The 269,287-nt window shown below is 41.0% G+C and overlaps 2 protein-coding genes, 1 long non-coding RNA gene and 1 other non-coding gene across 4 annotated transcripts; 3 read left to right on the top strand and 1 right to left on the bottom strand.

The window, feature by feature from the left end:
* Positions 1-25,913: 25,913 nt before the first annotated feature.
* Positions 25,914-114,122, bottom strand: LOC126262516 (geranylgeranyl transferase type-2 subunit beta). The gene is made up of 7 exons (XM_049959189.1): positions 113,880-114,122; positions 113,696-113,803; positions 113,178-113,375; positions 77,777-77,935; positions 77,375-77,519; positions 63,881-64,061; positions 25,914-27,175 (listed from the first exon to the last, which is right to left on the bottom strand). Exons 1-7 carry the CDS (start codon positions 113,880-113,882, stop codon positions 26,971-26,973), a joined length of 999 nt encoding a protein of 332 aa, XP_049815146.1. The 5' UTR covers positions 113,883-114,122; the 3' UTR covers positions 25,914-26,970.
* Positions 87,791-103,657, top strand: LOC126262517 (uncharacterized). Its single transcript, XR_007546737.1, has 3 exons — positions 87,791-87,960; positions 89,437-89,627; positions 103,611-103,657. It is a non-coding gene; the product is annotated as an uncharacterized LOC126262517 (long non-coding RNA).
* Positions 114,123-114,387: 265 nt separating the features above from the next.
* On the top strand, positions 114,388-187,722 carry LOC126263135 (RNA-binding protein 8A). The gene is made up of 5 exons (XM_049960159.1): positions 114,388-114,542; positions 157,234-157,371; positions 174,199-174,335; positions 180,619-180,743; positions 187,521-187,722. The coding sequence occupies exons 1-5, from the start codon at positions 114,482-114,484 to the stop codon at positions 187,546-187,548; spliced, it is 489 nt and encodes a 162-aa protein (XP_049816116.1). The 5' UTR covers positions 114,388-114,481; the 3' UTR covers positions 187,549-187,722.
* A 79,542-nt stretch (positions 187,723-267,264) lies between these two features.
* On the top strand, positions 267,265-267,339 carry Trnas-cga (transfer RNA serine (anticodon CGA)). Its single transcript has one exon. It is a non-coding gene; the product is annotated as a tRNA-Ser (tRNA).
* The last annotated feature ends 1,948 nt before the right edge of the window (positions 267,340-269,287 follow it).

Below are 269,287 nucleotides of genomic sequence, written 5' to 3'. Positions count from 1 at the left end.
TTCAGTAGTTGCAAGGGCAACAGTCTGGATGATTGACTGATCTGGCCTTGTAACAATAACCAAAACGGCCTTGCTGTGCTGGTACTGCGAACGGCTGAAAGCAAGGGGAAACTACAGCCGTAATTTTTCCCGAGGACATGCAGCTTTACTGTATGATTAAATGATGATGGCGTCCTCTTGGGTAAAATATTCCGGAGGTAAAATAGTCCCCCATTCGGATCTCCGGGCGGGGACTACTCAAGAGGATGTCGTTATCAGGAGAAAGAAAACTGGCGTTCTACGGATGGAGCGTGGAATGTCAGATCCCTTAATCGGGCAGGTAGGTTAGAAAATTTAAAAAGGGAAATGGATAGGTTGAAGTTAGATATAGTGGGAATTAGTGAAGTTCGGTGGCAGGAGGAACAAGACTTTTGGTCAGGTGACTACAGGGTTATAAACACAAAATCAAATAGGGGTAATGCAGGAGTAGGTTTAATAATGAATAGGAAAATAGGAATGCGGGTAAGCTACTACAAACAGCATAGTGAACGCATTATTGTAGCCAAGATAGACACAAAGCCCATGCCTACTACAGTAGTACAAGTTTATATGCCAACTAGCTCTGCAGATGACGAAGAAATTGAAGAAATGTATGATGAAATAAAAGAAATTATTCAGATAGTGAAGGGAGATGAAAATTTAATAGTCATGGGTGACTGGAATTCGAGTGTAGGAAAAGGGAGAGAAGGAAACATAGTAGGTGAATATGGATTGGGGCTAAGAAATGAAAGAGGAAGCCGCCTGGTAGAATTTTGCACAGAGCATAACTTAATCATAGCTAACACTTGGTTTAAGAATCATGAAAGAAGGTTGTATACATGGAAGAAGCCTGGAGATACTAAAAGGTATCAGATAGATTATATAACGGTAAGACAGAGATTTAGGAACCAGGTTTTAAATTGTAAGACATTTCCAGGGGCAGATGTGGACTCTGACCACAATCTATTGGTTATGACCTGTAGATTAAAACTGAAGAAACTGCAAAAAGGTGGGAATTTAATGAGATGGGACCTGGATAAACTGAAAGAACCAGAGGTTGTACAGAGTTTCAAGGAGAGCATAAGGGAACAATTGACAGGAATGGGGGAAAGAAATACAGTAGAAGAAGAATGGGTAGCTTTGAGGGATGAAGTAGTGAAGGCAGCAGAGGATCAAGTAGGTAAAAAGACGAGGTCTAGTAGAAATCCTTGAGTAACAGAAGAAATATTGAATTTAATTGATGAAAGGAGAAAATATAAAAATGCAGTAAATGAAGCAGGCGAAAAGGAATACAAACGTCTCAAAAATGAGATCGACAGGAAGTGCAAAATGGTTAAGCAGGGATGGCTAGAGGACAAATGTAAGGATGTAGAGGCTTATCTCACTAGGGGTAAGATAGATACTGCCTACAGGAAAATTAAAGAGACCTTTGGAGATAAGAGAACAACTTGTATGAATATCAAGAGCTCAGACGGAAACCCAGTTCTAAGCAAGGAAGAGAAAGCAGAAAGGTGGAAGGAGTATATAGAGGGTCTATACAAGGGCGATGTACTTGAGGACAATATTATGGAAATGGAAGAGGATGTAGATGAAGATGAGATGGGAGATACGATACTGCGTCAAGAGGTTGACAGAGCACTGAAAGACCTGAGTCGAAACAAGGCCCCCGGAGTAGACAACATTCCATTGGAACTACTGACGGCCTTGGGAGAGCCAGTCCTGACAAAACTCAACCATCTGGTGAGCAAGATGTATGAAACAGGCGAAATACCCTCAGACTTCAAGAAGAATATAATAATTCCAATCCCAAAGAAAGCAGGTGTTGACAGATGTGAAAATTACCGAACCATCAGTTTAATAAGTCACAGCTGCAAAATACTAACACGAATTCTTTACAGACGAATGGAAAAACTAATAGAAGCCAACCTCGGGGAAGATCAGTTTGGATTCCGTAGAAACACTGGAACACGTGAGGCAATACTGACCTTACGACTTATCTTAGAAGAAAGATTAAGGAAAGGCAAACCTACATTTCTAGCATTTGTAGACTTAGAGAAAGCTCTTGACAACGTTGACTGGAATACTCTCTTTCAAATTCTAAAGGTAGCAGGGGTAAAATACAGGGAGCGAAAGGCTATTTACAATTTGTACAGAAACCAGATGGCAGTCATAAAAGTCGAGGGACATGAAAGGGAAGCAGTGGTTGGGAAGGGAGTAAGACAGGGTTGTAGCCTCTCCCCGATGTTATTCAATCTGTATATTGAGCAAGCAGTAAAGGAAACAAAAGAAAAATTTGGAGTAGGTATTAAAATCCATGGAGAAGAAATAAAAACTTTGAGGTTCGCCGATGACATTGTAATTCTGTCAGAGACAGCAAAGGACTTGAAAGAGCAGTTGAATGGAATGGACGGTGTCTTGAAAGGAGGATACACGATGAACATCAACAAAAGCAAAACGAGGATAATGGAATGTAGTCGAATAAAGTCGGGTGATGCTGAGGGAATTAGATTAGGAAATGAGACACTTAAAGTAGTAAAGGAGTTTTGCTATTTGGGGAGCAAAATAACTGATGATGGTCGAAGTAGAGAGGATATAAAATGTAGACTGGCAATGCCAAGGAAAGCGTTTCTGAAGAAGAGAAACTTGTTAACATCGAGTATAGATTTAAGTGTCAGGAAGTCATTTCTGAAAGTATTTGTATGGAGTGTAGCCATGTATGGAAGTGAAACATGGACGATAAATAGTTTGGACAAGTAGAGAATAGAAGCATTCGAAATGTGGTGCTACAGAATAATGCTGAAGATTAGATGGGTAGATCACATAACTAATGAGGAAGTACTGAATAGGATTGGGGAGAAGAGAAGTTTGTGGCACACTTTGACCAGAAGACGGGATCGGTTGGTAGGACATGTTCTGAGGCATCAAGGGATCACCAATTTAGTATTGGAGGGCAGCGTGGAGGGTAAAAATCGCAGAGGGAGACCAAGAGATGAATACATTAAGCAGATTCAGAAGGATGTAGGTTGCAGTAGGTACTGGGAGATGAAGAAGCTTGCACAGGATAGAGTAGCATGGAGAGCTGCATCAAACCAGTCTCAGGACTGAAGACCACAACAACAACAACATATAGTGATGATTGTCTTTTGGTTAACAACTGAAATTATTACTACAGTTATTTACACACACTATGCTCTGACATGAGGCTACCTTCCAGAGTCAAAATGTCCATTATGCATTAAGATCAATGAGTATAGCAAAGACAGCCCACCAAGTGACAAAAAAGCATAGCTAACTTATTAAATTCTACACATATATGCACATGTAGTACATGGCACACATGAATTAGTGCAAATCAGTGCATCTAACTTCCTACACTAGAGATAAAACATCCAGTTACACAGATTCTCTCTGCAGAAGAAACAATATATATTTACATACATAATTTTATACATGCACATCTGAAAACACTATTGGAAGCACATGCTTAAATCTTGGTGAGGATATAGTTCTTTGATTCTACTCATTCCAGGATAGATCTGTAAATAAGACCCAGCATGTGGAATGATGGCAGTCTCAAATGGATCTATATACAACACATGACATTTTTCTTTCTTTCTTTTTTTTTTTTTTAATTAAGGAGCGAGAACTTAGGATCATTCCTAATTAGGACTGTCTACCCTATATTAAATTTCTGTACTTTTAATAACTTTTTCTAAATATTGTTTTCTTTGGAGATCTTTGTCTGTCAGCATTATCCTGGTTTGCCCTATTTTTTCTTCCCACAAGATACCATTTCTAGGAAGTTTTTGGTGTGGATCAAGAATTATCTCGATATGCACCAAAATACGGGTAAATTTAGAAAAAAATAATTTGCCATGAAATAACTGTTAATAATGACCCCTTCAGAAAATCTTACAGGACACTATATGATACTTAATGATTTGTTATTTTACCACCGAGATCCTAAGCCTGGCAACTCGAGTTTGTACATCATATCAGGTCATCAGGAAAGATTAAATGGTATACAGATAATGCATAAGGGCACTTTAGTTTCAAAAAATGTGCAACTTCTACTACTTTCTGAATATCAGGAGAAGTGCAGCAAATCTTTAGGACGTGTTTGCTCTGTCAAAAGGCTAAACCACTCAATATGTGTTGGAAAGCGGGGGGCAAGGCGATATGCTATTAAACCTAATGTACCCTTGCCATTTGTAGCAACTGACCCCTTCCACAAGCACATTCCAGGCCACAATACATTTTCTCTAAGAATATAAACTGCGTTTACCCAACCCTCAACTGGGTGTGTGTGTCGTTCCTATGTTAACTGCTATACAGTGAACTTTGCACACTGTCACATATCCATCAATTCAGTGGAAACATATTTAAGGAATACAGCATTTATTAGTATTTTATAATTATTTCAAGTTGTTCAATTGACAATCTTTGTTATAGATGTTATGCATGCCTCTAGCAGAATTATATGTAGAGGTGACACTTGTTTGATGATTTTCCGATGTTTCGCCAGCATGAGTGGCTGACATTATCAAAGCTTCACCTTCCATTGCTGGTGGTGATACTGAAGAACCGAAGACACAAGCCAACAGGCAGTTTGTCAACAATTGTCTACGAAGCCTTAACTATTATGTAATATGTAACAGTTTGGTAACTTTATGAGATAAAGCATTTTTGTGTTACTATTTAAATTAAATGGTTTCCTTTGTTAATATTCACAATTTATAACTACATTGTAATCAACAAAAATGCTTTCATGATAGCTTTTTTGCTGACTTTTAGGTTCTCTTCCATTTACACTGTTTTTCTCTTCTTATGAAATAAATTTAATTTATAAACCTGGTATTACCTCCAGTACAATCAACTTCAGGACCGTACTCCTTCTCACTTTGTGACTCATGCTTGCTATAGTCAATGGCCTCACCTTTTCATCAGAAATGTCTTCATCTCCATCTGAATACTCCTGAACTGGGTTTCATATTGGATAGCTCATAAAGTTTGTCAGTTGTGACCTTTGTATCTGACCTGAACAAGAAAAACGTCTTTTGTACCTTATAGATCACATGCATACAAAACCAGATGCAAAACATTAGCTATGTTAGTGAAAGTGGAATAACTAAACAGGAGAAATTTTACTTATTTGACTAGGTGCGTGGTGTATTTTGTACAACAAATGTGACACTTTTAAACTTCTCACAGACACACTACTGATGTTCAACAAAAGGATAAAACCTATCAGTATGGTAGCCGAAGCAATAATGAAGGAATATTTGTTTTCCCCGACCCAGAAAAAAATTTAAACTGGCAAAAATTAAATTTGCATGTGGTGTAATTTATATGCCAGCATGCCTGCTAGATGCTTAAGACTGCTATGAGCACTTCTATCACCAGGAGACTGGTCAATGATTATAATTTCAATAGTCCAATTAAAGTTACTTGAAAGTTGGTGTCTGTCACTTGCCACGTTGGCTGCTGACGACTGCTCAGTTATAGGCGACACATAAATTCGGCAGTTCACTTCACAAATGCTGTTAATCTGTAATGTGGAACAATCATGGAAGTTGCTGCCACAAGATATAACAGGAATGTGAAATCCTCTGTCAACAGCTGATGTTAAGTGACCAATGACTGAACTGCAGCAGGCAACATGCTCTGTATCCCTGAATTAAACTCATGTCCTAACCTAATCACCTCCTCATGATGTGCAATGTATCCAAGAAAACAGCAGGCAACACCCTGTGGTAAAATTAAAATCACAATTGCTTTGTTCACGGCGATTAAAGCTAACCTTCATGAGCAAACTCAAAACAGATATATTTTCATTTCAACACTGAAAGGAAACAGTAATTCTTGCTATCATTGGTTATCTGAAACTATCTTCACATTAGCTACATGAGCTGTTGCTTTACCAACCAATGAGCAGCCCTGGTTGGCACATGTTTGCAGATTACAGGTGACACATGCAGATTCCAACCAGAATAAGAACCATAGGAAGAAAAGTAAGAGCAACCAAAAACAGTAAATACAACAATGAAAATAATGTGGCAAAATGTTAGAAATTTAAAAAAAAAAAAACGCTTAAAACAATTGATTAAATAAAAATAATAATGAAAGTCTTTTGACTGGATTTACAAATAAAAATGTTTCACTACATTTGTAAAGATTCGAACCTACGACCTTCTGTATAACAGGTTTATATGTAACCACTGTGCTACTACAGTACACTGCATTACGTTGTTATGTTTATGATTCTGGTGACCCAGTCATAATGATGAAGTGAAGCATTCAAAAATTCGGCTTCACGCAATGTTGTGCAAAGCTTATCTAATTTAAGCTGAACTCCGTGATTATAACAACTGTATATATGATGCGGAATTGTATCTTGCATGGAAGGATCCAATAGTATTTGGTTAGTGCTGTGTGTAAAATGTATGTATTTTGTTAGTATTGTGTGTATGTCTCGTTTTTGGTGTGGTTATCATGTGTGATGCAATTTGAAATAAAAGAGTCAGACCTAAGATTCAGGATCCAAACACCAAGAAAGGAAACTGGACAAGGAACTGGAACTGAACTGACCAATTGTTGTGGCAGCATAGCAATGGTGAACAGTTCAGATGTGATGATCAGTATTCTGGTTGGAGGAAACAAGCTCCAGAAGTTTTAGTATCAGCTATCAAGTAATTTTAATCAGATTATTTGGCAAATCAGTCAGACAATGTGATCAACTTCATCAGTGTATGCTGGAGAGGCTTCTAGCAAGAAAATTGTACAAGAAAAATACTGATCTGAAGGTATAACCTTGGGGCAAATCTCATCTGTAGAACATTCAGGGAATTTACCAGGTTTGTAAATTATAGATTGCAGCGATCAGTCATCCTTTTTAAATTTTACTGTGCCGGTCTAGATTTCAGCTAGAAACTAGCCATTCTGAATGCACTATTATTTTCGTTCAATGCATGTAATTGCCTGTTGGTCGGCTTCATCCACAGTTCGATGTTTGTTTCACTATTAGTAGGTCATCCACGAACAAGGTTACCCTATCAAGCAACTTTGGTTCCAGTGCAGCAATAAATATACCCAAAATAACAGTCAAACCAAAGGGGGACACTTTAAACGGGTAGCTTTTGTCAGCGTAGATAAAAGCAGTATACTTACATGACACCTCAGGTACAGGAATTTGTCAGTAAGACGTACAGGGATACATAATTCCTTGGAATTTTTGTATTTGTTCCTCAATGTTTTCTGTTTAGGTCTGGGCAGGTACAATGATTGTATTAATAGGTCTGACACAAATGACCTATTAAATATTTCCTTCCGGTTTGGCTACTGCTAGTAGCGAGCTACAGTATGGAATAATGCACGGCTCAACCTCATTCCAATCCAACATTCTTTGTATTTTTCTAGTGATGGTAGGTCTTTCCACACACAAAATGGAGCAAAAAAATATGACAGATGGTTTCATGAGGGATAACACTGAGGTGCCATTTATGACCTTGGATTACACTGGAGCTCTCTTCAAACATTTCTAAATATCTTAACAACATGCTTTTATCTTATTTCAACATTCAACACTCACCTCTACACCATTATCTACGAATTGGCAATTCTCAGACAAAAGGTTGATTCTTGCATCCCTTTCCTGAAGAAACTCCATATCTAAAAAACAGTCAATCACCAAAGATTCAACAACTAAGAATGTACATGAGTTACTACATTTCCCAACTTAAAAGATGTGAAGGCCTGTCATTTTACTTTAGGAGACCTGGCATCTATCATTCTTAGTATTTTGCTGTTGTTTAAGGTCAGTACTCCATACCCTCACAAATTCTTTTAAACAAGTCAGTGGAGACCACATTAAGTGCAGCACCTGTACCTAGTATCATTGGAGTCATAATGTTGCCTACATACGCACTGACTGCTGACTGTGACACAGTAATCTGTTAATCATTACAATGAATTGCATCAGAATAAAGTTCATCTCTAATGTCATGCCTTTTGTCACGACATTTCAAATTTATCCATCTATCACTAACCCTACCCTACTCCACAATCACCACCTCAGTGTGTAATGAGGTCACAGTTAGCTTTCCTGCGCAGACTTGGAAGTGCGATTCCCATTGTCCATCATATTTCTGTAAAGAGCCTGAGTGCCTCAGCTTTGATCAGTCTGATGACTTTGAGTTCTGCCACTGACTATGGCAGTTATTATTCACACAGACAGGGTTGTACATGTTATTATCATGTTTTTGCTTATGCTTACTTGAGTAGTTATTATGATTATGGTGATTGCTATTGTTGTCATTGCACCATTCTCCTTCCCATTGCTCATTATGATTTGCTTGATTATTCAGTTCAGAACTGTGACTGTTGCTTTTATTAAATTTTATACTTTTTGTAGCAGCTTCAATGTCTTTATAAATCAGATCAATAGAAGTATTTACATGAATTCCTCAAGATTTGATTCTGGTACATTTATTACTTTTTCTCTTACATGTATAAGCAATTTTGTCCTTAATATTCAAAACACAACACACTGAGACACGAGGTTATTCCAGTATCTAGATTTAGTGATGTATTTTTCTAAATATTTTCTCAAGCTACACTGACAGGCTCAAAATGGCTCAGGACTGAAAACCTGTTTGTGGAGCCATTCCTGTATTCCTGCCAAGCAGTATTTTGGTAGGAAAGATTTTTCAAAGTTGTCATATGTGCAGCAATACCCAACTGTCTCTGTGACCCAGAGGCAGCAACTCTCTGAATGAAGCCACTCATAATGCTTATATTCTGAGCACTTGACCACATACATGGTACTGCACCTCAAAATGCTCGGATTAACTCAACTGGATGAATATTTCGTTTATCAGACAAAAACACTTGGAACTGCCTATGTTTGATCAAATTTTCTTCCTGTGGCACAGAAGTAACGAGAGGCATAATCTCCACATCACATAGTGAATCATGCAACAATTGGTCCAACAATTCATACTGTGCTCACTGCAGCCTGCTTGCAATTGGTTCAGAAGCATGAATATCTTTTGAACCTGTACAGCTGATTGGTTGTCATGCAATGTCTTTTACTTCAGCTAACTCTTTTTTTCATGAAACTTCCTGGCAGATTAAAACTGTGTGCACGACCGAGACTCGAACTCGGGACCTTTGCCTTTCGCGGGCAAGTGCTCTACCAACTGAGCTACTGAAGCACGACTCACGCCCGGTACTCACAGCTTTACTTCTGCCAGTACCTCGTCTCCTACCTTCCAAACTTTACAGAAGCTCTCCTGCGAAGCTTGCAGAACTAGCACTCCTGAAAGAAAGGATATTGCGGAGACATGGCTTAGCCACAGCCTGGGGGATGTTTCCAGAATGAGATTTTCACTCTGCAGCGGAGTGTGCGCTGATATGAAACTTCCTGGCAGATTAAAACTGTGTGCCTGACCGAGACTCGAACTCGGGACCTTTGCCTTTCGCGGGCAAGTGCTCTACCAACTGAGCTACCGAAGCACGACTCACGCCCGGTACTCACAGCTTTACTTCTGCCAGTACCTCGTCTCCTACCTTCCAAACTTTACAGAAGCTCTCCTGCGAAACTTGCAGAACTAGCACTCCTGAAAGAAAGGATATTGCGGAGACATGGCTTAGCCACAGCCTGGGGGATGTTTCCAAAATGAGATTTTCACTCTGCAGCGGAGTGTGCGCTGATATGAAACTTCCTGGCAGATTAAAACTGTGTGCCCAACCGAGACTCGAACTCGGGACCTTTGCCTTTCGCGGGCAAGTGCTCTACCAACTGAGCTACCGAAGCACGACTCACGCCCGGTACTCACAGCTTTACTTCTGCCAGTACCTCGTCTCCTACCTTCCAAACTTTACAGAAGCTCTCCTGCGAAACTTGCAGAACTAGCACTCCTGAAAGAAAGGATATTGCGGAGACATGGCTTAGCCACAGCCTGGGGGATGTTTCCAGAATGAGATTTTCACTCTGCAGCGGAGTGTGCGCTAATATGAAACTTCCTGGCAGATTAAAACTGTGTGCCCGACCGAGACTCGAACTCGGGACCTTTGCCTTTCGCGGGCAAGTGCTCTACCAACTGAGCTACCGAAGCACGACTCACGCCCGGTACTCACAGCTTTACTTCTGCCAGTACCTCGTCTCTGCAAGTTTCGCAGGAGAGCTTCTGTAAAGTTTGGAAGGTAGGAGACGAGGTACTGGCAGAAGTAAAGCTGTGAGTACCGGGCGTGAGTCGTGCTTCGGTAGCTCAGTTGGTAGAGCACTTGCCCGCGAAAGGCAAAGGTCCCGAGTTCGAGTCTCGGTCGGGCACACAGTTTTAATCTGCCAGGAAGTTTCATATCAGCGCACACTCCGCTGCAGAGTGAAAATCTCATTCTGGAAACATGCCCCAGGCTGTGGCTAAGCCATGTCTCCGCAATATCCTTTCTTTCAGGAGTGCTAGTTCTGCAAGTTTCGCAGGAGAGCTTCTGTAAAGTTTGGAAGGTAGGAGATGAGGTACTGGCAGAAGTAAAGCTGTGAGTACCGGGCGTGAGTCGTGCTTCGGTAGCTCAGTTGGTAGAGCACTTGCCCGCGAAAGGCAAAGGTCCCGAGTTCGAGTCTCGGTCGGGCACACAGTTTTAATCTGCCAGGAAGTTTCATATCAGCGCACACTCCGCTGCAGAGTGAAAATCTCATTCTGGAAACATCCCCCAGGCTGTGGCTAAGCCATGTCTCCGCAATATCCTTTCTTTCAGGAGTGCTAGTTCTGCAAGTTTCGCAGGAGAGCTTCTGTAAAGTTTGGAAGGTAGGAGACGAGGTACTGGCAGAAGTAAAGCTGTGAGTACCGAGTGTGAGTCTTGCTTCGGTAGCTCAGTTGGTAGAGCACTTGCCCACGAAAGGCAAAGGTCCCGAGTTCGAGTCTCGGTCGGGCACACAGTTTTAATCTGCCAGGAAGTTTCATATCAGCGCACACTCCGCTGCAGAGTGAAAATCTCATTCTGGAAACATCCCCCAGGCTGTGGCTACGCCATGTCTCCGCAATACCCTTTCTTTCAGGAGTGCTAGTTCTGCAAGTTTCGCAGGAGAGCTTCTGTAAAGTTTGGAAGGTAGGAGACGAGGTACTGGCAGAAGTAAAGCTGTGAGTATCGGGCGTGAGTCGTGCTTCGGTAGCTCAGTTGGTAGAGCACTTGCCCGCGAAAGGCAAAGTTCCCGAGTTCGAGTCTCGGTCGGGCACACAGTTTTAATCTGCCAGGAAGTTTCATATCAGCGCACACTCCGCTGCAGAGTGAAAATCTCATTCTGGAAACATCCCCCAGGCTGTGGCTAAGCCATGTCTCCGCAATATCCTTTCTTTCAGGAGTGCTAGTTCTGCAAGTTTCGCAGGAGAGCTTCTGTAAAGTCTGGAAGGTAGGAGATGAGGTACTGGCAGAAGTAAAGCTGTGAGTACCGGGCGTGAGTCGTGCTTCAGTAGCTCAGTTGGTAGAGCACTTGCCCGCGAAAGGCAAAGGTCCCGAGTTCGAGTCTCGGTCGGGCACACAGTTTTAATCTGCCAGGAAGTTTCATATCAGCGCACACTCCGCTGCAGAGTGAAAATCTCATTCTGGAAACATCCCCCAGGCTGTGGCTAAGCCATGTCTCCGCAATATCCTTTCTTTCAGGAGTGCTAGTTCTGCAAGTTTCGCAGGAGAGCTTCTGTAAAGTTTGGAAGGTAGGAGACGAGGTACTGGCCGAAGTAAAGCTGTGAGTACCGGGCGTGAGTCGTGCTTCGGTAGCTCAGTTGGTAGAGCACTTGCCCGCGAAAGGCAAAGGTCCCGAGTTCGAGTCTCGGTCGGGCACACAGTTTTAATCTGCCAGGAAGTTTCATATCAGCGCACACTCCGCTGCAGAGTGAAAATCTCATTCTGGAAACATCCCCCAGGCTGTGGCTAAGCCATGTCTCCGCAATATCCTTTCTTTCAGGAGTGCTAGTTCTGCAAGTTTCGCAGGAGAGCATCTGTAAAGTTTGGAAGGTAGGAGACGAGGTACTGGCAGAAGTAAAGCTGTGAGTACCGGGCGTGAGTCGTGCTTCGGTAGCTCAGTTGGTAGAGCACTTGCCCGCGAAAGGCAAAGGTCCCGAGTTCGAGTCTCGGTCAGGCACACAGTTTTAATCTGCCAGGAAGTTTCATATCAGCGCACACTCCGCTGCAGAGTGAAAATCTCATTCTGGAAACATCCTCCAGGCTGTGGCTAAGCCATGTCTCCGCAATATCCTTTCTTTCAGGAGTGCTAGTTCTGCAAGTTTCGCAGGAGAGCTTCTGTAAAGTTTGGAAGGTAGGAGACGAGGTACTGGCCGAAGTAAAGCTGTGAGTACCGCGCGTGAGTCGTGCTTCGGTAGCTCAGTTGGTAGAGCACTTGCCCGCGAAAGGCAAAGGTCCCGAGTTCGAGTCTCGGTCGGGCACACAGTTTTAATCTGCCAGGAAGTTTCATATCAGCACACACTCCGCTGCAGAGTGAAAATCTCATTCTGAAAACATCCCCCAGGCTGTGGCTAAGCCATGTCTCCGCAATATCCTTTCTTTCAGGAGTGCTAGTTCTGCAAGTTTCGCAGGAGAGCTTCTGTAAAGTTTGGAAGGTAGGAGACGAGGTACTGGCAGAAGTAAAGCTGTGAGTACCGGGCGTGAGTCGTGCTTCGGTAGCTCAGTTGGTAGAGCACTTGCCCGCGAAAGGCAAAGGTCCCGAGTTCGAGTCTCGGTCGGGCACACAGTTTTAATCTGCCAGGAAGTTTCATATCAGCGTACACTCCGTTGCAGAGTGAAAATCTCATTCTGGAAACATCCCCCAGGCTGTGGCTAAGCCATCTCTCCCAATATCCTTTCTTTCAGGAGTGCTAGTTCTGCAAGTTTCGCAGGAGAGCTTCTGTAAAGTTTGGAAGGTAGGAGACGAGTTACTGGCAGAAGTAAAGCTGTGAGTACCGGGCGTGAGTCGTGCTTCCGTAGCTCAGTTGGTAGAGCACTTGCCCGCGAAAGGCAAAGGTCCCGAGTTCGAGTCTCGGTCGGGCACACAGTTTTAATCTGCCAGGAAGTTTCATATCAGTGCACACTCCGCTGCAGAGTGAAAATCTCATTCTGGAAACATCCCCCAGGCTGTGGCTAAGCCATGTCTCCGCAATATCCTTTCTTTCAGGAGTGCTAGTTCTGCAAGTTTCGCAGGAGAGCTTCTGTAAAGTTTGGAAGGTAGGAGACGAGGTACTGGCAGAAGTAAAGCTGTGCGTACCGGGCGTGAGTCGTGCTTCAGTAGCTCAGTTGGTAGAGCACTTGCCCGCGAAAGGCAAAGGTCCCGAGTTCGAGTCTCGGTCGGGCACACAGTTTTAATCTGCCAGGAAGTTTCATATCAGTGCACACTCCGCTGCAGAGTGAAAATCTCATTCTGGAAACAATCCCCCAGGCTGTGGCTAAGCCATGTCTCCACAATATCCTTTCTTTCAGGAGTGCTAGTTCTGCAAGTTTCGCAGGACAGCTTCTGTAAAGTTTGGAAGGTAGGAGACGAGGTACTGGCAGAAGTAAAGCTGTGAGTACCGGGCGTGAGTCGTGCTTCGGTAGCTCTGTTGGTAGAGCACTTGCCCGCGAAAGGTAAAGTTCCCGAGTTCGAGTCTCGGTCGGGCACACAGTTTTAATCTGCCAGGAAGTTTCATATCAGCGCACACTCCGCTGCAGAGTGAAAATCTCATTCTGGAAACATCCCCCAGGCTGTGGCTAAGCCATGTCTCCGCAATATCCTTTCTTTCAGGAGTGCTAGTTCTGCAAGTTTCGCAGGAGAGCTTCTGTAAAGTTTGGAAGGTAGGAGATGAGGTACTGGCAGAAGTAAAGCTGTGAGTACCGGGCGTGAGTCGTGCTTCAGTAGCTCAGTTGGTAGAGCACTTGCCCGCGAAAGGCAAAGGTCCCGAGTTCGAGTCTCGGTCAGGCACACAGTTTTAATCTGCCAGGAAGTTTCATATCAGCGCACACTCCGCTGCAGAGTGAAAATCTCATTCTGGAAACATCCCCCAGGCTGTGGCTAAGCCATGTCTCCGCAATATCCTTTCTTTCAGGAGTGCTAGTTCTGCAAGTTTCGCAGGAGAGCATCTGTAAAGTTTGGAAGGTAGGAGACGAGGTACTGGCAGAAGTAAAGCTGTGAGTACCGGGCGTGAGTCGTGCTTCGGTAGCTCTGCTGGTAGAGCACTTGCCCGCGAAAGGCAAAGGTCCCGAGTTCGAGTCTCGGTCAGGCACACAGTTTTAATCTGCCAGGAAGTTTCATATCAGCGCACACTCCGCTGCAGAGTGAAAATCTCATTCAGGAAACATCCCCCAGGCTGTGGCTAAGCCATGTCTCCGCAATATCCTTTCTTTCAGGAGTGCTAGTTCTGCAAGTTTCGCAGGAGAGCTTCTGTAAAGTTTGGAAGGTAGGAGACGAGGTACTGGCCGAAGTAAAGCTGTGAGTACCGCGCGTGAGTCATGCTTCGGTAGCTCAGTTGGTAGAGCACTTGCCCGCGAAAGGCAAAGGTCCCGAGTTCGAGTCTCGGTCGGGCACACAGTTTTAATCTGCCAGGAAGTTTCATATCAGCCCACACTCCGCTGCAGAGTGAAAATCTCATTCTGGAAACATCCCCCAGGCTGTGGCTAAGCCATCTCTCCGCAATATCCTTTCTTTCAGGAGTGCTAGTTCTGCAAGTTTCGCAGGAGAGCTTCTGTAAAGTTTGGAAGGTAGGAGACGAGGTACTGGCAGAAGTAAAGCTGTGAGTACCGGGCGTGAGTCGTGCTTCGGTAGCTCAGTTGGTAGAGCACTTGCCCGCGAAAGGCAAAGGTCCCGAGTTCGAGTCTCGGTCGGGCACACAGTTTTAATCTGCCAGGAAGTTTCATATCAGCCCACACTCCGCTGCAGAGTGAAAATCTCATTCTGGAAACATCCCCCAGGCTGTGGCTAAGCCATGTCTCCGCAATATCCTTTCTTTCAGGAGTGCTAGTTCTGCAAGTTTCGCAGGAGAGCTTCTGTAAAGTTTGGAAGGTAGGAGACGAGGTACTGGCAGAAGTAAAGCTGTGAGTACCGGGCGTGAGTCGTGCTTCGGTAGCTCAGTTGGTAGAGCACTTGCCCGCGAAAGGCAAAGGTCCCGAGTTCGAGTCTCGGTCGGGCACACAGTTTTAATCTGCCAGGAAGTTTCATATCAGCGCACACTCCGCTGCAGAGTGAAAATCTCATTCTGGAAACATCCCCCAGGCTGTGGCTAAGCCATGTCTCCGCAATATCCTTTCTTTCAGGAGTGCTAGTTCTGCAAGTTTCGCAGGAGAGCATCTGTAAAGTTTGGAAGGTAGGAGACGAGGTACTGGCAGAAGTAAAGCTGTGAGTACCGGGCGTGAGTCGTGCTTCGGTAGCTCAGCTGGTAGAGCACTTGCCCGCGAAAGGCAAAGGTCCCGAGTTCGAGTCTCGGTCAGGCACACAGTTTTAATCTGCCAGGAAGTTTCATATCAGCGCACACTCCGCTGCAGAGTGAAAATCTCATTCTGGAAACATCCCCCAGGCTGTGGCTAAGCCATGTCTCCGCAATATCCTTTCTTTCAGGAGTGCTAGTTCTGCAAGTTTCGCAGGAGAGCTTCTGTAAAGTTTGGAAGGTAGGAGACGAGGTACTGGCCGTAGTAAAGCTGTGACTACCGCGCGTGAGTCGTGCTTCGGTAGCTCAGTTGGTAGAGCACTTGCCCGCGAAAGGCAAAGGTCCCGAGTTCGAGTCTCGGTCGGGCACACAGTTTTAATCTGCCAGGAAGTTTCATATCAGCACACACTCCGCTGCAGAGAGAAAATCTCATTCTGAAAACATCCCCCAGGCTGTGGCTAAGCCATGTCTTCGCAATATCCTTTCTTTCAGGAGTGCTAGTTCTGCAAGTTTCGCAGGAGAGCTTCTGTAAAGTTTGGAAGGTAGGAGACGAGGTACTGGCAGAAGTAAAGCTGTGAGTACCGGGCGTGAGTCGTGCTTCGGTAGCTCAGTTGGTAGAGCACTTGCCCGCGAAAGGCAAAGGTCCCGAGTTCGAGTCTCGGTCGGGCACACAGTTTTAATCTGCCAGGAAGTTTCATATCAGCGTACACTCCGTTGCAGAGTGAAAATCTCATTCTGGAAACATCCGCCAGGCTGTGGCTAAGCCATCTCTCCGCAATATCCTTTCTTTCAGGAGTGCTAGTTCTGCAAGTTTCGCAGGAGAGCTTCTGTAAAGTTTGGAAGGTAGGAGACGAGTTACTGGCAGAAGTAAAGCTGTGAGTACCGGGCGTGAGTCGTGCTTCGGTAGCTCAGTTGGTAGAGCACTTGCCCGCGAAAGGCAAAGGTCCCGAGTTCGAGTCTCGGTCGGGCACACAGTTTTAATCTGCCAGGAAGTTTCATATCAGCGTACACTCCGTTGCAGAGTGAAAATCTCATTCTGGAAACATCCCCCAGGCTGTGGCTAAGCCATCTCTCCGCAATATCCTTTCTTTCAGGAGTGCTAGTTCTGCAAGTTTCGCAGGAGAGCTTCTGTAAAGTTTGGAAGGTAGGAGATGAGGTACTGGCAGAAGTAAAGCTGTGAGTACCGGGCGTGAGTCGTGCTTCAGTAGCTCAGTTGGTAGAGCACTTGCCCGCGAAAGGCAAAGGTCCCGAGTTCGAGTCTCGGTCGGGCACACAGTTTTAATCTGCCAGGAAGTTTCATATCAGCGCACACTCCGCTGCAGAGTGAAAATCTCATTCTGGAAACATCCCCCAGGCTGTGGCTAAGCCATGTCTCCGCAATATCCTTTCTTTCAGGAGTGCTATTTCTGCAAGTTTAGCAGGAGAGCTTCTGTAAAGTTTGGAAGGTAGGAGACGAGGTACTGGCAGAAGTAAAGCTGTGAGTACCGGGCGTGAGTCGTGCTTCGGTAGCTCAGTTGGTAGAGCACTTGCCCGCGAAAGGCAAAGGTCCCGAGTTCGAGTCTCGGTCGGGCACACAGTTTTAATCTGCCAGGAAGTTTCATATCAGCGCACACTCCGCTGCAGAGTGAAAATCTCATTCTGGAAACATCCCCCAGGCTGTGGCTAAGCCATGTCTCCGCAATATCCTTTCTTTCAGGAGTGCTAGTTCTGCAAGTTTCGCAGGAGAGCATCTGTAAAGTTTGGAAGGTAGGAGACGAGGTACTGGCAGAAGTAAAGCTGTGAGTACCGGGCGTGAGTCGTGCTTCGGTAGCTCAGCTGGTAGAGCACTTGCCCGCGAAAGGCAAAGGTCCCGAGTTCGAGTCTCGGTCAGGCACACAATTTTAATCTGCCAGGAAGTTTCATATCAGCGCACACTCCGCTGCAGAGTGAAAATCTCATTCTGGAAACATCCCCCAGGCTGTGGCTAAGCCATGTCTCCGCAATATCCTTTCTTTCAGGAGTGCTAGTTCTGCAAGTTTCGCAGGAGAGCTTCTGTAAAGTTTGGAAGGTAGGAGACGAGGTACTGGCCGAAGTAAAGCTGTGAGTACCGGGCGTGAGTCGTGCTTCGGTAGCTCAGTTGGTAGAGCACTTGCCCGCGAAAGGCAAAGGTCCCGAGTTCGAGTCTCGGTCGGGCACACAGTTTTAATCTGCCAGGAAGTTTCATATCAGCACACACTCCGCTGCAGAGTGAAAATCTCATTCTGAAAACATCCCCCAGGCTGTGGCTAAGCCATGTCTCCGCAATATCCTTTCTTTCAGGAGTGCTAGTTCTGCAAGTTTCGCAGGAGAGCTTCTGTAAAGTTTGGAAGGTAGGAGACGAGGTACTGGCAGAAGTAAAGCTGTGAGTACCGGGCGTGAGTCGTGCTTCGGTAGCTCAGTTGGTAGAGCACTTGCCCGCGAAAGGCAAAGGTCCCGAGTTCGAGTCTCGGTCGGGCACACAGTTTTAATCTGCCAGGAAGTTTCATATCAGCGTACACTCTGTTGCAGAGTGAAAATCTCATTCTGGAAACATCCCCCAGGCTGTGGCTAAGCCATCTCTCCGCAATATCCTTTCTTTCAGGAGTGCTAGTTCTGCAAGTTTCGCAGGAGAGCTTCTGTAAAGTTTGGAAGGTAGGAGACGAGTTACTGGCAGAAGTAAAGCTGTGAGTACCGGGCGTGAGTCGTGCTTCGGTAGCTCAGTTGGTAGAGCACTTGCCCGCGAAAGGCAAAAGTCCCGAGTTCGAGTCTCGGTCGGGCACACAGTTTTAATCTGCCAGGAAGTTTCATATCAGTGCACACTCCGCTGCAGAGTGAAAATCTCATTCTGGAAACATCCCCCAGGCTGTGGCTAAGCCATGTCTCCACAATATCCTTTCTTTCAGGAGTGCTAGTTCTGCAAGTTTCGCAGGAGAGCTTCTGTAAAGTTTGGAAGGTAGGAGACGAGGTACTGGCAGAAGTAAAGCTGTGAGTACCGGGCGTGAGTCGTGCTTCGGTAGCTCAGTTGGTAGAGCACTTGCCCGCGAAAGGCAAAGGTCCCGAGTTCGAGTCTCGGTCGGGCACACAGTTTTAATCTGCCAGGAAGTTTCATATCAGCGCACACTCCGCTGCAGAGTGAAAATCTCATTCTGGTCTTTTTTTCATATTTTATGTTTGCTCATTGACAGCATTACAACACAGTGACAAATCTTGATCTACTTTTTGTGTTATGTTTCACAATTCAGTTTCCACCTGACTGTTTAAACAATCCTGTTCAGATGTAGCCTCATTTATTAATTTGACAACTACTTTTTGAAATTTTGTACCTATATTTTCATTGATTGACACGTCCTTTTCAGATGTTCAAGGCTAATTAACTTGCTATTTTTTTCATTGTATTTCAAATTATTCATACACTGACTTTTCCTGTTTGGCAGCAAAATATGAACAGTGCCCAGAAAGTAATGCACTGCATTTTTTTTTCTTCAACAATTCTTTATTGAACATAATGAGAATTATACACACAAAAGAATGGCATTTTATTTACACACCCTATTTTTCCACATAATCTCCATCCTGTTCTATGCCCTACCTCCAGTGCAAAACAAGGGGATGTATGCCCTGTCAGTAGAAATCCTTGTCCTAGGGGCGGAGCCAGTGATTCGCTGCATGAATTACCTCCTCTTTGTCTTCAAAATGTCTTCTATGAATGGCATCCTTTAATGGCCCAAGCAAGTGGAAGGTTGCTGTAACACGTCAGGTGTGGCATCCATGGATGGTCTCCTCGATCGCTGCTAATCGTAGAGCTCCGCCGAACCACCTTCTGATGACCTTACCCTCTGTGTCCAGCGACTAATTGTACTTCTGTTGACAGCAGATGCTCCACAGTCTTTGCACAAGTGTTTGTGAATATTCCTCACAGAGTCTCTCTCTGCAAAGAGAAATTCAATGATGGCACATTTTTTGTAACGTACATCACCTACAGACATAATTTTGAAACTGTCCTGTGGCTTGCTATCTGTCAGAAGTGACGGAAACTACACTCATGTGACTTCAAATAATACACAAGTAATGTTTCACATCTGTAGTGTTGTTTTCAGCTGAGAAAAAAAGGTTTTGCATTACTTTCTGGCCAACTCTCTTAGTTTACTCTATCTAGTAGCTGTCCAACAGTTTCATAGTACAGATCATGCTAATTTCATTTAATTGACTTTGTGCTTAATTTCTCTTTGGCTTGTGGCAAACCTGCCCAAGTTGACAATGCTAAAATTTCGGCATATAATTCTTTCAACACCAAATCCTGCTTTGCTGCAATTTCTAACACCATAGATTCTTGCTTTTCTGAATTACCTGAAATTTCACATGAGATCCTGTTTTGTTTTAAAGCATGACATTTTGCTTTCATGAAAGCCACTTCTGCTTATGAAATTTTATCTGTGCAGTTTACCTCCACAAACATTGTTGTAAACATTAATTCTAATTTTTTAAGAAGTTCAGTTGATGGATCAGTTAATACAGTTCCCTGAGCAGTAGAGTCTTCAACTGCAGGGTTCAGTCTGACTTCAATAATCTGAGCAGCACACGTTTCGCTATTTCGCTGTTTTGACCATAGCACGAATTTGAACAAAATCTCAAAAATAAAACTGGCCTCACTACTAATATAGTTAATAAGAGCACTTATAACTATATTTAACAGCTGCTAACAATGGTACTTGCTTTGGAATAAGTTTGCAAAGATGAAACAATCTAGCAGCACCTGGCACTATTGTTGGTACTGTTCCCAGATTCACCTAAAATTTAAAAAAATTACAATGTTCACCTGCAATACAAATTTGCCTACAACTAGCAGACTGCATTTTGAGTTATTCTAAGAGAGCAACTTGGTAGCAAGCAGGAAAGTATAAGAACTCATAAATTTTTCTCATAGTTACAGTTGAGATCATTAATGAAAATTCCAATCTTAATTACTTTTTCCAGTTTATGTTCTCCACTCAGATTTAACATTACCATGACAATCATGACACTGAAAAAATACACTCAAAATTACTTACAAGATAAATCAATGACTTAAAACATCCATACTTCAGTATAAGTTAAAATCTGTCCTGTCACTGGGTGACAGTTATAATGTGCAAAGTATTTAAAACTGAAATAAGTGATTGAAAATTTGCTTTTCCTATCTGACAGCATGTGAAACTAATGAAAGTCATTCATGTCACAATGAAATTATCTTTGAAACAAGTCACAAAGTTGCAGGTTCAAATTTTTGCAGAAAGAAAATGAGTGTTAACTGTTTCAGTTAACTGTACACCAGACAGAAAGACAAATGCATCGCACATTACTATATATTTCCTGAACACTAAGATCGCTTTGATGTTAATCAAAAATATTCTTGAATAATGATTATTGGGATCAATGATTCAGATGTATTCCTAAATAATCACACAGAATTTATGATGTCCAATTATAATAATTGTTTACTCACTGGAAGATAATAGATGTACCTTGTACAATGGCTTACCTGATGAACAGAAGGAAAAGAGTGGGAAGTGTAAAAGGGCCATTCACTTTATATAATATTAGTCTCAGTCCAGCGATCAAAAGGAAGAGCACTCACTGGAAGATAATAGATGTACCTTGTACAATGGCTTACCTGATGAACAGAAGGAAAAGAGTGGGAAGTGTAAAAGGGCCATTCACTTTATATAATATTAGTCTCAGTCCAGCGATCAAAAGGAAGAGCAACAACAATTCTAAATGAATTGTGCTTAGAACTTGAGACTTTAATTAGCAGGAAGAAGCACATCAACATTCCTGAGGAATATCCTTACCTTTGGGTGAGCAGTACATCTGTCAGTAAAAATAATCTATCTCCCTGCTACAACCATCTTGGCATCTAAACTCATACAAAACTTTGAATATATTTTACATGGTTATCCAGGTACTGATATTAAAATCTTACATGTACAGTTTTTTCTCATTTAAAAACCAAATAGGAGTTTTAATTTTTCCAGTTCATGATGACAGCAATATTTCACTGCCATTACTATAAATACAGCATGGCCATCACTTTTTATTTCCTTTTTTTTTTGCCTCTGTGCCTTCTTGTATTCCTGAAAAGAATACGGTTTTGAGGTAAAAAATTATAACATTACAGTTTCATAAACAATGAAAATATTTCTGGGCTCATATCCATTATCAGCCATGGCAAAAAATTCTTCTCCTGGTGTTTAACAGTTTCCCTGTCCACTGCCTCAGTTTCTACACCTAGATATTAGCATGAGAGATTATGGATGTTTTTCTTTTTTAAGCAATCCTGTCAGCCAATCGGTGCACTGAAATCTTCATTTCTGAGCTTCGGGGCAATTTGACAGGCTTTGTCTCATGATATATTTCCACTTATAGTAATGGTTCCACTCTGCACTTTGTGAACCGTTTTAGGAGGTACAATTCTATGTCCTTAAGGGGCCTACAAAAATTCATTTTAACTGTGCAGTTTACCACATGCAATGCCTTATCTCAACAATAAATTGTTTGGTAACTAAAGACAAATGCGCACTTCAGGTAAGTCATTCACCTTGTGTGAGACTCATCTTTTATTAAACTAATCTGCACAGTTGCATTTGGCAGACATACAGTTCACATTCTCGTTTCATTGTAACCAGTGCACCTCATCCTATTGCCTTGCCATCAGCAGCAAAAGAAAGAAAGAAAAAACAAAGCACTTTTGCTTTTGACTTTAATTGAAGGTTACCAGAATTTTACTGACTTTTGGGATACATAACAACAATCATTTAAAAATGTGGCTGCATACAATGTTTTAACAATAAAACAAACTTCTGATGCCCATCATGACTCATGATAATGTAGTGAAGAAAATAAAACCGCCTTTCATTTGACAGCTCAGGTTTTCTCAGCATGGTTGTTTAATGGTGTGCTTCCAGGTGTACAGTACTGCGCATACAATTGAAACAACAACTCAGCTTTATACCTGGAAGCACACCACTAACCTATGATCTGCTTTTCGAAAATAATTAACTCTAGAATACCTAAGGTAAGTCTCCAAGACCCATTATGTTACATTTTCTTTTTCATCAGCCATAAACATTTGTATTAAAATTTCATAAGTTAGTTATTCTTCTAGTATATTGTTTTGCTCCTACAAATAATAATCACTAAAATTTTATATATTTTTAATAACTTAATTGATTTTTAAAAACACTCATGCACTAATACTGTGAGCCGAGTCTCTCAGACTCCTTTCATATTTTTATCATGTTTCTTTTTATTTATTTACTTCATTTATAGTTCATTGTTTACTGTGCATTTCTGTGATGTAATGCTCCATTGTTGAATGAGACCTGGTAGCTACAAAATATATTAGCTGTTGGTCTTACGACATATCTGAAAGGAAATTGATAGACGAAGAATTTCTTCACCTACTGAAAAAATCTGATGATCCCAGCGATTTCTGTGATGATGACTCAGAATACATACCAAATGACGAACATAAATACAGGGAAAATGATCACGTAAATGTTCTCAGTGAAATAAGTGATGTGATGACTTAGCAGATATTTCGAACCGAGAAGATGAAGATAATATTGATAATATTGGAAGTACTGAAGGTGTATTTCCTGGAAAAAGTGGATTTTTATGGGATAAAATTCCAGACGAGGAAACAAAAGTAAGGAAATGTAACAAAATCTCACATTGATACAGTCAAGCTCCTTTCTTTGAAAACTATTTTAACATTGACAGATGCGTTTGAACTATACATTTCTTCACATATCATTAAGAAAACTGTACAGTTTACAAACAAGAAGTTGAAAGGATATGTGAAGAGAACAATTTTGAGAACAGTTGGAGAAAATGTGATGGTGTAGAAATAAGAGCTGCGATTGGTCTTTTGAAAAAACCTGGTTGTCTAAAAAGCACTTTGTCTAATGAAAAAGTACTGTGGAGCAAGAAGTGTGGTCCACCAATATTTAGAGCCACAATGGGTCTTCAGAGACTTAAAGACTTGTTATTGTTTTTGCAATTCAACGATAAAGCTACAAGAAGTTTTCAAAGAGAGAAAGATGAACTTGTTGCACTCAGAAACATTTGGGAGTATATAAATCATAATCCTGGAAAATATTATCTACCAAATGAAAATCTGATGATAGATGAACAGTCTGTTCATTCCTTGAAGGTGTACAGTTGAGCTGCATAAAAGTTCAAAATCTGATAAATATGGAATAAAAATTTTCCAGACACATGACTAAAAATTTCCGTCAACCGAATGGGCTGCCATATCTCAGAAAATAAGGAAACGAATGAAGTAAAAATGTTGGTTTCACTGTCGTCACTCATGTTAAACTATTTCGGTAGCTGCCGAAATATCATAATAGCTATTTCTTCACATCCATGGATCAGGCAGGTTTCTGACTATAGTTTGACAAAATGAAAGATTTGTATCTACAGAACTTTTGGCAAAGAAGAGCCAGGAGGAACATATTTGATGTAGCTCATGACCATACTCTATTGTCGTATGTTCCAAAAAACGATAAAAGCCTAGTTGTACTTTCTACAATGGATTGTACATCAAATGTAATTAGTGAAGATGCTTCTATGCCTGCTCTAATAAAGTACTACAATAAGATGAAAGGTCAGGTGGACTCATTAGATCAGATGGTGCATACTTATTCCTGCAAAAGAAAAACGAGATGTCCCCTGGCATTATTCATGAAGCCAGTTGACATAAGTGGAGTTGCAGCATATGTGGTATTTCTTTTTATATAAAAACACGACATATCATGTTAAAAAGATGAAATCAAGGCAACAGATTATTTCTTGCCAAACTTGTTAAAGGTTTAGTTCAACCACATATTGCAAAAAGGCCAAAACTAGCACTTCTTCATTATATGAGAAATGCTGTGTATGATCCTCAAGAATCCATTGCAATAGTAAAAGAAAAAACTCCAGCCAAGAAGCAGCATTGTGACATGAAAAAATTGTGTGCAGTAATTGCAATAGAAACCTATGTGGCAAATACTCAACCTCTGTAGTGAAGTGGAACAACTGCTCTGTGTGAAAACAAGAAAAGGAATAAAGTCTATCAAGATAACAAAAAAAATTATAACAGATATAGGCTCTTTTTTTTTTTTTTCAGGGTTCTTCATACAGTGAAATTTAGAAAAATAAATAAAAATGTTGTTAATTAACCACATTCAATATTTTAATTGTTGTTGATAAAACCTTGCTAACATAGCATTTATTCATATTTTCACTGCTGTCTTAGTGAAAAAGAACATTGCGAAGAAAAAATATCTACAAGTCTCGAAGACCAGCCTCTAGTGTCTGCTGTGATAAATAGCGTGTATATTCCAGTGTTAAAAGAAGCCACTTAGCTACAAGCACACAACAACCTGTGGCTCTCTCTTTTTCTGTCATACATTGTTGTTCTATTGTCAACAACACTGCATAGCTTGCCAGAACTGAGGGAACCAAGAATGGAACTGAGGGGAAAACTGAAAGCACAGATAACTATACAGAGTTTGACTTGGACTCATAACAGCACAGCAAAACTGAAGATGTGTAGGTCCATTTAGATGATAGGGCATGAATGTTCTTCCTCATCAATGATGAAGGACAGAGTTTCAACATTCAACATTTTTCTCTATATCACAAGAGGAAAACAGTGCCAAATCATATTGGTTTACCTTGCTGGAGAATTTAACATTCGGAGTGTCTTCAATATCATGAATAATTTTTAGCTTCATATTACTCTTAAGCTTTCTTTTATTCATTGACCATGACTAAACAAAACTTTCACAATGTAGAATTCTGATAAACAACACAATGTGATCAATTTATGTGATTGGCCTAATGGCAATGTTTTCTGTGATATTAGATCATGTCATCTACATGAGGAAATTGATACTTTAGTCCCTACATAATATATTCTTGATGGCTCGATTCCTTGACTTTGATACATCTTCTCATATTTATACATTCTCCACTGAAAGAGAAACGAAGTGAATTCTTCTCAACACGCCACCTTAGTTCTATAAAGGCACACAGATATATTATGCTCAAAAGTGTATCAGAGAGCTAAAAGTGACAGACTTCTTATGCTAATGATTATAAAAATGTCACTATTTCACTGATGACATGTCTTGACGTGCAACCATCAACTTATCAATGAGTTCACTATTTGGAAGTCCTTCTTAATTATACACAAACGAACAATTATTGATTTTCAATTACATAAGTTTTTTCTGGAAGCAGTTTAATGAAACTTATCTAAAATTAAAGAAACTTTTGAACATGTCATTAAATTCACCATAACTAAGTTCTGGACTGGAAACACTTTAATGTGGACTTTTTCTTAAAGTAAGGTAAGTTAAAAACAAAGTTCAGTAATTCTGTTATTGTGCCAATTTCATTGGGACAGATGGAGATATTCGTTAAAAGTGGGAATTCTTTAAAAGTGGGTTCATTAGAATCGGGTTTCACTGTAAATGATAAAACAGTATATAAGTTTAAGAAATCCAGATTCATTGTATTAACAAAATATTCCAAATAACAATACAATAATGATCACTCTGCTTGCTTCGATGTACACATCATGCATACTTCTACCTTAACTAATTGTAAAGTTGCTACTTCTCTCTGATGGTAAAAGTATAAGTCACATAAAAGATGGCAGTAAATTTCCTTATGTCCATTATTAAAAAAAGGAGACTGGTATAGAGTCCTGCTCCAAAACATAAATCCACAGCTTATTAAAAATTACTATAAGCTGTATATAAAACACAATTTTCATTCCTGTCACTAGCAGTGCATTGTGCTTGTACACAGTTTTCATTCACACAATGTGATTGATACATAAAAAGAAACTGAAAGGAAAAGAGAAAGCCACAAACACGTGGCAAGTGACACCAAGAGTTGTAGCTTTCATCACATTAATTACTGACCAGTAAAATAACACGATGTGTTAGCACACTGTGAACCTCAGGAACAATGTTTACATTTACAATTAAATGCACAGAATATCGTAAAGTAAATTAGCCACTCACAGGTAACATGCGAACAAAATCATTTACAGCCTGTGTGAGACAGTAACTTTGCCACTGTCCTCCATTTAACATTCCACCTTTAGTTTAAATGACAAGTATGGCGTTTGGAAGCTATTTCAGAGTACAATACTAAATCCAGTGCTGTTGGTGCACAGTGCCCTTAACATATACCTCATGGAATATGTGTACAGCAATTTTCTAATAATTATCATCATCAATAATAACAAAGTCACTCTACTGCAGTTACATTTTGAATTCTGTATCTGAATACTATACCTTCAATTGCTTGTCGCTTATGTCCACTGTGCTGTGATATTATACTTACAATGGCATGTTGGACTAATGTACAACTGCTCTTCACAAAGACAGTTCAACACTAAAGCTTATTGATAAAGTCTCTTACAAAATACACGATTTCAGACAAATCTTGCATGTCAAATCAGGAAAGCCTGATACACAAGTGATCCCAAGCTTGTTATAAAATTATTCTCTCAACAGTTTCTGTGCCAGTTAAATCATACAGACAGTCTCTGAGGCCTGAGGCCTAGCCTGTCAATCACATGTTTAGGCATGCAGTAAGTTGGGTCTACTGGCTTTATTGATGGCTCACCAAGCAATGACAATGCTGCCAGCCCAAACAAGGTATGGAAAGGATCTGGAATGTCACCAGGACGATCACTGAAGCCTCCTGTTTCTGTGTCTTGGCATGCTAGAACAAATCTGGAAACAAAATCACTTTGTTATAATAATGCAAAATCAATGAAAAGAAAGGCAGACAATATTATGGTAAAGAAATATTACTGTACAATCAAATTTCAAAATCCCATCAAATTAAACTCCAATGCATTTCATTTAGAGTATTCTTGAACAAAGTGCTGGAAAATTTTAAATTTTATTGTGTTTGACAGACAGGAAAGGGTATGATTTTTCCCAAACGCATTGTAGAATGGAAGCACATACTTACATATGATCTTTTGAATTCAAATGCAATGAATCCCTTGTAGCATAATTGTAAGAAGAAAATTTTTTTTAATGCAGTTGGAGTGAATAACACTTAAAACACAACCTTACATGTGGGGTTGTACAACTAAAATTTATGAACATGCCCACTAGGTTATCATACTGGCTTAGAGAACTAACTGTGAAAAAATCTCTTACATTCGTAGGGGAAGGGGAAGGGGAAGGGGTATGTGGGTGGGGGGTGGATGAAGGAGCAGCATGATAACAGTACGTGGTGTTTCTTCAACAGGAAGAAATAGGAACTGGTTGGAGGAAGTTGAAAAGTGGACAGGGACAAGTCACTCAGACGCCAGACTATGATCAGCCCACCTCTTATGAGGTCATACATCAAATGGGCATCTGCCATCTCTGCATCTGTGTATACTGCCATTGCACAAGTGAAGTCTGTGATTACCTCTACTTAGTAACCTGTGTGCTTGCAACAGTCATACTGATGATCTCTGAAACAGCTAATGTTACCTTTACACGAGCAATGACCTACGTTCAGCGGCAAGGGACATGTAAAACAAAACACTGGCAGTGCACAACATAACCAGACATCACGAAGAGTGCATTTTCCCATGATTCTAAAGCCCTTCTTGTGTGTTTCCCATGATTAATGAGCTGGAGAAAATGAGTTGTAACATGGAAACAAAGCATTTCCAGACCAACATTCATATGGCATAATTTTTATGTCCTCTCAAGAGGACGTCGTTATCAGGAGAAAGAAAACTGGTGTTCTACGGATGGAGCGTGGAATGTCAGATCTCTTAATCGGGCAGGTAGGTTAGAAAATTTAAAAAGAGAAATGGATAGGTTGAAGTTAGATATAGTGGGAATTAGTGAAGTTCGGTGGCAGGAGGAACAAGACTTTTAGTCAGGTGAATACAGGGTTATAAATACAAAATCAAATAGGGGTAATGCAGGAGTAGGTTTAATAATGAATAAAAAATAGGAGTGCGGGTAAGCTACTATAAACAGCATAGTGAACGCATTATTGTGGCAAAGATAGACACAAAGCCCATGCCTACTACAGTAATATAAGTTTATATGCCAACTAGCTCTCCAGATGATGAAGAAATTGATGAAATGTATGATGTGAGAAATGAAATTATTCAGGTCGTGAAGGGAGATGAAAATTTAATCTTCATGGGTGACTGGAATTCGAGTGTAGGAAAAGGGAGAGAAGGAAACATAGTGGGTGAATATGGATTGGGGGAGAGAAATGAAAGAGGAAGCCGTTTGGTAGAATTTTGCACAGAGCATAACTTAATCATAGCTAACACTTGGTTCAAGAATCATAAAAGAAGGTTGTATATATGGAAGAATCTTGGAGATACTAAAAGGTATCAGATAGATTATATAATGGTAAGACAGAGATTTAGGAACCAGGCTTTAAATTGTAAGACATTTCCAGGGGCAGATGTGGTCTCTGACCACAATCTATTGGTTATGACCTGTAGATTAAAACTGAAGAAACTGTAAAAAGGTGGGAATTTAAGGAGATGGGACCTGGATAAACTGACTAAACCAGAGGTTGTACAGAGTTTCAGGGAGAGCATAAGGGAACAATTGACAGGAATGGGGGAAAGAAGTACAGTAGAAGAAGAATGGGTAGCTCTGAGGGGTGAAGTAGTGAAGACTGCAGAGGATCAAGTAGGTAAAAAGACGAGGGCTAGTATAAATCCATGAGTAACAGAAGAAATATTGAATTTAATTGATGAAAGGAGAAAATATAAAAATGCAGTAAACGAAGCAGGCAAAAAGGAATACAACGGTCTCGAAAATGAGATCGACAGAAAGTGCAAAATGGCTAAGCAGGGATGGCTAGAAGACAAATGTAAGAATGTAGAGGCTTATCTCACAAGGGGTAAGATAGATACTGCCTACAGGAAAATTAAAGAGACCTTTGGAGAAAAGAGAGCCACTTGTATGAATATCAAGAGCTCAGATGGAAACCCAGTTCTAAGCAAAGAAGGGAAAGTAGAAAGGTGGAAGGAGTATATAGAGGGTCTATACAAGGGCGATGTACTTGAGGACAATATTATGGAAATGGAAGAGGATGTAGATGAAGATGAAATGGGAGATACGATACTGCGTGAAGAGTTTGACGGAGCACTGAAAGGCCTGAGTCGAAACAAGGCCCCGGGAGTAGACAACATTCCATTAGAACTACTGACGGCCTTGGGAGAGCCAGTCCTGACAAAACTCAACCATCTGGTGAGCAAGATGTATGAAACAGGCGAAATACCCTCAGACTTCAAGAAGAATATAATAATTCCAATCCCAAAGAAAGCAGGTGTTGACAGATGTGAAAATTACCGAACCATCAGTTTAATAAGTCACAGCTGCAAAATACTAACACGAATTCTTTACAGACGAATGGAAAAACTAATAGAAGCCAACCTCGGGGAAGATCAGTTTGGATTCCGTAGAAACACTGGAACACGTGAGGCAATACTGACCTTACAACTTATCTTAGAAGAAAGGTTAAGGAAAGGCAAACCTACGTTTCTAGCATTTGTAGACTTAGAGAAAGCTCTTGACAACGTTGAGTGGAATACTCTCTTTCAAATTCTGAAGGTGGCAGGGGTAAAATACAGCGAGCGAAAGGCTATTTACAATTTGTACAGAAACCAGATGGCAGTTATAAGAGTCGAGGGGCATGAAAGGGAAGCAGTGGTTGGGAAGGGAGTGAGACAGGGTTGTAGCCTGTCCCCGATGCTATTCAATCTGTAAATTGAGCAAGCAGTAAAGGAAACAAAAGAAAAATTCTAAGTAGGTATTAAAGTCCATGGAGAAGAAAAAAAAACTTTGAGGTTCGTCGATGACATTGTAGTTCTGTCAGAGACAGCAAAGGACTTGGAAGAGCTGTTGAGCGGAATGGACATTGTCATGAAGGGAGGATAAAAGATGAACATCAACAGAAGCAAAATGAGGATAATGGAATGTAGTCGAATTAAGTAGGGTGATGCTGAGAGAATTAGATGAGGAAATGAGACACTTAAAGTAGTAAAGGAGTTTTGCTATTTGGGGAGCAAAATAACTGATGATGGTCGAAACAGAGAGGATATAAAATGTAGACTGGCAATGGCAAAGAAAGTGTTTCTGAAGAAGAGAAATTTGTTAACATCGAGTATAGATTTAAATGTCAGGAAGTCGTTTCTGAAAGTATCTGTATGGAGTGTAGCCATGTATGGAAGTGAAACATGGACGATACATAGTTTGGACAAGAAGAGAATAGAAGCTTTCGAAATGCGATGCTACAGAATAATGCTGAAGATTAGATGGGTAGATCACATAACTAATGAGGAGGTATTGAATAGAATTGGGGAGAAGAGGAGTTTGTGGCACAACTTCACAAGAAGAAGGGACCAGTTGGTGGGACATGTTCTGAGGCATCAAGGGATCACAAATTTAGCATTGGAGGGCAGCGTGGAGGGTAAAAATCGTAGAGGGAGACCAAGCGATGAATACACTAAGCAGTAAGTACTGGGAGATGAAGAAGCTTGCACAGGATAGATTAGCATGGAGAGCTGCATCAAACCAGTCTCAGGACTGAAGACAACAACAACAACAACAACAACAACAACATGGGTGAGGAATGTGTCCTGCAATTTGTGTCATACATTTTTGTTACAACCTGTATACAATGAATAGCAGTGGCCCTCTCATACAACCTCAAGGTGCACGAGATGCTTCCTTCAGTAGGCACAACACTTATCGCTGGAACATCAGTTGTCAGTTATATTGGTTCTTTCAATGCTAGTTTAATATGACTGTTGAAACTGCTCAAAATAACTGCTTTCTTAAGTACTAATATTTGGTTCTGAATAAATGCAGAAAATGAACAAAGATTGAAAAATGTTGCCTCCTTGGTTTCAAGATACACAGAGAGAAAATATTAAATTAAATAGGTAAATAAAACAAAACTCAGTCCACCTACAGTTCGCTGCTTTTCTCAAAAAATTATAAGTGGCTCAATACCACAAAAGATCACCAGTGTTTTCCTATTGATTCTATTTTGAAACTTTGCTCTCACAGGTTTCTTGTGGCTCCTCCCATCTGTAATCTTTTAAATCAAATGGAGCACTGTACTTTCACTGATGCTGTACTTCATATACTACTTCCAAACTAGGGTTGTGCCATTCTGTAATACATCTGATATCGAATGACGACAGTGAGAGATTACCATATAGACTAGATGAGGCAAGTCTTTCACAAAGTATGTACATGTGTGCCATCCAATAGGCCATGCCACATGGTACCACGAACATTACTGTCTCAACAACACTGTACTCATTTTGAAACCTTGTGTGTGTTGCCTGTTACTGTTGGCACAGTTATTAAAATAGCACTGATTACTCTTCTCATTTTCTATTATACCACAACATTTCAAAGCAATGGAAATTTTACAAATAAAAGTTACTTTTTTTTAAAAAAAAAAAAGTTTATTTAACAACCAAAAATGTTGGTACTGTTGCTATGGCCAATTGATATTTTGGTTATTTACCCAGCTGTTAGTAAAAAAAAAAAAAAAAACAGCTGTTATAACAGAGGCCAAATAGATACCAAAAAATATGTGTTATTCAGAACTAAAATACCGGTATTGGTTTTAACTGGCCGGTTTTCCCCATCCCTAAACTTCACTTCTGATGATGTTTTTCCGATAAGAATAATGGACTAAGTTCTGTTTGCTATGAAGTCTTTAATCTAACCACATATCTGTTTCGATACTCCATAATCAAATATTTTACCAGGGAAAGGTGCAAAACTTCATGAATTTCTGGAAGTTGATAAACATGGCTTTAAGTTGAGCTCTGCTATCCCACTGTGTTCTGGATTTCATGAATACATAGAGCAAGAATGGTTTTACATAATCGGTACTTGGGGAAACCATGCTGATTCCTGCATTGGAGTTTATGGTCTCACAAAAGATCACTATTAACACCACGAAATAGGTTCCATAATTCACAATAAATTGACATTACTGTGATAGATAAATAGTTCCACATTTTGTCTTGAGCCAATCATTATATTGGGTTCGTGCATAAGTTCTTGATGTTTTTCCTTCAATATTTACAACAGCCTGCCAACAATGAGTTAAATTTTCTATTCTGAAACATTCAAGGAAGTTCCCAGAAGACTATTTGTTAGAGACCGGAAAAGGTAAATATCTGAAAACACAAGAACAAGTGAATAACGTGGGTGTGGAATGACTCCCCAACCAAACTTCCATATACTGTTTTTTGCCAGTCTAGCAGAATGCGGGCAGATGTTATCGTGGAGTAGCATCACTTCACAAAGACTTCCTGGGCATTGTTCTTGGACTGCATCTGCACGATGCCACCGTTGTTGACAATAAATGCCAGCAGTGACGGTTACACCTCGAGAAAGCAATACATAGTACACCACACCATCACTGTTTCATCAGATGCATAACATTATCTTTTGTGGATATGCACGGGTCTTTGTAAGGGGTGTTGCTGCTTTGTTTGGACTCAATCATTTCTTTCTTTTCCTTATGTTAGCATAAATACACGATTTCTCATCACCAGTAATGACACATGATAGGAATGGCTGATATTGTTCATGAACCAAATTATGACAAACAAGCAGAGATTCACATTTGGCTAATTTTGTCATTTTGGTTTAGAGTATGTGGAACTCATACACCCAACTTTTGAACTTTCCCCTTTGCATGGAAATGTCATAAAATGGTGGAATGATCACAGTTCATCATATTTGCCAGTTCTCAAGTACACTGACGCGGATCATTGTGGAATAATATGTTTAAAAGGTCGTCATCAAACCCCAAAGGTCTTCCTGAACGTGAAGAGTCACGTATGTCAAAACAACCCTCTGTAAAAATGAGAAAATCATTTTCTTTCCATGCTCTGTCCAGTGGAATTGTCCCATACATGGCACAAACGTTTCTGGCTGCCTTTACTGGTGTCATCTGTTTACTGACCTTAAACAGAAGATCAAGCTGGAAATGTTCTGATTTCTGCACTTGGCACTCCATTTTTTAGTGTCCACAGCTCCACTCACTATCTCCAGATGACAAAATGACAACATGCAAACTCAAACAGCAACAGTGACGTACAAATAAAAAATAACAATTGGCAAATAAACCTGTAGCACCTCGAATACTAACATGCAAAGCAAAAGTGCTACAAACTTATGCATCAACATATCAGTTTTGAATGATCTGTACCTTTTATCCTATAATGGAGCATAATCCATTGCTTCAGTGACCTATGGTAAACTGGTATAGGAAGATGGGACCCTTCATTTGCTTATCTAACAGCACACCATCAGGTCCTATAGACTTTCCTCAATCAAGTAATTTCAGCAGTTTTTCTATTATGTATTCCCATCATCGTCTCATTCATGCTATAGACAAGCATAGGAAATGTATTCTGATCTTCAGTGAAGCAATTCTGGAGGACAGAATGGAATATTTCAGCCTTCACTTTTATACCTTTCGTTTTGACAATGTCATGGTCAGTGAGAATTTGGACAGATGACTTCATTTCATTAACTGATTTTATACAGAAGTAAAACTTTTTAGGGTGTCCAGACTTCTCAATGGGGAATTTGAATGAATTCATTGAACATTTGCCACACAGCATTGCTTACACTGATTCTGACTTCTTTGAGCTTTTGCCTGTCATCACGTCTTCAGATGTAAATCCGCTTTTCAGCTTTCTCTGCTTACACAGTAGCTTCCTAAAATAGTTATTGAATTATGGTGCCTCTTTCCTATCCCTAACTACCCATAACACCAACTTGTTTAGTTTATGGAAAACAGTACATTTCAATTTGTGCCACATTCTCCTCCCCAAAGTTGAATATTTGGTATAAAATGCCTAGTTCTCATCATTTTCACAGCACACTTGTTAATTAGGACTACTTTCCTTTCTTAGCATTTTGTTAATTTGAGTGATATATGTGCTGTAAGAGCCTTGCAGTCACTGACACATATCCCCACACTACTGAACCTAAAATTTTGGCCCTGCTCATTGACAGCAGATCCGACATGTTTTCTTCAAGTATGGGCTGTATCATCAACTGATCTATATAATCTTAAGAGAATGCACTTAGTAGAGCATCACAAGATTCTTCTTTATCACCACCCCTTTCTAATTCTTGTGTCTCCCATTCTACAGATCACATATTGAAACCTCCCCCTATTACTACTGAATGAGTAGAGGATTTACATGCAATGTTTCCACCACTTTCAATAGTGTGATACTTGATATAGGTGGAAAATGAAAACATTAAATTACTATTTGAACAATATTTGGCATTTATCTTCACATAGATTATCTTGCATTTGGACTCTGTATTTATCTCATTACACATTATGGATCCTACATAGCAACAAATATTACAATGAAAAGCATTTTACCACCATTGGTGTCCAACTAATCCTTTTAAGTAAATATAACATTCTCAGTCTACTTTTTAGTGCTCTTTATTTATGATTTCAACCAATTCTCTGTTCAAAAACCTCATGTGCATGGTACATATACTCTGCTACCCCAGAAAATGCTTCTGCAATTACATGAATGATTGACCTATTATGGAGACTCAACATTCTACACCCAATAGCACACATTAATCATCACAGATTCGATGGGACCTTTGGTTTATGTCTTCCACCTAACTGCAACCCAGCTACAAACCATTAGATGTTCTTTCATCCCTTGGACAATCACTTTGACTTTCTTGTACAATTTATCCAATAATGAGATATAATGTAGGCCTGAGTATTCCCTTTTTCAGATGGTTCATAAGCTTCACACCTTGTGAATGCCTCCCTTCCTCCAAATAATAATAATAACAATAATAATACATTCTTTTGAAGCTGAAAAAATATTTTAATTTCTTCTTTAGTGGCTTAACCATTGGTTTATGTTCTTCTCACTAAGCTTCAAAGCAAATAGAGGACATAGAAATGGGCATCCCTAGCACTGAGAAGCAACTGAAACAGCTGTAAACAAATAAGTCTTGAGGTACAGGTGGAATCACAACACAGTTTTACAGAGAGTAATCTTCAGCATTGGCCACTTACTTTGCTTTCACTTATTATGAATTTCTCACTCAGCGCAAAGTACCCAGCAACTGGGAGAAAAGTGCAGATGCTTCCAATAGAGAAGAACAGTAAGAGAATGAACCCAGAAAATCACAGACTAGTATCCTTAAGATCAGTTTTCTGCAGAATTCTTGACCACTTTCTGAGTTCAAATATAATAAATTTCCTTGAGACAGAAAAGCTTCTGTCTGCAAACCAGCACAGATTTAGAAACCATCAATCCTTTGAACCACAGATGAAGGGCAACAGGCAGATTCCATATTCCAAAATTTCTGGAAAGTGTTTGACACAGTGCCCAACTGCACACTGTTAATGGAAGTCCAAGTACATGGAACAAGTTCCGAAGTATGTGAATGGCTCAAAGACTTCTTAAGTAATAGAAAACAGTACATTGGCCTGGATGGCAAGTGTTCATTAGAGACAAGGGTATCATCAGGAGTGCTACAAGGAAGTGTGAAAGACCACTCTTATTCTCTGCAACTATTTACTGATGATGCTGTAGAGTGCAGGAAATTGTCATTGTGCAATTGAAGGAGAATATAGGATGGGTTAGATAGAATATCTATTTGGTCTGTTGAATGGTACCTTTCTCTAAATGTAGAAAAATGTACATGAATGTAGATGAGTAGGAAAAACAATCCTGTAATCTTCGAGTACAGTACTAGTGGCAGCCACTTGTCACAGTCATGTTGATTAAATATCTAATCTAGGCACAACGTACAAAGTGATATGAAATGGAACGGGCACATACGATTGGTAGTAGGGAAGGCAAATGGTTGACTTCAATTAATTGGGAGAATTCTAGGAAAAGGCAGCTCATCTGCAAAGGTGACCACGTATAGGACACTGGTATGACCAATTCTTGAGTGGTGCTTGAGTGATTTGGATCTTCACCAGGTAAGATTAAAGGAAGACATGAAAGCAAGTTAGAGGTGTGCTGCTAGATTTGTTACTGCTAGTTTCAATCAACATGCAAACATTACAGAGATGTCTCTTGAACTCAAATGGGGAAATCCCTGTAGGGGAGAAAATTTATAGAACCAGGTCTTTCAATGATTGCAGTACAATTCTACTCTTGCCCCTTTTGTGAGTGTAATAGGAGAGGGAATGACTAGTAGTGGTACAAGGTACACTCCACCATGCACAGCATGGTAGCTTGCAGAGTACAAACACAGATAGATACAGATGTAGAACTATGTAAAATGAGCAAAGGCAACCACTTACCTACAGCGGACTGGTATGTGGTGCACGGAAACACTTAATAGGAAACAGTTACTACTAGGTTTCAAACTCTTGCTCTTTTTCTAGTAAGAGCACACACATTCACACACACATCCACACAGACACCCAAACATACATGTTCAGAGTAATAGCGAGACAGTTATCATGATTGTGGACATTTGGGTGTCTATCTGACAATCCTGCCTATTGTTCGTGTCATCTAAGAAGGCAGCGCAATTTCACTAGTCAACAGCCATTTTTATCATCTGGAATGTGATACATCAACTAGTATGTATTTTGGAGTGTAGAATCAGAGTATAACTTTCAAAATGTTCTAGCACGTACCATTTCTGAGTTTTTAAAGTTTTTTTTTTTATTTTTCGTATTCAGTGTTTCACTTTTTGCTGTTCTTCTGTTTTGATGTTTGTTTTTCATTAGCAGAGGAGAGCTAGAAGATCTACAAATCGTCAGTAAATGGTTAGTGTGGTAATCCAGTGGTGTGAAAGAGATCCTTAGTGAGTGTTTCCTGTGAAAGATAGTGCAAACTTTTTGTGTTTAAAACTAACGCTAAGAAAAATGGCAACTAGTAAATCTCATTGCTGTCTAAACAACCCTGACAACTTTTGTTATGTGTTGGGAAATTCACTCCAAAAGCCCAAAGAAAACCAATTACTGATTTGGTTAAGAAGGCATATAAATTGTATTTTGATCGTTCTGTTGGTGATCAAGATAAAAATGCACCTTATACACTCCTGGAAATTGAAATAAGAACACCGTGAATTCATTGTCCCAGGAAGGGGAAACTTTATTGACACATTCCTGGGGTCAGATACATCACATGATCACACTGACAGAACCACAGGCACATAGACACAGGCAACAGAGCATGCACAATGTCGGCACTAGTACAGTGTATATCCACCTTTCGCAGCAATGCAGGCTGCTATTCTCCCATGGAGACGATCGTAGAGATGCTGGATGTAGCCCTGTGGAACGGCTTGCCATGCCATTTCCACCTGGCGCCTCAGTTGGACCAGCGTTCGTGCTGGACGTGCAGACCACGTGAGACGACGCTTCATCCAGTCCCAAACATGCTCAATGGGGGACAGATCCGGAGATCTTGCTGGCCAGGGTAGTTGACTTACACCTTCTAGAGCACGTTGGGTGGCACGGGATACACGCGGACGTGCATTGTCCTGTTGGAACAACAAGTTCCCTTGCCGGTCTAGGAATGGTAGAACGATGGGTTCGATGACGGTTTGGATGTACCGTGCACTATTCAGTGTCCCCTCGACGATCACCAGTGGTGTACGGCCAGTGTAGGAGATCGCTCCCCACATCATGATGCCGGGTGTTGGCCCTGTGTGCCTCGGTCGTATGCAGTCCTGATTGTGGCACTCACCTGCACGGCGCCAAACACGCATACGACCATCATTGGCACCAAGGCAGAAGCAACTCTCATCGCTGAAGAAGGCACATCTCCATTCGTCCCTCCATTCACGCCTGTCGCGACACCACTGGAGGCGGGCTGCACGATGTTGGGGCGTGAGCGGAAGACGGCCTAACGGTGTGCGGGACCATAGCCCAGCTTCATGGAGACGGTTGCGAATGGTCCTCGCCGATACCCCAGGAGCAACAGTGTCCCTAATTTGCTGGGAAATGGCGGTGCGGTCCCCTACGGCACTGCGTAGGATCCTACGGTCTTGGCGTGCATCCGTGCGTCACTGCGGTCCGGTCCCAGGTCGACGGGCACGTGCACCTTCCGCCGACCACTGGCGACAACATCGATGTACTGTGGAGACCTCACGCCCCACGTGTTGAGCAATTCGGTGGTACGTCCACCCGGCCTCCCGCATGCCCACTATACGCCCTCGCTCAAAGTCCGTAACTGCACATACGGTTCACGTCCACGCTGTCGCGGCATGCTAACAGTGTTAAAGACTGCGGTGGAGCTCCGTATGCCACGGCAAACTGGCTGACAACGACGGCGGCGGTGCACAAATGCTGCGCAGCTAGCGCCATTCGACGGCCAACACCGCGGTTCCTGGTGTGTCCGCTGTGCCGTGCGTGTGATCATTGCTTGTACAGCCCTCTCGCAGTGTCCGGAGCAAGTATGGTGGGTCTGACACACCGGTGTCAATGTGTTCTTTTTTCCATTTCCAGGAGTGTATTTTGTCTCCATAACCTGTACTACAACCATAACCAAGTGGTTGAAAGCAAAACGCCGAGCCATGCCATTCGCTGTTCTGATGGGGTGGTGAGGGCCTAAAGACCATTATTCAAGACTTTTACTTCAGCCTTACAAATATTTCGGGACATTCGAGCAAAACTAGACATAAAATAAAGTATCCAGATGTATCTTTGGTGCATTTGGCTGTGCCCCATGATGAGGGGTTGCCTGTTCCTGTCTGTAACTTGAAAGCCATGGAACTAGACACCATGTCAAGTGAATCAGAAACTATTGAACATATAGAAGAGTACCGCCCTCAATATCATGACACTTCACCTCAGCTCTTTAATCAAAAGGAACTGAACAATTTGGTTTGCGGTCTACAACTTTTGAAACAGCAAGCTGAACTCTTGGGGTCGATACTGCAACAACAGAACCTTCTAGCTCCAGGGACAAAAATTTCCTGTTTCAGATCAAGAGGTGCTTCCTGTGCTCAATATTTCGATATGCACAATTCAATGTTTTTATGTAGAGATGTCAATGGTCTGATGGTCTGATGATAACATAATCCACAGGAGTGGTGACTATTTATTGACTACAGCAAAAACAGCTTGAAAGCAGTACTACTGCATAATGGCAATGCATTTCCATCAGTACCTTTGGCTTATGCAGTAGACATGGAAGAAACTTATGAAACCATGGCTTTGCTGCTAGAGGCAATCAAATATAAGGATCATGAATGGCAGCTTTGCTGTGATTTAAAAGTTGTTGCACTCCTTATAGGTTTACAAGCTGGATTCACAAAATGCTGCTGCTTTTTGTGCCTTTGGGACAGCCGTGACACCAAGAACCAAGGAATGGCCCTAAGGAAGTCATATGTTCCTGGAAATATAAATGTGAACAATACCCCATTGGTTGAGCCCGATAGAATTATTTTGCCTCCCCTTCATATCAAGTTGGGCCTTATAAAGAACTTTGTAAAAGCTCTGGATAAAGAAGGTGAGGCCTTCAATCACTTAAAGGAAAAGTTTCCCAAATTAAGTGAGGCAAAGCTGAAAGAGGGTATATTTATTGGACCACAAATAAGAAAATTGCTGAAAGATCCAACCTTTGATACCAAACTCACTGATATCCCATTAGCTGTTTGGCCTTCTTTTAAAGCAATTGTGAAGGGCTTTTTGGGTAACAGAAAAGACAAAAACTATGTTACCATTGTAAATGATCTGTTGGAAAACTGTAAGAACATAGGGTGTAGAATGTCACTTAAAATTCACTTTTTACATTCTCACCTTGATTTCTTCCTGGAAAATTTGGGGAGCCATAAGCGATGAGCATGGTGAGTGCTTTCACCAAGACATTCTAACCATGGAACAACGTTACCAAGACCATTGGAACCCTTTGATGACTACTGCTGGGGTCTTGTTAGGGAGAGTGATGAAAGTCAAACAAAAGAAGAGCTCCGTCATCACATTTTTCAAAAACCAAAGACGATTAAAGGTGAAAATATCTTCTGAACTAATTTGGACCTTTTATTGGGATCATGCCCATATATATATATATATACAAAATAGTATGATTTCAAAAGTTCTGAATGTGTATTTTTCTTTGACTTAATTGTGTAAATTTTTGCTATTACCATTTTTTTATTCTGTGTGTATCTAGGAAATGTAATGTCATACAGAAAAACTGATTTTACCAGTGTATTCAGAACCCCAAAATTAGCAAATCCACTTATTTACAAACCAGATGCAGAAAAAAAGTTTAAATTTGTTAACTAGTGTTTTCAGCTGTTCTGCGCATCCCCCTCCACTAGCCACTGGCGGCCAATAATATTCATTCTCTTTCCGAGCGGCTAGCTGAGTGTTACAGCTAGAGTGCAAGAATCTCACTCCTACATGCTACACTGTTGCCACACTTCGCGACAACCAAATTATTCATTCAACTACCAATCTTTTTTGTTTCCAATTTTTTTCTTGGAGCAGTATAGCTGTGAATGTGTATCTTTGTAAATGTTTAAGTGCATTTTTTTTTTTTTAGAAAAAAGGGGGGGGGGGAGAGAGAGAGAGACGGCAAGAGAACTGTAAAAAGAATTGTAAAGGAAAGTGTCAGAGCTGTAGGAACTGTAGAAACAGTTGGTTTTATGTCACCTGGAAAGCATCGAGGTCACAAGGAACCTGTAACACAAACGGATAGTTTTAACAATGATGTTTTAAAGTGCTCCATGTGAATGATGAATCCCCAACATAACAAAAACATGTTACAGTTATGCAGGCCTCAATGGTAAGCACTTCATCTAGGTAAAGAATTTTTAAAAATGTTGGTTCCAGATGTGTTAAGAAGAGAGTTTTCAGTTCAAAGAAGTGACCTAGGTGCAGCATGAACTATAACCCATATAAAGATTCACAATACAAGAGAAGGAGGTAGCTTAATTAATAACATTACTTTGATGAAACATGGGTCAATTAGAATCATTCCAAGAAGATCTGCTGGGAATTGAGTGAAGGTACTGGCAGTTTTAAAGTTCTCATAGGGATAGGTTCTCAGATAATTATTCTGCATGCTGACACTTCTTCTGGTTTTATTTCTTAGAATAAACAAAGTAATACTATTTCTTAGTTTTAAAGACTAGTCATTTAAGAAATGTTTGTCAACATGTCAGTTGCATACATAATAATGAGAACTTCCTTGCCTTTTTGATTAGGACTTTGTATCCTTTTAATTATGCAGACTATAATGTTCAACATATTGCCCAAGGAGAAGTTAAGCTTCAACCACCACATTGTAAATCTCTGTCATTTTCAAAGCACAAACTGGATAAGGCCCTAAAACAACAGTAACTATTACTTGTCGAGATATTGGTGGTATTCGATGCTATCAGTCAGATTCCCTGGAGTCATTCGCAGATGATGGTTACTTGTTTCCTTGTTCAATGGATTATAAATGTGGTCTCTCACTGTAACATCGAACATGTCAGTTAACACTCATAATGCCCGTTCACAACGAAAAATTTGACAAATTACTGACCATTTTTACAATAGTCTTTTACATTAGTCTTTTCTACCACTAATTCTTTTTTTCTCACAGTGATTACACTTAACTGTCATCAAACACACACACACACACACACACACACACACACACACACACACACACACACTTTACGCATAAAAAAAAAAAAAATTCTATTGAGCAGCAGCAGTTGTCAAGCAAGTGTAACGATTTCGGTTTGTGCTTGAAGTTAATTTTGTTGTGTATTAAAATTTTACTTATAACGCAGTTCAAATCACAATAAATGGTAATTATTGCAAGCAGTTTCAATGTCGTTTTGAGAAAAATTGCACTTCACGTCTTCACAAAGCTGAGTCAGCTGTTCTCGCCTCCCAACATCATCTGTGGAGCAGTGGACGTAAAGTTGTCAAGACGTGAATTAGTATTTCGCTCATGACGATTGATCGAAATTGGTTTTAATATTTATTATTCCCCTCATAGATATGAATGTATAATACAATGTACCATAGGTAAACAAGCACGATTGTTGTCTGCAGCAATGCAGTTCAGTAACGTGGACTTTGTTTGCCCACTCTGCTGTCGCACATTCGCAGTTCTCATCCCCCCCCCCCCCCCCCCCCACACACACACACACTTCCTATCCGCTCCGCTTCTATGCCCAGAAGTGCCATCCCAGGTGACGCGTGCTTTAGTATAATTAGTAATAGGTGTTCACTGTTAATTTCTGTCTTTAACAGCACATGCAACTAATTCCTTTTACTCTGGTTCACTTTATTGCGAAAGAGATTTGTGATTTGTTTCACAACGCCATTTTACTGACAATGTTCTGCATACCACTGTTCTGGAACATAAAATACACACCTCTTTATTACTTTTATTAATTGTGTCATCTGCCAATTTTGAAATTCTCTATTACACTTATCTTACACTTTTTGTTTCTTTGTCAAACTAGACCTATTGAAAAAAAACTCACAAGTTTAAGAATGGTGCTAACTATGTGTAATTGCAGTGTACAATGCAAGTGCACAACAAACAAAAACAATTACTGCAACAATATCACAGTACAGTACTTGTCGGTAGAGGTCGGAAGTCATTGTCATTGGAATAACTGCCAAACTATGTGCTCTAAGAGTGGATGAAGGGTATCATTATTTACGAATTGGAGTACACCTTGCTCACAGTAAGTGTGCATGAGTGAAGATCTGTCATCTAGAACTTCTATGAGACCTTGGCCCGACAGCCCATTCAAGATGATCTTTGTTACTGTGAGTTTAAATGCAGGTGAACAAATGAATTACATTAAGTATGCCTATCTAAACTCCTCATTTAATATGGTGCGCAAATTATTTGTTCATGTGACATTAATGGGACTAGTGCCACTAGTTTGTTATCCTTGCCTTAGGGAAGTGGCAGCAAGTGGTTGGAAGAACACCATGTACTCTAAGTATGTATGCCTGAGGGCCTCAGGCATGCTTAAGAAGCTTTTCTGGTAGCCATTGAGGGAGCTGGGTTAAGTAACTGGAGACTGTGGAACACACTGGGACAAATGATACCTGCCGCCTTGGATCTAAGGTCATATTTGGAGCATTCAGGCGACAGGTAGAGAAGGTTAAGAATACCAGCCTTTCTCACAGAGTTTCAATGGAACTCACAGTCTCCAGCATTGTCCCATGAACAGATCATGGTCCTGTGCCTCTCAAGTCATGTTGATGGTTCGAACCGGAGACCGCGAAGGTTCTGTGACAAGCTACGCTGTGACTTCCTGGACTTGCACCATATGGTTGAGAACTGTAGTGTCCCCCTAGATGGGTCAGGTATGCTCTACACATCAAAGGCTGCAATCCAGGTGTTGGGTGCTCAATGGCTTTTAACAGGTTCTTACTAGGTTGTTTTCTTTTTCTTTTTGTCTGTTCAGTACAGATTTTGCAGTTGATTTTAAAATAGCTTACCGATGAGCTAAAGACTTGAAATTTTAAACACAGCTCAGGACTGGATGTTACTGCAATATTAATTTGTTCTCTTGTTTGTCAGTTTGGTAGAGGTGGCAGTGGAGATGAAATAGGATGGCACCGCCTGATCTTGACTGCCCTCAGGAACCACGTATTGTGCAGATACATCTACATCTACAATCTGCAAGACACCTTATAGTGTGTGGCAGAGAGTACTTCGTATACTAGAGTTGCTTCCCCCTTTTCCTGTTCCAGTTGTGAATGGTTGGTGGGAAAAATGATTGCTGTAACATCTTTTGTGGGCTTGAATCCCTCTAATTTTATCTTCATGGTTTTTTCGTGAGATACACATAGGGGGAAGCATTATATTGGTTGACTCTTCTAGAAACATACTATCTCAAAACTTTAATTGTAAACCACACTGATGTGGAATGCCACTCTTGTAGGGTCTGCCACTGGAGTTGGATGATCCACTTTGTGATGCTTTTGAGCTCACTAAAAGAACCTATAATGAAACAAGCTGCTCTTCTTTATTTCTTCTACCAATCCTACCTGGTACGGATCACAGACTGCCAAAAAATATTCAAGTACTGTTCAAGAAAGGATTTTGTAGGCTACCTCCTTTGCTGATGGACTACATTTCCCGAGGATTCTTTCAATGAATGTTAGGCTGGTATCTACCTTACCAGTGATTAATTTTAGGTGGTTGTTCCACTTTAAATCACTCCATATGCATACTCTCTAGATATTTTATGGAAGTAAGTACTTCCAGTGACTGTTTTGTAATCATGTAATCATGGAATAAGGTTTATTTCTGTTTATGTGTATGTAATATGTCACATTTGTTTACGTTGAGGGTCAATTGCTACTCCCTGCACCAAGTGTCGATCTTATGCAGGTCTTTCTGCATTTCATTACAATTTTCTAGTATTGCGATTTCTCTGTATACAACAGCATCATCTGTGGCAGGCCTCGTCAGACTTAAGATGTAACAATGCACTGGTGTACACTCAAAGTAGCAGAATGTGTCTGAGGTGGAATGCAAGAGGACGGGCATGGACGAACAGAGAGACAGCCCTGAAAATCTGTGCTTGTCAATTTTTATGAGCAACAACAATACTTGTAAGATTTATAACGAAAAACATGGGGCACTCACAACAGATAAGTCAGGAGGTGAACTATTCATGCATTAATTATGTTAAAAAACATTTTTTATTTACATAATTATTTTAGATTAGGCAACTCTCCATCACATCCAGATAACGATAGTGTAGGAGATCCGGAAGAATCAGTATATGATCCAAAGAAATGCCACTCCCTCCCAAATGAGAGTGTTAAAATCCCATAGCCACTGTCATGAAAGTAGATGGCTCAAGATCGCTACTTATGTCTCACCCCACTCCATCCCTGCTCCTAACCGAGCAAGATGGCACAGTAGTTAGCACACTGGACTCACATTCGGGAGGACGATGGTTCAAACCTGCGTCCAGCCATCCTGATTTAGGTTTTCCATGATTTCCCTAAATCATTTCAGGTAAATGCCAGGACAGTTCCTTTGAAAGGGCACAGCTGACTACCTTCCCCATCTTTCCCTAATCCTATGGGACCGATGACCTCTCTGTTTGGTCCCCTCCCCCAAGCAAGCAAGCCAGCCAGCCAGCCAGCCAGCCAGCCAAACAACCTACCCACCCCCTCACCCACCCTCACCCTGCATTGTTGCTGTGTCGGGAACCAGTTGGTCTGTCGTCACAATTCCCTACTTCTACGGGTTTGATTTCACTCTGTTCCATTAACTTGTTCTGCTTCATAAATATATATGAGTGATAGTGTCTAACTACAGTACAAAATTGAGTGTCGGGTCTTGGAAATGTAGTCTTCTTCTTCTAAAAGACATCAGTTTTAAGCCCAGAAAATGTGAGGATAGATGCAAATTTCTCAAGGAACTACATTTTGTGGGCTACGCATTTATTGCATATAGAGGACGACAAACGACAAAACTCAGGTTCCACAAAACCATACACAAAAAATCTTTGGCGTGGTTCCAAGGGTCCAAGGGAAATGGTGGCTCCAAGATACCTAGAGCCACTTCTGTATAGCGAGTATGGGTGTTTTGGGAAATGGGTGTAATATGCAGGGTGAGTCACTAACTATTGCCACCTAGAATAACTCCGAAAGTATGATAGGAGCGCGAAAGTTTGTGGGACAAAAGTTGCATGGGACAACGGGGGCCATAATATGACGTTGGTTTTTTTGTTTCTAAGTGGGGTCACATCAGGGATATGAAGATCAACTGTGTTTTTTTAAATGGGTACTATAGCTTGGTACTTATTTTCTGATAGCGCCTACTGAGATGAATCCAATGATACTGTGTAATAGTAAGGTCTTTGAAGGTCAACGAAGGTAAAAAAGGTGGCATGTAGTCCATTTACAGAAGGTGTTCAAAGTGATGACCATTGGACCATTGGTATCAATGTTATGCTGCAATCTTCTTACCATGGATTGAGTGGTATTCCTTGTAACTCTGGCACTTATCCAAGCACATGCTCTGACAATTCTCTCTCGTATATCGTGTAAATAGTAAATATTTGCTAAATACGGCGTATCCATCTCACATGCCACTGACATGTTAACACCATTTGACAGTTTCATAATACAACAGTAATAGGAACGGTAAGACTTGTATTGTCGAATCAAGCAAATGTGAATGATGTATTCCTTCGAAGCACAAGTCAAAAAGCTTCTCATTTACAGAGAATGACAACGAAATTTAATTATTACTTAATTAAAATTTATGGGTGTTAAGTGAGAGAACAACAGCCTGCACCAGCAACACTTTCGCAATTATGGATGGCTATAGAGGCAGCATGGCTCAGTATTTCTGCAGGGGACTTCCAATGAATTGTTGAGACCATTCTATGTTGAGATGCTGCACAACACTGAGGGAAAGGAAGTCCGATACGATACTAGGAGGTATTCCATGACTTTTGTCACCTCAATGTAAAGAGGCAGCAGTGTCATATCTCAACAGATTTTTAGCTCAGGACTGGAAAATGTAGAAGAACTATTGTTCAAGTTTAAAAGAATAGTTAACCGTATACTGGACTGATAAGTACTCAGCAGAACAGTTCTTGACTGTATACAGTCATAGTAAAGCAACTCCTATAGAAACAGAGAGTACCACATAACATTAAAACAAAGTGGAGGGTTACAGATACAGAGACGTTGAATGGAATATGTTTAGCTGTCAAGAGAGCCTGTTAAGGCTGTTAATGGGATGAGAATTAGTGCCCAGACACTCACGGATAAGACAGGAACTGCAATTGAGGATAGCAAGCAAAGGCAGAAATGCTTAACGCCATTTTCAAATGTTCCTTTACAATGGAAAATATACAGGAATATTAGCCCAATTTAATTCTAGTACCACTGATACTATGAGTGAAATAGATATTAATGTCAGTGGCATTGAGACACAGTTCAAATTGTTAAAACTAAATAAAGCTCCAGCGTCAGATGGAATGCATTTCAAATTATATACTGAACTTGCTAGCAGCTGGGTCAGCCCCTCTTTTCACTATAATCTATGGCAGACCCCTCGAACAAAGAACTGTGCCCAACAGATGGAAGAACGCACAGGTCACACCTGTCTGCAAGAAGGACAGCAGATGTGATCCACAATATGGTCCAATATAGTTGACAACCACTTGTTATAGAATATTAGAACACATTCTGTGCTCAAACATAGTGAGGTACTGAACAGAATGATCTCCTCCACACCAACCAGCATGGGTTTCAACAGCAGATCATGTGAGTCCCAACCTGCACTTTTCTCACATAACGTACTGAAATCCATGGATCACAGCAGTCAGGCTGACACAGTATTTCTTGAAACTTCCTGGCAGATTAAAACTGTGTGCCGGACCGAGACTCAAACTCGGGACCTTTGCGTAGAGACGAGGTACTGGCAGAAGTAAAGCTGTGAGGACGGGGCGTGAGTCGTGCTTGGGTAACTCAGTTGCCAGAGGACTTGCCCGCAAAAGGCAAGGGTCCCGAGTTCGAGACTCGGTCCAGCACACAGTTTTAATCTGCCAGGAAGTTTCATATCAGTGCACACTCCGCTGCAGAGTGAAAATCTCATTACAGTATTTCTTGATTTACCAAAGGCATTTGACTAAGTACTACATCTGTGCTTATTACCTGAAGTATGACTGTATAGGGTATCAGCCAAAATTTGTATCTGGAGTGAGGATTTTAAGGTAGAGAGGACACAGCAAGTTATGCTGGATGAGAGTCATTGACAGATGTAGAAGTAGCTTCAGGTGTAGAATGAAGGCTTTCACTACCGGATGACATAGCTCCTGGTAAACATTTCAGGGTGTGAGGTTGTGGTTCAAGATACTCTCCTGTTCCTGGCATTTCATCCGGTAGTGCACTGGACATCTCCAGAGGCGCGCCTCCGCTGAATCTTGCTGACTGACTGGTCGGACATCCGAGAGCGATATATATACTGTAGGAAAGGGGGCATGGTTGAAGTAACACATGATAAGCACAGATAATCCTTGTCAAAAATAAAATGTAACTATCGATTGTTGTCTTGTCAAAGATAAATTGTCTAGCGATTCTGCAGAGCTATTGTCCATATATTGCTGAGTTTCATTGCCTCCTCTTTTCTACTAAAATTATCCTGATGCTTGTAAATTTCAATGGCTTCTCTACATAATCGTGGATAACAATTTGATGTTGTAGATAAAATTTCATTTTCAGAAAACTTCACTTCGTGGTTTCCTGACTGAAGAGCATGCTCTGCTACAGCTGATCTCTCTATTTTTCCTAGTCGGCAAAGACTTTTGTGTTCTTTTAGCTGTGTATTTATGCTGCTCTTGGTAGTTCCAGTATAAACTTTACCACAAGTGCACGGATTTTTGTATACACCACATGTCGACAAAGGAGAATGATTATCCTTCACAGATCGGATAACTTGACCTATTTTCTTTGTTGGTCTAAAGACTGATCTGATGTCATGTTTCTGTAAAATCTTACTGATCTGATCCATTACTTTTCTAATAAAAGGGAGAGAAACTGTATTTTTCCATCATTATGGTTCATCCTTGTCCTTCGGTCTTCTGTTCTTCGGTCGTAAAATTCTCTTTAACTCTTTCCCTGAGTAGCCATTTTTCACAATGGCTTGCTTCAAATGTTTTATTTCAGCAACCAGGTGTTCTGCCGTGCATATCCACTCGGCTCTATTGACAAGAATTTTAATGACACCTCTCTTTTATTGTGGGTGGTGATTGGAGTCTTTATGCAAATATCTGTCAGTATGTGTTACTTTCCAAAAAATTTTATGTTCCAAACTTCCATCAGATTGTCTCATAACTAAAACATCCAAGATAGATATTTTATTATCATTGCCAGTTCATGGCAAAATGGATTTTTGGATTAATTTTATTTAGATGATCAAAGCATTAAAGCGTTTCTACCATGGGGCCAAAACACAAATGTGTCATCTACAAGCCGATACCAGAGAGATATTTGCTTTGTCCATAGCCGATTGTTCGAATTTCTCCATATAGAAATTAGCGATTGTAGGACTTAATGGGCTACCTATTGCTACACCATCAAGTTGCTCATAAAATTCATCATCCCACTGGAACTGACTCGGTGTAAGGCAATGTCTAAAAAGAGCAGTCAAATCTACTGGAAAAATATCCGTTATGAAAATCATAACTTTGTTAACTGGAATCATAGTGAATTAGGACACTATGTCAATACTTACAAGAATATCTTCAGGAGCCAGAATTAGTCCTTCAAGTTTCTCAATAAAATGATGCAAGTCTTTTATATATCAGTCAGTTTTCCCAATATATGGTTGTAAATGAGTTGCTAGAACTCTCACTATTTTGTACGTGACACAATTGATGGCACTAACTCTTGGTCTCAAAAGAAAATCTATTTTATGATATTCTTGTGCATCTACTTGTTACCGACAACAGAAACAACCAATGAACAATTCTTGAAACATGGTATACATCCCCATTTTGCAAATTTTTAGAAAATAATCTCATAAAGGGCCCCTTCCTAACCTCTGCCAGAAAGTATTCAAAAAATATCAGCATTCTAAATATATTAATTTTTCGTGTGTCCGACACTCTTCCTTGTAATTGATACACACAGGTTCGACTTTGAGATATAATGCATGAAGTCACTACCATGTTTTTTTATTATTTGATCTTGCATATTTTGACACTTTTCATGCAATTTGCATGCATATTTTAAGGTTTCTATTATGCATATAATCTGGTCTCTAATCATAACTGTGGCACAGGATGTAACAAGGGAATCCAAAACACAGAAATGAGGAGTGGTATGATGACGAATATAGATGGTGCAACAGAAGAAAGAAGCAAGACAAAAAGGCCTCCAACAAAATACAAGAATTAACCATGCTATGTATAATGAAAAGATGACAGAAGTGGCAAGGGTATGAAGAAAGTAAAGAGAAGCCTTAAAAGAAAGACACAAGACATTAAAGAACATTATAATAGGAATGAGAGTAAGATATTTTATAGGAAGTTAAGAGAAGGAACACAATGTTATAGGCATAAAATAATATGCGGCAAGGATAAAGGTGGAAGCCTGCTGACAGAAAAGGGGAAAGTGATGAACAGAGGGAAAGAATAGGGAACCACTAGGGAGCAACAGATGTACTATACATCAGAACCAAAAATAAAAGAGCCTAGTCTTGCAAAAGTACAGAAGGTGGTGAATGGTAAAAAATCCTGAATCTCCAGGAAATGATGGAATAACTGCTGATAGCTAAACAAATGAGGCATTAATTTACACAAACAGATATATAACTATCTGTTTAATCTGGAATCAAGAAAGAATTCCAGAAGAATGGACCATAGATGTAATCCATCCCATACATAAGAGAAAGGTGACAAGGCATGCTGTCCTAACTATAGAAGGATCACTCTGCCAAATGTGGCACATTAGGTTTTATCCAGAACCTCATACAATATATTATTGCCATATGTGGAAGATATACTGTATGATTATCAGTGCGGCTTTAGCCTAACAGATCAACAGTGTCAGACCAAATACTTGTACTGAGACAAATACATGCTTAACATACCATGCAAATATGTTTCAGTTATTACAGCAACCTTGGCAGGTTCCAAGGCAATGATGAGAGTGGATGGGAAATTAACTGACTGTTTCAGTATCAATGAAGGCGCTAAGACAAGGTGATGCTCTTTCCTCAACGATTTCAAATGCTCTTTCCATAATGCATTCCAATGTGACCTTAGAAGCAATTATACAAAAGCTGTAAATATCTGGACACACAGGTAAAAGAACAACACAGTTGGCTACATGTGCTGATGGCATTGCAATTATTAGAGATTAAAGATATCGCTGGATAGGGTAGGGGTAAAACCGGAAGAAGCCACACAGTGTACGTGACTGGAAATCAACAAGTCCAAAACTAAATGTATGAAATTTCAGAGAAAGGGGACAATAGCCTGGTGTAACGTTCCCTGGCATTTTCACAGTTTATTTGTACCATATACGCCGCTCTGGGCAAGTTGTATATACATCGTAATTATTCAACAAAAATATTACTTAATGTGGTATTAATTATTCTCCTTATATTTTTATTGTAATATTTCTCTGTATTTAGGATAGGAATTTTTCTGTATTTATTTTGTGAATGTAAAATGTGTCAGTATTTGCTGTATCAGAGATATCGCATTTTGCCAGAAATCAATTTACAAAGAAATGTTAATAGTCGGGAAATGCTATATAAGGACTAAACATTATGTATTCTTTGGTCTTGTCTGATGAGACGCGATTGAGGTTGGACGCTGTGAAGAAGCTTTTAACGAATGTGTAGAAGTCTTTTGTCTCCGTCTGGACTTAGCCGCCATTAGACGATGTGTTACGAATTAATGTGAGTTGAATTGTTGTTTGAGCTAAATATATCAGTATTTATTAAAAGTGTGAATTATTTATGTAAATTAGCTTGCCCACGTCATCTATAAAATTTCATTAAGAATTTTTCAGCATTTTTTAGCGGTGTTGCTGGGCTGTGCCGCGACCAACAATTGCAGATCTGAAGAGGCGGCACATTTAAAAAATTATCAAACCCGTAAATCGGGAACAGATGCATAAAAATCAATCGTGAATTAAGAAATTGTTCTTTCTTTTCAGTGATCCTGTGGCAGATAAAATTTGAATTAATTATACGTTTGTGCATTCGTAGGCGGATAGTTAATGTTAGTTAACACTGAAATTTAAACAGTTTGGTTCTTTAAAATAACTCAAATGCATAGTGAAGTAGGTTTGATCAGTGATAAATGTCGGCTTGGCAATAATTACAACATTTTCTGCTGATAGAGATAATCTTGTGTTCTATGGCTATTGCCGGGATAAAATTCAGTAAAAATATTTAACAAAAAACCCACTGCATCAGGAAAGTGTATGCCAAGGCCGAATGATCTAAAGGACTCAATTCTCAACTAAATATTATTATCCAGTTAATATGAGTGCACGTAATATTTTTTCTTTAAATGTACGTAATTCTTAAGAAAGTAAAATTTTTTATTACCACACGAAAATAAGAGAACGGTTCTACAACAAAGTTCGCACGAAAGAAAATTAACTTAAAAGCAAAAGGATAAAATTTATTATTCATCATTCTTTAACGAATTCGACATTACGGCGATTTCGTTACAATTGGCGCCCAACGTGGGGCCCGAATATGCAGTGGCCACTAAATACCCGTGAGATAACTAGGGAATTAATGTAGTCGAACTTTGTTGGAGAACATTTAATAATTTTTCTATGTATTGTATGTATTTCATAACCAATATTGTGTGGTAATACCTGTGTATGATTTTTTGCATGAGAACACTATGTATCCAGAGGCAAGCTGAAGAAGAGAGCTCATTATTTCGAAAAATTAATTACCTACCACAATATCAGGGGGCAGCTGCACCCAAGATAGTTCACCAAAAGGTAAAGCTACAGTGTAGTTGTCCTGTGGGTAGTAAAGTAGCCTCAGTGCAGTGTTCTCGGATCATTAGTGGTGTGCTTGTTGTTAGTACTTTGTTTTAAAATAACAGGACATTTAAGTAGTTAGTCATTGTAGTATATAGTAAGTGTGTATTAGTTAATGTCCATTTCTTGTGTGATTATGTCAGTGAAACCTGAGTGTTAGGATATTTAGTTCAGATTTTATTTCTTTTGTTTACTATGGTTAGATTGCGTAGTCAGAAAGATATCAATATGGATAATGAGCAACAGTTAGTAAGTAGTGATACCGAGTTGGAAAGTGGGACACAAAGTAATGTTAGTGACGTAGTTCAGGAAGTACAATGTGAGAATCTGGGGGCAGAAGGGCAAGAAATGTTGCCACTGCCACCCAGTGATTCAGTTGATAGCGGAAATTCTGTGCAATCTGCAAGCACTGGACACGGACCAGAGAGTGGTGTGATGTCAGAAGTGCAATCATTAAGAGTTATGTTCGAGCGCATGCTCAATTTCCAAGCTGAATTTGTACATATGCAAGCAGAGCGTGACCAGAGATTGGTAGCTGAATTTGCATGCAAACAAGCAGAGCGCGATAAAGAACGTGATGCCAAACAAGCAGAGCGCGATAAAGAACGTGATGCCAAACAAGCAGAGCGCGATAGAGAACGTGAAGCTAAACAAGCAGAGCGTGACCGACGCCTGCATGAGAGGGACTTACAGTTGATGCAAACTTTAGAAGTTATGCAAAGTGAGATTGTTAGTTTGAAACAAAAATATGAAACCATACCCAAAACAGTGCATGAATTAAGCGAAAGAGTAGACAGTATTCAAGTGGCTAATGCCAATATCGTAGAGGAAATCAGTGTCCTGACTAATAGGGTCGAACAACTAGAACTTGACACAACTCAAGTAATTGAGGACAAAGTGATCGAACAAGTGCACAAAGTAGAACGTGAAGTCATAAAAGAAATAGATCAGAAAGTGCACGCCGCAATTGAGGCCAGAGAAGTGGACTCAAAAGCGGATGTGCAGAATCTAAAAAAGATTGTGCAAAGAGACATTCCGCTGTGGCAGCGGAGTGTGGACCGGCGTCTTGCCGAAATGGAATTTAGCTTGCGACAGGACGAGGCACAGGCGTATGTCACGCCAGCCAGGTCCAACAATGATAGGCATATAAATACTGCAGTAAAAAATTGCGACTGCGAGACAGAACAGGCAACCAATGTAAGCGGAACAAATAAATGTCATTCCAAAGTAGTTATTGAAGAAAGTCTGATTAGGAACCGACAGTTTCAGATCTTTACAACCGAGAAGAAATCTGTTCACCCTGTAGTGTTTATCAAGGGATTTAGAAACATTTTGCCTAGCGTTTGGAGTCATACCCAGAAAATACAGTTTGTTATGTCATACATACAAGGAGATGCTGCATTATGGGCAACCGAAGCAGCTGACAGTTGTGATACATATGAGCAATTCGAAAGGGCATTCTTGGCCAAATATTGGTCAACATGTATTCAAGAGAGATTACGGAAGGAGGTATATAATCCAGAGCCGTATTCTCCACGACTAGGAAATTTGCGAAAATATTTTGAGAAGTACATTAACAAGACCCGTTACTGGGACGAACAGATTTCATCCCGGGATTTGATCAGACTTTTGAAATCACACTTGCCGATACATGTAAAGGAAAAGCTTATACACGTGCCTGAAAATGATATGGAACATTTCTTGTCTGTTCTGGACTCAATTGACCTGATTCAGGAGGACGTTAAGGCAGCCTCTGAACAGGCTAGAAATAACGGAAACGGTTATAGAAATGGTAGAAATAACACGCCTCCACCAAGTAATGGAAACGGCGGAGGTAATAATAGGAGACAAGAGTATGCACAAAACGGAAATAGGGGTAGAGACCGGAATGGCAATAGTCCGCCGGTGAATAATGACCGAAAGAGGAGGTTCGATGACCGGTATGAAACAAGCCCACCAAGCAATCATAGATGGAAAAATGCCAGGGGGCCGTACAACACTAATACTTATAATGATGCAAACCGAACTTGGCCACAGAACCAGAGGCCCAGTCCGGACCGGCAAAACAGTGATAGATATGACAATAACCGACCGCCACCACAAAATGCGCCAATTGCGCAACCGTGGCGGCCGACGCAACACAACGTGCACATAGTGGAGGTCAGTGACACAGAGCAGCCACGCCCATCCACTAGCAATAATTCAACAAACTAGATGCAGCCGAGATACGCTCTCCATCGTCGGCTGAGGTTTGGAGTGAGAGCAGCCCGACACAGAACAAAACACCGAACAAAATCTGTATCCTTAGATATAATGACGGGGTACAGATGGGAGACGAACTAATAACTGAACCATCCACGTGCATAAAGGAACACAAAGACAAAGTACAAGCGATAATAGAGATCAAAATTAATAATATTGATGTGCAAGCGGTTGTAGATACAGGTGCTACTGTCAGTGTTATGAGTATGGACTTATTCAAAGTACTGGGGAAGGAAAGGCGTATGCTGACTTTTCCCGTGAATAATTGTAAAGTCACTGGAGCCATAAGTGCACAGCGACAAATAATTAAACTCCAAGTGCGGGTAGAGATGTATATAGGGGAAGAAGCCATAGCGAGCTCATTCCTGGTAGTAAAGGGTTTAAAGGTAGCCTGCATTTTGGGGGTAGATTTTTTAAGAGAAAGGGACGCAATAATCGACCTTTCTCGGGGAAAATTAAGTTTGATGAATGCTGGTAGGAGAATAGAATTGTCCATGCTCAGATCCGGAGAGGTACCTGTACCTGTACCTAAATGTAATGCTATTAATATAAAATGTAGGAATCAGTCGATACTACATTTAGACAATCATTGTCTAGGACAGAATCTCTATTATCCTGACGTACAAGTTGATCAATCAAAAGCGAATATGGACGCATTAGTGAACAAAGTGTCACAGTCCGAAAATTTGAATTCTATGCATCAACAGGATTTGGTACCAGTTATTATTTAATTATACAGATTTGTTAAGGGATATCAGTACAATATCGAGGTAAAGCCTCACAAAACTTACTGTCGAGCCTCATACTCCATTCCTTGGTCCGAATAGGAAATAGTAGAGAGAACATTTGGAGAGTTAAATACATTTTTCAGGTTATACATTGCATATAAACACACGAGATGGAAGATAAGAAAAGCAGGGTGCAACCTTATCAGGTGCGCTCAGAAAAGGAAAGAAAAATATAACCGACATGTGACGAATAACCAAAAATTTAGTGTTGGGGACTTGGTACTCTTACGCAATCATCCTAAGTCCTCGGCATCCTTGAAACAGAATAGCAAGTGGCAATTGGTGTACAATGGACCTTTTAGAGTAGTAAGTGTGCCACATGAGTGTAGCTATCTCTTAGCAGATCCCCACTCAGGGAGAGTACGGGGACTGTATCCGCGTAAGGATGTAAAAGCATTCCTACAGTAAAAGACTAATAGTCCTATGTGGACACCACTCTTTTGTAAAATGAACATTAATGATGTGTGATCTTTAGAGATAATGTGTACTAGTGTAGAACTGTTTAGTTATAAGAATATGATTGACTTTCTCATGTGTATGGATATTTGTGTTATGTACTCTTTTAATTTGTGTTATCTAAAACATGCTCTAAATGTTTGCACAGATAATCTGATTAGTGCAATTATTTGTAGTGTTAAGCTGTGACAAAGTTCAGTCAAGAAGAACATTTTAGTAAGGATTAGTTAGTGTATTACATAATTTCCAATATGTGTGTCAAATTTGAAATATTTCTTGGCACAATCTTTTCTATTATGTGTATGTATGTATATATGTGTAGCTGTCAGATTGACAGACTCGAACCCAGAATAATATCAGTAATATGATGCCCTGAGAACTTTATTATCTCACCAATGTTATCAGAGAAAATAATGCACCCAGTAGTGACCCGAGGGCACCACGGGAGGCAAACTTGTTGCAAATTTATGTAACGCAAAGTTACGCACAAAGAAGCTTCAATTGAAGCATGTGCATATTCAATCAGTTAAAAGGAGCTAGCCAGATACAGTCCAAGTAAATTTTTGCCTACAGAGACTACACTGTAGTTACGTAGGACGTTAATAGTAAAGTGTGACATGAGTACAAAGGAGTTATTGAACAATATGCCTGAATCCGGCTGGAATGCACAAATAAAATCTAATCGAACACGAATATAGATGACTATGGGCAAACTAATACGAATTTTGAGTAATTGTTACCATGTACGCAAATCTCACACCTTGGTAAAGAGTTACGAATGTGCTGTTACAAACAAAATTGAGCAGCGGACATTGTAAATAGAAATAAAGGAACTTTAACAAAAGTGCAGTATTGTGCGGCAGAGACAGACAGTGACTGTTAAACCTGCAGCAATACGTCACGGAGTAGTTGTGTATAAGTAATAAAAAACTGTATCATCACCGTGTGTGCAAGTGGACAAGCAACTAGCACGACACGAACAATGAACCGATAACGGACGGTGGATCAACTTAGTGTCAAACTTTAACTCTTTGTGTGTCAAGGGACGCTAGGAAAGCGCATTGACTACAGAAATACATTTTGATTTTGTCCTAAGGTGAAAACTTGCGTGTGACTAATGACAAGTCATGACATGGTGAAGAATATTGTGTGCCCATAAAAGTGTTACTGTGACAACGAAACATTGTGCAAACCAGACTAGTGAAGGCCTACTGAGTAATAACTACCACTAACTGTGTGCGTTCTTTCCCACAGCAGGAAAAATGCCTATAAGGATAGTACACTGTTTGTGAACTTGTTGCATGTTTCCTGGAGCACCGCAAGAAGACGTCGCACGGGCGAGCTGATATCCAACGCGCATCCGGCTACACCAGCTATGCAGCGGTCGCAGCAGCCCGTAGCAGACAGACAGCCACGCCCCTCCGCGCCGTAGCTGTCAACGCCGGGGGCGGTGACCTACACGGAGTCAGCGCGCCGCGCCGAGCGCCGCCCAACAATCACTCCGCACCGCTCACCAAATACAACATTATTGATTTTTTTGAAATGTTCACATAAACTGAATAACATGTTAATGACTTCATTTCGATAAACATTGAACATTTACTATGTATGTCCGTGAGTGATATATCCTAGGACAAGTGACCTTGTAGTGCATCACAAGAATAATAGTATCACACACAAAAAACCTTCCATTGAACTGTATGTGACTGTGATATTGTGTAATTGTGTAACCCCGTTTGTGACAAACTGCTGATTTAATTCAAATGAATAACTGTTAAAAAGACAATATTGACTATAAACCAACTGGGATGGCTGGGCTCCGGCACAGTTTTGCCCAGGTTTCCTGTTTGCCTACGCCCAAATGGGGGAGCCATGAACTAATATAACCCTGGGACTAAATAAAAGAGCCATTCCGTAAAACATACAGAAGTGTAAAGAACGTTACTGGCACCATTGTGTCAAAGTGTAAAAACTCTTTGCCAAATGCTGCCAGGGGGCAATGTAACGTTCCCTGGCATTTTCACAGTTTATTTGTACCATATACGCCGCTCTGGGCAAGTTGTATATACATCGTAATTATTCAACAAAAATATTACTTAATGTGGTATTAATTATTCTCCTTATATTTTTATTGTAATATTTCTCTGTATTTAGGATAGGAATTTTTCTGTATTTATTTTGTGAATGTAAAATGTGTCAGTATTTGCTGTATCAGAGATATCGCATTTTGCCAGAAATCAATTTACAAAGAAATGTTAATAGTCGGGAAATGCTATATAAGGACTAAACATTATGTATTCTTTGGTCTTGTCTGATGAGACGCGATTGAGGTTGGACGCTGTGAAGAAGCTTTTAACGAATGTGTAGAAGTCTTTTGTCTCCGTCTGGACTTAGCCGCCATTAGACGATGTGTTACGAATTAATGTGAGTTGAATTGTTGTTTGAGCTAAATATATCAGTATTTATTAAAAGTGTGAATTATTTATGTAAATTAGCTTGCCCACGTCATCTATAAAATTTCATTAAGAATTTTTCAGCATTTTTTAGCGGTGTTGCTGGGCTGTGCCGCGACCAACAATTGCAGATCTGAAGAGGCGGCACATTTAAAAAATTATCAAACCCGTAAATCAGGAACAGATGCATAAAAATCAATCGTGAATTAAGAAATTGTTCTTTCTTTTCAGTGATCCTGTGGCAGATAAAATTTGAATTAATTATACGTTTGTGCATTCGTAGGCGGATAGTTAATGTTAGTTAACACTGAAATTTAAACAGTTTGGTTCTTTAAAATAACTCAAATGCATAGTGAAGTAGGTTTGATCAGTGATAAATGTCGGCTTGGCAATAATTACAACATTTTCTGCTGATAGAGATAATCTTGTGTTCTATGGCTATTGCCGGGATAAAATTCAGTAAAAATATTTAACAAAAAACCCACTGCATCAGGAAAGTGTATGCCAAGGCCGAATGATCTAAAGGACTCAATTCTCAACTAAATATTATTATCCAGTTAATATGAGTGCACGTAATATTTTTTCTTTAAATGTACGTAATTCTTAAGAAAGTAAAATTTTTTATTACCACACGAAAATAAGAGAACGGTTCTACAACAAAGTTCGCACGAAAGAAAATTAACTTAAAAGCAAAAGGATAAAATTTATTATTCATCATTCTTTAACGAATTCGACATTACGGCGATTTCGTTACACTGGCTAACTTGTCAGCAGCAAGTCTTAATTTTCAGCACATAGAGATCTCTGAATACCGAGAGGCAAATATTAATAAAGTAAATTCCATGTCCACTGAAACAAAAGCATGCATTTTAAGTCGTAATAGGTGTTATAATACGGCTTAGAAAGCTGATGACATCTAGGACAGTAAACAGATAGCTCAAAATGACTATATATGTGTTTTTGACTAGGCTGGTGGTCACATATGGATGTGAAGCATGAATGCCGACCAACAATGATGAACAACAAATCATAGTATTTGAAAGAAGAATACTTCAGAAAACTTATGGAGGAATCCAAAATAATGATGGTGACTGGAGAGCAAGGAGCAATTATAAGTAGGATCATCTCTTACAAGGAGCTGATATTGTACAGCTAATTAAAAGTAAAAGAATAGGCTGGCTAGAGCATGTCCTAAGGATGTAAAACACAAGAATGACAATGAAAGTCTTCCGATGGAAACCAAAATGTTGGGGTTGTTTTGGGGAAGGAGACCAGACAGCAAGGTCATTGGTCTCATCGGAGTAGGGAAGGATGGGGAAGGAAGTCGGCCGTGCCCTTTCAAAGGAACCATCCCGGCATTTGCCTGGAGCAATTTAGGGAAATCACGGAAAACCTAAATCAGGATGGTCGGACGCGGGATTGAACCGTCGTCCTCCCGAATGCGAGTCCAGTGTCTAACCACTGCGCCACCTCGCTCGGTTGAAACCAAAAGGAAGAAGATTAAAAGGAAGACACCATAAGCAACGGTTGGATGACATGGAAGGAAATATCAGAGCCCTACGAATCAGAGAACAGATAAGGAAAATAAACAAGAGGGCAGAATGGAAGGAAACTGTTAAGTGTGCAAAGACCGACACAGGGTTGTGAAGCCCCAAGAAGTAGAAGATTCTCTTCCCACTATTTGCATTTCACCAAGGACATTCCAGAAGGTAATGTCCTATCAACAAAGAGGTCATTAGTTACAGAACTCACATTCAGAATGGACAACAATGAGAAAAGAATAAGGTAATGTTCTTTTCAAAGGTATCATATCAATATTTATCCTAAACGATCAAGGGATGGGTAAAGGGGAAAATGAACCCTTCTCCTAAATGAGGGTCTGGCATCTTAACCACTGTATTACATCACTTGGTTAGAATTTATGGAGTGTTTCTAAATACGAGAGGAATCATTAGATACTTCAATGACAATAATTTATTTTCAATTCAAAAAGGAAAAACATGCGCACTGTTGAGCCAGAACATTCTGACCAGTTGCTTCGTAACATACTGATCCATCTTTGGAACACAGTACAGAAGTACTTCTGTATGGCATGGGATTTAGCAATTCCTTGGTAGGCACCAACTGTTGATGCACAGGTCATAAATTTCCTGTAAATTACAACCTGGTGTTTGGTGGGTGAGGAGCTGGCATTCAATAGCATTCCAAATGTGTTCCACCACGTTCAGGTCCGGCAAATTTGGTAGTCAAGACATGACATGAGTTGACTTTTATACTTCCCTATCCATGGGAGAATGAGTTTGGCCTTGTAAGATGAACTATTAGCCAGTTGGAAGATGCCATTGCCTTTACGGAAGACACCATGCACAAGGTGACCTAGGTGATCTGCCATAGTGCCTTTGATTACTAACAAAGGTCCCATAGAAGCACAGATGAATGTTCCCTACAGCTCCATTTAGACTGCATCTTTGGAAAGGTGCACATTCCGAGCAGCCCTTCACCTGGACAATGGCTTATCTGGACACGATCACTGACCTGGGTTAACAAGAAATACAGTTCATCCAAACCAGCTAACACATTTCCACTGATGTACAGTCCAATCTCAGTGATCCAGTGCCCACTACAATCTAAACTGATGATGGTAATGAGTCAATATGGGAGCATGTAAAAGGGGTCACCTACTGCGGAGCCTCATTTTCAACAATGTTTGTTGCATGGTGTGCTTCAAAACATTTGTGCCTGCATCAGCACTGTACAGTGTCATCAGATCTGCCACAGATTGCCACCTACGCTGTTTTACATAGCAGGCAACCCTACAACCTCAATGTTCAGTGACGAGGTGTGGATGCCCAACACATTGTCTCCTACTTGTGGTTTAACATTCATAAACCACTTTGCATAGATGCTCAACACAGTAGCATGTGAATAACCAACCAGCTTCACTGTTTCAGAGATGCTAATTCCCACATGCTGGCCATAACAATCTGCCATTTGTTAAAGTCACTGATCGCATGGATTTCTCTATTTGCAATCTGTATCATCCCTAGAATGATTTTTCCTTCATCTCTGCTCTGCTTATACACTTCCTTGCCATGTTATGTGCCTGGAATGACACCAGGCAGCATTCAGCTTGTGGTGGGCAGGGATCTTAATGTTCTGGCTCGTCTGTGTATCAATAACAGCAAATGTAGACTATCTTAAGCTTGGAGGCTCTGTTCTACAAAACGAATACATTCCTTTGTGGTAAACCCAAATGCAAAAGACTTTGGAGTATGAAATCAATAAAATTTTCTCCTAAATAAGCACCAGGACCCATTTAACAAAGTAAATGTCTGAGACACAGAAATGCACATACAACAATGAAGGCTTCCAATTTATGTTCGGAGTGTCCGTTACATATTCCCACTTCATGGAAGTAGACACATCTCTGCTTTCAGGCACTCTAAGTTAAATTTTACTGGCCATATTAAAGAATTCTGGAATGCACTCAGCCTCGTGATGCCAATTGAGGAGCTACTTGACCGAATAGTAGCGGCTTCGGTCAAGAATACCATCATAGCAACCAGGATAGCGATGTGCTGACCCCACACCCCTCCTATCCGCATCCTCCTATCCGCATCCTCCTCTGAGGATGACACGGCTGTCGGATGGGCCCGGTAGGCCACTTGTGGCCTGAAGACAGAGTGCCTTTTATATTAAAGAATTCTTCCTCACTGAGGGAAAGAACAAGAATGTCAAAAACTGAATAATGTGCAATGTTCTTATGTATGGTTCTGTCAATTTCATTAATGTTTTCATGACAATGGACAATATCACAGAAGAAAAATTTGTGAATGAATGAGGTGGAGTGTATTATGTGTCTATTCATCACAGATATATACAGTACAAACATTGTAACAGATTAAGGAGGTGATACTGTTTACTCAGATTACTAAAACCAGGTAGCCATAGAGTTACAAAAAAGATTATTTCATTCTGTCATGAACACATTACAGAGTGGTCAAAACATGATCAACTGCAGATGACAGTATAAGAAATCTCTCAGTGTTCCAATTTTTAAAATTTTAAAACACTAACAAAGGACTACAGCAACTATTTCTTGGAGAGCAAAACCTATTGTCTTGAAAATGCAATACTGAAAAACATATACAAGGAAAATTATTTCCAAACAGCAACTAAAAATCAAATAAAGATGAAAATCATAAGGTAATAGAAGTAATGTTTTTCTGAAGCAGTGATTCTTTTATCTGACATGAGTGGACTGGACAAAATAGGACTAAGTGCAGCATTAAAGTCACCCGGGCAGCAGGTCAAGAGGGACACAGCAATAATAGATGAGATAAAAGAATAAAAAACCTTACAGAACACTGCATGTTATGAGATTTGTGTTGACACAGCATTAGACAACTGTACCAATTGAATTTATCAGGTCCAAACAATCATTATGGTAGATTCAAATTTTTGCCTTCAAACAGATAAATAAATTGTCTTATCAAAAGGAAAATTCAACAGAGAAAACTATTAAATTGTAAATTGTAGGACAAAATTGCTGACCAATGCTTACCATCAGGGGGCAAGATATTTAGTACTGCCAACAGACACATTTAAAAAGTACACAACACTTCTAGCTTTTGGGAAGTAAAGTGGATTATGTTGGGGAAGCTTAAAGAGAAAGGACAGATGAGAGACCCATCTGTAGTGATGAACACCTGTGTCTAATGTTGTCCTCACTAAAGGTGGTCCCTCTCATACAAGAGTCTAAGTGACCTATCCTTCCTTATTAAACTTCCAAAACCTGTCCTTTCTGAGGGATGAAACTATTGTCTGTGCCTATTGACGTTGCTAAATATGTTGTCTCGTAAAGGTAAATAATACATAAGTATTCTCTAACTTTCAAAGAAAGTTGCAAAATATGATGGTGGAGCATTATGAATATGTGATAAAAGTGCAAAAGAATAACCTGATAAGAGCATCCCGGTCTACCCAGTGGAGGCGGCCTAACATGCTCATTGATGAAAGGACCCACCAAGAGTAGCACACATCTGGTAGCTTTTCTGGACGCCCATTCAGACCTCCAGACGGTAGCTGACGCTCACAAAGCCACCAGCCCAGTAAGTCTGCATCGATTCTGTGCAGTTGACCTGCAAGAAAAGAAATCATTTAAATTTTCTGACATGTAATTCAAAGTTAATTCATTTTTTTTCTGTTCCTGAATGTATCTAATATTCATGTTTTAATCATTTTTAAATTTAATCACTTTATGGAAATTTATTTGCATTGATGTTAAATATATGTAACTGCACTCCCCAAAATACAAGTGAGGGAGGTGTCAGTCACCAAACAGGCAAAATTTGAATACAGGCTTCTAAATACTGATTTCACAAATGCTACACATTTTTTTAAAAAATCTGATAAATAACACCAATTTAATATGTTGCACTGTGAACTATTTATTGCTTACGAATAGTTGTGTTAATAATGCACTGTCCTCAGTTACAATTATTCATTCTCCCACTAAGCACAATGCATTATAAAACAACAACTCAATTCTGAAGGACTACATTGACTTTTCTTGGGCCTTGCATCCACTTCAGTCTGTCACCTAAAGGCTAAAGGTAAAAGAACAATATAGGTCTCCATTTTACGCAAAAAACATATCGGATGACATAATACTTACACCTATTGTGACTGAAGCAAATGTATTTTAACAAAAATATTCCTCACCTACAAGTTATAATCATGGACAGCCCATAATGAAATGTCTGGTGATTATGTATGTTGTTGTTGTTGTTGTTGTGGTCTTCAGTCCTGCGACTGGTTTGATGCAGCTCTCCATGCTACTCTATGCTGTGCAAGCCTCTTCATCTCCCAGTACTTACTGCAACCTACATACTTCTGAATCTGCTTAGTGTATTCACCTCTTGATCTCCCTCTATGATTTTTACCCTCCACGCTGCCCTCCAATGCTAAATTTGTGATCCCTTGATGCCTCACAACATGTCCTACCAACCGGTCCCTTCTTCTTGTCAAGTTGTGCCACAAACTCCTCTTCTCCCCAATGCTATTCAATACCTCCTCATTAGTTATGTGATCTACCCATCTAATTTTCAGCATTCTTCTGTAGCACCACATTTCGAAAGCTTCTATTCTCTTCTTGTCCAAACTAGTTATCGTCCATGTTTCACTTCCATACATGGCTACACACCATACAAATACTTTCAGAAATGACTTCCTGACACTTAAATCTATACTCGATGTTAACAATTTTCTCTTCTTCAGAAACGCTTTCCTTGCCATTGCCAGTCTACATTTTATACCCTCTCTACTTCGACCATCATCAGTTATTTTGCTCCCCAAATAGCAAAACTCCTTTACTTCTTTAAGCGTCTCATTTCCTAATGTAATTCTCTCAGCATCACCCGACTTAATCGACTACATTCCATTATCCTTGTTTTGCTTTTGTTGATGTTCATCTTATATCCTCCTTTCACGATAATGTCCATTCCGTTCAACTGCTCTTCCGAGTCCTTTGCTGTCTCTGACACTCCGAATTTTTCTTTTGTTTTCTTTACTGCTTGCTCAATATACAGATCGAATAACATCGGGGAGAGGCTACAACCCTGTCTCACTCCCTTCCCAACAGCTGCTTCCCTTTCATGCCCCTCGACTCTTATAACTGCCATCTGGTTTCTGTGCAAATTGTAAATAGCCTTTCGCTCCCTGTATTTTACCCCTGCCACCTTTAGAATTTGAAAGAGAGTATTCCAGTCATTTATTTATTTTACTGGAAGCTGCTTTTGGTTTGTTGCCTTGGTTTCAATTTAAATAAACTCATTTTAAAAAGACATTCCAGTAAAATGAAAACTTGGCATTCTCTATGAGAATTTCAATTGGACCATGTTGCATTGTAGAACAGGATTATTAGGGAAATCATGAATGTAAAAGTGAGGAAAGGACCAATCTTGGTTCAGATCACTTACTGACCTGCATAAAAGTTTCTTCCACTGAATAAGAAAAAACTGCCTCAAAGTAAAGTTATACGGATTGAACCCAAAAAGCTAAAATAAAACAAACCTAATTTTTAAGAGATGTTACAGAAAGAAAAACATAGACCTGGTAAGGTATCTGAAAAAAATGTGACACATACCACTAAAGAAGCAGGACCCTTACAAGGGAGGTGTACACACTCATGATAGACTGGAAACTGTGGTAAGGCAGCCACTCAAAGAGCAATGGCCTATAAAAGATGACACAGTGACAAAAAAGCATTCACTGTCAGAGTACAAAGAAGTGCAGAAGCAGACTGCAAAAACCCTCCACAAAGCCAAAAGAGTCACAGTCACATAAGAAATTGAGAGCATTGAGTTGGAATTCAGAAGAAACAACAGCAGGAACTTTTACAGGACCTTCCAAGCTGCATGTAAATGGCTATCAACCACCTAGATTGACTTTTGAGACAATGGTAACTGAGCAGTACTTCTTAACTATAAAGATCTCAGAGAAAAATGGTTAACAACAATCCCACAGCAAAAAACAACTATTCAACTCCTCCTACCCATTATGAACTTTGGAGGATTGTCATAGAAGTGAATGACAAAAAGCAGCCAGGGAAAACTCAATCATAGAAGAAATGTTGTGAAGAAGAAATAACCATTAATGTGCCAAGTCAAGAGATGCAAAAGATCTAGGAAACTAGAATAATGGTGAATGGAAAACATCACTGATTAAGCCTAAATATAAAGAGAATGATAGAACTGACATCGAAAATTATCGCGGTAGTTCTGTCGTATGTCAAACTTACAAGGTACTCTCCAAAGCACTGCAGCCTAGGCTGGTTGGGCAAACAGAACAACAAGGTGGATTCAGGTACGGCAGTTACGCATTGAGCAGATTTGAAGGCTAAAAAGAATACTGGGAAATTATATCTCTAAGGATCTGGTAATGGTCTTCATTGATTTAAGAAAGCCTATGGTTCAGCTGACTGGGAAGTATTGTTTCACATCTAAATAGAATTTGGAGTGAACCTTAAAACAGTGGAAAGCATCAAGTAAACTCTTAACACAGACACATTCAAAAATAAAATTCATGGGAAAACTCTCCATACGATGTGTAATTGAAACTGTAGTTTGATGAGGTTATGCACTGTTTCCAGTTCTCTTCAAGTTTGTATTACAATAGGTCATTCGAGAATGGGAAAAGAAATTAGCCAGGAAAGTGGTATCATCAAATAACAGTATTACCTTGCCTTCACCAATGACCTGGCAATCTTGTAAACAAAAACAGAGACTGCTGTGGAACAGATAAACATGCTGAAAGAACAGGCAGAAAAAGATGGCTTCCAAATTTCTTTCAAGAAAACATAGTACGTAACCAATATCCAAATAGCACCTCATCACATAACACAGAGTAAGGTAAATTAGATGAAGTGGACCGTTTCAGTCAGATACAATGGTGAAATAGTGCAGAGCAAAACTAATGAAAAAGAAGCCAATGACAGCAGCCAAGAGAAGACGTCTGCTGCTTCTTATAGACACATGTCCTATACAACAAAAAGACAAACTCAAGAAAAACTGAACTCAGGCATCAAAACTGAATGTCAGTATGCAAGTGAATGCCTCAGAATGACGAAAGGCTGGGCTGCGAGAAGGCAAGAAGTTTGAACCCAAGATTCTTCACAAAACAATGGATCCTAGAATAACAGACATTGCAGACATCAAGAAAGAGAGGAATTATACATGGATAATGAATGGCTGATGGAGTCAATAACAAAGCAATGATTGAAGTTCTATGGACATTTGTTCAGGATTTACACAACATGACTAACAGAGCAGATTTTTAATGTGTCGTACAACATAACTAGAGTCCCTGATAAATGACAAGGAAGTAAGGAAAGACGTCACAAGCACTTAAGTGAATGAGGAGGGCATATATAAACGAAGTGCAAATCACTGATCTACAACCTTAGGGATTTCCGTGATGAGCAAATTCAGGACAGCACTGGACAGAAGAAAGATGACATGTGGCCACAAAAATAATAGAACACTTTTGGGCTGCAAAAGTGTTCCAGAAATGTCTTATAGTTACTTGGTGTGGTATCTAATTGCTCTAAATGAGGTAAAAAAAATTAATTTAACAAGGCTATCGTCAGATAACTGACTATTACCATAAAAAACATGTTTGGATATGCAGATGTTATATATTAGATTCTGAATATATGTCATTATACATGTAGTTCAGTGTGCGGCTCTGTAGCTCAGAGTTAGTTACTGCCAAAGACTAGATCACCCCGGAATTTCATTTATATCAACACAAATAAATGTACAGTTTTGATAATTTTCAGAAGCTATCATTGTCCTGTGCATAATCTAATTTTTAGTAAATCGGCATTTGTGATTTAGTCACTGTAGCAGATATTGCCATTAACATTATGTTAACATCCAGTTTTCCCCTAAAGAGAAGTATAACTTATATATATATTACCTCTATTTTGAGTTTGTTAATAACTATAATTACCTCAAAAAGTTTTAAGAAACCAGCAATTTTTATCACAGGTTTTTCTGTTTCCTTAATAGAAATCTTGTTTTGTGTATATGCTTCAATTCTTACAGGGAATTAGCAACTTTACAGCTCAAGACATTAAAAGATAATCAGCAAGCTTAATTTGAAGTTGTTTGTTCACTGTCCTACAACACATCGCACCAGCTAAAATGCAGCCCCACTGTGAATGCTGTTCTCAAACACAGAATGAGTTGACTAGTCAGCAGCTGGAAATTGCTCTGTCAAATGACTAGCAGCTGCTGCGAATTGTTGTGTTGGAAGAGCTCCCCAGTCATGGAGCTGTGGTACTATCTGCTCCTGTGGATCCTGTCTCCTCTGTAGAAACTACAGGATCTGCCATTACTTGTCCACTTGGCTGCAATTGGCATTTCAATGGCAGGGTCGGGCATCCTGTACAGGTTGGATGGGGCCAGGGAGGGCTCAGGGTGTTGCACCAATCCCCCTAACCAAGTCTGAGTCACTATCTTTCACTGAAACAAACTGAGCCAGTGGGACTCACTTCACCTGTTTTGGGGAAACCTGTTTTGTCTGGTGTCAAGAAGAGGCAAGCACAAAAGAGTGGGGGTCTATTAACTGCCTCCCATTCAAATGTACAGCAAATGACGGTATCCCTTAGGGAAATGGCAAGGGACAGGAAAGGACATCATGTTCACTCAGTGAGTATGCCTGTGGGGCTCATTCAACATGTTGAAGAGGCTATTTTGGCAGCCACTGAAGGAGCAAGGTGCAACCAACTGTAGATTGTGGTGCACGTTGGAACAAAGTATGTCTGTCACCTGGGCTCTGAGGTCATACTTGGATCAGTCCAGTGACTGGCAGAGAGAGGACCAGCCTCGCTCATGGAGTTTCAAAGAAGCTCACAATTTGCAGCATTGTCCCACGAATTGATCGTGCCTCTTTGGTTCTAAGTTGAGTGGAAAGACTGAACTAGAGATTTCGAAGGTTTTGAGACAAGCAAGGCTGCAACTTCCTGGACTTGAGCCATAGGGTTGAGAACTGTAGTCCCCTTAAATGGGTCAGCTGTGCACTACACATCAAAAGCTGCTACTCACATAGCTGATTATGTGTGGAGTGCACACAAGAGCTTTTTTAAATAGGTGACTCTCCATCCACTCCAGGTAATGATAGCTGTAGGAAACCCACATATATCAGTGTAAGATCAAAAGAAATACCCCAAAAAGGTGAGAGAATTAAAGTCCTAATGGTTATCTGCCAAAGCATTCACAACAAAGTACCAGAGTTTGAAGCACTCCTGAAAAGCAGTGAAGCTCATACATCACTACATACAGAAAGCTGGTTGAAACCTGAAATTAATAGCAGTGAGGGCCTAGTTAACAGGAAAATGGAGGTAAGTTCTGTTGTCTCAGTAGACAAGAAACTCAAATCCTCTGAGATAGAAACAGAAGCTACACGTGAGATTGTTTGGGCAAGACTTAGTATCAGGGGTGGGCACAAAATGACGAGTGGAGCCTTCTATCACTCACCAGATTCATCTCCTGATGTAACTGAAAACTTTATAGGTTGGTTGGTTGGTTTTGGGGAAGGAGACCAGACAGCGTGGTCATCGGTCTCATCGGATTAGGGAAGGATGGGGAAGGAAGTCGGCCGTGCCCTTTCAGAGGAACCATCCCGGCATTTGCCTGGAGTGATTTAGGGAAATCACGGAAAACCTAAATCAGGATGGCCGGACGCGGGATTGAACCGTCGTCCTCCCGAATGCGAGTCCACTGTCTTACCACTGCGCCACCTCGCTTGGTGAAAACTTTATAGACAATAGAGACTATATAGAAAATAGAGACTTTAATCATCCAAAAATCAATTGGGAAAATTACAGTTTTGTTAGTGGTGGGCTTGATAAGACATCCTGTCAAACATTACTTAATGCCTTCTCTGAAAACTAATTGGAACAGATAGTTTGGAACCCCACTCAGGATGGAAATGTATTGGATCAGATTGCAACAAATAGACATGACCTCTTTGAAGATGTCCACATCAAAATTGGTATCATAGACCATGAAGCAGTTTTGGCAACAATGATTACCAAAGTACCAAGGACAACTAAACCATGCAGCAAGATATATGTTCAGTAAACTAGATAGAGAATCAGTAGTGTCATATCTCAATGAGGAATTTGAAACTTTCAGCACAGAATGGGAGGGACCCTCCATGGTATGCAGTCACTATAAAGGAACTTCTAAAGAAAGAGAGATTACTGCACGATAGGTGTAAAACAAAGCATAGGGTTATAAATAGAGAGGTGCTGAATAATACACTTCTAGTTGCCGAGAGAGTAATGCCTGATGCCTTCAATGACTACTGTAGCAGAATATTTTCAAAAGATCTTTCTCAAAACCCAGAGAAATTCTGATTGTATGTAAAGGCTGTCAGTGGCACCCAAGTTAGTGTCCAGTTCCTTTCAAATGGGACAGGAACTGAAACTGAGGGTAGCAAAGCAAAACTAAAATGCTTACCTCTGTTTTCAAATGTTTCTTTGCAAAGGAAAACACAGGATAATGGCCCCCATTTAATCCTTGTACCACTAAAAAGAAGAGTCAATTATTAGTGCCAGTGGTATTGAGAAACAGCTAAAATTGTTAAAAGTGAACAAAGCGCCAGGGCACAATGGAATCCCTATCACACTCTACACTGAATTTGTGACCAAGTTTGCACCTATTCTAACTATAATCTATCATGGATCCCTTGAACAAAAAACCATGCCCAGATCTTGGAAAAATCACAGATCACATCTGTCTATTAGAATGGTAGTAAAAGTGATCCACAAAACTACCATCAAATATCACTACCACTGACTTGTTGTACAATCTTAGAACATATTCTAAGCTCAAACACAATGATATACCTCTGACAGAATGACCTGCTCCATGCTAACCAGCATGGATTCTGAAAACATCAATCATGTGAAACCCAACTCACTTATATCAGGGTGCTTCAACTATTTTACTGTTCTCTTCAGTCTTACCATGGGTGTTAATTTTCTTATGGTTTACCATAACTTTTACTTTGACTAAGATCTTGCATCTTTAATTGTGAATTTTGTGGTTGTATCATATGGCCTATTATGGATCTTAAATTCCTTGCAGACTGCACCCAGGTATATTTATGTATTTCTTTGTGAGGAAAGTATTTATCCTGTATTTTTAACGAGTGTGTTCTACAAAAGTCTAACCAATCTTTCGGCACTTTTGTTCTCTGTTCCTTCCCTATATCTTCTACGACCTTGCTGTTTTCTTGTCTTTTCTGTCCAGGGACTAAAGTCTCCCATAAGGTATATCTCTTCCCATGGATTATTGTCACTTACAATGTCCACTGAATCCTCATAAAAAGCATCCTGAATTATGATATCAGTGTCATCAGTTCGTGTATACACACCAACTATTACTATCTTGGGATCATTCTTCTTCACTTCTAAGGACATAATCTGCTTGTTTAATTCTTTCCATTTCAACAGGCTACTCTTTATGCTATAAAAGCTGACAAATAAAAATCAGTAGTGTACCTCAAAAGTGCCAGTCATGGAGGACAAGTAAAATGAGATTGCACCAAGCAGTACCATCTGCCTTATGTAGGTCAAAAAGGATTGTAATGAGGTGGTAGCACTTAGAAAGAGCCTATCAGATTGCTGTTTCCAATGTACCCAGATGGTTGGTTGTGGATCGTCCCATACCGATAAGGGGACAAAAGGCCTTGCGATTTGAAAACTCAGCGTAATCATTCGGCTACCATAATTTCATGCAGTTTGCAGAATATGTTGGTATGGCTAATTAGCTGGAAGCCATCAAATGAACATTGGATTATTGCCTGGTTTAAGTCACACACTGAATCATCTGATTAACTGAATCAGAAAAACACGGGAGAATTGCCGGATATCAGTAACGTCCTGCCACGATATTTCGGCGCAGAGTCTTCTGGCCATCTTCAGGTGAGTGCCACTGTAGTAGTCCTGGTGAGTACATGCTGAGCTCCGCTATTTAAAGCCGTACTGAGGTGACATTGCGCATGCGCTGCTCAGCGTGCGCGTTCATAACGGCTCCGTGCGCTGCGCCTCGCGCCTTCCACTGTGAAAGCCTGGCGTATCAGGATCAGGTCAATTTCCATCTTTATGCAGATAACTACATCAACTATGAAGTTTCTCTATAACAGGATTCCAAGCAGAGTTTAGCTGATAACCGTCATCTCGACTGATGAGAGTCTCATTGTAGACAATTTTATTTCCACATATCCATTGATAATTGAGCTCCAAAAGTTTGATGTATGGGCCCAAATTTTTGTGTCGTCGTAATTCATGGAATGGTCTGTGGAAATACAATGTTCGGTGATTGCGGACTTGGTGGGTTGGGGAAGGCGAGTATGCTGTTGGCTTTTCACCTAGGCAAGTGAACAGAGTGATGAAGACCTACAAACGGCGGAACAAGGAAGAGGAAGAGGCCTTCAGGTCGACTGTTTATCTACCATTTATTGGGAATATTTCTTCACAGATAGGAATAATATTGAGAAAGTATCAAGTGAGAGTCATCTTTCGCCCTCCTTCCAAAATTTCATCACTTGTGCGATCCGTTAAAGACGACCTGGGCCTGCGTAAATCAGGTGTTTACAAAATTCCGTGTGAATGCGGCAAATCATATATAGGGCAAACAACACGAACTATGCAGGAACGCATTGTGGAACACCAACGGCATACTCGCCTTCTCCAACCCACCAAGTCCGCAATCGCTGAACATTGTATTTCCACAGACCATTCCATGAATTACAACGACACAAAAATTTGGGCCCATACATCAAACTTTTGGAGCTCAATTATCAATGAATCTGTGGAAAAAAGATTGTCTGACAACGAGACTCTCATCAATTGAGATAACGGTTATCAGCTAAACTCTGCTTGGAATCCTGTTATAGAGGAACTTCGTAGTCGACGTAGTTATCTACATAAAGATGGAAATCGACCTGATACCGATATGCCAGGCTTTCACAGTGTAGGGCGTGAGGCGCAGCGCAAGGAGCCGTTATGAACGCGCATGCTGAGCAGCGCATGCGCAATGTCACCTCAGTACGGCTTTAAATAGCGGAGCTCAGCGCGAACTCGCCAGTACTACTACAGTGGCACTCACCTGAAGATGGCCAGAAGACTCTGCGCCGAAACATCGTGGCAGGACGTTACTGATATCCAGCAGTTCTCCCGTGTTTTTATGGAACAATCAGTATGCCGGGAAAGCTTTAAACATCACAACTGAATCAGAGCTGAAAGCCATATCATGTGACGAGTCAAGAACCTGAAACAGTTTCCAGTCAGTGAAAATTTCATTACATAATTTCACATGACAAAGGCTGAAGTCTGGTCTTTTATGCATTTGGAAGGTAACTGATTAAGAAGATATAAACACTGTCACAAAGTGGTTGCAAGATATTCAGCAAGAACCAACGTACCAGAACAAATACCACCATGAAAGAAGAGACCCAGAACAGCTGTTGATCGTTAGTGGCCCAAGACACTTTAGGGTTTGGCTCACATCTGGAATGAAGAGGCATATGTTTAAAAAGCAGAGATGAAGTGCTCTTAGCATTCCTTCTTACTGTATTTAATTACACAGCAAGCTTAAAAGTCAGAAAGTTTTCTGTGAAGAATGTCATTTGAGACACTGCAGGGCTCTTCAATTATCCTATACAGTAGTTGCACTGTCTTTGGTCCATCGTGGTACCAACCGATGGCAAAGGATACCTGTAAAAAAGGTAAACAGCAGTTTTGAAGAGCCTAACATAGGAACTGGTCTGTTAGGTGATGACAGACTCACCAGAAAGTGGTCATTGTCACAAAGATTGTCATGCAGTTACCACTGCAACGAAGCGACAGTTTTGAGAGAAGTGATCATAAGGTCAACAGCTGAAAAAGTGCCTGGGTGGCACCGAAGTGAGTAGAGTACCATACCATCACTGAGGAGAGACAGATCAAGATAGAAAAGAAGCTGATCAATCAGAAGGCCTTTACCAAAAGAGCTGTTCTTTTCCTACATGGGTTGGTGCACAATGAAGTCCCCCAAGTGGGAGGAAAGAGAGGGAGAGTTGTTGGATTAAATTGATCATCTCAAGATGATTAAGTGACCTGGCTGGAGGTAAATAAATGTTACAAATTGTGATCATTGGGGTTGTATGCACTTGCACACCTACTGCTTCCTGTGTGGTATGGAGAGGAATCTACCTACTGACAACATCAATGAGAACCTAAGTACAGACCTCTCCAGATGCTGTCTCAGGGCCAGTATGGTCCTTAGTGACTGCACGGTAATGCTGAACAGTTAGGGAATGGTCATCAGTGAACTGCATTTCTTGGAGAGCAACACATACTGTAGAACATGAGGAAATTTAGTTGTTGTAGTTCTGGCAGGTGACAGTAATCTCCACTGCAGATCATCACATTCAATGTGTCCTGGTTGGGTGTGAAGGGGCAGGAGGAGAGATGGACCATCACCACCAAACACTGATTCAGCATAGGATAGTTTGGGGGTGATCTGGAGCCTCTGGGATCACTGTGTAGTCTTCTCCTGAGATTTCTTCTTCCTCTCTTCATGTATTTTGGCAGCTAAGATTCTTGTGAAGTCTTATCCATTGTGGGCGTAAGAACGAAAGGAGAGCAGGCAGCCCTGGGACTCATAGTCCATGGCTCCTTCAGTCACTGCTTGTGTCGTGTCACTGATGTGTGGATTTCCAGTAAGAGTGTTTCCAAGAAGCAGCCTTGTAACTGGTAGACAAAGGAGACTGTTGCTTCTCTGGTCAGGTGTACAGAGTGTTTTCAAAAGACGGTGATGCAGGAACAATGAGAAAGAAAGGCAAACTGTCCCTATGGTCAAGTTTATTCATGCAACTATTAGATGTTGACATCAAGAGAGTAAATACACCAGGTATTGCTGATGACCTCACCTCAGCAGTGGCAAAGGTTATTAATATCACTGAGACTGGATACAAAAGGTCAAATTTTTTCTGAGCCTCACGATTAGAGGTGAACTGTGACCTACAGATCCTAGATTTTGTGTTCCTTGAGTACGTTAGCACATTTTGGGGATTTGGGAGAGTGGCTGTTGCCACATCAACACAGATATGTGGTAGCAGACATGGTGAAATTTTGTAAAGTGGGCAGCCAGTCTCTACAAATTGGGTCATATGTATACTGGGAAGACACTCACCCTGAAGCACTGGCATTTAATGTGCCAAATCAGGGATGGGAAATATGCCTTCACACTGCAGCAATAAAACAAGATTTTGATCTTCTCTGGAAGTAAATTCCACTCTGATGAGGATGAATGCACCACTGTTTACCTTGCCTGGGGGGAGGGGGGCTCTACATACAAGACATGTGAAGTGGATCAATCACCTCTTCAAGTGTTTGTGTAGTTCTTAGTGTATCTGTAGCATTAGGTTGTGGTGAAAAATAAACTCACTTACCATTTTGAGGTTCTTATGGGGTGTGATAGTAATAGATGCATTACCAAGCTGTTTACAAGAGAGTAACACCCAGGATTGGTTACAATTTGCCATCTCAATTAAGATGGAACCAATTTGTAATTTGCTAAGGGAGGAGAGTTTGCAAAATATCTTTTCAATATTCTCCACAAAGAACATTGGTTTAATAGAGCGAAAGACCCTCCATCTGTTCATGTGCAAAAAAGGAATTGCAAGGTGTAACTGTCTGCAATTTCCTGGCTTTGTTCCCCCCTCCCTGTCCAAGGCACAGACAAGGAATAAAAGTTCCTTGGTTTGTAATGATCAGCAATGAATTGCTGTCTGCCCGAAGAGACAGCCAGGCCCTCGCCACCTCTGGGTTGTGTTGGGGGAGGAGACCAAACTGCAAGGTCAACCTTCTCATCGAATAAGGGAAGGATGGGTAAGGAAGTCAGCCATGCCCTTTTTAAAGGAAACATCCCTGCATTTGCCTGAAGATATTTAGGGAAATCACAGAAAACCTAAATCAGGATGGTCAGACGTGGGATTGAACCGTCGTCCTCCCAAATGCAAGTCCAGTGTGCTAACCAGTGTGCCACCTCACTCGGTGTACCACCTCTGGCTGATGACTGTGGTCATTTCACGATGCTGAATATCCACCAAAATGCTGCTTATTCAAAATGAGGGCTCACCCCATGGGCACCAGCCAGCAAGAGGAAAGGACACCTTGTGTGATGGTCAGTGCCATGAGGCTTGGTGCCCCAAAACAGACAGGCACCTAATCCTTGGCACACGCCGAGAAGCAACAGGTCGATCATCAAGAGGGCGATAGTATGTGATCAAGGGATTACCACAATATGAATACCTGAGGAGTTCCTGCATGGATTGACTACCATGCTGGGTATTGGGCAACATTCCACATATGGCCAAAAGTTTCGAAAAGGCAGAGGTCAAATCCAGATGTGGGGATTGAAAGTAAGTTAACCAAAATATGTGGTGTAAAATAAAGAGAATGAACTGGAAGAAGCCAGAATGGTATAGTCAAAGAGCAAAATTTCAGCACAGGACAGGAAGAAGTATTGCAATGGCTTGAGGCCACATGCTCAGCATGTATGTACTCTCAAAAGAGTTGTGACTCCATCGGATAGTGCAGGAAGGTATGTGTGATGGAGAGGGTGGAGTGTAGGAAATTAATTGCCAAAGCTGTGATAAACTTTATGTTGGTCAGTCAGAATGGCAGAGCCTGGGCAAAGCTGAATATTTTGTGGATAACTTAAAATTGGTTGAAAATGTGTTTTGTGAATAATGACACACTGATCCAGAAGTTCCTATGATCAAAATATCAGTGTGACTTTTTAGCCCTTCCAGGCAGTGTTCTTTCTGCACTTTACCATGCATCTCATGCAACAAATTAACATAAGGAAGAAGGTAAAACTATCAGCCTTACCTGTAATTGACAGCATTCCCACGCAGCAATAAATAAGTCCTGCATGGCTTTCTGCACCAGGCCTAGAGCCAAAGCCACCATCAAAGTTCATACAAGAAATAATGAATTCGACAGCTTTTTCTTCATCAATGGCATCCAACCTTCCCTGGTATGAATATGTGAGCAATTAGTTTGCAATACTGGGAAGAAAATAAGGGAAGCTGAAACCAGTTGCTTGAAAATTAAGTTTCATTGTTCAATTGTTTAACTTTTTTATGAATCTAGGCAGGTTTATTAAGAGTACACTTTATTTTAATTATACACTTAGAGTCAATGACTAAGATATCAAGCCACTACAGGTTTTTAAATGTGACAGAAGACAGCTGAAAATTTACTACCAATATTTTCTTTACATGAACTTACAAGCAAAGACAAGCATGCTACAGCACAAAATGAGAATCTTGCATCCACCTCTCCCCATTTGTCTCCCCAAAAACTTCCATCAGGTTGTTGCAAGTTTTTCACATATTGTACTACTTTGTCCACATCAACAGTTTCCAGTGCATCGTACATTGTAAGTATCTGGAAATCAGTTACAAAAATTCCTTTTTAATATGGGGGCATTAAAGAGATATAAAGATAAATAATTTTCATAAGGTTAAAAGGTAGTTATGGCAACAATTAAAGATTACCTCTCAAACTACATCCAAAAATAATATACACAATTGTGCCACTGTGCAATTTGCCATGGCATTAACACTGTATGAAAATATAACAAGGCATAAAAAGGTGGGGCAGGGAAAGCGTGGGGAGATTCCAGAAAGGTTGGTTGGTAAGGGGACTAAACTGCAAGGTCCTTGGTCAAAAGGTAGTCACCTAGAGTTAGTGATGTCACAAAAAATTGGACTGAATTATGAAAGGACATAGCAGTGTAAAATAAAAGCACTGATAGCAATCTTGATTCCACATCTGAGAAATAAGGGTTCATCTGTGGTGAGAGAAACACCACTTGCATCCCAACACCCTCACTCTCCTCCCCATAACCTGATTAAGGCTGAAGACAGCTACAGAGTAAAGTATACCTTCTAGTTGGGAGATTTGTAATAGTAGAAGTGAGAAGGCTAAAAACATAATGGACGTCAGATGGACAGACAATCATTAATTAATTAACAGAGGTAAAAACTGTAACCATGAAAAATTCACACTGTCCAAAAAGCCATCTGTACATCAGATCAGCATCTATTGGACATGGTGGTTTCACAGTTCAAGTGAAGAACTTATTATCGACCCACTACTGCCCACTACCACCGACATCTTCAATCACTCTTTAACTACAAGCATTTTCTTGAGGCCTGGAAATAGGGTCTAGTTAAGCCATTGCCTCAAAAGGATGTAGCCACAGCACCCTCTCATTATCAACCTATTTGCATTCTTTTTGCACTGTCCAATGCTCAGAATATATAGTTCATGACCATCTAACAAACTACCTAACTACAAATAACATACTAGACAAATACCAATCATACTTCCGTACATATCGCAGCACAACATCTGCCTTAATAAAGGTAACAGCTGAGTTGAAGATCATCATGAATCCACTAGAGGCAACTATCATGTGCTTCTTAGACTTATGCACAGCCTTTGACACTGCTGACTATCACACTTTTCTTGCCAATTTCAGCAGCCTAAATTTATTGCCAAGTGCAGTGTAATGGTTTTGCACATAACTGATGTCTCATCAGCAATGCCTCATGTCCAGCACCCTGAAATCACAATGGAGGCAGGTAGTATCAGACATGTACACTGATGACCTCTAGTTCTATGTATGTGCAAAACCAATAAACCAGAAGACAGCTATCGAGAATCTCAGTACGGTCAGTACGGTCTTTCAGCTTTATGTAACAATTAAGATGCATCAAATTACCTTGCGCAAAAGGTTCCTCTGATACACAATACTCCAAAATAGACCAAACAGACAAAATAGTGTCCACAAAGTGCTGTTTTCCAGAAACAGAACCAGCATCGACTGTAATAAGAAAGCTCTCGCTCCTCTTTTTATACCCACGCCGTCGCGAGGAGGTTGCAGCAATGTCTGGCACATGTCCAAGCCGGTCAGGCATGTCCTGGCCTGCCGGCGACCTTGGGGAACTTACGCAATCCCTAAATCGTGGAATCTTGCCACTAGTAATAGGTGGCAAGACTTCACTTTCTAATGGGGCTCCCACAGGGTTTTCACTCGCAGCCGATGACCTCGCAGTTCCGAATAAGTACGCTGGCATGTGCAACAGCGGCATCTCCCATCCGTCGTCAAATTGAGATTGTGCAGAGTCCTCACTTGTCCCGTGCTGCGAAGAAGAAGTAGCTGTGTGATGTTCGGTACCTTGGGTTTGTTGATGACTATTGGTAATGGTTTCATACTCTCCTCTTCGGTATCCGACAGCGGGACGCAAGTTGTAAGCAATCCTGAAATGTCCAATAAATAATACAAACGTGCCAACAACTGCCATCTGAGATGTAAACAAAATTTATTCTGACATTTACAATGCCAATGCATCTTCTCTTTAGATAACTTGTGTACAAGCCTATATTTATTTTTACCCTGATCAGGAGACCTCACTACCCGTGAGGCCATTTTCTAGGATGGCCTTCGGCTGTGCGTCTGAGGTATGACTTTTGAGGTTTTCTTATTGAGGCTCTAATAATTATACCACAATGGCCTATAACACCCTTGTCTAAAATTGAAGTACCTATTAGCACACCTTATACCATTAGGCATAAAAACAAATTCTCTGTATGCATCCCTAAACTGACGAATTAAATCATCCAAGTTTGGCTTATAATACCACAATTCTTCTACAACAATAACAGTTGCAGAATAATTTATTTTGTTGCCATAAAACGTAATAGCTAATTCATCAATCCTCTGTTGATTGTTGGGAACTAGGAATGCCAGGCGCAGGTCGTCCGGATAATTTCGGATATGGTCCCAGTTGGCATAAAAAAACTCCAACGCAGACATTAGCTGTAAACAATAACCTTTATTCAGAAAGTAACAGTACCTTTCCTCTTACAAAATATCATATAAACTCTATTTCTTACAACATATGTTACATATTTCACCTCACTCTGAACATTATCAGTTTTCGCAGGTCCATCACCAGCAATTTGAAGACCAATAAAAAATGGATTAGTACCTTGAAACAAATGATTCTTAGCTTTACACTGAGTTTCCAGATCTGTCCATGGGTGCAAGATATATACTTAAAGCTCAACCCATGCAAAACCCAAGCAATACTGGTTGGTCATTCTCGGCTCATTAAGCCAACGGACTGAGAATCCCTAAACGGGAAAAAATTCAACCTTTCCCCTTAAGCAGAATCTAGGAGTAATAACAGATGAAATATAAATTGGACAGAGCACATAAACTGCAATGTGCAAGAAGGCATCTCTCCATGCCCTCTTGATCTGAAAGAACAGCTTGTACAAACATTTATACTTTCAATTACTGATAACAGTGACGTTATCCTGCAAGGCCTTTCTCAGGAAAGCTCACGGCACCTGGAACTAGTTATGAATGCCTGTGTTCAATATATTTGTGATATTCGACTCTTTGATCACATTTCCCCATCATATGGAAAGCTATCCTGGCTGCCTGCAGGCAATTTTAGAGATTTTCATACCCTCTGTTTTCTCAACTATTTTATTAATGGACAACATCCCTCATATCTCTACTTGACTTTAATGTTCTTGCCTGAACAACATGGCAGAAATACCTGCTCCCATCAGAGCAAAATCCTTTCCGCCCCCAGCATCGTTCAGCCACTTTCTTGAAGTTATTCTCGGTAACTGGAACCTGACTCTTGTGTACACTCCCACATTATATCTGAGGACTCAATAACCTTTCCAGCTTCAGAAGACAGTTAATGACATATTTAGTAAAGCAACAATAATGATTTCCATTGTCCCTGCATGCTCTCATTGCCCTTGTACATCCCTCCTTCCAACCTGACCTTCCTCAATCCCAGTATTCTTAGTCAATGCAGTCTCCTTAAATTTCCTTTCCCCAGACCTCACTAAATCAGAAAACATCTATTTTGAACACACACAAATTCTTCTTATTTCAATGTTGTTGTTATTGTCATTATTGTTATTGTGAAACTCTGGTATGGTATAAAAGAGGGTCCGATGGCCCTAATCAGATCAAGTTAAACAAATAAACAAACACACAAATAAATAAATAATAGGTCAGTAGGTGGGAGGGGCCAAGAGAGTGTTCCTGCATGTTCTGCTTGTTATAGTAACCATCCCTCATGCAGTTGTCCCACCTAATTTTTCCACCAACTGCCTCAGTTCACATGTACACAGTGTGTAACAACATTGGTTTACTGCGATTTTTGTTAAGGATGTACCTTACATCATTTCACAATGTACAGAACTTTGTGCTTGTTTAATGTTTCTGTATTCTTACAGTGAAAAGGCTCAGTTCTGATGATGATATGTACACATCTTGGATGATTTTAAAGTCTGACATGCTTTGAACCCAAATATTTCTGCACTAAAACTTGATGATGGTCTTAAGGCTGAAACTGCAATTGTGGAATAAACAATTTCCACGATGAATGGTAAATACAATGTCATTTACAAAATTCCCATGACTGAACCCCAACCATGAGGAGATAATTAATTCTGCATATTCTTATTCATTACTTCGCCTTCAGCTTTAACTATTTCTATTGAAACACGATCATTTTCAGATGCCTTTCCTTTCCTCAAATCTAAAAAAAAAAAGGAGTAAACCACATGAATAGCATCCAGTTTACACTAAGCATTGATTTTGATGACTGCTCTATCCCAATGATGGGCCCAGGTACGTAAGTAGTCAGTGAGAGCTACAACACTGATCACATCTGACTGAGCAGTGTTTGCAAAGGCTGGGAGATAGAGTGAGACATCAGCTACAGGTGATGACTGGGCTGCATCACATGTTACCATTGATATTCGAGACATACAGCTCTCCTAAGAACAAAAGATGCTCCACAACTTGATGATTGGGCAAAATGATATGGAACTACATAGTACAATGTAAGTGTTAAAAACTATAGGTTCTCTTACAACAGTCTGGATAAGTCAATGCAAAGCTCAGAGAAAGACAAGTGCTCACCACATCCGATATTATCATACCTAGTAAGTGTTTTGGTGTTCAAACCAACCATCGGGTTTAGGACTGCTTTACTTTATTACTTTCACTTCTGATTATATTTCTGCTATTTCAAATGATCACTTCTCCTCAGTTTAAGACCACTACCACCTAAATTTATGCCATACCATTGGATACATATCACATTTTTATTAGTAATGAGTGTAGCAAGGTTGGGACACACCAATCTAGGCCACTACCAACAGGGAAAAAACCTTGTCTTCAGAAAATCAAGTAGTACTAGTAAGCCAAGCCCATCAATAAACGAAGTAATCATGTTGAGTAACCTACTGTTTGATTTAACAAAGTTACAAATTGCCAGGATGCCATGAACTGCTCATTTTTACTGAACTTTGCCAGACTGATGTGCACTTTCACTGTAATTGAGGGAGTGGTGTTAATCAGCAATGCAAAATCTCCTAAATTCCTTTGCAGTTGGGAGTTAGAAAAACTATGTAATTTAACTAAATTATTACTAATGCCTTGAAGCTATTATCAACAAAGTAGCACATAATTCAAATGAGAAATTATTTTCCCATTCAATTGGTGTAATCTGTTTCCCAGAACTTTAATAGAATGTAAATTATAGGCAACTTTAATTATTAGAACATTAACTGACTGAAGGAGACCTACTGAATGATATAAACATATCTCATTGAAAATAGAGTAAGGTTGTATGACAGAATCCTAATTAATGTTGTATTATTAACAAGAAGTAAACAGACTTACAAGATTCAGTGATACCTCTGAGTCACTGACAGATCATGCTATTATAAACATACCACAGAACATAAGGAATGTACAAGTTAAGAAGAATATAACACCAGGCCATTATGAATTGCTAATAGACATAAGAGGCAATACAGGACACAGTTATGACAGCACACACAGCTGAGGTTCCAGTCTCTGTTCATAAGGCATGCACAGATAAATATTTAGTAGATTAGATTTACTTTCATGCCAATTGATCCGTAGTGAGGAGGTCCTCCAAGATGTGGAACATGTCAGAAAAACAACAATACATGACAACTATTTACAACTAAAACAAATAAGCTAATTTACCATTGCACAGGTCCCAAGTGGAATGATCATCATTTTTTAATGAACACTAAGAGTCATTTTACAAATACTAATGCACTGAATTTAAAATAAAAAAGTTTTTTATTTATTTATAAGGTAATAAACATGTAATACAACTACTGTAATACTTATTTACAATGAACACATTACTGCACTGAAATGGTGCAGAAGTTAGATTATACTTACACACACACACACACACACACACACACACAAATTTTCAATGAACACATTACTGCACTGAAATTGTGCAGAAGTTATGTTATACTTATATACAAATCAGTTGGTTTTACTAAGAAATTCATCAATGGAGTAGAAGGAGTTGGTCACCAATAAATCCTTTAGGCTTCTCTTAAACTGAATTTCATTGGTAGTTAAGCTTTTTATGGCTGCTGGCAAGTTATTGAAAATGTGTGTTCCTGAATAATGCACACCTTTTTGTACTAGACTAAGTGACTTTAAATCCTTGTGAAGATTATTCTTATTCCTAGTATTGATTCCATGAATTGAGCTGTTGGTTTGAAAAAGTGATATATTTTTAATGACAAATTTCATTAAGGAATAAATATATTGGGAAGCAGTAGTTAGTATCCCTAGTTCCCTAAATAGGCTTCTGCAGGATGTACTTGAGTTCACACCACATATAATTCTTACTGCACGTTTTTGTGCCCGGAAAACTTTAGCTTGGCTTGATGAATTACTCCAAAAAATAATCCCATATGACATTATGGAATGAAAGTAAGCATAGTATGCCTGCTTTTTCATTTTTATATCCCCTATGTCTGACAAAATTCGCATTGCAAACAGAGATTTGTTAAGACGCTTCAGCAGTTCTGTGGTGTGCTCCTCCCAGTTGAATTTATTATCAAGCTGTAATCCCAAGAATTTAACACTGTCCACTTCTTCTATCTTCTTGTCATCGTATGTTAGACATATACTCTTGGGACACCCCTTACAAGTTCTGAACTGCATGTAGTGTGTTTTTTCAAAGTTTAGTGACAAAGAATTGGCTAGGAACCAGTGATTAATGTCCACAAATACTTTATTGGCTGATCTTTCTAAGACTACACTTGATTTGCTATTTATTGCAATGGCCGGCCGAAGTGGCCGTGCGGTTAAAGGCGCTGCAGTCTGGAACCGCAAGACCGCTACGGTCGCAGGTTCGAATCCTGCCTCGGGCATGGATGTTTGTGCTGTCCTTAGGTTAGTTAGGTTTAACTAGTTCTAAGTTCTAGGGGACTAATGACCTCAGCAGTTGAGTCCCATAGTGCTCAGAGCCATTTGAACCATTTTATTGCAATGTTTGTATCATCGGCAAACAAAACAAACTTGGCATCTGGTAATGTTACTGATGAAAGGTCATTGATATACACAAGAAAAAGTAAGGGCCCCAAAATGGAACCTTGTGGGACCCCACATGTAATTAGTTCCCAGTTGGATGATGCCTGATAGCTTGATACATGTCTCTTTCCTAATAACACCCTTTGTTTCCTGCCAGAGATATAAGATTTGAACCATTTTGCAGCGTTTCCTGTTACACTATAATATTCTAGTTTACTTAAAAGGATATTGTGATTTACACAGTCAAATGCCTTTGACAGATCACAAAATATACCAGTTGCCTGCAATTTTTTGTCTAATGAATTAAGCACATTTTCACTGTAAGTGTAGATAGCCTTCTCAATATCAGAACCTTTTAGAAATCCAAACTGTGACTTTGACAGTATGTTATTTGAGATAAGATGGTTATAAAGACAACTGTACATCACTTTTTCGAAAATTTTTGAGAATGCTGGCAACAGTGAAATTGGACGGAAATTTGATGCTATTTCTTTATCTCCCTTCTTAAACAGTGGCTTAACTTCAGCATATTTCAGCCATTCAGGAAATATTCCACTGATAAACGACTGGTTACACAGATAGCTTAATATGTTACTTAGCTCAGAATCACATTCTTTAATTAACTTTGTTGATATTTCATCATACCCACTAGATGTTTTTGATTGTGAAGATTTTATGATGGACATTATTTCTGTGGGGCTAGTGAGGGTCAAATTCATATTATGGAAGTTACTTGAAATGTCTGGTCTAAGGTAATCCATAGCAGCATCTACCGAACCTGACAACCCCATCTTTTCAGTAACAGTTATAAAATGTTTGTTAAAAGTTCTGCAACACTATACACATCTGTCACCAATGTATCATTTATTCTTAATGCTATTTGTTCCTCTTCATGTCTGGTTCTACCGGTCTCCTCCATCACTATATCCCATATTGTCTTTATTTTGTTATCTGATATGACTATCTTTTCCTTGTAATATATTTGCTTTGACATCCGTATTACAGTCTTTAATATTTTGCAGTATTTCTTATAATGTGCTATAGCAACAACATTGGAAATGTTTCGGATTGACAGATACAGTTTTCTTTTTGTTTTACAAGATACCCCTATTCCTCGAGTAATCCATGGCTTCTTTGTAGACTTTGCTCTAACCTTGGTAAGTTTTGGGGGAAAGCAGTGTTTGAATAAGGTAAGCACTTTATTAGCAAAAATGTTATATTTTTCATTCATGCCATGAGCACTGTAAACATCAGTCCAGGGAATGTCTCTGAGGAGTGTCCTAAAATAATCAATTTTTGGCTTACTGATTACCCTCTTGAGATCAGATTTAACAGATTTTATATCCTGTTCAGTATTAACATTTAACAGAAGGAACTGCATGTCATGGTCTGAGAGGCCATTGACTATTGGTTTTGTAATATAATTTTGTTCATTGGACTTTTCTATAAAGATATTATCAATGGCTGTTTGTGAGCAAGTGGCTATCCTAGTGGGGAACTTTACTGTGGGAATTAAGTTGAATGATAGTGTTACTAACTCAAGTAAGTTCTTATTGGGAGAGTCTTTAAGGAAATCTACATTGAAATCACCAGCAACCACTATTTCTTTGTTTTTGGTTGTTAAATGGGCCAGTACAGCTTCAAGGTGGTTTACAAACAGATTAAAAGTTACCTGCAGGTGCTCGATATACACTTAATATTATGAAGGATTTTTTGTGAAAATCTAACTCTGTTGCACATGCTTCCATATGCTGTTCTAGGCAAAATTTATGAATGTCTATGTTCTTAAATTTATGACAGTTCCTGATGAATGTGGCAACTCCTCCTTTCTCCATTTCTGATCTACAAAAGTGAGATGCTAACCTGAACCCTGTAACACTTAAAAGTTCTATACCAGTGGTCACATGATGTTCAGAGAGACAGATTACCGTATTTACTCGAATCTAAGCCGCACTCGAATCTAAGCCGCACCTGAAAATTGAGACTCGAAATAAAGGAAAAAAAAATTCCCGAATCTAAGCCGCACCAGAAATTTGAGACTCGAAATTCAAGGGGAGAGTAAAGTTTTAGGCCGCACCTCCAAATCGAAACAAAGTTGGTCCATTGTAATATGAGACACAATTTAGGTCGAATGAATGACGATACAGCTACAGTAGTTTGGTTCGAGTCGTAAGCTTAGCAGTTAAGCTTTATCAGGTACCCATTGCTATGCGTCAGAAGCTCCGTCCGTATTTATATGGGTACCCTTCCTTTTTCACGTGCTTCGTCTGGTTTGAATCGATTGCTTATTTTGCTTTGATCTGATAAGTGCTGTTTTCTTTGTTATAGGTGTTTACGTCACTCTAAGCTGAAAATGCATTACTGTACTGTGTCACGCATTGTTTCTCGCATTCTGATAGTGCGTGTTTACGACCTGTCGCCGCTCGCGGCATGACTTGCTTTTGTGCGCGCTACCATCGCTTACAATTAAACGAAAAGAGAGTAATCGTCTTATTAGCGAAACAATGGCAAGAGACTGCTATTTGTTGTTACTTACACTGCTGCTTTCTTTGATAATGATCAACAAGAACCAAATAATAGACTGCATATGATAGAACATGTTCTGAACGAGAGTTAGGCGAAAATGTTTCTCCGTTTGAAAATCTTTGCGGCCACTTGTTTAGTACTTCAAATTCTGCACAGAAATTAGAGTCATCTTAGAATTAAAAATCTAGTCAGTTGCCATGCTTCATTTCTGACTGTATCACTACTAGGCATAAGAATAATACGAATATAAACATGACACGATACGTATATTCTTCCGCGTTTGCTGTGTTGTCTCACTCTAGTTTTGTAGTTTATTAGGCAGACAGGATTTAAATGAGATAGCAGCAAACACGAAAGAATACATGGCAAAATGTTGACATTGGTATTATTCTTATGGTGAAGAGAATACTGCATGTGATTCACATTTCATCAGGTTCCTATTAGCAACCATCTCTTCTCACAGGTAGGAAAAAATTCAGAAAGTAGAGTTGGCCATATTGACAAACATCCCAAACAGTCTTGCATGTCTGATTTTTGTAGTACATTGAAATTCTGCTACATTCGAAGATGAACAATATGGAATTTGTATTTACTTCGTTGGATAATGTATGAAAATGCAGTGGTCTAAACTCGGGGCGGAGAAAAAAAAAGCTCGTCTTCCACTTTTTTTTTTTTTAATTTATTTACTGACGCGGAGGTTTTTGAGCCAGTATTTATCTTTGTGCCTACAAAGCATGCCTGTGTAGCGCTACATATATTCGATGGCAGAAGTTAGTTGTGGCGGCACCTACCAACATTTTTCAGAACTTCCACTTGCTTTGCACTCGATTCTAAGCCGCAGGCGGCTTTTTGGATTACAAATACCGGAAAAAAAGTGCGGCTTAGATTCGAGTAAATACGGTATGTCAGCTGGGTTTGAAGACTCTAATTCATCTATGCAGATAGTTAATTCATTAATTATATTTCTCAGTCCTCGAATATTTTGATGCAATAAAGATAGCTGACATTTCACATTGACTGAGTTAAAATTGGGTGGAGTTAAAATATCTGCTGACAGTTGAAAATTCTTAACCAATGGCTGTTTATGCTGATGTAATAAGCTGGAATTATGTTTTTTGATTTCTTTCTCAAACTGAAGGTTTGTCTCAGTTCTAACCTCTCTTAAAATTTGCTTTCTTTCTGTCCTCCCTACGCTAAAAAAGGGTCTTTTCAGAATCCTATAACCATTGGTATTTTACCACTCATGACAGTGCCTCCCCCCTTTAACTTTCCTGCTATTTCACCAGCCAATTTACCCTTCCCCTTCCTGTTGAGGTGAAGGCCATGCCTAGTATAATCCCACCTACTGAGAGAATCAACATGAACCACACCTATGTGTGACCCCGCACGCGACATGAGCAGCCGTTCCAGCTCAAAATTAACTCTCTTGACAGAAGAGTTCAAATGAGGTCGGTCATGTATTATCTGAAGGGGGGGAAAAAAAATGAACCTCAGGGGCATATATTGTCCTCTTCTACTCTTAATATATATCAATTACATTCCAGACAATATAATACATCGAGAAAAAGTTATCTTTGCTGAAGAAGCAACATCGTAGTAACTGATAAGACACCAGAATTCCTAATAAAGAAGGCAAATGAAACTCTCCAGGATGTTTGACATTGGGCAGTGATTAGTAAATTAACATTGTACATAAAGAAAGCAAACAGCATGCATTTCAGCATATTCTGTTGCACTGAGCACAGCAAATGAAACTAGAGATTGTATAATAAAGTTTTTAATGGTGAACACTGACAGTCGATTAATATTGATGGACACACAAAGATACTGGCAGCAAGAATGTCATTGTCATGCTACTCTCTTCAATTTATAACAACCAATGTCTTGTAGGAACATACTATTTCTATGTACATTCAATTCTTAATTTTACTTATTTTAGATATCTAATTCCATGAGACAAAACTGAGGAGGAAATTTCTGTCTTCACGGATTCTTTTCGGGGGATCAAAGGCACAAAACAAGGCAAAATTTCCCAACTGCAGAAAAGGACTGTAAGAATAGTAACTAAACATAGTAAATGGATTTGTCGTGAAGAACGGCTTAGAAAAATGTATACATTTACTGTACCAAGTGAGTATATCTACTTGTCTGTTGTACACATCAAGGAAAGCATTAATAAGTATTTCAATAACAGTTACATGCAAAATTATGGAACATGAACCAGCCCGGATTTAAATTTACCAAAGGAAAAAAACAAACAAATAACTCAAAATAGCATTTTCTCCCATGAAATAAAATTTTAAAATAAATTGGCCAAAGATATGAGAAAAATAACTAAAATGGATCTATTTAAAAACACAGCTACAATATGCTTTACAAGTAATGCATACGACACGATTAAAGATTCTTAGAAGACTCAGGGTAGGAGTTAATAATAGAAAGAGAAAACTACAACACCCTGTCATATTATTATACGTGACCTCAATGTAATGATTTTACAAGAAAACTGTGTCAAGATCTATAGTGTGTGATACTAATGACATTCTCCTGAGCGCAGCCTGACATGCAGGGATGCTGACACATGGACATGGAGATGTGCATGAGGCATAGTAGCATGTTTAGAGGAATGGAGGCAGTTTTCCAAATAGTCTGAATGGAATGCAAGGGAAATAACATCCTGTCCAAGGCCTAGAGCCACCAGTGGGTGTCCACAGTGTGTACAGTGATTCTGTGCAAAATAATGTTTTATATTACAGCTAACAAAATTGCCAGAGCAGTTGATTGTCCGCAACAAGGCGGCCTTGCAACAGTAAAATATGTAGAGTGGTCTCATGTCAATGTTGGATCAACTTTACTATGTGACACTTCTATGAGTTGCAGCCAAAGAAACCATTACCGAAGTGTTATTTATGCACACTGATTGAGCTACCACACGTTGCCCAAACAAACTGTCAGCTGGGTCCACTATCTGCCCAGCATCTGCATGACAGTTATCACCAACTGCCACTTGTATGCACAAGCCCGGATGTGGATATCCCACGTCCAATACTTCAGTACGACAGTGTATTCCGAGGAGGACGAGGAGGAGGAGGAGGAAATTAGTGTTTTGTGATAATCACTGTACTATCCCAACTGGTGTGGTGTAATCAAAGCCGTGAGGCCTTGGCTGCTTGCTGACCACCATTTCAGCTCCAGCTGTGTTGAACATGGCATTGCATTAGCCCCAACCTAGTCCACTGCTGCCTCCCATTCCAGAAGCGCACTGCAGTCTCACTTCACACGAGCCATAGTCTGACTGCACCCTTGGGACAGGTTGTACACCTGTTTTCTGCAATGTATCTATGAATTTGGTGTTAAATAATGAGTATTCTGCAGCTGTTAGTCTTTTGCTGACTGGTTCTCACCTCCACACTGCATGGCAGAGCTGCTAAGCCATTCCAAGTTACAAGAAAAATGGATCTTCACCCTTCCAACGGTGGTCTTATCAAGACAGCCATTACATTTATCTTGTGCAAACTGTGGATAATCAAAAGAACATTGTACTACATGGAGGTAAGGGGTGTGCAATTATTAAGACACTGATCTTATATTTGGGATGATGGAGATGGTTCTGTCTCGTCATCATGATCTCAATTTTCCTAAATCTTTTTAGGCAAATCCCAAAATGGTTTCTTCAGCAATTTCATGGTGATTACTTGTCCTATCCTTATAAAAACATACATATATAGTCTATGTTTATGTATATTTGATCTATTTATCATCACTGTATTATGATGACAAATCCTAAATTATTGAGAGATGATCCCTGGATGAACAAATAAATAAAAAAATTAATCTCCATGGAAGTAATGTTGATAAATCCATCAAAAATGCTTGAAAACAGGAAACTGGTTCCTCATGTGGACATCCTGTTCCTCAGTCCAGGGATGAGAAGCTTTCTGCTGAACTCTGAAGCTATTAGTTAAGTACTGCTTGTTCTAAGATAAAATGGAAAATAAGGAAGAAGAGGAGGGGAGGGGAGGGGGAGGGGGAGGGGGAGGTAGGAAGATCAGCTTACTTCTGAACGTGAAAATGCCAGAGACGAATGGAAAAAGTCAAATGATAACGAGTTGTCTAATGTTGTGGGGGAAAAGCTAATACATATTATTGAGACACAAAATCAAGGTATTTCAGTAACTCAATTCAAACTTCTGGAAAAATTACACAGATTGTCTGGAATTACAGAAAAGCAGGAAGTAAAGATTCATCTACTATAAAGCAAAGAAATGTAATTCTAAGAAAGGATGCCAATGTTTTTTTCAGAATCACATGAAGTTACCTTCATTTTCAACCTGCACTATATGGATGTAGACAGAGAGGACATAAAGCTCACAGAGCAAAAATAAAATTTCACACTGTTGAAGTAAGAGAAAGTCTTTTTCTATTCCAAACAGATGAGTATGATGTGACAAAAACAATAAATCTGTTAAAAGGTAAGAGGACAGAAGTGTTAGAAGGGATATCTTCATGCGTTATTTAACATTGTACGCAGTATGTAGTAGGCCCATTAACATTTTTGATATATTATTTATCCTTCACAATTACAACCTGTTACATAATAAGCTAAAATTGGCCACATAATTCACAATTTTGTGGATAATAATAAATGTATGTACTATAGTGGAAAAAAAACCTTGAACCCACCACCCACCAAGTAAAACTACTGTTAGCACTAAAAATTGTTCTGTTTTAGTTCATTGAGGAAGGTGCTTTTACACTGTAGATTACTGTTTCCACCACTGAATTTGCTCTCATACTAAACCATTCAACAACCACAGTCTACTGTATTCCTTGGGCGCAGGGCAGCACGTTAGCAGTGTTTCCACTATAGGCGATTGCACAATTCACTGTAACATCTGAATCCACACTTCCATTATCAACTGCACCAATGTAATTCTTGAAAAATGATTTCCTTCAGTAGTTACTGACCTCAGCTCTCTTCTCTCCATCTGCTGAGTATGTTGTCCAGCTGGGACGGAAGCACACTAATATGTGGCTGAATGTCTCATGAAGTTTACCCCTGGTTTTCCTGGATACTTGGCTGCAGTATTGTCCAACAGGTTTCAGGCTAGCTCATACCTTGGAGCTGCTTGGGCTCCAACATTCTTAATGCCCGACAGACATTATCCGCTGCATCTTTGTAGAACACACAGTCCCACAATGTCTCTTCGATTTTGTACAGATACAGAGCATATGGACCACGACTGGTCATGTAATGTATCAGTTCACTTAAAAGGTTAAGACATCAGAGAATAAATTCCACTTTCTCAGGGACAATGAAGTACCAGTTAAACTGTCCACAGATTGTTTGCCAATATCAGAAGCAAAGAATAGAGAAAACCACGTTTGGCATGGAGAGTAAGAAGGAGGTGGCAATTCACCAGAATTTGAGCTACTGTTGATAGGGCTCCACAACCACAGTGTGAGGCTCACTCACTACATAAGATAAAACTAAGAGGTAATCTAGTATGACCAGAGCACTGGTAACCAGGAGCGGTCATGCAAGTGTAATCTTGGCATGGAGGGGCAGTGGTCCAGCAAGTACTGTTTCATCTCCGAGTGAGTAGACATCTTATCTGCACCTGCAGATCTGTGCATAAAATCATCAGAGTGAATGTTGAGTAAGTAATCACCTTTCTACCAAAATGGACAGACAGTTCATTCCCTGGGATACCCACATGGCATGGAGGTGGACAACTGAGCATTGAGTACTGTCTGGATCAGAGAGAAGATTGTGAATAGCAGATATCACAGGGTAACAACAGTACCATTCATCAAAATCCTGGAGACTGCTCACTGAGTCTCTATAAATTAAAATGGGAGTCAATGGATATCTATTCTCTAAAATACAGGGCTCTGTTGATGGCTTTCAGCTTCAAAAAAAAACAACAAATGTTGTTCCTGACCGGGGGTGAGATGTAAAATCATATCTCCTCCTACCCATGGTTTCACAGCAGTTAGTGTAAATGAAGGTAGCATCCTGATACTACTGAAAAACTAAAAGGAACAGATGACAAAAGATCATGAGTGTGACTGAAATTTTAGGTCCTTGAAATAGATTGTTTCTAATTCATGGACTGAGTATTAACTGAGGAGCTGTGCCTGGGAACACGTGGGGAGCATATTCTAAGGCGTGTAGGCATAGGTCCCAGTATATAGTCTTGAAGAGAATTCCAACTGGTAAACCCACCCGAGAGTGAACATCAGTGGGTTAACACCCCCTGTATGAAAAATAATTTGGTCAGTATGATAACAAGAAAATTGTTATATGGTAATTGTGCAAGTGAGAAAGTGTAGGTTGATCAGAACTGAAGAGGTAAGATTCTCACTTCAACAAGGAGACTTCTAGAGGAGTAGCCCAGAAGGTGCCTGTAACCAGTCTTACTTCACGATGATGTACTAGGTAAATTAAGTTCAGGGCTGAACTGAAGATGCCACTGAGCAATAAACCCGGCAACCAAAGTCCAGTTGGGACAAGGCCAAGACCCAGTAATTACAGAGTAGAGTAGCGCATTCTGCCTGACAAGAAAGGTGGGCAAGGAACCAGAGTGCATTCAGCTTTTTCATGCAGCTGGTCTTAAGTTGACAAATATGGGGCAGCCATGTGAGCTTTTTACCAAAGAGGAGTCCCAAAAAGCAGAACTGAGCAACAACATTGACGTGCTAAGTACCCAAGTTCTGCATCACGATAAATTGTGGTATGACAGCAGAGTTACATAATTCATGTTTTCGTGGGACAAAACTGTCATCCGAGGGATAGGGTTCAACTGGAGCCTCTCTGGATGGCTCCTTGGAGCTAGTGTTCTGCCAAGGTTACCCATTTTTAGCTATACCAAATGCAGGAGTCAATGACACACAATGGGGTAGTTACTGACCCAACAGAGATCAGTAGCCCATCCATGGAGTCCTGAGAGATGTCTTTCCCTTGAACCTGTGGGGAGCTACATTCCAACTCAACCCCAAAACCATCGTAAGGATAAAAACTGATGAATAAAAATTAATATGGAGTCTCAAAAGTAAACTGTGATGGAGACAAGCTGTGACGTACGCCTGAAGTAGGTCAAAAAAGATTACAGTAAAATGTTGGCATTTAGAAAAATCCTGCTGCAGAGTTGTCTTCAACCTAAGCAAGTGTTTAATTGAGGAGCATCCCTCCCAGAATCCATGCTGATAGGAAGGACAAAAGGTACCAAGCATAATCTGTGGGCTACAATTCTTTCAAGCTGGTTGCAGAGGATTATAGTGAGGTGGTAGCCACTGATGGATGTTGGGTTTTTGTTCGATTTAAGGATTGGGATGATGACACTATCCTTCTGCTGCAAAAGGAAAACATGTTATAGCCAAACACAAGACACTAAGCATATGGAGTCTGTGATGTATTCTGTGATCAGAAGTTGGATCATCTGATTGTGAACTTAATCAGGCCCTGGAGCAGTATCTTGTAATGAGCCAAGAGTTCTGAGTCAGTGAAAGGCTCACTATTTAATTCAGCATTATTTTGGCATGAGCTGCCAGAGTTGGCAGTCATGTGTGCGAGAGGTGTGCTGGCTTGTTTGTATCAGTGGCGTGTTTTCTCTTTTGCTGATGATGGTTGTGGCCAAAATCATTGTGTAAATGTCTTTTTATTGCGTCTGCATGCAGCTTAACATGTCTTCTTTATGATAAGTAGTAATCTATCTAATCTATCTTTTCCTGCACTGCTGAGGTTGGTTGGTTTGAAAGAGGGGAGGAGGGACCAAACTGCTAGGTCATCGGCCCCTCATTCAGATTAAAATAATTTCACAAGGGTGAGAGTAAAATAATTGAGACACACAAAACACAGCTGGAAGAAAGGAGAAGACCACAAGAATAACAGAAGGGCAACAAACACTAAAATGGACAAAATCGGACTAGAAACCCACAGAGAGAAACATGTAGACAAGATAAAAACAAGAGAGCAGATTATCATGGCTGGCTGACCATGAGAATAAGAAGGAAAAGCCAGCCACTCTGCAACATATTAAAACCGCCACCCTAAAAGCACTAGGGTGAAGGACACAGAGGGACAAAGGACATATGCTAAAACTTACGTCAAATGGTAAAACCCACCATCACGAATAAAACGTAAAACTAAAGGTGCTGTTGAAGCATTGTCACCCAACACCAAAGGTAGGGTGCTGGGAAAGTTAAAAGTCCGCCATGGAGCGGCTGAAAGTGGGCAGTCCAGCAAGAGGAGGACGACCACCAGTTGTGAGCCACAGCGACACCGAGGTGGGTCCTCGCAGCGGAGGAGGTAACCATGCGTTAGCCATGTATGGCCAGTGGGGAGCTGGCAGAGGACAACTGATTCCTTGTGAGAAGACCGCATGAAAGACTTCCAAACATTTGTAGTCTCCTTAATGACACGCAGTTTGTTGAGTTTACTGATACGCCATTCTGCCCGCCAAAGCCGAAAAACCCTGCAGCATAAGACAGAACGCAGGTCAGTTTCGGAGATGCCCATCTCCAGAAGTGGTTTCTGCGTAGTCTGTTGGCAAGTTCGTAGCCTGGGATTCTGATGTGTCCTGGGGTCCACATAAACACCACTGAACAATGGGACCATTCCAGAGCATAGATGGACTTCCGAATGGATGCAACCAAAGGATGGCGAGGGTGGCACTGGTCGATAGCTTGTAGGCTGCTCAAGGAGTCAGTACGCTCAAGAGCACGAGATGTGGCCGCCAGATCTGCAGTGAAAACACTGCAGCCATCTAGCAAGGAGTGCTGTTCAATATGTCCTCCATGAACATAGGCAAAGCCTGCGTGACCATCAGCCATCGAGCTGTCAGTGTAAACCAATTCATGGCTTCGGTACATGTCGAGAATTGAGAGGAAAAGATAGTGGAGAGCCACAGAATTAACGGAGTCCTTAGGGCCATGCAAAAGGTCCAGAAGAATCTGCGGCCTAGGTGTACACCATGGAGGTGTATGTTAATGGACCTCGAGGAGAGGTGGTAATGGGAAAGACTTCAGATCGCACAGAAGGGACCGGACGCAAACCACAATCGTAAGCCCTGATTGGTTGGTTTAAAAGGGGGGAGGGACCAAACTGTGAGGCCATCGGTCCCATGTTCCCAGTAGAACAATTACGCAAGGGAATGAAGAACACAAAGACAATGTACATCACAATAACAAGAGAAAGGAAGAACCAGAAGAATGACAGGACAACAAACACTACAATGGCAAAACATTACAAGAAAACCACAGAGAGAGGCAAGAAACAGCGAGAAGAGATTAAAAACAAGAAAGCAAATTACCATGGCTGGCTGACCATGAGAATAAAAAACGAGAAGCTAGCCACTCTGCAACACATTAAAACCTCCACCCTAAAGGCCCTAGCGTGGAGGACACAGAGGGACAAAGGACATGCGCTACAACTCAGATCAAATGATAAAACCAACCCTCACGAATAAAACGTAAAACTAAAGCTGTTGTTGAGGTATTGTCGCCCAGCGCCGAAAGAAGAGTGCTGCGAAAGTTAAAAAGTCGACTGCAGAGTGGCTAAAAGTGGGCAGTCCAGCAAGAGGTGGATGACTGTCATTTGGGAGCCACAGCGACACTGAGGTGGGTCCTTGCAATGGAGGAGGTAACCATGTGTGAGCCACTTATGGCCAATGCGGAGCCGACAAGGGACAACTGATTCCCTGCGAGAAGCCTGTAGGGAAGACATTCACAGTCTCCTTAATGACACACAATTTGCTGTGCATACTGTTATGCCACTCCGTCTCCCAAAGACGAAAAACCTTGTGGCGTAAGACAGAGTGCAGGTCAGTTTCAGAGATGCCCATCTCCAGGAGCGGTTTCCGTGTAGCTTGTTTGGCCAGCCTGTCAGCAAATTTGTAGCCTGGGATTCTGACATGTCCTGGGGTCCACACAAACACCACTGAATGACTGGACCGTTCCAGGGCAGGGATGGACTCCTGGATGTTCACTACCAAAGGATGACGACGGTAGCACAGGTCGACAGCTTGTAAGCTGCTCAGGGAGTCAGAACAGAGAAGAAACGACTCACCAGAACAGAAACGGATCTACTGAAGTGCACGAGATATGGCCACAAGCTCTGCAGTGAACACACTGCAGCCAGCGGGCAAGGGATGCTGTTCAATATGGCCTCTGTGGACATAAGCGAAGCCAACATTACCATCAGCCATCGAGCTGTCAGTGTAAACAACTTCAGAGCCCGGGAACATGTCAAGAATTGAGAGGAAGTGACAGCGGAGAGTGGTGGGGTTAATGGAGTCCTTAGGGTCATGCAAAAGCTCCAGATGAAGCTTCGGCCAAGGTGTACACCATGGAGGTGTACATGAATGGACCTCAAGTAGAGGTGGTAAAGGGAAGGACTCCAGTTCAGAGAGAAGGGATCGCACGCAAGCCGCAATCGTGAGCTCTGACCTGGGCCACCGATGCGGGAGATGAACTGCTGCAGGTGGAAAAAGGAGATGGTAATTCAGATGCTCAGGAGAACTACAAATGTGTGCAACATAACTAGCAAGCAGTTGCGCATGTCGGATCCGCAATGGAGGGATCCTGGCCTCCACGAGGACACTGGTCACTGGACTCATTCTAAAACCTCCCGTCACTAGATGAAAGCCACAGTGGTGCACTGGGTCAAGTAAACGCAACACTGAGGGTGCCGCTGAACTGTAAGCCAGACTCCCATAGTCAAGGCGAGATTGAACAAGAGCTCTGCGTAGAGCGATCTGCACCCCAGCTGGTGTTGCTCAGGCAGCGGAGAGCATTGAGGTGCTGCCACCAAACCCGCTTAAGCTGACAAAGGTGAGGTAGCCAAGTCAATCGGGCATTGAAAACCAGTCCTAAGAATCGATACGTCTCCAATACAGTGAGTGGATCAGCATTCAGATAAAGTTCAGGTTCCAGATGAATGGTACAATGCCAAAAGAAGTGCATGACACACGACTTTGTGACTGAAAACTAGAAGCTGTGGGCTAGAGACCACGACTGCGCCTTGTGAATAGCTCCCTGTAGGTGCCGCTCAGCATCTCCAGTTCTGGAGGAGCAATATGAAATGCAGAAGTCATCCGCATACAGAGAAGGGGAGACTGATGGCCCTACAGCTGCTGCTAGTCTGTTAATGGCCACTAAAAAGAGAGATACACTCAATACGGAGGCCTGCGGAATGCCGTTCTCCTGAATACGGTCGGAACTATGGGAGGCACCGACTTGGGCACAGAAAGTACGGAACGACAGAAAGTTTCGGATAAAAATTGGGAGCAGGCCCCAGAGACCTCACTCATACAATGTGGAAAGGATATGATATCACCAGGTCATGTCGTATACTTTACATAAGTCAAAAAAAGATGGTAACCAGGTGTTGGCATCTGGAAAAGGCTGTTCGGAGGGCAGACTCGAGGGATACTAAATTATCAGTGGTAGAGAAACCCTGGTGGAAGCCCCCTGGCATGGAGCCAGTAGGCTACGTGACTCCAGGACCCAACCCAACTGCCGACAAACCATGCGTTCCAGCAGCTTACAGAGAACATTGGTGAGGCCGATGGGCAGATCGCTATCCACATCAAGCAGATTTTTACTGGGTTTTAGCACCAGAATGATGCTGCTCTCCTGCCACTGTGATGGAAAGACACCATCAAATCAGATCTGGTTGAAGATGATGATGAGATATCGCTTGTAGTCAGACGAGAGATGTTTAATCATCTGACTGTGGATCCGATCCGACCCAGGAGCTGTGTCAGGGCAATGTGCAAGGGCACTGAGATGCTCCCACTCTGTAAATGGGGCGTTATAGGGTTCACTGTGGCTTGTAGTGAACGAGAGGACTTTCCTTTCCATCCACAGTCTGAGGGTCTGAAAGGCTTGGGGGGTAGTTCTCTGAGGCAGAGGCTCGAGCATAGTGTTCAGCACTCGTGTTTGTGTCAGTACATAACAAGCTGTTGATGTTAATGTCAGGGATACGTATTGGGGTCTGGTACAGCGAAAGCGGGCACGAAGCCGCTTAAAGGTTATTAGGTGCTCTAGGAAAGGGTGCTGCTTATGTTGCTGCAGAGCTTGCCAACACTCTTTAATTGCCTCAGTGACTTCCAGCGACCACCAAGGGACTGTCTTCATCGTGGGCACCCTAAAGAACGAGGGATCACGTTTTCCACTGCAGAAACGATTGTTGTAGTGACCTGCTCAATGACGACATCAATGGCACCATGTGGAGGAGATTCAGAGGTGAAGGCCTTGTTTAAGGCCCATATGGGCAGGCGTCTGTGGGCATGACGCCAGGGGAGTGACAGGAAGATGGGGAAGTGGTCACTACCACACAGGTTGTCAAGTTCTCTCCAATGGATAGATGGGGGAAGGCCAGGACTGCAAACCGAGAGATCAAAGCCCAGATATGTGCCATGTGGCACACTGAAATGTGTGGGGAACCTGTATTTAAGAGGCAGAGGTCGAGCTGTGACAGTAAACTTTTGACCTCCCTACCTTGGCCAGTAAACATGGCACTACCCCACAAGGGGATATGCGCGTTAAAATCTCCCAAAAGTAAGAAAGGTTTAGGGAGTTGATCAATCAGTGCAGCCAATACATTCAGGGGTACTGCACCATCTGGAGGAAGATATACATTGCAGACAGTTATTTCCTGCATCGTCCTTATCCTGACAGCCACAGCTTCAAGGGGGTTTGAAGGGGCACAGGTTCACTACATACTGAGTTTAGGACACAGACACAAACTTCACCTGACACACTATTATAGTTGCTACGGTTCCTGTAATATCCCTTATAGCCACGGAGGGCAGGGGTCCGGATTGCTGAAAACCAGGTTTCCTGGAGGGCAATGCAGAAAGTATATGGCAACTGTTAAGCTTTACACCTGTGTAAAGCTTAACAGTTGCTGTAGCTCAGCCAGGTGGCAGAAAAAACCACCACAATTTCACTGGAGGATTACGTGATCATGAGACTGGGAAGGCATGAAACACTCAATGAGGCAGTCTACGCCTCAAGGTCACCTGTTGACACAAGATGAGTACTTCTGCAATTGACATCCATTGTGTCTGAGGGCCCAGCAACATCTAGGTCCTCAGCGGATGCCAGAATCTCCACCTCATCCTAAGACACAGAACCTGTAGGTAGTGGTGGTGCGGGTGCCACCGCAGTGCCTTGGTTCTTGGGAGGTCTTTTTCTTTTTAGGTTTCTCTCACTGCTCCTTAGGTTTGTCCAGGTGGGAGGGCTTCACTGATTTAGTCTCAGGGGCTGCGGGGGACTGTGAAGCCCTACGACCTACATGTGGCTGCTTCAGCCACTGTCGGGTGTCAGCTTTGCCACTGCTAGGAACCTGGGAAGGAAGTGACCCAATGGATCCCTTCCTGGCGGGAGGAGCCGAAGAAGACTTACGCTTCTATGGTTGATAAGTGGGGACTGACGTTCCCCATAGTTGGGGGGAGGGGGGGAGGTGTTGCTCCTGAAGTAGGTTGTGCAGGAGCAACAGGGAGGGAAGTGTCCTCCACCATCAAGGGGGCAGGCGGAGTCTGACGGCTCTGAGAGCCAACTGTACAATGTTCAGGGTTATGAAGGCTAGAGAACAGGAGGATAACTTCAACTTCACTCTTAATTTTTCAAAAGGATAGTCGGATAAGAAGAGGATACTGACACTGTCACTAAGTGGGTCATGAGGTGTTTAGCAAGAACAGCTGCACAAGCAGAAATACCACCATGGGAGGAGATGATGTTGATCTTTGGAGGCCCGTAAACTACAGAATTTGGTCCACATCTGGGATGAAGAAATGTGCATTCCCAAGGAGGAGAGAGAGTACTCTGAGTGTTCCTTCTTACTGTGTTTAATTAGGTAGCAATTCACTACACAGTGCTGCATAAATGTGATGAGGGCAGTCTGTGAGTGATGTTGCTTGAATCATTTCGGGCCCTTCAATGGTCCTAAATAATTGTTGCAATGTATGGCTAGCCTTGTGCATGCTCAAAGCACGGCTGTCTTTGGAAAGATCCATTCATGCTATGCCCAACAGAAGAGCTTAGATCACACCACATAGCCACAACTTCTCCAGATCAGCTACATCCCACCCTCATCGTGGTGGCAAAGAGACTGAGGACCATGCTGTGTACCCTGGCCATACACTTCCCCTCTACCTTCCCAGAGGAGCCAAGCTATGGACTCTAGCGCAACAGAGGAGGGCGGGGAGGCGGGGGGGGGGGGGGGGGGTTATGTAGGTATGTGCCCAGCAGAAGAGAGAAATCAGACATCACAACTGTCTGAAGATTGTAACGAGCCATGTTTGCTGAAATACTGCATCATATGGAAGATGCTACCCAGCTGAATATCTGAAATTGTTTCTAAATCACCATACTCCAGGAAAACGTAAACTCATACATCGGTACATACATAATAAGAACATTACAAATTGGAGCAATTATGAAAGAGAAAGTAAGACTGTTGGATAAATATCAAGTATGTGCAGACAGACTTTTTTTACAATAAGCTTCCAAACAGCATAACAAACATCAAAGTGTTGTCCACCTTCAGGAATAAATCAAAGCAGCGCATGACTCCTGTTTGCCTAAATGCCCATATGAAATAGTCAAATTTAAATTCACAGTAACAGACAATCCCTGAATAGGATATCTCACATGAATGTTTACTGCTGCTGTTTTCTGTGGGCATTTTTTCCAGATACAATGATAGTTGTATCTGCTACCACTGATGGAAGAAATAGCGAGTTAAATGTGATGTCAAGTGGTGCAATGATATCTGTTGTTTTACTGCTTCCTATGATGTATGACATTCTGCTGCTTGCCACAAAAATTCCAATAACAAACGTAATATACAGGCTGGCCCATAATTATGTAAATGTTGTTTCAGAGACTGCTAGCAACGGCACTTGAATGTAAAATCAAACATAAACAAGTTGCTCTCATACCTTTCGTTACAAGAATTTTAACCTCTGTTCTCCATGGCACTGGTTCGCCAATGCACCATCCAACCTGATACATGCATGGAGAGGAAGAGCAACATTGTCAAGCAACATGACACACCTGTACTAGTATCCTGTGGAACTCTTGTTTTACAGTTTCCTGTACTTTGGCCAAACTGCGCATGTAATGTTGACACACTTTGTCCTTTAGGACACTCCATTAGAAAAAGTCAGGTGGTGTCCAACTGGGAGAACGAGCTGACCACTTGACAGCCATAAGTCGACTGATTCAGCCACTCTCGCACTGGTACGGCACCACCTTGGTGCCACCATAGGTCATTAATGTCTTATTGTGCAGACAGTAAAGGTCACCTTTGAGAGTTTGGTTTCCCAGGGAATGAGCTAACGGCTTCCAACACACGAGCTCTGTTACTATCGGTACGCATACACCAGGGCCCCTACCTGCTCCCTTTACATGCAAAACACTACCAGTAGCATCAAATTTATTGTTTATTGTTGCAACTGTTAACACAGAAGGACCACTGTCTCCAAACTTGACTGCCTTCCTCTATCTTACATCAACATAACTGTTTGCTGCAGAATATACAATGCACACGCTGTTCCAGACAAAACCGTCCAGCCATGCTGCCTGGCATACACTAATGGTTCTACGTCTAGTGACCATTATCCCCACTCCCAGGCTATATAGTGTTGTCCAGAATTACAAATACTGCAGCCAGTCAAACATCATTTACATAATTAGGGGCCACTGTGTACCATGGAGTGTGCATCAACTTTCGGTGAATCAATGCCTGACTGAGAAATATGGTTATGGTGAGTGGCACAAACAGCCTGAGTAGGTTTTTCCATACTTTCTCTAATTGGTAAAGCAAATGCTGATATGGTTTCTTTGAAGAGACCATGACAGACCTTTACTTTCACATGTTTGTAGTGTGTCCATTATCCTCTTAGTTTTATGCGACTATACTTTTGGCACTCTAATATTGGTAACTCTTTTTTTTTTTTGTGGTCCTTGTTCTGTATGTATTTCAACAATCGCTGTGCACTCACAAGAATAGCATAGAATACTTTGTGAAATAAGAGATAATTGCTGTTTTGGTGACACCCATGATATAATAATACTTTCTATTTTCTTTTATTTAAACAGGTCACAAAGACAGATTTTACAACTAACCATTTCAACTGTATGCTACACCCCCCCCATGAACCATGGACCTTGCCGTTGGTGGGGAGGCTTGCGTGCCTCAGCGATACAGATAGCCGTACCGTAGGTACAACCACAACGGAGGGGTATCTGTTGAGAGGCCAGACAAACGTGTGGTTCCTGAAGAGGGGCAGCAGCCTTTTCAGTAGTTGCAAGGGCAACAGTCTGGATGATTGACTGATCTGGCCTTGTAACAATAACCAAAACGGCCTTGCTGTGCTGGTACTGCGAACGGCTGAAAGCAAGGGGAAACTACGGCCGTAATTTTTCCCGAGGGCATGCAGCTTTACTGTATGATTAAATGATGATGGCGTCCTCTTGGGTAAAATATTCCGGAGGTAAAATAGTCCCCCATTCGGATCTCCGGGCGGGGACTACTCAAGAGGATGTCGTTATCAGGAGAAAGAAAACTGGCGTTCTACGGATCGGAGCGTGGAATGTCAGGTCCCTTAATCGGGCAGGTAGGTTAGAAAATTTGAAAAGAGAAATGGATAGGTTACAGTTAGATATAGTGGGAATTAGTGAAGTTCGGTGGCAGGAGGAACAAGACTTCTGGTCAGGTGACTACAGGGTTATAAACACAAAGTCAAATAGGGGTAATGCAGGAGTAGGTTTAATAATGAATAGGAACGCGGGTAAGCTACTACAAACAGCTTAGTGAACGCATTATTGTGGTGGTGGTTAGTGTTTAACGTCCCGTCGACAACGAGGTCATTAGAGACGGAGCGCAAGCTCGGGTTAGGGAAGGATTGGGAAGGAAATCGGCCGTGCCCTTTCAAAGGAACCATCCCAGCATTTGCCTGAAACGATTTAGGGAAATCACGGAAAACCTAAATCAGGATGGCCGGAGACAGGATTGAACCGTCGTCCTCCCGAATGCGAGTCCAGTGTGCTAACCACCATTATTGTGGCCAAGATAGATACGAAGCCCACACCTACTACAGTAGTACAAGTTTATATGCCAACTAGCTCTGCAGATGACGAAGAAATTGAAGAAATGTATGATGAAATAAAAGAAATTATTCAGATAGTGAAGGGAGACGAAAATTTAATAGTCATGGGTGACTGGAATTCGAGTGTAGGGAAAGGGAGAGAAGGAAACGTAGTAGGTGAATATGGATTGGGGCTAAGAAATGAAAGAGGAAGCCGCCTGGTAGAATTTTGCACAGAGCACAACTTAATCATAGCTAATACTTGGTTTAAGAATCATGATAGAAGGTTGTATACATGGAAGAACCCTGGAGATACTAAAAGGTATCAGATAGATTATACAATGGTAAGACAGAGATTTAGGAACCAGGTTTTAAATTGTAAGACATTTCCAGGGGCAGATGTGGACTCTGACCACAATCTAATGGTTGTGACCTGTAGAGTGAAACTGAAGAAACTGCAAAAAGGTGGGAATTTAAGGAGATGGGACCTGGATAAACTGAAAGAACCAGAGGTTGTACAGAGTTTCAGGGAGAGCATAAGGGAACAATTGACGGGAATGGGGGAAAGAAATACAGTAGAAGAAGAATGGGTAGCTTTGAGGGATGAAGTAGTGAAGGCAGCAGAGGATCAAGTAGGTAAAAAGACGAGGGCTAGTAGAAATCCTTGGGTAACAGAAGAAATATTGAATTTAATTGATGAAAGGAGAAAATATAAAAATGCAGTAAATGAAGCAGGCAAAAAGGAATACAAACGTCTCAAAAATGAGATCGACAGGAAGTGCAAAATGGCTAAGCAGAGATGGCTAGAGGACAAATGTAAGGATGTAGAGGCTTATCTCACTAGGGGTAAGATAGATACTGCCTACAGGAAAATTAAAGAGACCTTTGGAGATAAGAGAACCACTTGTATGAACATCAAGAGCTCAGATGGAAACCCAGTTCTAAGCAAAGAAGGGAAAGCAGAAAGGTGGAAGGAGTATATAGAGGGTCTATACAAGGGCGATGTACTTGAGGACAATATTATGGAAATGGAAGAGGATGTAGATGAAGATGAAATGGGAGATACGATACTGCGTGAAGAATTTGACAGAGCACTGAAAGACCTGAGTCGAAACAAGGCCCCCGGAGTAGACAACATTCCATTGGAACTACTGACGGCTTTGGGACAGCAAGCCCTGACGAAACTCTACCATCTGGTAAGCAAGATGTATGAAACAGGCGAAATACCCTCAGACTTCAAGAAGAATATAATAATTCCAATTCCAAAGAAAGCAGGTGTTGACAGATGTGAGAATTACCGAACAATCAGTTTAATAAGCCACAGCTGCAAAATACTAACACGAATTCTTTACAGACGAATGGAAAAACTAGTAGAAGCCGACCTCGGGGAAGATCAGTTTGGATTCCGTAGAAATACTGGAACACGTGAGGCAATACTGACCTTACGACTTATCTTAGAAGAAAGATTAAGGAAAGGCAAACCTACGTTTCTAGCATTTGTAGACTTAGAGAAAGCTTTTGACAATGTTGACTGGAATACTCTCTTTCAAATTCTAAAGGTGGCAGGGGTAAAATACAGGGAGCGAAAGGCTATTTACAATTTGTACAGAAACCAGATGGCAGTTATAAGAGTCGAGGGACATGAAAGGGAAGCAGTGGTTTGGAAAGGAGTGAGACAGGGTTGTAGCCTCTCCCCGATGTTATTCAATCTGTATATTGAGCAAGCAGTAAAGGAAACAAAAGAAAAATTCGGAGTAGGTATTAAAATCCATGGAGAAGAAATAAAAACTTTGAGGTTCGCCGATGACATTGTAATTCTGTCAGAGACAGCAAAGGACTTGGAAGAGCAGTTGAACGGAATGGACAGTGTCTTGAAAGGAGGGTATAAGATGAACATCAACAAAAGCAAAACGAGGATAATGGAATGTAGTCGAATTAAGTCGGGTGATGTTGAAGGTATTAGATTAGGAAATGAGACACTTAAAGTAGTAAAGGAGTTTTGGTATTTGGGGAGCAAAATAACTGATGATGGTCGAAGTAGAGAGGATATAAAATGTAGACTGGCAATGGCAAGGAAAGCGTTTCTGAAGAAGAGAAATTTGTTAACATCGAGTATAGATTTAAGTGTCAGGAAGTCTTTTCTGAAAGTATTTGTATGGAGTGTAGCCATGTATGGAAGTGAAACATGGACGATAAATAGTTTGGACAAGAAGAGAATAGAAGCTTTCGAAATGTGGTGCTACAGAAGAATGCTGAAGATTAGATGGGTAGATCACATAACTAATGAGGAGGTACTGAATAGGATTGGGGAGAAGAGGAGTTTGTGGCACAACTTGACCAGAAGAAGGGATCGGTTGGTAGGACATGTTCTGAGGCATCAAGGGATCACCAATTTAGTATTGGAGGGCAGCGTGGAGGGTAAAAATCGTAGGGGGAGACCAAGAGATGCATACACTAAGCAGATTCAGAAGGATGTAGGTTGCAGTAGGTACTGGGAGATGAAGAAGCTTGCACAGGATAGAGTAGCATGGAGAGCTGCATCAAACCAGTCTCAGGACTGAAGACCACAACAACAACAACAACAATGTATGCTACAATCATCTTTATATCAACATAAGAAGTCTCAAAACACTGAAGCACAAGGACTAGGGCAGGAAATGAGGAAATTCCTGGTCAGGAGAAACCTAATAGCATCAAACATCAGCCCTAATTTGAGAACAATTTTCTGAGAATGTAGATTTGGAGCACAGGATTGTGTTGTTGTGAATCACAAATTGCAGGAGAACCAGAACACAAGACAACTGAACTGTTTGACGTGTGGTGCTATAGAAGGTTAGTTACATTAAAAATTGAAGTAATCATTGAATAAAACAAACTTTTTTCTCTTTCTTAAATTTTAGTAACGCATCAATCCATGTCAAATCAACAAAATTTTGAGCGGAAATTTACCTTGACCTCTTAGATTTTGACGAAACTTGGAGTACCTAGTCTTCCTACATAGTTATGAATGAAAACCATACATTTTTTTCCGTGATTTAATTAAAAATTTATTAAGCCTTGAATCTTAAAATTGCTACACCTTGGAGTGTCAGGAAATAGATGAGATACAGACCTGGAAAATGTGTCATTTTAAAGCTCTTTAATGGACTTCCATTTGGTATGCAACATGATGGTTTTTAATTATTTTTTTTTTTTAAGTTCAATAAATTTTAGTTTTCTAAACCAGACATACTTTTAAAATTTTGAATAATCACAAAATTTCCTTGCACTATACTCTTGCACATCTCAAAGTTTCTTTTGGGATCATCATGGGATCAGGTCATACAAGGAGTAAATCCACAACATTAACGCATTCCCAAATCACATCAGGTAAGACTGATGACGCCATACTGCAAAATGCGTAACTGCATCACAAAATTTGTGGCATCCTGTGTGAATGGTAGCTCACAGTGTCACTACAGAATGTCACAATTTGTCCATGTGTACCTGTATTTGCCTTTCAGACACACGTTTTTTATAGCTCTGTCCAAAATTTCAAAATATATGGGGTGAATTCAGGCCTGAAACCACTACTATTTTTTAAATTCTGCATTCTTCCTATTTGATTTTAGTAACTTTTAACACATATAAAGGAAATCCATCATTAGGAGAAAGTGACAAGGATTGAGGTAATTAATGCTTCTACAGATGTGCTGTCTCTCCATGCTGGGCGCTGCTTTGGGTATACGGCTCGGCTGTGCAGAGAGACCATGTTCCGGCTGCTGTGAAACACTTATGGCCCCATTTTACAGGAACTACATGGCAAAAAAATTGGGTTTTCACCATCTTACAATTTTATATCTTTGCTCCATAAATAACTAAATTTCTTTTTGTTATTCCTCACAGTTACTGTGCCACATAAAAATGAGTAGTGCAATGGACAAAATTTTGAAGAGTTTGCAGAGATAAAAATCGCATTGCATAGATTTTGCACATGGTTAATTTTAGACAATACAATGCAGCAAATAAAATCTAGACAAGATATCATAATTTTATTTAAAACTGACAGCAGAACGATATCGCACTTCATTCTCGAGATTTTGGTTTTCATATCCAACAGACAGTTACGTGTGGTGAGGATCAGGAATCATGGAATCATAAAAAGCGTCATATTTCATAAATGGTTCATACTGAAACAAAGTCTTTCATACAGGATACATGCAAAGAGAAACATACGTTGTACAATAAATGCCTGAAAAATTTTTTCCGCTAGATATGACAGTAGGTTGTCTGCAGTAGGGTCCAGGTCGGCAAAACAGCACATGTTAACAAGATGGGAACACTGAGATGTCGATCTAGTTATATCATATAAACCACTCACTTTTCTATATACGACAATTTTCCTCAATATCATGAGCAGCTCTACCTAAAAGTTCCAGGTTATAACCACACCACATTTTAGCATCTTTCTTGCTTTTAAATATTCTTGGCATTGTCTGAAATCAGCCGACACAGTACACACTTTTGTAAAAATTATAGTTATTTTGTAATTTTACAAGAAAAACTTGTATAGCATTTGTCTCAATGCTTTAGGCTACTGATCGTATTGACAATCCCTGTCATAATATTTTTTCACTCTTTGCAACAATAGAAAGTTTCTACTTGATGTGAACTTTCACCAATGAGACTGTTCCTCCTCAGACATTTACCCAGGTAAACATTCGACACAAAATAAAAGTTGCGGAATGCAACAAATACAAAACAATGAAGTTCATTTAGGAAACACATTGGAGAAACAGTACAAGAGTCACAATTAGCTGTGTACTGTGATTTTTCAGAGAACTACTCATATCTGATGCAGGATGACGTCCAGAGCTATCATTGGACACATGTCTGCCCCCGGTAGCTGAGTGGTCAGTGCGACGGACTGTCACTCCTAAGGGCCCGGGTTCGATTCCCAGCTGGGTCAGAGAATTTCTCGGCTCAGGGACTGGGTGTGGTGTTGTCCTAATCATCATTTCATCCCCATCGACGCGCAAGTCGCCGAAGTGGCGTCAAATCGAAAGACTTGGACCAGGCGAGCGGTTTACCAGATCAGGGGCCCTCGTCACATGCCATTATTATTATTTATTGGACACATCAGCAAGCCACTGTTCACTCATTTGTTGTGTACTACAAAGGAAAAACAGAAACAGAACATCTCAGTTATGTTGTTATTTCACACTGTCTTGAACATAACACTGTACCGAGCGAGGTGGCGCAGTGGTTAGACACTGGACTCGCATTCGGGAGGACGACGGTTCAATCCCGCGTCCGGCCATCCTGATTTAGGTTTTCCGTGATTTCCCTAAATCACTCCAGGCAAATGCCGGGATGGTTCCTCTGAAAGGCCACGGCCGACTTCCTTCCCCGTCCTTCCCTAATCCGATGAGACCGATGACCACGCTGTTTGGTCTCCTTCCCCAAACAACCAACCAACCATAACACTGTGGCTGTCTAGTGCTTCCAGAAAAAATGATGACTAACTAACAACCTCAGCTGCCGACAGGTGTTGTAGATATACCTCGATGTGGACAGCTGAAAAAATGTGTGCCCGACAGGGACTCGAACCCGGGATCTCCTGCTTACATGGCAGACGCTCTATCCATCCGAGCCACCGAGGACACAGATGAATAGCGCGACTGCAGGGACTTCTCCCTTGCACGCTTCCCGTGAGACTCACATTCCCAACTTTCGAGAACAAGTTACTGTCTTCGTATATATAGTTAAAGGCTACCCAGCCATTGACCTTCATCTGTGCGAATGCGCACAGGTTGCCCAAACTCTTACGGGAATCGCCAAACCTTCATCTGTGCGAATGCGCACAGGTTGCCCAAACTCTTACGGGAATCGCCAAATCGTGCGGGAATAATGAGTGGATGGGTAAATGTCTATAAGGTACAATACATATGTAGAATTGTGGACAGTTGGGAATGTGAGTCTCACAGGAAGCATGCAACGGATAAGTCCCTGCAGTTGCGCTATTCATCTGTGTCCTCGGTGGCTCAGATGGATAGAGCGTCTGCCATGTAAGCAGGAGATCCTGGGTTCGAGTCCCGGTCGGGGCACACATTTTTTCAGCTGTCCACATCGAGGTATATCAACAACACCTGTCGACAGCTGAGGTTGTTAGTTAGTCATCATTTATTCCAGGGAAAAGCTGCACGGTCATCAACAGTAACTGTTCTTTTGAGAACAAGTTACTGTCTTCGTACTTCCAGAAAAAGCTCACTGAATCCTCAAGAAAACACTTTGAACATACAAAAATATACTACTTTTCTGATGGTGCTGCTGCTCAGTACCAAGAAAAAATATTTAAATCTATGTTTTCATCAAGCTGATTTTGGTATAGAGGCTTAATGGCAGCAACAGCTCATGGAAATGGGCGTTGAGATGGAGTTGGGGGCACATTTAAGAGGTTGGCAACACGAGAAAGTTCGCAACGTCCATATGACAATCAAATTCTTATACCTCGGCAGCTATTCAACTGGAAAGTGGAAAACCTCTCTGGAGTAATTTTTACATTTGTAACTCAGAACAAATACATAGAGACAGCCACATTTCTGAACAGTTGCTTCAGCAGAGCATTAACAATTCCAGGGACTCAAACCATTCACTCCTGTAGTGTACCTATGAAACTATAAATGTACTCAGTAAGGATATCGAAGACAAGATTAGGCTAATCGCAGCGCGCAGCGATGCATTTAAAAGCAACCACTCACCCCTTGCTCTAGAAGCAAATGGGATATGAAAAAAGCCCTAATAACTGGTACAGTGGGCAGAAACCTCTGCCATTCACTTCACTGTAGTTTGTATAGTACACATGTAGGGTCGACAGAAGCGTCAGATCCCACGCGTTGGCTTTGACCCGTGACATAAGGGTGTTGTCGTGTGTGACGTCATGACAGCGCGAAGTTTGGTTTGTGAGTGTGGCGTGTTTGTAAATGTCGTCGTGTTGTGGTTTGTTGTGCTCTCTGGTGGTATGTTCAGGGTTTTCGTTTGTGTGGTGTAATGGGCTCAGTTTGCTTTTGTTCATTATCAAGAATTGTTAAGAGTGTCGGCTGTGTTTGTAGTGGAATTCGTTTCAGTGAGTTAACGATTCTGTGTGAAGGTTAATGTAGTGTTCAGTAATTAAAACTTCTGGGCTAAGAGGCCGTGGTCCAATAGTAGAAATACTTCTCCCTGACGTTTCGTTGCCAGCTGCGGGCAACATCATCTGAGGTGAGTCTACGACTGGACCACGGCCTCTTAGCCCGGAAGTTTTAATTACTGAAGACGCCGGCCGTGAAAGCCTACACGCTATGATTAATGTAGTGTTGTTCGCTGTATGTCGTGTGGTAATTTTAGTCAAATAATAGGTTGTTGTTTTTGTTCAGGAATGGATATGACAGACAAAATTAACACTGTGCAGGTCAAGGGAAGTGTTCGATCCCAATGTGTGGCTGTGTATGTTGGTATTGGTATCGGGAGATGTTTTTGAGCTATATATGCCAAGGGAAGTGTTTGATCCTAAGTTATGGGATCGGAAGCTGCTGTTGAGCTATATAGGTCAAGGGAAGTGTCCAATTCCAGATGATATTGTGTTTAGTGGTATTTGGGGAGTTTTGTGATGTCGGTTTTTTCCATCGTTTTGTGTGGTTTTGTATCGGGGTGGGTGTCTAAATTTGTTTATATTTAGTTTGCCCCCACCCAAAAACACCCCATTTCCTGCGCTTGTCCTGTTAGTGTCATTAGGCTTATTTGGAAAGTGTGTGTGTTTGTTTTTCGATGTATTTTTGTCCTCATAATGTGTATGTAACAACTTTATACGTGCCATATTGGAATCTTGGTTTATGGTCGTTTCCGCCATATTTGTGATGTCATGGGTCAAAGCAGACAGGCATGATCGGACACTTCCGTATTTCCCACATGTAGATACTTCGACTATATGCCTACTTATTGGTTCCCTACCTCTGTAAGCAAAAGTCTCTAGCATTGGGACAATCTCACACCCGCAGCAACACTAGAGGGTGGAAAATGTTATCAACAGTGATTTTTAACTCCTTGACTTGAGAAGTCAGAGTTTCAGCATCAAAATGGAGAGTATGAAAGTGGGATGAACAAATTTATGGTGACCAATTTTCTGTATGTATTGCATTTGTGTTTGTTAGTGATGTACTAAATTGATCATTATTACAACAGCATGAAAGATTAAAACAAGTACTTCATACTAGCACAGGAATGCAAAAGGGAGGGAGGAATTAGGGACATGAATATTTGATACCAGAATGAACAACATCTGAAGAAAAGTGCAAAGAATGTTTTTTTTTTTTTTTTTCTGGCAGTTGCGATTTTGAATTTTCCCCCCATCGGTACTGATATATATATGAATAAATTTTAAAAAAATACTATGACAACAATAGTGTCACATACGGGCAAACTGTAATTTTGTTTAACTTACAATTGGCACTGTTATCATCATCATCATCTTCTTCATCTCCTCTCTCTCTCTCTCTCTCTCTCTCTCTCTCTCTCTCTCTCTCTCACTCTCTCACACACACAAATTTTTCTAGTAGCTTACCTGAACAGCGCTTAATGTATAAAGCAAATGAGGGTCATGTCCAACACTTGCTGATATTCCTCCAGATTCATCCTGGCACATCCTAATGAAATCCAAAATTTCTTGCTTATTCATCCTGTCTAAATTACCCATTAGCTCAATAGCAGTTAAACCCCAGTACATTCCAGACATTCGCAGGTACTCAGTCATACAGTACTCCTGCAAGTGAAAAACTACATCATATCATTTCATGCATATAACGGCAGACTATTAACAATATTCACTACGTTTGAAAAAGATAGACCAAAAAATGAAACACTAATTCTCACATCTACACATAAGTGGTTACTTATTTCATCCAGACTTACGGTTCACGCCGAAGGAATCGAGTTAACAACTAATAAATTGAAATACGAAAGTTTTGGTAACTACTCAACTGATATAATGAAATACAGCTATTGTCTAGCATATTATTAAAACTATACTATGCCATTATACTTGCTGGTAAAAGTGAATGATCATTTTTCACGATCCCTTACATATTCGTCTTTATTCATTCCATAAGAAGCGATGTAATCTGAATGCTTCTGTAGCAGCAATTCTTTTGGATGACTGTCATTCAATGCGACATCTTTCACAAGTGCAGCCTGCAGACAAAATTTTTCCTGCGTAAGTATACCAAACGACAGACACCAGGACCAATTAAAACGAATTATAACTCACCATGTCTTTTCGGCGGCTTTATGTCTGTGACAGTTTTATTTCAAATTACGAACACTCGCAAAAACCAACAAATTGGAAAAATTTTCCCTAACCTCAACAACATAATCACCCAACTACTACCCGAATGTAAACACTACCAAAGTACCAAGAGCCAAAGTTAAGAAAGACGTACACTTCTACGTGGGACAGCTATCTTTGCTATGGAAATTTGAAAATCTGTAAATATTTCTTTAATTTTTATTTACTCCTACGTACCAGCCATACCACGCTACATAATAACTTAATATGAAAAGCCAATGATTGTACCCTCGAACTTTCGAAATTCTTTTAAAACTTTAGGACGAAAACATTAAGTGATTTCCTAAACTAGAAAATAAATACAAATCGTATTACACAACACAAAGAATAACTCCATTTAAAAAGCCAATAAAATTTATATAAAATAAATGTATGCATTATCGTAGATGACCAGTGTGTGTAGTATATTCATATTACAGTCTTTGGAAAAGTTGTTGCTGGTGGCAGTGTGCCGGGTTGTTTTTGCTCGAAGACCAAGTTTGTGTCTGTTGTTATCATATTAGCAGTAGTAGTTTTATTTGAGGATGGCTGATGTTCTGGACATAGATAACGCTGAAGAATTTGAAGTTGATGACGAAGGCGATCGTAAGTAATGTTTAACCCTTTTATTATGTGACTAACATAGAGCTTTCATATCCATATGTGTATGTTAGCTTTGTACCCTTGCGTATATATCCATTGTGTATTACATTATTCCAGACCAATAAATTTGGATTCTAAAAAATAAAAAATTCATTGTGCTATAATATTCACCTCTCTCGCTCATTTGTGGATGACGCGTGATAGTTGCCGTGCTGGTTTTCTCATGACCAAACATACATGCCCTCCCACAGTTCGATATTACGCCTCCGTTTGTTTCGTCGTAGATGCATTCATTTTCGCTCTTTGCTCTCTCATTATTGATGATTAAGAAGGCTTACAGCGATTTTCCTCGGTATCTCATTTGGGGTGTTGTAACCCCGTCGATGCTCCGTTTATTACCATTCCTGTTACGCTACTGACATTTTAATTTTTGTCCATTATCAACCAACCTGTGTTTTGATCGTTGATGGAGATTGACTTGCAAGGTAATCGATTTGCTATTTAAGTTTTCCACATTTATAATTCACAAAAAGAACGCAAAATAAAAACCAACTACCCAAAAATTATCATCACACCACAACTATCGATACCACAAAACCAATACCTAAAACAACAAAAATTGGAATCTGACACTTCACTTGACCTATATAGGTCAACAGCAACTCACTATACCAACACACACATAGCTACGACGACAAATTGCAATCGGTCACTTCCCATGACCTATGCAGCTCAAATACAACCGATGATACAAAAAAATTTGAAATCTAGTACTTTTCCCTAAGATACATAAATTAACCACAAGTGCCAATACCAAAACATCAGCCACCAACACCGAATAAAAACCCCAACGAAAATCATAACACGCAAACAACAGACCCAAAAAAACTACTACTTACCTTAAAAAAAAGCTGCAGTACTTCACACTAACCCGTAACTTGCATGTTCTGCTTGCGTATGTCGCATTTCACTATCTCCGTAACAAGCCCAAAAAGTTGCAGGAGCTTAATGACGGACAACATGTCGTCCCCCATTTAAGCCCCCAGACGTGCACTAGTACACTTAGAAGTCATATCCATACCTAACAAAAGAACGTCACGGGTCAAAGCCGACGGGTGGGACTGAACGACTCCGTTGACCCCATTTGTCGACCGAAGCGTCCGATCCCACCCGTCGGCTTTGATCCGTGACGTAATGCTGTTGTGGTTTGTGACGTAACGACGGCGCGGAATTTAGTTTGTGAGAGTGGCGTGTTTGTAGGTGTCGTTTTGATGCGATCGGTGGTGCTCTCTGGTGGTGTTAGGTGATGTTTTTGGTTTAGTTTGCGAGTTTGGCGTCGTGTGTGAATTTTGGTAAATTGCGTTTTTTATGTCTTTGGTAGGTACGGATATGACTGACAGGATCAACAGTTTTCAGTTGTCGGCTATGATGGGGGACAGTGCGTTGTCTATAATAAAATTTCTTCAACTATTCGGATTTTTGGATGAAGTCGTGAAGTGTTCAGTATGTCGTGAAGAAATGAGGCTTACTTAAAATTCCGGCGTCTCGGACCAGGGACGGCTGTATGTGGAGATGTCGTAAGGATAACAGGTCAAGGGAAGTGTTCGATCCCAACTTATAGGATCGGAACCTGCTATTGAGCTATATAGGTCAAGGGCAATGTCCTATTCCATATGATATTGTGTTTAGTGGTATTTGGGGAGTTTTGTGATGTCGGTTTTTTTAGTTGTTTTGCGTGGTTTTGTATGGGGGTGGGTGTCTAAATTTGTTTATATTTAGTTTGTCCCCACCCAAAAATCCCCTATTTTCCGCGCTTGTCCCGTTAGTGTCATTAGGCTTTTTGTGGAACGTGTGTGTGTGTGTGTGTGTGTGTGTGTGTGTGTGTGTGTGTGTGTGTGTGTGTGTGTGTTTTTCGATGTATTTTCGCCCTCATAATGTGTACGTAACGACTTTATATGCGCCATATTGGAATCGTGGTTTATGGGCGTTTCCGCCATATTTGTGACGTCATGGGTCAAAGCAGACGGGCGGGATCGGACGTTTCCGTATTTCCGGCTTCGGTTAGGTGGTTAGCAGATTGTTTGTATTCATTGTTTTGAAAAAATTTTGGTTGACCCCTTTCTTTGGGTCCCAGTGTTGTAATGCCAGTATTATACCATGATAAGGCACGTGTTTTCCGTTCTTGTCTACCATGTATGTCATATAGGCCTACTTGTGTACAAGCTTTCCTGTGATAACTGGGATATGAGCTACAGGTCCTCCAAATTTTCGTTTCAATTTCTGAGTAGTTCTTGGCTGTCTGCAGTAATAGTTGACATTTATTTTACCAACATATTAGTGGAATTAAAATATTTTCTCGTCTTTTTTAACATATTGTTCAACTCAAATAGACATTGATCCCTCACAATCTTTCTCTAATTTAGCTTGAAATTTGCATTTGGTATACTGCCAGGAGATATAGGAGATTTTGCACTCGTGAGTAGTGGGATTAGAGCTAGCTAATAGTGTATAGCATACAATTTCATTATTAAATGGCAGCAGTGTATTATGGAAATGATTTTGAGATGCAAGCAGTAATCTGGAGGGGCATAAAAGGGGAACAGATTGTAGTGTACAGGTGGGGAGAGAGACGAACAGTGTCTGGTGGAGTGTTCAGGGACTAGCCTGCCAACAGGTGCAGCGTCAGATCTTCAGCCAGTGAGGTGGGGGGAAAAAGGAACAAAAAAGGAGAGGAATGGGGAAAGACGGGTGGATGCATAGACAGAGGGCTGCAAATAATGAGGGTGGGAGATAAAAATGGGGAGGAGATGATAGAACAGAGGTGGTGGAATATGTGTGGTTGAGGGTGTGGGGACAGTATGTTACCGTAGGTTGAGGCCAAGATAATTACAAGAGTGGGGAATGTGTTGTAAGGTTAACACCCATCTGTGTGGTTCAGAAAAGCTGTTGGTGGAGGGAAGGATCCAGATGACTCTGGTAGTGAAGCAACCATTGAAATCCAGTGTCTTATGTTCAGCCGCAGTTTGGTGGTGGGCGTTCATCCTTGTGGACAGCTGGTTGGTAATTGTACCAACATAAAAAGCTGTGTAATGATTGCCACAGAGCTGATAAATGACATAGCTGCTTTCACAGGTTGTCCGGCCCCTGATGGGTTAGGATAAACCTGTGACAGGACTGCAGTAGGAAGTGCTGGGTGGATGGATTGGCCAGGGGATATGATCCTTGTGACGAGGGGTAGGAATTGGGAGTGGCATAGGCATGGACTAGGATGTTGTGGAGGTTGGGTGGGTGACAGAACACTGCTTGAGGAGGGGTGGGAAGTATCTTCGGTAGGATATCCCTCATTTCAGGGCACAATGATAGGTAATTGAAGCCCTGACGAAGGATGTGATTCATTTGTTCGAGTATCAGGTAGTACTGGGTGATAAAGGGTACACTTCTTTGTGGCTGTTTCTTCGGTGTAGTGGGGATCTGAGGGGAAATGGCACAGGACTGTTTGCGGAGTTGGTCTGGGAGATAATGCTTCTCTGTGAAGACCTTGTTGAGACTTTTAGCATACTGAGCAAGGGAATTTTAGTCACTGCAGATACACAGTATCTGGGTGGCCACGGTATATGGGAGGATGTTTTTTTTGTGTGTGTGTGTGTGTGTGTGTGTGTGTGTGTGTGTGTGTGTGTGTGTGTTGGCAGCTGTCAAAATGCAGGTACTGTTGGTGGTTGGTGGGTTTAGTGGGGACAGATGTGCTGATAAAGGCATCAGAGAGGAGGTGGTCTACATCTAGGAAGATGTCGCACTGGGTTGAGGACCAGGTGAAACGGGAGAGGTGTTGAGGTTGTGAAGGAACAAAGATTGGGTGTCTTGGCCCTGTGTCCAGATCATGAAGATATCATCAATGAACCTGAACTAGACTAGGGTTTGGTGTTTTGGGAGGTTAGGAAGGTCTCCTAGAGATGGGCCATAAAAAGGTTGGCATAGGAGAATGCCAATTTGTTAACATACCTTCCCTTTGAATGAGAAGTAGTTGTGTGTTAGGATAAAGTTAGTAAGATGTGTGAGGAGTGGGGTAGTGGATTTAGGGTTTGAAGGACGTTGGGAAAATCAGTGTTCAATAGCCCGTGGTCTTACTGCTATTGAACACCACCTGCCCAGTCCATCCATCCACCTATTGCAGTCCTGTCACAGGTTTATCCTATCCCATCAGGGGCCAGGCCACCTGTGAAAGCAGCTATGTCATTTATCAGCTCTGCTGCAATAATTGCGCAGCTTTTTATGTTATGACCACCAACCAGATGTCCACAAGGATGAACAGCCGCTGCCAAACTGTGGCCAAGAGCAGTGTAGACCACTGTGTGGCCCAACATGCAGCTGAACATAACACACTTGATTTCAATGATTGCTCACTTCCAGAGCCATGTGGATCCTTCTCTCCACCACCAGCTTTTCCGAACCATGCAGATGGGTGTTACCCTCACAACACATTCTCCACTCCTGTAATTATCCCGGCCTCAACCTACAGTAACATACTGACCACAAACCCTCATCCCAACATTTTCCACCCCCTCTATCCTATCATCTCCTCCCCATTCTTATCTCCCACCCTCTTTATTTGCAGCTGTCTGCCAATGCAGCCACCCATCTTTCCCCACCCCTCTCCTTTTTTGTTACTTTTTTTCTCCACCTCACTGCCTCAAGACCTACTGACACTGCACCTGTTGGCAGTCTAGTCCCTGCTTACTCCACCAGACAGTGTTTGTCTCTTCCCTGACCCATACTTTACTATCCCTTCCCCTTCTCCACCCCTCCAGGCTGCTGCTTGCATCCAACATGATGTTGCATCGCGGTCCGAGATGCTGGAGTTGGTGGTCTTGTGTGTGTGTGTGTGTGTGTGTGTGTGTGTGTGTGTGTGTCTGTCTGTCTTTTTTGTACCGACTAAGTCTGTGGGCGAAATCTTTATCTGAGTGTCTTTTAATTGTGCCTCTCTGCAACTTGACTTGTCTTCTTTATGGTGAGTAGCGATCTGTTTTTTCCTACATTGTCGTAGTTCTACCTGCAGTTTCAATTGTTGGAAAGGACTCCAAGTAATATAAAAAAAAAAAATTAGGAAGTCATGCTGTTGCAAGGCCATTCAGCCACCACTTTCAAATCTCAAAGATTTGTTTTAAGGGGTTCAGGGCATACACATCTCACTCAGTGGAATAGAGAACCCTACTCATGATGGACATATATTGGGTCTAAAGGCGGGTCCACACTGAGTGCACCGCGCTGCTGCACCCCGCGCACAGCTGTTACCAGAGAGGAGTGCGCCGCTCCGAGGCGCGCACTTTGTACCAGTTGGAGCGCACGCATGGTCTGAAGATGGAGCGAACCGAAGCCCCGTCTAAACTGAGTACGCGCCACTTCTTTTGTTGTACCGACAACAGCCGGAAAACTGCACGGCATGACGCAGCGCATTTCGCCGTCCACACTGAGCGCGCAGAGCCGTTTTGTGCAGCGCGCTCAGTGTGGACCCACCTTAAAGGCAACAAATAAACCTGACCTCTTTGAGGATGTTCACATCGAAACTGGTATCAGTGACCACGATGCAATTGTGGCAGCAATGATTACCAAACTACAAAGGACAACTAAAACAAGCAGAAAGATATGTATGTTCAGTAGACTAGATAAAAATTATCAGTAATGTTATACCTATCTCAGTGAGTTACTTGAAACTTTCAGCACAGGTCAGGAGCATGTATAGGAACTCTGGCTCAAGTTTAAAAGAATAGTTGATCATCCACTGGACGGATATTACCGAGTAGAACAGTTCATAAAGGGACAGAATCTCCATGGTAAAGAAACTTCTAAAGAAACAGAGATTACTGCATGATAGGTGTAAAACAAAGTGTAGCGCTGTAGATAGAGAGGTGCTGAATGAAACACATTTGGTTGTCAAGAGAGCAATGCGTGATGCCTTCAGTGACTACCATAGCAGAATATTGTCAAATGACATTTCACAAAGTCCAAAGAAATTCTGGTCGTATGTATAAGCTGTTAGTTGCACCAAAGTTAGTATTCAGTCCCTAGTGAATGAGACAGGAACTGAAACTGAGGGTACCAAAGAAAAATCTGAAATGCTTAACTCCATTTTTAATTGTTCCTTTACAAAGGATAACCCAGGAGACTTGCCCCAGTTTAATCCTCATACCACTGAAGAGATGAATGAAATAAGTAAGTCAATTGTTGTTGAGAAACAGCTGAAATCGTTAAAATTGAGCAAAGCTCCAGGCCCCGATGGAATTCCTGTCAGATTCTGTACTGAATTTGCGACTGAGTTAGCCGCTCTTCTCTTCTACCCATCTACAAGGAGGGTAGTAGTAGTGATGCACAAAACTGGCATCTAATATCCTTGATACAGATTTGTTGTAGACTCTTAGAATATATTCTGAGCTCAAAGATAATGAGGTATCTTGAACAGAATGATCTCTTCAGTGGCAACGAACAAGGACTTCGAAAATATCAATCATTTGAAACCCAACTTGCGCTTTTCTCAGATAACATACTGAAAGCTTTGGATTAAGGCAGCCAGGTAGATGCAGCATTTCTTGATTTCCAAAAGCATTTGACCTGGTATCACTCCTGTGCTTATTGTCAAAAGTACAGTCATATGGGGTATGAAGTGAAATTTGTGACTGGATTTAGGACACTCTGGTTGGGAGGACACAGAAGGTTTTCTCTCATGGAGAGTCAGCATCAGATGTAGAAGTAACTTACGGTGTGTTGGGACCCTTACTGCTCATGTTGTAGATTGCAGACGATATTAATAATAAAGTCAGGCTTTTTGCAGATGATGGAGTTATCTATAATGACGTACTATCTGACAGAACTGCGTAAATATTCAGTCAGATCTTGATAAGATTTCAACATGGCATAGAGATTGGCATCTTGCTCCAAATGTTCAGATATGTAAAATTTTGCACTTCACAAAACGAAAAAATGTAGTATCCTATGACTATAATATGAATGAGTCATTGGTGGAATCAGCCAACTCATAGAAATGCCTGGGTTTAATGCTTTGTAGGGATATGAAATGGAATGCTCACATAGGTTCAGTTGTGGAGGAAGCAGGTGGTAGACTTCAGTTTGTTGGTAGCATACTGGGGAAGTGAAATCAATCTACAAAAGAGATTGCTTACAAATCACTCGTGCAACCCATCTTTGAGTATTGCTCAAGTGTGTGGGATCTGTACCAGATAGGACTAACAGGGGATAATGAAGTTATACAGAGAAGGGCAGCACGAATGGTCATAGGTTTTGTTTAATCTATGGGAGAATGTCACAGAGATACTGAAGGAACTGAAATGGTAGACTCTTGAAGACAGGCATAAACTATCCTGAGAAAGTCTATTAACAAAGTTTCAATAACCAGCTTTTAATGATTACCCTAGGGGATATACAACAACCCTCTACACATAGCTCACAAAGGATCTCGATGATGGGATTAGAATAATTACTGTCTGCACAGAGTCATTCAAATAATCATTCTTCCCATGCTCCATATGTGAATGGAACAGGAAGAAACCCTAGTAGGTGGTTCAATGGGATGTACCGTCTGCCATGCACCCACAGTGGTTTGCAGATGTAGATTAATGGGACAAATGACCATCTCCATGTCCTTGGAGAGTTTCTCAACTATTTTGATGACTTCGGAAGGAATGGGATTTTGTATTGATTTGCCCACTTTGCAGGCCACCTGCAGAATGATATAAGCAAACAACCAATGCACATATTATGAGATTGGTTCTTGTACAATTAACCAGTGAAAGACAATCACACACATATCGGTCACTTCAATTTCATCTCTCGTAAACACACACACACACACACACACACACACACACACACACACACACACACACACAGTTTTAACACCTCTCGCCAGCACTAATATTGTGCATTGTTGGAAAGTGTGATGCCACATCCTATGTGGTTTTTGTACCATCATCAGCTGCCTCATTCATTTAGGCAACCTTTCCGCTGCTTCAAACATTCAATGGCTGTGTTGTTGGGACCATGCTAATATCTGTGCTATGTCATGTATGATGATCAGACATGTACATGTGGTGCACAACTTCTATACATCATTGTTAGTTGATGCTTCTGGGTGGTTTGGCTGTTCACAAGTAGTTGTTGTCTAACACTGAATTGGTTCTGCACTGTGGTTCATACAACTGCTATTGTAATCTGCAGCAGTGTGTCCACTGAAATATTGGGTATCAGGTGAATATTGTGTTGTATGTAGCATCATGCATCTACAGCTACATCTACATCCATGCTTTTTAAACCACTGTGAAGTGTATGGCAGAATGTACTTTTCCATTGTACCAATTACTAGGGCTTCTCCCTGTTCCATTCAGGAAGAATGACTATTTAAATGACCTGTGTGCTGTAATTGACCTCAGGAATGAATGATATACTGTGGGTTGTAGTATATTCTAGTATCATCAATTAAAGCTGTTTCTTGAAACTTTACAAGCAGGCATTCTTGGGAAAGTTTGTGTCTAACTTAAGTGTCTGCCGTTTCAGTTCCTTCAGTGTCTGACACTCTCCGATGTGTCAGACAAACCTGTGACCATTCGTGCTGTTGTATGCAGATTACTGTAGATTAGGTTAATACTTGTTCCGTAGATCGTGAATATGACACTTCATTATGATGTGGAACTTGTCAGTTTAACAAAAGGTCTCTTTACAATACATAATTCAGTCTTCTTTTTAATAACTGTAAAGTTACTAACTTATATCTAAAAATTCACGTGTTGAGTAGGTATTGCCATTAAGGGATTCTTTTAATTTATTTTTAAGTTCTGGTTGGCTACTTGTCAGAGTTTTTATGATATTTGCTAAGTAATACACATCATTGAATATCCCATTATCCTATTTTGTATGGGCCCTACACACTTAGGCAGTATTCTAGGATGGGTCATTGAATGGTTTTTAAGTAATCTTCTGGGCAATGTATTTAGCTGTTGGTTTGTAGAAAAGGACATTACGATGCGAGTGTGTAGTTTGAGGTGACATGGGGATGTCTGTGGGTTGCCTAAATCACTTCTGGCAAATGCCAGACAGGTTCCTTTAAATAGGATACAGATGATTTCCTTCCTACATCTGAGGTTGTACTCTGTCCTTAATGGCCATGTCATTCATGTGCTCATGAATGTACTCTTGAGGGACTGATCTAGTTAATTGATTAATAGGAGTTTTGGAAAGCTAATTCAGTAATGTTTCACTTGAATCTCTTTCTGTTTTTCTGGTGATATAAGCATGCAACTACCTAATAAGTGCTGAGAAATGGAAATTTACTCCTGTTATTGTGGCATGCATGCCAGGCCTGACTCCAGATCTTACAGAATGTGTTACACTCCATGTGGATTGATTCATTCCTAATTATGTTTTTGTAGTACCGTATGTAGACATTTATTTGAAATATCCTTAAAAAGTGATCACAGTACCAAGTGTGAGGCACCTGCTTTCTGGTTTTCTTCTAACTGCCGAGCTTGGAGAACTGTGTGGCTACTTCTTCCCTTTTTAGTGGTTGTCCAGTGTTGGATGTGAACATACAACACAATAGCACTACCACAACAGCACTGACTTGACAGTTTACTTGAGTGGTTAGTAATATAGTGTGACAGGAACGTATGGAAGGTGAAGATTGCTGGTTTCACTAAACTGTAGTGGAGCCATAAACTGCGAGGAAATTACAAAGAGTGTACTCATGAAAGATTGTCTAGTGTTTGTCTGACTAGCCCTGTGAGAGATAGACGTGAATCCTTTGAGTTCCATGATCTGCAGAAGGTACACTCTTTGACATAAAACTTGACCGGCGGCCGGCCGCTTCAGGGGCTAAGTCCGCGCCGATCGCGACATGGGACAAAAAAACTGGCCAACTCGCTAATTCTCTAAGTCCGGTTATCTGCACAATCTGGCAACACTGTAGACTGCGGCACTTCCTGGAGGAAAACTTGTCCCATGATAGAGAAACTCTAGGCTGATTACGCCTGTGGTCTAGCGGTAGCGTGTGTTGTTTCTGTTCATAATGTCAGTGGATCGAGAGCAGCTGGCGTAAAATATTTTTATAGCCTCTTCTGTCTGAATGCTGAAGACGTGAATGTAATGGTAGCGCAGATTCAATCTATTTCGCTTTGTGACACACCGATATCAAAATTTTATCCAGTAACGATTTTGCGGCAGATTTCCTGCAGACTGTCCTCCTCTGGACGCCGTATGCGGCAAAGCTCCGGGATCCATTTGCTGGCTACTGGCAGCGGCCGCGGCGACAGCAGCGGCGCTGCACTCCCCCGTTCTTTATCGAAAGCGCCTGCTACCGCTCATCGCTTTTGACGATTTAAAACGCTTTATTATTAAATGTTGGTCCACAGAAAATTTCTACAATTTCCATTCACGCTCAAAAGCAACGGAGACAGACGCCCTGGTTAGTAGGCGGGTATTATATTACATTAATCGGCAAGAGCTGAGTATGGCCCGAAATTAATTTTATAGACTGGGACGAAATTAAACCACCTCACTACATTCGATGAATTTATAAATGCTTCATACCTCGTTTCTTTCTTTCAAACTCAATTATTTGTGCAACTTTTGGTCAATGTTTGGATGTTTTCGTCAAGCCAGAGTGAGCGTCTGTGGTGTAAAGTGTATTACAGTTCTTGTTTCATTCCTTATGGTAAGTCTATGCGATAAACTGTGTGAATACCTTGCAATGCATGCTCTGTAGCAGTGCAGGAACACTGCACATTTGGAGTTCCATGTATGGGTTCATGAAGTATTTATTGTTGATCGGAAGTGATAGTTAAGGTCATCAGATTTAAACCAGAAAAATTTGTCGTTTTGAAGGTTTCAGAGAACGGAAAGGAATTGCTAACGCCGGTGTTAGAAAACGTCTACAGTTAAATGCTATTGCAAAAGTTTAGAAGAAGGGAACTATATTAATGAACATGTGCACTTCATAAACAACCTTCTGACATGTTAGACCTATATGACGAACAAAGCTCAAATTTATATCGTTGACAGTCGGTTTGAATCTTTTCAGGGTCTATTTTACAGTGAAGCACCTTGGAATTTGCAAAGCAGAAATCCATTATATTAATTTACTAAGTCGAAATCGGACGAAGATTGATGTTTAAAGGCATTCTTCAGATTTCGCATAAGAAATTTTTACTAGCAGTTTGCAACTCCATTAATTAAAATGGAAAATAAAAGGTTGTAGTCAGCGGCTTCTACCGTGATTCGAACTGCTATGTCTTATATTACAAGCACTGCTACGCACAAGGGAACCTCTGAGCTAACGACACACTGGCGGCCAGAGGCGGAATATAGTCACTGCCGTGTTGCCTGAGCCTCAGAACGCAACCTTAAACACACGAACAGAGGAGGTGGAGATTACTGTTTTAACGTCCCGTCGACAACGATGTCATTAGAGACGGAGCACAAGCTCGGATTAGGGAAGGATGGGGAAGGAAATCGGCCGTGCCCTTCCTAAGGAACCATCCCGGCATTTGCCTGAAGCGATGTAGGGAAATCATTGAAAACCTAAATCAGGATAGCCGGGCGCGGGATTGCACCGTCGTCCTCCCGAATGCACACACAAACAGGTGTTACTTATGTGAAGAACGCCGTTCTTGGAGTCCAGAAATTAAATATACTTCTAAGTGTCTCATCTTACTGTGGATTATATCGTACGAGTCTTCGATGTGGAAAACGAATGTCAAGTGAATTTAGCGAGGTAATGCCGGCCTACACCCGGATGTAAGTGCACTATCAGAGTGTTGCTACGACGCTGCCATTTCTCGGCGCTCTTACGAGGCAGCTCTTCAGCGAAATGCTTGCCGTGATTCTCCGATACGGTTCTTCAGAGTGGAGACGCGCGCGCACGTTTGCTTTTTATGCGGCGTTCTCTCCTGATGGTTTCTGACGTCGCCTTGTGGGCTATGTATACATTTGAGACATTCAATTATCATTAATTCAGAAAGATACAAGTTTCAGCTTCCGGTGCGGAAGAAGGCTGTTGACGACGACATTATATCATTTCAACGTAGGGAAAGCAAAACGGGTCATTCAATGTTTCTCATTCAACATAAAGCATGTGAGATAATTTTCCGTAACGTTCATAATCATCTAAAAATACAAACGAAGTAAAAATACATCGGAAGCTTATTCGAATTGAATATAATGTGATACCAAACGCTTTGCACCTCGATGTCGAATTTGTCCACGTGCAATCTTTTGCAGCATACACATAGAATGTCATGATTACCACGAGAATGAAGAAATATGTTGGTAAGGATGGAAGCAAGAAGAGACGCAGTCAACAAATATTCTATTCCTCATGGCATTCATTTCATTTGACACGTAAGAAGAGGTAAAGCGGGAATTTACTTTCGTTAACACGAAAGATATGCCGCACATATTGATAACGAGGAAGTCTGCGTCTTCATACGTTTCCTCCTTGAAATCTGTATGCTCTATTATATACTAAGTAGCCCGATCATTGTTTCAGTAATGTTACCCTCTTGTTTGACCCCGTAACGATGAACAGATTCCAAATGCATGTCTCCCTTCCTGGGTTGTTTTTTGTGTTTTATTGCTTGGAATTCCTGAAGCAGACCACTGTGCCTTCCCCCCTCGTGGGTTAGGTCTCAAAACTAAACCGCTTTGTATCCAATGGCATAATTTATTCAGACAGCATCAGCATAAGACTATCAAACAAAGCCATTTACAGTTGCAGCACTCTAACCAGCACTGACTAAAGTGTAATTCACGGTCATGGTCCTAAATTACCAGCTGTCTGCTACTGTGGCAAAGTCCGTACTACACTTTCGATTCCGCAGCACCATTTTATCTGGTAACACTGTGTAGTTGCACAGTTGTGCTACCAGGTCTGTCCTCACACTGTCAACTTTATGTATCTCACTTCTCCTGTAGCATAGGTCACGAGGAGCCGAAGTAAATGAGTGTATTCTCCATGACGTAACATTCAGTATTCCCTTCTTTCATAGCCACTCTTCATGCGCATCGATACCAAATAGGAATGCGAAAACTCTTGCGAGTGAGAGAATGACAATAACAATCGTAACAAGAACAAGCAAATAATGAATGATGTTTATTCCAACGCAGAACGAGAATGGCTTTAAATATAAAAATCTGTATCTATATCTATATCCATATCTATTGATCTTTGAGTTGGCACAATGCAAATATATTCTTAGCATTTAGTTACTGAATTTAGTTCTGGATGTTTGCAGAGAAAAGGAAAAGTCGGTACTTCTCGCTAGTGTAATATAATGTGAACCAGCAACTACCCTTTCCTTAGTACACGACTCAAGCAAGTCCTCAAGTAGGTAGCAAGGCACTGCTGCATTCTGTTCCCTGACATTGCTCTGATGACGGTTAATGCAGATAGTTCCGATTATGAAATACAAAACGTATTGCAGGTTAGTTCCTAGGATAGTAACATTAAATTTGCGTTGTAGACGGCACATGAACGTGACGACTATCCATATTACTCATCAATATAAAAAGACAATATTTTGGGAATTTAGCAGGATTACTCGAATTCTGAAATTGGGTGACTGACTGCACAGGTGCTAAACGTCGTCAAGAGTATACGATGTCCTAATCACATTAGGAATATGAAGATCGTCTTCGACAGCTCGCAACTTTCACATTGCTATCTCCACCCTAGTCCAGACAGCCCTCGGTGGAGTTGCACTACGTTGCCGATGTTATGGAAGGACTTCAAACCGACAACAGACCACATATTGAAAAATACAAGCGAATTCTCTTGCAGCGTAAGCTTATTGTAACTAATCTAAAAATTATTGGAGAGGAACATTGTCCTATTCAAAAAAAGTAAAATGTTACACACTGTTGACGTCAAACGGACATTATCTATGTCCTGTCTTGTGTCCTACTCATCTATAATATCAAGTGTACTATGAAAATGATTATATATAATGGATGATAGGGTAATGCATTGATACCAGATGGTGGGGGCCGGCCGGTGTGGCCGTGCGGTTCTAGGCGCTTCAGTCTGGAACCGCGTGACCGCTACGGTCGCAGGTTCGAATCCTGCCTCGGGCATGGATGTGAGTAATGTCCTTAGGTTAGTTAGGTTTAAGTAGTTCTAAGTTCTAGGGGACTGATGACCTTAGAAGTTGAGTCCCATAGTGCTCAGAGCCATTTGAACCATTTGAACTATGTAACACAAAATGACATTAAAAATTAAAGTTATTCACGAGCAGCTAGTTGAGAATATGTATGAACATTAAATGACACGACGAACTGAAATAATATGACGAAGAGTTCAGCGCTCACTGGGAATAGAGCCCCACACAAATCGTTGTTGACTACACACAAAGAGACGTCAGCTACCGAATTCTTCTCCACCAGCTTATAACTAGTATAAGAAAGGTTACTGGTGATAGAGTTTCTACATGTCGCCACTCCAGACTTTATTGTGGTTCAACCTACCGTCTACTTGGTAAAGAAGGAATATCATCTTTAATGTGAATTTTCAGACCACGCAGCCATTATATCTCCTTCACTTGGTGTAGCCAGGAGAGAATGGAATCTGTCTCTCCCTATCTAAAATCATTGACGGAAGTGGGAATCGAACCCAGACCATAGGTATAACAACCTACCATCCGCCTAACAGAATACGAAATCCTCTTCTCTGCGAGTCATTTTTCTATCGTAACGCAGTTGCACCACACTGGATGAGAATTCTGACACACATGCTCCCTGTAGTAATTTGCAGCATGTTCAGTAAATTCATTTACTTGGTTGACCGAATCACCATGAAGTAGCTGCCTCGGCTACCCAGTGCATACATTCGACTATTTTGTAATCACAGAAATAAAATCACGTAACTGCCACCTACACACAACTGCCAACAGTGTAGGATGCAGAAGTTTAAATAGGAAGTGTTCCTTTCCACTTGAGCTATTCTATTGCGCTATCTGTTACTAGAAAACGTCGTTCAGTCCAAAAGAAAAGCTGTAACTGTTTGTCTCTCAGAAGTCAAGACCTGGCCATATGCATAATCTCACAGTGCTGTGGAATCCAAAAGTTCTGGAGGAATAGTTGCCGAGCTCTGGAGCTGCTGTAGCTACGTGTCAGCTTTTAGCATAGATAAGATGTCGCGAGTTCGAATACATTCAGTGCTACATTTTTTAAAACGCAATTCTGCTCTCTGCTGAAGGTATCAATCTAATGGAACTTTGAACATAATTCCCTTCACTTTTCAACCCAAAGTAGTCGCATTTGGAAAAAGGGCTACCTACTGTGACATTTTGTACTATTCAGGTTTAATAGACAGCAGGCAGCAGATGCATCTCGAAGATGTGCAGGGAGAGCGCATCGTGCCATAATATGTCAGAAAAGTATTTTCTACATTAGCCATCGTGTGGTAGTGATATTTTATTCTTCTTCAAACTTTGTTTGACAGCTTTAACTCAGAACAAATTTTCTACATGCATGTAATCAATAAACTGCATGTGCATTGTCAGACTGTCATAGGTAACATCAGAGAATTCGCATATATCGTTGATGATTAATTTCTCTCTCATGTTTACTATTGTTTTAACAACACTAAAGGAAACCTTACGAAAATTGTGCACTGTATTATAAGAAATGAAATAAAACTACCCATGATAACCTTACGACGAAATTATCTGTACACAAGCATGCCTCTATCGACACGAATTAGTAAAATACTACTCACTTAGATTTTGATTGAGTCTGTGTTTAATTGGTATGCTGTGTCATACTCAAGAGGTATGCAAATGTGGCATTTCAGAAATATAGTTATGTATTCCTAGAAACCCAAAATTCGCTTGTCAGCAGCGGAAAGAGGCCTTACCTGTTGTGCAGCATTGTAAGTTTTTCAACATTCCACTATGAGCTGAAAGCATTTTCTTGCGATTTCCTTATTGATGTTTGATCTGACTGCTTTTAGCTCTTTCACAGAAGGGATAAAAACGTTACAGTCAGTGAGACTGGAACTGCGAACCGTAACAGACGCTTTTTCGCAGGTCAGCACGTTACCACAGAGCTGGCGAGGAGGTATGGGTCTTAGCTTCCTATTACGAGGGCAATAGTAACTAGAACTCGTAAACCGCTATTTGAAGGTCGAGATTAGTTGCGGTTTCCACCTGCAACGACTTTCCTGGGCTGAAAACCGTAAATTTTCAATCTTTTGTTACCCTTCAAGCGATAATAACTCAGATTATGCAATGGAAATGACAGGTAAAATCAAGTGAACTTTGAGGCTTAATTCCGTGCACACCAGGAAGTAACTCGTCGATCACAGAGTTGCCAAACATACGTTGCCTTGTTGCCAAATCTCAGTTACAGTACCAGCAGGAAGAAGACGAACCGATGTGATCCTACAGCGGTCTGGGAAGTGACCATAGCTGGTGTCTCCAAGTCGCGGCTGCTACGGCCTGGAATACGTAATGCGTCTGATTCGCTTTCTGTAACTAGGTTTAGGGACTGGAGCGTAGTTACTAATAATACTCAGAACTGACTGCAAACTGAGCATCATAAATCAGTAACTCTCATTGTTGTTTTTATATTTCTTTCGTAAGTGTACTCAAAACTAAGAAAGTCATTCACAGGCGTTTTCGTGCCTCGCCGATAGTCGAGCACAACACACAAATAAAAATAAAAAAGAATGTGTGTGTGTCTGTGTTTTTGCGTGTGTGTGTGTGTGTGAGAGAGAGAGAGAGAGAGAGAGAGAGAGAGAGGTAAATAAAAAGCAATGAGAGAGAGTGTAAAAAATTGTTGTAAAGAAATTGAATCATGGTATTTAAAGAAATCTTTCATTAAAATGACACGTTCCACATCATTACGAAATGTGGTATTCGTGATCTATGGAACAAGAGTTAATCTAATGTAATCTAATCTAATCACATCATATTGATGATTAGCCATGAAGAGTCATGAATTACCGAAATTTTGGCCAATACCAGTAACCAAATCTAAACTTGAAAATAAAAGACGACAATTTTTGTAATAAACCGTGACTCCTATCAAGACCCTTTCGTCCCTGTTATCTAACCACGAAAGATGTCTGATATACCTCCATTCTGAAGTAACAAAGTGTGCATGCATTTAAAGAGGAAGTGCATGATGTGAAGTTCTGTGACGGAGATACGAACCCAACACGTAATCCGATTGTTAACTAAGAAAAATCAAATGTTACGTATCGGTTTTTCTTACGAGTCGCTAGGTGTCTGAATCTAAAATAAGGATACAAACTTTTGGGCCTAAGCGACAATCGAACTGCACACCTACCGTGCATCCACGAATATAGCTTAAGTATCAGTTGCTTACTCATGAACAGTAAGATGTGTGCGTGTTTGACCAGAAATAACGACACCTGTTGCGATTGTTGGAAACACATGAACAGACATTGAAATTGCGCGTTAATTTTCACTAGCAGGTGGGTGTGCACTTGATAAAGCTAGAAATGAAATTATGAATATTTTTGTACTGGATCAGGTTTCAGACCCACATACTTACCTTTGGAGGAGACCTAGAGAAGATTGCAGTCTTGGGAAAAGGAACGAAATGACTGAACTATACTGTTCCGAGAGATTCAGATCCTCGAAAGAGGAGATACGAATTCGAATCACAGTCCAGCACCAAATTTTTAAACGTCTCTAGTTCAATCAAGTACAAGTAAAATAAGAGCCCTGTCCCTTTAAATGGCTATCGGTTCATCAAATAAAATAAAATTTTCTAATGTAAGTAAGCTTACTGGCGACTGTATTTCTGTTTACCATGACTTCCGCTGTGTCATTTCCCAACGTAAACCGGCTCTGCCCAGTTGGTAATGAAGGAACGTGATGTTTAATGCGGATTCTGGATTATAACGTCTTTCTCTTGAGGTTACCAGAGGTAAAATAAATCTGTTTGTGCCTCTTAAAAGTAAATGCCTGAACCCACGCATTGCACCTGTGATAGCTCGTTCCACCATACCATTGTGGCCACATTACCCAGCACCAAGAGTGTGCTGTAACGGATGATGTGCTTAGCTTACAAAATTAGTCACGGTGGAAAAAATGCGAGTCTATTAAATGGTCAAGTTGAAGCAAGCTTCTGACGCAGAGATTATGCTATTCTCATGTCAGCAGGATGTAAAGACTCTTCTAGGCATCATAGGCTGGATGTGAAGCCATTTTGATTTTTCACAAATTCAGCAAATTTCTTAGTTCGAGAAAATCCACTGTGAAGTGTGAAGTTGCCGGATAATTCGATTATTACTGTTATTATTACCATCATTTTATTCATACCGCTGCTGTAACACAAGTGCTTGAACATCATTTAATGCCTTTTGGTCACTATAGATGTAGTTTCCCAAGAACAGGTTCTTTCCCTGTCTACGGAATCCTTTTCATGTTAATATCAAACACCAGCAATTACTCGTAGATTACTTTAAAACTAAAGTAATTGACGAAGACGTTACTTGGTAACAAAAACGCACTGCCTTTCTTCATTTACTTTCGCCTAGAAATGGCTATCGAGTACTGACAAACCAAAAGGCAAGAGATCTTACTGCCTTCCGATATACGTTGCTGTTAGTTCTTCCACATGATTTGGTCGACATGACCAGTTTCACGTTGTGTATGACAGACAGTGTTTTAGAAAATCTATTGTTTCCCTTTGAAATAAACAGAAGTATTTTCATTCTAAGCTGTCCAAGTACAAAATTTTCGCAATATTAGTTCAAATTTAATATTCGCATCTATAATGTAGTAAAGTATTTCACAGTCGCAAAACTCGCATCCGAATCGTTGACCTTACACTTAGTCGCTGACCATAAATTCTAGCTCAGAGTGACACCAGTTTAAATAACCTAATGTAGCGAAGACTGTTTGCCAGTGCTCTTTCTCACCGGAAAATGCGCAATTCACTGATTTGGCTCCATAAGTACACTGTAACAGTAATTTCTGTGTGAAATTTGTCAGTAAGCTTTTGCCTTCCAACCGGCAAAATACGGCAAAGTACGGCCGGTAAACAATTCACAAACCACGATTTAGTGCCAATAAGACGATTTCTTTAAACATTGTCGAAGCTGAGGGAATTTAGTTTCTGCTTAAATCGTCTTAAGCAGCAACGTTCACAGATATCTCAAATAGGCAAAAGCTGAATATCCAGGTACAAAGGTTGTAAAACAAACTTCCCACAGTTTGTGTCAGGTTGATCTTTTCGTCTGATAACACTGCTTAAGTATTTTGTCTAAGAGGTATCACAAGTAGTATCCCTGTAGCTGTGGGAATCATTGGTTGAAAACGAGTTTAACACCAATGGGTACAGTGCTGCTACACTTTCAAAATTATTATCAACCTAAGTCTGAGTTCATCCACAAACTGAGGCGTATTTATAATATTGGAGCTAGACTGTGTATCCTTGTCTTTCTTGAGTGGTCATTGGAAGGCGTTTACACACACGTATACAATACTATGAATACTTCGAACGCTATGGTTAACGTTGCTCTCATAAACTACTTTTTTTTTAAATTCTTCTGGGTGTTCAGCGTGCAATATGTGTTGTAGATACAGTCTCAGACCAAAAAATTGACCGCCGAGTCGTTCACGTAAGGTGGACAATACAGTCATGCTCCTCTCAGAATTCTATGTCTGGCAACATGCTCGATCTAGCAACATGTAGACTGCGGCACTTCCCAGAGGAAGTCTTGACTCCAGTCTTAGTACATTACTCTTGACTACGACCGTAGTCTTGAGGTAAAACGCGAGACCAGCTAATATGATATTGTAGATTCGCTTGAATTACACTCATAGCTTCAGCACCGAGAGGAAAGGGGCGATAAAAATTTTGTCGATATGTGATTTCGGACGCCAGACGTCATATTAGCTGGTCTCGCGTTTTACCTGAAGACTACGGTCGTGTTCCAGCAGCGGTATGAATAAAATGATGGTAATAATAACAGTAATAATCGAATTATCCGGCAACTTCACAGTGGATTTTCTCGAACTAAGAAATTTGCTGAATTTGTGAAAAATCAAAATGGCTTCACATCCAGCCTATGATGCCTAGAAGAGTCTTTACATCCTGCTGACATGAGAATAGCATAATCTCTGCGTCAGAAGCTTGCTTCAACTTGACCATTTAATAGACTCGCATTTTTTCCACCGTGACTAATTTTGTAAGCTAAGCACATCATCCGTTACAGCACACTCTTGGTACTGGGTAATGTGGCCACAATGGTATGGTGGAACGAGCTATCACAGGTGCAATGCGTGGGTTCAGGCATTTACTTTTAAGAGGCACAAACAGATTTATTTTACCTCTGGTAACCTCAAGAGAAAGACGTTATAATCCAGAATCCGCATTAAACATCACGTTCCTTCATTACCAACTGGGCAGAGCCGGTTTACGTTGGGAAATGACACAGCGGAAGTCATGGTAAACAGAAATACAGTCGCCAGTAAGCTTACTTACATTAGAAAATTTTATTTTATTTGATGAACCGATAGCCATTTAAAGGGACAGGGCTCTTATTTTACTTGTACTTGATTGAACTAGAGACGTTTAAAAATTTGGTGCTGGACTGTGATTCGAATTCGTATCTCCTCTTTCGAGGATCTGAATCTCTCGGAACAGTATAGTTCAGTCATTTCGTTCCTTTTCCCAAGACTGCAATCTTCTCTAGGTCTCCTCCAAAGGTAAGTATGTGGGTCTGAAACCTGATCCAGTACAAAAATATTCATAATTTCATTTCTAGCTTTATCAAGTGCACACCCACCTGCTAGTGAAAATTAACGCGCAATTTCAATGTCTGTTCATGTGTTTCCAACAATCGCAACAGGTGTCGTTATTTCTGGTCAAACACGCACACATCTTACTGTTCATGAGTAAGCAACTGATACTTAAGCTATATTCGTGGATGCACGGTAGGTGTGCAGTTCGATTGTCGCTTAGGCCCAAAAGTTTGTATCCTTATTTTAGATTCAGACACCTAGCGACTCGTAAGAAAAACCGATACGTAACATTTGATTTTTCTTAGTTAACAATCGGATTACGTGTTGGGTTCGTATCTCCGTCACAGAACTTCACATCATGCACTTCCTCTTTAAATGCATGCACACTTTGTTACTTCAGAATGGAGGTATATCAGACATCTTTCGTGGTTAGATAACAGGGACGAAAGGGTCTTGATAGGAGTCACGGTTTATTACAAAAATTGTCGTCTTTTATTTTCAAGTTTAGATTTGGTTACTGGTATTGGCCAAAATTTCGGTAATTCATGACTCTTCATGGCTAATCATCAATATGATGTGATTAGATTAGATTACATTAGATTAACTCTTGTTCCATAGATCACGAATACCACATTTCGTAATGATGTGGAACGTGTCATTTTAATGAAAGATTTCTTTAAATACCATGATTCAATTTCTTTACAACAATTTTTTACACTCTCTCTCATTGCTTTTTATTTACCTCTCTCTCTCTCTCTCTCTCTCTCTCTCTCTCACACACACACACACACGCAAAAACACAGACACACACACATTCTTTTTTATTTTTATTTGTGTGTTGTGCTCGACTATCGGCGAGGCACGAAAACGCCTGTGAATGACTTTCTTAGTTTTGAGTACACTTACGAAAGAAATATAAAAACAACAATGAGAGTTACTGATTTATGATGCTCAGTTTGCAGTCAGTTCTGAGTATTATTAGTAACTACGCTCCAGTCCCTAAACCTAGTTACAGAAAGCGAATCAGACGCATTACGTATTCCAGGCCGTAGCAGCCGCGACTTGGAGACACCAGCTATGGTCACTTCCCAGACCGCTGTAGGATCACATCGGTTCGTCTTCTTCCTGCTGGTACTGTAACTGAGATTTGGCAACAAGGCAACGTATGTTTGGCAACTCTGTGATCGACGAGTTACTTCCTGGTGTGCACGGAATTAAGCCTCAAAGTTCACTTGATTTTACCTGTCATTTCCATTGCATAATCTGAGTTATTATCGCTTGAAGGGTAACAAAAGATTGAATATTTACGGTTTTCAGCCCAGGAAAGTCGTTGCAGGTGGAAACCGCAACTAATATCGACCTTCAAATAGCGGTTTACGAGTTCTAGTTACCATTGCCCTCGTAATAGGAAGCTAAGACCCATACCTCCTCCACAGCTCTGTGGTAACGTGCTGACCTGCGAAAAAGCGTCTGTTACGGTTCGCAGTTCCAGTCTCACTGACTGTAACGTTTTTATCCCTTCTGTGAAAGAGCTAAAAGCAGTCAGATCAAACATCAATAAGGAAATCGCAAGAAAATGCTTTCAGCTCATAGTGCAATGTTGAAAAACTTACAATGCTGCACAACAGGTAAGGCCTCTTTCCGCTGCTGACAAGCGAATTTTGGGTTTCTAGGAATACGTAACTATATTTATGAAATGCCACATTTGCATACCTCTTGAGTATGACACAGCATACCAATTAAACACAGACCCAATCAAAATCTAAGTGAGTAGTATTTTACTAATTCGTGTCGATAGAGGCATGCTTGTGTACAGATAATTTCGTCGTAAGGTTATCATGGGTAGTTTTATTTCATTTCTTATAATACAGTGCACAATTTTCGTAAGGTTTCCTTTAGTGTTGTTAAAACAATAGTAAACATGAGAGAGAAATTAATCATCAACGATATATGCGAATTCTCTGATGTTACCTATGACAGTCTGACAATGCACATGCAGTTTATTGATTACATGCATGTAGAAAATTTGTTCTGAGTTAAAGCTGTCAAACAAAGTTTGAAGAAGAATAAAATATCACTACCACACGACGGCTAATGTAGAAAATACTTTTCTGACATATTATGGCACGATGCGCTCTCCCTGCACATCTTCGAGATGCATCTGCTGCCTGCTGTCTATTAAACCTGAATAGTACAAAATGTCACAGTAGGTAGCCCTTTTTCCAAATGCGACTACTTTGGGTTGAAAAGTGAAGGGAATTATGTTCAAAGTTCCATTAGATTGATACCTTCAGCAGAGAGCAGAATTACGTTTTAAAAAATGTAGCACTGAATGTATTCGAACTCGCGACACTTATCTATGCTAAAAGCTGACACGTAGCTACAGCAGCTCCAGAGCTCGGCAACTATTCCTCCAGAACTTTTGGATTCCACAGCACTGTGAGATTATGCATATGGCCAGGTCTTGACTTCTGAGAGACAAACAGTTACAGCTTTTCTTTTGGACTGAACGACGTTTTCTAGTAACAGATAGCGCAATAGAATAGCTCAAGTGGAAAGGAACACTTCCTATTTAAACTTCTGCATCCTACACTGTTGGCAGTTGTGTGTAGGTGGCAGTTACGTGATTTTATTTCTGTGATTACAAAATAGTCGAATGTATGCACTGGGTAGCCGAGGCAGCTACTTCATGGTGATTCGGTCAACCAAGTAAATGAATTTACTGAACATGCTGCAAATTACTACAGGGAGCCTGTGTGTCAGAATTCTCATCCAGTGTGGCGCAACTGCGTTACGATAGAAAAATGACTCGCAGAGAAGAGGATTTCGTGGTCTGTTGGACGGATGGTAGGTTGTTACACCTATGGTCTGGGTTCGATTCCCACTTCCGTCAATGATTTTAGATAGGAAGAGACAGATTCCATTCTCTCCTGGCTACACCAAGTGAAGGAGATATAATGGCTGCGTGGTCTGAAAATTCACATTAAAGATGATATTCCTTCTTTACCAAGTAGACGGTAGGTTGAACCACAATAAAGTCTGGAGTGGCGACATGTAGAAACTCTATCACCAGTAACCTTTCTTATACTAGTTATTTATTTCAAGTGACGGCACAAACGCTATGTATGGTCACAGGACACTTATTCCATGTTTTATTTGAGCTTCTGTATGTCGATAAAATTGGTTCTAAACTGGGAATGCAACTCAGACCGCCCTTAACGCGGAATTTGATCCCTTCGTGGCAATACAGCTCGGCTACAATTTGTTCTTTGTTCAAAACTGCAGATTCCTCAACACCTTCACATATTACGCGTGAATGGGATCGAATCCTGGCCTGGCACTAAAGATTTAATTATGTATTATCAAGCTCCATCATGAGAACACCTATCTGCTGGTGGATAATAATTTTGATTTTTAATGTATTTTCATTCGTTGTCAACACTAACGATATCTGACGTTTTTAACTCCCAGTGAGACACAGAACTATTTGCGAGATGACTGTAAGTTCAAGATGCTATTCTGAGCAGCTGGTGGAGAAAAATTCGGTAGCTGACGTCTCTTTGTGTGTAGTCAACAACGATATGTGTGGGGCTCTATTACCAGTGAGCGCTGAACTCTTCGTCATATTATTTCAGTTCGTCGTGTCATTTAATGGTTCAAATGGCTCTGAGCACTATGGGACTCAACATCTTAGGTCATAAGTCCCCTAGAACTTAGAACTACTTAAACCTAACTATCCTAAGGACATCACACACACCCATGCCCGAGGCAGGATTCGAACCTGCGACCGTAGCGGTCACGCGGTTCCAGACTGAAGCGCCTAGAACCGCACGGCCACACCGGCCGGCCCCCACCATCTGGTATCAATGCATTACCCTATCATCCATTATATATAATCATTTTCATAGTACACTTGATATTATAGATGAGTAGGACACAAGACAGGACATAGATAATGTCCGTTTGACGTCAACAGTGTGTAACATTTTACTTTTTTTGAATAGGACAATGTTCCTCTCCAATAATTTTTAGATTAGTTACAATAAGCTTACGCTGCAAGAGAATTCGCTTGTATTTTTCAATATGTGGTCTGTTGTCGGTTTGAAGGCCTTCCATAACATCGGCAACGTAGTGCAACTCCACCGAGGGCTGTCTGGACTAGGGTGGAGATAGCAATGTGAAAGTTGCGAGCTGTCGAAGACGATCTTCATATTCCTAATGCGATTAGGACATCGTATACTCTTGACGACGTTTAGCACCTGTGCAGTCAGTCACCCAATTTCAGAATTCGAGTAATCCTGCTAAATTCCCAAAATATTGTCTTTTTATATTGATGAGTAATATGGATAGTCGTCACGTTCATGTGCCGTCTACAACGCAAATTTAATGTTACTATCCTAGGAACTAACCTGCAATACGTTTTGTATTTCATAATCGGAACTATCTGCATTAACCGTCATCAGAGCAATGTCAGGGAACAGAATGCAGCAGTGCCTTGCTACCTACTTGAGGACTTGCTTGAGTCGTGTACTAAGGAAAGGGTAGTTGCTGGTTCACATTATATTACACTAGCGAGAAGTACCGACTTTTCCTTTTCTCTGCAAACATCCAGAACTAAATTCAGTAACTAAATGCTAAGAATATATTTGCATTGTGCCAACTCAAAGATCAATAGATATGGATATAGATATAGATACAGATTTTTATATTTAAAGCCATTCTCGTTCTGCGTTGGAATAAACATCATTCATTATTTGCTTGTTCTTGTTACGATTGTTATTGTCATTCTCTCACTCGCAAGAGTTTTCGCATTCCTATTTGGTATCGATGCACATGAAGAGTGGCTATGAAAGAAGGGAATACTGAATGTTACGTCATGGAGAATACACTCATTTACTTCGGCTTCTCGTGACCTATGCTACAGGAGAAGTGAGATACATAAAGTTGACAGTGTGAGGACAGACCTGGTAGCACAACTGTGCAACTACACAGTGTTACCAGATAAAATGGTGCTGCGGAATCGAAAGTGTAGTACGGACTTTGCCACAGTAGCAGACAGCTGGTAATTTAGGACCATGACCGTGAATTACACTTTAGTCAGTGCTGGTTAGAGTGCTGCAACTGTAAATGGCTTTGTTTGATAGTCTTATGCTGATGCTGTCTGAATAAATTATGCCATTGGATACAAAGCGGTTTAGTTTTGAGACCTAACCCACGAGGGGGGAAGGCACAGTGGTCTGCTTCAGGAATTCCAAGCAATAAAACACAAAAAACAACCCAGGAAGGGAGACATGCATTTGGAATCTGTTCATCGTTACGGGGTCAAACAAGAGGGTAACATTACTGAAACAATGATCGGGCTACTTAGTATATAATAGAGCATACAGATTTCAAGGAGGAAACGTATGAAGACGCAGACTTCCTCGTTATCAATATGTGCGGCATATCTTTCGTGTTAACGAAAGTAAATTCCCGCTTTACCTCTTCTTACGTGTCAAATGAAATGAATGCCATGAGGAATAGAATATTTGTTGACTGCGTCTCTTCTTGCTTCCATCCTTACCAACATATTTCTTCATTCTCGTGGTAATCATGACATTCTATGTGTATGCTGCAAAAGATTGCACGTGGACAAATTCGACATCGAGGTGCAAAGCGTTATATTCAATTCGAATAAGCTTACGGTGTATTTTTACTTCGTTTGTATTTTTAGATGATTATGAACGTTATGGAAAATTATCTCACATGCTTTATGTTGAATGAGAAACATTGAATGATCCGTTTTGCTTTCCCTACGTTGAAATGATATAATGTCGGCGTCAACAGCCTTCTTCCACGCCGGAAGCTGAAACTTGTATCATTCTGGATTAATGATAATTGAATGTCTCATATGTATACATAGCCCACAAGGCGACGTCAGAAACCATCAGGGGAGAACGCCGCATAAAAACCAAACGTGCGCGCGCGTCTCCACTCTGAAGAACCGTATCGGAGAATCACGGCAAGCATTTCGCTGAAGAGCTGCCTCGTCAGAGAGCTTAGAAATGGCAGCGTCGTAGCAAGTATTTGTCAACACTCTGATAGTGCATTTACTTCCGGGTGTAGGTCGGCGTTACCTCGCTAAATTCACTTGACATTCGTTTTCCACATCGAAGACTCGTACGATATAATCCACTGCAAGATGACACAATTAGAAAGTATATTTAATTTCTGGACTCCAAGAACGGCGTTCTTCACATAAGTAACACCTGTTTGTGTGTGCATTCGGGAGGACGACGGTGCAATCCCGCGCCCGGCTATCCTGATTTAGGTTTTCAATGATTTCCCTAGATCGCTTCAGGCAAATGCCGGGATGGTTCCCTAGGAAGGGCACGGCCGATTTCCTTCCCCATCCTTCCCTAATCCGAGCTTGTGCTCCGTCTCTAATGACATCGTTGTCGACGGGACGTTAAAAAGTAATCTCCACCTCCTCTGTTCGTGTGTTTAAGGTTGCGTTTCGAGGCTCAGGCAACATGGCAGTGACTATATTCCGCCTCTGGCCGCCAGTGTGTCGTTAGCTCAGAGGTTCCCTTGTGCGTTGCAGTGCTTGTAATATAAGACATAGCAGTTCGAATCACGGTAGAAGCCGCTGACTACAACCTTTTATTTTCCATTTTAATTAATGGAGTTGCAAACTGCTAGTAAAAATTTCTTATGCGAAATCTGAAGAATGCCTGTAAACATCAATCTTCGTCCGATTTCGACTTAGTAAATTAATATAATGGATTTCTGCTTTGCAAATTCCAAGGTGCTTCACTGTAAAATAGACCCTGAAAAGATTCAAACCGACTGTCAACGATATAAATTTGAGCTTTGTTCGTCATATAGGTCTAACATGTCAGAAGGTTGTTTATGAAGTGCACATGTTCATTAATATAGTTCTCTTCTTCTAAATTTTTGCAATAGCATTTAACTGTAGACGTTTTCTAACACCGGCGTTAGCAATTCCTTTCCGTTCTCTGAAACCTTCAAAACGACAAATTTTTCTGGTTTAAATCTGATGACCTTAACTATCACTTCCGATCAACAATAAATACTTCATGAACCCATACATGGAACTCCAAATGTGCAGTGTTCCTGCACTGCTACAGAGCATGCATTGCAAGGTATTCACACAGTTTATCGCATAGACTTACCATAAGGAATGAAACAAGAACTGTAATACACTTTACACCACAGACGCTCACTCTGGCTTGACGAAAACATCCAAACATTGACCAAAATTTGCACAAATAAGTGAGTTTGAAAGGAAAAGAAACGAGGTATGAAGCATTTATAAATTCATCGAATGTAGTGAGGTGGTTTAATTTCGTCCCAGTCTATAAAATTAATTTCGGGCCATACTCAGCTCTTGCCGATTAATGTAATATAATACCCGCCTACTAATCAGGGCGTCTGTCTCCGTTGCTTTTGAGCGTGAATGGAAATTGTAGAAATTTTCTGTGGAGCAACATTTAATAATAAAGCGTTTTAAATCATCAAAAGCGATGAGCGGTAGCAGGCGCATTCGATAAAGAACGGGGGAGTGCAGCGCCGCTGCTGTCGCCACGGCCGCTGCCAGTAGCCAGCAAATGGATCCCGGAGCTTTGCCGCATACGGCGTCCAGAGGAGGACAGTCTGCAGGAAATCTGCCGCAAAATCTTTACTGGATAAAATTTTGATATCGGTGAGTCACAAAGCGAAATAGATTGAATCTGCGCTACCATTACATTCACGTCTTCAGCATTCAGACAGAAGAGGCTATAAAAATATTTTACGCCAGCTGCTCTCGATCCACTGACATTATGAACAGAAACAACGCACGCTACCGCTAGACCACAGGCGTAATCAGCCTAGAGTTTCTCTATCATGGGACAAGTTTTCCTCCAGGAATTGCCGCAGTCTACAGTGTTGCCAGATTGTGCAGATAACCGGACTTAGAGAATTAGCGAGTTGGCCAGTTTTTTTGTCCCATGTCGCGATCGGCGCGGACTTAGCCCCTGAAGCGGCCGGCCGCCGGTCAAGTTTTATGTCAAAGAGTGTACATACATGAGAAAATGGGTGTGGGGGGGGGGGGGGTGGCGTTGGGACTAAGGAAACCAGCAGGGTGGGCTAGCAGTGTTGCCAAGGTAAGGAAACAAAATTAAGAACAAGAGAAAATGATCTAAGAAACAGTTTCAACAACAGTTTGACAAATGACCCTTCTCAGTAGCACTAGTTCCTCTAAATCACACAAATAATAACTGCCACTTCAGTCATTCTAAAATCGTTCAGACCTCATGGTTTTGAAAATCAATAGGTTACTGTTCGCTTGCTGCTACTAGTTTTCGCCTGTCCATTGTTCAGTTAAATACTTTTTTGTATGCTTAGAAACCAAGGAGTTCAAATGTACTTTAAGTGGATATAATTGAGAATGTGTGTACCAGTTGCTGCAGAGGCTTTTGTATCATAGATTAGATTAGATTAGATTTACTTTCATTCCAATTGATCCGTAGTGAGGAGGTCCTCCAGGATGTGGAACATGTCAGAAAAACAACAATACATGACAAATATTTACAACTAAAACAAATAAGCTAATGTACCATTCCACAGGTCCCAAGTGGAATGATTGTCATTTTTTAATGAACACTAAGAGTCATTTTACAAATACTAATGCACTGAATTTAAAATAAAAAAGTTTTTTATTTATTTATAAGGTAATACAACTACTGTAATACTTATTTACAATGAACACATTACTGCACTGAAATGGTGCAGAAGTTAGATTATACTAACACACACATACACACACATACACACACACACACACACACACACACAAATTTTCAATGAACACATTACTGCACTGAAATTGTGCAGAAGTTATGTTGTACTTATTTACAAATCAGTTGGTTTTACTAAGAAATTCATCAATGGAGTAGAAGGAGTTGGCCACCAATAAATCCTTTAGGCTTCTCTTAAACTGAATTTCATTGGTTGTTAAGCTTTTTATGGCTGCTGGCAAGTTATTGAAAATGTGTGTTCCTGAATAATGCACACCTTTTTGTACAAGACTAAGTGACTTTAAATCCTTGTGAAGATTATTCTTATTTCTAGTATTGATTCCATGAATTGAGCTGTTGGTTTGAAAACGTGATACATTTTTAATGACAAATTTCATTAAGGAATAAATATATTGGGAAGCAGTAGTTAGTATCCCTAGTTCCCTAAACAGGCTTCTGCAGGATGTTCTTGAGTTCACACCACATATAACTCTCACTGCACGTTTTTGTGCCCGGAAAACTTTAGCTTGGCTTGATGAATTACCCCAAAAAATAATCCCATATGACATAGTTGGTCTGCATCAGGGCTCTGTTTATCACCACATGTAATCACAGTTGTGATGGACGTTGTTGTATCAAATTTGTATCAACCATTTCCAGTGACACTCCAAGTTGATCAAATCGTATTGGTCTCAGAATACTATATTTATTACCAGTTCCAAGATCAAGTGTGGCACAAACAACCTATGCAATATTGCAGTAGGATGTTCCTGTAGGTAAGTGATGAGCAAAAGCCCAATACACCTATCTTTTGTGATGTGGGGATAGGCCTAGTCACAGAATGCAAGCATTTTACATTCACAATAGCTGTTACTCAACATACTGACGAGGTCAATACGAAGATTAATATGACCTGAAGGTTACTTCTGTATCACACTCCATGACACCAAATGTTGGGAAATGATAGACGAGGCAGAGTGTCAACTAAGTGTTCTGAACAGAAATTTGAATGGACAGTAGATGTTTCTAGATGAGTTTGTTTCAGTCTGACATAAAATATGTGATTTTTAGACAAAAAAAATACTATTCCAAATGTGAAAATTTATTATAGGAAATAAAACCCAAAGGTTTCACTCAAGCATTAAAAAATTAGTGACACACATCACTGAATCCCCTGACATACTTAAGTCACTCATACAGAAGACTGTTGGAACAAATAATTTTGAACATTTAACTGCTTCTTTTAAAATAGTAATAGTAATAATAATAATAATAGTAATAGTAATAATAATATGGGAAAAGAATAGGCCTCCGGTATGTTCTGCCAGTCGTAAAAGGCGACGAAAAGAACAAACCACTAATAGGGCTAATCCCCCTTTTAGTGTGATTAGTTGGTTCAGGACAGAACTAAAGAAGCCTCAGACAAGCGCCGTCATGGTCGGGGACGCCGCTTGAACCGTATGCCTGCCCGCAATGGTAACGACACTGCTAGCCAACTGGAAAATGATTTGAATCCAAATAGAGGTGTTTTGCAGAATATGCTTCCTGCAACCGCCCTAGAAGGAAAACAAAGACAGAGGATGAGATGGTCAGATGAAGTTAATCGACACCTCATGTTCTGTTATTACCAAGCAACAAACCTAGGAACCAACACAACTGGATACAGATCACAAGTATACACAACATTTATTACCAGATACCCAGAATTAAAATTTTTAACAGAACAACGACTAGCTGATCAGATCCGTGTGATGATCAAAAATAACAGGATACCCCAGTCAGAATTAGAAAACATCAAACAACAAGTACAACAAATACTGGAACAAAATAATGTGAGTTACTACTACTGGTTTATATAGGTGCACTCACTACACTAAATATACACACTAGGCAGAGATCAGAACCAACCAACACACAGAAGAAACCCACAAAACCAGCATGGCAACACAGGCTACAGATCAGAATAGAAAAACTGAGAAAAGACATCGGACAGCTAACACAATTTATAAGGAATGAAATGTCAGAAAAAAAAAACAAAAAAGGTTAGGTAAAATCTCACAACAAGAAGCGATAGAGCAATTAGATGAAAAGAAGCAGAAATTACAAGCATTGGCCAAACGACTTAGAAGATACAAAAAAAGTGAAAATAGAAGGAAACAAAACCAAACATTCAACACGAACCAAAAGAAATTTTACCAGACAATAGATAACACACACATTAAAATAGACAATCCACCAAACATAACAGACATGGAACACTTCTGCAGCAACATATGGTCAAACCCAGTACAACATAACAGGCATGCACGGTGGATACAAGCAGAAACAGACACATACAAGATGATACCACAAATGCCTGAAGTGATAATTTTGCAACATGAAGTCACCCAAGCGATTAATTCTACTCACAATTGGAAAGCCCCTGGAAAAGATAAAATTGCAAATTTCTGGCTAAAGAAGTTCACCTCAACACATCTAACTAAATTATTTAACAGTTACATTGCAGACCCATACACATTCCCTGATACACTTACACTAGGAATAACTTATCTGAAACCTAAAGATCAAGCAGACACAGCAAACCCAGCTAAATATCGCCCCATAACATGCCTACCAACAATATACAAAATATTAACTTCAGTCATTACACAGAAATTAATGACACATGCAACACAGAACAAAATTATAAATCCTGTTGCAAAGGAGCACGAGGATGTAAAGAGCAACTGATAATAGATGCAGAGGTGACATATCAAGCTAAAACTAAACAGAGGTCGCTACACTACGCATACATTGATTACCAAAAAGCTTTTGATAGCGTACCCCACTCATGGTTACTACAAATATTGGAAATATACAAAGTAGATCCTAAATTGATACAGTTCCTAAACATAGTAATGAAAAATTGGAAAACCTCACTTAATATCCAAACAAATTCAAATAATATCACATCACAGCCAATACAGATTAAGCGTGGAATATACCTAGGAGACTCATTAAGTCCTTTCTGGTTCTGCCTTGCTCTGAACCCACTATCCAACATGCTAAATAATACAAATTATGGATACAATATTACTGGAACATACCCACACAAAATCACACATTTGCTATACATGGATGATCTAAAACTACTGGCAGCAACAACTCAACCAATTACTAAAGATAACAGAAGTATTCAGCAATGATATAAATATGGCTTTTGGAACAGACAAATGTAAGAAAAATAACATAGTCAAGGGAAAACACACTAAACAAGAAGATTACATATTGGATAACCACAGCGACTGCATAGAAGCGATGGAAAAAACAGATGCCTATAAATATCTAGGATACAGACAAACAATAGGAATAGATAATACAAATATTAAAGAAGAACTAAAAGAAAAATATAGACAAAGACTAACAAAAATACTGAAAACAGAATTGACAGCAAGAAACAAGACAAAATCTATAACTACTTATGCTATACTAATATTGACCTACTCATTTGGAGTAGTGAAATGGAGTAACACAGACCTAGAAGCACTCAATACACTTACACGATCACAATGCCACAAATATAGAATACATCACATACATTCAGCAACAGAAAGATTCACATTAAGCAGAAAGGAAGGAGGAAGGGGATTTATCGACATAAAAAACCTACATTATGGACAGGTAGACAATTTAAGAAAATTCTTTATAGAACGAGCAGAAACTAGCAAAATACACAAAGCAATCACTCATATAAATATATCGGCTGCACCTCTACAATTTCATAACCACCTCTACAACCCTTTAGATCACATAACATCAACAGATACGAAGAAAGTAAATTGGAAAAAGAAAACACTACATGGCAAGCACCCGTATCATCTAACACAGCCACAAATTGATCAAGACGCATCCAACACATGGCTAAGAAAAGGCAATATATACAGTGAGATGGAAGGATTCATGATTGCAATACAGGATCAAACAATAAACACCAGATATTACAGCAAGCTTATTATTAAAGATCCCAATACCACAACAGATAAATGCAGACTTTCCAAACAACAAATAGAAACAGTAGATCACATCACAAGCGGATGTACAATACTAGCAAATACAGAATACCCCAGAAGACATGACAATGTAGCAAAAATAATACATCAACAGCTTGCCTTACAACATAAACTTATAAAACAACACGTTCCCACATACAAGTATGCACCACAAAATGTACTGGAGAATCATGAATACAAATTATACTGGAACAGAACCATTATAACAGATAAAACAACACCACATAACAAACCTGACATCATACTCACCAATAAAAAGAAGAAATTAACACAACTAATCGAAATATCCATACCCAATACAACAAATATACAAAAGAAAACAGGAGAAAAAATTGAAAAATACATCCGACTGGCTGAGGATGTCAAGGACATGTGGCATCAGGATAAAGTCGACATTATACCAATTATGCTATCAACTACAGGAGTCATACCACACAATATCCACCAGTACATCAATGCAATACAGCTACATCCAAACTTATATATACAACTACAGAAATCCGTAATTATTGATACATGTTCAATTACCCGAAAGTTCCTAAATGCAATATAACATATACTGTACAGTTAAAAGGAAGTCACGCTTGATCGAGGTTCGCGTCACTTTCCATTTTTGACCAGACATAACGTCTGAGAAAAGAAAGAAATTCCGCATATGTTTGTGAATAGAAAAAGAACATCTTAATGTTACCGGTCACCAGTGTGCGATTTGTGCTTTAACCAGTGGGGGGGGGGGGGATGTCTTAGGGGGTTAGTATAATTATATATGTTACTAGCTTGGACCGTGGCGTTACCCATTGTTAAACAGTTATTTATAAATAGATTTTAATGCCGAAACTCACTATTCATGCGTGTGCACTATCAGAAAAGCCATCCCTTGTTATATCTTTAAAAGTACATTATAGGTAAAGCATATTTACAAAATCATCTACATAGAGGTATACGAAGGGAATTCAAAAAGTAAAGGCACATTTGTGAAAAGCTGTACTTACTCTGATGATAGAAAACTGAAACAAGCATTATTTTTCTACGTAGCCTCCCTGGACTTCAGTGCAGTTTTCCCGACATTTTTTTTTTTTTTTTATTACTATTTCATCAGAAAATACGTTTTTAGGTTGCGTCTGTAACCAATTTTGCACCGCAGCAATGACGTCTTCATCACTTTCAAATCTTCTTGCCTGTAGTGCTTCCGTTAAGGGTCCAAATGTGTGAAAATCGTTTGGAGCCAGGTCTGGACTGTATGGTGGATGTTCCAGCACCTCGAATCTGCTCTTAAGGAAATCAGAAATTTTGCTTTGTTTGAATGACATCCTGAAATTCCGTAGTTCTTATAGGCCCAGACGCACTCAATTCACTAATGACGCTACTGAAGAGGGATCGTGTGAAGATCACCGTGTGTTTGGCGAACGCGAGGCAACGAACGAGCGGCACCAATTAATTTGGAGTACGCGATGCTGGGAAGCCTGTGTTAAGCTCCACCCACGTGGTTCGCGGTTAGCGAAGTCAAACTGTCCGATCCCGTCTGGTAGGTAACGTTGCTCACTTCGCACTACTTTGTGCTTTCGTCCCAGGCACATTAGTCCGCACCATACCGTTGCCAAAGGTGGCCTAACGGTAAATGTTTGCACAGGTACCGAGCCGGTCACCACCCTGTGCCAGGACCCGGGGTGGGAATTTCAGCCCCCAGATCACCCAACTCTGCGGTATGACTGCTGCGGTATGACTGCCACACTACTTCCCTCGCAAGCTCGCAAGTAAACGGATGACGCACCTTAGACAAAAGCAACAATGACAACATGAGAATGATGATTTAGTTCTAATGTTTTGAAATGCTTAACTGCTACATTTCTGCAAATGGGCTTGCTCTAAACTTTGAAAAAACACAGTATATCCAATTTTCCGCTGCAAAAAGTACAGTTCCTTCAATAAATATAACACATCAACAGAAATCAGTAGACAGGGTAGAGCATACTAAGTTTTTGGGTGTACATATAGATGAGAATCTTAATTGGAAAATTAATATTTTGGATCTTCTAAAGCAATTAGGTTCAGCAACTTTTGCAATCAGAATAATTGCCAATTTGGAGGATATAGAAATTAGTAAGCAAACATATTTTGCATACTTTCATTCTCTGATGTCATGCGGAATAATATTTTGGGGTAACTCAACATTTAGATAAAAAGTATTCACTCCTCAAAAGAAAGTGGTTAAAATAATGTGTGGGGTTCATAGTTGCACATCTTGTAGGCATCTTTTTAAAAGATTGGGAATTCTTACAACAGCCTCACCGTACATTTACTCACTAATGAAATTTGTTAACAACATGGATCAGTTTAAAAACAACAGTGACGTTCACGATTATAATACCACAAAAAAGAAAGAATTACACTACCCTTTACTCAACCTATCTTTGGGACAGAAAGGGGTAAAATATGCTGCTATAAAAATTTCCAACAAATTACCAGATGAAATAAAATGTCTGACAGACGGCAGTAATAGCTTCAATAATAAATTGAAATCATTTCTCCTTGACAACTCCTTCTGTACCATAGATGAATTCTTGAATAGGAATAAATAAATCTATAAATATAGTATATGCATTTTGTGCCATTTAAGGGAATGGGGTAAATAATAGAAATATTAATCTTTAACTATATGCATTGCTTGTGCACTTGACATGTTCCACATCATAATGACTACCACACTGTGCTATTTATCAATGGAACATGCAACCAACCAACTAACTAGATCGTAATCAGAATCCTTATTTGTTACTATATTTCCATGTCAAGGGTTTTTGGTTAACCTTTGCTCAGTATTATTTTCCAGCATATTTAAGCACATCATCCTTACCTGCGGAAACAATCCACTTTGTTTCTAGCTCAAAACACACTTCTTCCAGTTTTCTCAGTTGCCGTCAGGAAGGGGGTGGCCATATATGACATAAAGTTCATTGTGCACTTCTGTAGTAGTTTAGCCTATTCTTGCAGAACCATCTGGCAAAGTCTACAAAATTGTGTACAACCTAAAAATTATTGCAAAAAAAAAAAAAAATGCTACAGCTTTCAACCATGTGCCCCATCTAGTGATGATGGGAGATGGAGGCAAAGGAAGTTCTGTAAGTTGTGTGTACTTTTGGTTTCCATCTCAAGTTTTTTCAAATATTTTTGGAATGCAAGATACAGGTTTTTATGAGTATTCCTTTTAATACCCTGTAGACTCAATGAATCACATGCATGATGCAGATCATATATTTTAAATTACGGGACATAGACTTCAGATGGGAAAATACAAGTAACATGTAAGAAGAGCTTTAAGCACTATTATGACTCGGTCAGGCATTGCTGAAACTTTGCACTATACTGGCCATCTCTCTCTCTCTCTCTCTCTCTCTCTCTCTCTCTCTCCCTCCCCCTCTCTCCCTCCTCTTCCTCCCTCCCTCCCTCTCCCTCTCCCCTCTACCTCCCCTCTCCTCTCTTTCCCCCTCCCCTCACCCTATGCTCACCCCCTTCCCCTCCCTATGGAAACGACCTAACCAAAGTGTGGATTTCACTTGTTCTTTCTAGTTAGGTCATAATTCAATATTCAATATGTGTCTGTTCTGCCTTTCGTACATTTAATCTGGCATGAAATAATACAGGGTGCCCGTTATTAAAGTTCTAGTTTGAAAATGCTGTAGAAAGAGAATCACAGCTCAGAATGACATCAAATTTGAACAGTGTATTATTACCGCTGGAGGGAAACATCGTGGAGCAAAAAAAGACTTCAACATTTTACCATTAGTAAAGTACCTGATGGAGTGTGAGAGGTAAAAATTGTAGGGGAATCCAGGGCTTGACTATGGCAAAAAGGTTGAAATAGGTGTAGATTGCAGTAATTATGCTGAGTTGAAGCGGCTAGCACAGAATGGACTAATGTTGAGAGCTGCTTTAAACTAGTGTTAGGACTGAAGACAACAACAACAACAACATCATTAATAGTGATAACTAAAAATATTTAAAAACCTTCTGCATAAGAGCCCACTTGAGGTCCAGTTGGGCAAATCTTTGTCTGTTGCTGTTTTTCAAAGCTAACAGTGCTGGGCAAACCTTCTGCACATCTCCCATGAGAAACACTTTCATTCCAAAACCCAAATATTCAGCAGTTGGTCTCAAAATCTGTTGTGAAAGAGGTAATTGTGTGGAAGAAAAAGAAGTGAAACAAAATGACAGAGTGGCTTTTTAGGTTTCTTTGCACGATATGTCATTTTCAACCATTCAGATAAAAAAAACTGTGGGCCCTGCAGCATTTCAGGGCAAATAGTAAAGGAATAAAGAGCTTTTCAAAATCCACTTTATCTTGAGAGTTACTGGCTGTAATGCTACAACAAATACTGCAGGCACGCGCTCATGCACTCTACTCCCCCTTCGCCCCCTCCACGCGCGCGCGCGCGCACACACACACACACACACACACAATACAAGAGTTGAGAAAAAGCTAGGACTAAGGATACTGGCCTGAAGCTTGAGAATCTGTATCTCCATTTTTAAATGCTGGAACGACCCTACACAGTTTATGTTCATCAGTAAAATACCCCTTAGATGTAGAGGTTGTCCCAGGAGAAATTGTCAGTACTCAGGGATAAGACAGAAATGATTATTCGAAGCAAGAAAAGTTTAGTAAACATGGGCTCTAAAATCCATACCTGAAGAGCTGTGGGCACTTTTTCAGTAAAAGAGGTGTTTCACGGTAACAAAGATGAACAAGTGCTCATAGCCCTTAAGGTATACACTTTAGAGCCCATGTTTACTGGACTTTGTTGTTGTTTTGGCACATGCTGCCAGTGCTCAAAATATGGAGACTAAAGAGCTTGCAGTAGGAGAGCTGTGTTTCACATTATCAAAAACAAAGTAGTGCTCAAGGCTAACTTGATAAATCTAGGAAAAAATAATGGAGCACAATATGGTTTTAGGGAAAACTATAATATGTTGATGCCATAGAATATGTAGTCAAATACCTCCTCCTTAAAGTGTTTAAAGACAGAGACTCTGCTCAAGTCCCTTTTTTTGTGATTGAAGCAAGTCCTTAGACTGTGTGGACCCTGCAACACTTTAAAAAAAATGGACTTACAAGACATGAGAGATAACAGCTTTAAACTATTAAAACATACCTGCAAAACTTTGAGCAAGTTTTCTGTGTTTGCAAAGAAATACCTTGTACTATACGCCGACAGAACTTTCCTTCTCAGTAGTACTGGTATAAGTAGCCTTAAAACATGTGTTAAAAAGACAATTGCTCTAGCATCTTATTGGTTTAAAGCAGATAGATGTGTGCTGAATGAAAATAAAACCCTGCAGGTAGTTTTTACTCTAAAACACAAGGTATTGTCAGATGGTCCAAATTCTGTTAAGTTTTAAGATATATGTTTAGATGGTAATTATTTTGGGGCCAACAAATAAAATATGTTATTGGTATGTTATCTAGAGTAATGTAAGTGTTGAGATGATTTACTGGCTGTGTACCTGAATTATGTGTTAGAACATCCTATTTTTGATGTTTCCAAAGCATAATATCTTACAGTATTATTTTGTGGGAAAACTCCAGTTGTGTGCGTCACATGTTAGTACTCTAGAAGAAAGCTATTAGGACGATTATTGGTTTACATTATATAATATGTTTTAATTTATACAAAGAACAAGTTACCAGGAACAGTAAAGAGAGAAAATGTACATTGTTACAGCACAAGAAGCAGTAGATGCATTTATATTCCATACCTCACACTGTCAATGTCATTTAAGTGTTATGAACTCATGAAATTGGAATTATTTAATAAGCTTTTACAAACTGTAAGGGATCTACCTGAACAAGCATTCAGACAGACAGTGCATACTAGTTAGTTGCTCACCCACTCTACAATATAAAAGAATCTATTAACTGTAATATAAAATTTGATGTTGATAGCTAATTGAAGTATCAAATGTATTGTACTGGGTATGTGATGTTCTCTATTGTTGCAATGGCATCATGACAATGTTATGATGTATTGTTGTTGTTATTGCTTTATGCAGAATAGAAAGAAATAATATCAGAGACCGAAGACAGAGCAGGATACAAGGAATCTGAGAGGCTTGATACTTCCATGCGCCCTGTGGAGCAACTGTGAAACATGCTTGTATTTCACAGATATATCAAGCTCATTGGAGGGTGAATACTTTCCTTCCCTCTCTGTCACGCAGCTGAATCAATACAATAAGGGAAAGAACTGAAGTGGAAACAGTAGAGTGAATAAAGATAACTACTTACCATACGGTGGAGGCTTTGAGGAGTGGATGGGTACATAAATGAGAAACAAAAGATTATAGTCAAACTATTGAATCTGAATCCTTTAGAGGACACACACACACACACACACACACACACACACACACACACACACACACACACACACACAAACAAAATCCACTCAAATGACCACTGCCTCTAGCTGCTAAGGCCAGACCAGGGAGAACATTACACTCACTGTATCACAGAACGTCGACAATGAAGTACGTATGAACACAGTGGAAAATTCTTTATAGCCCACATACTTCTAAATCATGTTCAGTGCCACTCATTTGAATAGTTTCCAGCACATGGTTGTGGGCATGCCAATGAAATGTGTTGAGTTAGACCCTGCTGAATGAATGGCCTCATATGGTGACAAAGGCTACAATTTCAGGTTCATGTTAGTTATGCTTTGATTAAAATTACTTTGGATTGGTGTTCCAATGAGTCAATTGATAGAGGCTAGTTGTTGGCCAATCTTAGTTCTTCTTTGAGTGCAGCATGCTCGCTGTGTTGCTTGTTTTCTATTCAGTTTTATAAGGATGCACTGAGTGTCTCAAATCTGTAAAAGTCTGAAAAACCTGTGTTCCTAGTTGGTATGCAGTGGTTCTGTCTGGTTTATTATTATTTCAGTGAAACACAGCTTATGTTGTTCTATGGATAGGCAGCTAGACTGCCAGAAAGAAATATTAACTTAAAAGAAAGATCTGGAGGCAAATTCTGCAAGAATAAGTGTTGTTGCATTTAGAAACCTATATAGTCACACTGATAGTACCACCTGTTGTCAAAAATGGAAGAGCTGGTGTTGCACTGATACAAATCCAGAATAGAGAAACACTGAAAAAGAACAGAAAACACACTACACTACACTGCTAAATGTATCCTACTTCAGTAATTTAAGGCTCATTGATTAATGGAAAGATGCTCTTACTTTGTCTTAATTATCCTTAAAGGGTATCATACAAATGATATATTATATCTCACCTAGGATAAAATACTGATTCTCTGATTGCAGTTGTTCTTAATAAGAAAATTGGTCATTTAGAACAAGATACCGGTTAAGTGGGTCATAAGCAGAAGACAAATTCTCATCCACTGTATTGGATAAGATCCAAAGTGGGATATAGTTGCTTGTAGGCTTTCAACGAGGTCACTTAGAGTATTCTTATTGCAACATCTGACGTACTCAACATGGCATTTCAGCCCCCAATGACTTTCGACTATCGCTCAAGTACAACGTTTTCTGCGAGAATTTTTTTATAAAATCACATTCTAAATACAATTTAAAGACTTAAAAGTATAAATATTCAGGATGATTAGGTAATAACAACCCAAGTCTGCCTTCAGCTGTCGGAGACTGTGGTCAGTGTGTGTGTGTGTGTGTGTGTGTGTGTGTGTGTGTGTGTGTGTGTGTGTTCTATTTTTGATGAAAGCCTTGTTGACCAAAAGCTCATTTTTCAACAGTCTTTTTGTTGTGCCAACCTGCAACTCAGCATCTCCGCTATGTGGTAAGTGACAACTATCCTTTTCCTAATATTGTTACGTTCCGTCATAGATTTTCCAGGATGATTAGGTCTTTTTTATGCTAAAGGTAGCCATATAACTTGGTCTTTTACAGTTCTGTCCACTGCTGGCACTGGAGTAACTCACTCCATCTATGAGGATTGGAACTTTAATATTTGCAACTATTTATTTACATCTTCCACAAAATAGATATTCATTTCAAAGCTTTTCTGTCCTTTGGTGAAGTCACCAGCATTGTGTACAGCCTGTTTCCAGTGACATGGTAGTCGTAGGATGCCCTGAGGAATGCCTGCCAGTTGTACTGATAGTTCGAGTGGAGTGGTCTGTTGCCCAACAGATCTCTTTAACAGTTCTGAAGCAAGTGCCATGAAGTGCTTCCTTCAGTTCAGGAACCAAGTTGAAGTCACGAGGGCTTAAGTACGTGGTGCGTGATGGGTGGTACAGTACATATCAGCTCCATCGATCAAACAGTTCATTCACAGCTTGCACCAAATGCGCATGAGAATTGTCATACAAAATGATGGGAGGGTCCTACAGAAAGTGTTGCTGATTATTTCTCTCAGCTGTTCATTTTTGGAACACTGTCTGCAAACATCTTAGAGAAAGAATAAGCAACACTTTCTGCAGGACACAACCCTCATTTTGCAGGACAATGCTCATGCAAGTAGGGTGTAAGTTGTGACTGATATTTTTATTTTTATTAATTGCCACAGAAGTGATGCACCACACTCCAAAGACTTAAGCCCTTGTGACTTCAACTTGAGTCTTAAATTGAGGCAAGCACTTCATAACCTTCATTTAAGAATTTTTAGAGGAATTTGTCTGAACTATCAACACAATTGGTGCTACGAATGTTAACCTGCAGCTTCCACATGACTGGGTTATACCCAATGCTGGTGACCATTTTGAAGAACAGAAAAACTTTGAAACAGGTATCTATTTTGTATGAATTGTAAATAAATAGTTGCCACTATTAAAGTTCCAATCCTCGTATGTAATAGTGTTTTAATTTGAAAACATACAGCAAAGCTATACATGAGTTTTGTTTGTCAACCTAGAGTTTTTCTTATAGTAATGCCGAACTTAATGTCAAGTTTTATATGACCTTTAATAAAGTCAACAAACAAGATTGGCAGATTGGTGCACATAATAAATATGACTTCTGTTGTCACGTTTTTGTACCTAAACTATATACTTCTATTAAAAAAAATGTAGTATACTCCAATATCTGACTTTTATATTTGTGCTTCATATTCACAGAGGGAATAGCACGTCTTAAGGAGAAGGCAAAGAAGAGAAAGGGTCGTGGGTTTGGTAGTGATAATTCTGCAAGAGAGGATATTAAAGAATATGAAAGTATGGATGCAGATGGAGACGAAGAGCCTGGTCCGCAGAGATGTAAGTATTCTGTTTATTTGAATTAAAATTATATTATAATTTGCATCTCTTCCATGTTAAATATTGATTGTTACTGTGCTGCAATTTTTGTGCAGTTTGTTTAGTTATTCCAGAAGTGAGTGAGTATTTACCTTTGTTTGGGCCATGCGTCATATTTCTATGATTTTGAAAGAATCTGTGTAACTTTCAGAGACTTCATTTTTTTCTCATTGAAAGTAACTGTGGTCATTGTATCAAATAGAACCACATCAATTGCAAAGGAAAAAAAGTTTACACTACAAGCAAGATAGCAGAAACACTCTTATGAACTACTGGAATAAAAGCAATAGTAGCATGGCTGTTGTACACAAAAGAAAAGACATATTTGTCAATGTATTAAAGAGCAAAAGCAAGGGTTGAGAGAATGCAGAAGCAAGTGAATGAAAGATATTCAAGTTTTGGATGGATGCAAAAGTTGCGTCCAACATTGGACCAGAGAAACCCATATTTGAGAATGAAATTAAAACCAAAAACAGATTTTTTTGTTTTTGTCAGACCTTTTCAGAATTTGGCAAAAAGATGCTTTTTTCTGTCTCATGTAGTATCAATAATAAAGCTTTATGTTTTGATCACTTTTATATTTGTTTTTGCACTCCTGAAGTGATGATTCTTCAGTAATGGAATATTTATGAAAGAAAAATGTTATCGCATTTCTCCTTATTCTTTAATAATCATTACAGACTCTGAGGTCTTACCACAGTTAAGTGCTGTTTTTCAACAGCTAGTTCGTATGTTTTATTTCTTTTGCAGACTTTGTTTCTTTCTCTAAAGAAAATATTTTTACTAACTTAATCTTGTAATCCCATGCTTAATATGAATGCAGTCTCAGCCCTTGTGAGGCAAACTGAGGAGCTACTTGATTGAGAAGTAGCGGCCCCGGTCTTGTAAACAGCCATATGAATGGGAGAGCAGTTTGCTGACCACAAGCCCCTCCATATCGGCATCCAGTGATGCCTGCGGGCTGAGGATGACACGGCGACTGGTCAGTACCGTTGGACCTCCATAGCCTGTTCGGGTGGAGTGTGTTTTTTTTTTTAAATATGGGTGCCGTTGAGTATGCGTTGTCAAAGCATACAGATTTGTTCACCTCATAAATGTGCTTAGGTACTCAGAAGAAGCAGATTGTATACGTCTTTCACAATTATGTTTGATACATTAGACACATGCTGTGCCCATTGAAGTAAGATCTGGTCAGATTTTAATGCTCTAAAATTTGCAAAAATTGAAATAATGAATATTTACTTGTCATGTTTACTGTATGCCAGTGATTGGATGCATGACAATGCACATGTACTTAGAAATATACATTGTAAGGCTTCTGAAATGGTTGTGACAAAAATTTGTGACTCATTTTCGAGATACATTCCTCACACATAGAAGAAAACACATGAACAATGGTCTGAAAGCACTTTATCTTCATGTTAAAGATCATTTTCTACCATTTTTTGTAGTACTTCAATGATGCAAAACATACAGGAACAGAACTCACCAGAATACATGAGGAAACAGTTCCATGAAATATTCAAAATATCCTCCATTAATATTGATACATGCATCGCCCTGCTGTTATATTGAGTCCTGGTTGGGCTTACATACACTTAGAGTACTTTGTACGGTTTCACTGCTTTCGGCAATACAAGTATGTAGGCTTAAAGTATCTACTGGTGCTTTACATGTAAGGGCTTTCAAATTCCTCTAAAAATAAAAATAAAAAACCTCTTGATTTTAGGTCTGGAGAATGTGGAAACAAGGTGAAAATGCTCCTGATCAGTATAATGTAAATTTTGGAGCCAAAAGATTTAAGTAAAATTGAAAATAATAAAAATAATGATAACGGTAATAACCGTATGGCCATTGGCCTGGTGCATGTATTTCACTTGGACATCACATCAGTGACTTGTATGTCCCAGATCAAGTGGAACTCAGTGCACCTAGACAGTCACCCATCCAATCGCTAACCAGCCCAAATGTTGCTTACAGTTGATTTGGTGACAACGAATGTTTCCAATATGACAAGGATGTAATATTGTGATGTCCAGAGCAAGAACCATAGATTGATCATCAGTTCCCGTCTGTTTTGTTAAAGACGTTTCTTATTAATTTTATAAATAATTAATAAGAAACATCTTAATAATTAATGATGAACATATTGATAGTTTATAAGCAACATCTTGATAGTTAATTAGAAACAACTTCAATAATATTGAACGAACAGATGCCCAATCTATGGAGTGTAATTGATCTCTATTGTTCTCTTGCCTTGGGCCTCATAACGTTAATACTAAATTAATGAAGATTTGTATATGCTCCCAGATTTGTTAACAGTAGGTTCAGTCAACACACAAATATTACAAAACTAAAATGGTAATCTGTTGAGACGACAATGTTCTTTTATGAAACACGTCTGAGAAAATTTTGAGTACTGACATTTGTAGCTGATTGCAGAATGATTTTACTGCCACCAACGTATGTTTTGTATTAAGGACCACAAACATGAGAAAAATTATGGCTTGTACGGAGGCATAAAGATAGTTATTTTTTCCCACATTCCATTTGTGAGTGAAGCAGAAGAAGAATTGACCAGTAGTGGCACAACATACCTTCGTGGATGCACTGTATGATGGCTTGCCGAGTATGTATGTAGATGTGTGTTTAGAAATATTAAAAACAAGCATATAGAATAAAATGAAAGTAAAAAAATGATGACACCTCTTCAAAAACTAAGTTAATTAACCTGAGGTGCATAATTCCTGCTAAACTTGGACATACTATTAAACATCAGGATTAAAGTAAGACGTAAAGACTAAGGGTCAAATCATAGAAGTAAACCTGTTCTGTACAGGTAGCCTACCACGAGTCACAATGATCATAATAAAACATTAAAATACTTCAGATTTCATAATAGTAGCAATTATAAATACATAGACATTAATAAAGAGAATACGTGAACACCTGAAAGTGATCTAGCTAATTAAAAGTCAGTATTTAAAACTACTTTAAATCACAATAAATTATCATCTCAGATGCGATACAAAACATAAAAGAAGAGCTTAAAGTTGAGAGATCTACATATGCACCAAATTATTGCAAACAAAATGTGTGTGAAATCAGTAAGCAAAAATTTACGCAAAATATATTATTTATTTTTATTTATTTACATGTCAAGTTACATAGGACCAAATTGACGAGCAAATCTCCAAGGTCATGGAACATGTCAGTACATGAAATTACAACATGAAAGTAAATAACAGATAAAAATAAATGTTTATGAACCCAAAAAGAGTCAGTCCATAAGTTTAAGTAAACACAATCAACATTACAACAAGAATCAGCTTAATTTTTCAAGGAACTCCTCTACAGAATAGGAGGAGTGACCCATGAGGAAACTCATCAGTTTCAATTTAAGAACACATAGATAACTGCTAAGATTTTTGAATTCGAGTGGTAGCTTATTGAAAATGGATGCAGCAGTATACAGCACACCTTTCTGCACAAGACTTAAGGAAGCCCGGTCCAAATGCAGGTTTGATTTCTGTCGAGTATTAACTGAGTGAAAGCTGCTTATTCATGGGAATAAGCTAATATTGTTAACAAGAAATGATAATAAGGAACATATATATTGAGAGGGCAGTGTCAAAATATGCAGACTCATGAACAGGGGTCACTGGGAGGTTCACGAACTTACACCACTTATTGCCCGAACCACCCATTTCTGAGCCAAAAATATCCTTTTAGAATGGGAAGAGTTACCCCAGAATATACCACCATATGACTTACGCGAATGAAAATAAGCAAAGTAGACCAATTTTCATGTCAAACGATCGCTCACTTCAGATACCATTCGAATAATAAAAATGGCAGCGTTAAGTCTTTGAACAAGATCCTGAATGTGGGCTTTCCATGACAGCTTACTATCTATCTGAACACCTAGAAATTTGAACTGTTCAATTTCACGAATCATATGCCCATTCTGTGAAATTAAAGTGTCAGGTTTTGTTGAATTGTGTGTTAGAAACTGTAAAAACTGAGTCTTACTGTGATTTAGCATTAGTTTATTTTCTACAAGGCATGAACTTAGGTCATGAACTGCACTATTTGAAACCTAGCCAATGTTGCACACAATATCCTTTACTACCAAGCTAGTGTCGTCAGCAAACAGAAATACACACACACACACACACACACACACACACTTAACTGTACCTCACTCAGACCCCACATCACAGCCATTCTCAACATTGTGAATAATGACCTTTTGCTGTCTCCTGCTAAGGTAAGAAGTGAACCAATTGTGAGCTACTGCCTGTATTCTGTAGTGGTCCAACTTCTGGAGCAATATTTTGTGTCAACACAATCAAATGCCTTAGTTAAATCGAAATATATGCCTAGCGTTCGAGACCTTTTGTTTAATGTATTCAGTACCTTAGAAAGAAAAGAGGATATAGCATTTTCAGTTGTTAAACAACTTCTAAAGCCGAACATTTGATAGCAAATCGTGTGATATAAAATGATCAATTATACTTACATACACAACCTTTTCATTAACTTTTGCAAACACTGATGGCATAAAAATGGGTCTAAAATTATCACATTATCCCTTTCTCCCTTTTTAGAAAGCAGCTTTACTACTGAGTACTTTAATCGTTCAGGAAACTGACCATTCCTAAGGGAAAAATTACAAATATGGCTAAATACGGGGCTAACATGCGCATCACAGTACTTTAATATTGTGCTAGGCACTCTGTCATAACCATGAGAGTCCTTAGTCTTCAGTGATTTAATTATTGACTCAATCTCCCTCTTGTCTGTGTCACAGAGGAGTATTTCAGACATCAATCTTGGAATGGCATTTGCCAAGAAAGTTATATGGATCCCTGTAGAAACTAAATTTGTATTTAATTCCCCAGCAATGTTCAGAAAATGATTGTTAAATACTTTACGTATACTTGATATTATCAGTACTATAAATATTTTTACTACAAACTGACTTTACATCGTAGATCTTGCGCTGCTGACCAGACATTTCCTTCACAACTGACGATATGGTTTTAATTTTATCCTGTGAATTAGCTATTCTATTTGTGTACCACATACTCTTTGCCTTCCTAATAACGCTTTTAAGCACCTTATAATACTGTTTGTAATGGGCTACTGTAGACTGTGACTATTTCTAACATTTTAATATAATTCCCATTTTGTTCTACCTGATACCCTTAGTCCACTAGTCAACCATCTGGGGTGCCTGTTACTGCTAGTACCCCATTTAGAACGTTTTAATGGAAAGCAACTCTCAAAGAGCATGAGAAATTTGTTAAGGAAAGCATTATATTTATCATCTGTGTTATTGGCACTATGAACATCCTGCCACTCTTGTTCCTTGACAAGGTTTAAAAAACTCGCTATTGCTGTTTGATTAACTTTCCTACATAATTTGTAATTAAATGTGACATTTGTTTGAGTACTAAAGCCTTTTAGTGTTAAAATTTGTGCATTGTGGTCTGAAAGGCCATTCACCCTCTTACTAACAGAATGCCCATCTAGTAATGAAGAATGAATAAAAATATTGTCTGTGGCTGTGCTGTTGTTCCCCTGCACCCTAGTTGGAAAAAACACAGTGTGTATCAGATCATATGAATTTGAGCTCTACCAACATCCTTTTTCTTACACTATCATATACAAAATTTATTGAAGTCACCACATGTAACTAATTTCTGGTAGCCTACTTCCTACAAAGTGAATCAAGAACCCTCTCTAGCGTGAGCAGAAATGCTCTGAAGTCAGAGTTAGGGGACCTACAACCAACAACAATTAGAAGTTTAGTTTCTCTAAGTTCAACTGTCCCTGCACAACATTCAAATATCTGTTCAGTGCAATGCCATGATACATCTATGGACTCGAATGGAGTACTGTTTTTTATATACAGCCAGCTAATCTGTATCCTGGTAAAGGAAGTTTCTGAATTGAATTGTCAAATTATTTAAGTGGTGCTCTGATATACCAACAATTTCAGAGTCAACGTCTATAAGCAGTTCACTAACTTTATCTCTAATACCTCTTATATTTTGATGAAATATGCTAATTCCTTCTCTACTTGGAAACGTTAAATCCTCTGAAGGTGAGCCCTTAGTTAGAGGGTCTTCATTTAAGCAGGTATACCTATCAGCTGACTTCATTCTAAAAAAGGTGCAGCTCTAACACGAACTACTACAGGAATTTTTCCATAAGTGGTCCCACCACCACCACCACCACCACCCACTACACTGTCACCTATAAGCTTTGCCAGCCTTCCCTTCCCATACCTATCGAGGTGCAGGCCATGCCTAGTGAATCCTGGTCTACTGATGGACCCAGCTTGCACCATTGAGATGTGACCCATGCCCTCTGCCATCAGCGGCCTCCCCAGCCCCATGTTAACAAGCCTAACAGCCGCATTAAGATGAGGCCGGTCATGACGCTGAAACAGTTGCACGAAATGCACATTAGTGCCACCAGTTTGAGTAGCTATCTTTACCAGGTCACCATCTACATCATATTTCCCATCCGTATCAAGACTGTTTCCTGCTCCACTATCACTACCTAATCCTCCTTCATAAAATTCCTACATAACTCCCCTATGCTGTCAGTCACTTGAGCCAACCCTGCACTAGGCTTCACAATGCTGGTGACCCAGTACTCATTCCCCAACACTTCCTACAACTGGGCTCTACCGTGCGAACTACCTAGCAGCAGAACCTCCTTCTTTCTGTTACACTACGCAACTGACTTTGGCCTCCTGACTGCTGTGTCTTATCTGAGCAAAATTAAAATCAGCGTTATGTACCCATTCAAAAATGGTTACTGTTGCTGTCAATCCTTACAGCAACAGGTGAGTGAATAAGCACAGCCAAGGAGTGTGAGATTGATGCTTCAATAAAGATTCTGTCTTCCTGCAGGTGTATCTGCGCTTCACAACCATTTCTCTCTTCTGCACCATAGGTGCACTAAAAATTGTGCAATTCATGCTGGTGTCCTTGTCTGCATATGCTGTAGTTGCTCTCAGTAGCCTTGCACAGCTGGAATTGTAAAAGTATCTGAGGAGGCTAACTTTACTTTCATCTGCTTTCTATTACCAAAAAAAGTGTCAACACATATTCTAAGTTTGTTCTTTCTGCTTGTCTTTCACTCCAGAATATTGCCACAAAAGCCTTCCACACTAGACAACTGAGTAACAGTTTTTTTCACCTCATATGCAGGACGCAACTTTCGTTTCAGGTGTATGTCTCGTGTCTGCAGCTTTAACTCATTCAATATCAGAGGCAAAAAATAGTTCATACATATCTTGTCTTGATAAAACATCATTATTACTTGGTTAATTGACATGATCATTTTTCCCATCAATCAGTAGGTGAAAATTATCTCCAGTGACAATCCTCGTCACACGTTTTCTACAGACTCAAATCTGTGAAATCTCATCTGATCTTTATATGGGTAACCATTTGTTCGAAGTAGTTGAGCTGTTCCAGTTTTTAGGCTTTTTGTTTGGCAATACTCTAGCACGATTACATGTACACCAGCTAAAGGCAAATTTCATCATGAAAGTTAATGCCCCCCAGTTTGGGAGGATGCTAAGTTAACCAGACTTGGATACGATGTGACGTCATTATGACGTATACACGCTACATCGAAAACTATAGAAACCGTATATCGACTATTCGACTTTTGTGAACTTTCGAGAGATTGTGACAGGGTAGCGCTGTGCTCTGCGCCATTCGTTTGAATGTGTTTTGCGTTCCTTGCGTTTAAATCGTGTATTGTACTGTGTTTGTGTCCTGTGCGTTGTTTTTCGTTTGCTCGTCTCTAATTATGTGTTCAGCTTTCGAGAGACTAATGAGAGGAAAGCCTACCACCATGGAATGCTTTGACACTGCATTCAATCATTTCATACGTCAATCAGTACTAGACACTAACCTTTGGTTAAGATTACATTGAGAAATCCACTTACCCTCGTATTTCATCTCCGATCGACAATTTTTCTTCAACAATGCCTCATATTTTTCTTTTTAAGTTCGAAATTCAATCATTCTACACATCAGTCATTACTGGACACTAAGGTACCTGTCTCTGCGGTCCGAGTGTGTAAAATTACTTGGAATTATGGGTGATAAAAGACTATCTTGGGACGGACATATAAATTACTTAGCTAAGAAACTTGCACGAGTTCTCTTTCAGCTATATAAATTAAGAAAAAAAAGTCAGCAAGAGTATGCTGCTACAATCTAATATGTACTGACAAGACCAATTGTATGAAACCATACTAAAATGTTGATAATAAATAAATATTATTTTCGGCGTAAGCATTCAATACAACAATAACACAATCTAATCTGGTCGGGACATAAGAAGAATTCACATTTTTACGTGGTGTTTTCAAGGCCATGGTCAGGAATATTTCAGTTAATATCCAGCTCTTTTATTTTGGCGAAATACATAAACGCTGCCACACAGCTGTTTTCAGAATCGCACATGTCAAAACAAACCACTAGCTGACGACAGTTTAGAATCTCGAACGTTCGTAAAAGTCGATAGGTGTGTTAATCGACTAAAGCGTATATACGTCATAATGACGTCACATCATACCCAGGTTGGGTGAACTTAGCATCCTCCCCCAGTTTGTCAATAACAACTCCATGGAAATGAATCACAAATTCAAAGTGCTGATCGGATCCTGTCTGACCTATGGATGCTGTACTGACAAATTGACAGCACCATCAGTACTAGGCTTGTGAGACCCTGTCCACCGCAGTGATATGTGATTAGCAACAGGAGCCCCACCAACGGTCTGTGAGAGAAGTAGATATCCCACCAGTAAGGGTTAGATGCCCGTAACTCATAATTATGCAGTCATAATTTGTCAAATTTTAAACCCTTATGTTAATCATGCCGTCTGCTTAGGCAAATTCTGAGTGACATTTATGCATAGACTGCATATCCATGAATAGATTTCGCAGCCAAGTACTTCATCCGCTGCAGATTGATAGCCACTTACAGAGCATTGCATACATCAAAATTGTAATAACTAAAAACGTCCTGGTGTGCGCCGACTCCGTGTGCTGCCTACAGACAATAGATCAGTGCTATCTCCAAAACGTTTTGGTCTATTAACAACCACAGTCACATTCATTTGGAATGTGATCCACTTGGGCATGCATCAAAATACCTGGAGCACCAGGCACTGAACTACGAGCATTATTTAATTTAATATTTAATAATTTAATATTATAATTTAATTATATCCACTCCCGGGATTGGAATGACTCCTTACCCTATACCTTAAAACCCACATCCTTTCGTCTTTCCCTCTCCTTCCCTCTTTCCTGATGAAGCAACCGTTGGTTGCGAAAGCTAGAATTTTGTGTGTATGATATATATATATATATATATATATATATAGCAGTACTAGGCTTGTGAGACCCTGTCCACCGCAGTGACACACACATATCCATCCACACATATACAGACACAAGCAGACATATTTAAAGACAAACAGTTTGGGCAGAGATGTCAGTCGTGGCAGAAGTGCAGAAGCAAAGATGTTGTTGTATGACAGGTGAGGTATGAGTGGCAGAAACTTGAAATTAGCGGAGATTGAGGCCTGGTGGATAACGGGAAGAGAGGATATATTGAAGAGCAAGTTCCCATCTCCGGAGTTCGGATAGGTTGGTGTTAGTGGGAAGTATCCAGATAACCTGGACGGTGTAACACTGTGCCAAGATGTGCTGGCCGTGCACCAAGGCATGTTTAGCCACAGGGTGATCCTCATTACCAACAAACACTGTCTGCCTGTGTCCATTCATGCGAATGGACAGTATGTTGCTGGTCATTACCACATAGAATGCGTCACAGTGTAGGCAGGTCAGTTGGTAGATCACGTGGGTGCTTTCACACGTGGCTCTGCCTTTGATCGTGTACACCCTCCGGGTTACAGGACTGGAGTAGGTGGTGGTGGGAGGGTGCATGGGACAGGTTTTACACCGGGGGCGGTTACAAGGGTAGGAGCCAGAGGGTAGGGAAGGTGGTTTGGGGATTTCATAGGGATGAAGTAAGAGGTTACGAAGGTTAGGTGGACGGCGGAAAGACACTCTTGGTGGAGTGGGGAGGATTTCATGAAGAATGGATCTCATTTCAGGGCAGGATTTGAGGAAGTCGTATCCTGTCACAAGTGGGGCACTTTTGTGGTTCTTCTGTGGGAGGTTCTGGGTTTGAGAGGATGAGGAAGTGGCTCTGGTTATTTGCTTCTGTACCAGGTCGGGAGGGTAGTTGCGGGATGCGAAAGCTGTTGTCAGGTTGTTAGTGTAATGCTTCAGGGATTCCGGACTGGAGCAGATTCGTTTGCCACCAAGACCTAGGCTGTAAGGAAGGGACCGTTTGATGAGGAATGGGTGGCAGCTGTCGTAATGGAGGTACTGTTGCTTGTTGGTGGGTTTGATGTGGATGGACGTGTGAAGCTGGCCATTGGACAGGTGGAGGTCAGCATCAAGGAAAGTGGCATGGGATTTGGAGTAGGACCAGGTGAATCTGATGGAACCAAAGGAGTTGAGGTTGGAGAGGAAATTCTGGAGTTCTTCTTCACTGTGAGTCCAGATCATGAAGATGTCATCAATAAATCTGTACCAAACTTTGGGTTGGCAGGCCTGGGTAACCAGGAAGGCTTCCTCTAAGCAACCCATGAATAGGTTGGCGTACGAAGGGGCCATCCTGGTACCCATGGCTGTTCCCTTTAATTGTTGGTATGTCTGATCTTCAAAAGTGAAGAAGTTGTGGGTCAGGATGAAGCTGGCTAAGGTAATGAGGAAAGAGGTTTTAGGTAGGGTGGCAGGTGATCGACGTGAAAGGAAGTGCTCCATCGCAGAGAGGCCCTGGACGTGCGGGATATTTGTGTATAAGGAAGTGGCATCAATGGTTACAAGGATGGTTTCTGGGGGTAACGGATTGGGTAAGGATTCCAGGCGTTCGAGAAAGTGGTTGGTGTCTTTGATGAAGGATGGGAGACTGCATGTAATGGGTTGAAGGTGTTGATCTACGTAGGCAGAGATACGTTCTGTGGGGGCTTGGTAACCAGCTACAATGGGGCGGGTGGGATGATTGGGTTTGTGAATTGTAGGAAGAATGTAGAAGGTAGGGGTATGGTGTGTCGGTGGGGTCAGGAGGTTGATGGAGTCAGGTGAAAGGTTTTGTAGGGGGCCTAAGGTTCTGAGGATTCCTTGAAGCTCCGCCTGGACATCAGGAATGGGATTACCTTGGCAAACTTTGTATGTGGTGTTGTCTGAAAGCTGACGCAGTCCCTCAGCCACATACTCCCAACGATCAAGTACCACGGTCGTGGAACCCTTGTCCGCCGGAAGAATGACGATGGACCGATCAGCCTTCAGATCACGGATAGACTGGGCTTCAGCACCCCCACAACGACCCCATTAAGTTTTATTTACATTCCCTCCGCAAACATGTCTTCGCCCTAGCCAGATTATGCTCGCATATTTTATTTTCTCAGGCTTGTCTGACATTTGGCATAACCCCCAAAGGCCTCACACTTAAAGTTCCCGTCTCTGGCTGCAACCCTTCTTTCCATCAGTCCCTATACCAGTTCCAAACTGAACAATCCATTGCCCTCACCCACCTAATCCTTCACCTACACATCAACTCAGCCAATGAACACACCCGTCAACTCCTATCCTTAATAAAAGTCCTCAATCTTTCCTCTCCCACATCCACACCGGCTATTCAGAGCATCCTCCTACAGGCCAACCGCGAATTAGAACAGCATGCCACCCTTCACCTAAAAAAAATATCCAATCTCCTGGTTTCCCACCTCCGGAAAGGCAACTCAATCTCCCTTCACAACCTTTCCAGCAAACCTCAACCACCTCTCATTGCACACAAACCCAGTCTCTCCCATCTACTCGATCTCCCACTTCCAGCTCCACTCCCTCCAAAACCTCAAAATTCCAATCAACACAATCTGGTACCACAACACCCTAATTCAGTAGTTAACCTTTCCTCCAAACCTCTCTCCCAATCCGAAACCTCTGTCCTATCCAAAGGCCTCACCTTCAGCCCCACTCCCAGATTCAACCAAACAGCCCTCGTCAAAGATTTACTGTCCTACACTCGTACTCTCTGCTGGAAGTATCACTTTGCCATGAAGAAAAATGATCCTAATCCTACCCCTAATGATCCAACTCCCCAAGACACTATCCAAATTGAACCCTGCCTGGAACAGTTCCGTCCTCCGTCACAGCGGGACCCACCTCCTCTTCCTCAAAATCACACTCTCCAAACCTTCCAGGAATTTCTGACTTCCAGCCTTGCCTCTCAATCCTTCTTAAAAAACCTTAATCCTACTCCCAACATCACCACTGCTGAAGCCCAGGCTATCCGTGATCTGAAGGCTGACCGGTCAATCGTCATCCTTCCGGCGGACAAGGGTTCCACGACCGTGGTACTTGATCGTCGGTAGTATGTGGCTGAGGGACTGCGTCAGCTTTCAGACAACACCACATACAAAGTTTGCCAAGGTAATCCCATTCCTGATGTCCAGGCAGAGCGTCAAGGAATCCTCAGAACCTTAGGCCCCCTACAAAACCTTTCACCTGACTCCATCAACCTCCTGACCCCACCGACATCCCGTACCCCTACCTTCTACCTTCTTCCTAAAATTCACAAACCCAATCATCCCGGCCGCCCCATTGTAGCTGGTTACCAAGCCCCCACCGAACGTATCTCCGCCTACGTAGATCAACACCTTCAACCCATTACATGCAGTCTCCCATCCTTCATCAAAGACACCAACCACTTCCTCAAACGCCTGGAATCCTTACCCAATCCGTTACCCCCGGAAACCATCCTTGTAACCATTGATGCCACTTCCTTATACACAAATATCCCGCACGTCCAGGGCCTCTCTGCGATGGAGCACTTCCTTTCACGCCGATCACCTGCCACCCTACCTAAAACCTCTTTCCTCATTACCTTAGCCAGCTTCATCCTCACCCACAACTTCTTCACTTTTGAAGGCCAGACATACCAACAATTAAAGGGAACAGCCATGGGTACCAGGATGGCCCCTTCGTGCGCCAACCTATTCATGGGTCGCTTAGAGGAAACCTTCTTGGTTACCCAGGCCTGCCAACCCAAAGTTTGGTACAGATTTATTGATGACATCTTCATGATCTGGACTCACAGTGAAGAAGAACTCCAGAATTTCCTCTCCAACCTCAACTCCTGTGGTTCCATCAGATTCACCTGGTCCTACTCCAAATCCCATGCCACTTTCCTTGATGTTGACCTCCACCTGTCCAATGGCCAGCTTCACACGTCCGTCCACATCAAACCCACCAACAAGCAACAGTACCTCCATTACGACAGCTGCCATCCATTCCACATCAAACGGTCCCTTCCCTACAGCCTAGGTCTTGGTGGCAAACGAATCTGCTCCAGTCCGGAATCCCTGAAGCATTACACCAACAACCTGACAACAGCTTTCGCATCCCGCAACTACCCTCCCGACCTGGTACAGAAGCAAATAACCAGAGCCACTTCCTCATCCTCTCAAACCCAGAACCTCCCACAGAAGAACCACAAAAGTGCCCCACTTGTGACAGGATACTTTCCGGGACTGGATCAGATTCTGAATGTGGCTCTCCAGCAGGGATACGACTTCCTCAAATCCTGCCCTGAAATGAGATCCATCCTTCATGAAATCCTCCCCACTCCACCAAGAGTGTCTTTCCGCCGTCCACCTAACCTTCGTAACCTCTTACTTCATCCCTATGAAATCCCCAAACCACCTTCCCTACCCTCTGGCTCCTACCCTTGTAACCGCCCCCGGTGTAAAACCTGTCCCATGCACCCTCCCACCACCACCTACTCCAGTCCTGTAACCCGGAAGGTGTACATGATCAAAGGCAGAGCCACGTGTGAAAGCACCCACGTGATATACCAACTGACCTGCCTACACTGTGATGCATTCTATGTGGGAATGACCAGCAACAAACTGTCCATTCGCATGAATGGACACAGGCAGACAGTGTTTGTTGGTAATGAGGATCACCCTGTGGCTAAACATGCCTTGGTGCACAGCCAGCACATCTTGGCGCAGTGTTACACCGTCCGGGTTATCTGGATACTTCCCACTAACACCAACCTATCCGAACTCCAGAGATGGGAACTTGCTCTTCAATATATCCTCTCTTCCCGTTATCCACCAGGCCTCAATCTCCGCTAATTTCAAGTTGCCGCCACTCATACCTCACCTGTCATTCAACAACATCTTTGCCTCTGCACTTCTGCCTCGACTGACATCTCTGCCCAAACTGTTTGTCTTTAAATATGTCTGCTTGTGTCTGGATATGTGTGTGTGTGCGAGTGTATACCCGTCCTTTTTTCCCCCTAAGGTAAGTCTTTCCGCTCCCGGGATTGGAATGACTCCTTACCCTCTCCCTTACAACCCACATCCTTTCGTCTTTCCCTCTCCTTCCCTCTTTCCTGATGAGGCAACAGTTTGTTGCGAAAGCTTGAATTTTGTGTGTATGCTTGTGTTTGTTTGTGTGTCTATCGACGTGCCAGCGCTTTCGTTTAGTAAGTCACATCATCTTTGTTTTTGGATATATTTTTCCCGCTTGGAATGTTTCCCTCTATATATATATATATATATATATATATATATATATATATATATATATATATATATATATATATATATATATATATATATATATATATAAAAACAAAGATGATGTGACTTACCAAATGAAAGTGCTGGCTGGTCGACAGACACACAAACATACACACAAAATTCAAGCTTTCGCAACAAACTGTTGCCTCATCAGGAAAGAGGGAAGGAGAGGGAAAGACGAAAGGATGTGGGTTTTAAGGGAGAGGGTAAGGAGTCATTCCAATCCCGGGAGCGGAAAGACTTACCTTAGGGGGGAAAAAAAGGGACGGGTATACACACACACACATCCATCCACACATATACAGACACAAGCAGACATATACCTGCTTGTCTGCTTGTGTCTGTATACGCGCGGATGGACAGGCGCGTGTTTGGTTTCCTGAATACTGTTGGACAAGAGAGCAAGGTTATCATCAAATCCTAGACAATTTAAACTTATGTTGTCTTTGGGTCTTCCAATTTGGATGTTCTTTGGGTTAGTCTTGTACCATTCCCTCATTATGTACTCTAAAGCACAGTTGAACAGCAGGGGTGCCAAACAATCTCCTTGTCTTAAACCTTTTTTTTTTATGATGAATGGCTCAGAAGAGTTCCCCCCTGAACTTGACTTTTGATACAGTGTTGGTTAAGGTGAGTTCTATCAATTTGATTAATTTTGTATGGAGCCCGAAATTTCTTAAGATTTTTAACATTGAAGGTCTATGGATACAGTCATATGCTTTTTTAGAGTCCATGAAGGTTATTACAAGAGATTTATTTTGTTTCTTGTAATATGCTATGGCTAATTTTAAAGTGATGATCTGTTCAGCACAGCTTCTCCAAGGTCTGAATCCTCCTTGGTATTCACCTAATTCTTCCTCTAGTTGCTCTTTGATCCTCTTGTATGGGATTCTGGAGAGAGAGAGAAAAAAAAATTATTAAATTCTGAAAGCTAATATGTGGAATGGCGGCTGAGGATATTTAAAAGTGCCACGGAGGCATGACAGATTTTTCTAGTAGCCTCTCAGCAAAAAGCTATTGTATGCCATGAGGACCCACCACAGTGCAACTGTGATACCTTCCTGATGATAACCCATATTCTCACTGAGTGTACCTCCCTCCCCAATGTCAGGCGAGGCCTAAACCTATGTAATCCCCTGCCCCTGATATTCGCAGATGATGTGATAGCTGCACAGCAAGTAAAGTGTTTTACATGCAACTGCAAATATTACAACAAAATTTAATGTCATTTACTGTTTCGTTTTGGTTTCCAGGGTGGGCTTGGAGGGAGTGCCTTTCGCCACAGTTCTAGCTTCAAGGGACTCCAGCTGCATTCCATACCAGACTGATATTTTATCTTCATAAGCTAATAACCTGTTCAGTTAAAAGTATTACATTTTTTGCCCGATTTGAGAGAGAATAAATATCGGTGCTATTGAGATTCGCCATAGCATATACTGCATTGATTATGCTATATAGTGGAGGTTGTTCCCCTCTCTGCAGATAAAAGATGAGCACTTGAAGATGGTGCTACTTCCATAGTGACATCCCACCATTCCCCTCTTTTTCTCCCCTTAAACTACTGTTGTTTCAAGTAATCTAAGTTGCCTCCCTTGAAAGTATCACGCCATTTGAGTTTAACTGTGATAAGATGGTCAATGAGCCTGGAAGAGGCCATTATCGTATCTCCTTTCATATTACCGTTAGAGTTGACTTTCTTGATTAAGGAGCTGCTGACAATCTAACTGTTTTATATCGTCAGATTCATAACCACCATCATCAAAAGAAGCCCTGAACTGAAACTACAACAAAACCAAAATTTAAACTGTGCTGTTTCCCCACAAGTTCAGCCTGACAATACACAAGAATAAAAGTGATAAAACATTTCTTTTATAATGGAAATAGTCTTTTGTTGCTTATTTTTAAATACTGTCTCTCGTTTGTGTTCCAGTTGTCTTATTTCAAGTACTGGTGCACACACTTGCCTCGAGGCTGAAATAGTGTTAGGAAAGCTTACATTAACTTTAGTAAATGTAATTAGTAACCACAGGCATCTGCACTCGTAATATTTATATTCTTTGTTTTAATTTTTTTTAAAGCTGTGGAAGGCTGGATTTTGTTTGTGACATCAGTTCATGAAGAAGCTCAAGAAGATGATGTACATGATAAATTTTCTGAATTTGGAGAAATAAAGAACATTCACTTGAACCTTGACAGGCGTACAGGATACCTGAAGGTGAGAGAAACCAAAAATTTAGATTAAATGTTTTTGATAGTAAGATGTTTCCTTTTTAAACTATGCATCTTGTTTTTTCTTTTTTTGTTTTACTGTAAGAGAGCAATAATGGACATATTTTGCATATAAGAGTGTGATAAAATTAAAATATCACCCACCAGTATGTTACAGACTTGAAAAACAAATTTAATAATCTTATTATTTACCAAAATAAACTAGGAAGTGGAGAAATAAGTGTTGGGCTTCACCTGTGTCAGCACCAGGTAAATACAGAAATACAAATGTTAAATTTTGAACAATGGAAAATCCAGGATGGAATGTAACAATACCAGAGAAGGAAAGTTGCTACTCATCATATAGCGGAGATGCTGAGTCGCGATAGGCACAATAAAAAGATTCACACAACCATAGCTTTTGGCCATTAAGTCCTTTGATAAAATAAACTTATATGAGCTAAATCACTGTTTAATCAAACAATAATAAAATAAATCTTCATTTTATCTCTCTGATGCTGCGTCCTGAAGTGTTACCACAAAGTAACGACTAGAGACTGGATTATATGCATTTGCCTGTTGCTTATGCATTTGCATATTCGGCTCCTTTTCACCAGTTATTGCATATTTTATCTAAAAACTGGTGATAATACATATTTTCACTCTATGTGTACAATATTTTAAAAATTTAGACAGGCAGTCTCTAGATCGATCTAGTTTCGATGTATCACAGATTGACCGCGACCTAGAACTGTATGCAATCACTGTCTAGCGAAATCATGCGGAACAGGAACAGGCAGACAGTCAGTGCTCCTGCACACATGCCCCTGGTTAATACCCTCCACTGTCATACTGTACACGTCGGTAACAAATTAAACTACGCAGGCTTCTAGTCGTACATTCATTGTTTCAGTTTAGCTTTCTATTTACTTGTACACAGTCAAATGTGTTTACCACGTGTAGTGTGTAACTTGTTGTGCACCATGCCACCTGAAAAAAAGAAACGTCGTTTCGTGAATAGCTGACCATCCTGGAACATTTACATATGATGAAATTGTTTTATATTGTTGAGTTTGCGAGAAAAACGTTTCACACAAAAAAAGCTTCAAATAGACCAGCATATCAAGACAAGCCTTCATATCACAGGAATGCAGAAGAAAGGGCCACGACAACAACTTCTGACAACAGCAAGTTGGAGTAGCAGGGATTTGTCCAAAGGTAACCAAGAAAGTCGATTTAACATGGATCTATGTGAAGCATTCATTGGGAGTAATATCCCTCTTCACAAACTTTCAGACCCTATGCTAAAAGGCTTCCTGCACAACTATTGCTTAAATCAGAATGTACCAGATGAATCAACATTGCATAAAAATTACATACCAACAATTTACGTAGCTGTTCTGGAAGAAACAGGCAGTGGAGGAGTTTCATCTGGATTTCAGTTAAGAAACTACAGTCACTTGTGGTGGTTACATTGCAAATTTAATTGTTGGTGCTTTAAAAAGAAGAGCCTGCAAAGGACTTGAAAAAGTAAATCATTCTATGATCGCCAGATTTTTGAATGAGGGTTTTAGAAAAATGTTTCCAGAATCTTCTGCAGATGAAAGGGTGTTTATGTTTATTTCAGATGTTGCTCCCTATATAATCAAAGCAGGAAAAACCCTCCAGTATTTTATCCTAATTTGATTCATGTGACTTTTTTGCTCATGGAGTACATGGACATGCTGAAGAAGTACATTCCACATTTGTGAATGTAAATAAACTGATTTCATCCACAGAGAAAGTGTTTCGAAAGGCTCCTGTTCACATTAAGACCTACAAAGAAAAACTATTAAATTTGCCTTTACCTCCCGAACCAGTGGTAACTCATTGGAGTACGTGGGTCGAAGCTGTGTTGTTTTACAATGAACATTTCGAGGCCATTAGAGAGGTACTAAACCATTTTGATAGTGCAGAGGCTTTGGCAGTTTGCCAGTGCAAGGAAGCTTTTAATGATTCTGGTATTAGAAAAGACATTGCTGTGATTAGCACTCATTTTTCCCATGTACCTGCAAGTATTAAAAAGCTTGAAACTCATGGTTTGGCTGGGAATGAATCTATACAGTCAATGAATAAAATTATTGTTGTGAACTCCTCACTGCCGGAGATATTCCCAAGGAAACTTAAAGAAAAGATTGAAACTATTCTGTAATTCGAAATTGTTTGTGAATCTTGCCACAAGTAAAAAGATATACCTTGTGTGCCTACATTTATTTGCATTATCAATCAAGGCATTGCTACCCATTTTATTCATTCCGCTTACCATGGTACTCATAGTTTAGCTGCAGCTGATATAAATGTCTTAACACTTTTGTATCTCTGTTAATATATCTTAATTTACTGCAGCAAATGCTATGATTGCATAAAAGAAAATTATCATTCTGGAAAAAATACATTGCTACTCACAATGTAGAGGAGGTACTGAGTCACAGAAAGGAAAAACAAAAATGGCTGCTAAAATATTAATGCTTTTGGACAAAGTCTTTTTTCCAAAATAAAGAACATGCGCACGCACTTTTACACAACCACAATCAGTCTTGTAAAATTTGTGGTATGGTGGATGTGTGTACTTTAAGAGTTTCAGTAGATCATTTTTTCCACTGTAATAACATGCATGTGGGGGTACAGGAGTGGTGTTGTTTCCATAAGTTCACTCGCACAGCAACATTTTATCTTTATTGAATGACAGTCACTGGAGTCTCTAGTTAGAAATCGTAGAATGTTGTGAACAATTGTAGTTAGTGAGCTGCCTTTACAAAGACTGGCATGTCTGTGATAAAAACTTCCCGCCCCTTTCTCTTTCATCAAATGTTGACAAGAACAGAACATGATGTTGTCCATGTTTGTGGAAATGCAGCTGTTTCTTCTTTGTAGATGCAATGACTCTGATACATACACATTAGGATGGTACTGTTTTATCTTTCCAATAAGAGCAGAGTCACTTTTCTGAGAATTGAAATTGTGTTGTAGAACAAAGGGCTTTTATTACAGACCTAAAATCTGACAATGTTTGCAATATATAGGATAGCATCAGCATTTTTAAATTTTGATTAGGCTCCCCTCGGTAGTCACTGTAATATGTTTTGCTGTTGTGGGTAGATTCACCAATGGATGTGTCATAATACATGAATTCATATCTTGCAGGGCCCTTCAATCAATGTTTTCACTCTGATGTACATGTAGCCAATGTTGTGTACTTCATCATGTATTCCCAAATTGTAAATCTGTAATTGTCTCTTGTAACATATTGCTCCCATTTATAACACTGGTGTGAGTGACATTTTCTGCAGCATGACTGCCAATACAGCTCTTGTTCACGGCTTCATTTTGCCATTTCAGTACCTGTTTTCAAAGAATAACGTGGAACTGTGCCCATGCAGCTTGATGTTCAGCACCTTATGCAGCTTGTTCTGTGTCACTATAAATGCTGCAGCATTTGCATCACAGGTTTGCAGGTATCTTAGAATCCAATGGAAATGTAAATCTCATACATATTGAACACGTGGTGGCATAGAGACCTACTAATGTGTGTTCGTCATTGGAAGAATTTGTTTCTTAAAAGTGCAATTTTGTTGTCATATTCATGTCAGATGGTAAATACACTGAAGTGAAGTGACAAAAATCATGGGATAACGATAAATACGTATACAGATGGTTGTAGTATCACTTACACTAGGTATGAATGGGCAGTACATTGGTGGTGCTGTCACTTCTGTACCCAGGTGATCCATCTCAGAAGGTTTCCGACGTGATTGTAGTGCACGAGGGGAATTAACAGACTCTGAATGTGGAATGGTAGTTGGAGGTAGACATATGGGACACTCCATTTCAGAAATGACTAGGGAATTCAATAATCTGAGAGTCACACATTCAAGAGGGTGCCAAGACTACCAAATTTGGGGCATTACCTTTCATCACAGACAACACAGTGATTGAAGGCTTAATGACTGAGAGGAGCGGCATCTGCATAGGGTTATCAGTGCTAACGGACAAGCAACAGTGCATGAAATGACGGCAGAAATAAATGTGAGACATACAAAAACATATCTGTTTGGCCTTCAGTTAATGACTGAGAGCAGCTGCGTTTTAATTGAGTTGTCAGTGCTAACAGACAAGCAACAGTGCATGAAATAACTGCAGAAATCAATGTGGGATGTACAGTGAATATGTCTGTTAGAACAGTGTGGCAAAATTTGGTATTAATGAACTAGCAAAACGTGGCATTAATGAACTATGACAGCAGATGAGCAACTTGAATGCCTTTGCTAACAGCACAACATACCCCTCAGCACCTCTCCTGCGGTCATGACTATATTGTTTGGACACTAGATGAGTGCCAGATAAGTCCCAATCACAGCTGTTAAAACCTGATGGTAGGTTTCAAGAGTGGTGCAGACCACATGAAGCCATGAACTCAAGTTGTCAACAAGGCACTGTGCAAGCTGGTGGTGGCTCCATAATGGAGTGGGCTGTGTTTACGTCCAATGGGCTGGGTTCTCTAGTCAAACTGAACAAATTGTTGATTGAAAATGGTTATGTTTGGCTCAATATTTCTGAAAGAGACTTCCAATGCTTTTTTGAGTCCATACCATCTCTAGTTGCTGCACTATGCTGTGCAAAAAGGTGGTCTGACACAATATTCGGAGGTATCCCATAACTTTTGTCGTCTCAGCGTATTTTATATTCACATTAAAAAGGAAGAACAAGGAAGGTCATTAGGGATGGAACACAACCTCAGCTTGAGGGAAGGATGGGGGAAGAAAATCGGTTGTACCTTTTGAAAGATCCATCCAAGCATTTGCCTTAAACAATCTAGGGAAATTGAGGAAAGTTTAACTCAGGGCTTGAACTGCTGTTCTTCCAAATGCAAATCCAGTGTCCCACTACCTCATCACTGCTTTCAGTCCCTGTCCGTATTGTCCTTCTGACTGCTGTGTGAATCTTATGTTGAAGGAGTTACAAATTTCAGGGTCATTTCCTCTGTACTTCTTGGAGTTTTGCATAGTCCATGCTTTCCTCAAATATCAGAAGCAGGCAGTTTACTTGCTTGCTTTTGTTGTAACACCAAATCAATTATTCCATCTGGAATGCACAATGTTTCACTTTCACTTCATACAAACAACATGCGCTTTGCCACTAGCTTCTTGAAATTTTTTTCTCCAGTCATGTTATGTTTTGATTCCTTTGCCTTCTTACAATGTCTTCAAATAGAGTTTACTGTGCCTGATCCCATGATGAAAGTATTTTTCGCGACTAGTCCATACTGTAAAATTTACTGTATATGTCTCATGATCTTTCCAATATACCAGGTTGTTATAATCCTTATAACAGCTGCATGCTTTAAGTGTTATTTCTTGGGCCTTAATGGGTTTTCCTCATACAGATATGTACACCTGCTGTCATTTATAAAGTTTTTCATAATAGCTTTTTTATTATGCTGTATGCTCCAATACCCAGTGGGAGTAATTTTCTTCTCTTGAATAGTAATTTTCTTCTCTTGAATTTCCACAGCTTAGGCTTTTGTTTCATTGCATTAGCACCTCATTGATGTGGTGCCACTTTGTAGCCATTTATTCATTGCAGTGGTTGTTCTCCACTTTTAACACAGACATACTAATTTTATTACCACTCTTCAGTAAACAGACAGCAGCCGTCAATAGACATTACATTTGTGTCAAAGCATGCTTCTTTTAGCGGCAGCGAAATCATGAACCTATTGAGAGTGGGTGATCTATTTTTGTATTGTTTTACAGTTTAAAAGTAAGCATAAAAATTCTCTAAAATAGGGTGAACATCACCAGTGATATGAAGGAAACAAAACTTTTTCTAAAGTTTGATGTATGTATTTATTGGATGTGTTTATTTGCTGTTGTTGGGGGCACTGGAAACTGGATTCATAGGAAGCCAAATGTATACTAAAGTTTTGTTTGTTTTTACCCAGCTGTTGCTATTCGCATCATTTTTACTGCATCTTGTCCCTCACTGAAAAATCACAAAAATTGCTGCTTATGAAATGTGTGTATACAAATGAACTAGAATGACCTGAACTGGTTTACTATGTGCAGTAAGTTTTTAAAATACTGTACTAATTCGTAATTAATTGTATAGCTGTAATTTTAGCTATTTCTGGTTCTGTCATTAGTTACCTCTAAGTTTACTTAATGTACTACTTAAGGTTTCCTGCTAAAGGATGCGGTGATTTTGTATTTATTTATTTTAAAAAAGTTAAGTTAACTGTTCTTGAATTTCAGGGCTATGCATTAGTGGAATATGAAACTTTCAAGGAAGCACAAGCAGCAAGAGAATCTCTTAATGGCACTGAGTTTCTTGGACAACAGATAGGTGTAGACTGGTGTTTTGTTAAAGGGCCAAAGCGGTAAGTGTTTCTCGTATCCCAGTTAATTTTTTACAATTTTTCCCCCACATTCAAATATAGGTTTGGTGGGTGGCAGAATACCACAATGGGAGGGGTGAGGAGGATAGTAGGGAGATACATGTCATTTCAGGGCAAAATCGAGAGGTACTTTCCTTTTTCTGCTGAAGTTTTTATATTTACTTATCTTATGTAATGTATTGTTCTTCAAGTAATTAGGCTCCTACACTTCCTTGGTGTTTACACCACAGACTGGTGCACAAAAGTGCACTTTCAAATATTGCAATTAGCTGACATTGTCATGATGCATTGTTATTTTGCTCCAACTAACAATGTGTATGTATGAAACAGTTGAAAATCCAGGATGGAATGTAACAGTATTATGAAAATGATACTTGCTACTCACCATACGGCAGAGATGCTGAGTCACAGATAGGCACTACAAAAAGACTGCCAGAAAGTGAGCTTTCGGCCAACGAGGCCTTCATTGGAAACAGACAATATACACACGCGTGTACTCACACAAGCATAACTCACACTTATATGACCACAGTCTCTGGCTGCTGAGGCCAGACTACCCAGACAATGTGGTGTCGTGTGTGTGTGTGTGTGTGTGTGTGTGTGTGTGTGTGTGTGTGTGTGTGTTGTCTATTTCTGACGAAGGCCTTGTTGGCTGAAAGCTCACTTTCTGACACTCTTTTTGGTGTGCCTATTTGCGGCTCAGCATCTCCGCCATATGGTGAGTAGCAACTATCCTTCTCATAATATTAATGCACGTATATGTACATAAAAGGGTCTTATTCATCCAGAGATTGCTGGGACTGTTTAACACTAGAATGTCCAGCTTTGAACTATCCTGTATGCCTAATGGAGGTCAATTTGACTGATAAGGTTTTTACAAAATGTAACGATATTGTGTATTTATTGTCTTTAATATAGCTTTTATTATTTTTTCATGTATAATAATAATAATGTGGGTACATTTTTAGTTGAACATGGCTCTGCCTAAGATGGGATCGGAGATGCCCTAAACAGGATTGCAGTAGGTTATAGTGGGAGGATGTATAGGATAGATCGTGCATATGTATAATAATTATGTGGACACATCTGTTGCAGAGATATTACCCATGAGTCACAAGTGGTTGAGAGCAGGAATGGAATAGAGAGAGAGACAAGGATATTGCATAGGTTTGGTGGGTGGCAGAATACCACAATGGGAGGGGTGAGGAGGATAGTAGGGAGATACATGTCATTTCAGGGCAAAGTCTCAAAAAAATAGTTGAAATCCTGACGGAGAATGTGATTCACTTGCTCCAGTCCTTAGTGGTACAGAGTCATGAGAGGAGTGTTTCTTTGTGGCTGGACAATGGGTATTTGACTTTTGTAATTCCATGCCTTATGGTCATTTCCGGTGAAGAACATAATTTTTCTGACGACTATAGTGACTCTACTTTCAAAGCAGAGAACTGCTAGTTGTAATTACACTTCTGGTACTGAATATGCATGTTAACCACTTCAGTCTTCATAAATTAATCTGTCAACTGTTTGTTTCTGAATATTAGTTTCAGAAGACACATGTTTCATGTCTTTCCAAAGGAAGATTTTCTGCAAGCAAAGAGCATTTTTGAGGTCATGACTTTTGGCCAAAATACATACATGCTCCTAGAAGATACTGACAATCTACCCTTTCTACTACCTTGTCTCGCGTTGTCACAATGTAATTTTTAAAAGCTCCAAAAAGTAGATTTATCTCTGTTTAAAAATTCGTTTTGGGGGAGGGGGGCTGGCACATAGGTATGTGTACATCTACATCTATCCTCTGCAAATCACAGTGTGGTACATGGCAGGTGTGAAAAGTCACGCATGCCTCTGATTTGTGTGCACAGGCCACCACATGCAGACACAGGAGTCTCCCCAACTCGGATGGAGAGACACATGCAACAGTCATGCTCCTGTACATAGTTCTCTCTGTGTTGTTTTTTACTACACCTCACTATCAAGATTCCATTTTTGCTTGCTTTCAAATCTGTCTTTGCGATAGAACTTTGGTTGATTTGTCTGACAAGAAACACAGGGAATGTGCAGAATATTATTGTGTGTTTCTTTATTTGTGGCTAATAAATTCCATGAACTATGCAGAGTGAAATGAAATGACTTGTCTACAATGTCTCACAAATAAGAACAACCTGGAAACAACAGAAACAGTCTTAGACAAAATAAAAAGCCTTTGTTCGTACTTCTGATGAATATTTGTTAAAGTGGAGGAGTGATTCAAGGGTTATTGATGTGCTGAAGCTGTCCTTTTTCCTTTATGACATTTGTGATTCATAAATAGTTACTTTAGTGAGAGAGAATAGAACAGCACTGAAATCACAAATTAAATAGCTGCTTCCATTATTGTATGGATACTGCAGAACCATATTTTTGGTTCTGCAGAGTTCAAGGCATTCCACCTTGCTTCAAAATCTTGTGTGGTGTGCAAAACACTATTTTCTAAGAGTTATAAAGCAAAAATCTAATTGAACACTTGTGAAAAATATCACTTCCCCCCCAACACACACACACATACACACACATGCATGTTCTGAAATCTTACATGTTCACATATTCTGGGACTGTTGATTGTCCGTATAAAGCATGAAATAAACCTTTCATTTTCCAGAGAAAGAAACATTTAAGTGGTCGTCACCTTACCTTAATGTGGCTTTCCAGGGATTTCACCAGATCTTAGGAAACTTATGGGGTGATGTTACATTTCTATGCAGGAGATATCTTGGAGTGAACTTCAGATTGGTGTGATTGTCACTAGCATCAAGAATTTAAAGTATCAGAGTTAAGCTTGTTAACAGGTGTGGCATGAAGTCACATATAGTGTCTCTGTATTTTGTATTTTCCATTCATTATCAGTGGTCTGATGTAGCAGAGGGAAAGAGCAAGGAAATGGGACTCCATATTTTGTGTTACCGCAATAGTTCCACATTTACTCATGGAAAAGTTATGATGAAAAACACCACTACAAATTGTCAAGGCTGTCTACAATTCAGGTTCAGAATAACTGACGATGTGGACCCTACAGATGCCCAGAACATACCTTTCTGCATTCAGTGAATCAAAGTTTCACGAAGGGTGATCACCTTACTTCCTTTAGAGAATATATTTCTTAAGAAAATTAGAAACCTTAGCAGCATATGTCACCCAGCCTTTAGCAGAAATATGCATTCATAAAGTACAAGGTGTCTGTAATTACAGTTCCAGTTTCAAAATGCTATAGAAAGTGTGTCACTGCTCGGAATGATGTCAAATTTGAACAGCATACTATTGATACAAGGAAAAGTCAGGGAACAACATTGTTAGTGTATTAATGTAAATGGGCTCGCCTACGAATAACATGCAAATTGTGAAATGATGGCTATAGAGTTGCACATTCCACCGTCTGTACTGTTCAATGTGCCTGACTGCATAAGTTCGGCAGTCAATTTGTGGCACTGTTAGTTAAGTAAGTACATCCACAACGGCCAAATCATACCACATCGGATAGGAAAAAATTGGTTTTTAATTGTCCTGAGGCCAAAGATTGCGTAGAAAGCAAAATAACATTATATTTTAATTGTTCCACATAAAAAGCAAAATGACATTAGTTTGTAATTGTGAGACTGGTGCAAGACATGTTCAGTATGCCGTCCACTGTTTTTCGCCTCAAGTTGAAAGCGACAAACAGCGTGTTCCACAACAGATGGGAGTGTCCACATTCAGAATGTGTTGCCCAATGCGTGCTTTCAGTTGAACTACTTATATAATGGGAGCACTGAACACATCATCTTTCAGATAATCCCACAGCCAGAAGTCACACATCTTAAGATCAGGTGATATGGATGGCCAGCTACACAGAAATGATGACTTATAATTCTAGAATTTCTGAAATGCCTCTGCAGCAGCCATTTCATTGGCTGTGCAGTGCGCAGAGCAGCACCATCTTGCATAAAAATCATCATAAACACACAGCCACCATGTTAAAGGGTTGGAAAGATGTTGGTGCACAAAAGGCCATACTAGTATTTCCCAGTGATGCTACAGGTAGCAGGACCCAAAGAACTGATCTCTTTGGGGGAAAAAAATACGGCCCTACAATAAACCATGCCACCAACCCACCCCACACTATCACCTTTGTAGTTGCTGTGTGTGTGTGTGTGTGTGTGTGTGTGTGTGTGTGTGTGTGTGTGTGTGTGTGCAGATTTTCCATTGCCCATATTTTGTAGTTCTGCATATTGGCATCTCCTTGGAGGTGGAAATGGTATTTATCTGTCCATGGAATGTTCCATGGCCATTCATTGTTCATTTCCATCCAAGCAACAAATTCTATAATGAATGCTTGTCTCTGACAGACCAGCAGAAATCATCTCTTGAACATTGGTGATTTTGTGTGGATGTGCAGGATGTTTTGTAGGTTTTTATGCACCATACTCTCAGCCATTTTGAGCATTCAGGCAATTCCCCATGCTCTTCAAGTTTGCATATCAGCGCTCAAATCCTCCTGCTGTTCTGTGACAACATCTTTGACAGAGGTCGGATGAACTGCTTTCTTCCCTCTGCCATATTGCACTTCAAAAGGTTTGGAATTTTGCAATCTTTTCTCCAGATCCTTAGCAACGGTCAGACCAGTGCCTTTTTTCATACCCTTGAGTGTCCGGAAGTTCTGTAAGGCTACTGGTCCACAGTCACTATTCTTGTAACAGAGCTTTACCAGCAGCATGTGATCCCTCATGGAAACAGTCATGTTGGGAGTGTCTGATGCAAACTGAGGAACAACCCTGTGCTGCGCATCTGTGGGTATGCAGATTCTGTTGCTTACAGCGCCATCTATTGTTCAGAGATTTTCATTAAATTCTCTACACCCCCCCCACCCCCCACCCCCCCACATCATTACTGTGATGGCTTCAAAACGGAAAAAGGTGGTCGTTTCAATGGAAGAAAAACTTAAAGCTTTAAAAAGAATAGACAACGGTGAAACTTTATTAAAAGTGGCGCAAGATATAACGTCGGGAAAACCACAGTTGGAGTCTGGAAAAGGAACCGCAATGGAATTGAGAAGTGGTGTTCTCAGCGAGCAACCTCGGCTATTTTGGAAGATCGGAAAACCATGAAAAAACGTGATTATGAAAAGTAAATGAAGCTTTGTTCCTATGGTTTACTTAACAAAGGTGTACCCATGTCGGGACCTATTTTGCAGGAAAAAGCCTTAAAGTTTCGTAACGAACTAAACAAAGGTGAACCTGATTTCACAGCTAGTGTAGGCTGGCTCAATAGATGGAAGAAAAGATACGGAATTCGGCAACTTAATGTCTGTGGTGAAAAGCTTTCAGCAAATTTTGAAGCTGTTCAGTTGTTTAGGAATAAACTTCACAAGGTATTGGACAAGGATAACTGAACAGGCCATCAAATATTTAACTGTGATGAGACTGGTCTCAATTACAAAATGTTACCGGAAAAAACTTTAGTGTCAAAGGCCAAAAAGGCAGCGCCAGGCTACAAACGTAGCAAAGAAGGAGTGACAATTCTTGCATGCAGTAATGCCACAGCAAATTTGAAAATGAAACTATGATAGGTAAGTCAAAAAATCTGAAAGCATTTAAAAATGTATCTAAAAATGCTTTACCAGTGGAATATTACAACCAAAAAAATGCTTGGATGAGCTCAGACATTTTAAAGAATGGTTTTTTTAACGAGTTCGTGCCACAAACTGAAAAGTTTTTGAAAGCCAACAACTTGCTGCGCAAAGCACTGTTGCTTCTAGACAATGCCAATTGTCATCCTAATGAAGATGAACTTCAAGATCAAAATATAAAGGCCATGTTTTTGCCTCCAAATGTTACATCCTTGTGTCAGCCTATGGACCAAGGGACCTTAAAGACACTGAGGAGAAACTACCGCAGAAACTTGCTTTCCTCTTTAAATAATGCTATGGACAAGGGAGAAGACGTGCTAGAGCAGTTGCGCCATATTAATTTGAAAGACGTAGCTTATGACATGTCCCAATCTTGGGAGAGTGTTGGAGCAAATACAATTCCAAAATCCTGTAAAACTTTGCTACAGGAAAATCAAGAAAATTCTCCAGATGATGAAAATCTACAGCAGCAGACCGAACCAGAAAATACTACCCTGCTTTCATTGTTACAAAAAGTTCCGGAATGTACTGACGCCACAGAAGATGACGTAAATGAATGGATTGTCCAAGGTGAAGAATTTGAAATGACAGATGAAGAAATAGTCAATATGGTAAACGAAAAAGAAGACAAGAAGAAGCAGATGTAGTGGAGGAAAGTGCACCCAAGATTTCTCACAACGAAAGACACAAGGCCTTAGAAACTGCTTTAAAATATGTAGAGCAACTGGAGGAAACATCGTCTACTGAGGCTTTACTTCTTAAGAGACTACGTGGGGGGGGGGGGGGGGGGGGAACCAGCAAACAGCAGGCAAACAAAAGACAATTACTAACTTCTTCACACAGTAAATATCTATTGAGTCTAATTTGATTTGTATTGTATTAAATGTTTAACTCATTTATCCTACTTTAGTTTAATTTTTTTTTTTTAATCCGACCTTCCTGCTTATCCAACCTTGCCGCAGTCGGTTTAGGTCGGATAATTGAGACTACTGTACTTTAGTTCCTGCCTAGTTTTCTCAAGTTGTTCTGCTGTTATGTATACATTTTTCTTATCAGTGTTGCTTCTTGTGTTTGTCAAATGGAGATATTGTGTAATGTCTTCTTCTTTCTTTTTACAGCACGAGGAGAAGCCGCAGGAGGAGATAAACATGTTTTTCACTATATTTACAGACTTCCATTGTGTTTCTTTTCATTATTCATTGTTCATTGGTTTTTTATCTCAGTTTTATGTACGATAGAGGTTCATATGAAAGCTCTTGTAAGTTATTACATTGAAGGACTATGAAATATTTAGAGAAAATAAATATAGTTTTCCATTAACTTTCTTTGTTATGCTTATTGTTACCTTGTCAACAGGACATTAAACCCTAACCTGTCTTCCTTCTTTCGTTCTTTATTGTCACCATTTTAATATACTTCTGTGTCTACGAGAAAAAACAAAGAATGTGTGAAAACAAGAACTACATTTCTTGTTTATTGGAGTTTGCTATTACTATAAAATAAGTCAGATGATAACTCAAAATGTGTGGGAGAGAATTGGTGAAACATAACTTGAAAATTAATTACAGGGACGAATAAAAGACAAAAGAAGAAATAATAGTTAAATGTGTTGATGTAATTTGTTTCATTACTTAAGATATTTTGCCATTTGCAGTATAATGTTGCATGTGAAATATGAAAAGAACTGAAAAATTCTACCTTTTAGAAAATTTTAACACATTATGCCCTTGTTCCCACGGCAGCTACGGAGAAGCGTAATAAACTGAATGCTTGTAAGTGTTTCAGTTAGACATAGCATCCAATGGAGAAACTTTATTCATTGAATTTGTATGTACTTATTTTCAGTCCAAATATCAAGTACATGGTGATTTACAGTAATTATTGTCATGTCCTAGCACACGTCCTATCACCAGCTTGCATGAAGATGTGGCCTGCATATCTCTGTCAGGGCATTAACAACAATGTGGGCTGAGGTCTGCTGGTCACCTTTAACAGTGTGAGGAGGAGTAAGTCTTCTAGGGTGCTTAGCACAGGTGATTCTGGAATGGAGAGGAAAAGTTGTGATTTGTAGGAAGTAAATAAGTAGTTTGACCTTATTTGGAGACAGCAGCTTTGTATGTTTGCAAATCAGTGAGTACACCCTACCACTCTACATGTTAGGCCTGTCCAGCCACTCTCAGTTCCTGAGTTCTGCCTTTCGCTATCAAACAACAGCGCTCTGCTTGCAACTTGTTCTGATGACACACAATAAAATACCTTAACCCGCAACTGGAGACAACTGCAAGATAGCGCTTGTTCCTCTCTATGTTCTGACAAACAGAAAATATGAATTATTATTTGTTGTGACTTATACAATCGGATATCTTATTCACACTCAGTGACAACTGCAAGACAGCACTTGTTTCTCTGTATATTCTGACAGACAGAAAATATCAAATGCTACTAGACAAACTCTATAGTGTGTTTCCTTCTTTAACAGGCTGAGAACTCTAAGATAATAACTGTTACTGGATACTTACTGGAAATTCCGTTGTCTACCCTTGAATGTGTAGTCTTCTTAGCACCTTACAGCAGCAACATTAAAGTATCACTCTATAGTGACTTGGAGGCTCAGCAGTGATACTGTGCCCTCCAACTTGGCTGTGGTACTGGCAGCTTTTGTTTCATAACCCACTTGGCTCTCTGTGCCTGTGGCTTGTATACTGATTTCTCAGTGCACTTGGTCACTTTCTCCTGACTCTTCTCTAATTTGTGGAAACATGTGTCCTCGGTTGAAATGATTTTTAGACACACACAATCTTGCTACCGTTTGCATGTTGCCTTGGCTGTCTGGCCAGTGTTACCAATGTTGCATACAAACCTGTTACTGCCTGACAGAGACCATGGCTGTGTGGGCACTCCACTTTTGCCTCTGCATGTTGTCACTTGTATGGCCTACTCTGTTCCCTGCCAGCCATATGTTACATGTATCGTGTGCCTCCTTATATTACTAAAATTTGTTAGCCATGGCACTTCCTACATTAGTAAAATTTGATAGCCATGACATTTTAGTCACCATTGACATCCTGTCTGAGAGTCATCTGCAGATCTCTGCAAGTGAAACAGTCTCACATGTTTCAGTTTTTTGTAGAAGGAAATTTCTAATCGGGCATAGATCATAATCATGATTATCATAGGTCTGCAACATGAATAGTTAAATATTATGATAATGACTTGTAGAATAATAACAAAATGATGAACTATTATATTTCAGTGTGATAACTATTGGAAACCACTTAGCAGCGGTATGGAAAGGTATTGAAGAGTGTAAAGTCATATTCTTATGAAGAAATTTCATAATTATGGACAGTTAAGGCTGGAGATGTCTATTAGCTATACTTATAGGAATCAGTTGATACTGATTTGTTATCAGTAAGGTTGGAGTAGAAATTGGACAGTCCTGTTGATTGAAATGATTGGTAAGTGGCAGAGCCAGTAATCACAGACCTCAGATTGTCTTGTAGTCATATCACCACTATGTTGCACATTCACAGCTACATTAAGCTGTTGGGCAGGAATCAGTGGTGGACATCTTATGCAATGAGTGTGCAAGCTCCTGCTATGCTTGTACTGCTCACAAGACTTGTTGACTGTTGAGTGCTGTTTGTCACACTGTTATGACGACGAAGGAAGGTGCTTTTTGAAAGGTAACAGATGAGACACATATTTTACTGAATAAACGAAAATAAGCTAGGGCAATTCCAGCTGGGACAATTTCAAGTTACTGGTTGTTTAATTTTACTATCAATTTATGTCATTTTGTCAGATGAACAAGGTACCCAAGCCAAAAGGAAACCGGTTGGTAGAATTCCGCATAGAACATAATTTAACCATAGCTAACACTTGGTTTAAGAATCATAAAAGAGGGCTGTTTACCTGGAAGAACCTGGACACACCGGAATGTTTCAGATTGATTATATAATGTAAGACAGAGGTTTTTGGAACCACATTTTAAATTGTAAGACATTTTCAGGGGCAAATGTGGACTCAGCCCATAGTTTATTGGTTATCAACTGTAGATAAAACTGAGGAAACTGCAAAAAGATATGAATTTAAGGATATGGGAACTGAATAAACTGAAAGAAGTAAAGGTTGTACAGAGTTTCCGTGGAAGCATTAGGGAATGATTGACAAAAACGGGTTAAAGGACTTCAGTAGAAGAAGAATGGGTGGCTTTGAGAGATGAAACAGTGAAGGCAGCAGGAATCAGGTAGGTAAAAATATGAGAGCTAATAGAAATCTTTGGATAGCACGAGAAATATTGAATTTAATTGATGAAAGGAGAAAATATAAAAATGTAGTAAATTGTAGGGTGTATAATAATCGTGTTATTTACGATTGTTCAAAGCAGAAAAAAAAAACCATAAAGACTTCTTAAGGGTTAAGTGAACATTGTGGAGACTTTGACACCTTAAGCCATAATATTCGGAAGCAGCAGCAGTCAAACAAGGAAAGCCAGCATGTGCATCGACATTGGTCACATTTCTGCCCAACGTGGAGTCGGGCACCACTTCAGAAACTTTGCAACATTGGTGAAAACAGTGAATAAATACTTCTGACAAACAGGCATTAAGAGGTCCTTCGATGCGAGAAAGAAGTCACAAAGCAACGTCATCTGGATGCTTAGTCAGGAGATGTCATACTGTGCCACAATGACTTAGCTGCAACACTTCTTGATAGATGATTATGATGGTGATGATGATGATGATGATGATGATGTTGGTACCATGCCAATAGGTCAATGGAGAAGATGCCAACCCAGGTATTACCAGAAAGAAGTTTGTGTGGCAGTTACCCAGGTGGCTGGTGAGGACAAGGGGACTGCAGCCTCATCAAATGGGTCACCTGTGAACCTAGAGGTTGATAAAATGCGCAAGGAGACGCCAAAAGTAAGGGTCGCTGGATAAATTCTGGAACTGAGCACTCTGTACCATGCCATAGCCACTTGTTAATAATGCAGTGAGCGATTTCACACGGAGAAGACCTCATCACTGTAGCACTGGGTCACGGGTACAGCACTGAATAGAAGAATATGCCACCAGTGTGCCTCTGCAACACGAGCTGTCACCATATCAGTGGTCACTGGAATTTGCATGCTATGACTCCACCGCTCTGCAGCCGTGAGTAATTGAGAGAGTTAAAACACGTTGTATAACTCTGTTTGTTTAAAGGGTCTTTTAACTCAACAAATGACTGTTAGTGGAACCACCAATGTTTCTCTCACACCTGGCCCACTGAGCCAAGGAAACAGCCCACTCCACTGCCCAAAAAGTGTCGCATTTCCTCCTGCCATCCCAAACAAAATAATGACATTTGCTCACCTCTGTCAGTGACGCTCAATATCTAATGTCACTAAACCCCGACCTGCTACATTTGTATTAGAATGGTAGATTTTTTATTGTGAATGCGTAATTGACTTCATGCGGCCGAAGATTGTATGAGGCCAAGTGCTTGTTCTGTGTTGTCAGCTTCCATTTCTGCAGTCTAACATGCTTCAGAGCAGTATTTTCTACTATTGGTGACATTACATCTGTTACTTGCTTAAAAGGTTTCAACGGGCTTGCATGAACAGTAGTTGTTTTTGTGGGTAACTGTAACTTGACGTTAACTGTTGATGCATGCGAAAGGGAATACAAATATCTAAAAAAATGAGATTGATAGAAAGTGCAAAATAGCTAAGCAGGAATGGCTAGAGGACAAATGTAAGGATTTAGCAGCATATGTCATTAGGGTATAGATAGATGCTAAGGAAGATTGAACAGACCTTTGGAGAAAAGGGAACCACCAGTTCGAATATCAAGAGCTCAGATGGAAAACCAGTCCTAAGCAAAGAAGGGAAAACTGAAAGGTGGAAGTAGTATACAGAGTGTCTATACAAGGGAGATGTACTTGAGGGCAATAGAGGACATAGATAAAGATGAGATGGGAGATATGGTACTACGTGAAGAACTTGACAGAATGCCAAAAGACCTAAGTCAAAACAATGCCCCGGGAGTAGACAACATTCCATTAGAACTACTGATAGCCTTGGAAGAGGCAGCCATAATAAAACTCTTCCATCTGGTGAGCAAGATGTATGAGACAGGCGGAATCCCCTCAGACTTCAAGAATAATGTAATAGTTCCAGTTCCAAAGAAGGGAGGTGCTGACAGATGTGAGTACTACTGTAGGCGCCCCGGTGGTCCCGGTTGCCTACGGTGGACTGGAGGCCAAGCGGTGACCTCTCCAGTTGTCAGGATCCTAGGAAATGACTGTGGACGTGTCAGAAACGCCAAAGAAACATTATTAATTCATGACCCCTTTATTCCTGCCGAGTACAATGTGGCTTGGTGATATCAACGACCTTCCCCGAGTCCTCGCTGACTCAGAGCGATGACGCCAGCTCCGGGCTGCACCAGTCTTGCTAGTGTAGCACCGCGTGCTGTGACGTAGCATGGAAAGCCCTTACTTCGGCCACGCGTGGCTGGTGGTGCTCGGCTGGCTAGCCGGCAGACAACAAGCCGCTGCGCGTAGCAGGCTCCGGGTTGGAGTCCCGGCACTGACGGCATGAGAGGCATTCTCGTAGTGAGGAGTGTACTCAATCCCACCCCTTCTTCTTCCCTGCTCCTTCTGGTGGCTCGGCCGCGGTGGACGGGCGGAACGGGCTGCAGTCCCCCAGCGTCGTCAGCTCACCCCGTTGTGACGGCGGATGCACAGGGCCTAGGGCCCACACGATCTCAACGACGGCTCACTGATGTGGTCAGCATTGGTGGCGAGCGAGTCTGCCGCGATGTCTGCTAATCCTGGGTTGATGATTGACAGCAGCAGCAGAGAGGACCAGAGCTGGTACTGTCCCCTCACGTCTGCTGCTGGATGGGCTGCCCTTACTGCAACATCTCCTTAATAAAGATTAACATGTCGATCACTGAGCTGAGCGCTACGCAGCAACACAGTACACATCTAACTGCGAGTACCATGTTGCTATCAAAGCTGGCTTATTTAAAGGAAGCACGAGCGACATCTTGACATCATGCTCATTTGTAATGAACGCATTCGTTTCACTTATACTGCTGATTCATCTGTCATACTCGCCTCTTAGGTGTTCTTGCGACAGAGTTATGTGTTGTTACGGCAGACGTACGCGAAGTTGTGAAATGCAGTACAGCTGACGCTATACCTCTGTTTTACACTCTACAAAAGTCTCCGTCTAACACAAACCCGGGTGCTAAGCAATTCTCTCTTGCCTGTTGTGTGTAACCTGGCCACTGCCACTGCGTGATTACACATTCCGATATATGTGCAATCCTGTTACCTCCTGGCTAACCTACTGCCTCTGTCTCTCGGCATAGGCAATGAAACTTTAACAATAATCCACGTTTTCAACTCTTTACTATTCCACGACACTACACTACTTAACTATTAGCGTAGTAAGTCATAGTTGCAAAATATTAACACGTACTCTTTACAGAAGACTGTAAAAAGTTGTGAAAGCCCACCTCTTGGAAGATTAGTTTGGATTCCGGAGTAATGTAGGAACATGTGAAGCAATACTATGACTTCTCATGCAAGACAGGTTAAGAAAAAGCAAACCTACATTTATAGCATATGTAGACTTAGAGAAAGCTTCTGACAATAGTGACTGGAATACTCTCTTTCAATTTATAAAGGCGGCAAGAGTAAAATACAGGGAGTGAAGGCAGTTAAAAGAGTCAAGGAGCATGAAAGAGAAGCAGTGGTTGAGAGGGAATGTGACAAGGTTGTAGCTTATCCCCAGTGTTATTCAATCTGTATATTGAGCAAGCAGTAGAGAAAAGAGAAGAAAAATTTGGAGTAGAAATTAAAAAATTTGAGGTTTGCCAATGACACTGTAATTCTGTGAGAGACAGCAACGTACTTGAAAGAGCAGTTGGACGAAATGGGCAGTGTCTTGAAAGGAGGATGTGGTCTTCAGTCCTGAGACTGGTTTCATGCAGCTCTCCACACTATCCTGTGCAAGCCTCTTCATCTCCCAGTACCTACTGCAACCTACATCCTTCTGAATCTGCTTAGTGTATTCATCTCTTGCTCTCCCTCTACGATTTTTACCCTCCACACTGCCCTCCAATACTAAATTTGTGATCCCTTGATGCCTCAGAACATGTCCTACCAACCGATCCCATATTCTAGTCAAGTTGTGCCACAAACTCTTCTCCCCAATCCTATTCAGTACCTCCACATTCGTTATGTGATCTACCCATCTAGTCTTCAGCATTCTTCTGTAGCACCACATTTCAAAAGCTTCTACTCTCTTCTTGTCCAGACTATTTATCGTCCATGTTTCACTTCCATACATGGCTACAATCCATACATATACATTCAGAAACGACTTCCTGACACTTTAATCTATACCCGATGTTAGCAAATTTCTCTTCTTCAGAAACGATTTCCTTGCCATTGCCAGTCTACATTTAATATCCTCTCTACTTCGACCATCATCAGTTATTTTGCTCCCCAAATAGCAAAACTCCTTTACTGCTTTAAGTGTCTCATTTCCTAATCTAATTCCCTCAGCATCACCTGACTTAATTTGACTACATTCCATTATCCTCGTTTTGCTTTTGTTGATGTTCATCTTATATCCTCCTTTTAAGACACTGTCCATTCCGTTCAACTGCTCTTCCAAGTCCTTTGCTGTCTCTGACAGAATTACAATGTCATCAGCGAACCTCAAAGTTTTTATTTCTTCTCCATGGATTTTAATACCTACTCCGAATTTTTCTTTCGTTTCTTTCACTGCTTGCTCAATATACAGATAGAACAACATTGGGGAGAGGCTACAACCCTGTCTCACTCCCTTCCCAACCACTGCTTCCCTTTCATGTCCCTTGACTCTTAAAACTGCCATCTGGTTTCTGTACAAATCGTAAATAGCCTTTCGCTCCCTGTATGTTACTCCTGCCACCTTCAGAATTTGAAAGAGAGTATTCCAGTCAACATTGTCAAAAGCTTTTTCTAAGTCTACAAATGCTAGAAATGTAGGTTTGCCTTTTCTTAATATAGCTTCTAAAATAAGTCGTAGGGTCAGTATTGCCTCACACGTCCCCATATTTCTACGGAATCCAAACTGATCTTCCCCAAGGTCGGCTTCTACCAGTTTTTCCATTCGTCTGTAAAGAATTCGCGTTAGTATTTTGCAGCCGTGACTTATTAAACTGATAGTTTTGTAATTTTCACATCTGTCAACACCTGCTTTCTTTGGGATTGGAATTATTATATTCCTCTTGAAGTCTGAGGGTATTTCGCCTGTCTCATACATTTTGCTCACCAGATGGTAGAGTTTTGTCAGGACTGGCTCTCCCAAGGCTGTCAGTAGTTCTAATGGAATGTTGTCTACTCCCGGGGCCTTGTTTCGACTCAGGTCTTTCAGTGTTCTGTCAAACTCTTCACGCAGTATCATATCTCCCATTTCATCTTCATCTACATCCTCTTCCATTTCCATAATATTGTCCTCAAGTACATCGCCCTTGTATAGACCCTCTATATACTCCTTCCACCTTTCTACTTTCCCATCTTTGCTTAGAACTGGGTTTCCATCTGAGCTCTTGATATTCATACAAGTGGCTCTCTTTTCTCCAAAGGTCTCTTTAATTCTCCTGTAGGCAGTATCTCTCTTACCCCTTGTGAGATAAGCCTCTACATCCTTACATTTGTCTTCTAGCCATCCCTGCTTAGCCATTTTGCACTTCCTGTCGATCTCATTTTTGAGACGTTTGTATTCCTTTTTGCCTGCTTCATTTACTGCATTTTTATATTTTCTCCTTTCATCAATTAAATTCAATATTTCTTCTGTTACCCACGGATTTCTACTAGCCCTCGTCTTTTTACCTACTTGATCCTCTGCTGTCTTCACTCCTTCACCCCTCAGAGCTACCCATTCTTCTTCTACTGTACTTCTTTCCTCCATTCCTGTCAATTGTTCCCTTACGCTCTCCCTGAAACTCTGTACAACCTCTGGTTTAGTCAGTTTATCCAGGTCCCATCTCCTTAAATTCCCACCTTTTTACAGTTTCTTCAGTTTTAATCTACAGTTCATAACCAATAGATTGTGGTCAGAGTCCACATCTGCCCCTGGGAATGTCTTACAATTTAAAGCCTGGTTCCTAAATCTCTGTCTTACCATTATATAATCTATCTGATACCTTTTATAGTTCAATTCTTTTATCTTGGCGGCTAGCGCATGCCCGCCCAGACGCGGGAGATTGCTGCGTTGCCAGTTGCACACGACGCACGCGCCAATAGAAGCAGCGCCATAGTATAGCATAGTTCGCAAGCTTATGTTTAGGGGGGAGCGCGCAGTTCATGAAGTAAAGCCACCACGGCCGCATTAACCCTTTCGCTGCTACAAAGACGTGCTCGCTGCATTCCGCGCTGTGCGCGATTTTGTCACTGCACTGCTCGCCTGTGCAGACACATCGTGTTCCGACTGCTTTGACACACTTATCATTCGATTCCACAAAAAGTATTTGGCCCAAAAATTAGATTTTTACACATTTTCTTGACTGATACCTTCCCCCAATAAATGACTTAATTTTGTTTCGATGTTCAACGCAGTTATTATGCAGCATAAAATATAGTAAACCATTGCAATAAATTTTGAAGAGTTTGCAGAGGTAAAAGTCCCTAGAGTATACTTTCCGTATGGTCGATTTTAGTTGCCACAATGTTGAGAATGAAATGTGGCCAAGATACCTAAATTTCATATAAAATTTACTGTATAAGAATATCTCATTTAAGTACCACATAGGTGTCGTATGTAATATTGATAAATATTCCGTCTTTCGTGACTGTAACAAAAGTTTTATTTACACTGAGCACGTTTGGCTTTATTTTAAAGCACTTCAATCAATCAAAAGGAAGTAGACAAAATACATTAAGCAAAACTGTGGACTTACAAAAACATTAGGACTTGAATATACCGTCTATCAGTGAAGTGCTCTGAGCTATGTCAAATATAATTTTTGTGTGTGGCACACACAAACATCATTTATTTGCTAAAACACTGATCAGCCAACACAAACGTTGAATATTGTGTTACCGCAGCACAAAACTACGAAAGGTGACTTGGCAATGGAGGAGACAAAAAACTGTCCACCGAAGATGCTTCAAAAGAGAGAAACGCGTCTGGTCTAAATAAGTCGCTTATTACAGTTGCAGAAGAGGAATATATTTCAGTACCATTGGTAAAACTGCGACTGTGGAACAAAAACAAGACAGAGAACATGAGTACCATTGTGTATGTGCCATACCTTTCATTGAATGAAGTGCTTTAAAAAAAGCCAAACGCATCCGGTGTAAATAAAACTTCTGTTACAGTCGCGAAAGACGGAATATTTCTCAATATTACATACGACACCTATGTGGTACTTAAATTAAATGAGATATTGTTATACAGTAAATTGTATATGAAATTTAGGTATCTTGTCCACATTTCATTCTCAAAATTGTGGCAACTAAAATCGACCATACGGAAAGTATACGCTATGGACTTCTACCTCTGCAAACTCTTCAAAATTTCGTGCAATGGTTTACTACATTTAATGCTGCATAATAACTGCGTTGAACATTGAAACAAAATTAAGTCATTTATGGGGGAAGGTATCAGTCAAGAAGACGTGTAAAAATCAAATTTTTGGGCCACATACTTTTTGCGAAATTGAATGATAAGTGTGTCAAAGCAGTGGGAACACCATGTGTCTGCACCGGCGAGCAATGCAGTGCAGTGATGACAAAATCGCGCACAGCGCGGAATGCGGGGAGCACGTGTCTGCAGCAGGGAAAGGGTTAATGAAGAGACAAAGCACTAAAGTTTCAAAAAATTGCATTCAAACGAATATAATTCGTGAAGTAAGGCACTTCGATATTGTTTTTAAATAATGAAAATATTAAGCACTGCACAAGGTTTGAACTCATAACCTTTCACTTCGAAGCTCAACACCTTAACCATTACGCTAACGCAGATCGTCTGATTATAATACGCCATGAGGACTTTAACATGTCACTCAAAATACTGACAAACACTGTTGGTATGGCTATGAATTACTCACGCTTTGTCGAAGTACAATAGGAAATAAACAATTACCGCTGTTCTTTATTGCGAAAAAGCGGTTCGTGAGATTGATACAAACACCTTTCCTTGCTATCGCCTGAATTAGGAGTCTTATTGCTTGTTTGGTTTAATTAATTAATAGAATATGAAGCAATTGGTATAAAGAATGCTTTCTCCAAACTTTCTATAAAAGAAAGTCCATCAACACATTGCTTTTGTTCTATTACTTTATTTATGACTGAACGTTTCTAAAACTGAAGACACTCGTCCATGCTCTGCACTGCAGTCGAGATCTGGCAACGTGGTTCTCTGTTCATTGGCTGACTGTGTTTTGTGACGTCAGGTGCACAGAATGAACCTAAACTCGGCCGCCAACATAAATGACGCGCACTTTAGTATCTCCAAGATTCTTCCATATATACAACCTTCTTTTATGATTCTTGAACCAAGTGTTAGCTATGATTAAGTTATGCTCTGTGCAAAATTCTATCAATTGGCTTCCTCTTTCATTTCTCTCCCCCAATCCATATTCACCCACTATGTTTCCTTCTCTCCCTTTTCCTACTCTCGAATTCCATTCACCCATGTCTATTAAATTTTCGTCTCCCTTCACTACCTGAATAATTTCTTTTATCTCATCATACATTTCTTCAATTTCTTCATCATCTGCAGAGCTAGTTGGCATATAAACTTGTACTACTGTAGTAGGCATGGGCTTCGTGTCTATCTTTGCCACAATAATGCGTTCACTATGCTGTTTGTAGTAGCTTACCCGCACTCCTATTTTTTTATTCATTATTAAACCTACTCCTGCATTACCCCTATTACATTTTGTATTTATAACCCTGTATTCACCTGACCAAAAGTCCTGTTCCTCCTGCCACCGAACTTCACTAATTCCCACTATATCTAACTTCAACATATCCATTTCTCTTTTTAAATTTTCTAACCTACCTGCCCAATTAAGGGATCTGACATTCCATGCTCCGATTCGTAGAACGCCAGTTTTCTTTCTCCTGATAACGACGTCCTCCTGAGTAGTCCCCGCCCGGAGATCCGAATGGGGGACTATTTTACCTCCGGAATATTTTACCCAAGAGGACGACATCATCATTTATTCATACAGTAAAGCTGCATGCCCTCGGGAAAAATTACGGTCGTAGTTTCCCCTTGCTTTCAGCCGTTCGCAGTACTAGCACAGCAAGGCCGTTTTGGTTAGTGTTACAAGGCCAGATCAGTCAGTCATCCAGACTGTTGCCCCTGCAACTACTGAAAAGGCTGCTGCCCCTCTTCAGGAACCACACGTTTGTCCGGCCTCTCCGTTGTGGTTGCACCTACGGTATGGCTATCTGTATCGCTGAGGCACGCTAGCCTCCCCACCAACGGAAAGGTCTATGGCTCATTGGGGGGGAGGGGGGGGGGGAGGATATAAGATGAAAATCAACGAAAACAAAATGAGGACAATGGACTGTAGTCAAATTTAATCAAGTGATGCTGAGGGGATTAGATTAGGAAATGTGACACTTGCAGTAGTAGATGAGTTTTGATATTTGGGAGAAGAACGCTCGAGATTAGATAGGTAGATCATATAACTAATGAGGATCTACTGAATAGCATTGGGGAGAAAAGAAATTTGGGGCACATCCTGACAAGAAGAAGGGACTGGTTAGTAGAACACTTTCTGTGACATCAAGGGATCATCTATTTAGTGCTGGAGGGAAGCATGGGGAGTAAAAATCGTAGAGGAAGACCAAGAGATGAATATAGTATGCAGATTCAGAAGGATATAAGTTGCAGTTGTTACGTGGAGATGAAGAAGCTTGCACAGGATAGAGTAGCACGGAGAGCTGCGTCAAACGAGTCTTTGGAATGAGGAGAACAACAGCACCCAAGCTGATGTTATTGAATTTTCCTCAAGTTTTCCTGTGCACCTATTTGGAATGAGAGTGATTATGTTTATTTACACACATCTTGTAGTTTCTGAACAGTATAACAATAATGGAAGTTTCTGAATGGAAGAATAGGTCAAATTACGGTAAGACAACCACTGACCTTGACCTACAGAGGACTGGTGTGTGGTGCATGGAAATAATGCAATAGAAAACAGTTAACACTACCTTTTGAGCTCTTGCTTTGTTCCTAGTAAGAACACATACATTTCTGAACAGTGGCATGCTAAAATTGTAAGTTGATACATTTCTTGTCCTCATCTTCTTATTTAAGTTAAGCTATCTCGGTTCCACATCAAGCTAAAAAGCTTATCTACGGGATTTGAAATTATCACCAGATACTGTGGTTAAAAAGTTGAAATGGAATCTTGAATGTAAAATCAATTTTTATAAGATGTAGAAAAAACTTTCCTTTGGTTTCACCAAATAAGATTCCTTAGTTACTGAGACAGCTGTCCTCCAAGTTTCAGCTTGCGAACATTACGGGATTAATCAGCAAAATATTACCTCCTTGGTACTTTCCTAGTACTTTAGTTTTGAAAACTTTGCTGCATTATTTTAAGGTAGGTAGAGAGTTGTATTCGACAGAACACATCTTAATTATTACTGTTTTTAATTTCGGACAGCAGCTGAAAGCTATACTTATAGTCTTACATACAGAGCGAAAGAGAAGGATGCACAGTGCTATTCATATCACATCTTAAAGGACATGATTTCATACTGTGTACTGTTGTGAAATAATTTCATAAACTGAATATGATCATAGAAGTCAAAAGTTGTGCTTTCAGGCACATACTTGACAAATTGACAAACAAAGCATGTGTTTATTTTTCTAATATTTTGATGGCTGTAAGCAAGAGGGAAAGTAAATGCAAAGATCAAAATATTATGACAATGAAATAAAGTACTCACTAAACATTTACTTATGTAAATAAATCAGGAGTAAAAGTAACAAATCACTGAATAGTAGAGTCATCAACAGGTACTTTAACAAGTCTGAAATTTCATTAGCTTTTGGATGAACCCATTTTTGAGCTAGAATATGTGCCCTGGGACTGCAGTTGAAAAGAGGCGGGGATCAGGATGTAGGGTTGGGGAAAGGTGGCTGATGACTGGAAGGGAGGCAGCAGGTGCATGAGACAGGAATGCAGAAGTAAATGCTTTGTTATCATGCAAGCAATTTTCATTGTGTTAATTGATAATAACATTTCACCAATTTCTCTCCTGCTATGCTGTTCGAGTCGCTTTGCTCGTGAGCTTTTGTACTCGAGGTACAAGTTTCTTACTACCCCACCCCCACTCTTGTATGTGAACTTTTGATTCAGTTTTATTACTGAACATTTGTTTTCTGTGAAAGTTCCTGCTGTTGTTACACAGAATTATATGCTCTTTTTCTTCTTTGTTTAATAGGTATTTTGGCGTGTTTTGGTTTTCACAGCAGTTTGCTATTTTGCCTCCCCATTTCCCACTTTTCTCCTCCATCTTGGTCTTGTCAATCCGAACATTACATGTTCTGTGTGCCATTGATCATCCATTTCTTACATAGGAATATGATCTTATTTGCTTTGTTTTCTTGGGCATCCTATCATTTTCTATTCTCCACTAACAAATAATGTATGTTTGAGAAATGTTAACAAATCTTTTCCTGTACAAGGTCTTGTAATTCATTATTATATTTTTGTCCCTCACACTCTGTTTTTCTCAAGGATATATGGATATTTAAAACAATTTTTTTTCAAATATTCTATGGTTTTTTATTTCATCTTCTGTTATTCACGTTCTGAGTCATATATAAAAATTTGTACGCAAGGAAATAGTGTAATTTAACTTTGTTTTCATTTTTGTTGATGTTTTCTTAAATATTTGTAACTTTGCTCCAAAATAGTCTATTTTCCTGCTTGCATCCTTTATTTGATTCATTGTCTCATTAGTATCATTATATAAAAACCAAACTAAATAAGTGAAACAGCTGTCATTTTTAAGATGTCAAATACTTATTTTGGTCATTTTTGTTCCTTCTGCTTGCAATATGTTGGTCATACCTTTAGAGATGTTTATTTCTTTTACATACATATGTATCAAGCTGGATATTCATAATTATTGTACCTCTTTTGCCTGTTTTCTGGATTAGGCTGTGCAGTGACAGTTTACACAGACTTACCTTCACATATACTTTGTCCATTTGTAAAAATAAATTTCAGTTTTGAAGATGGCCAAGAGATGGTGATGCTAACAATAATAATAATGATAATAATAATATGTCCCATTTTGATTTTGTATAATGTTAATTGAGAAGTCACCTCTAAATGGTATACAATATGTGTGTGCCATGTAGAAATAAATTTGTGCTTTAATTATTGCACATTACATTAAACAGCACCATTCCCTAAGAAGCCACTAATAGTAATAATGAGAACTAGTAATGTTATAAACAGAGATAAAAATTACCAAATTAGTACATTCTTGAAAGTAGTGCTGTCTGGATAAGAATCAAGGTGCCTCCTCCATACTGGCCAGAGTGCCAGATCATTGCAGAAAAAATAAGCGTACACCCTAACACACTGGTGGAATATGTCCTAGCGTAATGTGTGTACTCTTCCTAAAACATTTTATTCTACTGCGCGATTAAAAAAAAAACTTTTACAAACTGACATGGCACATCAAGCATACAACAAGGATCAGTAATCACATAGAAACCAGGGTTGTTCACATTACAAGAGGCTGTTGTCATACAGATATGAGCAGAACACATGGTGACTGTCACCATTCGCACTGTGTTAGCATTGAGAGTAACACGGCTAGGTATACTTACCGCAAAATGGATGAGATTCATTTTATTTATGACGTGGCCAATTGCAATGGATGAGAAGCCACGCAATTGAATCATGTGAAATATCCCAACCAAAAACTGCCATGCCACATATTATTTGCCACCCTGTATTGTCGATTGTGCAAAACCACTCATTCCATGTGCAAAAGCCAGATGCTGGTCACCAACGAATAACAGGGGCAAATGTGGTGGAAGAAACCTTTCTCTAAAGGTTATGCCAACAACAAGTACACAGTCTGTATCCCAAGCCATTGATATTCCCCAATCCTCCGTCTGGTGTGTTGTACATGATGAAGGCTGATCCATTTCATTTCCAATGTGTCCAGGTGTTGCAGGCTGATGGCTACAACAAGCACATGGGATTTATACATCGGTTTCTGCAGGAATCCACTGCAGACTGAAGGTTCACAGTGAGTGTCCTCTTCACTGATGAGGATGTGTTCTCTCTCGTGGGTGTTATGAATGTTCATAACCTGCATGTATGAGCGGATGTTAACCCACATCCTACATGTACGCACACCTCACAGTGCAAATTTACCCTTAATGTGTGGGCTGACATCATTGGAAACTGTTTAATTGGGCAATACATTGTCCCAGACTGACTTGATGGTCACATGTACCTGGTATTTCCGCAAGAGGTTTTGCCAGACATGCTGAATGATGTTCCCATGCCTATTTGTTGCCACATGGCCATGACGATCACCCATTCTGTACCCATTCAATTTTTTCCTGTGGGGTTATCTGAAAAGCCTTGTATATGAAATGCTTGTTACATCACTGGAGGACCTAGATGGCAGGACTGTTCTGACAGCAGGATGTCTTTGAAATACCCCAGGTATCTTTGAGAGGGTGTGCCATTCAATGTGCTGTCGATGTCTGGCATATCTCAATGTATCTGGACAAAACTTTGAGCATCTCCTGTAGTGGGTGTCCATATGTAACATGTGACAATAGCTGCAACGCCATTTAGTAGCCCTGGATGGCCTTTTCAACCTCTGGTTCCTGCATGATTACTGATCCTTGACATATGCTCAATGTGTCAGTCAGTTTGTAAATGTTTTTTTTTTTTGAGTCACCCTATAGTGATCAAGTCGCCCATCTGGGCAGGTTATTGCTCTATTGCATAACTCCTTTTTAGAAAACCAATTTCATTGAAAAATTATCTATGGATAGGGTCAGGACCATAAATTTCTATATAAAAGTTTAAACTTAAAAATTTTGATTTAATATTTGTTTTAATTCAATATTTTAGGTTTGTCTTCAAATGTATGACAACATACTTTCCAAAGACTCACAGTATTTCTATTTTCTTATAAGTATAAACTTATTTAATGTAAATTCTGAAATTAATTCACTGAATGTGAATGCCTCGATACTAGCTGTATTAGGTATAGATCTAATACCCACTAGCAAAATGTAAAAATTTGTGCCGGTCCAGGATTTGAACCCAGGTTTCCCACTTATCGTATGTGGTCACCGTAACCAGTTTGGCTTCCTGTGCATGCTTCCCAGACTGACTCAGACTTTCCATATGTCACACTGCCTACATCCTTATATCATAGTCCACCGAATTCATTACCTAATGCTCGTAACAGCACTTGGATTTCTACAATAAGGAGAATGAGACAACAAGGAATCGAGGCTAATGTTGTTGTCGTCATGCGGCTGCCTAGGTTTGTAATAGTTACATGCATGTCTGAAAGAACAGACTCTGTTGATAATCCACAGCTGCATGAAATAAGTCAAAATTAATTCACTGAATGTAAATTCCAGCTATGCATGCTCGCCGGACTGACCAAAACTGTCCATATGTCATACTATCTACATCCTTATATTGTAATCAATTGAATTCCTCACCCACTGGACTATGGTATAAGAATCTAGACAGTGCGACATGGTAAATTTGGATCGCTCCAGGGAGTGTACACAGGTAGCTGAAGTGGTTAAGACGACTGCCCACGATAAGGGGAAATCTGTGTTCGAGTCCCACTCAAGAAGAAATTTTTTATGTTAGTATTTTGTAGTAGATCTGTACTTAATACAGCTGGTTTTATGGAAATTCAGTGAATTAATTTCGAATTATTTCCCATGGCTGTGATCATTTACAGTGCCTATTCTTCCAGACATACCTGTAAGTTTATTTAAATTTGGCTCTAAATACGCCTTTGATGAGTTTTTTGTGAAGAAATTGTGGCTTTTAATAACATTTTTAGTCGTACACTCGAAATCCTCATCTGAGTGATAATATATCAAGTGTTCAAGAAACAGTTCTAATCTGCAGTGAAACATAAATTCACTTTTCATTTCACACACTTCAATCTAGCTAGTCAAACTCAGGAAACCTTGCTCTGTCCTTACATATCCATAATAGTCAAATGTCCTATGCCATCCAGCCATGTCCTGTGCCAGTACAACAGCTGATCGTTTGTTGCTTTTGTGATGCAGGATCTTTCAAAAGGACTACTAGATCTTCCTTGATTTCTTGCCCTGGAATAGCAAACATCTATGTATAATGTAATTGGATGGACAAAAAATCTACTCATCAAATGGTGGCAGAACATGTACATAAAAGAAGCTTTTACTTATGCAAGCTTTTGAAGCCAGTGACTCCTTCTTCCAGCAGAAGGGTTGAAGGGGAAGGAATAGGGTTGAAGGAAAAGGATTGGACAGGTTTACGGAAAGGGGTAGATTTTGGAAAAGCCACCTAGAACCATCGGCCAGGAAAGACTTTCCAGGCAGGATGATGGTCTTTCCTTTTCATCCCATCCGGTAAGTCTCCCCTGGCTTCTGGTTCTTTTCCTAAACCTTACCAGTCCTTTTTTTTCACCCCTCTTCCTTCCTCTTCAAGCTTCTGCTACAAGGAGGACCCTCTGGCTCTGAAAGCTTGCATTAGTATAACCTGCTTTTATGTGCATGTTCTGCTGCCACTTGGTGAGTAGATTTTTTATCTATCCAGTTACATTATATCATCAAAAACTGATTATTTTCATTGTTATATAAACATCTATGTATGGACTTATTGAATGCTTCCAAGGCGAGTGTGCTTTTCCAACACAACAAACAGCATTAACCACCATGAGATCAAGTACATGAAAAAATATTATGTGGCACAATTTTTTGAATTTTTGTAGATCCTGTACAAAGTTATCACAGAATCTACAGGATCTACACCTCTTATGAAGTTGTTATATTGTACAAAGGTATGTGGTGAGCCTCTTCACTGATTTCTTCTTCTTGTCACATCTTTCTACTTCAGTCATTGGGTTTACTCCCATAAAACTGCCAACCAACATCACAAATCTGTTGCCACACTACTTTACAGCAAAATAATGTATATTCCTTATGGAACACTTTCTTTCCTCTTTCGCACTCCTTCAGATCTCTTCATTTTCTTGATATAGCCAAACATACATCCATTTAGATAGTTGGATTGAACAGTATCTAGACTATAGGTTAATCTCCTCACTTGTTCCATTTGCAAATCTAAAATACAGAACCAGTTGTCAAAAAACATTTTACAATTTTTCTACTCTAGTATTACATTTGTGGGGACATCTACTATGATATACATCGCTGACGTGCTAGGAATGCAATATCTATGACTTTACCAGAGCTTTCAGTTCAGTGGCAGTGGCAGTTAGCCGCTCTGTCTGAGCAGTTCTAGGCACTTCAGTCCAGAACCGTGCTGCTGCTATGGTCGCATGTTCAAATCCTGCCTTGGGCATGAATGTGTGTGATGTCCTTAGGTTAGTTAGGTTTAAGTAGTTCTAAGTCTAGGGGACTGATGACCTCAAATGTTAAGTCCCCTAGTGTTGAGAGCCATTTGAACCATTTGCAGTGGCAGTCATACAAACAATTAACAACTAGATGTTGAGGTTTGGAGTACCAGATTAAAAAATTACATACCAGGATATGAATTTTGTGTCAGATTTATTGAAGGAGCTGTGTCAGTTATTGCGCATGAAGAAATTAAGAACTAGTCCTCTTCAGTCAGCCAATGATACAACAAATGACTGCATAGAACAATTGAGAAAATGTTAAGTTACCAGATAAATACACATAACATGGATTGGGAAACACATCTGAGGTATGTTGTGTCAGCATATAATTCAATAGTACACAGAAATACTGGCTTCTCCCCATATGAGGTGGAGTATGGTTGGAAAATGATATCGCCTTTGTACTTAATAATGGTAGAGAAAGGTAAAGGTGGAGAGTTGGTATGCAAATTTGAAAAAAAAAACAGTATGCAAAATATGGAAGTGAGTACAGAAAGTGAATACAAAGGCTTTGGAGAACCAAGAGGAATCAGTGACAGAAAATTTGCTGCAGTATAAGGTAGGGCAATGGGTGATGTTATCCAGTCCTTACACAACAAAAGGGAAGATGAGGAAGTTCGTCACAAGGTTTCAAGGATCTTATCATGTTGTGGAAAATACTTCACCAATCAACATGAAGTTCCAATTACCAACAAGAACAACACTTGTACATGTTGGGTATCTGTTACCTTTTCAAGGTAATCCAGAGACAGTTTCAGGAGTGTCAAGGAGAAGAACACAACAAGAAGGATTCAGGCAAAAAGACAAGAATAAATGGTTGAGCCTGTACACAAAGTGCTGTATGCATTAAGGTCTAGAAGATGAGGAGTGTTTGCCAGGAATTGTTTTGTTTATATGTTTATGTATGAATACGATTGTATGAATAATTTATGCAAGTATAGAGGTGTTTGTTCTTTCATTTTATTGTTTGTAAGTAGGCTTGCTAATGGTAGCAGCCTTCTGAGGAAGGAGGAAGGGTGATATTTGTCCCTCTCTTCAGACTAGGGTTCACCAAGGGCAAGAATGGAAGGCATGTGAGTACATCAGTATTGTATTTTGTTACAACTAGAAGTACTGAACAAGGGAATAGTAGTGATGAGGCTGTTATGAGCATTATCTGATAGTGTATGGGATGTACTTGCAAGAAGCTACACAATCATTTGTTGCATGGATAACTGAGTGCTAACCTTTTGTTGCATGAATACTACTTGTTGGGGTTACAGAAAGGAGGGAGCAAGCTACCACCTGAGTTGAGCCTAATTATGGAACCCAGTTGACAAAACCTACACTTCTACTACCCTGTACCATCAGCAGAAGTAAAAACTGACTGAGCTTGATCGTGTATTCTAATCCAATTCCTGATAACAGGAAGACACACACAGTTTAAGTGTTATGTCATTCAGACGTGCCCAGTGAAGTGGGGAGTTCTCAGAAGATTTGTACAGGTGAGGAGCTGTGGGATGTTTCTAATTTCAGGAAATGGTAGCAGATGTGAAGTAATGACAGAGGAGGAGCTGCAGCATTGTTGAAGGGGGAAAGTCAAAGTGTGCCCAACCAGGATATACAAACCAGCCAGAGCACATGGGCAGTACAATTGTTCTTAGCCAGACAGAAGGTGCTAGATCAGTGGCTGTCAAACTTTTTTGCTCAAGGGCCAAAACTAACAATATGATGTGGCACCTCGTGCCGCAGATTTCCAGGTCTTTTTATTTACTGGCAAACCATGTAAATGGTGTGTTATGAACCTCCAATAGACTAGCTATAGTAAAGAAGTGAGAGGTATACCACTCAGTTTGTAGCACTTATTGTTAAAGTCAATACCATTCGGACCACTACGTTGTGTTCTCTGTTTTTCAGATTGTTGCCACCCTCAATGACCTGTATTTGTAACACTGTAATTGCCTGATGAAATGTTGCTGTGTTGTCTTTGTGAACAGATGGTTAATAACAGCAAATTGACTTATACTTAAATGTGTTATGTAACATGAGACATGATCACAACTGTTTTCTACATGTTTTGAAAGTCATTTTTCTTCAACTCACATGACTGAACTACAAAAGCCTTAATTTTATTTCATACTAGATGAGGTACCTGGCATTGACTAGATATGTATTTATTCCAGTCTTATGTTATTCTGTCTATTCCGTCCCTCACTCTCTGTCGTCCATCTCACTCACCATCTCTTCACCCCTTTATCTATCCATTTTGCACTCCCCCTGTGTATGTCCATTTCCTCCTCCACCTTATCCCTCCACATCACCATCCCCCGCCCCAATAAGACGTTGCCTTTGCTTACCCCACAATATTCCTTTACAGGTTGAAAATAATATGTGTATCAGTGTGGTTGAAATCGATCTGAGGTTTTAGGAGGAGAAGTGGAGGTTAAACACACACACACACACACACACACATTTTTAAGAGCTAATGTCTAATTATTTCTTTTAACAAATATGTACCGCATATGACCACCTCTATAATGCGTATTCATGAATCCAATGCACTTTCATTTAAGATTGATACAACAGCAGATAATTGGTACGAGGCACAAGCACCCATTTGTTGTCAGCACTGAGAAACAAACAAGAAAACATTTCCATTATTACGTCCCCTCCCACTGCAACGACAAATCTATCTGCTTACGTGCTCCTACTTATAATTCTTCCAGTACATTTTTCATTTGGTGAAGGAGACAGGTACAGCTGACAACTGCAAACCATTTATTCTTTAGCAGATTTGGATATGTATCATTATCATTATTCAGGAACTGTAAACATTAGCACCTGTTAAAATGAAATAGTAGTTTTGGAAACAAACCACTCGCAACTGTTGGATGTATGTGACTCCTTCGCCAAATAACATTGCTGTGTAGTTGCTGACAACAATAAGCCATGTTTATGACACTGAAATTCAGCAATACAGGGAAAAATATTTTTAAATACCCTTCCGCTGGTTTGACAACTATTAGATTATGAGGGATATATTCGTAGGAGACATAAGAGTAGTTGTGTCACATTGTCAACAATTACATTTTTAGTCAGTCTTCTCAGGAGTCAAGTGTTGAGACTGACTGGAATAATCGTTGTGGTAACATGAGTCAATGATGACATGTGCCATTCACATACTTTCACAGAATGACTGTCACCATGTTTACGAGTGTTGAAAACTGCATAAATGCTGCTGATCAAATTTCAATGAACTGGAAAAAAGCATACAGTGCATCTGACTAATTCAGTCCAGTTTAATTATCTCTGCGAAAATAAAATTCACATGCCTTGCATAATCTTACAGTATTCATGTAGCTATGCAGGAGCATATGAAGGGTGAAGGGAGCCACCACAAAAAAAAAAAAAAAAAAAAAAAAAAAAAAAAAAAAAAAAAAAAAAAAAATAATCTGGGATCAGTGTATCTTGTTCCTGAAATTTATTTTAAAGTACTTTCATGCAAGATGAGATAGATGTATTATTAAAATATTGTATTACGTAATTCAAATGGCCACAAAAATTTTATTATAATTGCATTAATCTCAAACTTTCAAAAAATGCAGAAATAAATAAGAAATTTAAAAAATAAGAAAAGGACAGATGCACTTCACATGCAACAGGCTATATAAGAAAGCTACAAGTCTCTTATTGAATCTGGTTTTTATTCATTATAATTGCAAAACAAACGTACATAAAAATATATAATTTTTCATTAATGTGACTTGTGATGTTGAACGTTTTTGGTTATGTCGTCAATATCTGTGTCGTTTGGGCTGCATGCAATCCTCCTTGTGTCTTCTAAATGACTGGACAACCAATTACGATATTTATTTTACAGGTACTTAATTTTTGAAAATGAAGCTTCTCAAAGGTAAGTTGAAGGAAATAGTGTTAAAATGAACTGTGCATAGTCTCATAAATTTTTATAATAGTTAGGCACACATTTCCAAAATTCAGTGTACTGTTGTGTTTCATGATGTTCTATAAGCAGAGCTTTAAGCTGTGTGTCATGCTGAAGTTTGATTATTTCATTTAGCAAATTAGTTTTAGGAAATCCAAATTGGCAGAATAATTTGAGATCATGTCCAACATCCCAAGGGTTCTGTATGAGAATGAAACAGCTTTGAATATTTCTAACATCTGCAAATCTGTTTTTTATTTCTTCCAAATAGGCTTCCAAATATTCTTTCATGTTTTGGTAAATAGTTTCGGCAATAGTTAAGCCTTATTGGAGCATAGCAACAGTTGGAAAATTAGACAGATCTTTTACTTCGAGTTCATTTATATATAATTGCAGTTTGGCTTCAAATGCAAATATTTTGTTAGTAATTTGCCCAATTATCTTGTTTGGTCCTTGTAATTCCAAGTTAAGTGTGTTGAATTTTTGTGTAATATCAGTCAAAAAAGCTTTAAGTGTCCACCATTCATCGTCATCAAGTTCAGGATAATTTTTGCCACTTTGTTGTAAGAATAAAATAATTTCAAATTGACAAACCATTCCAGCACTTTTCCTTTGCTTAGCCATCTGACAGCAGTATGTAAATTTTCGGTGATTAAGTTCACAGGCACGAATGAAATTTGTAACGCTTATAACCATTCACATAACATTCTTCAATTTGGTATTTGAAATTTGACATGCCAAACTTTCTTGATGCAATAAGCAGTGAATGGAGAGTAAATCTGGCAAATTCCATTCCTTCTTAATCAGTGGTATTTGCATAATTGGACTTTATTAATTACTGCCTCAAACATATATTTTGAAATATCTTCTATACGACGTTCACAGGTAGATTCTGAAAGTGTGAGCTTATTTATTTCAGCTGATATTTGTTTACTGTTGGATGAATTTTGAAACAAATTTTCAGAAACAGTCAGCATACATTGCTTCACTAATTCAGCATCAGTGAAAGCTTTCATATTTTTCTCCAGATTATTACATACTTGGTATGATGCTCTTGTGACAGCCTCACTTTGCCCAACTGCTGCTAACGTAACGTTTTGTTGACAACGAATGGTAGATTTTAAATGAGCAATTTTTTCCTTTCTTTCATTTGAATTCAAAGGAAAAGCTACTGCAAATGAATTGTACTTATTTGTGTAGTGGCGAAATAAATTGTATCTCTTCAGTCCCATGATCGTATCCCAGCATATTAAGCAATTAGCAGTACCTTCTTTGTGTCCACTCATAAAGCAAAACTCTTCTTCCCATATTTCTTGGAAACTTCTTTTCTCTTCACATATTTTCCTCATAGTCACTGTTCTCGAGGGTACATCAGACATTATTGTACATCAGACATTATTTATTCCGCTATAATTATATCACCAAATATGAGCACAAATACACTCAATATGCGACAAATGCTCAGGGGCACCAAAACTTAGTTCATGACTGATACACTGACACGACACAGCTAACAATGAGGTGGCTGCAGGACAAGCCCGCCCCCCACAAACGAGCAGCCATGGGCATGCGGCACACTTAATGCATGGCTCACATTATTGGCTAGCAGGCTGCTCGCGCCTTTAGTGCTGCACAACACTGGCAAGTGGCGCCTTAAATGAAAGTGGTGGATGGTTTTCAGTTACCTAATTACTTCCCCAACTTTAATCACAATTCTATGCAGTTTCTGTAAACAAAACACTGCTATGCCAGACACGTAGATAACTAACGCTACCCCTGCGAAGTTGAGGAGGGTCGCGGGCTGCACGAAAACATGATCTGGGCCACATGCGGCCCGCGGGCCACAGTTTGACGACCCCTGGGCTAGACTGCCTGAGGGATATCATGGATCCCAGACTGCATTTCCAGCCAGCATATTTTAACTGTATTTATTCCACTTATGATGAGTTGGCAATAGTGGCAAGTTGTTATGAGCAGCACTAGCTCAAGGAGGCCAGATGGACTAATCTGAAGATAAATGCATTATTGATCAATGGAACTACATGCAACATAACAGGGCCAACCTTCTACCAGCCACAATTGTGAGAATAATGCAAGTGAGCATCTCACGACCTCAGTTGTACAGGCTAGATGTATGTTTGGAATTATCACCAGCACCAAACATAATATTTCTAAATAAAACACTAGAACCTGACCTATTCCAGTCACTGGATCAGTTCATTGCTGCACCGGAAGGACGAATCACAGTCAACCAGTTAATGCAGCATGTAGAGCAGCACAGAGAAGGGCAACAACATGTAACATTGATGTCAAATACCACAATACCAAGTGCCACCATAAGTCTAACTCTGCTGTATGTAGCTTTTATTCTTTTGAGGCAGGGATCCGACCATTAGCGTAAACTACCATCAGTCCAGATTCCAGTAGATTAGATCCCTAGGGCATAAGAGATAGTGAGAGTGTAACCTTGTAGTGTGAATGCAGAATAGATGTAAATTTAGGGCTAAGTAGGAAGGAAACAACAGGATGAACTGTGAAGGTTGAGTTGCCAAAAGCACTAAATTTAAATGTGAGAAGTAGACTCATATATAAAGTAGCAAAAAACAGCATAGTAAGAAAGATTGGAAGTCTTATCTAACCCATGTGGGCAAGTCTCAGTTGTTTAGCTATAAAATGTCTCAATATTCTGTGAGAACATGTAGTCTGGTAAGAAATGGTCTTAAGCTTGACCCAAGGAAATGGATCTTATTTGTTGTTTGTTAGGGAGGGGGTAATGTAACATAACAACAATATAGGGGCATATTAGTGTGAGCTTGAGCATGAGAAGTGTATTGCAGCAGCATTGATGGCAGATGAGGATGGGATGTTGTCACTGCAATAGAATTATTCTGAGTCTTGCAGCTCAAACAGAATGACAGACCTGTGTCAGATGAGGATGCCACAAGGACCTGCCAGCAGAGGTCACAGCTTCGAGGCCATAGTAGGGCAAGAACTGTGCATAGTAAGTCCCTCCTCGGATGTAAGCTTGTCTCACATGGAGTAAGATTCACTGAAATCTTACTTCCCCGTTCATGCGACATCTCCTTTGAAGACTCTGTCATCTGATAACTGGCTGCCCTGCAGGGAGCTGTGCGTGTTTCTCTTTCCCTTTTTCCTGTAAGGCCTTGTCAGCTTCCCTGTATGCTATCTGCATTGGCCAGTCAGGAGTCCAGCTGATGACTTACATCACTCCCTATAGGGCAGAGACTCTGAGACAACGCCAGTTAACGCTCAAGACCAAACAGAATTCTCACACATCTCATAGCTCCACTCGTCAGACTCACGATGAACTGCCTATCATTTCATTAATGGTCATATTTATTTTGATAATTTAGGATTGAGTAAATTACTGCAAGAATTTCAGAAAGTTTTCAGTGAAAAATAAAGATTGCTACGAATTTGCATTTGGTGCATGTTAGAGCATATGAAATGTAGCTAACATATTGAATTTTTCTTTAAGCTTTGATGGATATTATTGCCTCTCAGTAGTCTTGAGAAACTGGATCATGTATGAAGCACTTCATCCTGAACTCACGCACCAATCAAAAAGCCATAATTAAATATTCACAAAATTCCTCGTAGCTCATAAATAGTTTTAGACATTGAAGCAAGATTTTGGCAAATGACAGTATGAAAAGTGGAGGATATTTTGCAGGTGATTAACCCTTAGCTTCCCATGTCTTTTTTTGTTTTGTCACACTCTGTCCCGGATGCAATCTGAGAGACTGCTATATTTAAATATCCATAAAAACTACATTCAGGAGTTTCAGTGAAACAGTTCAGTTTTTTATCTAAAAGATTACATTAATACCACAAAAAATACATTTAAATAAATTTTAAAGTTTATTTTTACCAGAAAATGCACCTAAACAGAAAACTGCACAAAATGAATGTAATATTACATGATAATGTTACTGCTATGAAAACTAAAACATCCTGCACTCTAAACTTTGCTTTTTGTTATATTTTTATTGTTTATTACACATGCAATAATAAAAACCCAAAAAAATCCCATAAAATATTCAAAAAATGAAATCATACAATGGAAAATCCAGGATAGAATGTAACAATACCAGAGAAGGAAAGTTGCTACTCACCATATAGCAGAGATGCTGAGTCGCGATAGGCACAACAAAAAAATTCACACAATTATAGCTTCTACACACACACACACACACACACACACAAGTGCAACTTGCACACATGTCTGCAGTCTGGTTTCAGTTCTCAAAAATTGAAAATTATACAAGTACTTTTCAGGTCTTTAGTTTCCTCCTCAGAGGTTTTATTTGCACACACTGGAAATTTTTGTAGAGAATTTGAGTTGGACTGGCTTCTTGCAACTCTAGAAAATATAAGACATAATTCTCTTCTTTCTCAGGTGACAGGTAGAGCATGTTTTTGTGTTTTTCCAATTGATTTACAATGCTCCTCTTGGTTCTGCTACACCTAAAACATGGTCAATGGATGCATGAAGTTCATGGGCTATGTGACAGCAATTGACTGCTTTTTGTCTATGGCATCATGAGTGAGCCTGCAAGCTTCATTGGCCATCGTTGGAAGGGGCTCCAATGACAAGCAATGTTTGTTTCAACCAAATATATTTCTGGCAGAAACTTGAGCTAAAGATTCAGTCCCTACACTTTTGTCTTCATCACTTTGATAACTTGTTTCATTCAAGTAATTCACAGTTGGCAAAACAAATTCATCTTCACATAGCCTACTCACAGTTCTCATTCTGAATTATGTTCACTTTTAATTCCATTGTCACTATCTGATTCAACATCATTTCCTAAACTGTCGTCAAACCATTTTAAAAGCAGTAGCCTCAAAGTCAGGGTCCATAATACAAACAGTAGACGGAGGCCTGCCTATTGAATTCACTACACAAAGTCCCAGGTGCAGTCTCAGAAGCAGTAATAGTATAGGTCCACATCACTTTCAAGTGGCTACTAAGAAAGGAAACGAACTTTGGGAAAGAACAACTAGACAATACTATAATCTCCTAACACACCCCTATGCATTAACAACAGAGTAGCAATAAATGTTAGCAGTCTGTGAGACAGCTCCTGTGATGTTAAGGGGTAATATACAAAACTCCCAAATGTACCACGATATTCAAGCAACTAAAGAGTTTTTCAATGAAGTGAAGTAATATCTGTCACTAATAGCTGGTGACATGAGAATTACTGTGGTTTGGAGCAATGTATCTGAAGAAATTACAGTTTATTTTATAGCAAAATTTGGCATTTTCATAGACTATTGACATGTCTCTAATTCAGTTGCTGTTTTATGATTATTTTGCAATTCCAACTGCATTAGAATGGTAGTGAGATGAACATTTATTAACTCAGCTGTACAAGTATTTAGGCTAAAGAAACCAATTAATACGACAACAAGGAGTCTTAGGTATTACTCAAAACTTGTTACTGATAAGGTTTCCCTGAAGAAAAATAAAGGTGGTGATAAGTCTGGGGAAAATAAATGGTTAAATCTGCTGAAATTAAAGCAAAATCCTATACCCTAGTGTTTTGTTTATATAAATGATATAGACTGAAATTGGGCACTGGATTTTATTTCTGTATCTCAGACATCTAAGAAATGTGAAAACAATTAATGGAACATAGCATGCCATCTTTCCTTTCCTGTCTCTATAAAGAATGAGGGCTTGTTCTTTTACACCACAAACATCTTTAATTTGTCAAAGATGTTGGTAATCTATTTACATGTTGATAAGTAGTTGACTGCATTTTGCAAATTTAAATGTTTTCATCTGTCTCAGATTACTGAGATACAGAAATAAAATTCTTTGGCCAGTATCAACCAACAACAAATATTATTAAACACACACTGAGGTACAGGATTCCATTAAAATTTCAACCGCAGTAGCTATTTATTTTCATCAGACTTCTTTTTATTTTCACCAGACTTCTTATTCCCTTTAATTTCTTTCAGAGAGACATTATCAGTGGCAATTTTGAGTAATACATTAAGTATCCTTGTTGCCACATCTGCTTCATTCACCAAAACACTGCAGAGTTTGTAAATATTCATGTCACTAGTTAACATTGCTACAGCATCATTAAAAAGCAACTGACAAAAATACAAGTCAATAGCTTATGAAAATCCCCTTTCTTGATACAAAAATAAAGTGACATTTCCTCACATATGTTGTTCCAAATCCACAATAAATCTCATTTCACCAGCTATCAGTGGCCCTTAAATATTACATCATTTCATTGAAAACATCCAAAGTCAGTTGAATAACACAGTACATATGCAAGTTTCGCATATTAATCAAATGATGAAATACTCTCATCTTGCCTGCCCGATTAGCCGTGCGACCTAAGGCACTGCTTTGCAGGTGGGAAGGTGTGCCAGTCCCCGGCTTGAATCCGTCCGGTGGATTAGTGTTGGGGTTCAGTGTACCGGCCAGTCTGTGGATGGTTTTTAAGGTGGTTTTCCATCTGCCTCGGCAAATAGGGCTGGTTCCCCTTTTCTGCCTCAGTTACACTATGTCGGCGATTGCTGTGCAAACACTATCTCCATGTATGCGTACACCATAATTACTCTACCATGCAAAAATTGGGGTTACACTCGTCTGGAGTGAGATGTTCCTAGAGGGGGTCCATTGAGGGCCGAACCACAAAATAACCCTGGGTTCGGTGGGGGGCCGAACTGCACAATAACCCTGGGTTTGGTGTGGGGCAATGGTGGGGTGAGTGGACTGCTGTGGCCTGTTGTGGGGCTGTGAACCACTGAGGACTGTGGCGGGGATGAAGCCTCTCCGTTGTTTCTAGGTCCCCAGTTCCATACAGTACAACACAAATACTCTTATCTTTGTGTACTATCATTTGCCAAAATCTTGTTTCAATATCTGAAACCATTTACAAGATACGAGGAATTTTGTGAATATTTCATTCTGGATTTTTTTCTGGTGTATGAGTTCAGGAAAACCCATTTTCTTGAGACTGGAATGGATACCAACATAATTCAAAGTTTAAAGAAAAATTCAATATATTAGCTACACTTCATATGCAGCAATGTGATGCAGCATGCACCAAACAGAAGTTCACAGCAACCTTGGTTTTTCACTGCAAACTTTCCGAAATTCTTGGAGTAGTTCACTTAATCCTAAAATATCACAATAAATATGACCAGTAATGAAATGATAGGCTGTTCATCATGAGGTTGATGAATGAAGCTATAAGATGTGTGAGAATCAAATTTTTTACTATATAGTTTAATTACAATTGTTTGAGAAAGATTGCAATTTAGCAGCTCATGCACCCTGCCAGTCATGGAGTCAATCCAGCCAGCTCGCTTCCACACCAAATCATATTCCTATGAGAGGTGCAGCATGCGAGGTAGCCATCACCCCCACCATCTAGCCTGCAGCCATATATGCCATCTAGCACACTTGCAGAGAACCTTACTTTGTGTGAGAAGGGCTTTAGTGACACATCATGGCTGACCACACTACGTCATCTCTAGTAGCATGGCCAACCCAATCCCAGGGGGCAGTAGGTTGCTTTCCTTGTGCACCAGCCACTATACACAACCACTGGATGGGCATCTCTCATAGCACCACTGGATGGCCCCAGTGGCTGTAGCGACCACAGAACACTGAGTTCACATACTGCTTAAGTGATGAGGTTTCTGGCACAGTGTAGTACCATGTCAGCAATGAAATGTGTGTGGACAGTGAGCCCAGCAGAATTCAGAGGCCAGCTGGCTACTGACCCAGTGTATCAAGCATTGCAGATGCATCAGTAAAAGGACTTGTTACATTTGTAGCTGCCTTTCTCTGAAGCCACCTGGGCTCCCACCTCACCTCCACTACCCACTCCCACCATCTTGGCTCAAACTGCCCTCCCCTCCCCCTCGCACCTGTGGGTGCTATAGACTAGAAACTACCAGAAATTGCTTCATCTACACCATTCTTTATGATGCAAGTTTTTTGATTTGTTCATCACATTCTGGAAACTGTATATATCTCTGTAGACCAGTTCAACAGGTAAGGTTTCTCAACTGCTGTCTATTATTTTGAAATGCACATTAAATCACCCACATTAAATTCCTGCTTGTGTGGACCAAGAATTTTAATGTCATTGTATACTGTATTTAGAAACTCATTATCACAGACATCTATAGGATGCATTTTAATCACATTATGCGTAGAGCCATTATATTCTGCAATCATTTATGGAAGAATACTGAGCCACTGAAATGGTCCTTGAAGATTAAACTGAACCAACATAAGATTTTTTATTGTCCTGTTCAATCGAGCCACAAAACTTGCTTTCATGTGAATGAATGTTGAGTAGTGGTGTATTCTGTACTGATCCATCAATGCCCTGAAATAATGATTGTGGAATTTGCCCCCATGTTTGGTTCGAAGGTTGTCAGGCAGTGATTCATCCCTGTCTGCAGCAATCACTTACACACATATGGAACATATATACCAGTATCCACCTTCACAGCTAGGGCCCAGGTAAATTTGGAATACATACGTATAATCATTAAAATATATTTTAAAACTTTATTTGCTGGTGAATATTGCTTCATATCTATGAAGTGTCTGCCATAAACCATCCAAACTATGTACAACAACGCACCTGCATATGAATGTTTTTTTGCAATGGTTTATAGAGCTCTTGGACAACTGTCTCCACAATTATTCAGTAACGTGTCTTTGTTGAAGCTCTTAAATGATTGGTATAATTTCGTTCATGGGAGCAATTTTCTCTGTGAGGACAATGCTGTTAGGGTTGCCACAGTGTGTGTACTCCAGAGGTCGATGGTTCATTCTCTTATACTCAATGTCAATGGCCTCACCAGCACTATGCAAAGCTTCTAATGCACATCTAATAATATTCATGTATCTCTGGTTCAGGCTTTTTATTTATTCATCTGGGGTTACATTTAGCCTATGTGCTTTGATCATATATAATATTTCAGCATACTCTACTGTCTCTTTTGGGAAGTACATGCTAGGATTAAGACTTTTTAAGAATATTAGATGCACTATCCAAGTGTTCCTTCAAACTCCTTCTCTCCAACATGTACTAAATGCCTGGTTAAGGGTATAGTCTGCTTTCCTGACATATATGGTTTATCCCTGGTGACTCTGTAGGCCATATTTATTTTGGTAGCACTGTGATGATTAAAGTAATTGGGAGTAGTTTACCCCTCTTCTTCTTCCTCCTCTTCTGCCTCCTTAGCTCATGTTTGAGAATTATTTAAGATTTTCAGTTGTTGGTCTAAATGTCTCTGAGAGAGATAATTTTAAAACTGGGGTAACCATAGCTAAAATAGTTATACATGATTGACTGACAATTCATACAGTTAACAGTTGTTTAAGTACAAGTGTTAAAACTATTAAAATATGAAACTGAATGAAAAGTCCAATAGTCCACTGTAGCTGTATTTATTTAAGTTGGTTATAGACCCACATGAGCAGTTTCACAACTTTTAAGTTGCATCTTCTGGTGTACTGAGTGATTTTTTCCACCATGTACAAACTCTAGGGACTGATAAGTGAGAGGATATGGAACAAAAAATGCTTAATGAACTTATGTCTGGAAACACATCGTTTCCATGCTACAGACCATTTGTTCAATAATACATTACAGAGACTGTGGTCTAATATGCATTGTACTGCGCAGCCACAGGTACAGTATGCATGGTTTCCTCCTAGAGGGCAGTACTGTTCTTCATACGTCATGCCCTAGTGCCCTCTCCTGCCATAGTAATTTGTAATATTATGTGCGGTTCACTTCTCTTACTGACTCACCTTGTAGTGGATGAGATAAGCATTGTACACAATGGTTCCATATTCAAATGAAGAGCTTGCCAACATGGTGTTTACTTATGGAAAGGCAAATGGCAATGGGCAGTGGGCAGCAAGGTTGTATCAGGAGACCTATCCCTGCCAGCAACAACCACAGCATTCAATGTTTGCAACTGTGTTTCGCTGTTTGTCTGAGATGGGAAATTTCAGGAAGCAGGAAGTCATGAAGGATGTACCCAAAATGTTCAGACACCAGACTTAGAGGAAAACCACAGTGTCAGTAGCAGGCAGCTGGCATGCCAGTACAGGGTAAGCCAGATGACCATGTGGAACATTCTTCATGATGATTGTTACACCCTTATCACTTACAGTGTTTGCAGGGCTTACTAGTGATAGACTTTCCACATAGGAAGCAGCTTTTTCACTGGTTTCTTCACCAGGTAGCCACAATTCTGGGATTTGTGACATCCATCCTATTCACTGATGAGGCCACCTTTATGCAGAGTGGTATCTTCAACTTTCATAACAGTCATCTGTGGAATAATTTGCAGAACTCCCATGGTATGCTGACAGCAAATCACCAGCATCGGTGCAGCCAGAATATGTGGGCCAGGATAACTGGCGATTATATTCTGGGACCAGTCTTCCTTCCACATCACCTATCAGGCCAGAACTATTGGCGTTTCTTGTGGGTGACTTTGCCTCCCCTTCTGGAAGAAGTTCCATTGATGATTCGAAGGATTATGTGGCTCCTACATGATGGTGATCCAACCTACTGAGCCATCTCAGTTGTGTCTTTCCTGGCCGATGGATTGGACAAGGGGTACAGTTTCATGGCCTTCTTGTCCACAGGATCTCAGCCTATGCGATTTCTGGTTATAAAGCCATCAAAAAAGTATCATGTATGTAGAACCCATTCCATATATGGAGACACTTGAGCAGCGTATTTGTGCTGCCTTTGACACTGTTCGGATGCAGCCTGACTGATGTGAACATGTGAGAGAGAACATGCTATTGCACATACATGTATGCATTGAGTCAAATGGAAACCATTTTCAACACATACTGTAACTGTGGCTGCATGGTACAGCACATATTAGACCACAGTCTCTGTAACAATGCATGACTGAATAAGTGGTCTCTAGCATGGAAACCATGCATTTCTGGACATAAGTTCATTAGACCTTTCTTGTTCCATGTCCTCTCATAGATCAAGCCCTAGAGTTTGTACACAGGGGAATAAATCACCCTGTATATCTGTACAGAAAAAAGTTTTAAATTAATACTTTTAAAATGAGGAACTGAAGTTATCTGAGAGATCTTAAAGTACTGAATGAATATACTTAAATGTGGAAGAAAATATTATGCATCTAGGAAACTAGGTACAGATGACATGTGCCCCACAAAGAATGGGCCTATAAATATTTAATAAATAAGATTTGTAATCTCATACCAAAAGAAGGTTACTTGCAAATGCTCTGTCATATGGTTAAAGGAGTAGTTACAGAATCCCGCAGAGTAAAAGTTGGCATGGCTAGGCAAAGTTCTCAGCCCTTCTCAATTTATAAAAACCATCATCAACGATGGATATCATGCCTAAAAATGAAAGAGTAGAGTTAGGCATCAGAACTGATCCTTGATTAAAAACAGTGAAGCAGTAACTCAAAGAAAAAAAGAGCTGTGGACTGCCCCATGTAATGTGGAACAACTGCCAAAAATGGGACTGACCTGTGTTAAAATCATGAACTGTCATCACTTTACCAATTAAAATATTTTCTTGTCAGTCTGTGTCAAGCAACAGATGATGCCCTCTCATAAATGTTATCCTGGGAAGTAAATGGTCCTCTAGTGATTGAAGAATAAAACAAACTTAGTGATGAAATCTAATAAAATTAATGTATTGAAATGTAATGAAATTAATGTATTGAAATCTAATGAAAATTATTTTAACTGTTTATTTCTTGGGGGGGGGGGGGGGGCACCAATGACTGAAAGGAAGAAGCTTATGCTGCCAGATAAGCTTACCAAAAGCTGACATGTTCTTGTGTGTGTCACCAACACAGCAGCTGACAACATAAGCTACAAGCATCCAGTGTGTTGTTGAAGTGTGTGCTGGGGCTGCTGAATGGGTACTGAGACAGAATGATCTAACCCCAACTGTCCTAATTTTAGCAGTCATATTTTATGACAAATAGCCTTATGCACCTCAGTGACTTTGCATTTTGTTGATATGCTGCTGCACAATTTATATGGCTTTACTTTTTCAGATGGTGGAACCACTGCTTTTGCTCAACATCTGATACATTATTCCCTTGATGTCATGCAGAATCTCCTGCAACAGCTGACACTTGGGCTGAAATAATGTTTTTAAATATAGGTGAAGAAATGTGTTAGATACACATGTACAGTCATATACTTTTACTAACTTGAGCACAGCTAATACTTGCTTGCCACCTGCATTGAGGGGAGAGAGAGAGAGAGAGAGAGAGAGAGAGAGAGAGAGAGAGAGAGAGAGAGAGAGTTAAAGCATTCAGAAAGCTCCACAGACAGGTCATGTCATAACACAATGAATAAAATCATGAACTAGATGTTAATGTGATAAGAAGAGTTTAACGGCATTACTGATTAATTTACATGCAGGAAACATGTCCATATTGCAAGTTCTCAGAACTGAAGAATCGTTCAGTATACAGCAGTCAACCATTAAGACACTGTTAATGGAGAATGATGATTGCAGGACATTGGTGTTTTCAGGTAATCTGCTTAGTCTTGCCATTCTGAATATTCTGGAATTAACTGTATTGGAATTCTTGATGATGATGCAACTAAAAGACTGTGGGTTTGACAGAATGGAGTGTGTTGACACATATTATGGCTTAATTCTAAAAATGTGTATAAGGTGATACTTGAAATTTATAAAAAGCTTATGTACAGTGCTATAATTTGGGTGTGATAGGTTACTATCGATTTCCTAAAGAAATGATACCTCTTTTCTGTAACATTACACAGAAATTTCACAAGCTACTGCTGGTGTTTCAGAGTGATGAGTTTATTTCAGGTATGGCTATTGTGATATGCATTTTCAATCAAATGGGGATTATGAGGTTGATTGCTCACCTCCTATTAAAGTGCACTGTGAAAGTAGTAAAAAAGGGATCGAATAAAATACATGATTTTTTAAAACATCATCTCATTTCTACTTAATAAATGTGTGGCTGATTTAGGTCAACCATATGGTAATTGAGACCACTAACTTTTTCTCTTTTATATAACATACTGACTGCGCTAAGGCAGCAGCACAGCCTTAAGCACTTTGAATTAATTGCAAATCATGCAGTGAGATAGAAGTAGCCTGCTGTTACAAGAGAATGAGTCATGTGCCTATGTGTTTACTCAGGCATTTAATGAGGAGAAGACCATACTGGCAACTGTCCACTGCCTGTGCCAGTGTCACTCCAGTAGCTGCCAACCACCCATGTGGAGCTGTCACCCACCACCCACTGTCCCCTGGCTGAGCACAGTGCCAGTATGTGGAAGATATACAATAAAGTGCATAGCTAACCTTTCCCAGTTTTATCCTTATATATAAAATTCTCGTGTCACAACGTTAGTAGCCATACTCCTCCAAAATGGCTTGATCGATTCTTATGAAATTTTACAAGTATATTCGGTACATCTGAGAATCAGTCGTAATCTATTTTTCATACACCTAAGTGATAAGGATGGTCCACCCCAAAATTTTTTTTCTTATTTTTTGGACAGAACTTTTTACTTTTATTTTTTTATGATGTGGCATTAAAAAATACACACAACCCTAAAATTTCACCCTTCTACCACCAACCCCTATTTTTAATAGTGATTTTAGTGATTTAATAATTTTCAACCCCGGTCAAAAACGGATCAATTATTATTTGATCAACAGCTCGATTGATTCTGATGAAATTTTACATGTATATTTGGTAATCTGAGAATTGTTCATAATCTATTTTTCATACCCTTAAGTGATAAGGGCGGTCCACCCCAAAATTTTTTTTCTTATTTTTTGGACAGAACTTTTATTTTTTATTTTTTATGATGTGGCATTACAAAATACACACAACCCTAAATTTTCACCCTTCTACTAGTAACCCCTATTTTTTATAGCAGTTTTAATAATTTAATAATTTTCAACCCCGGTCAATAACTTGATTAGTTATCCCCGCCAGGTGTCTACCGGTGACAGTCTTTCACTATTTGATAGATAGTTAATTGAGGAAAATGTACCAAACGCAATGACTCGAATATCGCTCTTTGAATCAATGTAACTACACTGAGAAGTTTAACTAGGTAGAATCCGTCATTCACCAAACCGACATTCAGGCCTAGTGTGGTGTCGCCGCCAGACACCACACTTGCTAGGTGGTAGCCTAGGTCTAGAGAGACGTCCGAGACTCGCCCCAGTTGGACAGCAGACTTTGCTAGGAAAGGTTCATTGACAAATACGCTCTCATTTGCCGAGACGATAGCAATTACGCTCTCATTTGCCGAGACGATAGTTAGCATAGCCTTCAGCTACGTCATTTGCTACGACCTAGCAAGGCACCATTACCAGTTTATATAGAGATTGTAATTATGTATCATCAAGAGCGATGTTCTCCAATTATGGATTAAAGTTAAGTATTCCAGCAGCTACGTACTTTTCTTGATATAATTACTCTACCTGTTCCAGACCTCACGCCAGCCTGCGTGAGCTTAAACGCGTGCCTTTCGGCTTCCTCCAAACTCTGTGAATTGGCTCCTGCCAAATCACAACATTGGCGACGAGCTAAATTGCGTTTGTACCAATTGCTGCACTAATTTACTTGTGTCATGGCTTCGCCACAATCTCCTGATGTACTGTCCGAATTTTATCGCTTGCAGAATCAGCAGACGCAGGCCTTATTGGATGCCCTTGGACAGCTCGTCCAGGGTCAACGTGCAGTGCAAAACGATGCGGCAGCCGCCGCTCCACCGCTACCGCAGCCACAACACGCAGTTGCACCACCTTTTCGTCCTTTTGATGCGGCACTGGAAAGCTGGACGGAGTGGTCACGCCAATTTGGATTCCGTCTCGCCGCCTACAGAATTCAAGGTATTGAGCGGCAGCCTTTTTTGCTTTCTTGTGTAGGTGTGTCCACGTACCGTGTGATAGTGAATTTGTTTCCCTGATGCGACGTAGCAACTCTGTCCTACAACGAAATTTTGTCGGCATTAGATGCATATTTCAAAGAATCAGTCAGTGTAGTTGCAAAAAGGTATACCTTCTTTCGTACAAAACGTACGGCCGGTCAAACTAATCGGGAGTGGGTTGCAACTTTGCAAGGCCTTACTAGGGATTGTGCTTTTGAGTGTGAATGTGGACTCCCTTATTCCGATACTATGGTACGTGATGCAATTGCACAGAACGTTTCTGATGTTCGTATAAGGGAACAGATTTTGCAACTAGTCAATCCCTCCCTTCAACAAGTGATAGACATATTGGATCGGCAGGATACACTTGACTTTGCTCAGGAATCATTTGAAACTTCGCCAGCCGTGTGTCACGTTAACCGGCCCGTCGGGCGAGCTGCACGGAACAGTAAACAGCCCTCGTGCCCGTCCGCGCAGCTGCCGCCAAGCTCTCCGCTACGTGTGCCGCGCAATCAAGCAAATGCAGTGCTAAAATCATGCCCGCGGTGTGCTACTAGACATTCGCATGAGAATTGCCCATCACGCCAAGCTATTTGCTTTATCTGTAATAAAAAAGGACATGTTCAGAGTGTTTGCCAGAAAAAGCTTAGATTGGACACTCACAACCGTTCCTGGCCCTTTGCTTCGAGCCGGAATCGAACCAAGAATACTCTGGCTCGTGAAACTTCGCCCATGGACATTCATGTAGTTCATTCCACTCCGCACAGTGCCACTCTTTCTCACAGTGACTGTGTTCGTCCCACACATAGTGTGCGTCAACATCGCCGGAAATCGCGTAAAGTCGCAAGTGCTTCTGTACCAGTGTCTGTTCACGTTGCACGGGACAGTCGCTCTTGTCGTCCGCAGGACAATAAACGTTTTGTAGACATGGACATTAATGGCAACGTGATCCCATTCCAGCTCGATACCGGAGCTGCAGTTACATTGATCAATAAAGACATGTACAAACAACTGGGCACACCTCCGTTGCGTGCCGCAAATGTTAAGTTAAATAGTTATTCAGGACAACCTATCCCAGTGTTAGGACAGTGCAGCCTTCTTGCAACATACAAGGGACAAACAAAACTTGTGTCATTTTACGTACTTCGTTCTTCTTCTGCAGTGAACTTGTTTGGTTTAGATTTATTTCAGTTGTTTAACTTGTCTATAGTAAATCGGGTCCTATCAGTGAACCAGACTGTGCCTTCAGCCAGTGTTTCTCGTCTATGTGAAGAGTTTGCAGACATTTTTGCACCGGGCCTTGGTTGCGCTAAGAACTATGAAGCACATTTGGAACTGAAAGTCAATGCGCAACCGAAATTTTTCAGAGAGCGCAATGTTCCCCACGCATTGCGTGATGAGGTTGCAAGAACATTACACGATTTGGAATCACAAGGTGTAATTGAACGTGTGCAGGCTTCTCTCTGGGCATCACCCTTAGTAATTTTGCCAAAACCTTCCGGAAAATTGAGACTTTGTGTGGACTTCAAGGCAACAGTGAATCCACAACTAGTGATTGCAACTTTTCCTTTACCCCGCCCGGAAGATCTTTTTGACAAACTGTGCCCGGGTAAATATTTTTCGAAGTTCGACCTAGCAGATGTGTACTTGCAAATACCAGTGGACGACGAATCCCAGCGCATCTTGGTGGTTAACACGCATCTTGGTTTGTATCGATTCAAACGACTGCCATTCGGGTGTGCATCCGCCCCTGCATTGTTTCAGCAATATCTGCAAACTGTTTGTGCCTCGGTCCCTACTGCAGCAAACTATCTGGACGATATTGTGATCTCCGGAAAGACGGAAGAAGAACATTTAGCCAATCTCAGAACATTATTTCAGGCCTTGCGACAAAATGGTCTTCGCTTGCGGAAGGACAAATGTGTGTTTTTTGCTCGTGACTTACCCTATCTGGGATATGCCCAAGGCATACATCCCAGCCCCGAGCACCTCCGTGCCATACAAGACTTGCCTTCGCCGCAGAAATTGAAGCAGCTACAGAGTGTGCTGGGAAAAATCAATTACTATAACAGATATGTGCCACATGCCTCTTCCATTTCAGCTCCGCTTCATCGCTTACGCCGTAAAGGTGTTCCGTTCGTCTGGACGACGGACTGCGAACGCGCCTTTCGCCAGTTGAAATCGGCGTTGCTTTCCAATACTTGCCTTACGCCGTTCGATCCCCAGAAACCCCTTTTGTTGATGGTAGATGCATCGGATTTCGGGATCGGTGCTATGCTTGCGCACAAAGATGGATCGCATGATCGCCCTATTGCCTTTGCGTCCAAATTGCTCTCGTCTGCGCAAAGAAATTATTCACAGATAGAGAAAGAAGCTTTGGCTCTCGTATTTGGTGTTACTAAGTTTCATGATTTCTTGTATGGTCGTCACGTTACCATCGTCACAGACCACAAACCTTTGACATCGCTTTTTCATCCGACCAAGCCTGTACCTCCACGTACAGCGCAGAAATTCATTCGCTGGTCCATTTTCCTCTCACAGTACCGCTACGATATCTTGTATCGGTCCACTGCTAAGCACGGAAACGCCGATGCGTTGTCCCGTTTGCCTGTTGCTGAGGATAGAGCATTCGATTCCTCCGAACTTGCTTGCATGTTCATTGCTGCGGAAACCGATGACGTAGTCGAATCGTTTCCAATTGATTTTCGTCGTGTGGCTACAGCCACAGCTGCTGACCCTGTCCTTGGTACCGTTTTGCGTTTTGTTGCTACGCAATGGCCCTTGTCAAAGTCACGGATCGAGGATCCGTTGGTTCGCCGATTTTTTGCTCACCAGGAGAGACTTTTTGTACGACGTGGTGTTTTGCTGTTGCGTTCTGATAATGATCAGTCCCGGGTCGTGGTCCCACGTTCGTTACAGTCCTCTGTCTTACGGCTTCTCCACCAAGGACATTGGGGTATAGTGCGAACGAAACAACTTGCTCGTCAGCACTGTACTTGGTTCGGAATCGATGCTGCGATTACGAATATGTGCTCTTCTTGCATGGCATGTGCCGAACAACAATCCGCACCACCGCGGAAATTCTTTGCATGGCCAAAAGTCACTTCCCCTTGGCAACGCTTACACATCGATTTTGCTGGTCCATTCTGGAATGCTCGATGGTTGGTTGTGATAGATTCATTCAGTAATTTTCCTTTTGTTGTCCGGATGTCTTCCACGACGTCATCTGCCACCATCCAAGCGTTATCCGCTATCTTTTGCATTGAAGGTCTTCCACAGACTATTGTTTCCGACAATGGCTCACAATTCATGTCCGCAGCATTTTAGTCATTCTGCGAGGCCAATGGTATTCAACATCTGACATCCGCGCCGTTTTCGCCTCAGTCAAACGGTGCCGCTGAACGATTGGTCCGGACTTTCAAGTCACAGATGTTGAAGTTGAAAGAGTCGCATTCTCGGAAGGACGCGTTGTTGCTCTTTTTGTCCTCGTATCGCTCTCAGCCCCGAGATGGTCGCTCGCCGGCTGAGTTGATCCACGGTCGTCCTCATCGAACCTTGATGTCTTTGCTGCATCCGCCGCATCAGGTTCCTGTGCAGCGGCAGACACCTGCTTTTGCCCCAGGCGACGTTGTATACTATCGCAACTATCGAGGTTCACGGCGTTGGCTCGCAGGGCGCATTCTTCGCTGCCTCGGCCGCGCTTTGTATCTGGTTTTGGGGGCCTCTGGTGAGGTGCGTCGGCATCTCAATCAGCTGCGCCTCTGTCGTCGCACGGGATCTGCCGCTCCCCGTCTGCTTTCAGCGTCGGTGCCGTCCGGTCAGCGCCCTGGGGACCCATCTACTGGCTCGCCTCGTCCCCAGGTGTTACCGACGCTGCCTTCCATTTTGCCCCATGGCGACGCGCCGCCGCCGCCGCCGCCGCCTGTTCTCCCGCCGGCGACGCCCGCTAAGGACGCGTCGCTGCAGCCGCCAAGTACCTCCCTGGGTCACGCGCCGCCGATCGCTTCCCATGACCAGCTGTCCTCCGACATGGAACTCTTGCCCGCTCCGAACCAGATGTCGTCTTCGCCCGTCGGCTGCCCCGCCCCGATGGAGGTCGACTCTTCGGCCCCTCCTGTCTCTCTACGGGCGCATACACCGCATGTTGGCGTGCACCCTGGAGTAGGTTTTCAGGCGTTTCCTAGCTCCCCGCTGACCGAATGGCAGGGTGCGGGTGGCACAGCCTCGCCTGTTGTTAGGCTCCCCACCTCGTCGCATACGTCAACATGGGATTCTCCCCACGGCGGGCGGAAGCCTTAGAACACAACCGTCCGCCGATTTGCGGGGGAGGAATGTGGTGTCGCCACCAGACACCACACTTGCTAGGTGGTAGCCTTTAAATCGGCCGCGGTCCGGTAGTATACGTCGGACCCGCGTGTCGCCACTGTCAGTGATTGCAGACCGAGCGCCGCTACACGGAAGGTCTAGAGAGACGTCCTAGCACTCGCCCCAGTTGGACAGCAGACTTTGCTAGGAAAGGTTCACTGACAAATACGCTCTCATTTGCCGAGACGATAGTTAGTATAGCCTTCAGCTACGTCATTTGCTACGACCTAGCAAGGCGCCATTACCAGTTTATATAGAGATTGTAATTATGTATCATCAAGAGCGATGTTCTCCAATTATGGATTAAAGTTAAGTATTCCAGCAGCTACGTACTTTTCTTGATATAATTACTCTACCTGTTCCAGACCTCACGCCAGCCTGCGTGAGCTTAAACGCGTGCCTTTCGGCTTCCTCCAAACTCCGTGAATTGGCTCCTGCCAAATCACAACAACTAGCACACACAGATAGATTTTTATCGTATGGAAATATATTGTATGATTAAATTCTTTTAGTGGAACAAAGAAATTCCTATCCTGCCCTTTGTTCCTCTAAAAGAATTTAATTGTACAATATTTTTACGTACGATAAAAATCGATGCATGTGCGCTTGGCCTTATTCATAATGCTGGCGAACACGTTTCAACACGAAATTGCCACTATGTTTGTATGCTCATGGACGAGCTGTGTATCGGCTGCAATTGTTAAATCTACTGTAGAAATGCTAGAACTAATAGTAGCCAATACTGCCGGACTTCCCCCTAAGCCTTTTCTCACTCCCTACACATTTTTCGGCTGTTATTATTGTTTGTGTCGCGAGCTCCCACCAACAATGGCTATTGTGTTACACGTATACATTGTGTTACACGTATACATTATTCTTAAATACTAAAGATAATTTATATGGCAAAACAATGTTTGCCGGGTCAGCTATAACATATAAAGATTTTCAGAGGCGGAACGAAGTTCGCCGTGTGTAGCTAGTTTACTATAAATATTAGAGTGTCAAAGTAATAAGAATGTGTTTTGGGGGCAGTGTGATGTTAAGTTCCATATTTATGACTGCATAGTTTAAAAAATCTGTAAATAGCCTTGGGATGCAGTACCATGCTGGAAATTGCGGAAGTTTCATGGTTTGCTCAAGTGAGATACAGACTAAGAATGTCAAGTTCCTTCTCAGGATGCAGGAAACACTAAGGTGGTGGGTGGTTGGAGGGGGAGAGGGGAGAACGAATAGGAGAATGCTGAACCAGTGAGGGAGAGGGGACACCATTTATTAGTCATAAAATACCATCTTTCTGATGACACCTGTGTGAACATGAGGACAGGTGAACTATTCGGCTGATGTCTTGCTATAAATTACAGTAGTTATAATAATACTTTTGAATATTAAATTAATTATAATGACAGTTATTGCCCATTAATGAAATCCTAAATAAACAAAACAAGAGCCAGAGTGAGAAGTTTGTTTACATAAGGGGAGCTAGGGCAAGTGACCAGTTTGTTTACATAAGAGAACAATGGACCCCATTGAGTTTGAACAGGCATAGCCCCCCTACTGCCAGACACCCCAAAAACACTTTACAATTGTTGCCCTAAAATTTTAGGGAACAAGTTGGACATTGCAAAAAACTCACTGCATTCGTGTTATTGTCATTTAAAATAGAGGCCACTGCCCACATTTTTCAATAAAATCACAGATTACCAAAATGTGATACACTATGATCTATATTCCACAAGCACCACACACTGGATAGTCCTTCAGCTGGAGGAAGAAGCTGAGCTACAGAGGGCTGTGCCCTTTACGAAGACGATTGAGAAGGACCTCATCCCATCTACTTGGCTGGAAGGAGATATGCCACTGCAAGGGTGTGGACTTTATCAGACACAGTTTGTTGTCTGTCACTTTCAGCCATTTGTTGTTCCATCGATGCATGATTCTGTACTACAACAATGGGGTGATAGCACACGGGTCGATGCCATCCTGAATGAACTGAGCGTCACAATATGCCTCCTTGGCTGCTACATCTTCCATTTAGTTCTGTTTCATACCTGTGTGCCCTAGCACATTGCAGAAATAAATCTCCTTCTGCAGCCTTTGTAAGTGGGAAAGTGCATCCTGGGTCTCCTGAACTACTTTATCTGCTAGATACAAGTGTTGTAGAGATTGGAGGGCATTCAGGAAGTTGGAAAAGATGAGTAATTTGGCAGGCATAACACATCTCATCTGCTTCAGTGCAGCCAAGATCGTGTATAATTCGGCATGGAAGACAGTGACCTCTGGAGGCAACTGAATCTTGAGGACACAATTGGGGAATACAACGTAGCAGCCAATGGAATCCCTGAATACAACAACGTAGTTGTGATGCTCATTTAAAGTGTCAGAAAATATCATACTAAAAACGTAAGCAGGAATGGAACTTTTCCTGTACTTCACTAAAATCAAATTATTGGGCACGACTGCAGTAACCTTTTTTTTGTTCAAAAAAAGGGATGAAGTCAAAAGCAGGTTCTAATGCTCCATATGCACCTTGGCTGCAGATGGCTCGCACAGGATAGAGTAGCATGAAGAGCTGCATCAGTGCAATCTAGAAACTGAATATCACAGCAACAACAATGACAGGGAATACATGAGTGTGTTCGCGCCCATGGGACGGAGGGGGGGGGGGGTGTACATGTCACATTGATATTGACAATAGACAATCATAATTTTAAAGATCTGTGCTGGAGAAAACAAAGTTTTTTTATGACACAGTATGATATTCAGAAAACTCTTATGTCAACTGACACTGACCACCTTCACAATTATGCTGAGATGCCAAAAGTCATGGGATACCTCATAATATCATCTTGGACCTTCTTTTGCCAGCAACTCGATGTGGCATAGACTCAACAAGTCGTCAGAACTGCCCTGCAGAAATATTGTCCCATGCTGCCTCTACAGCCATCCATAATTACAAAAATTTTGCAGTTGCGGGATGTTGTGCATGAATTGACCTCTCCATTGCGTCACATAAATGTTCAATCAGATTCATGTTGGGCGATTTGGATGGCTAAATCGTTCACTCAAATTGTCCAGAATGTTCTTCAAACCAATCGCGAATAATTGTGGCCCAATGACATGGCATCGTTGTTCGAGAACATGAAATCCATGAACGGCTGCAAATGGTCTCCAAGTAGCAGTCCATGATCAGTTCAGTTGGACCAGAGGACCCAGTCCCTTCCATGTAAACACAGCGTCGGCATGTGCTGCCATAGCCCATACACAAATTTCGTCACAGTGCCCTGACGGATATTTTCGTCATATGTCACACAATGATTTGTGATTATTTCACGCAATGTTGCTTGTCTGTTAGCTCTGACAACTCTACGCAAATGCCGCTGCTCTCTACATCTACGTCTACATCCACATTCACATTGATACTCTGCAGTCCACTTTATGGCATGTGATGGAGGGTACCCCATACCACTACTAGTCATTTCCTTTCCTCTTCCAGTCGCAAACAGAACAAGGGAAAAACAACCTTCTCGTTCTGCAGGCAGCTTCAAATGCTGGTTCTCTAAATTTTATCAGTAGTGTTCCTCGCAAAAAAAACGTCGCCATCTCTCCAGGGATCCTCATTTGTGTTCACGAAGCATTTCCATAACACTTGCCTGTCAGTTGAACTTACCAGTAACAAATCTAGCAGCACGCCTCTGCAGTGTTTCCGTGTCTCGGTCATTAAATGAAAACCATTAGTTTCTGTGTTGTCCGTGGTGAGAGGTAATGTCTGAAATATGGTATTCTCGGCACACTCTTGACACTGTGGATCTCAGAACACTGAATTTACTAACAATTTCCAAAATGGAATGTCCTATGCGTCTAGCTCCAACTACCATTCCATGATCAGAATCTGTTAATTCCCGTCGAGCGGTCACAATCATGTCAGAAATCTTTTCACATGAATCACCTGAGTAAAAATGACAGTTTCGCCAATTCATTGCCCTTTTACACATTGTGTACGTGATACTACTGCTAATTGTATGTGTGAGTATTGTGATCCCATGACTTTTGTCACCTCAGTATATACACTATGTGATCAAAAGTATCTGGACACCTGGTTGAAAATGACATACAAGTTCGTGGCGCACTCCATCAGTAGTGCTGGAATGGTGTTGGCCCACCCTTAGACTTGATGACAGCTACCACTCTCATAGGCATACGTTCAGTCAGGTGCTGTAAGGTTTCTTGGGGAGTGGCAGCCCATCCTTCACGGAGTGCTGCACTGAGAAGAGATATCAATGTCGGTCGGTGAGGCTTAGCACAAAGTCAGCATTCCAAAACATCCCGAAGGTGTTCTGTAGGATTCAGGTTAGGACTCTGTAGAGGCCAGTCCATTACAGGGATGTTATTGTCGTGTAACCACTTCACCACAGCCTGTGCGCTATGAACAGGTGCTTGATCATGTTGAAAGATACAACGCCATCCCCAAATTGCTCTTCAACAGTGGGAAGCAAGAAGGTGCTTAAAACATCAATGTAGGCCTGTACTGTGATAGTACTATGCAAAACAACAAGGGGTGCAAGCCCCCTCCACGAAAAACACGTCCACACTATAACAACACTGCCTCCGAATTTAGCTGTTGACACTACTCATGCTGGTAGATAACGTTCACCGGGCATTGACCATAGCCAAACCCTGCCATCGGTTCACTACATTGTATACCGTGATTCGTCACAACGTTTTTCCACTGTTCAGTCGTCCAGTGTGTATTCTCCTTACACCAAGCAAGGCGTGTTTGGCATTTACTGGCGTGATGTGTGGCTTATGGGCAGCCGCTCGACCATGAAATCCACGTTTTCTCAATTCCCGCTTAACTGTCATACTACTTGCAGTGGATTCTGATGCAGTTTGGAATTCCTGTGTGATGGTCTGTATAGATGTCTGCCTATTACACGTTACGACCCTCTTCAACTGTCGACGGCCTCTGTCAGTCAACAGACGAGGTCTGCCTGTACGCTTTTGTGCTGTACGTGTCCCTTCACGTTTCCACTTCGCTATCACATCGGAAACAGTGGACCTAGGGATGTTTAGGAGTGTGGAAATCTCACGTACAGACGTATGACACAAGTGACACCCAATCATCTGAACACGTTCGAAGTCCGTGAGTTCCACGAAGCATCCCATTCTGCTCTCTCACGATGGCTAATGACTACTGAGGTCGCTGATATGGAGTGCCTGGCAGCACAATGGAACTAATATGAAAAACGTATGTTTTTGGGGGTGTCCGGATACTTTTGATCACATACTGTGTCCTTGAAATGGGAGATATGATACTGCATGAAGAGTTTGACAGAGCACTGAAAGACCTAAGTCGATACAAGGCCCCAGGAGTAGACAACTTTCCATTAGAACTACTGACAGCCTTGGGAGAGCCAGTCCTGACAAAACTCTACCATCTGGTGAGCAAGATGTATGAGACAGGCAAAATTCCCTCAGACTTCAAGAAGAATATAATAATTCCAATCCCAAAGAAAGCAGGTGTTGATCAGTTTAATAAGTCACAGCTGCAAAATACTAACGCGAATTCTTTACAGACGAATGGAAAAACTGGTAGAAGCCGACCTCTGGGAAGATCAGTTTGGATTCCGTAGAAATGTTGGAACATGTGAGGCAATACTGACTCTACGACTTATCTTCGAAAATAGATTAACGAAAGGCAAACCTACGTTTCTAGAATTTGTAGACTTAGAGAAAGCTTTTGGCAATGTTGACTGGAACTCTCTCTTTCAAATTCTGAAGGTGGCAGGGGTAAAATACAGGGAGTGAAAGGATATTTTCAATTTGTACGGAGACCAGATGGCAGTCATAAGAGTCGAGGGACATGAAAGGGAAACAGTGGTTGGGAAGGGAGTGAGACAGGGTTGTAGCCTCTCCCTGATGCTATTCAATCTGTATATTGAGCAAGCAGTCAAGGAAACAAAAGAAAAGTTCGGAGTAGCTATTAAAATCCATGGAGAAGAAATAAAAACTTTGAGGTTCGCCGATGACATTGTAATTCTGTCAGGGACAGCAAAGGAGTTGAAAGAGCAGTTGAACGGAATGGACAGTGTCTTGAAAGGAGAATATAAGATGAACATCAACAAAAGCAAAACAAGGATAATGGAATGTAGTCGAATTAAGTCGGGTGATGCTGAGGGAATTAGATTAGGAAATGAGTCACTTAAAGTAGTAAAGGAGTTTTGCTATTTGGGGAGCAAAATAACTGATGATGGTCGAAGTAGAGAGGATACAAAATGTAGACTACCAATGGCAAGGAAAGCGTTTCTGAAGAAGAGAAATTTGTTAACATCGAGTATAGATTTAAGTGTCAGGAAGTCGTTTCTGAAAGTATTTGTTTGGGGTGTGATGATGTCCTCCTCGCCGTGTCCGGCGACAGCGACTCCGTCAGTCTTGTCTGTCCTTGTTGTGGTAGGCTCGGATGTGGCGCGCGAATCCGAATTTCGCCTTGAATATCCTGTTGCATGAAGCACTGTGAAGTTGACCAGCAGAGTTGTAAGTATACGTGTAGACAGGCTTGAGCTGAGATTTTCGGAGCTCTCTTTTAGCATCCAGGTTCATTAGACGCTTTTGCTCGAATTGTTCGATGCTCTTATGTACAGTTGATCGCCACTCCGATCGGCGCAATGCTAGCTCCTCCCAACGGTTGCTCGGGATGCCACAGGCTGCAAGGTGGCGTTTAATGGTGTCTTTATATCGCAGGTGTTGACCACCTTTCCTCCTCTTCCCGCACGAGAGCTGCGAGTAGAACACCGCTTTAGGTAGCCTACTGTCATCCATGCGTACTATGTGACCACTCCATCTCAGTTGATGTTTCATTATTAAAGCTTCAATACCAGCCAGTTTCACGCGGCGCAAAATCTCCGTGTTTGGGACACGGTCTTCCCATTTGATGCGCAGAATTGATCTCAGACATCGAAGATGAAATTTATCTAGCTTGTTAATGTCAGCTTTGTAACAGCACCAGGTTTCCGAGGCATAGAGTAAGGTGGATAATACTACTGCTTTGTAGATTGCAATTTTTGTTTGTAGTTTGAGATCATGTGATTTCCATACTCGGTCATTAAGCTTACCGAAGGCTGAGGCTGCGCTGGCTATACGCGCTGCGATTTCCGTTGTCAGACTGTTGTCACTTCTAATTTGGCTTCCCAGGTATTTGAAATTTGACACATTTTGCAAGGGCTTGTTATTTATCTCAATACTGGAGTCATCTGCATTAAGACCTCTAAGTGGCTGTTTGAGAACTTGCGTCTTAGTGATGCTAATGGCTAAGCCAAATCTTCTGCAGGAGGCATTTAGCAGATTTATGTAAGTCTAAAGAGTTTCGCAAGAATTAGCCATCATGCATACATCATCCGCGTAGAGAATCTCTAAGACTGATAGTTTGGTTACGCGACTTTTTGTTCTGAGGCGAGAGATGTTGAAGACACTTTTGTCTGTCCTTGTGTCGAGACTAATTTGATTACTACAGGCTTTGGTCGCGTCTCTCATAACAACTGCGAAGTAAAGTGAGAAGAGTGTGGGAGCCAGAACACAGCCTTGTTTTACACCACATGTCACGGGAAACTGTTCTGAGAGCTTGTTCTCATGGCGGATTTTCGCCATCAAGTTTTCATGAAACTGCCGAATCAAACTGACAATTTTGTCAGGGCACCCAGTTTTCTTTAGTATGATCCAGAGAGCTTTCCGTGGGACACGATCAAAAGCTTTTTCCAGGTCTACAAAGCACATGAACAAAGGCCGATGTTGCTCTAAGCTTTTCTCTTGCATTTGTTTGACAACAAATATGGCATCCACTGTGCCTCTGTTTGGGCGAAAGCCACACTGGGTCTCTGGTAGCAGTTTTTCTGCAAAGTGTGTTAGCCGGGTGTTAATTATGTGGACAAGGACTTTTCCCGCTGCTGAGAGAAGAGAAATGCCCCTGTGGGAGCTGCGGTCTGATATGTCACCCTTGCCTTTATAGATCTTGGAAATGCAAGCATCTTTCCAGTCTTGTGGAATCATTTCATACTCCCAAATCCTTGTGTGGAAGTGAAACGTGGGCGATAAATAGTTTAGACAAGAAGAGAATAGGAGCTTTCGAAATATGGTGCTACAGAATAATGCTGAAGATTAGTTGGGTAGATCACATAACTAATGAGGAGGTATTGAATAGAATTGGGGAGAAGAGGAGTTTGTGGCACAACTTGACCAGAAGAAGGGATCGGTTGGTAGGACATGTTCTGAGGCATCAAGGGATCACGAATTTGGTATTGGAGGGCAGCTTGGAGGGTAAAAATCGTAGAGGGAGACCAAGAGATGAATACACTAAGCAGATTCAGAGGGATGTAGGTTGCAGTATGTACTGGGAGATGAAGAAGCTTGCACAGGATAGAGTAGAAGGAGAGGTGCATCAAACCAGTCTCAGGACTGAAGACCACAACAACAACAACAACAACTGTGTGCTTAAGTAGTTTGATAAATATTGAACTGGTGCCACATTGTGTAACACTTTTTATTTCCATCTTTGTATTAATGAAAAAAGACGTGAGAACAAGGGAGAAGCATACGAAAGCAGTGCTTCTAGGAGACTGTCAGCTGTCTGCAAGTTCGGGCCTGCCGATGTCCTTCCACTGGCAACACAGCAGTTGGTGGGAGAGCAGCCAAGGTTCGCGCGGAAGGGTGGAATATAACGCCACGTGGCTGCTCCGCGGTGAGCCGGCAGCTGCCACGTGTCGACATTTGGCGCGAAGCGGAGCTGGTGGGCGGCGGGCGGCGGGCGGCGGCTGGGCAGCTCGGCGCGCCGGTCGATACGCGAGCTACCGCCGCCCCACGGAACGCCCGGCGCCCGTATTGACTGAATGGAGGTGGCGCCCCGTGCACAGAATTACATTCGCTGTATCAGGGCTCGTACCTGGGCCAGCAGCCTGCTGCAGCAAACACAGTGCGGCTCAGCAAACAGTATAATTGGCATGGCACGCCGGTACTGGACAAGGATAGGCCACACCAGGCGACCCACCGCTTTTAACTAACCTATAGATAATTCGCCAGACGTCGCGTGTTGTTTATTACCCGTTTCAATCATACTTTTTGTGGATTTCTATCGAGTAGAGCTTCAGACATGTAAACGCTTTGAAATCAGGCCAATAAATATGTAAATATGTTCGCATCAGACTAGCGACACTAGCAATATATCAAATAATGTATGAGCTGTGGCGGTTTAATTCAAAACAGCCGCTGTGTACCGCGCGGACGAGGTTTCTGAAAGAAAAAGAAAATCCGGGTCGTAGATCATAGCTCAGTACTCGTTTCAGACGAGGTGAAATCGTTACAACACCAGAAAATTATGGAACTTTGTTAACCACATCAAACCCACAACGATATAGATTTCGAGAAACAGAAAAGTTAATAACTTTTGACTTAACAACAATGGTCACCATTGACGGCATAGAAATCACTAACTTTCCACATTTTACACATTTTCATGCACCGATTTCCTAGAGGATAATGTTCTAGGGTAACTCCTTACTTACGCGAAAATTATTCGCAGCGTCACAGTACATTTATACGTTATTGACAGCTTTTGTTAAAAAATCCATTGCACTATAACAAAGATAGAGATCAAACACAACACCATGAAGGAAAAAAAATCTGTATTTCTCTCTAGTTAATCCACTTTTAGCTCAGAAACGAATGTAATTTACACACACACCCCTCTCCCCCCTCCCCCCACATACATACTATAAAATGCTCTACCTGTGTAACTACAGGATGGGGTTAGGTTCAAAGAGACCAGGAAATGAAAGCTAAAAAAAAAAAAATTACTCTAATGTGGAATGAAAGCAAAACAGTAATCAAATCAGGGGCAATGTGTTCGAAAGCATAGTTTTGTAAATTCAAAATCGGCTGCTGGGTAACATTTAATACCGAGTTACTCCACCCCGCGAATTTTAACATGCTGGAATCTTTCCTGGCATTCTGTCGACGGTGGTGATCCAGACATAGTTGTTCAAGCTTGTTCTACTATTCAAAAACGGCCTTGCTGATGTCATCTAGTGTTTGAAGAGAATTCCTGCGACAACGCGCTACAAATTTCAACCAATCTCAAGCATGCTCAGTCCGGTTCATGTCACGTCACCATATAGTGCTGCCACCCATTCGGTTGATTCCTGCCTCATGGACGAATGTGTACGTGGAATGGATGCTATTTGCTCGTGGATTAGCATCTCTAAAGGCGAAACCATCGCCGAAATAGTTACTGTAGGACAGAAAAATGGGGTGATCCCGTCCTAACAAGGCACAGCCCTCAAATTACCATCTATAGCGATGGCCCAAAATGTGTCCCTGCTAGGCCTGTGTGACAACATACCTGACAAGGGGAAGGCCTCAGACACGGCCAACCGATTCGGCTCAAATTTGGCAGGTCGCTTGTGTACAACCTAAAACGAAGGTCTCTAATATATTTTGGGTCAAACCCCGCATTTTTGAGAAAATCACCCCTAAAGGTTATGACGAGCAATCGACTCAAAATTGCAGCGATCGATAGATAATTGTAAATAGTGAAATTTTCATCATCAGGTATGGGGTCCGCAAACGCAAAATTTTCCAGAAATCGAGAAAAGAACCTTATACAACTGCCGCTTCTGTGCCCACATGGTAAACGCCTTCGCCGACAGCGCCGATAGTGCAATGCCCAAGGTAATTGGCTGGGGATCGGAAAACCCGGGTTCGAATCTCGAAGAAACGTAGCGGATGTTATTGTTTTCGTTTGTATTTTTCCATATCCCAATTGAGAGGGATGTTGTTGTTGTGGTCTTCAGTCCTGAGACTGGTTTGATGCAGCTCTCCACGCTACTCTATCCTGTGCAAGCTTCTTCATCTCCCAGTACGTACTGCAGCCTATATCCCTCTGAATCTGCTTAGTGTATTCATCTCTTGGTCTCCCTCTACGATTTTTACCCTCCACGCTGCCCTCCAATACTAAATTGGTGATCCCTTGATGCCTCAGAACATGTCCTACCAACCGATCCCTTCTTCTAGTCAAGTTGTGCCACAAAATCCTCTTCTCCCCAATCCTATTCAGTACCTCCTCATTAGTTATGTGATCTACCCATCTAATCTTCAGCATTCTTCTGTAGCACCACATTTCGAAAGCTTCTATTCTCTTATTGTCCAAACTAGTTACCGTCCATGTTTCACTTCCATACATGGCTACACTCCATACATATACTTTCAGAAAAGACTTCCTGACACGTAAATCTATACTCGATGTTAACAAATTTCTCTTCTTCAGAAACGCTTTCCTTGCCATTGCCAGTCTGCATTTTATATCCTCTCTACTTCGACCATCATCAGTTATTTTGCTCCCCAAATAGCAAAACTCCTTTACTACTTTAAGTGTCTCATTTTCTAATCTAATTCCCTCAGCATCACCCGACTTAATTCGACTACATTCCATTATCCTCGTCTTGCTTTTGTTGATGTTTATCTTATATCCTCCTTTCAAGACACTGTCCATTCCGATCAACTGCTCTTCCAAGTCCTTTGTTGTCTCTGACAGAATTACAATGTCATCGGTGAACCTCCCCTGAATTTTTCTTTTGTTTCCTTTACTGCTTACTTAATATACAGATTGAAAAACATCGGGGAGAGGCTACAACCCTGTCTCACTCCCGTCCCAACCACTGCTTCCCTTTCATGTCCCTCGACTCTTATAACTGCCATCTGGTTTCTGTACAAATTGTAAATAGCCTTTCACTCCCTGTATTTTACCCCTGCCACCTTCAGAATTTGAAAGAGAGTATTCCAGTCAACATTGTCAAAAGCTTTCTCTAAGTCTACAAATACTAGAAACGTAGGTTTACCTTTCCTTAATCTAGCTTCTAAAATAAGTCGTAGAGTCAGTATTGTCTCACGTGTTCCCATATTTCTACGGAATCCAAACTGATCTTCCCCAAGGTCGGCTTCTACCAGTTTTTCCATTCGTCTGTAAAGAATTCGCGTTGGTATTTTGCAGCCGTGACTTATTAAACTGATAGTTCGGTAATTTTCACAACTGTCAACTCCTGCTTTCTTTGGATTTGAAATTATTATATTCTTCTTGAAGTCTGAGGGTATTTCGCCTGTCTCATATATTTTGGTCACCAGATGGTAGAGTTTTGTCAGGACTGGCTCACCCGAGGCTGTCTGTAGTTCTGATGGAATGTTGTCTACTCCCGGGGCCTTGTTTGGACTTAGGTCTTTCAGTGCTCTATCAAACTCTTCACGCAGTATCATATCTCCCATTTCATCTTCATCTACATCCTCTTCCTTTTCTATAACATTGCCCTCAAATACATCGCCCTTGTATATACCCTCTATATACTCCTTCCACCTTTCTGCTTTCCCTTCTTTGCTTAGAACTGGGTTCCCATCTGAGTTCTTGATATTCATACAAGTCGTGCTCTTTTCTCCAAAGGTCTCTTTAATTTTCCTGTAGGCAGTATCTATCTTACCCCTAGTGAGATAAGCCTCTACATCCTTACATTTGTCTTCTAGCCATCCCTGCTTAGCCATTTTGCACTTCCTGTCGATCTCATTTTTGAGACGTTTGTATTCCTTTTTGCCTGCTTCATTTACTGCATTTTTATATTTTCTCCTTTCATCAATTAAATTCAATATTTATTCTGTCACCCAAGAATTTCTACTAGCCCTCGTCTTGTTACCTACTTTATCCTTTGCTGGCTTCACTACTTCATCCCTCAAAGCTACCCATTCTTCTACTGTATTTCTTTCCCCCATTCTTGTCAATTGTTCCTTTATGCTCTCCCTGAAACTCTGTACAACCTCTGGTTTAGTCAGTTTATCCAGGTCCCATCTCCTTAAATTCCCACCTTTTTGCAGTTTCTTCAGTTTTAATCTACAGTTAATAACCAATAGATTGTGGTCAGAATCCACATCTGCCCCTGGGAATGTCTTACAATTTAAAACCTGGTTCCTAAATCTCTGTCTTACCATTATATAATCTATCTGATACCTTTTAGTATCTCCAGGCTTCTTCCATGTATACAATCTTCTTTTATGATTCTTGAACCAAGTTTTAGCTATGATTAAGTTGTGCTCTGTGCAAAATTCCACCAGGCGGCTACCTCTTTCATTTCTTACCCCCAATCCAAATTCACCTACTACGTTTCCTTCTCTCCCTTTTCCTACTACCGAATTCCAGTCACCCATGACTATTAAATTTTCGTCTCCCTTCACTATCTGAATAATTTCTTTTATTTCATAATATATTTCTTCAATTTCTTTGTCATCTGCAGAGCTTGTTGGCATATAGACTTGTACTACTGTCGTAGGCGTGGGCTTCATGTCTATCTTGGCCACAACAATGCGTTCGCTGTGCTGTTTGTAGTAGCTTACCCGCATTCCTATTGTTTTATTCACTATTAAACCTACTCCTGCATTACCCCTATTTGATTTTGTATTTATAACCCTGTATTCACCTGACCAAAAGTCTTGTTCCTCCTGCCACCGAACTTCACTAATTCGTACTACACTCCTGGAAATTGAAATAAGAACACCGTGAATTCATTGTCCCAGGAAGGGGAAACTTTATTGACACATTCCTGGGGTCAGATACATCACATGATCACACTGACAGAACCACAGGCACATAGACACAGGCAACAGAGCTTGCACAATGTCGGCACTAGTACAGTGTATATCCACCTTTCGCAGCAATGCAGGCTGCTATTCTCCCATGGAGACGATCGTAGAGATGCTGGATGTAGTCCTGTGGAACGGCTTGCCATGCCATTTCCACCTGGCGCCTCAGTTGGACCAGCGTTCGTGCTGGACGTGCAGACCGCGTGAGACGACGCTTCATCCAGTCCCAAACATGCTCAATGGGGGACAGATCCGGAGATCTTGCTGGCCAGGGTAGTTGACTTACACCTTCTAGAGCACGTTGGGTGGCACGGGATACATGCGGACGTGCATTGTCCTGTTGGAACAGCAAGTTCCCTTGCCGGTCTAGGAATGGTAGAACGATGGGTTCGATGACGGTTTGGATGTACCGTGCACTATTCAGTGTCCCCTCGACGATCACCAGTGGTGTACGGCCAGTGTAGGAGATCGCTCCCCACACCATGCTGCCGGGTGTTGGCCCTGTGTACCTCGGTCGTATGCAGACCTGATTGTGGCGCTCACCTGCACGGCGCCAAACACGCATACGACCATCATTGGCACCAAGGCAGAAGCGACTCTCATCGCTGAAGACGACACGTCTCCATTCGTCCCTCCATTCACGCCTGTCGCGACACCCCTGGAGGCGGGCTGCACGATGTTGGGGCGTGAGCGGAAGACGGCTTAACGGTGTGCGGGACCGTAGCCCAGCTTCATGGAGACGGTTGCGAATGGTCCTCGCCGATACCCCAGGAGCAACAGTGTCCCTAATTTGCTGGGAAGTGGTGGTGCGGTCCCCTACGGCACTGCGTAGGATCCTACGGTCTTGGCGTGCATCCGTGCGTCGCTGCGGTCCGGTCCCAGGTCGACGGGCACGTGCACCTTCCGCTGACCACTGGCGACAACATCGATGTACTGTGGAGACCTCACGCCCCACGTGTTGAGCAATTCGGCGGTACGTCCACCCGGCCTCCCGCATGCCCAGTATACGCCCTCGCTCAAAGTCCGTCAACTGCACATACGGTTCACGTCCACGCTGTCGCGGCATGCTACCAGTGTTAAAGACTGCGATGGAGCTCCGTATGCCACGGCAAACTGGCTGACACTGACGGCGGCGGTGCACAAATGCTGCGCAGCTAGCGCCATTCGACGGCCAACACCGCGGGTCCTGGTGTGTCCGCTGTGCCGTGCGTGTGATCATTGCTTGTACAGCCCTCTCGCAGTGTCCGGAGCAAGTATGGTGGGTCTGACACACCCGTGCCAATGTGTTCTTTTTTCCATTTCCAGGAGTGTATATTCAACTTTGACCTACCCATTTCCCTTTTTAAATTTTCTATCCTACCTGCCCGATTAAGGGATCTGACATTCCAGGCTTCGATCCGTAGAACGCCAGTTTTCTTTCTCCTGATAACGACGTCCTCCTGAGTAGTCCCCGCCCGGAGATCCGAATGGGGGACTATTTTACCTCCGGAATATTTTACCCAAGAGGACGCCATCATCATTTATCCATACAGTAAAGCTGCATGCCCTAGGGAAAAATTACGGCCGTAGTTTCCCCTTGCTTTCAGCCGTTCGCAGTACCAGCACAGCAAGGCCGTTTTGCTTAGTGTTAGAAGGCCAGATCAGTCAATCATCCAGACTGTTGCCCCTGCAACTACTGAAAAGGCTGCTGCCCCTCTTCAGGAACCATACGTTTGTCTGTCCTCTCAACAGATACCCCTCCGTTGTGGTTGCACCTACGGTACGGCTATCTGTATCGCTGTGGCACGCAAGCCTCCCCACCAGCGGCAAGGTCTATGGTTCATGGGGGAAGGTTGATAGGGATAGGAGGGTTGATAGGGATAGGAGGATTAATAAGGTAAGTAAATCAAAAAGGAATGATAATAATACTTACCTTATAGGAGGGTTGATAGGGATAGGAGGGTTAATAAGGAAAGTAAATCAAAAAGGAATGATAATAATACTTACCTTAGTAACCCTCCTATCCCTATTAATTGAGATATGGAAAAATACAAACGAAAAGAACAACATCCGCTAGATTTCTTCGAGATTCAAACCCGGGTTCTCCGAGTCCGAGACAGTTGCCTTGGCCGTTGGGCTATCGGTGTGGTCGGCGAAAGGCGTTTACCATGTGGGTACAGAAGCGGCAGTTGTAAAAGTTTCTCACCTCGGTTTCTGGAAAATTATGCATTTTCGGACCCTATACCTGATGATGAAAAATGCTATATTTACAATTATCTATCGATCCCGCCAATTTTGAGTCGATTGCTCGTCATAACCCTTAGGGGCGATTTTAGGTTGTACATAAGCGACCTGCCAAATTTGAGCTGAATCGGTTGGTCGTGTCTGAGGCCTTCCCCTTGTGAGACGTACATCGGTACCTGGCCACATTCATGGTCTTCTGCTTCCATCCTCAGAGCTCAGAATTATCCCTCACTTGTCGGTGAAGGCAAACAGACGCCACTGGTACAGGTTCCATTTCAGTTACTCCTTCCACAACCTTTTTTTTTTACCTCGTAACGCTTCCGGAGATATGTGGACACAGAGACTTGCGGACAGGGGAGATTTGCAGACACAACCGGTTCACGGAAAGATTTACCATGTTGGAAGGGATGGTTACACAGTCCACTACCCGCCTCTGGGCCCCTGAACAACAGTTGTTACTCATAGGCAGGTTTCTGAAACTGCGTCCTTATCTGCCGTGCTAGAGAAGTCGAGAGAATCATTACCACCACGAAATTCTTACGTAAAATGACATGACGGTTTTCAACGTGGGAAAGGCAAGTTATTCAATTAATAATCCATGATTTATAATCTATAAACATGCAGACAGCGCTGTTTGGCCTAAGATGTAACTGAAATAGCAGTATAAGCATCCATGCCTGCCCTCATATTAAAAAGAAAACAAAAGCCCATTTCCTCAGACCGAATTTTTTGAATAGTATTTTAATATAAAATTCTTAGGCAGCGTAAACCAGTGCAGTAACAACTATATTTAACACTTTCCAATGTGCTGAATAAACGATTCTCTGGAAAATCGCTTTCATTTTAAATATTGAAACAAAATTTTAGCTCGTCGAAATAATTCTCAACAATATTGCACATTGCAGCTGCGGAAGACTGCTTGCACTTCGAACAGTACATCGTGTTTATACGGTAACTGATAGTTTGTAAAATCCATGTCAGTCTCACGAAATTATCACAAATCATTAAGGAATCTAGACATCCAGCCTTAGCAATAGTTACGTGCCGATCAAAATCTCAATTTGGATTATGCTTAAGACTTTTATCGCTGTTTCCATATATTTGTGTATTGCTCTACATTAGCACTGGCGGAAAGGCAGAACATCGGCGATACTCGTAGTCGCTCGCAAAATGCTACGGAAACCTGGCAGTGAACATAAGCACGATGAATCGTTGGGCGAGGCGTCTGTCGCCGTTGCAACAAGGCCACACAACCCTGTCCGATCTTCCGCGTGCCAGCCGGCCGCGTACAGCTTCAGGAAACTGAAGAAATGACTTCAGAGTGTTCGTCGCCACGAAAATGCAAACGACGTTTTCCTTGTTGTCCATGACAACACACAGCCTCTCACAAATCTGCGCACCCGAGAGGAGCTAACAAAACTTCATTGGGCTGTTCTTCCTCATCGACGCTGCAGTCCGGATCTCGCACCTTCCGATTTCCATCTGTACGTCTCCACGAAGGACACACTCTGCAAGAAGCAGTACTTGGACGATGGGGAGGTTAGTGATGCAGCAAGACGGTGCCCTCAACACTGCATTCGCGGAAAGGCACATTAACAGCACACTACATGCAAAGTACTCGGGGGATAGGGCCTCACTGTACGTTGCCACAGACAACGAATATAAAGATCGTCTGACCTTCCTCAAAGATCGGTTCAAATGGTTCAAATGGCTCTGAGCACTATGGGACTTAACTGCTGAGGTCATTAGTCCCCTAGAACTTAGAACTAGTTAAACCTAACTAACCGAAGGACATCACAAACATCCATGCCCGAGGCAGGATTCGAACCTGCGACCGTAGCGGTCTTGCGGTTCCAGACTGCAGCGCTCAAAGATCGGAAGATCGAACACTACACGTACAGAACGCTGGACTAGAGAACCCAGCAGTACGTGATCGAGGGAGTGGATTCCAGTACCCCTAACGAGACAGTACAGGCAGCGCTCTGTTATCTGGGATTCGACTGTAAAAGTGCCTCCCGGATGGCGGGGTTCCGCACACACGCACCGCTACCACACTACATGGTTGAGTTAGCCGACACGGCTGATTCCGGCGCCATCCTGCAGATAAAGAGGTTTCTGCGGATGGACGTACGTGTAGAACATTACGAACCACCCAATGTCCCCCAACAATGTAACAACTGCCAGCGATTCAGCCACTCGGCCCTCCGTTGTTGCCTGGCAACTCGTTGCCGCAGATGTGCTGGCAATCCAGCACCTGTACACAAACACAGCCAAACCAGCGACGCTGTGCCAACTGCAGTGGGCCCCATGCGGCCAACTTCAGGCAGTGCAGTGCATACAAACAGGCGCTGAAGCGTAAACAAGACGAGAACAGGGTACAGTACGACATTCCACGCCCAAGGCCAGCGCCGAACCCAGTAAGGAATGGCGAAACGTTTGGCACGGTTGCACGCCCTGGCGGAACGGCACAGGCCACGGAACCTCAGCGCCCTTCACACACACGCGAAACAACCGCTGCAACAGCTACACAATAGCCACAAACAACACCAGAAAACCAACAAGCATCGGTGCCAACACCTATGCCCTCAAACAACACGACCCCACTCCCGGAAGTCACGTGCTGCGAAGAAACGCACGCTATACAGGAAAACACACCCACACAAGAACCCCAAGCCCAGAGGAGGAACAGACATACACGCAAACACAGGGCGGGGAACACCAAATCACCACAACAGGCCACCCAGCAACAACAGACCAACAACACACAGGAAAACAGTCAACAAGACATCGAGACTGTAACCCACACTACCATCCCCCTCACGACAGATGTAACACAGGCGCCACAGCCTCTGTCACAAAACATAAACACAAATGCCACTCCTAACAACACACCAATACCCGCACAAGCGGCCGCTAACTCTACAACAGCACCTCAGGCTGCCACACCCAACACCAACTAATCACCTAGGGGAATACTGGAAACACTATTCCCTCGACACACGACCGTCCGAATCCTTACCAAGGTTCTGACGGCCGTCACTACACTCATCACCCAGCTCATGAGCGCCGAACCCGGGCAATACTGGGCTGTCATACACACTGCCATCACAACACTCTTTGACACTCTTACATGAATAACATACCACACCCGGCCCGTAACGTAAACCCGCACACACTATCACAGATCCTGTTCTGGAATGCAGACTCGATCCACAACAAAAGAGCAGAATTTGCCGCGTTCACGGAGCGCAAGGGAATCCTTGTCGTGCTACTGAGCGAGACTAAGCTTAAACCGCACAAACAACTAAACTTTCCTGGCTACTGCGTCTATCGTACCGACCGACCGGGCGACGCCGTGGCAGGTGGAACTGCAATCGTCATACACAAAGACATTGAGCACACAAACATAGAGCTCCCTGAACTGGAAAAAATCGAGGCTACGGCCGTCAGAGTCACGTTTAACGGAGCCTACACGACACTGATATCGGTATACAACTGCCCTTTAGGCATTTCAACGCGCGATATCAGCACACTACTCAACATCCTACCGCGAGTAATAGTCGCTGGAGATCTGAACGCAAAACACCCAGAATGGAAGTCACGCATACGAAATCCCAACGGCAAAAAACTGTATGAACATTCACTAGACAGAAACTACATTATACTAGCGCCGAGTGAACCGACGCACATTCCCTATCAGAGGGCACACAGGCCAGACGTGTTAGACATGGCCCTCATCAAGGGCATTACATCGACACTCAACGTTGCCGTTGAAAACGATCTGCCCTCAAACCACCAACCTGTAATACTATACAATGAGGAAACTGTACAGCACATGGAACAACGCAGGATGTTGGACTACGGGCGTGCGAGTTGGACATTGTTCAAGGAAACGCTCGATAGCTACATCCCACCCATACACGAAATTAACGAAGCAGCACAAATTGAGGAGGCAGTAGAAACCCTCACTAACGCCGTCCAGGACGCAATGGCGGGCACCATAACTGATCGCACCTCACAACAACACAGTGCGGCCCTGCCCCAGGAAATCCTGGGCCTAATCTCAATGAGGAATCACCTCAGGAGACAATGGCAGCGCACCAGGCGTCAGTACTTCAAACGGCACATTAACAGACTACTGGGCATCATACACGATAAAATACAAACACATAGAACACAACAGTGGAACCAAAAACTCAAAGGGCTGGACACCGCGCGACCTGGCGTGTGGCAACTAGCCCGACACTTCACCAGGGAGAAAATATATACCCCAGTGCTTCAAGGGCCTGACGGACCTGCATACTCAGCGGAAGAGAAAGCAGAACTAATGGCCCGCACACTCGCAGCGTCATTCACACCGAACCTGGTACCATCAGATCCAGTGTTCACACTTGCTATTGACCAGGAGGTTACACGCATTCTAGCCAAACCATCGCGCGACGACATTCGACATGCTAGCACAGCCGAAGTCTCTTGGGCTATAATGCATTCCGCTGCTAGGAAAGCCCCTGGTCATGATGGCATTCAAAACCGTGTCCTCCAGGAGTTCACGGATAAAGCTACTGAGTACCTAACACACATAACGAATGCCATACTAAAACACCAACCCTTCCCCGCCTTTTGGAAGACGGCCAAGGTCCTGATGTTCAGGAAGCCGGGGAAAGACCACAGCCTCCCACAAAATTACCGACCCATCAGCCTTTTGAGCTCGCTCGGTAAGATTGTTGAGAAGGTGATTCTCAAACGCATCACTAAGGACTGCATAACAAATGGCTTCCTGAGACCGGAGCAATTCGGCTTCAGGAATCACCACTCCACAACACAACAATTCTTACGGGTCGTTGAACATATAACACATGCCTTCAACACAAACAAAGCAACAGGGGCGATGTTCCTGGACATCGAAAAGGCTTTCGACCGTCTATGGCACAACGGCCTGATTCGCAAACTCAGCGACGCGGGATTCCCCGACGGGCTGGTGCGTCTAATACTCTCATACTTCACAGACAGGAGTTTCAACACTGACGTGCAGGGAAAACAATCAACACGACACGGTATACACGCGGGAGTACTCCAGAGAAGCATCCTAGGGCCTCTACTGTTTAACCTCTACATAAACGATCTACCAACCACACACAACACAACGATGGCAATCTACACGGATGACACAGCCATCCTCGCGCAAGATTGGAAACCATCAAACATTACGTCACGCTTACAGACTGCACTTAGAGTGGCTGAGCCTTGGTTGGAGAAATGGCGTGTTAGAGTAAACGTCGACAAGTGCGAAGCCGTTCTGTTCACTAGAAGACCGAAGCAACTGCGCAAACACCGATACTGCACACCAATAATTCTACATGCACGCCCAATACGTTTCCGCGAGAAAGTCAAATACCTCGGTGTCTGGCTGGACCGGAAATTACTCTGGGGGGAACACATACAACCCATGACCAACCGAGCAAGCGCGAGGCTCGAACAGCTCTACCCTATGCTCAACAGGCGTAGCTCACTGAACAGAAGGGTGTCGAGGTCCATGTACATGACACTTATTCGACCCCTGATGACGTACGCAGCTCCTGTCTGGGGATACGCTGCGCCTACACGCCCGCGCCGTCTGCAGCTCATACAAAACAAAGTACTCCAAATCATAAGCAATGCTCTACGACACACACCCATCGCGGACCTTCACCGGGAATACCGACTTGAGACTCTCACGGAGGTAATCCACAAACTCACCACAAGACTATACAGAAACTCCAGACATTCGCAGAACTTTTTATTCTGAATCTGGGGAACTACGACCACAACCATAGATGGAAACATAAAAGACCAAAAGACATACTTGTAAGGACCTAACATCTATGGCCAAGCACACGCATACACAACAGTACAGGTGAGCCCCTGTTAATCAGACGCCATTACTGGATATCCAGCTGGAACACACTGCCGAATAACTGGCACCACGCAGGGAAGCCGTACCGTACACTGCATGCAGACAAGCTCCACACACCCCCCACACAGTGAGATGATCTATGGCCGATCTCCCACTAATATATAACGATCTTGATTGTTCCAGGAATGTAGCGGCTGCAGCAACTGGGATACATCGCCAACGCTTGCCACGGTAATGATGTATGATACCCATACTAACAAATCCAACCTTGCATGAACTATCGCAGCTAGTAAGCCACTACTGCTCTTACTACCCATCCCACTGTCGCAGAGGTTTTTTCCCCACAGCACGAGCCTTGGCACTTTTTTCCCTCTGCTCTTCAAATCGCTACCCTCACTCGCGTTTCGTTCACTATCTATCACCTGATGGACCGTGTTAATGCGTAGTCTTACCCAGACGCACGGATAACATCACAGCCCAGCATCCTGTGATCCACTTACTAGATAACTAACATGTTGACGGAGGTGACAGTAGAACTTTTGGTTTGGTCACCACGTTGGTGCGGGCGTGGAGGGGCCCCATCTCTATTAAAAAAAAGCTCGGATGGCGTGTACAGGTACAGCTGCCCATGCAGCTTCAACACGATACCACAGTTCATCAAGAGTAGTGACTGGCGTATTGTGACGAACCAGTTGCTCGGCCACCATTGACCAGACGTTTTCAATTGGTGAGAGATCTGGAGAATGTGCTGGCCACGGCAGCAGTCGAACATTTTCTCTATCCAGAAAGCCCCGTACAGGACCTGCAACATGCGGTCGTGCATTACCCTGCTGAAATGTAGGGGTCGAATGAAGGGTAGAGCCACGGGTAGTAAGACATCTGAAATGTAACGTCCACTGTTCAAAGTGTCGTCAATGCGAACAAGAGGTGATCGAGGCGTGTAACCAATGGCACCATCACGCCGGGTGATACGCCAGTATGACGATGACGAATACACTCTTCCAATGTGCGTTCACCGCGATGTCGCCAAACACGGATGCGACCATCATGATGCTGTAAACAGAACCTGGATTCATCCGAAAAAATGACGTTTTGCCATTCGTGCACCCAGGTTCGTCGTTGAGTACACCATCGCAGGCGCTCCTGTCCGTGATGCAGCGTCAAGGGTAACCGCAGCCATGGTCTCCGAGCTGATAGTCCATGCTGCTGCAAACGTCGTCGAACTGTTCGTGCAGATGGTTGTTGTCTTGCAAACGTCCGCATCTGTTGGCTCAGGGATCGAGACGTGGCTGCACGATCCGCTACAGCCATGCGGATAAGATGCCTGTCATCTCGACTGCTAGTGATACGAGGCCGTTGGGATCCAGCACGGCGTTCCGTATTACCCTCCTGAACCCACTGGTTCCATATTCTGCTAACAGTCATTGGATCTCGACCAACGCGTGCAGCAATGACGTGATACGATAAACCGCAATCGCGATAGGCTACAATCCGACCTTTATCAAATTCGGAAACGTGATGGTACGCATTTCTCCTCCTTACACGAGGCATCACAACAACGTTTCACCAGGCAACGCCGGTCAACTGGTGTTTGTGTATGAGAAATCGGTTGGAATCTTTCCTCATGTCAGGACGTTGTAGGTGTCGCCACCGGCGCCAGCCTTGTGTGAGTGCTCTGAAAAGCTAATCATTTGCATATCACAGCATCTTCTTCCTGTCGGTTAAATTTCACGTCTGTAGCACGTCATCTTCGTGGTGTAGCAATTTTAATGGCCAGTAGTATATATGAAGACGGTATCTGTTCTCTCGGACCTGTCCGAGGGCATGCAGGCCCTTCGAATCAGATGACGTAAGTCCGTCGCGTTGTACGAAGATTATGTTGAAAAATAGATCTTTGTAGTGAAAAGAGTGGGGAATACTATGGTGGACTGCAATCCCGAGTAAAGCCAACCTCCTTTCAGGAAAAAAAAAAAGAAACTATTACATTTCTTATTGAACGCCCCTCGTATTACAACATTAACATCATGCAGATGACCTTCCTCGCCAGAAATTTCAGTCACTTCTAATCATTTTTCATCTGTAATTTCCTCTCTAATTACCAAGTTTTCTTTTTCTATTGTGTTCCATGAAATCATTGATAATTTTTCACAACCCGCAAGAGATATCGGATCTCGGTGAACAAACTGTCGTGGAGTACATCGTTCCTTTTTCTCAGCTATTAATGTATCCATTTTTTCTCTTGTTATTGTATTTTTGACAGTCATAGTTAATAAAATAGCAGCAAATGCTTAACCATTCTTCGACATCTTAATTTCTTGAAATCACGTTGCCAAATGAAAACACTGGCATAACTATTGATACGACGGTGGTTTCAATATACTAAAGGCCTGACAAAGTGGTAGTATTCATAAAAATAGAACCTTGTGTACTAGCGGTGTCGGGAAAGATGCGGACACGACCGATTAAAAGCGGAGAGCAACGGACAGAGCCCGCTCGAGAAAGACCTATCTTCGTCTTGAGAAATCGGTGCCCAAACTATATGGCAAATGTAATTTGCGCAAATCTTCGGCAAATCCTACTGTCCCAGAAAATTAAGAGTTCTACTTTCAAAAATTACTGGAATTCTGGCACTGTTTTAATCACCCACATAGTCCTCTGATGTGAATAATTTGAGTTTGCCCCAATTTGTGAGTGGAGTTTCAGCCGTGATGAAAAGAAAACATCAAATTTTAGGACTTTTTCTGTTCTTTCTTTCTAAATTCTCCGAAACAAAGCGGTTAATCTAAGAAGCCAAGGTTACCAAAAATGTAGAGCAATAAGTTTTGCATTAATTGAGTACCAAAATTTTGCAATTTTATTAAATTTTGTTATAGTAAAGCTACTTCAGAGAACTGTGATTTTATCACACTGTTAGAAAAGCTCTCTTTTCGTCGCTATAAAACGTGCACCATCTGAGAGTTGTCCAATCTGACGCAACATTTTGTATGAGAAAAATTGTAGAGCATGAAATTGTGTTTGCAAAAAAACACTGAAATTGACAAAAGCCGTAGGTGGTAAGTAATTATTACCATTATTCAGTTATAAGTGAATCACATGGTTAACGTCCAACATCAACTTTTGTACTTTCTAGTCAACGAATTTTCCAAAATTCACCTTTTTTTTACTGATATGTAATTCCCAGGCTGCACACTGTCGAAATATAGTTTTGAAAACTATGAAATTAGCAGAATAATAATATATAAAGGACAAAAAAAATCGTTTACAAGGGTATTAGTGAAAATAAATACGATACGTTTATTATTGTTTAATTAGGAATAAAGAAACTTAACGCCTTTCAAGCCGAGCGGTTTAAGGCGCTGCAGTCATGGAATGTGCGGCTGGTCCCGGCGGAGGTTCGAGTCCTCCTTCGGGCATGGGTGTGTATGTTTGTCCTTAGGATAATTTAGGTTAAGTAGTGTGTAAGGTTAGGGACTGATGATCTTAGCAGTTAAGTCCCATAAGATTTCACACACATTTGAACATTTGAACATTTAATGACTTTCAGCCGCATAGCATTAGATCTATTGAGTTGTTTTTGCAAGTTTGCTCTTGCAAATACGTCCTCAGGCAATTCAGTCGCGCTGCTGCTTTTTTAGGAGACAAAGAGGCAGGTCTAATGATGACTTTGATATATATTTTTTGATAGCGAAGCACATCTAATGGCTTTGTTTCATCTGCGCAGTACAGGACTGCTATGAACTTCTGCCAAGTCTCATTAATCTCATCAGCAGTAGCGTTGGAAATGCGGAATATCTCTGCTGCTTTCTATACGTTGTTTTCGTCTCCAGTTTCTTGAGAAGTTTCAGTTTTCCTTTGCGGAAAAACGACGAAGTCCTAACGTAGCCACTGAAGGCACTTAAGAGTAGAACGTTGTGTTCGAGTTCTTGAGACAACTTGAAATTTTGGAGGTTGCAGACTACGTTGCGTTGGGTGCCTTTGCCTGGCTCCAGCAGAAACATATATGGGAGGACAACGGGGCTGAAGCCGCCAGAATCACAAGATAGTCGGTGTTCTTCCCAACGACAACACTTTCAGAGTTCAGAGTAATGTCAACAGCATTCTAGAACTATAGTACCAGCGTCCTCAGCAGCTTGCTGAATACTGAAGTGCTCACCATCAAATTGTGCAGTCAGTAAAGAAATAAGGTGCTGTCTATTTTGTTCGTTCGACGGAAACAAACCTATTACCATGATTACTGAAGCTGTTTCATTAAACGAGACAGCTGTGCAGTTCTTTTGGCGACTCTGCTCAGCCGTTCAGCTGAGATCGTGCTTCTGTCACTTGTCGCATCAGGCTATCCATCAAACACAATCGTGACCTTTCTGCCATTCGAACGCTAAACGTAATTTATATGTTGTTGTTGTTGTGGTCTTCAGTCCTGAGACTGGTTTGATGCAGCTCTCCATGCTACTCTATCCTGTGCAAGCTTCTTCATCTCCCAGTACCTACTGCAACCTACATCCTTCTGAATCTGCTTAGTGTATTCATCTCTTGGTCTCCCTCTACGATTTTTACCCTCCACGCTGCCCTCCAATGCTAAATTTGTGATCCCTTGATGCCTCAAAACATGTCCTAACAACCGATCCCTTCTTCTAGTCAAGTTGTGCCACAAACTTCTCTTCTCCCCAATCCTATTCAATACCTCCTCATTAGTTACGTGATCTACCCACCTTATCTTCAGCATTCTTCTGTAGCACCACATTTGGAAAGCTTCTATTCTCTTCTTGTCCAAACTGGTTATCGTCCATGTTTCACTTCCATACATGGCTACACTCCATACAAATACTTTCAGAAACGACTTCCTGACACTTAAATCTATACTCGATGTTAACAAATTTCTCTTCTTCAGAAACGCTTTCCTTGCCACTGCCAGTCTACATTTTATATCCTCTCTACTTCGACCATCATCAGTTATTTTGCTCCCCAAATAGCAAAACTCCTTTACTACTTTAAGTGTCTCATTTCCTAAAATAATCCCCTCAGCTTCACCCGATTTAATTTGACTACATTCCATTATCCTCGTTTTGCTTTTGTTGATGTTCATCTTATATCCTCCTTTCAAGACACTGTCCATTCCGTTCAACTGCTCTTCCAAGTCCTTTGCTGTCTCTGACAGAATTACAATGTCATCGGCGAACCTCAAAGTTTTATTTCTTCTCCATGGATTTTAATACCTACTCCGAATTTTTCTTTTGTTTCCTTTACTGCTTGCTCAATATACAGATTGAATAACATCGGGGAGAGGCTACAACCCTGTCTCACTCCTTTCCCAACCACTGCTTCCCTTTCATGCCCCTCGACTCTTATAACTGTCATCTGGTTTCTGTACAAATTGTAAATAGCCTTTCGCTCCCTGTATTTTACCCCTGCCACCTTCAGAAATTTAAAGAGAGTATTCCAGTTAACGTTGTCAAAAGCTTTATCCAAGTCTACAAATACTAGAAACGTAGGTTTGCCTTTTCTTAATCTTTCTTCTAAGATAAGTCGTAAGGTTAGTATTGCCTCACGTGTTCCAACATTTCTACGGAAACCAAACTGATCTTCCCCGAGGTCCGCTTCTACAAGTTTTTCCATTCGTCTGTAAAGAATTCGCGTTAGTATTTTGCAGCTGTGACTTATTAAACTGATAGTTCGGTAATTTTCACATTTGTCAACACCTGCTTTCTTTGGGATGGGATAATTTTTTGGGATAATGTATATACCATGTAATAAAGGAAGAAAATATTTCTTTTGTCTCCCATGACATTCAGTGTAACAGAAACCCTTCATATACAACGAACGCTGCCTTTTCTAAGTAAATTTTGCTATTAAAGTCATCAAAGAACTTTCAATACAGAGCTTTTTGTGTTTTCCACACACCTACGTCGTCGAACATAGGCAGATGACATGGTGCCAGATAGTATTCAAAATTGTGCTGAAGCTCTTCACTGGAGTTTCTGTGGTACACGATGCTGTAAAAAATCATCTGAGCACTGATAGGAATGACCTTGCCGCGAACTGTAATTTTAGATGCCATACATTTTAGAGGTAGGACTCGATTTCGTCTTTGAAATTTCACACTGTCAAACTTGCTACCATTAATCTTTGAAATACGAGGGCTGTCCAGAAAGTAAGTTACGATCGGTCGCGAAATGGAAACGACTATGAAAATGCGATAAAGCTTTGCAAAGATGTGTTGGGCAGTGTCTGTAGTATGACTCTAGGTAGAATTATGTCGCTCTTTTCATTCCTGAGCTCTTAGTGAGCGCGTGAAGATGTTATAGAAAATAGTGTCTCCTGCCAAGTACGAGGGCCTGGTGAGAATTTTCCCCTGAAGCTATGCAACCAACATTACATAACTGTCGTGCGGTTTCTTCTTCAAGACAATTCTCAGCCTCATTCTGCAGGGGCAGTGAAGATGTTCCTGCATAGTTTCAATTGGAAATGTTTGTTTACCCACAGTACAGCCCGTAATTGTCTCCCACTGAGTTTCATCTCTGCTCAAACGAACCGCTGGCTATGAAGACTGTGGTGTCACCGCCAGACACCACACTTGCTAGGTAGTAGCTTTTAAATCGGCCGCGGTCCGTTAGTATACGTCGGACCCGCGTGTCGCCACTGTCAGTAATTGCAGACCGAGCGCCACCACACGGCAGGTCTAGAGAGACGTCCTGGAACTCGCCCCAGTTGTACAGCCGACTTTGCAAGGAACGGTTCATTGACAACTACGCTCTCATTTGCCGAGACGATAGTTAACATAGCCTTCAGCTACAATTGCTACGACCTAGCAAGGCGCCATAATCCTTTGCTATATACATTGTGGTTGTAACATGTATTATCAAGAGCGATGTTCTACAATTGTGGATTAAAGTTAAGTATTCCAGAAGCTACGTACTTTTCTTTATAGCATTCATTACGTATCCTGTTTCAGACCTCACGCCAGCCTGCGTGAGTTTAAGCGCGTGCCTTTCGGCTTCCTCTCATTGTGTCTAGGCTGTCTTGTCTAGACACAACAAAGACAACATTTTCGCACAGACAACAAGCTTTAGGCCAGCATAGAGAATTGGCGGAAAGCACTGGCAGCTGCCTTCTATGATGAGGGTATTGGAAAGTTGGTACAACGCTACGACGAATGTCTGAGCCAGAACGGCGACTACGTAGAGAAGTAGCTGAAAGGTGTAGCTAACTGTTACAAATGAAACATTTCTCATTTTCACTGTGATTTTCATTTCGCGATCAATCGTAACTTACTTTTTGGACAGCCCTCGTAGTTAAATCTCCAAGTTTATCAGCTTTGTGGAATCTGATCTGCTAATGGATCTTACATGCTCATAAGCAGGAAAAGTCTCATGTAACAAAAACTAGTCATACAGCTTTTTGATATTTGCTTATTTCTTTGTATTCTCGCATTTGTAGCAGCCACATGTTGTTCAGTAGCTGGAGATGAAATATCGCAGAAATGCTCAATTTGGCCAATGATATCAACTGGTGCAGGCATCGAAGCAAGCCCTCTGGTCACTGTGAGATATACTTGAATCATGTCACAACTGTGACTGAAACAAAGTTTTCTTTCATTACACCAAACTTTCGTCGCAAGATAGATATGATAAGTGTATAACTCAAGTGCATTTTGTGATACATTTCAATCGCGGTGATAGAATAAGTGCTTCAAAGATTCTCAAGCCATTTTCTGCAGGAGCAGCTGCCACATGAGTAACTTTGCCATCACTGCGTCGAAATTTTTTGGCACTTGCGTGAGCTGTCCTCACACTCTTCCGCACACGGCATCATCAAAAAAAGCAGATCTGATAAAACCTAGCAGAATAGTTTGTGTGTCACTTTCAATTAGCTCATTGTCTTCGTCACCCCATTCATGGATTGTCTGCATTTCTGTCGAAGAAGTACTGAGCCGCTTTTCTCGGATATTATTCATTTTTCATGGAAAAAATGTGACATCGCAGACCATACCATACCATTCCGTAAGTACAGTATTCGCGATTGATAGAATGGAGTACCGGTTAAGGCTGTCAGTTTCTCATCTGTAGGTATGGAGTTGGAATCAAGCCACTTCAGTTAATTTTAATTCGTGGTAAGAGTTATTAGTTTAGGATGATTATGAGGCATTCTTGACGTTAATGCATTCTTAAGTAATCATCTGAGGTGTAGTGAACTCAAAACAATCGACTTTACGTCTACACCGTCGTTCACGAACCACTTTTTCTCTACATATGTTGTGATTTTTGCTTGGCATTAAAAAAATGACATCTCCTTTAAACTTTCGGTACTATTGGCGTTCTGCCTGCATGTAAACAAAGAGAACAGAAATTAATATGATGCTTTTTTTCGACATAAAAAGCTAAATACTTTCTCTTTGATCCCTTCATCGGCACTGTTGCCGTGCGCCAAGTGACAAAAAAATATAGTTTCCTTTTAGTCTCAGTCTTTCTGATCAATCGTCGTAAAATAACTTAAAATCAAAAGTCTATTGAACGACTGAAAAGAGTAAAATGGACAGCCTAGTTTTTGAATAGAATTTTTTTTTTAAAAGGGTTAAAACAAACGAACTTTCCTCTTCTTCGAGGAAAAACAAAACGTTCGTTTGTGGTAAACAAAATCTTCTCCGTAACAACACAATAATTCAGTAACGTGTCCAGTTTCCGTCCTCCTTTACAACTGTAGCTAGCCGCTGTGGAATAGAGGCAACAAGTTTCCGGAGGAATCTTGTTATTCTGTGACAACTTTTCCCACGCGTCATGAACTGCCTGCGACAGCGCTGGCTTGGTTGTCGGTGCTGGTCTTCTACAGCTAATAATTTTTCCCGTTTCTGCCCATACGTGCTTTATGAGACTGAGGTCAGCACCTTTGGGAGGCCAGTGCAACAGCTCAATTCTCCGTTCATTTGAAACCTGCGTTTTATACAGTTCGCTATGTGGGTAGGAGAACGGTCATGTTAGAAAACTGTTCTGCCTCCGGAAAATATGTGGCTAACAGAAGGAAGCATTACGTTCTCCATTATTTCACATTTGTAATTACTAGAGAACGCGACCAGCTGCCAAATAAACGCCGCAACCATTTGCTGACACCCATCCCCAAACTGTGACAGGAGTTCGTCCACTCCTTTGCCTCTGATGAACACGTTTGCTGTCGAATCTCGCTCCACTTGGTCGATATACATGAACTGAAGCATTTGATGTAGTAGAAAACATCTTCTCGTCAGTAAATATAACTTGCTCCCAGTATGAAATCGGTTCTCTCCAGTATGATAACGCGAAGTTTAATCTGGCAGCCTTATGTTGCGCCTTGAACATATCCTTAACCACCGATTAATCTGGCAGCCTTATGTTGCTCCTTGAACATATCCTTAACCGCCGATTTTCTTCCATACCTTCTATACTCGTTGAGACGACGACGAATTGTCGTCCTGCTCACATTTAGCTGTAGGATGTTCCTTATTTCTGTGCTAGTTCTGATAGGGTCTTCATCACAGCAGTGGAGTATACTATTGTCTCGATCCTCCCTAGTAGTCCGTGGACGTCCACGTCAACGAAGACAACTGACGTGGCCTTCCACCGCCATCATCTACGACGAGAGATGTATCGTAGGTTTGCTGTATCCTAGGGCACGTGAAATGGCGCTCATGTAGTATCCATCTTCATGTTGTTGTTGAGGTCTTCAGTCCTGTGACTGGTTTGATGCAGCTCTCCATGCTACTCTATCCTGTGCAAGCTTCTTCATCTCCCAGTACATACTGCAACCTACATCCTTCTGAATCTGCTTAGTGTATTCATCTCTTGGTCTCCCTCTACGATTTTTACCCTCCACGCTGCCCTCCAATACTAAATTGGTGATCCCTTGATGCCTCAGAACATGTCCCACCAACCGATCCCTCCTTCTAGTCAAGTTGTGCCACAAACTTCTCTTCTCCCCAATGCTATTCAATGCCTCCTCATTAGTTATATGATCTACCCACCTAATCTTCAGCATTCTTCTGTAGCACCACATTTCGAAAGCTTCTATTCTCTTCTTCCAAACTATTTATCGTCCATGTTTCACTTCCATACATGGCTACACCCCATACAAATACTTTCACAGACGACTTCCTGACACTTAAATCTATACTCGATGTTAACAAATTTCTCTTCTTCAGAAACGCTTTCCTAGCCATTGGTAGTCTACATTTTGTATCCTCTCTACTTCGACCATCATCAGTTATTTTGCTCCCCAAATAGCAAAACTCCTTTACTACTTTAAGTGACTCATTTCCTAATCTGATTGCCTCAGCATCACCCTACTTAATTCGACTACATTCCATTATCCTCGTTTTGCTTTTGTTGATGTTCATCTTATATCCTCCTTTCAAGACACTATCCATTCCATTCAACTGCTCTTCTAAGTCCTTTGCTGTCTCTGACAGAATTACAATGCCATAGGCGAAGTCAAAGTTTTTATTTCTTCTCTATGGATTTTAATACCTACTCCACTTTTTCTTTTGTTTCCTTCACTGCTTGCTCAATATACAGATTGAATAAGATCGGGGAGAAGCTACAACCCTGTCTCACTCCCTTCCCAACCACTGCTTCCTTTTCATGCCCCTCGACTCTTATAACTGCCATCTGGTTTCTGTACAAATTGTAAATAGCCTTTCGCTCCCTGTATTTTACCCCTGCCACCTTCAGAATTTGAAAGAGAGTATTACAGTCAACATTGCCAAAAGCTTTCTCTAAGTCTACAAATGCTAGAAACGTAGGTTTGCCTTTCCTTAATCTAGCTTCTAAAATAAGTCGTAGGGTCAGTATTGCCTCACGTGTTCCTATATTTCTACGGAAACCAAACTGATCTTCCCCGAGGTTGGCTTCCACCAGTTTTTCCATCTTCATAAAGCGCAAGAATGCGACTTTTAACAAATTCCTTGGGTTGTGACATTTCGCAGCTAACACCCTACTTACAAGGTCGGAGGAAATGAAGTGTGATTCATGATGGAGAGCGGTTCCTTCGCGTCAGAAGTCAAATTCATTCCAGATTACATGTTTCGAAAACAGATTTAATAAATTAGTTCCTTGTGAACATTTTATCTTGTAAATATATTTTGTCTGCAAACATCATATGTAGTAATAATAATGGCACCGTTTACAGAGTAAAGGTAAATTTTAGATACACGTTGTGATGCAGGTCCTGTTGCTCTGGTTATCGTATTTTAGTTGACTGTGTTACCTTAGATGTTACTCCACAGAAGTCTGCAACAGCATTTCATGTAAGTGGTTGCATGCTGTACTAGATAAAGCGTTGAGTTCGTATTTGTTACGGCGTGAAGTCAAGCGCTGACACGCCAGTCAGGAACGACAGAGAAGACGGGACGACGCCAGCAATCGCACGTTGACTGACCCCTTTCCAGGACGACAACACTACAGCAGCGGCCCCTGTGTGAAGAGGACATAAGCGCCGCGCCCAACTGGTCACAGCCCTGTTCTACAGCAGCTTCGATATTAGGCGCTTGTATAGCAGCGACTTGGATTGTTTATACTGAAGAGCATTACTTAATTTGCATGTAGTTGCTTGCTTGCGATACAATTGTGTAATTGACAAAGGTAAGTATTGTAATCTTTTACTTGTATAATAAAACTGATTAACACGATTTGTTTGAATGTTGTCTAGCGATCCGAGAAAGCAGGTTTCCTAGACACCCCATATTTGATGACTAGGCTTTATTTAACAGTATTGACTTGCTACTGTGTTTTAATTGAATCCTGTTGCTTCTACAAATTTCAATTCTTTGTAAAAAAAAAAAAATGTCTGGTTAGCAGGACAACATCAGTTGTAATGTTCAAAGCACTTGTAGTGCTGTACACATTTGTATACAGGGTGTTACAAAAAGGTACGGCCAAACTTTCAGGAAAAATTCCTCACACACAAAGAAAGAAAATATGTTATGTGGACATGTGTCCGGAAACGCTTACTTTCCATGTTAGCGCTCATTTTATTACTTCTCTTCAAATCACATTAATCATGGATTGGAAACACACAGCAACAGAAAGTGCCAGCGTGACTTCAAACACTTTGTTACAGGAAATGTTCAAAATGTCCTCCGTTAGCGAGGATACATGCATCCACCCTCCGTCGCATGGGATCCCTGATGCGCTGATGCAGCCCTGGAGAATGACATATTGTATCACAGCCGACCACAATACGAGCACGAAGAGTCTCTACATTTGCTACTGGGGTTGCGTAGACAAGAGCTTTCAAATGCCCCCATAAATGAAAGTCAAGAGGGTTGAGGTCAGGAGAGCGTGGAGGCCATGGAATTGGTCCGCCTCTACCAATCCATCGGTCACCGAATCTGTTGTTGAGAAGCGTACGAACACTTCGACTGAAATGTGCAGGAGCTCCATCGTGCATGAACCACATGTTGTGTCGTACTTGTAAAGGCACATGTTCTAGCAGCACAGGTAGAGTATCCCGTATGAAATCATGATAACGTGCTCCATTGAGCGTAGGTGTAAGAACATGGGGCCCAATCAAGACATCACCAACAATGCCTGCCCAAACGTTCACATAAAATCTGTGTTGATGACGTGACTGCACAATTGCGTGCGGATTCTCATCAGCCCACACATGTTGATTGTGAAAATTTACAATTTGATCACGTTGGAATTAAGCCTCATACGTAAAGAGAACATTTGCACTGAAATGAGGATTGACACATTGTTGGATGAACCATTCGTAGAAGTGTACCCGTGGAGGCCAATCAGCTGCTGATAGTGCCTGCACACGCTGTACATGGTACGGAAACAACTGGTTCTCCCGTAGCACTCTCCATACAGTGACGTGGTCAACGGTACCTTGTACAGCAGCAACTTCTCTGACGCTGACATTAGGGTTATCGTCAACTGCACGAAGAATTGCCTCGTCCATTGCAGGTGTCCTCGTCGTTCTAGGTCTTCCCCAGTCGCGAGTCATAGGCTGCAATGTTCCGTGCTCCCTAAGACGCCGATCAACTGCTTCGAACGTCTTCCTGTCGAGACACCTTCGTTCTGGAAATCTGTCTCGATACAAACGTACCGCGCCACGGCTATTGCCCCGTGCTAATCCATACATCAAATGGGCATCTGCCAACTCCGCATTTGTAAACATTGCACTGACTGCAAAACCACGTTCGAGATGCACACTAACCTGTTGATGCTACGTACCGATGTGCTTGATGCTAGTACTGTAGAGCAATGAGTTGCATGTCAACACAAGCACCGAAGTCAACATTACCTTCCTTCAATTGGGCCAACTGGCGGTGAATCGAGGAAGCACGGTACATACTGACGAAACTAAAATGAGCTCTAATATAGAAATTAAGCGTTTCCGGACACATGTCCACATAACATCTTTTCTTTATTTGTGTGTGAGGAATGTTTCCTGAAAGTTTGGCCGTACCTTTTTGTAACACCCTGTATATGTCCTCCAATGCTCATTGGAGCTAGGCAAGGACAAGCGGTCTCCCTTGGTTTCCCTCTTATAAGTACATCTCAGTTTGAGGACGAACTTAGTCTTCGTTTGTTAGTCGTTTCGTATTTTTGGCAGTACCAAGTCCTTACATGTTAAACTCAACTAATGATTTCCACATCTACAGGACCATAACGTGTAATACCTCTTAGGCGAAATATAACGCAGTGCTCCCAGACAGATACATCGACCGGCCGAGACTGTGCAGCGTTTGTTTTCAAACCTTTTCCTTCCTGGACCATAAGCTTTTCTTCTTCGGTAAATTTGTGAACGTTGCTGCTTAAGATGTTTTAAGGTAAACTAAATTCCTTCACCTACGACAAGGTTAAAAGAAATCTTCTTAACAGCGCTAAATTGCGGTATATGAAGCGATTACTGGCCACATTTCGCCGCATTTCTCTGGTTGGAAGGTGAAGAGACTGCTGACCAGAAAACTAATCTCCCAGAAGGAAAGCGGGAACGAAGTGAAACCTGTCATTTTGGGAGGTCATGTGACTTTTATTTCATGATTATAAAATCAAATGAAACGAACAGCGAAGTTGGTAGTACGAGCACATTGTTGGTGTCAGTATGACGTTGCAGTACGTGGGGCCTGAGATGATGCAGAGTCAGTTTAGGTCAGGAATATGCAGAACTGGAAGCCAAGGCGCTATTAAATTCTGCAATTCGTGTGCGTTTCCTGCTAATGAAATTACTGCTGCAGTATACTTATAGAGCCCAGTAAGTCGACTGCGTATTTCCTGGTGAGTAAGAGCAGGGTAAACGGTCTTCGCTGCGTCAGTTTACTGAAACTGGTGTTCCACAGAGTTAGAATTTCTGGTTTGCGACTAACTGTAAGGGCTGTTAGTCGGATGAGAGTTTTGCAACATTGAAAAGTTTTTCTACACTGTTGAAGTGGATGCTACAGTTAAAGCAATTCCGCGAAAATTTGAAGTGGAACCATATAGAATGAGTTTATTGCGACCGAAAACAATTGTTCATCTGCAGTATTTTCATCCTTGTACTACTTGGAAAAGGTCTCGTCGACCAAGTCATCTGAACATTGATTGTGACGTTTAAAGAAAGACATTACATCCTCTGGCTTTGAAAGTGGTGTTCAACGCCAGCTTTAAGATTTTACAAGAGTCGTTGCTAAGCGGAAGTAAATGAAGTACTGCAACGCAATTTCTGTTATGAAGTAACGACTTTATTAGTTAATTTAATTTCAATGCAATCTACGAATAACTGGAGGTGTCGGCTGTTAACTTGAAAAGTATTTCGTAGACATGGAAAGAACTAAAAAACTACTTCTTACGGTCCAGTCACCACAGACCGCAGCCACCATTTGCGGCGAACTAAATATACACCTGTTTTTGGGCAAACGCTTCTATGGTAAAAATGACCTAGAAGCATTAAATGTTTCCTTGAGGCACGCATGTAGCAGCAGCAGAATGAATTGTTTAATGTCGCTAACGGCAATAATTATCGAAGTATTTATTGACTTCATACTTAGCAATGGTCCTGGCAGGGGCAGAGACGAATGAGGTTGGGCTACAGCAGAGGCGGAAGTCGCGGCAAACAGAAAATCTGTCGCCAGTGAGCTTCTGTAAAGTTTGGAAGGTAGGAGACGAGGTACTGGCAGAAGTAAAGCTGTGAGGAGGGGGCGTGAGTCGTGCTTGGGTAGCTCAGTTGGTAGAGCACTTGCCCGCGAAAGGCAAAGGTCCCGAGTTCGAGTCTCGGCCCGGCGCACAGTTTTAATCTGTCAGGAAGTTTCATGTGCAAACTTTGTTACTTGAAATTATATGAAACTTATTCGTGGTTAGGAGTTAAGGATGCTGATAAGATTCAAGCAAGCGCACAAAAGTGTTCAAGTTCTGATTTGCTGATACTGGTGAAAATGCCCGTGTTTCTCGACTCTTTATGCCTAGTCACCAATGACGAACGTTACTGTGATCGCGTCTGGGTCAGGCACGAAAGCTTTGCTTAGTTACCGTGGCTATAGGTGTTTGATTTCAATTCAGATTCAAAACAAAAAAGTTCGTCATGTCGTTTAAAGTTCAAACATCTGCCCAAGGAATTGCTTAATAATGAGTACAGACAATTAGTGGTGACACAATGTAAATTTTGAGATTCCAGTAGAGCGCTTGCCGCTGTTAATAGCGTTGTTTTTAACTGTTTAGTTCAACATCCAATTTATGACAAAGCACTCGTATCAGGAACGACGTTCCAAAGGTGAGGGGAAACATTTTAAAGAGCAAAAATACTTCGAACTGTCATAGAACTTAAGGAGTCCAGATATTGTATCAAAATCTCTGGTTCATAAAAATACTTAATTTTGCCTAAAGAATGCTGGAATGACGTATGTGATGGAGTTAGTTAACTCAGATTCTAATGAGTGTGGTAGAGAGTTTGAAATGTCACTTACTGTAATAAAATTGAGTTAACAAGCGTTAAGGACAGTCTCATCTCTAATGAAGTATTTCGTAGTATTTGCAATATCGTGGTGTTGATTTATATGGACGGATTACCGTAAAGAACAGTGTTCTTCCGTGATCTCTTGTGGTACCCATTTTGTATAGCCAAAAGATTGTACTGGATACAGATTAGAGGATCTGCAAGACAACTACGTTACATGGACTACTACATGGAAGGCAGACAAAACTCGGTTCAGGTCGTTCAGATCCTTTTGGATTTTACAGCACTTCTTCCTTGCCTCCACAGATATTGTCACAATCAGTTCCTGAACTGCCTCCTGATTTCCGGATCTGTATCCTCAACATCGTAAGTATAGAGGTAGGGGTGTAAATGTGGAAGCGTGTGGATAATGTGGAAACGTCTAGTATCTGGCCTGCAGAGTGCTGCACTGTAGTGGAGCAGACAGAAATTGTTGCAAAAGTTCCTATTTTTCACGGTAGAGGGTTAGAAGTCAGTTGAGCAACAGGCGCCGTGACAGTGATGCAATTTACGACGCTCATTTTCTAAACCTTTTTCGAGGTAAGTTGTGCTATTATATGTATCTATATACTTTGTAGTTATCTTTCTTTACGCCTGATAGCTTATAAAGGGAGGTGCATAGAAGGTTTTAGCAGTACTTTGTCAACCTTAAATGGATAGTTGCTTAATGTCATCTACCGAAATTTAAAATGGCCATTGTGTAGGTAATGTGGAAGCCTACATACGATGGCATTGTGGAAACGTTTCCACAATATCAACATCAAATACATTACTTCTAATACGTTTTGCGTCTGTTTCCAGAGGCCACGAAAGCTAACTGATCGGAATCCAAGAGCTATTGTGAAGAAGTGGGATGCTGAAAACATGATTAAGGCTATAATAGCCTCAAGGGAAAGCAGGTGGGGTTAAGAAGAGGAGTAAAAGCTTCCAGTGTACCTCAGACGAAGCTTCAAAGGTTTGTGCATAATGATATGTCACCTGAAGAATGTGTTTCTTTGCGACTTGGACGTAAGCTTGTACTAGCTGATGCTATTGAGAAACAGTTGGTACAGTATCTCATTGAAATGGATAAAACAGAAGGTCAACATCGTTGTCAAATACCTCATCAAATAAGCGTGTGTCTCCACAAGATATCATGCCAGTCCCTCCTCTAAAGAGGACGGTTTCCAACAGAGGTCGTAAGCCAGGTTCATCAGCTGTTTTGGAATCTTCGCCTTATAAAACACGCCTTGAAGACTCCTTA

Source organism: Schistocerca nitens, chromosome 6 (genome assembly GCF_023898315.1).
Source record: "Schistocerca nitens isolate TAMUIC-IGC-003100 chromosome 6, iqSchNite1.1, whole genome shotgun sequence".
NCBI lineage: Eukaryota > Metazoa > Arthropoda > Insecta > Orthoptera > Acrididae > Schistocerca > Schistocerca nitens.
This window is presented reverse-complemented; position numbering and strand designations above follow the sequence as displayed.

What these genes read in the sequence shown, in the direction of transcription:
- LOC126263135 (XM_049960159.1), top strand. Translation starts at nt 114,482, where the DNA reads ATGGCTGATGTTCTGGACATAGATAACGCTGAAGAATTTGAAGTTGAT. An exon ending in AGAGCCTGGTCCGCAGAGAT is followed by an intron (nt 157,372 to 174,198) that starts GTAAGTATTCTG and finishes TTTTTTTTAAAG; the next exon opens with CTGTGGAAGGCTGGATTTTG. An exon ending in TTTGTTAAAGGGCCAAAGCG is followed by an intron (nt 180,744 to 187,520) that starts GTAAGTGTTTCT and finishes TTCTTTTTACAG; the next exon opens with CACGAGGAGAAGCCGCAGGA.
- LOC126262516 (XM_049959189.1), bottom strand. An exon ending in ATACATTAAGCGCTGTTCAG is followed by an intron (nt 77,936 to 113,177) that starts GTAAGCTACTAG and finishes ACTGATTTCCAG; the next exon opens with ATACTTACAATGTACGATGC. An exon ending in GACCGGGATGCTCTTATCAG is followed by an intron (nt 27,176 to 63,880) that starts GTTATTCTTTTG and finishes TTTTGTTTCCAG; the next exon opens with ATTTGTTCTAGCATGCCAAG.